General features: G+C 62.9%; 23 protein-coding genes across 25 annotated transcripts in view; 10 read left to right on the top strand and 13 right to left on the bottom strand.

Moving 5' to 3' along the window:
• The window catches only part of COX5B (cytochrome c oxidase subunit 5B), a 19858-nt gene extending 12697 nt beyond the window's left edge, over window positions 1-7161 (bottom strand). Inside the window, exons 1-4 of one of the 2 annotated variants that reach the window (XM_088537807.1) lie at window positions 7038-7161; window positions 6887-6960; window positions 6708-6807; window positions 6502-6614 (exon numbers count right to left, since the gene is read on the bottom strand). In XM_088537807.1, the coding sequence (XP_088393933.1) occupies window positions 6502-6614; window positions 6708-6807; window positions 6887-6960; window positions 7038-7128 (378 nt within the window). In that variant the 5' untranslated portion in view covers window positions 7129-7161. Of the gene's footprint in view, window positions 1-6473; window positions 6615-6707; window positions 6808-6886; window positions 6961-7037 lie in introns of those variants that run through there. The other variant, XM_088537806.1, reaches the window with a different exon arrangement.
• Window positions 1893-2932, bottom strand: PURB (purine rich element binding protein B). The gene has a single exon (XM_088537805.1). The coding sequence runs from the start codon at window positions 2930-2932 to the stop codon at window positions 1922-1924; it is 1011 nt and encodes a 336-aa protein (XP_088393931.1). The 3' UTR covers window positions 1893-1921.
• On the top strand, window positions 3719-6188 carry LOC148591318 (beta-centractin-like). Its single transcript, XM_088537804.1, has 11 exons — window positions 3719-3770; window positions 4119-4183; window positions 4551-4626; window positions 4692-4817; window positions 4884-5008; window positions 5082-5298; window positions 5368-5460; window positions 5562-5736; window positions 5829-5890; window positions 5963-6003; window positions 6086-6188. Exons 1-11 carry the CDS (start codon window positions 3723-3725, stop codon window positions 6186-6188), a joined length of 1131 nt encoding a protein of 376 aa, XP_088393930.1. The 5' UTR covers window positions 3719-3722.
• Window positions 7162-8619: 1458 nt separating the features above from the next.
• On the top strand, window positions 8620-11482 carry LOC148591316 (calsenilin-like). Its single transcript, XM_088537861.1, has 7 exons — window positions 8620-8760; window positions 9198-9322; window positions 9398-9467; window positions 9578-9648; window positions 11024-11224; window positions 11293-11355; window positions 11424-11482. Exons 1-7 carry the CDS (start codon window positions 8658-8660, stop codon window positions 11469-11471), a joined length of 681 nt encoding a protein of 226 aa, XP_088393987.1. The 5' UTR covers window positions 8620-8657; the 3' UTR covers window positions 11472-11482.
• Window positions 11483-11722: 240 nt separating this feature from the next.
• LOC148591315 (oxaloacetate tautomerase fahd2, mitochondrial-like) lies at window positions 11723-15371 on the top strand. The gene is given in 8 exon segments (XM_088537841.1): window positions 11723-11759; window positions 12637-12790; window positions 13643-13730; window positions 13732-13860; window positions 13931-14150; window positions 14231-14339; window positions 15073-15160; window positions 15273-15371. Coding segments are annotated over 8 exon segments (888 nt in total). The 3' UTR covers window positions 15336-15371.
• Window positions 15372-15416: 45 nt separating this feature from the next.
• LOC148591314 (glycerol-3-phosphate acyltransferase 2, mitochondrial-like) lies at window positions 15417-24753 on the bottom strand. The gene is made up of 18 exons (XM_088537839.1): window positions 24640-24753; window positions 24421-24494; window positions 23440-23550; window positions 23268-23360; window positions 21447-21543; window positions 21212-21351; window positions 20039-20114; window positions 18956-19252; window positions 18787-18872; window positions 17668-17755; window positions 17295-17559; window positions 17093-17229; window positions 16954-17031; window positions 16499-16570; window positions 15876-15996; window positions 15736-15789; window positions 15605-15660; window positions 15417-15533 (listed from the first exon to the last, which is right to left on the bottom strand). The coding sequence occupies exons 1-18, from the start codon at window positions 24751-24753 to the stop codon at window positions 15417-15419; spliced, it is 2076 nt and encodes a 691-aa protein (XP_088393965.1).
• An 8760-nt stretch (window positions 24754-33513) lies between these two features.
• Window positions 33514-42512, top strand: LOC148591313 (glycerol-3-phosphate acyltransferase 2, mitochondrial-like). The gene is made up of 18 exons (XM_088537838.1): window positions 33514-33627; window positions 33773-33846; window positions 34860-34970; window positions 35050-35142; window positions 36109-36205; window positions 36301-36440; window positions 37514-37589; window positions 38159-38455; window positions 38539-38624; window positions 40066-40153; window positions 40304-40535; window positions 40601-40737; window positions 40799-40883; window positions 41336-41463; window positions 41934-42054; window positions 42135-42188; window positions 42264-42319; window positions 42396-42512. The coding sequence occupies exons 1-18, from the start codon at window positions 33514-33516 to the stop codon at window positions 42510-42512; spliced, it is 2106 nt and encodes a 701-aa protein (XP_088393964.1).
• Window positions 42513-42557: 45 nt separating this feature from the next.
• Window positions 42558-45181, bottom strand: LOC148591312 (oxaloacetate tautomerase fahd2, mitochondrial-like). Its single transcript, XM_088537837.1, has 6 exons — window positions 44949-45181; window positions 43802-44018; window positions 43512-43731; window positions 43323-43431; window positions 42769-42856; window positions 42558-42656 (listed from the first exon to the last, which is right to left on the bottom strand). The coding sequence occupies exons 1-6, from the start codon at window positions 45179-45181 to the stop codon at window positions 42594-42596; spliced, it is 930 nt and encodes a 309-aa protein (XP_088393963.1). The 3' UTR covers window positions 42558-42593.
• A 1102-nt stretch (window positions 45182-46283) lies between these two features.
• LOC148591311 (calsenilin-like) lies at window positions 46284-53310 on the bottom strand. Its single transcript, XM_088537835.1, has 8 exons — window positions 53087-53310; window positions 52856-52973; window positions 47971-48168; window positions 47826-47895; window positions 47646-47716; window positions 46542-46742; window positions 46411-46473; window positions 46284-46342 (listed from the first exon to the last, which is right to left on the bottom strand). The coding sequence occupies exons 1-8, from the start codon at window positions 53308-53310 to the stop codon at window positions 46295-46297; spliced, it is 993 nt and encodes a 330-aa protein (XP_088393961.1). The 3' UTR covers window positions 46284-46294.
• Window positions 53311-54335: 1025 nt separating this feature from the next.
• On the top strand, window positions 54336-61599 carry RETSAT (retinol saturase). The gene is made up of 11 exons (XM_088537834.1): window positions 54336-54527; window positions 54964-55146; window positions 56573-56814; window positions 57912-58113; window positions 59081-59278; window positions 59360-59479; window positions 59826-59964; window positions 60038-60147; window positions 60268-60434; window positions 61145-61304; window positions 61376-61599. Exons 1-11 carry the CDS (start codon window positions 54350-54352, stop codon window positions 61597-61599), a joined length of 1923 nt encoding a protein of 640 aa, XP_088393960.1. The 5' UTR covers window positions 54336-54349.
• Window positions 61600-70685: 9086 nt separating this feature from the next.
• Window positions 70686-85815, bottom strand: LOC148591310 (transcription factor 7-like 1-B). Its single transcript, XM_088537833.1, has 11 exons — window positions 85606-85815; window positions 85435-85495; window positions 84114-84226; window positions 77392-77475; window positions 76437-76569; window positions 73644-73746; window positions 73363-73446; window positions 72030-72143; window positions 71806-71962; window positions 71054-71161; window positions 70686-70979 (listed from the first exon to the last, which is right to left on the bottom strand). The coding sequence occupies exons 1-11, from the start codon at window positions 85813-85815 to the stop codon at window positions 70686-70688; spliced, it is 1461 nt and encodes a 486-aa protein (XP_088393959.1).
• A 3654-nt stretch (window positions 85816-89469) lies between these two features.
• Window positions 89470-94498, top strand: DBNL (drebrin like). Its single transcript, XM_088537856.1, has 14 exons — window positions 89470-89574; window positions 90288-90343; window positions 90433-90545; window positions 91292-91366; window positions 91463-91609; window positions 91910-91987; window positions 92296-92447; window positions 92629-92683; window positions 92874-92948; window positions 93029-93137; window positions 93367-93486; window positions 93879-93985; window positions 94160-94259; window positions 94357-94498. Exons 1-14 carry the CDS (start codon window positions 89492-89494, stop codon window positions 94494-94496), a joined length of 1410 nt encoding a protein of 469 aa, XP_088393982.1. The 5' UTR covers window positions 89470-89491; the 3' UTR covers window positions 94497-94498.
• Window positions 94499-96150: 1652 nt separating this feature from the next.
• Window positions 96151-99651, bottom strand: LOC148591309 (macrophage-capping protein-like). Its single transcript, XM_088537776.1, has 9 exons — window positions 99598-99651; window positions 99318-99490; window positions 98792-98946; window positions 97864-98031; window positions 97635-97784; window positions 97465-97557; window positions 96544-96676; window positions 96378-96466; window positions 96151-96234 (listed from the first exon to the last, which is right to left on the bottom strand). Exons 1-9 carry the CDS (start codon window positions 99618-99620, stop codon window positions 96169-96171), a joined length of 1050 nt encoding a protein of 349 aa, XP_088393902.1. The 5' UTR covers window positions 99621-99651; the 3' UTR covers window positions 96151-96168.
• Window positions 99652-101642: 1991 nt separating this feature from the next.
• Window positions 101643-108299, top strand: LOC104565983 (adipocyte enhancer-binding protein 1-like). Its single transcript, XM_088537832.1, has 21 exons — window positions 101643-101874; window positions 102029-102418; window positions 102836-102898; window positions 102989-103060; window positions 103167-103257; window positions 103317-103438; window positions 103532-103636; window positions 103862-103939; window positions 104019-104093; window positions 104182-104291; window positions 104374-104513; window positions 104591-104675; window positions 104758-104902; window positions 104976-105064; window positions 105152-105275; window positions 105357-105553; window positions 105649-105828; window positions 106940-107285; window positions 107376-107515; window positions 107585-107684; window positions 107752-108299. The coding sequence occupies exons 1-21, from the start codon at window positions 101643-101645 to the stop codon at window positions 108297-108299; spliced, it is 3432 nt and encodes a 1143-aa protein (XP_088393958.1).
• Window positions 108300-119054: 10755 nt separating this feature from the next.
• On the bottom strand, window positions 119055-124622 carry FHIP2B (FHF complex subunit HOOK interacting protein 2B). The gene is made up of 17 exons (XM_088537800.1): window positions 124571-124622; window positions 124409-124487; window positions 123169-123338; window positions 122383-122487; window positions 121662-121781; window positions 121383-121562; window positions 121105-121301; window positions 120922-121027; window positions 120776-120852; window positions 120478-120667; window positions 120244-120404; window positions 120036-120161; window positions 119866-119956; window positions 119658-119801; window positions 119443-119583; window positions 119265-119365; window positions 119055-119160 (listed from the first exon to the last, which is right to left on the bottom strand). Exons 1-17 carry the CDS (start codon window positions 124613-124615, stop codon window positions 119055-119057), a joined length of 2139 nt encoding a protein of 712 aa, XP_088393926.1. The 5' UTR covers window positions 124616-124622.
• A 981-nt stretch (window positions 124623-125603) lies between these two features.
• Window positions 125604-130141, bottom strand: LOC148591308 (uncharacterized). Its single transcript, XM_088537831.1, has 13 exons — window positions 130098-130141; window positions 128366-128494; window positions 128237-128311; window positions 128112-128167; window positions 127726-128019; window positions 127473-127652; window positions 126881-127389; window positions 126703-126799; window positions 126514-126619; window positions 126194-126365; window positions 125990-126146; window positions 125730-125840; window positions 125604-125630 (listed from the first exon to the last, which is right to left on the bottom strand). The coding sequence occupies exons 1-13, from the start codon at window positions 130111-130113 to the stop codon at window positions 125604-125606; spliced, it is 1929 nt and encodes a 642-aa protein (XP_088393957.1). The 5' UTR covers window positions 130114-130141.
• A 1196-nt stretch (window positions 130142-131337) lies between these two features.
• Window positions 131338-134179, bottom strand: DMTN (dematin actin binding protein). Its single transcript, XM_088537778.1, is given in 15 exon segments — window positions 131338-131459; window positions 131547-131627; window positions 131707-131895; window positions 131897-131931; window positions 132015-132063; window positions 132154-132218; window positions 132384-132489; window positions 132579-132688; window positions 132759-132911; window positions 133024-133080; window positions 133153-133261; window positions 133336-133380; window positions 133478-133633; window positions 133715-133789; window positions 134125-134179. Coding segments are annotated over 15 exon segments (1362 nt in total). The 5' UTR covers window positions 134143-134179; the 3' UTR covers window positions 131338-131345.
• Window positions 134180-140630: 6451 nt separating this feature from the next.
• On the bottom strand, window positions 140631-143153 carry FGF17 (fibroblast growth factor 17). The gene is made up of 5 exons (XM_088537830.1): window positions 143122-143153; window positions 142946-142982; window positions 141827-142004; window positions 140988-141094; window positions 140631-140915 (listed from the first exon to the last, which is right to left on the bottom strand). The coding sequence occupies exons 1-5, from the start codon at window positions 143151-143153 to the stop codon at window positions 140631-140633; spliced, it is 639 nt and encodes a 212-aa protein (XP_088393956.1).
• A 2500-nt stretch (window positions 143154-145653) lies between these two features.
• NPM2 (nucleophosmin/nucleoplasmin 2) lies at window positions 145654-146356 on the bottom strand. Its single transcript, XM_088537829.1, has 5 exons — window positions 146308-146356; window positions 146132-146226; window positions 145955-146068; window positions 145784-145877; window positions 145654-145721 (listed from the first exon to the last, which is right to left on the bottom strand). Exons 1-5 carry the CDS (start codon window positions 146354-146356, stop codon window positions 145654-145656), a joined length of 420 nt encoding a protein of 139 aa, XP_088393955.1.
• A 346-nt stretch (window positions 146357-146702) lies between these two features.
• On the top strand, window positions 146703-150399 carry PBDC1 (polysaccharide biosynthesis domain containing 1). The gene is made up of 6 exons (XM_088537828.1): window positions 146703-146781; window positions 147384-147505; window positions 147583-147642; window positions 147722-147862; window positions 150099-150210; window positions 150278-150399. Exons 1-6 carry the CDS (start codon window positions 146703-146705, stop codon window positions 150397-150399), a joined length of 636 nt encoding a protein of 211 aa, XP_088393954.1.
• A 1238-nt stretch (window positions 150400-151637) lies between these two features.
• XPO7 (exportin 7) lies at window positions 151638-180292 on the bottom strand. Of its 2 annotated transcripts, none has more exons than XM_088537798.1 (28): window positions 180225-180292; window positions 172907-173053; window positions 172237-172330; window positions 171403-171569; window positions 171046-171138; window positions 168478-168582; window positions 166817-166982; window positions 166246-166319; window positions 164934-165053; window positions 164617-164763; window positions 163785-163957; window positions 162849-163042; window positions 162417-162522; window positions 161722-161857; window positions 161249-161322; window positions 160057-160128; window positions 159484-159556; window positions 158365-158473; window positions 157867-157973; window positions 157420-157508; window positions 156763-156870; window positions 155665-155747; window positions 154963-155177; window positions 153853-153991; window positions 153288-153448; window positions 152449-152547; window positions 152149-152276; window positions 151638-152068 (listed from the first exon to the last, which is right to left on the bottom strand). In XM_088537798.1, the coding sequence occupies exons 1-28, from the start codon at window positions 180240-180242 to the stop codon at window positions 151975-151977; spliced, it is 3291 nt and encodes a 1096-aa protein (XP_088393924.1). In that variant the 5' UTR covers window positions 180243-180292; the 3' UTR covers window positions 151638-151974. The 2 variants fall into 2 exon arrangements, with proteins under 2 accessions (XP_088393924.1, XP_088393925.1); XM_088537799.1 differs by having other exon boundaries at window positions 171073-171138.
• Window positions 180293-182418: 2126 nt separating this feature from the next.
• DOK2 (docking protein 2) lies at window positions 182419-185138 on the top strand. Its single transcript, XM_088537827.1, has 5 exons — window positions 182419-182537; window positions 183633-183917; window positions 184024-184123; window positions 184276-184457; window positions 184533-185138. Exons 1-5 carry the CDS (start codon window positions 182475-182477, stop codon window positions 185136-185138), a joined length of 1236 nt encoding a protein of 411 aa, XP_088393953.1. The 5' UTR covers window positions 182419-182474.
• Window positions 185139-195887: 10749 nt separating this feature from the next.
• Window positions 195888-210015, top strand: GFRA2 (GDNF family receptor alpha 2). The gene is made up of 9 exons (XM_088537826.1): window positions 195888-195983; window positions 199385-199690; window positions 201342-201425; window positions 203950-204298; window positions 208314-208423; window positions 208499-208639; window positions 209518-209690; window positions 209769-209822; window positions 209890-210015. Exons 1-9 carry the CDS (start codon window positions 195944-195946, stop codon window positions 210013-210015), a joined length of 1383 nt encoding a protein of 460 aa, XP_088393952.1. The 5' UTR covers window positions 195888-195943.
• Window positions 210016-263541: the final 53526 nt, after the last annotated feature.

The following is a 263541-nucleotide window of genomic DNA, read 5'->3' as shown; positions in this document are numbered from 1 at the left end:
AGGACATTACTGGGAACAGCTGCCTTACAGTACAAAAATACAGTACACGTGTGTGGATGTGATTCCAACATCGAGGAATACTATTGCTCCCGTGTGAGTTAGGAAACCGAGTTCTCTGCGACGGAGAAGGAGTAAAAACAGGGAGAACGAAAGCGAAGTTCGTTAAAAATCCCTTAAAAATCCCTCCGGACGACGGGTGGGATTCGCGCTCGGCAGCGGGACGCGGAGCCGCGGGGCTGCTGCTGGATTCGGGAAGCGCCGGGATGGAGCCGATGCCCCCGCGCTGCGTCGCTCTGCCGGCTGCTCCTCGATTTCCAATAAATACAGACGGAACGGACAGCGTGGAGAGAGGGACACCCCCACAAGGAAAACGGAGGGGGGGCGACAATAAATTAACAAGGCAGCTCGAGTCGAAGGGCAGGCATGCAGTTTCCAAAGGGAAAATGGAAGAAAAAAAGAGGAGGAAAAAATAAGGAAAAACCAAAACCAGTCCTAGAGACTCTGAAGATGTCACACAAGTAATACCTGAAACTTTGGAATGAACAGCGGGCTCCCCATTCAGTTCAAAGTTACTAGTATACGATAACGTGGCTAAAAAAATACCTTTCTGGAGGGGTGGGACTGACCCGATCAGCTAAAAAAAAAGACCATTTGAGAGTGAAAATCCATTTAATTACAGGAGAGGTGATCGCTGCGGAGCCGCCAGTCCGTGCTGGAGCTCGGGGGGCTGGTAAAAAACACAGGGCTCCGCGCCGTGAGGTATGAGAGACGCTGGAGACGCTCCCCGCTCCTGAGGTTCCTGTGGGTCGGGCAGCGCCGAGCCGGGATCCCGCGCCGGAGCCTCCGGCGCCGCTCCGGCCGGCCCTTCCTTTGCCCGGACTTGCAGCCGCGTTGGTTTGTGGGTTTTTTTTTCCCCGTTTTTTGCTCTTTCCCAACGGAGCTTTTACAAAACTCGCTGCTTTTAGCACCCGGCGCTGGATTGGGGTCGCCCCGCGGAGCCAGGGCCGAGCTGGCTCCGTCCTCCTTCCGCCCAGGAAAGCCAGCGCTCTTTGGAGACCACCTTATTTGGAGAGAAGGGGGAGATCCTCAGGGAGCAGCAGCCAATCCACGGAGCTTTCCTTGTGCTTTTACGCCTGCCTTGGCTTTAACCTACCTCTCTTTGCAACCCCCATGTTAAAAGAGGGGAAAAAAAAAAAAAAACTAAAAAGCAAAATCAAAACAAGGGAAGTTGTTCTTTCATCTTCCCAAACCTGCCGCTGGTTAACGAGTTCGGCTACGGCTTCCAGTTCAGGCGCCTGGAGTTTAGCAGTTTGCATCCCAGAAAAAAAAAAAATCAAGGGGAAAAAAATAAGGAAAAATAAAAAGAGACGATGGACGTTGGTCCAGATACAGCCCCCCCAGCCCCTGAAAGCAGGGAAACGCTCCCGGTCTCCGTCTCTCTTCCTCCCCCTTCCTCCTCCTCCTCACTCCGGGCTGGCCGAGGTGCGGGCGGCTCCTCCGTGCGGCAGCGCTCCCTCCCCGGAGGGCTCGGACACCGGGACGCCGTTTTCCACAGACGGAGCTGGCGGGGGTGGAATCCAGGGCCGGGAGGGTCCATCCGACCCCCCTCCCAAAAAAAAATAAACCAAAGTCCTCGGGCTGAAGCAGGCGCAGGGGCTGGAGGATCCGGGGGGCTGGAGGATCCGGGGGACTGCGGGATCCGGGGGAAGGAAGATCCAGGGGCTGCAGGATCCGGGCGGCCGCATCCCGGGGCCGCGGAGCAGGGAGCGCCGCGCTCGGCTGCTCGCGCTCCGGCGCGGCGGATTCGGGAGCGGGGCAGGGCTCGGGGGGAGGCCCCTTCTCCGCGTCGCGGCGCGGGCGGCGAGGAGGGGAAGGGGCCGGCGGGGAGGGAGGAGGCGGCGGCGGCGGCGGAGGGGGGGGCTCAGTCGTCGTCCACGTCGTCACCGTCGGAGTCATCGCCGGCGCCGCTGCCGCTGCCCGGCCCGGGCGGCCCGGCGCGCCGGTCGTAGAGCTTGTCCCGCTGGCGCTCCTGCAGGTCGCGCATCTCCTCGGCGTAGCGGCAGAAGGCGCCGCCGAACTTGGCCCAGGCCTTGTAGGGCACGGTGATGGCGTTGCGGTAGGACGGCTTCACCTCGCTGACGCGCAGGAACACGCCGTACTTGTTGCAGCCCACGTCGAAGAAGAAGCGCTTGGAGTCCACCGTGATGGAGGTGCCCTCGGGCAGCTCGCCGTAGAGGCCGCCGCCGCCGCCGGGGCCGCCGCCGGGGCCGCCGCCGCCCAGCTCGTCGTCGTCGCCGCCGTAGTCGTCGATGAGCTTGGCCAGGGCGTCGCGGAACTCGATGAGGCCCTGCGCGGGCAGCGCGATGGTCTGGCCGCTCTGCAGCCCCGGGGGGCCGCCCGCGAAGCCGCCGCCGCCGCCGGGGCCGCGGTTCACGGTCTGCCGGATGCGCAGGAAGCGCCCGCGCTGGTTCTCCTTGAGGTCCAGGTAGTACTTGCGGTTCTCGCGCACCAGGAACTCGCTCTTGAGCGCGCGCCGGGGGCCGCCGCCGCCGTCCTCGCCGCCCGCGCCCGCCGCCGCCGCCAGCTGCTCGGGGCTCGAGGGCCCCAGCTGCGCGTAGTGCTCGATGAAGTCGCCCAGGTAGTCGCGGAACTCGGCGGCCACCGCCATGGAGAGCGTGAGGCGGCTCTTGGAGCCGCCCGCGCCCACCTCGGCGATCTTGAGGAAGCGGCCCTTGGCGTTCTGCTTCACGTCCAGGTAGAAGCGCTTGTTCTGGATGTCCAGCCGCTTCGACGCCAGCTCCTGCGTCTCCTGCTCGGGGCCGCCGCCGCCCGGGCCGCCGCCGCCGCCGCCGCCGCGGGGCCCCGCGAAGCCGCCGCCGCCGCTGCCGCTGCCGCTGCCGCCGCGCTCGCTGCCGCTGTCCCCGTCCGCCATCTTGCCCGCCGCCCGCCCCGCGCCTTCCGCGCGCGCGCCCGCCGCCGCTTCCGGCGCGCGCCCCCGCCGCGCGCGCGCCCACCCCCCCCGCCCCGCTGCGACAGGGGTGACGTCACCGCCGCACTCCGCCGCCTCCCCCTCTCCGCGGTCACGTGGGCGGGCGGGCTCCGCCCGCCGCGTCCCCGCGCGCCCTCTGCTGCTCCGCAAAGCTCCGCCCACTGCGGCCAAGCCACGCCCCCTGCAGCGAGACCGCGCCCCCTGAGGCCAAGCCCCGCCCCGCCCTGCGGCAGTCCCCGCCCCCGGACACCCCCAAGCCCCTCCTCTTCCCCCAAACGGCCCCGCCCCCTGGCACCTCAATATCCCCCCGCACCCCCAGGCCCTCCCGAAGAACCACCCCTCCCCCCCGCACCCAGTGCCCCCCGGGAACCCCCATCCCCTCCCCCCCCAGGGTGCGCGGTCCCTTTAAGAGCGGAGACATGACGTCACCGCTGCCCGCCTCCCTCCCTCCCCGCCGGCCGCGCGGGACAGCCAGGCTTGATGCGGGAGTCCCGCCCCCGCGGCGCCCCCATTGGGCGCGTGTCAGGCGACGGCCCCGCCCCCCGCGCCGCTTCCCGGCTGTCACTCGCGCCGCGCTCGGGCGCCCATTGGCCGAGCGCGCCCGGCGGGCGCCCATTGGCTGGGCGCGGCGGGCGGGGTAGGGTGCGCGCCCGGGCGAGGGCGGGGGAGGGGAGCGGCGGCCACAGCCGCGTCCAGCGCCGACCCCGCACCGCGCGCGGGCGGCGCCGCCGCCATGGAGGCCTACGACGTCATCGCCAACCAGCCTGTCGTCATCGACAACGTCAGCGCGGGGCGGGCGCGGCGCGCCGGAGCGAGGGGCGGGCTCTTGGGGAAGGGGCGGAGCCTGGAGCACGGGGGCGGGGTCCGAAGGGGAGCCGAGTTCTCGGGTGGGGGCGTGGCCTGGAGAAAGAGGGCGGGGTTGGGAGCAAGAGGGGCGGCACCTGGGGCATCGGGGCGGGGCCTGGGAGTGTAGGGGCGGGGTCTGGGGAAAGGATACCTGAAGGGGGCGGGGTCTCGAGGGAAGGGCGGGTCTAGAGCCCTGGGGCGGGGCCTGAGGTAGGGGGCGGGGTCTAGAGGGGGTCGTGGGGGGGCCGGGGGGGCCGCGGCGCCGCTGAGCCCCGTCCCGCAGGGCTCGGGGGTGGTGAAGGCGGGATTCGCCGGCGACCAGATCCCCAAGTACTGCTTCCCGAACTAGTGAGTACCGGGACGCGGGGACACGGCGGGTGCGGGGACGCGGGACACGGGGACGTGGAACATGGGAGGTGCGGGGAGACGGGGGGCGTGGGGGCACGGGGAAACGGGGGGTACAGGGACACGGGGGGCACAGGGGGCGTGGGGACACGGCGGGTGCAGGGACTTGGGACACGGAAGGCGCGGGACACGGTGGGTGCGCGGAGATGAGGGGCATGGGGGGCTCAGGGACACAGGGGGCGCAGGGACACGGGGGATGTGGGGACACGGGGGGCACAGGGGCCATGGGGACACGGGGGCGTGGGGACAGGAGGGACACAAGGGGTGTGGGGACACGGGGACACGGCCCTCCTCACGCCTCCCCGCGCAGCGTGGGCCGCCCCAAGCATGTGCGCGTCATGGCCGGCGCGCTCGAAGGCGACCTCTTCATCGGGCCCAAGGCCGAGGTAGGCACCGGGGGGCACCCGAGGGTGCACGGGGCGGGGGGGAGCTGAGCGCGCCCCCCCTCCAGGAGCACCGGGGCCTGCTGGGCATCCGCTACCCCATGGAGCACGGCGTGGTGCGCGACTGGAACGACATGGAGCGCGTCTGGCAGTACCTGTACTCCAAGGAGCAGCTGCAGACCTTCCCCGAGGAGGTACCGGGACGGGGGGGTACGGGGGGGGCGCCCCCGCCGCGTCTCACCGCCCACCCCCGCCCCCAGCACCCGGTGCTGCTCACGGAGGCGCCGCTGAACCCCAGCCGGAACCGCGAGAAGGCGGCCGAGGTTTTCTTCGAGAGCTTCAACGTGCCCGCGCTCTTCATCTCCATGCAGGCCGTGCTCAGCCTGTGAGCGCGGCGCCGCGCGCCGGGGGGGGGGGGACGGCGGCGGGCGGCGCCGGTGACAGCGCCGCGTCCCCAGGTACGCCATGGGCCGCACCACGGGGGCGGTGCTGGACGCGGGCGACGGCGTCACGCACGCCGTGCCCATCTACGAGGGCTTCGCGCTGCCCCACTCCATCACGCGCGTGGACGTGGCCGGCCGCGACGTGTCCCGCTACCTGCGGCTGCTGCTGCGCAGGGAGGGCGCCGACTTCCGCACGTCGGCCGAGTTCGAGGTGGTCCGCGCCATCAAGGAGGTGCGGGAGGACGGGGACGGGACGGGGACGGGGGGGGAGCGCCCCGTGGTGACGGCCGCGTCCCCGCAGCGCGCCTGCTACCTCTCCATCAACCCGCTCAAGGACGAGGCGCTGGAGACGGAGCGGGTGCAGTACACGCTGCCCGACGGGAGCACCCTGGACGTGAGCACGGGCCGGGCGGGGGGACGCGGGCGCCCCCGACGCGGGAGCGGCGCCGGGAACGGCACCGGGAGCGGCCCCGGGAACGGCCGCCCGCTCCGCAGGTGGGCGCCGCGCGGTTCCGGGCGCCGGAGCTGCTCTTCCAGCCGCACCTGGCGGGCGACGAGAGCGAGGGCATCCACGAGGTGCTGGCCTTCGCCATCCACAAGTGCGACCTGGACCTGCGGCGCACGCTCTTCGCCAACGTCGTCCTCTCGGGCGGCTCCACGCTCTTCAAAGGTGCCCCCCCCGTGTCCCCCGTCCCCACCGTGTCCCCCCGTCCCCACCGTGTCCCCCCCGTCCCTGTTAACAGCCCCCCCCCCCCCCACCAGGTTTTGGGGACCGGCTGCTGTGCGAGGTGAAGAAACTGGCGCCCAAGGACGTGAAGATCAAGGTGAGGTGACGCTGGGGGGGGCGCTGCGGCCGCGGCCCCCGCCGCGGGGGTGACGGGGTGGCCTCCCCGCAGATCTCGGCGCCGCAGGAGCGGCTCTACTCCACGTGGATCGGGTAGGAGCCCCCCCAGCACCCCCGTTTACCCCCCCCCCCGAACCCCGTATTCGGCCCCGCTCTCACGGCCCCCCGTCCCCAGCGGCTCCATCCTGGCCTCGCTCGACACCTTCAAGCGCATGTGGGTGTCCAAGCAGGAGTACGAGGAGGACGGGCCCCGCGCCGTGCACCGCAAGAGCTTCTAGGGGGGCTCCGGACCCCCCGGCCCCGCGCGCTGCACGGGGGGGCTCCCGCTCTCCGCCGCGCGGCTGGAAACCGGGATCCTCCGTTTCCCAAGCGGATTGGAGGCTGGGGGGGGCTGTCGACACCCTGCCCCCCCACCACGTACAATAATTCAACCCGCCCGCCTGCACTCGGGGTGTCTTTTCGCAAACACCGACAATCCCCGAGAATCCCACGGGGGCGGCGGGGACGCGGCCGGACGCGACTCCCACAACGAAACAACGTTTATTGGAGCCGGGGGGGCGGCGGCGGCGGCCGCGCGGGGCCGCGGGGCGCTCAGTGCGGCAGCTCGTGCGGGATGAGCTTGTAGTGGGTGCCGCAGGACGGGCAGCGCTGCGCCTCGCCCTTGTGCAGCCAGAACCAGATGACGCAGCTGTTGTCCTCCTCGCCTGGGGGGACACGCGCGGGGTCGGGAGCCGCCCGGGAACGGGGGGGCGGGGGGGGGGACCCGCCGGTACCGGGGCGCGCGCGGGGGCACTCACAGACGCAGCCCACGATGCGCTTGTCGCCGATGGACGGCACCAGGTTGGGCTCCTCCTTGGTGCCCGCGTAGCGCTTGGGCCGGAACATGCTGTACGGGTCCTGCGGGGAGCGGGGCGGGCAGCGCGCGGGACCCCCCCCCGCCGCGGGATCCCCCTCCCGGCCCCGGCCCCGCACTCACCAGCCCGCGGCTCATGGCCTGCAGCACCTTCCGCTCCAGCCCCGTCGCCTGCTCCTCGTCGGTCGCCAGGTCCCCTGCGGGCAGCGCGGTCAGCGCGGGGCCGCCCCGCTCCCCGGTGCCCCCCGGTGCCCCCCGCTCTCCCCCCGCTCACCGGGCGCCGCCAGGTGCCGCACGGGGCCGGCGCGGCCGGGCAGGGCCCGCGGCAGCCGCAGGGCCGCAGCGCGCAGTAACCTTGACGCCATGGCGGGCGATGGGCGCTTCCGGCCGCGGGCTGCGGCACTTCCGGGCGGGGCGCGGAGATCCGCCCCCCTGGCGACAGGCCACGCCCCCTGGCGACAGGCCACGCCCTCGGGGAGGGAGCCCCCCCCGCGCGCCCCCCTCGCCCCGTTCACGTCCTGCACCCCCCTCATCCTCCCTCCCCCCATCCCCATCCGTGACCTTCATCCCCATCCCCACCCCCATCCAGCCCTCCGCAACCTCCATCCCCACCCCCCATCCATCCCCTTCATCCCTCCTCTTCCTCCCTCCCCCCATCCCCTCCCATCCTCCTTCACCCCCTTCATCCCTCCTCATCCTCCATCCCCCCCTTCCTCCTTCATCCCCCTTCATCCCTCCTCATCCTCCATCCCCCCCTTCCTCCTTCATCCCCCTTCATCCCTCCTCATCCTCCATCCCCTCCCATCCTCCTTCATCCCCCCTTCATCCCTCCTCATCCTCCATCCCCCCATCCCCTCCCTTCCTCCTTCATCCCCCTTCATCCCTCCTCATCCTTCATCCCCTCCATCCTCATCCTTCGCCCCCCCATCCCCATCCATCCCCTCCATCCCCCCTTCACCCCTCCCTTCACCCCTCTTCATCCATCCCTTCATCCCTCCTCCTCCTCCTCCACCCCTATCCCCCAATCCCTCCTCTCCCATCCCCCCTTCATCGCCCTCATCCTCCTTCATCCCCCCCATCCTCCCTCCCCCCATCCCCATCCATGTCCTTCCTCCCCCGTGTCCCCCCTCCCTCCTCATCCTCCCTCCCAGCAGTGACACTCACAGAGGGGCAGGTGACAGGGACGGGGGTCACAGCCCCCCCCCCCCCGCCCGGACGCCGGGGCCCTCGGCTCCCCCCCGCTCCGCAGCTCCCTGCTTACTCATCCCATTAACAACCCGCTCGTTAATAATTCACGCCGCTAATTGCCAGGGCGGCTGCTGGGGGGGGGGGGGGACACGGGGCATCCCGGCTGAGCCCGGCCCCGCTCGCTGCACCAAGAACCCCCCAGGGCCCCGCGCGTTAATATTGCAGGGCCCTAACGAGCGGCCTCGTCAGCTGCCACGGGGGTTAATTACTGCTGCAGGCGGGAGCGGGGGGGAGGATGGGGCTCAAGGGGCCACCGAGGCGCCCCGGGGTGCTCGAGGGGGGGAATGGAAAAGGGGGGAATAAAATGGGGGGGAATGAAAAAGGGGGGGAATAAAATGGGGGGGAATGAGGGAAAATGGGGAGGAATGAGGGAAAATGGGGAGGAATGAGGAAAAATGGGGAGGAATGAGGGAAAATGGGGAGGAATGAGGGAAAATAGGGGGGAACGAGGAAGAAATGAGGGGGGGGATGGAAAATGGGGGGGAAATGGGCAGTGCGGGGGCGGGCGCCGGCGCCGGTGCCAAGGAAGGAGGGCGGGGGGGGCGGGGGAGGGCGGCCCCGGGCACCGGCCCCGCGTCCCGGCGTCCCCGCGTCCCCGTGTCCCGCGCGGGCGCATGCTGGGGCCGCCGGCGCGGCCGGCCCCGCCATGGGCATCCAGGGCATGGAGCTGTGCGCCGTGGCCGTCGTCATCCTCCTCTTCATCGCCGTCCTCAAGCAGTTCGGCATCCTGGAGCCCATCTCCGTGGAAGGTAACCCCCCCCCCCGCCCGGCCCGTCCGCCCGTTCTGTCCCGTTTTTTGCTTTCTCCCCGGATCAATCCCAAGCCGGAGCCATCGATCCCGAGGCGCTGCCCTTTGGCGGCCGCGTTCACAGCGGGCGCCGCGTCCCGGCCCGCCCGTGAGGCCACTGTCCCCCCCCAAACTCCCCGGGATGGGAGCCCAGGGGGATCCCCAAGGCCATTCCAAGCGGCACTTCCCACGGGATCGCTCATCCAGCTCCTTGCGCGAGACCCCGGTGCGCGGCGGGCTTGGCCGAAGCCCCGGGAGCCCCGCACGCCGGCGCCGCATCCGCCTCTCCCGAGGGAATCCCCACGTGGCGCCGGCGTTCCCGGCAGCGCCCGGCTCCGTCGGGACAAACCGCGGGCCGGCGGCTCCGCGCGGCTCCCGGCTCCCGCCCTGTCCCCGCAGACGGCGCCGAGGCCGACGTGGAGCTGGCGGCCGCGCGGCACCAGCCCGAGGCGCTGGCGCGGCTGCAGGCGCAGACGCGCTTCTCCAAGGCGGAGCTGCAGGCCCTGTACCGCGGCTTCAAGGCGGTGAGCGCCGCGGGCGGCCGCGCGCCGCGGGCAGCCGGGGCCGCCGCGGGCACCGACGCGCCGCTCGGCCCGCAGGAGTGTCCCCGCGGCCTCGTCGACCGGGACGCCTTCACGCTCATCTACGCGCAGTTCTTCCCCCGGGGCGGTGGGTGACCAGGGGGGGACGCCGGGGGCCTCCGCTCCCGTTGCCGCCCGCGCGGGGACGTCCCCGGCCCCAGACGTGGCGCTCGGTGCCAGCGTCGTCCCCCCCTGCAGACGCCGCCGCCTACGCCGGCTTCTTGTTCAGCGCCTTCGACGCGGACGGCGACGGGGCCATCTCCTTCCAGGTGAGCGCCGGGCCCGGCCGCGGCCCGGGAGGCTCCGCCGGGAGCGCCGGCTTCCCGAGGCCTGGGAAGAGAAGCCGGGAACGCGCTGGGGCTGGAGCCCTTTAGCTCCCGCTGGCGGCCGGTCGGGCTCGGAGCCCTTTGGCGGCGGCTGCTCAGGCTCCGTGTGCTGCTCCGGGGCCGTTTGGGCTCCGTGTGCTGCTCCGGGGCCGTCTGGGCTCTGTGCCCGGTTCTGGGGGCTGTTCCGGCTCCCTATGCAGCTCTGGGGTCCATTTGGGCTCTGTGCCCTGTTCCGGGGCTGTTCGGACTCTGTGCCCGGTTCCGGGGCCATTCGGGCTCCATGTGCGGCTCCGTGACCATACGGACTCCATGCCCGGTTCCAGAGGCCGTTCAGGTTCCATATGCGGCTCCACGGCCGCTCAGGCTCCGTGCCCGGTTCTGGGACCCATTTGGGCTCTGTGCCCAGTTCCGGGGCCGTTCAGGCTCCGTATGCAGCTCCATGGCCGATCGGGCTCCATGTGCTGCTCTGGGGTCCATTTGGGCTCTATGCCCGGTTCCGGGGGCCGTTCGGGCTCCATACACGGCCCCGGGGGCCGTTTGGGCTCCATGCCTAATTCTGGAGCCGTTCGGGCTCCGCATGCGGCTCCACGGCCGCTCGGGCTCCATATGCAGCTCTGGGGCCCATTTGGGCTCTGTGCCCGGTTCCGAGGGCTGTTCAGGCTCCATATGCAGCCCTGGGGGCCGTTTGGACTCCGCGTGCTGCTCTGGGGGCCAGCTGGGCTCTGTGCCCAGTTTTGGGGCTGTTTGGACTCCGTGCCCGGTTCCAGAGCCGTTCAGGATCCATATGCGGCTCTGGGGGCCGTTCGGGCTCCGTGTGCAGCTCCAGGGCCCTTTTGGGCTCCGTGGCCGGTTCCGGGGGCCATTCAGGATCCGTATGCAGCTCCGGGGGCCAGTCGGGCTCTGTGCCCGGTTCTGGGGCCCGTTTCGGCTTTGTGTTCGCAGCCCCGCGGCCCATTTGGGCTCTATGCCCGGTTCCGGGGGCCGTTCGGGCTCCATACACGGCCCCGGGGGCTGTTTGGGCTCCATGCTTAATTCTGGAACCGTTCAGGCTCCGTCTGCGGCTCCACGGCCGTTCAGGCTCCGTATGCGGCTCCACGGCCGCTCGGGCTCCGTGGCCGTTCCGGGGCCGTTCCGGCTCACGAGGGGTTACAGCCGCTGCGGCCGGCGCCCGGCCGGGGCCGTTCATCGACGCGCGTAAAAACAGCCGAGCGGCCGCACCGGGAACGCGGTCGATGGCAGAAAGGCCCCGCGCCGGCGCTCTCGGAGCCCAGGGCGGCGCCGCGTCCATCCCGGCGGCCCTTCCCTTCCCTTCCCGCAGGATTTCGCGCTGGGGCTCTCCGTGCTGCTCCGCGGGACGGCGCGGGAGAAGCTCGGCTGGGCCTTCGCCCTGTACGACCTGGACAAGGACGGCCGCGTCACCAAGGACGAGATGCGGGAGGTGGTGGCGTCCATCTACGCCATGCTGGGCCGCTGCCCGCCGGCCGCGGCGCCCGCCGCGCGCGTCGAGAGCTTCTTCCAGGTGGGCGCCGCGCCGGGGCCGCGCGCGGGAGCCCCCGGGGCCGCTCACGGCCGCCGCGCTCCTCGCAGAGGATGGACCGCGACGGCGACGGCGTCGTCACCCTGGCCGAGTTCCTGGAGGGCTGCGAGGCGGTGAGCGCCGGGGCGGCGGGGCCGCGCGCGGAGCCCGGCCCAGCCGCGAGCCCCGTGCCGTCCCGCAGGACGAGGCCATCATGAGCTCCCTGCGCCTCTTCGACGACAGCATCTAGGAGCCGCCGCCGCCGGGGCCGGGGCCGCGGGGAGCGGAGCCCCCGGGGCCGCTTCTGCTGCTTCTTTTGGCCGCCCGAGCGAGGCCGTTTCCGCACAATAAACCGGGGCCAAGGGCGGACGCGGGGCTGCGCGCGGCCTCCGGGGGCGCGGGGGGGTTCCCGGGGGCCGCGCCCGGGGGGCATCATGGCGGCGCCCGGGGGGGCATCATGGCGGCCCAAGGGGGGCATCATGGCGGCCCAAGGAGGGCATCATGGCGGCCCAAGGGGGCATCATGGCGGCCACCGCCCGTATCCTAGCAACGCCCGTATGGGCCCCGGGGGCGGGGCTTGTTGCGCCGCCACGCCCCTGTGTCGGACCGCGTCCCCATTGGCCCGCTGGCGGGAGGGGCGGGGACTCGGCGCCCTTGCTGTCACGTGGGGCGCGCTGCTCTGGGCAGTGACGCAGCAGGTGACGTCGCGCGGGCACTGGGGGATCCCCCCGTCCCGGGAGCCCCCCCGTGTGGTCCCGGGATCCCCCGTGCGGGCGGGGGGGGCGGCGGCCCCCGGGCCCGGGGCTGGGCGGACCCGGGCGTTGAGGGGGCCCCGCGGGGCCGGGGGGGCCCATGGGGATCTCGGGGTGGGGGGAGATGAGCGGGATCGGGGGAATCCCTCGGGATCGGGGCGGTGTCCGGGCGTTCCCGCCGGTCGGGGGAGGATCCCGGGAGCGGGGGGCGCAGGGGAGAATCCCCGAGGATCGGGGCTCGGCGGGGCGAGAGGATCCCCTGGGACCGGGGGGGGACCCGGGATTGGGGGGTTCCCTGTGATCGGGCGGGGGACGGTCCTGGATAGGCGGGATCAGAGGATCCGCTGGGCCCGGGAGAGGCTCCGGGCTGGGCGGGATCGGGACCGGGGAGGGGGGTGTCCCCGGGGCCGGGGGGTCTCCCGGTCAGGGCCGATCCCAAAGGATCCAAGCGGAGCAGGGTCAGGGTGGGGGGGCAGAATCCCTCGGGACGCGGCGATCCCCACGCGCCGCCCCGAGGCCGCGGGGCTCCGTCCCCTCCATGGCCGCCCCCCGGGCTCCCCGGGAGCAGGTCCCGGTCCGGATCCCGCGATGCTGGCGCTGGCCCGCGCGGCCGCCCGCCCAGCCCGGCCCCTCCGCGGCGCCCGGGGGCTGCGGCTCGTGCAGTTCCGGCGGAGCGGAGCCGGGCGGCCGCAGCCGCCTGGGCCTGGAGGCGGCCGGGCGGCGCCGTCGTGGACCTGGGGGCCGTGGAGCCGCCGCTGCCGCCGTCCACGCGGGGCTTCCTGGAGCGCGGGGCCGCCGCCCGCGAGGCCGCGCAGAGGTGGCACCGCGGCCACGGGGTGTCCCCGCGTGTCCCCTGTGTGTCCCCTGCGGTCCCCAGGGTGTCCCACATGTCCCCAGGGCGCCCTGCGTGTCCCTGCGTGTCCCATATGCCCTTGGGGCACCCCGCATGTCCCTGTGTGTCCCCATGTGTCCCCAGAGCACCCCAAGTGTCCCCCCATGCCCCCAGGGTGCGCTGGATGTCCTTATGTGTCCTGGGGTGCCCCACATGTCCCCAGAGTGCCTTGCGTGTCCCCACATGTCCTCATGTGTCCCCAGGGTGCCTGCATGTCCCCGGGTGCTCTCTGTGTCCCCATATGTCCTCAAGTATCCCCAGGATGCCCCACACGTCCCCAGGGTGCCCCACACGTCCCCAGGGTGCCCCGTGTGCCCCCACATGTCCCCAGGATGTCCCACATGTCCCCAGGCTGCCTGCAGGTCCCCAGGGTGCCCTCTGCGTCCCCATATGTCCTCATGTGTCCCCGGGGTGCCCCATGTGCCCCCACACGTCCCCAGGGTGCCCCACATGACCCCAGGCTGCCTGCGTGTCTCCGGGTGCCCTCTGTGTCCCCATATGTCCTCATGTGTCCCCAGGATGCCCCACACGTCCCCAGGGTGCCCCACATGTCCCCAGGATGCCCCACATGTCCCCAGGGTGTCCCACATGTCCCCAGGCTGCCTGCATGTCCCCCAGGGTGCCCTCTGTGTCCCCATATGTCCTCATGTGTCCCCAGGATGCCCCACACGTCCCCAGGGTGCCCCGTGTGCCCCCACACGTCCCCAGGGTGCCCCACACGTCCCCAGGGCGCCCCACGGCCCCCACGTGCCGCTGACCCCGCGTCCCCCCGCGCAGGGCGCTGGAGTCCGGCCGCCACCGGGTGCCCCGCGCCGAGGTGACGCTGCTGGCGCCGGTGACGGAGCCCAGCAAGGTGATCTGCGTGGGGGCTCAACTACCGCGACCACTGCGCCGAGCAGGGCGCCGCGGTGCCCCGCGAGCCCCTCATCTTCAGCAAGTTCCCCAGCGCCATCGCCGGCCCCTTCGACGACATCGAGCACCCGGCCGAGAGCGCCGTGCGTAGCCGCCGCGTCCCCCCGGGGCCCCGCGGCCGCCCGCGCGGCCACCGACGCCGCGTCCCCGCAGGAGGTGGACTGGGAGGTGGAGCTGGCCTTCGTCATCGGGAGGAAGGGCAAGCGCGTCCCCGAGGAGGCGGCCATGGAGCACGTGGCCGGCTACGCCGTGGCCAACGACGTGAGCGCGCGCGACTGGCAGAAGCGCAACGGGCGCCAGTGGCTGCTGAGCAAAACCTTCGACACCTTCTGTCCCCTGGGGCCGGCGCTGGTCACCAGGGACGAGGTGGCAGGTGGGGACGCGGCGCCCGCGGCGCGGGGACGCCGGGCTCCGCGGGACGGGGCCGCGACGCCGCTTGTCGCCGCCCCGCAGACGTGCACAACCTGGACATCCGCTGCCGCGTCAACGGGGAGCTGGTGCAGAGCAGCAACACGCGGCAGCTCGTGTTCGGGGTGCCGCAGCTCGTGGCGTGGGTGTCGCGGTACGGCCCGCGGGGAGCGAGCGCGGGGTCCGCGTGGAACCGCGTGGGGAGCAAGGGGGATCCTGAATGGAACCGTGTGGGGAGCGAGGGGGGATCCCGAATGGAACCGTGTGGGGAGCGAGGGGGATCCGCGTGGAACCGTGTGGGGAGCGAGGGGGGATCCCGAATGGAACCGTGTGGGGAGCGAGGGGGGATCCCGAATGGAACCGTGTGGGGAACGAGGGGGGATCCCGAATGGAACCGTGTGGGGAGCGAGGGGGATCCCGAATGGAACCGTGTGGGGAGCAAGGGGGGATCCTGAATGGAACCGCGTGGGGAGCGAGGGGGATCCTGAATGGAACCGTGTGGGGAGCAAGGGGGGATCCTGAATGGAACCGTGTGGGGAGCGAGGGGGATCCTGCATGGAACCGTGTGGGGAGCGAGGGGGGATCCCGAATGGAACCGTGTGGGGAGCGAGGGGGGATCCCAAATGGAACCGTGTGGGGAGCGAGGGGGATCCTGAATGGAACCGTGTGGGGAGCAAGGGGGGATCCTGAATGGAACCGTGTGGGGAGCGAGGGGGATCCTGCATGGAACCGTGTGGGGAGCGAGGGGGGATCCCGAATGGAACTGTGTGGGGAGCGAGGGGGGATCCGCGTGGAACCGCGTGGGGAGCGAGTGCCGAGTTCCCGGCTCCCGCACGCGGATCCCGCCCGTTCCCCCCGGCGCTCACGTCGCTCCCGTCCTCGCGCAGCTTCGTCACGCTGCTGCCCGGAGACGTCGTCCTCACGGGAACGCCGCCCGGCGTGGGCCTCTTCCGCAAGCCGCCCGTGTTCCTCAAGGTGAGCGCCGGGACGGAGGGTCCCGTCCCGCTCCTCGGGACCGGCCCTCGGCCCCGCTCTGCCCCGGCCCCGGGGCGGCCCCGCGCGCTCCCCGCCAGCCTCCCCGTTGCAGCGCGGCGACGTGGTGCAGTGCGACATCGAGGGCCTGGGCAGCATCCGCAACAGGGTGGTGTGAAGCCGCCGCCGGCGCCGCCAATAAAGCCGGGAGCCGCCGCGGGCCGGAGCCGCGTTTATTTGCGCCGGGGGCGCGGGGGCTTCAGGGCTCCAGGAACTGCTGGATGAAGAGCTGCAGCTTGCGGCGCTTCTCCGGGGCGCGGAACGCCGGGCCCAGCTGCAGGAGCGGCCCCGCGGGGCCGGCCGCGGCCTTCAGCACCTGCCGAGGAGGAGGAGGAGGATGGTGGCGGCGGCGGCGGCGGCGGCGGGGGGGGGTCCCGGCGCGCTCACCCCCAGCTCCTTGAAGGTCTGCAGGGCGCTGGGCGCCAGGCTGGGGCACGCGGGCTCTGCGGGCACAGGGAGCACCGGGAATTGCCGCCTCCGGCGCCGCTTCCCGGCCTCCCCCCGCGGCCCCGGCTCACCCGCGGCTCCGTCCTCGGCCAGGAAGCGCCGCAGCGCGGCCGCCAGCTCCGGCTCTGCGCAGGGAAAGGGCTCGGGAACGGCGGGCGCGGGGCGGCCCCGCAGCGGGAGCGGGAGCGGGAGCGGGAGCGGCGGCTCCTACCGGGCCGGGGCCACCGGGGCCGCTCCAGGAAGGCGGCGGCGCGCGCGTAGCTCCGCAGCACCGGGCTCAGCAGGCGGCACAGGAACAGCAGCAGGTCGGGCGCGCCGGGCGGCCGGCACAGCTGGGGGACGGGGGGGACATGTGGGGACATGTGGGGACACGTGGGGACACGTGGGGATGTGTAGGGGGACACGCGGGGACATGTGGGGACACGTGGGGACATGTGGGGATGTGTAGGGGGACACGCGGGGACATGTGGGGACACGTGGGGACATGTGGAGACGTGTGGGGACATGCGGGGACACGGGGAAACACATGGGGACATACGGGGACGCACGGGGACATGCAGGGACACGCGGGGATGCGTCGGGATACATGGGGACACACGGGGACACGGGACGTGCAGGGACACGTGGAGGGACACAGGGATGCGCAGGGACATGGGATACGTGGGGGGACACGTGGGGGGACACGAGGACACGTGGGGGCAGGCGGGGACACGCGGGAACACGGGGACACATGGGGACGCGGAGGGACACGGGGGACACGGGCGGATGCGGAGACACACAGGGACACACGCGCGTGCGGCGGCTCCGCGTCAACGTCCCCCCGGCCGCGGGTACCTTGTAGTGGCGCTGGGCGTCATCGTTGTTGTTGTTGTCGTCGTCGTCGCTGTCGCTCTCGGCGAAGGCCACCTCGCTCCAACGCGGGCGCCGGGCGCCATCGCAGGGCTGCCGTCACCACCGTCCCCTTCGTCCCCACCGTCCCCGCGTCCCTCCGCGCTGTCCCCACTATCCCCACCATCACTGCCATCCCTGCTGTCACTGCCGTCCCCGCCATCCCCACCGCCACCACCGTCCCCACCGTCACCGCTATCCCCGCCATCACCTTCATCACCGCCGTTCCCACCATCACCACTGTCCCCATGGTCACCACCGTCACCACCGTCCCGTCACCACCGTCCCCGCGTCACCCTGCCCCTGCTTCCCCCCTGCTGTCCCCAGCATCCCCACCGTCCCCCCTGTCCCCCCTCGTTCCCCTGTCCCCACTGTCCATGTCCCCCCGTCCCCGTGCCCACCTGGTCCCCCTCCAGCAGCCCGCAGCGCAGCAGCCGCTCCAGCACGTCCTGCGCGTGGCTCTCCAGGGGCTGGCAGGGCTGGCGGGACGGGGCTCAGCGGGGTCCCCGCGGGCCGCGCGCCGGCCCCCCGGTGCCCTACCCGGATGCCCAGCAGCGCCGGGGGCAGCAGCCGCAGCAGCGCCAGCGTCTTGCGGAGCAGCTCGTCCCGGCGCAGCGGCGGCGTCGGGCCGGGCCGCGCGGGCGCCGCGGCCAGGAGCAGCGCGCGGAGGGCGCAGGCTGCGCGGGGGAGCCGTGAGCCGCGCGCCGGGGCGCCCGCGCGGCGCCGCGGGGCCGGCGCTCACCTCCCACGGCCTCGGCGGCCAGCGCGGGCAGCAGCGCGGCGCCGCGGGCGCCCAGCTCGCGCCGCGCCGCCGCCGCGCCGCCCGGCAGCACCAGCACGTCGCCCGGCGGCGCCAGGCGGTTGAGGCGCAGGCGGGCGGCCAGCGGGGCCAGGCCGTGCGGCACGGCGGCGCGCAGCGGCCCCGCGAAGGCGGCGTCGCGCTGCCGCAGCAGCACCTCCTCCAGCAGCCACGCCGAGTCGCGCATGAGGCGGGAGAGCAGCACCCCCTGCGCGGGGCGGCGCTCGGAGCCCGCCCGGTGTCCCCGGGTGTCCCCGGGTGTCCCAGGGTGTCCCCGGGTGTCCCCGGTGTCCCGGGGTGTCCCCGGTGTCCTCACCTGGCGGTGCCGGTGCTGCAGCAGCGCGGCCACCAGCGCCGAGGCCGGCACGGCGCAGCAGGCGACGGCGTCTGCGGGGCGCAGGCAGCTGCGGGGCCCCCGGTGTCCCCGCGGCCCCGGTGTCCCCATGGCCCTGGTGTCCCCATGGCCCTGGTGTCCCCATGGCTCCCAGTGTCCCCATGGCTCCCGGTGTCCCCGGGGCCCCGGTGTCCCCATGGCCCCAGTGTCCCTGGTGTCCCCACAGCCCCAGTGTCCCCATGGTCCCGGTGTCCCCATGGCCCCAGTGTCCCCATGGCCCTGGTGTCCCCATAGCTCCGGTGTCCCCGTCTCGGCCCCTGTGTCCCCATGGCCCCGGTGTCCCCATGGCTCCCAGTGTCCCCGCAGCCCCGGTGTCCCCATGGCCCTGGTGTCCCCGGTGTCCCCACGGCCCCGGTGTTCCCAGTGTCCCCATAACCCTGGTGTCCCCACAGCCCCAATGTCCCCATGTCCCCGGTGTCCCCGGGCCGCTCACCGCACAGCGCGTGCAGCGCCAGCGCCGACACCAGCCGCTCCTCCTCCTCCTCCTCTTCATCTTCCTCCTTTTTCTCCTTCTCCTCCTCCTCCTCGGCGTCCCCGGCCGCTCCAGCGTCCCCATCCCAAGGCTCCTCCTCGGCACCGTCCGCCTCGTCAGGGCTGGGGACACGGGGACGTGGCGGTGACGGGACGGGGGGACACAGGGGTAAGGGGACATGAGACAAGGGGACAAAGGGACACTGGGGAGAGGGGACACTGGGACATGGGGATTTGGGGACTCAGGGACAATGGGATGAGGGGACACGGGGACGAGGGGACACAGGGACAATGGGACCCGGGACATGGGGATGAGGGGACGCTGGGACATGGGGATTTGGGGACCCAAGGACAACAGGACGCAGGGATACGGGGACACTGGGACATGGGGATTTGGGGACTCAGGGACAATAGCACAAGGGGATTTGGGGACCCAGGATAATGGGATGAGGACATATGAGTGTGAGGGGACACTGGAACGAGGGGACGCTGGGACATGGGGATTTGGGGCCCCAGGGACAACGGGACGCAGGGACACGGGCCGAGGCGCCGCGCGGCCGCCGCGCTCACCGCGTGCCCAGGACCTCGGGCAGCAGCAGCTCCCGCAGCGGCGGCTCCGCTCGGCGCCGGCGCCCCAGGGTCTGCGCCGCGAACTCCTGCGGGAGGGAAGGGGGCAGCTCCCGGCGTCCCGGCGGCATCGCCCCGGCTCCGCGGCGCCGGCCGCCCCCGCCCGCGGGACCTGCAGGGAGAAGGGCTGGCCCAGGTCGACGCGGACGCGGCCGCGGCGGCGCCCGGCGCGCAGCGCGGCGCGCAGGCAGGCGCCCAGGCCCGGCGGCCGCGCGGCGCAGGGCGGCTCCGCGGCGTAGGCGATGCCCACGGGCACCAGCAGCGCGTCGGCCGCGGCGCCGTCCCGCCACGCGCGGCACACGGGCGCCAGCCACGCGCGCGCCGCGGCCGACGGCTGCAGGCTGCGCGCGCCGGGATCCTCCAGGAAGAGCAGCAGCGGCTGCCGGCTGCGGAGCAGCTCCGCGACGGCCTGCGGGGACGGGGACGGGGCTGCCGTGGGGCTGAGGTGGGGCTGATGTGGGGAGCAGGGACACGGGGCTGCCGTGGGGCTGATGTGGGGAGCGGGGACACGGGGATGATGTGGGGCTGATGTGGGGTACAGGGACACGGCGCTGATGTGGGGCACGGGGACACGGGGCTGATGTGGGGCACGGGGACACGGGGCTGCCGTGGGGCTGATGTGGGGTGCAGGGACATGGGGCTGATGTGGGGCACAGGGACACGGGGATGCTCCGGAGCCCATGGATACCGGGTGCTCCGGAGCACATGGACACACCGGGATGCTCCGGAGCACATGGACACCGGGATGCTCCAGAGCACATGGACACACAGGGATGCTCCGGAGCACATGGACACGGGGTGCTCTGGAGCACATGGACACAGGGATGCTCCGGAGCACATGGACACACAGGGATGCTCCGGAGCACATGGACACCGGGATGCTCCAGAGCACATGGACACGGGGCTGCTCCGGAGCACATGGATACGGGGATGTTCTGGAGCACATGGATCCCGGGATGCTCCGGAGCACATGGATACGGGTCTGCCCTGGAGCACAGGGACACATGGGGCTGCTCCAGAGCACATGGATACTGGGATGCTCCGGAGCACATGGACACGGTGCTGCTCCGGAGCACATGGATACCGGGACGCTCCGGAGCACATGGATCCCGGGATGCTCCAGAGCACACGCACACACGGAGCTGTCCCCAGCCCCTCGGGACCATCCCCAGCCCCGGTCGCCGGCGCCGCTCACCGCGCTGAGCACGGCCGAGGCCAGCGGGGTGTCCTGGGCGGGCAGGAACAGGGCGCCCAGGCGGCGCAGCAGGGCCCTGCGGGGACGGGGACGGGGACAGGGACATGGACGGGATGGGGATGGGGACGGGGCCGCCGTGAGCGCCCGTGCGGGGCCATCCCCATCCCATCCCCGTCCCGTCCCCGCCTCGTCCTGTCCCCCATCCCGTCCCGTCCCCATCCCCATCCCATCCCCATCCCATCCCCATCCCGTTCCCAATCCCATCCCCATCCCATTCCGTCCCATCCCCATCCCCATCCCCAACCCCATTCCATCACATCCCCATTCCATCCCATCCCATCCCCTCCCCATCCCATCCCATCCCCACCCCATCCCCATTCCATCCCATCCCATCCCCTCCCCATCCCATCCCATCCCCATCCCATCGCCATCCCCATCGCCATCCCCATCCCCATCGCCATCCCATCCCCATCCCCAACCTGTCCCCATCCCCATCCCATCCCCATCCCGTTCCCGATCCCATCCCCATCCCATCCCCATCCCATCCCCATCCCGTTCCCGATGCCATCCCCATCCCATCCCGTCCCGTCCCATCCCCATCCCCAACCCCATTCCATCACGTCCCCATTCCATCCCATCCCCATCCCCATCCCATCCCCATCCCCAACCCGTCCCCATCCCCATCCCGTCCCATCCCATCCCATCCCGTCCCATCCACATCCCCATCCGCATCCCATCCCATCCCCATCCCATCCCATCCCATCCCCATCCCATCCCCATCCCATCCCCATCCCGTCCCATCCCATCCCATCCCGTCCCATCCACATCCCCATCCGCATCCCATCCCATCCCCATCCCATCCCATCCCATCCCCATCCCATCCCCATCCCGTCCCATCCACATCCCCATCTGCATCCCATCCCATCCCCATCCCCATCCCATCCCCATCCCATCCCATCCCATCCCCATCCCCACCCCATCCCATCCCCATCCCATCCCATCCCATCCCCATCCCATCCCATCCCATCCCATCCCATCCCATCCCCATCCCATCCCCATCCCATCCCCATCCCGTCCCATCCACATCCCCATCTGCATCCCATCCCATCCCCATCCCATCCCATCCCATCCCCATCCCCACCCCATCCCATCCCATCCCATCCCGCCCCTCACCGCAGCCTCAGGCCGCCGGCCGGGCCGCCCATGGCCACGCGGGGCAGCCCCAGGCCCTGCGCCAGGAGCAGCAGCGCCAGCAGCGGCGCGTCCAGCGGCGCCCTGTGCACCGCGAGGAAGACGAGGGGCCGGCGCGGCCGCTGCGGGCGGGGGCGGCGGTGAGGGCCGCGGCGGGCGCCGGTGCCGCCGGAGCCGCCGCGTGTGCCGGGCCCCGCGCGTGCCGGGCGCTCACCGCGCGCGCCGCGCCGCGCAGCGCCGCCAGCTGCCCGCCGTGCAGCTGCACGCTGCCCAAGAGCCGCCGCAGCAGCCGCAGCAGCGCCCACGCGCACAGCCTGGGGGGACGGGGACAACGGGGTGGGGACAACAGGGCCACCGGGGCCACCGGAGACACCAGGGTCAATGGAGACACCGGAGACACCGGGGCCACCGGAGACACCGGGGTCAACGGGGCCAATGGAGACACCAGGGCCACCGGAGACACCGGGGCCAATGGAGACACCGGGGTCAATGGAGACACCAGGGCCACCGGAGACACCGGGGTCACCGGAGACACCAGGGCCACCGGGGCCGCCAGAGCCGCCAGCAGCTCAGTGCAAAGTCAAAACGTTAAATCCCCCCTTCCCTTCCCTTCCCTTCCCTTCCCTTCCCTTCCCTTCCCTTCCCTTCCCTTCCTCTTCCCCTTCCCTTCCCTCCCCTTCCCTTCCCTTCCCTTCCCTTCCCTTCCCTTCCCTTCCCCTTCCCTTCCCTTCCCTTCCCCTTCCCTTCCCTTCCCTTCCCTTCCTTCCCTTCCCTTCCCTTCCCTTTCCTTCCCTTCCCTTCCCTTCCCTTCCTCTTCCCCTTCCCTTCCCTCCCCTTCCCTTCCCTTCCCTTCCCTTCCCTTCCCTTCCCTTCCCTTCCCTTCCCTTCCCTTCCCTTCCCCTTCCCTTCCCCTTCCCTTCCCTTCCTCTTCCCCTTCCCTTCCCTTCCCTTCCCTTCCCTTCCCTTCCCCTTCCCTTCCCTTCCCCTTCCCCTCCCTTCCCCTTCCCTTCCCTTCCTCTTCCCCTTCCCTTCCCTTCCCCTTCCCCTTCCCTTCCCCTTCCCCTTCCCTTCCCTTCCCCTTCCCTTCCCTTCCCTTCCCTTCCTCTTCCCCTTCCCTTCCCTTCCCTTCCCTTCCCTTCCCTTCCCTTCCCTTCCCCTTCCCTTCCCTTCCCTTCCCTTCCCTTCCCTTCCCTTCCCTTCCCCTTCCCTTCCCTTCCCCCTCCCTTCCCTTCCCTTCCCCTTCCCTTCCCTTCCCTTCCCTTCCCTTCCCTTCCCCTTCCCTTCCCTTCCCTTCCCTCCTTCCCTTCCTTCCCTTCCCTTCCCTTCCTTCCCTTCCCTTCCTTCCTTCCCTTCCCTTCCCTTCCCTTCCCTTCCCTTCCCTTCCCTTCCCTTCCCTTCCCTTCCCTTCCCTTCCTTCCCTTCCCTTCCCCTTCCCTTCCCTTCCCTTCCCTTCCCTTCCCTTCCCTTTCCCTTCCCTTCCCCTTCCCTTCCCTTCCCTTCCCTTCCCTTCCCTTCCCTTCCCTTCCCTTCCCTTCCCTTCCCTTCCCTTCCCTTCCTTCCCTTTCCCTTCCCTTCCTCTTCCCCTTCCCTTCCCTTCCCTTCCCTTCCCTTCCCTTCCCTTCCCTTCCCTTCCTTCCCTTTCCTTCCCTTTCCTTCCCTTTCCTTCTTCCCTTCCTCCATCCATCCCTCTTCCCTCTCCCATTTACGGGAAGGATCCCAGTGCTTTTATCCCCCCGGGAATTCCTTCCCTCTAAACCCTTGGGCTGCTCCAGGCTCTTTTATTCCCGCTCCATCATCAGGCTGCAGCCTTGAATTCCCGATTTCTCCGGGACGGGAGGGAAAAGCCAACGGGAGCGAGGGAGGGATGGGGAATGTTCCCTTGGCTCCGCTTCCCGCCCCCTCCGCGGGTTCTTCCCCCTTCCCGCTCCGCTCCGCGCTGCATCCCGCCCTTCCGGAAGGAGGCAGGGACAATATCCCGAGGGCCCCGGGAGCAGGGAGAGCCCCCGGGATGGGGATCGCCGGGAACGGGAGCGCCGACCTGAGCAGGAAGCGGGAAAGCGGCGCCTGGATCTCGGCCAGGATCTCCAGCACTTTGTCCCGGGCCCGGCCGTTCCCCGCCGCGTCCCGCACCCTGCGGAGCGGCCGGTTGGCGCCGCCGGGACCCGCCGGATCCCGGGAACGGCGGGGGGCGCCGGGGCCCTTCCCGGCACCTCCGGCTGCGGCAGATCCTGGCGGCGACGTCCGCGGGGGCGTCCGCCGGCACCCGCCATTCCCAGACGGCCAGGAAGCAGCAGAGCCGCCGGACCAGCCAGCCCCGGAACCTGCACGGACACCGGGAGAAGCCGGTGGGACACGGAGCCCCCCGTTCCGGCAGGAGGGAGAGCGGGATCCAACAGGGATCCCCCGATCCCAAAGCTGCTCCGGTTGGCAGGGATCCCCCCGATCCCAAAACTGCTCCGGTTGGCAGGGATCCCTCGATCCCAAAGCTGCTCCGGTTGGCAGGGATCCCCCGATCCCAAAGCTGCTCCGGTTGGCAGGGATCCCCCGATCCCAAAACCCGCTCTGCTTTGCAGGGATCCCCCGATCCCAAAGCTGCTCCGGTTTGGAAGGATCCCAATCCCAAAACTGCTCCGCTTTGCAGGGATCCCCCCGATCCCAAAGCTGCTCCGCTTTGCAGGGATCCCCCAATCCCAAAACTGCTCCGGTTGGCAGGGATCCCGCCGATCCCAAAACCCGCTCTGCTTTGCCCCGATCCGCCCCAAACAGGCACCAAGGCCTCGGAGCGGGCGGCTCCACAACGTGCCGGGAGCACCTGGAAAACCAGGGAGCGGCGGCTCCGGAGGCCGCAGGGAAACACGGAGCCTTCCCGCCTCCGGCCTCGGCTCCGGCCTCCTTCCAGCATCCCGCGGCTCCCGCATGGAGGATTCCAGGAGCGCGAGAGCCGGAGCCGGGATGTTCCCAGCGGAACGGCCGCATTCGGGAAAGCGCCGAGCGCCGGCGCCGCCGCGGAGGCTCCCGCGGAGCCCCAGATCCCAAGCCCGGATCCCCTCCACAGCGATCCCGGGAATCCGCATTCGGGGCCCGCCGGGACGAACGGGATCCCCAGGAGGGATGGGAATAGGAGGCCGCTCCCGGCTCCCGAGGGAACGTTTCCCTCCCCGATCCCAACCCCATTCCCGGGCTCTCCTCACCTGGTGTTTTCCTCCGTCACCCGGATGCCGTCCAGGAAGCCCAGGGATGAGAACCGCTCCTGGTGGAAGCGCTCCTGGAAGCGCAAGGAAGAGGCGGCTTTTCCGCAACGCCGGAGGGGAGAGCGGGCGGGATCCGGCCGGGAGCCGCTCCGCTCCGGCTCCGAGCCGGCGCGGATCCCGCGGGAACGCCGGAGCGCGATCCCGCCGGGATGGCCCTACCCAGCTCCGGGGGGCGCAGCTCTGGCAGCAGCGGCCCACGAAGGGCCGGGAGCGGCCCAGGAACGGGGTGAAGATCTCCAGCCTCTGCCCCGCGCCGCAGAGCCAGGATCTCATCTGGAGCGGGAAGGGAGCGGGATGAGCCGCGACGCGGGGAAGGCGCCCACGGCACCCGGAGCCGGCGGGATCGGCAGCCCGGGGATTCCTGCGGGATGGAGCCCGCGGAGACGCGGCCGGCCCGGCCTGCGGGAGACGAGAGGGGTTAGCGGGGGCCGGGAATGCTCCGGGAATGCTGGGAACACGATGGGAATGCTCTGGGAATGCTCCGGGAACACTCCGGGAGTGCTCCGGGAATGCACTGGGAATGTGCTGGGAATGCTCTGGGAATGAGCCGGGAATGCTCTGGGAATGCTCTGGGAATGCTCCGGGAGTGCTCCGGGAATGCTGGGAACGCTCTGAGAATGCTGCGGGAAAGCTCCGGGAATGTGTTGGAAGCTCCGGGAATGCTCCAGGAACACTCCGGAATGCTCTGAGAATGCTCCGGGAATGCTCCAGAAATGCTCCGGGAACACCCCGGGAATGCTCCAGGAACGCTCTGGGAATGCTCCGGGAACGTGCTGGGAACGTTCTGGGAACACTCCGAGAATGCTCCGGGAACGCTCCGGGAATCATCCGGGAATGCTCCGGGAATGCTCTGGGAATACTCCGGGAACACGCTGAGAATGCTCCAGGAATGCTCAGGAATGATCCAGAAACGCTCCGGGACGAGAGGAGTTAGTGGGAGCTGGGAACGTGCTGGGAATGCTCCGGGAACACTCCAAGAATGCTCTGGGAACGCTCCAGGAACACACTGGGAATGCTGGGAACGCTCCGTGCGCTCAGAGGCCAGGAAGCGGCTGGACCCCCATCCCGCCCAAGGGAATTCCCACCTTGGAATCCGGGGCAGGATGGATCCGCAGGCGCTGGGATGCTCTCCTGGCCCCAGGCGTTTCCCAGGAAAACCGCTGCTCCTAGGGAGAAGGGATAATCCGCTCTCGCATTCCCAACCTGTTCCCAAAATCCCACGGCCCCCGCAGGGACCGGGCGCCGCGTCCCCCCCGCTCATTCCCGTTGGAGCAAAAGGCACCAGGAATTCCCTTCCTCAAGGGAGAACCCTCGGGTGCTCCAGCGGCTCTCTGGGAATAACAATGGGAATAACAGCGGGAATAACACCCAAAACAACGTACGGAGCGGCCGGGCGGAGAAAATCCAGAGGGAATTAAAAAAAATGGGAAAAAATGGGAGACTTTTTGCAGCTAAACAAGCGCCCGGGTGCCGGGAAGACCGGGAAGGACCGCACAGAAAGACGGAATATCCCAAAAAACGGGATATTGGCCCCATTGGCACCACCTGGAGCCCTGCACATGCGCAGCCCTCCGGAGCGCAGCGGGAAGGCGCTCCTAAGGCATTCCAACAGATCCCCCCCTTCTTTGGGAATACAATTTTCCAGGCATTTTTATGCCAAAAAGATCAATTAATCAAGGGCATTTCCGCAATTTGCCTTTTTTTCCCTTCTTCCCAGCTCAGAGCCCACGGGCGCTCTGTTCCTGCAGGGAAAACGGGAAAAGGGAATGAAGGGAGCGCGGAAAGGAAAAGGGAGCAGCTCCTGCCGGGAGCGGCCGCAACAGGAACGTGGGAAAAGCCGGCGGGATCGGGCGGCTCCGGAGCCGCTGGGAACGGGACGGAGCCGCTCTCGGGATGCGGAGGCTCCCAGGGAGGGAGGCCAAGGCCGCCGCGCCGGGAACGGCCCCGTCTCGCTTCATCCCGCCCATTTCCTTGGATTCCGGTCGTTTCCCGGCACTTTTCCAAGGTCGGCGGCCCCCGCGGCGCTGGGAACGGGCACCGGGGGAGCCGGGATAACGGGGGCGGACGGGGGGAGCCCGCGGAGCCGGCCCCAAAGCGGCATTTTCTGCCCCAAAACGGCTCTGGGGGCTGCGGCGGGAGGGGGAGGCGCCGGACAGGCCCCATAGGGCTGGGGGGGACGAGAGCCCCATGGGGCCTATAGGGCCAGGAGGGGGGACATAGGCCCCACGGGCCCTATAGGGCTTGCAATGCAGCGGGGAGGAGACACACGAGCCCCACAAGCCCCATAGGGCCAGGGGAGGGGGGTGCAGGAGCCCCATGGGGCTCTATAGGGCTCAGAATGAGGCGGGGGGGGGACACGAGCCCCACGGGCCCCATAGGCCTCGAAATGGGGGGGGGATACGAGCCCCATGGCCCTATAGGGCCGGGGAGGGAGCACACGAGCCCCATAGGCCCCATAGGGCCAGGGCCGGGCGAGGGGGGCACACGGGCCCTATAGGGCTGCGGCCGGGGGGGTCACACGAGCCCCACAGCCCCCATAGGGCCCCATAGGGCCGGGGGAGTTGGGGCACGCGCCCCACAGGCCCCATAGGGCTGAGCAGGGGGGGACACGAGCCCCATGGGGCCTATAGGACTCCAAAGAGAAGGGGGGGGGACACGAGCCCCACAGCCCCCATAGGGCCCATAGGGCCGCGGGGGGGTCACACGAGCCCCATAGCCCCCATAGGCCCCATAGGGCCGGGTCCCCTCGGCCCCACCGCCCCCCCCCCCCGCTCTCACCGTCGCTCCCGCCGCTCCCGCCGCTCCCGCCCCGCCCCGCGCAGGGGCCGCCCCCCCCCGGCCCCGTGACCCCCCGGGGGCGGCGCCGCCATCCCCGGCCTCCCACCCGCGTGTCCCCGTGTCCCCGTGTCCCCCGTGTCCCCGTGTCCCCATAGAATCACGGAATGGTGAAGGTTGGAAGGGACCTCTAGGGATCACCCAGTCCAACCCCTGCACACGCAGGGTCACCTAGAGCACGTGGCACAGGGCTGCGTCCAAGCGGGTTTGAAGATCTCCAGAGAAGGAGACTCCACAGCCTCTCTGGGCAGCCTGTTCCAGGGCTCTGGCACCCTCACTGGGAAGGGATTTTTCCTTAAGTTCCTGTGGAACTTTTGGTGCTTCAGTTTGTGGCCATTATCTCTAGTCCTATCAGTGCCCACCACCCTTCTTGCCTAGTTTAAAGCCCTCCTAACCAGGTTGGCCAGCCTTTTTGCAAAGAGACGTGTGCCCCTCTTGCTAAGATGGGTCCCATCATTCCCCACCAGCTGGTGGTCATCAAACAGAGTCCCATGGTCATAGAAGCCAAAACCCTGTTGCCAAGCCCAGCGGCGCAGCCAGTTGTTAAGCTGCCATATCCGCCTTCTCCTCCTTGAGTCCATTCCCCTCGTTGGCAGAATGGAGGAGAACACCACCTGGGCACCTGTACCTTTGATGGCCATCCCTAGGGCTCTGAAGTCTTGCTTGACGTCACTCATTTTCCCCATGGCATCATTAGCGCCCACATGAAACAATACTAGAGGATAATAGTCAGACTCTTGAACAATTCTTGGGAGCCTTTCTGTAACATCCTTTATTTTGGCCCCTGGCAAGCAGCAGACCTCTCTGGATGAGGGGTCCGGTCTACATATCGGTGCCTCCGTGCCCTGCAGCGTGGAGTCACCCACGACGATCACCCGCCGCTTCTTCCGGGTGCTCCTTTTCACTTTAGGGGGAGCAGCCTTGCAGCATGGACCAGACTGCCCCTCTGTAGAGATCCCCCTAGACGGGCCTTGGTTCAAGGCCTCCTCTATCTGATCCGCATGTTGCAGGGCCTCGTACCTGTTGAACGTGGTCACCGGTGGAGGTGAGGTGGGCCGTGGAGGGGATCTTCTGCCACCTCAAGTGGGGACCCGTTTCCATTGTTGGTCGTCCCTGGATACTGTTAATTCCGCCCCCTCTGCCCTAGGGCAAGAGAGCACTGGATTTCCTGACTGAATTGGGGAGTTCTCAGGGTAGCTTTCCTGGGAAGACTGCAGGATGCAGCTCCACCAGTCGATTTCCCTTTCGCATTCCCTGATGGCCCTCAGTCGTTCTACCTCCTCCTTTAGCTCCGCCACCAGGCCCAGCAGGTCGTCCACCTGCTCACACCTAAGGCAGGCTGTGCTTTCGCCACTCCCCGGTAACGTGGAGAGGCTCAGACATTCCCCGCAGCCAGAAACCTGGACCGCTGCATGTTTCTGTGGCGGTTCAGTCTGGGTCGCCACAGTCTTCCTGGCAGAAGCTCTCTGCCGAGTGGAGACCATGGAGTTGGTGGAGTCCAGGATCCAACGAGGAGGTGGCAGGGCTGTAAGCAGCCTGGCAACGATGGACTGCAGGAGGGCCAACTTTAGCCTCTTCAGAGACCTCCTCGGTAGAATCCCATGGGCTAGAGCTCTAGAAGGCAGGGGGGCCCAAGAGAGCTGGTTAGTTTTCAAGCAGCACTTCCTCCACGCCCAGCAACAGTGCATCCCTGTGTGTAGGAAGGGAGGCAGAGGGGGCAGGAGACCTGCGTGGATGAGCCGGGAGCTTGTGGCAATGCTCAAGCAGAAGGCAATGGAATGTGGAAAAAAGGACAGGCCCCCTCGGAGAAATACAGGAACGTAGTCAGGAAATGCAGAGATGCCACAAGGAAAGCTAAGGTGCGGTTGGAACACAATCTGGCAAGGGACGTTAAAAATAACAAGAAAAACTTCTTTAAATACATTAACAGCAAAGGAAGATCAGGAAAAACGTGGGTCCGCTGGCGGACGACATGGGCACCCTGGTTACAAATAACACAGAAAAAGCAGAGTTGCTCAATGCCTTCTTTGCTTCGGTGTTTACCAAGGGCAGCCCATTAGAGCCCCAGGCCCTAGGGACAAGAGAAGAAGCGGGTGGAGAGGAAGACTTGCCCTGGGTAGAGGAAGGTTGGGTCAGAGAGCACCTAAGGAAACTCGATACCCACAAATCCATGGGCCCTGATGGGATGCACCCCAGAGTGCTGCGGGAGCTGGCAGAGGTCATAGCTAAGCCGCTCTCCATCATCTTTGAAAGATCCTGGAGAACGGGGGAGGTGCCGGAAGACTGGAAGAAGGCCAATGTCACGCCAGTCTTCAAAAAGGCAAGAAGGAGGACCCAGGTAACTACAGGCCAGTGAGCCTCACCTCCGTCCCCGGAAAAGTGATGGAACGGCTCATACTGGCCGTTGTCTGCAGGCACATGGAGGACAAGAAGGTGCTCAAGAGTAGTCAGCATGGATTCACCAAGGGGAAATCTTGCCTGACTAACCTGATAGCCTTCTATGATGAAATGACCGGCTGGATAGATGAGGGGAGAGCGGTGGATGTCGTCTACCTCGACTTCACCAAGGCTTTTGACACCGTCCCTCACAACATCCTCCTGGGCAAGCTCCGGAAGTGTGGGATAGATGAGTGGACAGTGAGATGGATTAGGAACTGGCTGGATGGCAGGGCCCAGAGAGTGGTGATCAGCGGTGCAGAGTCTAGTTGGAGGCCTGTAGCTAGCGGGGTCACCGAGGGGTCAGTCCTTGGTCCAGTCCTGTTCAATTTATTCATCAATGACCTGGATGAAGGCACAGAGTGCTCCCTCAGCAAGTTTGCTGATGACACGAAACTGGGAGAACTAGCCGATACCCCAGGATAACTGGGCAGTGAAAAACCTCATGCAATTCAACAAGGCCAAGTGCAAGGTCCTGCACCTGGGGAGGAATAACCCCAGACACCAGTACAGGCTGGGGACCGAGCTTCTGGAGAGCAGCTCTGCAGAGAGGGACCTGGGTGTCATGGTGGATGACAAGGTGACCATGAGGCAGCAGTTGCCCTCATGGCCAAGAAGGCCAAGGGGATCCTGGGCTGCATTAAGAAGAGCGTCTCCAGCAGGTCGAGGGAGGGGATCCTGCCCCTCTACTCAGCCCTGGTGAGGCCGCATCTGGAGTATTGTGTCCAGTTCTGGGCTCCACAGGACAAGAGGGATGTGGAGCTGCTGGAGAGAGGCCAGCGCAGGGCTACGAGGATGATCAGGGGCCTGGAACATCTGCCCTGTGAGGAGAGGCTGAGGGAGCTGGGCCTGTTCAGCTGGAGAAGAGAAGGCTGAGAGGGACCTGAGCAGTGTCTAGAGGTACCTCAAGGGAGGCAGTGAGGAGGATGGTGCTGGCCTCTTTTCAGTGGTGGCCACCGACAGAACTAGAGGTCATGGCCACAAACTGAAACACCAAAAGTTCCACAGGAACTTAAGGAAAAATCCCTTCCCAATGAGGGTGCCAGAGCCCTGGAACAGGCTGCCCAGAGAGGTTGTGGAGTCTCCTTCTCTGGAGATCTTCAAACCCGCTTGGACGCAGCCCTGTGCCACGTGCTCTAGGTGACCCTGCGTGTGCAGGGGTTGGACTAGATGATCCCCAGAGGTCCCTTCCAACCTTCAGCATTCCGTGATTCTATGGGGACACGGGGGACACGGGGACACGGGGACACGCGGGTGGGAGGCCGGGGATGGCGGCGCCGCCCCCGGGGGGTCACGGGGCCGGGGGGGGGCGGCCCCTGCGCGGGGCGGGGCGGGAGCGGCGGGAGCGGCGGGAGCGGCGGTGAGAGCGGGGGGGGGGGGCGGTGGGGCCGAGGGGACCCGGCCCTATGGGGCCTATGGGGGCTGTGGGGCTCGTGTGACCCCCCCGCGGCCCTATGGGCCCTATGGGGGCTGTGGGGCTCGTGTGACCCCCCCGCGGCCCTATGGGCCCTATGGGGGCTGTGGGGCTCGTGTCCCCCCCCCTTCTCTTCGGAGTCCTATAGGCCCCATGGGGCTCGTGTCCCCCCCTGCTCAGCCCTATGGGGCCTGTGGGGCGCGTGCCCCAACTCCCCCGGCCCTATGGGGCCCTATGGGGGCTGTGGGGCTCGTGTGACCCCCCCGGCCGCAGCCCTATAGGGCCCGTGTGCCCCCCTCCCCCAGCCCTGGCCCTATGGGGCCTATGGGGCTCGTGTGCTCCCTCCCCGGCCCTATAGGGCCATGGGGCTCGTATCCCCCCCCATTTCGAGGCCTATGGGGCCCGAGGGACTCGTGTCCCCCCCCGCCCCATTCCAAGCCCTATAGGGCCCATGGGGCTCATGTCCCCCCCCCGTCCCATTCCGAGCCCTATAGGTGCCATGGGGCTCGGGTGTCCTTCCCCCCTGCTCAGCCCTATAGGCCCCATGGGGCTCTCGTCCCCCCCAGCCCTATGGGGCCTGTCCGGCGCCTCCCCCTCCCGCCGCAGCCCCCAGAGCCGTTTTGGGGCAGAAAATGCCGCTTTGGGGCCGGCTCCGCGGGCTCCCCCCGTCCGCCCCCGTTATCCCGGCTCCCCCGGTGCCCGTTCCCAGCGCCGCGGGGGCCGCCGACCTTGGAAAAGCGCCGGGAAACGACCGGAATCCAAGGAAATGGGCGGGATGAAGCGAGACGGGGCCGTTCCCGGCGCGGCGGCCTTGGCCTCCCTCCCTGGGAGCCTCCGCATCCCGAGAGCGGCTCCGTCCCGTTCCCAGCGGCTCCGGAGCCGCCCGATCCCGCCGGCTTTTCCCACGTTCCTGTTGCGGCCGCTCCCGGCCGGAGCTGCTCCCTTTTCCTTTCCGCGCTCCCTTCATTCCCTTTTCCCGTTTTCCCTGCAGGAACAGAGCGCCCGTGGGCTCTGAGCTGGGAAGAAGGGAAAAAAAGGGCAAATTGCGGAAATGCCCTTGATTAATTGATGTTTTTGGCATAAAAATGCCTGGAAAATTGTATTCCCAAAAGAAGGGGGGATCTGTTGGAATGCCTTAGGAGCGCCTTCCCGCTGCGCTCCGGAGGGCTGCGCATGTGCAGGGCTCCAGGTGGTGCCAATGGGGCCAATATCCCGTTTTCTGGAATATTCCATCTCTCTGTGCGGTCCTTCCCGGTCTTCCCGGCACCCGGGTGCTTGTTTAGCTGAAAAAGTGTCCCACTTTTTTCCCGTTTTTTTTAATTCCCTCTGGATTTTCTCTGCCCGGCCGCTCCGTACGTTGTTTTGGGTGTTATTCCCGCTGTTATTCCCATTGTTATTCCCAGAGAGCCGCTGGAGCACCCGAGGGTTCTCCCTTGAGGAAGGGAATTCCTGGTGCCTTTTGCTCCAACGGGAATGAGCGGGGGGGACGCGGCGCCCGGTCCCTGCGGGGGCCGTGGGATTTTGGGAACAGGTTGGGAATGCGAGAGCGGATTATCCCTTCTCCCTAGGAGCAGCGGTTTTCCTGGGAAACGCCTGGGGCCAGGAGAGCATCCCAGCGCCCGCGGATCCATCCGGCCCTGGATTGCAAGGTGGGAATTCCCTTGGGCGGGATGGGGGTCCAGCCGCTTCCTGGCCTCCGAGCGCACGGAGCGTTCCCAGCGTTCCCAGTGTGTTCCTGGAGCGTTCCCAGAGCATTCTTGGAGTGTTCCCGGAGCATTCCCAGCACGTTCCCAGCTCCCGCTAACTCCTCTCGTCCCGGAGCGTTTCTGGATCATTCCTGAGCATTCCTGGAGCATTCTCAGCGTGTTCCCAGAGTGTTCCCAGAGCATTCCCGGAGCGTTCCCGGAGCATTCTCGGAGTGTTCCCAGAACGTTCCCAGCACGTTCCCGGAGCATTCCGAGAGCGTTCCTGGAGCATTCCCGGGGTGTTCCTGGAGCATTCCTGGAGCATTCCCGGAGCATTCCCGGAGTGTTCCCAGAGGATTCCCAACACATTCCCGGAGCATTCCCAGAACGTTCCCAGCGTGTTCCGAGAGCATTCCCGGAGTGTTCCGGAGCATTCCTGGAGCGTTCCCAGCTCCTTCCCAGCATTCCCGGAGCATTCCCGGCTCATTCCCAGCATTCCCAGAGCGTTCCCGGCTCCCGCTAACTCGTGTCCCGCAGGCCGGGCCGGCCGCGTCTCCGCGGGCTCCATCCCGCAGGAATCCCCGGGCTGCCGATCCCGCCGGCTCCGGGTGCCGTGGGCGCCTTCCCCGCGTCGCGGCTCATCCCGCTCCCTTCCCGCTCCAGATGAGATCCTGGCTCTGCGGCGCGGGGCAGAGGCTGGAGATCTTCACCCCGTTCCTGGGCCGCTCCCGGCCCTTCGTGGGCCGCTGCTGCCAGAGCTGCGCCCCCCGGAGCTGGGTAGGGCCATCCCGGCGGGATCGCGCTCCGGCGTTCCCGCGGGATCCGCGCCGGCTCGGAGCCGGAGCGGAGCGGCTCCCGGCCGGATCCCGCCCGCTCTCCCCTCCGGCGTTGCGGAAAAGCCGCCTCTTCCTTGCGCTTCCAGGAGCGCTTCCACCAGGAGCGGTTCTCATCCCTGGGCTTCCTGGACGGCATCCGGGTGACGGAGGAAAACACCAGGTGAGGAGAGCCCGGGAATGGGGTTGGGATCGGGGAGGGAAACGTTCCCTCGGGAGCCGGGAACGGCCTCCTATTCCCATCCCTCCTGGGGATCCCGTTCGTCCGGCGGGCCCCGAATGCGGATTCCCGGGATCGCTGTGGAGGGGATCCGGGCTTGGGATCTGGGGCTCCGCGGGAGCCTCCACGGCGGCGCCGGCGATCGGCGCTTTCCCGAATGCGGCCGTTCCGCTGGGAACATCCCGGCTCCGGCTCTCCTGCTCCTGGAATCCTCCATGCGGGAGCCGTGGGATGCTGGAAGGAGGCCGGAGCCGAGGCCGGAGGCGGGAAGGCTCCGCGTTTCCCTGCGGCCTCCGAAGCCGCCGCTCCCTGGTTTTCCAGGTGCTCCCGGCGCGTTGCGGAGCCGCCGGCTCCGAGGCCTTGGTGCCTGTTTGGGGCGGATCGGGACAAAGCAGAGCGGGTTTTGGGATCAGGGGATCCCTGCAAAGCGGAGCAGTTTTGGGATCGGCGGGATCCCTGCAAAGCAGAGCAGTTTTGGGATCGGGGGAACCCTGCCAACCGGAGCATTTTTGGGATCGGGGGGATCCCTGCCAACCGGAGCAGTTTTGGGATCGGGGGGATCCCTGCCAACCGGAGCATTTTTGGGATTGGGGGGATCCCTGCCAACCGGAGCAGTTTTGGGATCGGGGGGATCCCTGCAAAGCGGAGCAGTTTTGGGATTGGGATCCTTCCAAACCGGAGCAGCTTTGGGATCGGGGGGATCCCTGCCAACCGGAGCAGTTTTGGGATCAGGGGGATCCCTGCCAACCGGAGCAGTTTTGGGATCGGGGGATCCCTGCAAACTGGAGCAGTTTTGGGACGGGGGGATCCCAGCCAACCGGAGCAGTTTTGGGATCGGGGGATCCCTGCCAACCGGAGCAGCTTTGGGATCGGGGGATCCCTGTTGGATCCCGCTCTCCCTCCTGCCGGAACGGGGGGCTCCGTGTCCCACCGGCTTCTCCCGGTGTCCGTGCCAGGTTCCGGGGCTGGCTGGTCCGGCGGCTCTGCTGCTTCCTGGCCGTCTGGGAATGGCGGGTGCCGGCGGACGCCCCCGCGGACGTCGCCGCCAGGATCTGCCGCAGCCGGAGGTGCCGGGAAGGGCCCCGGCGCCCCCCGCCGTTCCCGGGATCCGGCGGGTCCCGGCGGCGCCAACCGGCCGCTCCGCAGGGTGCGGGACGCGGCGGGGAACGGCCGGGCCCGGGACAAAGTGCTGGAGATCCTGGCCGAGATCCAGGCGCCGCTTTCCCGCTTCCTGCTCAGGTCGGCGCTCCCGTTCCCGGCCATCCCCGTCCCGGGGGCTCTCCCTGCTCCCGGGGCCCTCGGGATATTGTCCCTGCCTCCTTCCGGAAGGGCGGGATGCAGCGCGGAGCGGAGCGGGAAGGGGGCAAGAACCCGCAGAGGGGGCGGGAAGCGGAGCCAAGGGAACGTTCCCCATCCCTCCCTCGCTCCCGTTGGCTTTTCCCTCCCGTCCCGGAGAAATTGGGAATTCAAGGCTGCAGCCTGATGATGGAGCGGGAATAAAAGAGCCTGGAGCAGCCCAAGGGTTTAGAGGGAAGGAATTCCCGGGGGGATAAAAGCACTGGGATCCTTCCCGTAAATGGGAGAGGGAAGAGGGATGGATGGAGGAAGGGAAGGGAAGGGGAAGGGGAAGGGGAAGGGGAAGGGAAGGGAAGGGAAAGGAAGGGAAGGGAAGGGAAGGGGAAGGGAAGGGAAGGGAAGGGAAGGGAAGGGAAGGGAAGGGAAGGGAAGGGAAGGGAAGGGAAGGGAAGGGAAGGGAAGGGAAGGGAAGGGAAGGGAAGATTTAACGTTTTGACTTTGCACTGAGCTGCTGGCGGCTCCGGCGGCCCCGGTGGCCCTGGTGTCTCCGGTGGCCCTGGTGTCTCCATTGGCCCCGGTGTCTCCGGTGGCCCCGGTGTCTCCATTGGCCCCGTTGACCCCGGTGTCTCCGGTGGCCCTGGTGTCTCCGGTGTCTCCGTTGACCCTGGTGTCTCCGGTGGCCCAGGTGTCTCCATTGACCCCGGTGTCTCCATTGGCCCCGTTGACCCCGGTGTCTCCGGTGGCCCCGGTGTCTCTGGTGTCTCCGTTGACCCCGGTGTCTCCGGTGGCCCCGGTGTCTCTGTTGACCCTGGTGTCTCCATTGACCCTGTTGTCCCCGTTGACCCCGGTGTCTCCGCTGTCCCCGTCCCCGTCACCCCCATTGTCTCTGCTGTCCCCGTTGTCCCCCAGGCTGTGCGCGTGGGCGCTGCTGCGGCTGCTGCGGCGGCTCTTGGGCAGCGTGCAGCTGCACGGCGGGCAGCTGGCGGCGCTGCGCGGCGCGGCGCGCGCGGTGAGCGCCCGGCACGCGCGGGGCCCGGCACACGCGGCGGCTCCGGCGGCACCGGCGCCCGCCGCGGCCCTCACCGCCGCCCCCGCCCGCAGCGGCCGCGCCGGCCCCTCGTCTTCCTCGCCGTGCACAGGGCGCCGCTGGACGCGCCGCTGCTGGCGCTGCTGCTCCTGGCGCAGGGCCTGGGGCTGCCCCGCGTGGCCATGGGCGGCCCGGCCGGCGGCCCGAGGCTGCGGTGAGGGGCGGGATGGGACGGGATGGGATGGGGATGGGATGGGGATGGGATGGGATGGGGATGGGGATGGGGATGGGATGGGATGGGATGGGGTTGGGATGGGATGGGGATGGGATGGGATGGGATGGGGATGGGATGGGAAAGGGGATGGGATGGGATGGGGATGGGATGGGATGGGATGGGACGGGGATGGGGATGGGGATGGGATGGGGATGGGGATGGGATGGGACGGGGATGGGATGGGGATGGGATGGGGATGGAATGGGGATGGGGATGGGATGGGGATGGAATGGGGATGGGGATGGGGATGGGATGGGACGGGGATGGGATGGGATGGGATGGGATGGGATGGGATGGAATGGGATGGGATGGGGATGGGATGGGATGGGGATGGGATGGGATGGGGATGTGGATGGGATGGGGATGGGATGGGGATGGGGATGGGGATGGGATGGGGATGGGGATGGGGATGGGATGGGATGGGATGGGGATGGGATGGGATGGGGATGGGGATGGGATGGGATGGGACGGGGATGGGATGGGATGGGATGGGATGGGATGGGATGGGATGGGGATGGGATGGGATGGGATGGGGATGGGATGGGGATGGGGATGGGATGGGAATGGGGATGGGATGGGATGGGATGGGACGGGACGGGATGGGGATGGGATGGGATGGGGATGGGATGGGGTGGGGATGGGGATGGGATGGGGATGGGATCGGGAACGGGATGGGGATGGGATGGGGATGGGATGGGGATGGGATGGGGATGGGGATGGGATGGGGATGGGATGGGGATGGAATGGGGATGGGGATGGGATGGGGATGGAATGGGGATGGGGATGGGGATGGAATGGGGATGGGGATGGGATGGGGATGGGATGGGGATGGGATGGGGATGGGATGGGGATGGGATGGGGATGGAATGGGGATGGGGACGGGATGGGATGGGGATGGGGACGGGACGGGATGGGGATGGGGACAGGACGAGGCGGGGACGGGACGGGGATGGGATGGGGATGGCCCCGTGCGGGCGCTCACAGCGGCCCCGTCCCCGTCCCCGTCCCCGCAGGGCCCTGCTGCGCCGCCTGGGTGCCCTGTTCCTGCCCACCCAGGACACCCCGCTGGCCACGGCCGTGCTCAGCGCGGTGAGCGGCGCCGGCGACCGGGGCTGGGGATGGCCCCGAGGGGCTGGGGACAGCTCCGTGTGTGCCTGTGCTCCGGAGCATCCCAGTATCCATGTGCTCTGGAGCAGCCCCATGTGTCCCTGTGCTCCAGGGCAGACCCGTATCCATGTGCTCCGGAGCATCCCCATGTGTCCGTGTGCTCCGGAGCATCCCCGTGTGTCCATGTGCTCCGGAACCACCCCCTGTATCCATGTGTTCCGGAGCAGCCCCACAAGCCCAGGCAGCCCCACGTGTCCATGTGCTCCACGGCAGCCCTGTGTCCCTGCACCCCACATCAGCCCCACATCATCCCCGTGTCCCCGTGCCCCACATCAGCCCACATCATCCCCGTGTCCCTGCACCCCACATCAGCCCCACATCATCCCCGTGTCCCCGCTCCCCACATCAGCCCCACATCATCCCCGTGTCCCCGCTCCCCACATCAGCCCCACATCAGCCCCGTGTCCCTGCTCCCCACATCATCCCCGTGTCCCTGCTCCCCACATCAGCCCCACCTCAGCCCCACGGCAGCCCCGTCCCCGTCCCCGCAGGCCGTCGCGGAGCTGCTCCGCAGCCGGCAGCCGCTGCTGCTCTTCCTGGAGGATCCCGGCGCGCGCAGCCTGCAGCCGTCGGCCGCGGCGCGCGCGTGGCTGGCGCCCGTGTGCCGCGCGTGGCGGGACGGCGCCGCGGCCGACGCGCTGCTGGTGCCCGTGGGCATCGCCTACGCCGCGGAGCCGCCCTGCGCCGCGCGGCCGCCGGGCCTGGGCGCCTGCCTGCGCGCCGCGCTGCGCGCCGGGCGCCGCCGCGGCCGCGTCCGCGTCGACCTGGGCCAGCCCTTCTCCCTGCAGGTCCCGCGGGCGGGGGCGGCCGGCGCCGCGGAGCCGGGGCGATGCCGCCGGGACGCCGGGAGCTGCCCTCTTCCCTCCCGCAGGAGTTCGCGGCGCAGACCCTGGGGCGCCGGCGCCGAGCGGAGCCGCCGCTGCGGGAGCTGCTGCTGCCCGACGTCCTGGGCACGCGGTGAGCGCGGCGGCCGCGCAGCGCCTCGGCCCGTGTCCCTGCGTCCCGTTGTCCATGGGGCCCCAAATCCCCTTGTGCCATTGTCCCCTCGTCCCCGTGTCCCATTGTCCCTGGGTCCCAAATCCCCATGTCCCATCGTCCCCGTGTCCCTGCGTCCCGTTGTCCCTGGGTCCCCAAATCCCCTTGTCCAGCGTCCCCTCGTCCCCGTGTCCCCTCATCCCATTGTCCCTGGGTCCCCAGATCCCCTTGTCCCCTCGCCCCGGTGTCCCCTTACACTCGTATGTCCTCATCCCATTATCCTGGGTCCCCAAATCCCCTCTTCCCTATGTCCCCTCATCCCATTGTCCCTGGGTCCCCAGATCCCCATGTCCCATTGTCCCCTCATCCCATTGTTCCTGGGTCCCCAAATCCCCTTAGCCCCTCGTCCCTGTGTCCCGCGTCCCGTTGTCCCTGGGTGCCAAATCCCAATGTCCCGTCGTCCCTGTGTCCCGCGTCTCCTTGTCCCTGGGTCCCCAAATCCCCGTGTCCCAGGGACCCCTCGCCCTGGTGTCCCCTCATCCCAGTGTCCCCGTGTCCCCTCATCCCGTTGTCGCTGGGTCCCCAAATCCCCATGTCCCAGCGTCCCCTCGTCCCCGTGTCCCCTCATCCCATTGTCCCTGAGTCCCCAAATCCCCATGTCCCAGCGTCCCCTCTCCCCGGTGTCCCTTTGTCCCCTTGTCTCATGTCCCCTCGCCCCTGTGTCCCCCCGTCCCGTCACCGCCACGTCCCCGTGTCCCCAGCCCTGACCAGGCGGACGGTGCCGAGGAGGAGCCTTGGGATGGGGACGCTGGAGCGGCCGGGGACGCCGAGGAGGAGGAGGAGAAGGAGAAAAAGGAGGAAGATGAGGAGGAGGAGGAGGAGGAGCGGCTGGTGTCGGCGCTGGCGCTGCACGCGCTGTGCGGTGAGCGGCCCGGGGACACCGGGGACACCGGGGCTATGGGGACACTGGGGCCACGGGGACACTGGGGCCATGGGGACATCGGGGCCGTGGGGACACGGGGAACACCGGTGCCGCGGGGACACCGGGAGCCATGGGGACATCAGGGCCGCAGGGACACTGGGGCCATGGGGACACTGGGGACACAGGAGGGACACCGGGGCCATGGGGACACCAGGGCTGTGGGGACACCGAGGCTGCTGGGACACTGGGAGCCATGGGGACACCGGGGCCATGGGGATACCGGCGCCGCGATGGGAACACTGGGAGCCATGGGGACACCGGGGCCGTGGGGACACCGGGGCCATGGGGACACTGGGGCCATGGGGACACTGGGGACACAGCAAGGACACCAGGAGCCATGGGGACACTGGGAGCCATGGGGACACCCGGGCCTTGGGGACATCCGGGACACTGGGTCCATGGGGACACCGGGGCCTTGGGGACACCGGGCCGGCCCCGCAGCTGCCTGCGCCCCGCAGACGCCGTCGCCTGCTGCGCCGTGCCGGCCTCGGCGCTGGTGGCCGCGCTGCTGCAGCACCGGCACCGCCAGGTGAGGACACCGGGGACACCCCGGGACACCGGGGACACCCTGGGACACCCCGGGACACCTGGGGGACACCTGGGGACACCCTGGGACACCCCGGGGACACCCGGGGACACCCGGGGACACCGGGCGGGCTCCGAGCGCCGCCCCGCGCAGGGGGTGCTGCTCTCCCGCCTCATGCGCGACTCGGCGTGGCTGCTGGAGGAGGTGCTGCTGCGGCAGCGCGACGCCGCCTTCGCGGGGCCGCTGCGCGCCGCCGTGCCGCACGGCCTGGCCCCGCTGGCCGCCCGCCTGCGCCTCAACCGCCTGGCGCCGCCGGGCGACGTGCTGGTGCTGCCGGGCGGCGCGGCGGCGCTGCTGCCCGCGCTGGCCGCCGAGGCCGTGGGAGGTGAGCGCCGGCCCCGCGGCGCCGCGCGGGCGCCCCGGCGCGCGGCTCACGGCTCCCCCGCGCAGCCTGCGCCCTCCGCGCGCTGCTCCTGGCCGCGGCGCCCGCGCGGCCCGGCCCGACGCCGCCGCTGCGCCGGGACGAGCTGCTCCGCAAGACGCTGGCGCTGCTGCGGCTGCTGCCCCCGGCGCTGCTGGGCATCCGGGTAGGGCACCGGGGGGCCGGCGCGCGGCCCGCGGGGACCCCGCTGAGCCCCGTCCCGCCAGCCCTGCCAGCCCCTGGAGAGCCACGCGCAGGACGTGCTGGAGCGGCTGCTGCGCTGCGGGCTGCTGGAGGGGGACCAGGTGGGCACGGGGACGGGGGGACATGGACAGCGGGGACAGGGGAACGAGGGGGGACGGTGGTGACGGCAGGGACGGTGGGGATGTGGGGACAGTGGTGACGGTGGTGATGCTGGGGACAGCAGGGGGAAGCAGGGGCAGGGTGACGCGGGGACAGTGGTGACGATGGGGACAGTGGTGATGGCGGGGACGGCGGTGACGGAGGTGATGGCGGGGATAGCGGTGACGGTGGGGACGGTGGTGGCGGTGGGGATGGCGGGGACGGCAGTGACAGCAGGGATGGCAGTGATGGTGGGGATAGTGGGGACAGCGGGGAGGGACGCGGGGACGGTGGTGATGGTGATGACAGCAGGGATGGTGGGGACAGTGGTAAACGGTGGGGGCGGTGGTGATGGCGGGGATGGCGGGGAGGGACGCGGGGACGGTGGGGACGATGGGGACGATGGGGACGGTGGTGACGGTGGGGACGGCAGCCCTGCGATGGCGCCCGGCGCCCGCGGCGCCCGCGTTGGAGCGAGGTGGCCTTCGCCGAGAGCGACAGCGACGACGACGACAACGACAACAACGATGACGCCCAGCGCCACTACAAGGTACCCGCGGCCGGGGGGACGTTGACGCGGAGCCGCCGCACGCGCGTGTGTCCCTGTGTGTCTGCGCATCCGCCCGTGTCCCCCGTGTCCCTCCGCGTCCCCATGTGTCCCCGTGTTCCCGCCTGCCCCCACGTGTCCTCGTGTCCCCCCACGTGTCCCCCCACGTATCCCATGTCCCTGCGCGTCCCTGTGTCCCTCCACGTGTCCCTGCACGTCCCCACGTGTCCCCGCATGTCCCCATGTGTCCTGTGTCCCCACGTGTCCCCGTGTGTCCCCATGTATCCCGACGCATCCCCGCGTGTCCCTGCATGTCCCCGTGCGTCCCCGTGTGTCCCCATGTGTTTCCCTGTGTCCCCGCATGTCCCCACACGTCTCCACATGTCCCCGCGTGTCCCCGCGTGTCCCCACGTGTCCCCCTACACATCCCCACATGTCCCCACATGTCCCCACATGTCCCCCCCGTCCCCCAGCTGTGCCGGCCGCCCGGCGCGCCCGACCTGCTGCTGTTCCTGTGCCGCCTGCTGAGCCCGGTGCTGCGGAGCTACGCGCGCGCCGCCGCCTTCCTGGAGCGGCCCCGGTGGCCCCGGCCCGGTAGGAGCCGCCGCTCCCGCTCCCGCTCCCGCTGCGGGGCCGCCCCGCGCCCGCTGTTCCCGAGCCCTTTCCCTGCGCAGAGCCGGAGCTGGCGGCCGCGCTGCGGCGCTTCCTGGCCGAGGACGGAGCCGCGGGTGAGCCGGGGCCGCGGGGGGAGGCCGGGAAGCGGCGCCGGAGGCGGCAATTCCCGGTGCTCCCTGTGCCCGCAGAGCCCGCGTGCCCCAGCCTGGCGCCCAGCGCCCTGCAGACCTTCAAGGAGCTGGGGGTGAGCGCGCCGGGACCCCCCCCGCCGCCGCCGCCGCCGCCGCCACCGCCGCCACCATCCTCCTCCTCCTCGGCAGGTGCTGAAGGCCGCGGCCGGCCCCGCGGGGCCGCTCCTGCAGCTGGGCCCGGCGTTCCGCGCCCCGGAGAAGCGCCGCAAGCTGCAGCTCTTCATCCAGCAGTTCCTGGAGCCCTGAAGCCCCCGCGCCCCCGGCGCAAATAAACGCGGCTCCGGCCCGCGGCGGCTCCCGGCTTTATTGGCGGCGCCGGCGGCGGCTTCACACCACCCTGTTGCGGATGCTGCCCAGGCCCTCGATGTCGCACTGCACCACGTCGCCGCGCTGCAACGGGGAGGCTGGCGGGGAGCGCGCGGGGCCGCCCCGGGGCCGGGGCAGAGCGGGGCCGAGGGCCGGTCCCGAGGAGCGGGACGGGACCCTCCGTCCCGGCGCTCACCTTGAGGAACACGGGCGGCTTGCGGAAGAGGCCCACGCCGGGCGGCGTTCCCGTGAGGACGACGTCTCCGGGCAGCAGCGTGACGAAGCTGCGCGAGGAGGGGAGCGACGTGAGCGCCGGGGGGAACGGGCGGGATCCGCGGGCGGGAGCCGGGAACTCGGCACTCGCTCCCCACGCGGTTCCATTCGGGATCCCCCCTCGCTCCCCACACGGATCCATGTGGATCCCTCCTCGCTCCCCACACGGTTCCATTCGGGATCCCCCCTCGCTCCCCACACGGTTCCACGCGGATCCCCCCTCGCTCCCCACACGGTTCCATTCAGGATCCCCCCTCGCTCCCCACGCGGTTCCATTCGGGATCCCCCCTCGCTCCCCACACGGTTCCATTCAGGATCCCCCTCGCTCCCCACGCGGTTCCATTCAGGATCCCCCCTCGCTCCCCACACGGTTCCACGCGGGATCCCCCCTCGCTCCCCACATGGTTCCATTCAGGATCCCCCTCGCTCCCCACGCGGTTCCACGCGGACCCCGCGCTCGCTCCCCGCGGGCCGTACCGCGACACCCACGCCACGAGCTGCGGCACCCCGAACACGAGCTGCCGCGTGTTGCTGCTCTGCACCAGCTCCCCGTTGACGCGGCAGCGGATGTCCAGGTTGTGCACGTCTGCGGGGCGGCGACGAGCGGCGTCGCGGCCCCGTCCCGCGGAGCCCGGCGTCCCCGCGCCGCGGGCGCCGCGTCCCCACCTGCCACCTCGTCCCTGGTGACCAGCGCCGGCCCCAGGGGACAGAAGGTGTCGAAGGTTTTGCTCAGCAGCCACTGGCGCCCGTTGCGCTTCTGCCAGTCGCGCGCGCTCACGTCGTTGGCCACGGCGTAGCCGGCCACGTGCTCCATGGCCGCCTCCTCGGGGACGCGCTTGCCCTTCCTCCCGATGACGAAGGCCAGCTCCACCTCCCAGTCCACCTCCTGCGGGGACGCGGCGTCGGTGGCCGCGCGGGCGGCCGCGGGGCCCCGGGGGGACGCGGCGGCTACGCACGGCGCTCTCGGCCGGGTGCTCGATGTCGTCGAAGGGGCCGGCGATGGCGCTGGGGAACTTGCTGAAGATGAGGGGCTCGCGGGGCACCGCGGCGCCCTGCTCGGCGCAGTGGTCGCGGTAGTTGAGCCCCACGCAGATCACCTTGCTGGGCTCCGTCACCGGCGCCAGCAGCGTCACCTCGGCGCGGGGCACCCGGTGGCGGCCGGACTCCAGCGCCCTGCGCGGGGGGACGCGGGGTCAGCGGCACGTGGGGGCCGTGGGGCGCCCTGGGGACGTGTGGGGCGCCCTGGGGAGGTGTGGGGCGTCCTGGGGACACATGAGGACATATGGGGACACAGAGGGCACCCCGGGGACATGCAGGCAGCCTGGGGACATGTGGGACATCCTGGGGACATGTGAGGGCACACGGGGCACCCTGGGCACATGAGGGGCACCCTGGGGACACATGAGGACATGGGGGACACGCAAGGCACTCTGGGGACATGTAGGGCACCCCAGGGACATCTGGGGACACACAAGGACATCCAGCACACCCTGGGGCCATGGAGGGACACACAGGGCGCCCTGGGGACACACAGGGACACATGGGGCACCCTGGGGACACGCAGGACACCCCGGGAACATGTGGGGCATCCCGGGGACATGCATGGGGCACTCTGGGGACATGTGGGGACACGCAGGGACACGGGGAGTGCCCCACAGACATGCAGGGACAAGCAGAGCACCCCAGGGACACGCGGGGCACCCCAGGGGCACACAGGGGACACGCGGGGACATGTGGGGCATCCTGGGGACCGCAGGGCGCCCCGGGGACACTCAGGGGACACACAAGGACATGCAGGGACATGCAGGGCACCCCGGGGACAGCTGGGGCATCCTGGGGAACCGCGGGCCACCCCAGGGGACATGCAGGGACATGCAGGGCACCCCAAGGGCATACGGGACACACAGGGACATGCGGGACACCCTGGGGACATGTGGGGCATCCTGGGGACCGCAGGGCGCCCCGGGGGCACACAGGGGACATGCCGAGACACAGGGGGTGTCCCAGGGGCACACAGGGGACATGCGGGGACATGTGGGACACCCTGGGGACCGCAGGGGACACTCAGGGGACACGCGGGGACACCCGTGGCCGCGGTGCCACCTCTGCGCGGCCTCGCGGGCGGCGGCCCCGCGCTCCAGGAAGCCCCGCGTGGACGGCGGCAGCGGCGGCTCCACGGCCCCCAGGTCCACGACGGCGCCGCCCGGCGCCTCCTCCAGGCCCAGGCGGCTGCGGCCGCCCGGCTCCCGCTCCCGCCGGAACTGCACGAGCCGCAGCCCCCGGGCGCCGCGGAGGGGCCGGGCTGGGCGGGCGGCCGCGCGGGCCAGCGCCAGCATCGCGGGATCCGGACCGGGACCTGCTCCCGGGGAGCCCGGGGGGCGGCCATGGAGGGGACGGAGCCCCGCGGCCTCGGGGCGGCGCGTGGGGATCGCCGCGTCCCGAGGGATTCTGCCCCCCCACCCTGACCCTGCTCCGCTTGGATCCTTTGGGATCGGCCCTGACCGGGAGACCCCCCGGCCCCGGGGACACCCCCCTCCCCGGTGCCGATCCCGCCCAGCCCGGAGCCTCTCCCGGGCCCAGCGGATCCTCTGATCCCGCCTATCCAGGACCATCCCCCGCCCGATCACAGGGAACCCCCCAGTCCCGGGTCCCCCCCCGGTCCCAGGGGATCCTCTCGCCCCGCCGAGCCCCGATCCTCGGGGATTCTCCCCTGCGCCCCCCGCTCCCGGGATCCTCCCCCGACCGGCGGGAACGCCCGGACACCGCCCCGATCCCGAGGGATTCCCCCGATCCCGCTCATCTCCCCCCACCGCGAGATCCCAATGGGCCCCCCCGGCCCCGCGGGGCCCCCTCAACGCCCGGGTCCGCCCAGCCCCGGGCCCGGGGGCCGCCGCCCCCCCCGCCCGCACGGGGGATCCCGGGACCACACGGGGGGGTTCCCGGGACGGGGGGATCCCCCAGTGCCCGCGCGACGTCACCTGCTGCGTCACTGCCCAGAGCAGCGCGCCCCACGTGACAGCAAGGGCGCCGAGTCCCCGCCCCTCCCGCCCGCGGGCCAATGGAGACGCGGTCCGACACAGGGGCGTGGCGGCGCAACAAGCCCCGTCCCCGGGGCCCATACGGGCGTTGCTAGGATACGGGCGGCGGCCGCCATGATGCCCCCCTTGGGCCGCCATGATGCCCCCCGGGAGCCGCCATGATGCCCCCCAGGGCGCCGCCATGATGCCCCCCTTGGGCCGCCATGATGCCCCCGGGGCGCCGCCATGATGCCCCCCGTGCGCGGGCCCCGGGAACCCCCCCGCGCCCCCGGAGGCCGCGCGCAGCCCCGCGTCCGCCCTTGGCCCCGGTTTATTGTGCGGAAACGGCCTCGCTCGGGCGGCCAAAAGAAGCAGCAGAAGCGGCCCCGGGGGCTCCGCTCCCCGCGGCCCCGGCCCCGGCGGCGGCGGCTCCTAGATGCTGTCGTCGAAGAGGCGCAGGGAGCTCATGATGGCCTCGTCCTGCGGGACGGCACGGGGCTCGCGGCTGGGCCGGGCTCCGCGCGCGGCCCCGCCGCCCCGGCGCTCACCGCCTCGCAGCCCTCCAGGAACTCGGCCAGGGTGACGACGCCGTCGCCGTCGCGGTCCATCCTCTGCGAGGAGCGCGGCGGCCGTGAGCGGCCCCGGGGGCTCCCGCGCGCGGCCCCGGCGCGGCGCCCACCTGGAAGAAGCTCTCGACGCGCGCGGCGGGCGCCGCGGCCGGCGGGCAGCGGCCCAGCATGGCGTAGATGGACGCCACCACCTCCCGCATCTCGTCCTTGGTGACGCGGCCGTCCTTGTCCAGGTCGTACAGGGCGAAGGCCCAGCCGAGCTTCTCCCGCGCCGTCCCGCGGAGCAGCACGGAGAGCCCCAGCGCGAAATCCTGCGGGAAGGGAAGGGAAGGGAAGGGCCGCCGGGATGGACGCGGCGCCGGCCCTGGGCTCCGAGAGCGCCGGCGCGGGGCCTTTCTGCCATCGACCGCGTTCCCGGTGCGGCCGCTCGGCTGTTTTTACGCGCGTCGATGAACGGCCCCGGCCGGGCGCCGGCCGCAGCGGCTGTAACCCCTCGTGAGCCGGAACGGCCCCGGAACGGCCACGGAGCCCGAGCGGCCGTGGAGCCGCGTACGGAGCCTGAACGGCCGTGGAGCCGCATACGGAGCCTGAACGGTCCTGGAGCAGCACACAGAGCCCAAATGGATCCCAGAGCTGCATACGGAGTCTGAACAGCCCCCGGAACCGGGCACAGAGCCCAAATGGACCCCAGAGCAGCACATGGAGCCCGATCGGCCATGGAGCTGCATACGGAGCCTGAACGGCCCCGGAACTGGGCACAGAGCCCAAATGGGTCCCAGAACCGGGCACGGAGCCTGAGCGGCCATGGAGCCGCATACGGAACCTGAACGGCCTCTGGAACCGGGCATGGAGTCCGTATGGTCACGGAGCTGAACATGGAGCCCGAATGGCCCCAGAACTGGGCACAGAGTCCGAACAGCCCCGGAACAGGGCACAGAGCCCAAATGGACCCCAGAGCTGCATAGGGAGCCGGAACAGCCCCCAGAACCGGGCACAGAGCCCAAACAGCCCCGGAGCAGCACACGGAGCCCAAACGGCCCCGGAGCAGCACACGGAGCCTGAGCAGCCGCCGCCAAAGGGCTCCGAGCCCGACCGGCCGCCAGCGGGAGCTAAAGGGCTCCAGCCCCAGCGCGTTCCCGGCTTCTCTTCCCAGGCCTCGGGAAGCCGGCGCTCCCGGCGGAGCCTCCCGGGCCGCGGCCGGGCCCGGCGCTCACCTGGAAGGAGATGGCCCCGTCGCCGTCCGCGTCGAAGGCGCTGAACAAGAAGCCGGCGTAGGCGGCGGCGTCTGCGGGGGGGGCGACGCTGGCACCGAGCGCCACGTCTGGGGCCGGGGACGTCCCCGCGCGGGCGGCCACGGGAGCGGAGGCCCCCGGCGTCCCCCCCTGGTCACCCACCGCCCCGGGGGAAGAACTGCGCGTAGATGAGCGTGAAGGCGTCCCGGTCGACGAGGCCGCGGGGACACTCCTGCGGGCCGAGCGGCGCGTCGGTGCCCGCGGCGGCCCCGGCTGCCCGCGGCGCGCGGCCGCCCGCGGCGCTCACCGCCTTGAAGCCGCGGTACAGGGCCTGCAGCTCCGCCTTGGAGAAGCGCGTCTGCGCCTGCAGCCGCGCCAGCGCCTCGGGCTGGTGCCGCGCGGCCGCCAGCTCCACGTCGGCCTCGGCGCCGTCTGCGGGGACAGGGCGGGAGCCGGGAGCCGCGCGGAGCCGCCGGCCCGCGGTTTGTCCCGACGGAGCCGGGCGCTGCCGGGAACGCCGGCGCCGCGGCCGCCTCTCCCGAGGGAATTGGCCGCTTCCAGGGCGCGGAGCTCGCGGAGGAGCGGGTGTGGCGCCGGCGATGCCCCTGTCCCTGCCCCTGTCCCTTCCCGCAGCTTCCCGGCCCTGCCCGCAGCTTCCCAGCCCTTCCTGCAGCTTCCCAGCCTTTCCTGGCGCTTCCCGACCCCTCCTGCTGCTTCCCAGCCCTTCCCGGCCCTTCCCGCAGCTTCCCAGCCCTTCCTGCTGCTTCCCAACCCTTCCTGCAGCTTCCCGGCCCTTCCCCCTGCTTTCCGCTGCTTCCCGTCCCCTCACGCTGCTTCCCGGCCCTTCCCGCAGCTTACCAGCCCTTCCCCCTGGTTCCCGCTGCTTCCCATCCCCTCCTACAGCTTCCTGGAGCTTCCTGGCCCTTCCCGCTGCTTCCTGGGCCTTCCCACTGCTTCCCGGCCCCTCCTGGCCTTCCTGACCCCTCCTGGTGCTTCCCGCAGCTTCCTAGCCCTTCCCAACCCTTCCCGCTGCTTCCTGGCACTTCCCGCCGCTTCCTGGTGCTTCCCGACCCTTCCGGCTGCTTCCCCGCCCTTCCCGCAGCTTCCTGGCCCTTCTCGCAGCTTCCTGGCCCTTCCCGCATCTTCCCGACCTTTCCCGCTGCTTCCCAACCTTTCCCGCAGCTTCCCGGCCCTTCCTCCTGGCTCCGCCGGAGCCCTCCCTCCCCTCCCGGCCCATTCAGAGCACTGGAACAGGCTGCCCAGAGAGGTTGTGGAGTCTCCTTCTCTGGAGATCTTCAAACCCGCTTGGACGCAGTCCTGCGCCACGTGCTCTAGGTGACCCTGCGTGTGCAGGGGTTGGACTGGATGATCTCTAGAGGTCCCTTCCAACCCTAAGCATTCTATGATTCTATGATTCCCGAGGATCCTCCTCTCTCCGCTCCCCTCTCCCCGCCGGAGCGGTGCCGTTCCCGCGCGGACGGGGCCTGGCCGCGCTGCTCCGCGTCCTGCCGGGCCCGCGGACGCTCGGGAACGGCGGCGTTCCCGCCGGAGCTGCCGGGCGCTCCCGGCGGGCGGCCTGGGTGCCGGCGAGCGGGTGCCCGTGTGGGTGCTGCGGAGCATCCCCGGCGGCCGGACGCGCTCGGCACGCGCGTGCCCGTGCTGTGGCGCGCACCGGGAGCAGCCGGGCTTCCAAGGGACGCCCGGAGCCCATCCCGATCCCGGAGCGCCCGGAGCCGCCGCCGGAGGCCCCGGGAACCGGCGGGACCTTCCCTCCCCGGCTCCGCTCGCCCTGCGGGTGCCGATCCCGGGACGGAGCCGCGCGGAGCGGGAATGCCGGGGCTGCTGCAGCTGCTCCGCTCGGGCACGGACGCCCGGACGCTCCCGCTGGCGCTCGGGATCTTCCGGCTGTCGCGGCACCAAACGCGGGCACGTGCCCCGCTCGCGGCCTGCCCTGGCGCTTCCCGGGAATTCCCTGGGATTCCGGGGCGGGAGGTGCCCAGATCCTGGCGCTTTCCCGCAGAGGGATGGGATGGGATGGGATGGGGAGCCTGCGCGCCGGAGCAGGCGGATCCCGCGGGAGCTGCCCCCAGCTCTGGGCACGGAGGGATTCCTGCCCTTTCCCGGAGCAAGCGGGGCCGGGATCTGCCGAGGGAGCAGGAACGAAGCTCCGAGACGCGGCCGGAGCCTCCCGTGGGGCCGGGCGTCCCGCGCCGCCTCTGCCCGGGCCGCGCGCTTCCCGTTCCCGCGTTCCCGCCTCCCTTTCCCGCGGAGCTGGAACGGCCCCTTCCGCATGGGAATCTCCCCGCGGAGGCTGGAGTCGGAGCCCAGCGCAGCAGGAAGGGGAACGGGAACGGGGCGGCCGCGGCCGGGATTCAGGAGCCCTCGCGGGCGCCGTCGCATCCCGGGCGATTCCCTAGGAACAAGCAGGGCGAAACCCCCTTTCCTGAGCGCTCTCCCGCCTCGTGTTTGATCCCTGGGAATGCGGGCGGGATGGGGGCGCAGGGAGCGGAGCGGGGGCCTCTCGTCCCCCCGGAGCCCCCCGGTCCCAAGGGAAAGGTGGAGGGAGGCAACGCGGATCCGCCGCTTCCAGGCCGGGCTCCTGTCCCTCCAGCCTCATCCCAAAGCTGCTCCAGCCGCGGATGTCCCGGCACCGCCGCGGGAACAACAGTTTTCCATGGGGAAGGTCAGGGCGAGGGAGGGGAAGAGGAGGCAATTCCCACTACGGCTCCAGCGTGGGAGGAAGCGGGAGCCGACGGAGCCGTTTGGAGCCCCAGGGCTTTGTGGCTGAGCGGGAGGGACGGATCCAGCTCCCAAGGGCAGCGGGAGCCGGCGGGAGCGGGAGGAGCGGCCATGGGAACAGCGAGGGATACGGGGAGCAAACAGGGATGCGGGGATTGCACGGGGATCTCGGAGGGATACGGGGATCTCATATGGATACAGGGAGCGCACAGGGATACGGGGATCTCATATGGATACAGGGAGCGCACAGGGATACGGGGATCTCTCAGGGATACAGGGGCCTCTCACGGATACAGGGAGTGCACCGGGATACGGGGATTGCGCAGGGATGCTGGGATCTCGCAGGGATGCTGGGATGTCTTAGGGATACGGGGATCACACAGGGATGCCGGGATCTCTCGGGGATCTCTCAGGGATGCCAGGATCGTGCAGGGATACAGGGATCTCTCAGGGATGCGGGGATCTCACAGGGATACAGGGATCTCTCAGGGATACGGGGATCTCTCAGGGATCCTGGGATCTCGCAGGGATCTCTCAGGGATGCCGGGATCTCGCAGGGATCTCGCAGGGATACGGGGATCTTTCAGGGATACGGGGATCTCGCCGGGATCTCTCAGGGATGCAGGGATATCGCAGGGATCTCTCCGGGGAGGCTCCCGTCCCGCTGAGGCCGCCGCAACTCGCGGCACCTCCCGGCGGCGGCGGCGCCTCCCCCCGGGCCGCCCCGTTCCGCCCCCGGGCGGTGGCGGCCGCTTAAAACGGGGCGGAGGCGGCGGCGGCAGCGCAGAGCCCGCGGGACCGAGACCGGCACCGACACCGGCACCGACACCAACACCAACACACGCGGACACAGCGGGCGCCGGCCCCAGGGAGCGGCGCTTTGGGCACAGCGGGACACCCAGGACAGGGGGACAGCGGGCAGGGACAGCGGGCAGTGCCCGGGGACACCGGGCAGCACCGGCCATGGCGAGCGCGGCCGCGTGTCCCCGCGTGTCCCTGTCCCGTCCCGGGCGCCCGGTGCCCGACGGCGCCTCCCGCTGCTCCTTCGGGATCGGCTCCTGCAGCAGCTCCCTCATCCCGCTCATCCGCGCCGGCTCCAACCGGGATTTCCGCAGGGCTTCCCGGCGCCTCCCGTGGCCCCGCGTGTGGGAAGCGGCCGCTCCCGGCCCCTTTTCCCGGTGCCCGATGCCCTCCGGGAAGGATTTTCCCATCCTCTGGGTCCATCCTGTCTCTCCTGGCCCCATCCTTCCTTCTCCCACCTTTCTCCAGCCGGCACCGAGCGCGTCCCCCTCCGCTCCATCCCCATCCCGCAGGAGACGTCCCCAAGCCGTGGGAAAAGCTGCTTTTCCTCCCTTCTTCCCCCTTTTTCCAGAGTCCCAACGGGGCCATTCCAGACCCTCCTGGTCAGCCCCAGCTTTTTAACAATAACAGTTATTTTGTAATAAGAAAATGGTGTTTTCTCGGAGCCGGGATTCGGGATGCGCAGGATGCTCCCAGCCCCCGGCAGAGCCGCTTTCCCGCCGCGCTGGAGGGCTCCGAACCCCCGTCCCAACCCGGAGCACCGGAGGCGTTGGGAATTGCGGCCGCTCGTGGGGCCGGGAAGCGCGTGGCCGGCCGGGATGTTCGCAGCCGGAGCGGGAACAGAAGGATTCCAAGGGGCGGGATGAGCCATTTCTGGAACACATGGAAAAAAAAATGTCCCCCCAACCCGAGTGTGACCCCCCCGGCCAAGGAGCAGCTCCGACTGCTTCCCACTGCTCCGACCCCGCGCGGCGGCCGCGGACACGGGGAAACGGGGGCACGGGGACAGGGGGACATGGGGACAGGGGGAAATGGGGGCACGGGGACAGGGGGATGGGGAAATGGGGGCACGGGGACAGGGGGAAATGGGGGCACGGGGACAGGGGGACATGGGGACAGGGGGATGCGGAAATGGGGGCACGGGGACAGGGGGACATGGGGACAGGGGGATGGGGAACATGGGGTCACGGGGACACGTGGGTGGGAGGCCGAGGATGGGGACGATGGTGCCGGTGGCCGCGGGGCCGTGCGGGTTCTCTGGGGGCTCCCCCCATGCGCCGGGTCCCCACGGCAGCCCTCCCGGTGGAGGCCACGGGGCCCCGCGCGCGGCGGAGATGGGGCCGGGAGCCGCTGGCACCGGCGCCTGGTGCTGCAGGCTGGGCACGGGCTATGGGGCTGGCTATGGGGCTGGATGTGGGGCTGTGGGGCTGGATGTGGGGCTCTGGGGCTGGCTGTGGGGCTGAGCAGCGGGCTGGGCATTGAGTTATTGTGCTGGGTGTGGGGCTGGACATCAGGCTATGGGCTGGGCATGGGGCTATGGGGCTGGGCCCTGGGCTACGTAGGAGATGTGAAGGTCGGGGGCAGCCTCGGCTGGACCCACCAGGAGTTGGTGGAGTTCAGGATCCAGCGAGGAGGTGGCAGGGCTGTAATACAGCGGCCTGGCAACGATGGACTGCAGGAGGGCCAACTTTAGCCTCTTCAGGGACCTCCGTTGCGCTGGGCTCCGGCTCCAGCCTCCGCGGGGAGATTCCCATGCGGAAGGGGCCGTTCCTGCGGGAAGGGTCAGGAAGGGCCGGGAAGCTGCGGGAAGCTGCGGGAAGGGTCCGGAAGATGCGGGAAGGGCCAGAAGGCACCAGGAAGCTGCAGGAAGGGCCAGGAAGCACCAGGAAGCAGCGGGAGGGGACGGGAAGGGCCGGGGCACGGAAAGGGGCATCGCTGGCGCCCGCTCCTCGGCGAGCTCCGTGCCCCAGAAGTGCCGCAGAGCCTCCGCGAAGGAGATGGGGTCGGCGGCGCCGGGAGGCACCGGCAGCTCCCCGGGACCGGCGTCCTCGGCCGTGGGGAGACGCCCGGGTCCTCGCGGCGCTGCCGGCTCCGCGTTGCAGCCCATGGGCGCGGGCAGCCCCGGGGGGTGCCGGGCGCGGGGTCCCGTTCAGCCTGCGGGGAGGGAGCCTCGTTATAAAGGGCCAAACCCGCGCGTGGAACCGGGGCGCGGAGCGGCGCGGAGCGGCGCTTGGCCCCGCCCGGCCCCCGTCCAGCAACATGGCGGCGCCCTGTGGAGGGAGTAAAGAGCGAGGCCTCTGCCCCCACCTCTGACGCCCCCCGACCTCTGACCCCCGACCCTTGACGCTCCCGACCCCTGACCCCCCCGCTCGACCTCTGACCTCCGCCCGGGGGCGTCCCGCCTCCCCCTGGCCCCCGCAGCCCCCGGAAGAGGCGGCGGCGCCGCGCGCGCTCGCCCCGGGCCCCGGCGGCCGCCACGGCGCAGGGCGCATGCGCAGCCGCGCGCTGCCCGCCGGGAGCTGCAGTGCGCCGCGCCTCGCTTTCCCAGCAGCCCCCGCGCGGCGAGAGGGCGCGGGACTACAGTGCCCAGCAGCCCCCGCGCGGGACGGCCCTGCCCGCCGCCCGCTGCAGCGCCCGGTGCCCGCGCGGCCGCGCCCGGCACCCACGGCCCGTGCCCGGGCTGCAACGGCCACTGCAATGCCCGGTGCAGAGTCCCATAGCCGGGCTGCAATGCCCGGCGCAATGTCCAGTGCCCGGGCTGCAATGCCCGGCCCGATGCTCGGTGCAATGCCCGGTGCAAAGTCCCATAGCCCGGCTGCAATGCCCGGTGCAATGCCCGGTGCGGTGCTCAATGCCCGCGTTGCAACGCCCGGTGCGGTGTCCAATGCCCGCCGTGGTGCCCGGCGCGATGTCCGGTGCCCGGTGCGGTGCCCGGTTCGATACCCAGTGCCCGGGTTGCAACGCCCGGTGCCTCCGCCCGGGCTGCCGCTCCCGCGGCGGCTCCCGGTTGGCAGCGGGGACGCGGGCGGCGCCGGGGCTCGGTGCCAGCCCGGCGGCCGGGGCGGAGCGGAGCCGAGGGGAGGAGCGGGGGCGCCGCGGGCGGCGGCTCCCGCGCTGCAGCGGCGGCCGCCGGAGCGAGCAGCGCCATGGGGCTCCTCTTCGTCGCCCTCCTCGTCCTCCTCCTCGCCTTCCTCGCCCTCCTCGCGCTCGTCCTGGGGGTCCCCGGCGCCGCCCGCGCCCCCAACCCCTTCGCCACCGACTCCCGGCGCCCGCCGGCCCCGCTCGTCACCGACAAGGCGGCGCGCAGGAAGATCCTCAAAGCAGGTACCCCCCGCCCCGCGTCCCCGATGTCCCCTCTCCCGAGCCCCTGGCACCCCGTGTCCGCTGCCTGGCACCGTGCTCCCCATCTCCCGTGTCCCGCACCGCCTATCCCATATCCCGCGCTGCCTATCCCATATCCCGCACCGCCTATCCCATATCCTGCACCCCGTCCCTTGCACTCCTGTATCCCATGGTCTGCCCCAACTATCCCGCACTCCATGTCCCCCATCCCGCAGCCCAGGTGCCACCCTGCACCCCATATCCCACACCCTGCCCCCCGTATACCAGATCCCGTGCCCCACATCCTGCACTGGGCACCCTAAATCCCTCACCCGGCATCTCCCCTCCTGCACGCTGCACCCCGCTCCCCACATCCCAACCCTGCCCCCGGGACCCCCCTTCCCGCTCCCCGTGTCCCACCCCGGTGCCCGGCGGGCAGTGTTTTCGGCAGACCGGGTGCCGCCCGCGCTGGACGCCGTGGTCGTGGGCAGCGGCATCGGGGGGCTGGCGGCCGCCGCGCTGCTGGCCAAGGCGGGCAAGCGGGTGCTGGTGCTGGAGCAGCACGGCAAGCTGGGCGGCTGCTGCCACACGTTCAGCGAGAAGGGCTACGAGTTCGACACGGGTAAGGGCCCCCTTTCCCCCCGATTTCCCCCCACTTTCTCCTAATTCCCCTCAATAATCCCCTATTTGCCCCATCCTCCCCAGCTCCCCTCAGTTCTCCCCTATTTCCACAAACGTCCCCTAATTGCCCTCAATAATCCCCTATTTGCCCCATCCTCCCCAGCCCCCCTCAGTTCTCCCCTATTTCCACAAATGTCCCCTAATTCCTCTCAATAATCCCCTATTTGCCCCATCCTCCTCAGCTCCCCTCGGTTCTCCCCTATTTCCACAAATGCCCCCTAATTCCCCTCAATTCCGTCAATGCCCCCTAGTTCTTCCCAGTTTTCCTCCAATTCCCCTCAATTCTCCTTAGTTTCCCCCAGCTCCTCATAATTCCCCTCAATTCTCCCCATTCCCCCAATTTCCCCCTATTTTCCCCAAATTTCCCTTTAATTTCCCTCAATTCCTCTCCAATTCCTTCCAACTTCCCCCAATTCCCCTTCCATTCCCCTCAACTCCCCCCAGTTTCCCCCAATTTCCCCAGTTTCCCCCAATTTCCCCACTCTGGGGTCTGAATGGGCACCCCGAGCCCCCCTTCAGCATCATTTCCCGACAGGGATCGACTCGTTTTTCCACTCTTTTCCTCCACCTTCCTCCTTTTCCCAATGGCGTTTGCCCGCCCTGGCCTCTCCCTGGGGCCGCGGTTAATTTTTGATCAGGGCCGTTGGGTCACGGAGCGCCACGGTGGCGCCAAAATCCGCACGGAAAAAAAGTACATCCGGCAGCTTCCGCGGCCGGAGATGAACTCTGCCCTTGGGGCGATTCCCGCTGGGAGCGATTCCTGTGGGGGCGATTCCTACGGGGGGATGATTCCCATGCGGAGGGGAATAATTCCCATGGAAAAGATGACTCTCATGGAGGCAATTCCCTTGGAATTCCCATGGGGCAGATTCCCACTGGGGGGTGATTCCCCTTGGGGTAATCCCTGCCAGGCGCCATTCCCAGGGGCTCCGCTTCCCATTGGGGTGATCCCTAGGCACGCTATTCCCGTGGGACCCATTGCCACAGGAGGGGTGCGCAATTCCGATGGGGCGTAATTCCCGCAGGGGCCATTCCCGAGGGGGGCCATTCCCACAAGGGCGAATCCCACGTGGGGCAATTCCCACAAGATGATACCCATGGAGGGGAGGGCGATGATTCCCACGGGGGCAATTCCCACAAGATGATACCCATGGAGGGGAGGGCGATGATTCCCACGGGGGCAATTCCCACAAGATGATACCCATGGAGGGGAGGGCGATGATTCCCACGGGGGCAATTCCCACAAGATGATACCCATGGCAGGGGGGGTGATGATTCCCACGGGGGCAATTCCCACAGTGCGGGGCGAGTGAATCCCGCTGGAACGCGGTGCGGGGAGGGCCGAGCATCCCGGTTCCCGCTTCCAGGAATCCACTACGTGGGGCAGATGGCGGAGGGGACCCTCACGCGCTTCCTCCTGGACCAGCTCACGGAGGGGCAGCTGCAGTGGGCGCCGCTGTCGCCCTCCTTCGACGCGGTGGTGCTGGGCGAGCCGGGCGCCGGGCGCACCGTGCGCATCCACGCCGGCGGCCGCCGCTACTTCGAGGTCCTGAAGCAGCAGTTCCCGCATGAGGCCGCCGCCATCGACGCCTTCCGGAGCCTCCTGAAGGTATCCCGGGCGGAGCGGCCGCGGAGACACCCCTGCCATGGGCGCATGGGGCTCGGGAATGCGCTGGGAACCATCCCCGTGGGGAAGCGGCGATTTCCTGTCACCCAGGATGGGGCAATGCTGGGCGTCCCGGAGCAGCAGGACGCTCCCACATCCATAGGGTGTCCCAGGAGCGGCAGGATGCTCCCACATCCATAAGGTGTCCCAGGAGTAGCAGGATGCTCCCACACCTGTGGGGCGCCCCATGAGTGCCGGGATGCTCCCATGTCCATAGGGTGCCCTGCGAGCGCCAGGATGCTCCTGCATCCATAGGGCACCCCGTGAGCGCCGGGATGCGCCTGCATCCCTCGGGGGCCCCGTGAGCGCTGGGATGCTCCCATATCCATAGGGCACCCCACGATCACCAGGATGCGCCCGCATCCCTCAGGGGCCCCGCGAGCACCAGGGTGCTCCCACATCCATAGGGCGCCCCATGAACACCAGGATGCTCCCGCATCCATAGGGCGTCCCGCGAGTGCCAGCATGTTCCCGTGTCCATAGGGCATTCTGTGAGTGCCAAGATGCTCCTGCATCCCTTGGGCACCTCACGATCACCGGGATGCTCCCGCACTCGTGGGGCCCCGTGAGCGCTGGGATGCTCCCGCATCCCTCGGGCACCCCATGAGTGCCAGGATGCTCCCACGTCCATAGGGCACCCCATGAGTGTCGGGATGCTCCCTCATCCATAGGGCACCCCGCGAGCACCGGGATGCTCCTGCACTCGTGGGGCCCCACAAGGGCCGGGATGCTCCCGCATCCATAGGGCGTCCCGCGAACGCCAGGATGCTCCCGTATCTATAGGGCGCCCCACAAGCGCCGGGATGCTCCCGCATCCTTCGGGCACCCCATGAGCACCGGGATGCTCCCGCACTCGTGGGGCCCCATGAGCACCAGGATGCTCCCGCATCCATAGGGCGCCCTGCGAGCACCGGGATGCTCCTGCACTCGTGGGGCCCCGTGAACGCTGGATGCTCCCGCATCCATAGGGCACCCCATGAGCGCCAGGATGCTCCCGCATCCATAGGGCACCCCGCGAGCGCCGCGTCCCCCCCTTGCAGAGCGTGGGCCGGGGGACGGGGCTGCTGCTCGTGCTGAAGCTGCTGCCGCTGCCGCTGGCGCGCTGGCTCTGCCGCTCGGGAATCCTGAGCCGCCTGAGCGGCTTCTGCCGCCTGGCCACGCGGAACCTGCACGAGGTGACGGCCGAGCTCACGGGCGACGCCGAGCTCCGCGCCGTGCTCAGCTACATCTTCCCCACCTACGGTAGGGCGGTGCCGGGGGTTCCCCGCGGATGAGCGAGCTGCGCCGGGATCGCGCCCGGAGCATCCTGCATTAGCGGCCGGCGATCGGCTTAGGCGGGGGCCGAGCTGCGCCGGGCTAATCCCGAGCTTCGCCCTTTCGCCCTCCGGCTTCTTCCTGGGGAGGGAGGAGTGGCGCTGGGGGCTTTGCAATGGGAATGGGAGCCCTGGAAAGGGGATTTAGGGATGTGAGAGGGCTGGAGCACCAGGGGCTGTCAATGGGAATGGGAGCCCTGGAAAGGGGATTTGGGGATGTGAGAGGGCTGGAGCACCAGGGGCTGTCAATGGGAATGGGAGCCCTGGAAAGGGGATTTAGGGATGTGAGAGGGCTGTAGCGCCAGGGGCTTTCCATGGGAATGGGAGCCCTGGAAAGGGGATCTGGGGATGTGAGAGGGCTGCAGCGCCAGGGGCTTTCCATGGGAATGGGAGCCCTGGAAAGGGAATTTGGGGATGTGAGAGGGCTGGAGCACCAGGGGCTGTCAATGAGAACGGGAGCCCCGGAAAGGGAATTTGGGAATGCAGGAGGGCTGGAGCATCAGGGGCTGTCAATGGGAACGGGAACCCTGGAAAGGGAATTTAGGGATGTGAGAGGGCTGGAGCACCAGGGGCTTTCCATGGGAATGGGAGCCCTGGAAAGGGGATTTAGGGATGTGAGAGGGCTGGAGCACCAGGGGCTTTCCATGGGAATGGGAGCCCTGGAAAGGGGATTTGGGAATGCAGGAGGGCTGGAGCACCAGGGGCTGTCAATGAGAACGGGAGCCCTGGAAAGGGAATTTGGGCATGCAGGAGGGCTGGAGTGGAGGCAATGGGAATGGGATCCCCAAAAGGGGGTTGGGGCTGGAAGGGCTCTCCGGCGCGTGGCGCGAGCCGCAGAAAAGGGCGGCTAAGGAAGCCGCCGTGGTGACGCTCCCGCGCGGCGGCGGCTCCGGCAGGCGCGGTGCCGTCGCGCTCCAGCTTCTCCCTGCACGGCATCCTGGTGAACCACTTCCTGGGGGGCGCCTACTACCCGCGCGGCGGCGCCGGCGAGATCGCCTTCCACATGGTGGGCACCATCCAGCGCGCGGGCGGCAACGTGCTGGGCCGCGCGCCCGTGAGCCGCATCCTGCTGGACGGCCGCGGCCGCGCGTGCGGTGAGTCCCGCTTCCCGCCGCCGCGCGCGTCCCGCCGGATCCGCCTGGGTTTGCCGCATCCGTGCGTTCTTCCCACTGCAGGTGTGAGCGTGAAGAAGGGGCAGGGGGAGGTGAACGTCTTCGCGCCCCTGGTCATTTCGGACGCCGGGATCTTCAACACCTACGAGCAGCTGCTGCCGGCGGAGACGCGGGCGCTGCCGGGTACCGCGGCGCTCCCTCCATCCCGGCATCCGGAAAGGCCGCGGGCTGGGGCCGGCAAAACCGCCCGCAAAAAGCCTGGACTTGGGCGGGAAAAGGGCCGGAATCTTACTGGGATTGGTACCCCGCAGCGTGGGAAGAGGCTGGTTGGGATGTCTCCCAGGAAACCCCGGTGCATCCGCTTCATCCTAACGCACGCCCGAGGATGGGCTTGGATCAATGCCAGGGGGTCCTGGGGTTTTTGGAGCCAAATCGCTCTTAGGAAGTGGGAAAATGGGGCTTGAGACGGAGGTGGAAGGCTCTGCTGCTCCGCGGCTGGAAAACACCCGTTTCCCGCCTGCTCCCGCAGAGATCCAGGCGCAGCTCCGGCTCGTGAAGCATGGCGAGGGCGGCTTCACCGTCTTCGTGGGGCTCAACGGCACCAAGGAAGAGCTGGGCCTCGACTCCACCAACTATTTTGTCTACCGGGGAAGTGACGTGGATCAACTGTAAGGAAACGCCGGGTCCCTGGGGCACGCGGCCGGGAGCCGGCGGCTCCGGCATCTCCATCTCTTCCCGCAGGATGAGGCGCTACCTGGAATCGTCCAGGGAGGAGGCTGCGGAGAACATCCCCTTCTTCTTCATCACCAGCCCCTCATGCAAGGATCCCACCTGGGACATGCGGCATCCCGGTAAAGCTCCGGCTCGCTCCGAGGGCGCTGCTTTGCCAGGCGGGAAGCATTGGGCAAATCCCAGGAGGATTTGTGGAAACGGGGGATGGCCACGGAGGGCATTGGTGACTCTCGTCGCAGGCAAAACCACCTTGGCCGTCGTGACGTTCGCCAACTACGAGTGGTTTGAGGAGTGGAAGGACGAGCCGGCGCAGAAGCGCGGGGACGACTACGAGGACGCCAAGAGAGCCTTCGTGGACAACATCATGAGGACCGTGTACAAGCTCTACCCCGGCATCGAGGACCGCGTGAGCAAAGGCAGCGGGAGATGCCCCGGGATGAGGTCCAGGTCCCAGGACACCACAGTGGGGTCCCGTCATCCCAGGGTGATGGTTGGGTCTCAGGAAACCATCTGGGAATGAACCCCAGGTCTCAGGACACCAGCCTGGCACCACATTGGGCTCCCAGGTGACCACGACCGGGTCCCATGAGACCACCCGAGGACCACAGTGGGGTCCCATCATCCCAGGGTGACAGTCGAGTCCCAGGAGACCATGCTGGGATGATGCCCAGGCCTCAGGACACCAGCCTGGCACCACATTGGGCTCCCAGGTGACCACGACTGGGTCCCATGAGACCACCCCAGGACCACAGCGGGGTCCCATCATCCCAGAGTGATAGTTGGGTCCCAGGAGACCATCTCAGAATGAAACCCAGGTCCCAGGACACCACCCGGGCACCACATTGGGCTCCCAAGTGACCATGACCGGGTCCAATGGGACCACAGCGGGGGTCCTGTCACCCACGGTGATGGTCGGGTCCCAGGAAACCACGCTGGGATGATGCCCAGGACACCACCCTGGGATCACATGGGGTCCCGTCATCCCAGGAGGACATCGCGGTCCAGGCAGACCGCGCTCGGAGCAGGGACGCCCCTGGGGCTCCACGGGCCACCGCGTCCGGCCGGGACGAGCCCCCCGGTGCAGAAAGGGAGCCCGCGTCCCGCTCTCCACCGCAGGTGGAGTACGTGTCCGGCGGGACGCCGCTCACCAACCAGCACTACATCTTCAGCGCGCGCGGCGAGATGTACGGCGCCCGGCAGGACACGGAGCGGCTGCACGCCGAGGCCATCGCCGAGCTGCGGCCCCGCACGCCCGTGCCCAACCTCTACCTGACCGGTAACGCCGTGGGGACGCGGCGGGGGACGCGTTGGGGACCCCGCGACGGGGCTGAGCGTCCGTCCCCGCAGGGCAGGACGTGTGTCTGGCCGGCTTCATGGGCGCGCTGCAGGGCGCCGTGCTGTGCGGCAGCGCCGTGCTGGGCCGCAACCTCTACGTGGACCTGGCGTGGCTGCACCGGCGCGCGGCCGGCGCGCGCGCGCGCGCGCGTGAGCGGCGGGGAAAAACCGCCTGGGTCGCTGCCGTCGCTATCCATGCGCTTAGCTTGCAGGGGGAATGCCGGAGCCCGCGGTAGTGGAGATTAATGAATAAATGCAAATCCCGTGAGACGCACGATGATGCCCCGGGGACGTCTGCCGTGATGGGGCGGCGGCGATGGGCTGTGCCGCCGGCACAGGGCGATTTCCTGGGGAGGAAACGTTGCAAATGTGCAAGAAACGGGGGCTTCCCACGGGCCGGAGGGGCTCGAGGGCCTCGCTGCCTTTTTGGGGTTAAAAAAGGGGAAAACGGTGACTTTGCACCCAAAGCAAGGGGGAAGGGGAGGCCCGGCTGGAGGGTTTTGCAGGGAGCGAGGCGGCTCCGAGCGCCCGGGGCGGCCGCGCTGGCTCCTGGCACCGTTATCGCGCGGGGAGCCGCTCCCTGCGGGACCAGCCCGGCCTTTCCCCGCGGAACCAGCCCGGCCTTTCCCCGTTTTCCCCCCGCGGCCGCTCCCGGGTTGTGCAAGGGCGGCGAAATCCCGGCCGGAGGGCGCGCGGCGGCGCGTGCGGCTCCTTGCGCAAGCAGCGTGACCGGGCCGAGGGGAGGAAGAGCCGAGGCCGGGCAGCCCCCGGGCCGTTTCCATCGCCCGGCGCTCCAGCGCGTTCGGTCCCTGCGTCCCGGCGCAGCGGAGGCGGCTCCGCTCAGACCAAACGGGTCTCCGGGCGCTCCGGGTTTTCTCCAGTCTCTCGGCTTCTTCCTCTGCTCCTGGAAAGCAGATCCCAGCGTTTCCTGGGATAAATCCTTCCCCCATCCCAGTGCACCCGTGTGTATTCGACCTCTGCTACCCAATTTAAGCAAACGATGGTGGGGAGCAGCCCCAGCGGGGGAGCTCGTCCCTACTCTTTTCTCCCAGGAGAAGCCTCCAAATCCACAAACTCCATCTAATCCGTGGGGATTTTTACTTCAACTAACCCGTGCGGGCTCCGGGACATGGACTTTTCCCTGGCGGGAGCAAAGCCGCTGCCTGGGGCCCTACCCAGGGCGCAAATCCTTTCACCCCGTTCTAAAGATCAGCTCCAGCCGGAGCTGTTTGCTCAAGGGGCAGCTCCTCCGCTCCAATATCGGAAGCTTTGGAAACACGGGTGAGCCCGCGGCATCGCGGCCCGTCGGCTTCGCTCCGGAGGCGACGCGGAGGCTGGGATGGGCGTTTGGGAACGCTCGCTCCGGCCTCGCGGGTCTTTGGACCTTTCCCCTTCGGCAAGGAGCCGTGGCCGGATCCGAGGGTGCCGGGCGCCTTTCCGGGTGCCCCTCTCCTCCCGGCATCATTTTGCCACGTGGGCGCTAAGGGCGAAAGCAGATAAAAACGCGCTGCGAGTCAGCGAAAGCGCCACGAAATCAGCACAAAAGTCAAATTGATAAAAAGGCCAAACCCAAAGCGGCTTCTGCAGGGGACATTGCCAAGCTGCGGGACAGCGCTTCGGGACCTCGGAACGCCCCAATGGTGCTCGAAGGGGAGCGAATCCGCCTTTCCTACGGACACGGCGGCGGGGGGAGCTCCCGCCGCCTCCCCTTGGAGAGGGTCCGGCCCAGCCGGGCACCTTGGCCACATTTGGCCGGTGCTCAGGGGTTAAATCCATGCTTGTTCCGCTCGAAAAGGCTCCGGGAGAACTTCCCGGTCCGCCGGCATTCCCAGCGCAGCCGCAGGCCCCGCAGCAGCACGGCCCTGGGATAACCTGCACTTCATCCCGGTTTTCCTTCCCCTCTCCATGCCCCCAGCTCCGGGTCGGGAGCAGCGGGGGCGGCTCCATCCCCGCTCCTCGGATGAGCCTCGGGATTGGCGCTGCGCTCTCGTCCGGGCACACGCGAGCGGGAGGCTTCAATATAAATACACTCAAATTACGGGAAAGCCGCCAACGGGGGAAAAGGGCAGCCCTGCCGCCGCGGCCCGGACCAAGCCGGCACAGAGGGCAGCCGAGGGGGCGGATTTCGTCTCCTTCCTTCTCCAGAAGGAAAAGGGAGCAAAGGGGACGGCTCCGTGGGGCGCCCGGGCCGCATCCCGCTCCGAGAGCCGCACGCATAGGGATAAATCCCGGCTGGCTGCCGTGGCGGGAAGAGCGGCTCCGACACCTCGGTAATGCCGGCTCGGAATAATCTCGGTGGCCAGCGCGCTTAAAAGGGAGACAAGCCGGTTAACAGGAAACGTTGTGGGGATGAGGCCGCTCACGGCGCGCGGGAAGCCGGGCAAGGAGCTCGGAGCTAAAGCGCCGGATTAGCCGGTCACGCCGGGACTCCGCCGCGTGCTGGTCTCTTCAGTGGTGGCCACCGACAGAACTAGAGGTCATGGCCACAAACTGAAGCACCAAAAGTTCCACAGGAACTTAAGGAAAAATTTCTTCCCAGTGAGGGTGCCAGAGCCCTGGAACAGGCTGCCCAGAGAGGTTGTGGAGTCTCCTTCTCTGGAGATCTTCAAACCCGCTTGGACGCAGCCCTGTGCCACGTGCTCTAGGTGACCCTGCGTGCGCAGGGGCTGGACTAGATGATCCCTAAGGTCCCTTCCAACCTTAAGGATTCTGTGATTCCATGATCCGCACGATCGAGCCCTTGAGCCCCGGAGTGCTCGGCGCCCGCGGGAGGCTCCGGGTTTCTGCTGCACAAACCTGTTTTGTCGGCACGCGGAGGAACCAACCTGCATCGCTGCTCCCAGGTGTCCAGGCGGAAAAACACACGGAGGAGCAAAGCAGAGGCCGTCACATCCGTTTATTGGCTTCAGCGCGCGGGGAAAAGGGAGAAAAACCAAAGTACAAAGAAATAGAAACCCAAATGCAAAAATATCCCAAGGGGAGCAATTCCCAGGGGTCTCGCGTGGGTCGGATGGCGGCCCGGGCACCTCCGGCTGCTCCCGCAAGCCGGCGGCGCGATTCCCGAAGCCGTTCGGGAGGAGGAAGTACGGAAAGCCCTTTGGGAAAAGCTTTTGTATCTAAAGGAAAAAAAGATGATTATTACAAAAAAAAAATCACTCCGAAAACTATTTTCCAAAAGCAGGAAAACGCAAATTCTTAAGCATTCGGCACCAAGCAGCTCCAAAACACACGGGATTTCACATCTTGGAATGTTTCCCCCCATTATGAGCTAAAAGCCGCGAGTTTCCACTCCATATCCCGTTCCCAACTAAAGGAAACCGGGATCTGCTCAGGGATCTGCTCAGGAGCAGCGACTCCTCCACCTCGGGGCTCGCGGCCCCGCAGGGAATTTCGCTGCCGTCGCCGCGACCGTCGTCAGTGGCCGCCGGGCGCCTTTCCAAGCGCTCCGGGCCCGAGGTGCCTCCGGAGCGAGGGCGACGCTCCGGGATTCATGGATTCCTGCCGGGCAGGCACGCGGAGCCGCTTCCTTCTGCCCCGCTGGGGGAAAACAGAGGGACGAGCCCGGCGGGCGCTTCCCGCCCTCTCCCGACACGTCCCCGCAAACATCTGTGGAATCAGACGACCAAAGTCAACGTGGGACGGCGGCTTCAACCCGGAGCCGACGTGTTCTGCAGCCCTATGTATTGGCAGCGTTCCCAAATCCCGGCCCTGGGGGCTGCTCTGCAGGATCCCAGCGCGGGGCCGCTGATCCCTACGTTCAGTTTGTGCAAAACTGTCCGAGCGCGGGGCCGGGAGAAGGGATTCCCGCCAGGAACGGAGGGAAAGGGCACTTGTTGAGCAGGAAAGGCTCCATCGTTGCCGGAGGGAACGGCCATCCGCCGATATTCCGGGGCCTGGATCCCGCATTTCGGAGCAGGGGCGCGAGCAACAACCCTGGCAGCTCCGCTTGCCCCTTGCAGCATCAGCTTCCGACCGGTATTCCCGGTGCCAACGCAGCAGCGCGCCGGGAATCGCCGAGGAAAAGCCCGACCCCCAAGATGCAGCTTTGGAAGCTCAAGCCGCATCCCAAGGGCTGCGGATGGCTCCAGCGCATCCGAGAGAACCCGGCTGTTGTCCTCATCCCAGCGGGGAAGAAAAGAACAGAAAACAGAGCAAAAAATTCCCACCCGGAGTCCTCAGCAGGCAATTCCCAAGCTAGTGCAATTGGTCACGCTACGAACTCCCCGCGTCCGGATCCGGGGGCCGGAGGAGACGGCGTCGAGGTCGCAGGGTACGAGGACACTCTGCACCCTAAGAGCAGGGTCCGATGGCTCATTGCGCAGCAGACATCCCCCCCTACAAAAAAGAGGGACATCAGTGGAGCACAGGGCAAATTCCATTTCATTTGGACACAAAAGTTCTGTGGAGTGCTGGAATTTGGCTCTTCTGGGGTCCCAGACTGGAAGGCAAGGGGAAAAACCTGGAAAAGTCGTTGGTCTCTGCCCACTTGGGAAGGGGAACCACAGGAGGGGGAGAGGCTTCGTGTTCCCAGGGGCAGGTGCCAAACTGAAAGGAGTTTCCCCTCTTCCCAGCTCCCGGATGGGAGCGCGGCAGCGGAGCGAGGGCTCAAAGCGCTTCGTGGAGCCGGGAAGGCCACAGGATTCCCAGAGTTTCCCATTTCTGTCGCAAGCCAACTTCATTCCGGAGCAGAGCACAGGGCAGCCAGGGAGGAACCTAGAGCTGGGATGGGATAGAACCAGGTTAGAACCGTGGGGGGCTCGGCTGCCAAAACCCCCATTCCCAACTCTGCAGCTGCCCCTCGCTCCGAGGGGGGGATTCCCGAGGGGAACTCCGGAATGCCGGCGCGATAAACGGGAAGCCCCGAGTGGCCAGGGCACCTTCCCTAAGGACAGGGACCCATTGCTGGGGGCCCAGGGGGAAAATCCTCCTCCTCTTCCTCCTCCTCCTCCTCTTCCTCCTCGCCAGGCGCCACGAGGCGCCGCCAAGAGCAGAAGTTTCACCCCGACAGACCGCGACTTCCTCCCCGCGCGGCAGGGAACGTCCCCGGCAAAACCAGACACCCAAACGGCGCCGGGGAGGGCGGCCTCGGGGGAGGAAGAACCCTCCGAGCTCCCTTTTAAGGGCTTTTTCGCCCAGCGACACAAATTCCGCAGACAAACCCCAGCGCCCGCGGCCCCTTCGCGCCGCGCTCGGGGGCTGCTCCTACCTTCTGATCCAGGCGCTGGTAGTCGCCGGGCTTGGGCCGCCGGCCGCCTCGGGATCTCTTCCCCTCCAGGGCAAAGGCGATGATCTTGGAGGGAGAAGGGATGGGAATGAGCGTTTCCTCCCGGCACGGCGGCACAACCGCGCCAAGGCCGCCCGGGAAGCTGCTAAACCACGGGGGAAAGTCCGGGGCCGCGGTCCCGGGGGAAGGCTCAGGGTCCCGGGGAAAAGTTTAGGGACGAGGGTCCCAGGGGAAAGTTTGGGGGTCCCAGGGGAAGGTTTAGGGGTCCCAGGGAAAAGCTTAGGGACAAGGATAGTGGGGAAAGGTTCAGGGGTCCCAGGGGAAGGTTTGAGGACGGAGCCCCCAGGGGAAGGTTCAGGGATGGGGGTCCCGGGGAAAAGTTTGGGGGTCCCAGGGAAAAGCTTAGGGACAAGGATAGTGGGGAAAGGTTCAGGGGTCCCAGGGGAAGTTTCGAGGACGGAGCCCCCGGGGGAAGGTTCAGGGATGGGGGTCCCGGGGGAAGGCTCGGGGGTCCTGGGGAAAAATTTAGGGATGGGGGTCCCAGAGGAAGGTTCAGGGATGGGGGTCTCGGGGGAAGGTTCAGGGGTCCCAGGGAAAAGCTTAGGGACAAGGATAGTGGGGAAAGGTTCAGGGGTCCCAGGGGAAGTTTCGAGGACGGAGCCCCCAGGGGAAGGTTCAGGGATGGGGGTCCCGGGGGAAGTTCAAGGGTCCCGGGGGAAGGTTTAGGGATGGAGCCCCCTGGGGAAGGTTCAGGGATGGGGGTCCCGGGGGAAGGTTTGGGGGGTCCCGGGGGAAGGTTTGGGGGTCCCGGGCGCCCACCTTGCGCTTGTTGTGGTAGGCCACGTACAGGGCGGCCACCACGACGGCCGTGGTCACCAGGTAGGCGAAGAAGTGGCTGCTCTCGGAGCGCTGGGCGGGCAGCGCGGCCGCGCCGCGGCCCCCGCGCTCCTCCGGCCGCCGCTCCGCTCCGGCCGCCGGGAACGCCGCGCGCTCCCGCTCGCCCGCCTCGGCACCGGGGCTCTGGCTCTCGTCACCGCCGCGCTCGTTAGCGGGGGCGTCCTCGTCGTTATCTGGGTCACCAGGCTCGCTCGGGCTGGTGTCGTTCGGGTTAGTGCCCTGTCCCCCGTTGTCACCGCTCCTGTCCTTGTCATTTGCATCAGCGCCTTGTCCCTCATTGTCACCGCTCCTGTCGTTGTCACTTGGGTTAGCGCCCTGTCCCTCGTTGTCACCGCTCTTGTCCTTCTCATCCGCGTTAGTGCCCTGTCCCTTGTTGTCACTGTTCTTGTCCTCGTCATCCGCTTTAGCGTCCTGTCCCCCGTTGTCATTGTTCTCGCCATTGCCATCCACGTTAGTGCCCTGTCCCCCGTTGTCACTGCTCTGGTCATTGGTGTTAGTGCCTTGTCCCCCATTGTCACTGCTCTTGGCACTGCCATCCGTGTTAGCGCCCTGTCCCCCGTTGTCACCGCTCCTGTTGCTGTTCGTGCTGCTGGCCTGTCCCCCGTTGTCACCGCTCCTGTTGCTGCTCGTGCTACCGCCCTGTCCCCCGTTGTCACCGCTCCTGTTGCTGCTCGTGCTGCTGCCCTGTCCCCCGCTGTCCCCCTTCTCGCTCCCGGTGCCGTTCTGGCTCCCGCCCGTCGTGCCAGCGCTGCCGTCGCTCTCCTTGGTCTCATTCTTGTCCCCGTTGGTGCCGCTCTGGCTGCCGCCACTCTGGTCCTGCTCGGTGCCGCCGTTCCCGGTGCTCTGCTCTTCCTTCTCGCCCTGCTCGGCGTTATCCTTCTCCGCCGATTCCTGCTTTTCCTCCTCCGCATCCGTGTTCTCCGTCTTGGTCTCCGTGCTGCTGCCTCCTCCAGCTCCTGCTCCGTTGGCCCCGTCCTGCTCTTTCTGCTCCTCGTGCCCATCCTGCTCGTTCTGCTCGTTGTGCCCGGGCTGCCCGTCCTGCTCGTTGTGCCCGGGCTGCCCGTCCTGCTCTTTCTGCTTGTCGTGCCCGTCGTGCCCGTTCTGCTCGTCGTGCCCGGGCTGCCCGTTGTGCCCGTCCTGCGCGGGCTGCCCGTCCTGCTCTTTCTGCTCGTCGTCCCCGTCCTGCGCGGGCTGCTCCTCGTGCCCGGGCTGCCCTTTCTGCCCGTCCTGCCCGTTCTGCCCGTCCTGCCCGTTCTGCTCGTTCTGCCCGTTGCTCTCGGGGGCAGCGGCTCCCCCCGCCGCTCCGGCCGCTGCGGCGCTCACGGAGTCGTTACTAGCGGTGGCCGCGGACGATCCCGATGGCGCCGCTGTCCCTGCCAACACAAACGCGGACGGGACGTTATTACCGACAGCGAGGCGGAACCCGGAAACACCGGTTATTTACTGCAGGCCGGGGCCCTCGGGACGCCCCGGCTCCCCGGTGCTCCCCGGTGCTCCCCGGCCCCCCGCGCTCCCGGCCCCGCTCACCCGGGATGGCGGCAGCAGCGCAGAGCGCCGCGAGCAGCAGAACGGACCGCGGCGGCAGCATGGCGGCCCCCGCACCGGCTGCTCCGCTTCTGCTTCCGCTTCTGCTTCCGCAATGGGGCGAGAACGGGCGGGGAAGGAGCGTCACTTCCGGCCAGGAGGATGGCGGCCGAGGGGCGGGGCCGCTCGAGGCGGGAGGGGAAAGGGGCGGGGCTGGCGCTGGCAGGGGGCGGGGCCCGATTGGGGCGTGGCGAAAGGTGGGGAGGGGCTTGGGATCAGGGCGGGGCTACGGGCCCAGAGGGCAGGGTCGAGGTCAAGCTAGGGCGGGGCTAAAGCGGAGCGGGGGCGGGACTACAGCACACGGGGCGGGGCTAGAGGCGGTGGGAGGCGGGGCTGGGAGCGCGCGGGCGCGTGGCCGGGAATGGGGCGGGGCCAACGCACAGGGGGCGGGGCCAGCGCCCCGGGCGGGGCCTGGGCGGGAGGGGGCGGTGCTGCCTCCACGTTTCTGTTTCCAGCGTGAATTTTGGGTTCATTTCGGCCGCTTTCGGGCAAGTGGGAGCGCGGCAACGGGCCGGAGCTGCGCCCGTTTCCCGCTGTTTTCACCCCATTTTCCTGTCCCCGGGGCGCCGGCCGGGACCCAGGACTCCAGGAGGAGGGAGACGATCCCGGGGGATCTGGGGGCCGCGCTGTTTTGGGTGAAAACCGGCTCCTTTTGGCTCCATGCGGAGCCGCGAGCCGGGGGAAAGGGCATCAACGAGGCTAATTAAGACACCCCAAGGGCCGGAGCCCCGCAACAGATGTTCCCCTTCCGGATGGGAAAACGCCGAGGGAAACAAAGGAATATTCTCCTGCCGGAGCCCAACATCTGCTTGGAGCCGTCTGGCTCCGGTTCAGGCACTCGTTCCCGTGACAGGTCCCGTCATCCCTTTAATTTCCCATGAAATCCAATTGGAGCCGCTGTCCGCTTGCCGGTGGGCAGAGCGCGGCGGAGCTCCCGGGATGGGTTTTCCCATGGAAAACGGAGCCGGAAAAAAGGCGCCTCTTGGGGCTCGCCTTATCCGCGATGCTCCGCTCCGGATTGCGTCCGTGCCCGTCCGATAAAACGGGATTCCTGCCCCGTTTGGGGCTGTCGGCATCCAGGTATTGCCTGCCTGGTGTCGGCGACCTGTGAAATGGGAAGCGGCGGAAAATTGGAGCTGGGAAGGGGATGGAATTGCGCTGTAAATGCCGGGAACGTTGTTTCCCCAGCTGAGGCGGTGGATCTGGCATCGCGGCGCTAAAGAATCCCGTTTTCCCCCCGTTTTCCCCCCGTTTTCCGCCCGCTTTGACCACGCGGCGAGTTGAGGCTGGAGTTTTATTTCCTTTTGTGAAAAATAACAGGGATTTGAGGGACGGGGAGAAGGAGCGGGGGGCCGAAACCCGCCCCACGGCACCGCATCCGGCGCCGCCGATCCGGCCCGGAGCGCGTCCCGGGCGCCCGGCACTCGCGGGGGCCCCCCTTCCCCTTGGCTATATCATTTTTTTCCCCATTTTTCCCCCTTTTTTTTACCAAACCCCCCGCGCTCTCCGGGCGCGCGGGCGCCTCCCGGCCGGAGTCCCCTTGCGAGACGACACCCCCCCGAATCGGGGTCCAGAAACGGGTCAAATATTGACCAAATATCGGCGCGGCGGGCGCCGTCACTCGGGCGCCTTGGTGACCAGCGCCAGCGGCTGCGGCGCCGCGCGGGGATGCGGCGGCTGCGGCGGATGCGGCGGCGGCGGCGCCAGCGCCTGCTCGGAGCGCGTGGGCGCCGGCGCGGCCGGCGAGGCCAGCGCGGCCGTCGGCGTCGCCGGCGAGTCCAGGCGGGCGCCCTGCGCCGGGGCCGGGCTGGCGGGCGCCTTCCCGCCGCAGGGCCGCCGCGCGCGCGGCGACGCCGGCGCCGTCCCGCCGCCCTGCGCCGCCTTCTCCCGCTTCCGCTTCTTCTTCTTGCCCTGCCGGGAAGGGCACGGTGGGCGCCGCCGCCGCCGCCGGCGCGGGGACGGCGCCGGGGGGGCCCCGCACTCACGTAGTTGTCGCGGGCCGACCAGGTCGGGTAGAGCTGCGAGTGCAGCTGCCGCTCCTTGCGCGCCAGCTCGTAGTACTTGGCCTGCTCCTCGCGCGACAGCGAGTGCCACTGCGGGGACAGGGGCTCGCACCGGCGCCGCCACCGGGCACGGCGCCGGGAGCCGGCCATGGGAGCGGCGCTGGCACCGCTCCGGCACCGGGCACCGGGCGCGGAGCCCAGAGCGCCAGCGCCGGCGCCTGGCTGCACCGTGGGCACTGTGGCCACCCCATGGGCACTGTGGTCGCCCTGCACACCCCATAGCTGCCCCACGCACCCCATGGCCACCCCACGCACCCCATGGCCGCCCTGCACACCCCATAGCCACCCCACACACCCCATAGCCGCCCCGTGCACCCCATAGCCGCCCCACACACCCCATGGCCTCCCTGCACACCCCATAGCTGCTCGCGCACCCCATGGCTGCCCCGTGCACCCCATGGCTGCTCCACACACCCCATGGCTGCTCCACACACCCCATAGCTGCCCCCCACACTCCGTGGCCACCCCGCACACCCCATGGCCTCTCCACAGACCCCATAGCCACCCCGCACACCCCATAGCTGCCCTGCACACCCCAAAGCTGCTCCACACACCCCATAGGCACCCCACACACCCCATGGCCGCCCCGCACACCCCATAGCCCCCCGTGCCTCCCGTCCCGGCCCCGCTGGGCTCCCGGCGGCGCCGCTCGGCCCCGCCGCAGCCGGCCCTACCCGGCGGCCCAGGATCTGGTTGATGGCGGCGCTCTCCTTGAGCGTGCACTCGGCCACCACCTTGGCCCGCATCTCCTTCATGTAGAGCATGAAGGCGTTGAGCGGCTTCTTGATGTGCGGCTTCTTCTCCTCGTCCTTCTTGGCCGCCGGCGCCTTCCTGCGGGGACAGCGGCGTCACCGCGGCCCCGGGGCCGTCGCGGGGCCGCCCGCGCGGGGACACTCACACAGTGGCCGCGGCGGCCGGCGGCTCCTGCTTCACCACGGGGGACACGATGGCCGGGTGCGGGATGCCCGGCGGCGGCGGCACCACGTGCGGCGGGAAGCGGCTCGACATGAGGCTGCGCGGGCGGGCGTCAGCCTCCCCGCTCCCAAAAACACCCGAATCCTCCCAAAAACATCCCGTTCCTTCCCAAAAAGTCCCATTCCTTCCCAAAAACATCCCATTCCTTCCCAAAAACAGCCGAGTCCTCCCCAAAAACACCTGAGTCCTCTCAAAAACACCTGAGTCCTCCCCAAAAACACCCGCCTCTTCCCAAAAACGTCCCGTTCCTTCCCAAAAACATCCGAGTCCTCCCCAAAAACACTCGAGTCCTCCCCCAAAACACCTGCCTCTTCCCAAAAATATCCCGTTCCTTCCCAAAAACAGCCGAGTCCTCCCCAAAAACACCCGAGTCCTCCCCAAAAACACTCGAGTCCTCCCCCAAAACACCCGCCTCTTCCCCAAAACACTCCATTCCCCCCCCAAAAACATCCTGTTCCTTCCCAAAAACAGCTGAGTCCTCCCCAAAACACCCCATTCCTCCCCAAAAACACCCGCCTCTTCCCAAAAACACCCGTCTCTTCCCAAAAACACCCGAGTCCTCCCAAAAAACATCCCATTCCTCCCCCAAAACACCCACCTCTTCCCAAAACACCCCACTCCTCCCTAAAAACACCCAACTCTTCCCAAAAAACACCCCACTCTTCCCCCCAAAACACCCGTCTCTTCCCAAAAACACCCGTCTTTTCCCAAAAAACACCCCACTCCTCCCCAAAAACACCCGCCTGCTCCCAAAACACCCCACTCCTCCCCAAAAACACCCACCTTTTCCCAAAAACACCCCATTCCTTCCCAAAAACACCCAAGTCCTCCCCAAAAACACCCCAGTCCTCCCCAAAAACACCCCATTCCTTCCTAAAACCCCCCTTCTCTCCCCAAAAACACCCCACTCCTCCCCAAAACCACCTGCCTCTTCCCAAAAACATCCCATTCCTCCCCCAAAACACCCGAGTCCTCCCAAAAATACCCTCCTCTTCCCAAAAAACCCCCGACTCCTCCCGAACAGCTCCTGACTGCTCCCCAAAACCACCCGCCTCTCTCCAAAAAAGAAGCAACCACCTGCTCCCAAAAAACACCCATTTCTTCCCAAAGAAGCACCCACCTCCTACCCAAAAGCACCGACCTCTTCCCAAAGAAGCACCCACCTGCCCCCAAAAAAGCAGCACCCACCAGCTCCCAAATCGCCCCCATCTGTCCCCAAAAGCCCCAGCCCGTCCCCACCAGCCCCGCGCGCCCACCTGGACACGGAGGCGCTCACGGCCAGCGCCGGGTAGGGGTGCCGGAATCCGCTCCCGGGAATGGGGTAGACGTGTTGGCCCTGCCTGCAAACGCGGCCGCCTGAGCCGGGGGCTGCGGCCCGAGGATCCCCCGGCACCCCGGAGCGCCGCCCGCTCCCGGGAACGGCGCCCGCTCCCGGGAATGGTGCCCGCTTCTGGGAATGGCGCCCGTTCCCGGGAATGGCGCCCGCTCCCGGGAACGGCGCCCGCTCCGGGGAAGGGCGCCCGGCGGCGGCGCTTACTGCGGCACCAGCCAGCCCAGCGGGTGCGGGAGCTGCCCCACGGCGCCCGGCGACAGCGGGTAGTAGGGGGGCAGCTCGGGCGCGTGCGGCGGCCGCGGGAGGCCTGCGGGAGAGGCGGGAAGCGGCGTTAGCGGCTGCTGCCGGAGCCTCCGGCGGGCGCCGAGCGGCCCGGGATCCCCGGAGCGGCCCTGCTTCCCGAAGCGTCCCTGCCATCCCGGAGCATCCCAGCGGTTCCCGAAGCATCCCTGCCATCCCCAAGCACCCCAGTGGTTCCTGAAGCATCCCTGCCATCCCAGAGCATCCCTGCCATTCTCGAGCATCCCAGCGGTTCCCGAAGCATCCCTGCCATCCCGAAGCATCTCAGCGATTCCTCAAGCATCTCTATAACCCCAGAGCATCCCCACGGTTCCTGAAGCATCCCTGCCATCCCAGAGCATCCCTGCCATTCCTGAGCATCCCAGCAGTGCCTGAAGCATCCCTGCCATCCCGGAGCATCCCAGAGGTTCCCAAAGCATCTCCATAATCCCAGAGCATCCCCACAGTTCCTGAAGCACCCCTGCCATCCCGGAGCATCTCAGCGGTTCCCAAAGCATCCCTGCCATCCCGGAGGATCCCCATGTTTCGTGAAGCAACGCTGCCATCCCAGAGCATCCCAGTGGTTCCTGAAGCATCTCCATAATCCCGGAGCATCCCAGTGGTTCCCAAAGCATCCCTGCCATCCCGGAGCATCCCAGCAGTTCCCAAAGCATCTCTATAATCCCAGAGCATCCCCACGGTTCCTGAAGCATCCCTGCCATCCTGGAGCATTCCAGTGGTTCCTCAAGCATCTCCATAATCCTGGAGCATCCCCACAGTTCCCGAAGCATCCCTGCCATCCCGGCGGTTCCTGAAGCATCCCTGCCATCCCGGAGCATCCCAGCAGTTCCCAAACCATCTCCATAATTCCAGAGCATCCCCATGTTTTCTGAAGCATCCCTGCCATCCTGAAGCATCTCAGCGATTCCTCAAGCATCTCTATAACCCCAGAGCATCCCCACGGTTCCTGAAGCATCCCTGCCATCCCAGAGCATCCCTGCCATTCCCGAGCATCCCAGCCGTTCCTGAAGCATCCCTGCCATCCCGGAGCATCCCAGAGGTTCCCAAAGCATCTCCATAATCCCAGAGCATCCCCACAGTTCCTGAAGCACCCCTGCCATCCCGGAGCATCTCAGCGGTTCCCGAAGCATCCCTGCCATCCCGGAGGATCCCCATGTTTCGTGAAGCATCCCTGCCATCCCAGAGCATCCCAGTGGTTCCTGAAGCATCTCCATAATCCCGGAGCATCCCAGTGGTTCCTGAAGCATCCCTGCCATCCCGGAGCATCCCAGCAGTTCCCAAAGCATTTCTATAATCCCAGAGCATCCCCACGGTTCCTGAAGCATCCCTGCCATCCCGGAGCATCCCAGCAGTTCCCAAAGCATCTCCATAATTCCAGAGCATCCCCATGTTTTCTGAAGCATCCCTGCCATCCTGGAGCATCCCAGTGGTTCCTGAAGCATCTCCATAATCCCAGAGCATCCCCACGGTTCCCAAAGTATCCCTTCCATCCCCATGGTTCCCGAAACATCCCTGCCATCCCGGAGCATCCCAGCGGTTCCTGAAGCATCTCTGCCATCCCAGAGCATCCTCATGGTTCCTGAAGCATCTCCATAATCCCAGAGCAACCCCACAGTTCCTCAAGCATCTCCATAATCCCAGAGCATCCCGCTGGTCACTGAGCATCCTGGCAGGCCCTGAGCGCTCCAGTGGCTCCCAAGCCTCCCTGCAATCCCCCAGCATCCCGGGCTCTCCGAGCATCCCGTAAACCCCCAAGTGTCTCAGCAGTTGCTGAGCATCCCGCTTGTCCCCAATGCCCTGGCGGTCCCCAAGCACTCCCTGAGCATCCCGGCAATCCCTGAGCATCACGGCAATCCCTGAGCATCACAGCAATCCCTGAATATCCCAGCAATCCCTGAGCATCTGGGCAATCCCTGAGCATCACAGCAATCCCTAAGCATCTGGGCAATCCTCCAGCATTCTGGCAATCCCTGAGCATCCTGGCAATCCCTGTGCATCTCAGAAATCCTCTAGCATCCCGGCAATCCCTGAGCATCACAGCAATCCCTGAGCATCCTGGCAATCCCCGAGTATCCCAGCAATCCCTGTGCATCTCAGAAATCCTCTAGCATCCCGGCAATCCCTCAGTATCCCGGCAATCCCCAAGCATCCCGTGAGCATCACAGCAATCCTCTAGTATCCTGGCAATCCCTGAGCATCACAGCAATCCCTGTGCATCTCAGCAATCCTTGAATATCCCAGCAATCCCTGAGCATCTGGGCAATCCTCTAGCATCCCGGCAATGCCCAAGCATCCTGGCAATCTCTGAGCATTCCAACAATCCCCGAGCATCCCGGCAATCCCTGAGCATCCCGGCAATCCCTGAGCATCCCGGCAATCCCAGAGCATCCCGCTGTTCCCCTGCTCCCTTGCCTCGCATGCCAGAGCACAGGAGAACGATGCCGCCGCGCCAGGACCACGTCCCCATCCCGGTGCCCATCCCGGTGCCCATCCTGGTGCCTGTCCCTGCTCCCATCCTGGTGCCCATCCCGGTGCCCATCCCGGTCCCCATCCCGGTCCCCATCCCGGTGCCCATCCCTGCGCCCATCTTGGTGCCCATCCTGGTCCCCATCCCGGTGCCCATCCTGGTGCCTGTCCCTGCTCCCATCCTGGTGCCCATCCCGGTGCCCATCCCGGTGCCATCCCGCCGGCGCTCACCCGTCTTGGGGTCGATGTCGGGCGCGAGGTGCGCGGGTGGCGAGCCGGGCGGGAAGTGCTCGTTGCTGTAGGTGATGAGCGGCGTGAGCGGGTGCACGTGGGCCGGTGGCGGCACCACCGGGACCTTGTTGGCCTGCGGGCGACAGAGCCCCGGGGCGCCCGCGGTCAGGGGCGGCCGGCGGCGCCGGAGCGGGACGCGGGATGCGGGACGCGGGATGGGGACGCGGGATGGGGATGCGGAATGCGGGATGGGGGATGGGGATGCGGGATGGGGACGCAGGATGGCGACGCAGGATGGGGATGCGGGATGGGGATGCGGGATGCGGGATGGGGACGTGGGATGGGGACATGGGATGGGGATGCGAGATGCGGGAGGGGGATGCGGGATGGGGATGCGGGATGTGGGATGGGGATGCGGGATGCGGGATGGGGATGCGGGATGGGGACGTGGGATGGGGACACGGGATGGGGATGCGGGATGCGGGATGGGGATGCGGGATGCGGGATGCGAGATGCGGGATGGGGATGTGGGATGGGGACGCAGGATGGGGACGCGGGATGGGGATGCGGGATGGGGATGCGGGATGGGGATGCGGGATCCGGGATGGGGACGTGGGATGGGGACACGGGATGGGGATGCGGGATGTGGGAGGGGGATGCGGGATGCGGGACGCGGGATGGGGATGCGGGATGCGGGATGGGGACGCGGGAGGGGAGATGGGATGGGGATGCGGGATGCGGGATGGGGATGCGGGACGCGGGATGGGGATGAGGGATGCGGGATGGGGACGCGGGATGGGAACATGGGATGGGAATGCGGGATGCGGGATGGGGATGTGGGATGGCGACACGGGATGGGGATGCAGGATGCGGGATGGGGACGCAGGATGGGGATGTGGGATGCGGGAAGGGGATGCGGGATGGGGATGCGGGACCCGCGCGGCCGGGCGCCTACCAGGTGCGCGGGCGAGGGCGAGCGGCCGTCCTTGAGCGTGGCGCCCGCGGGCACGTCCAGCAGCGGCCACTTCATCTGCAGGTACTGCAAGAGAGCGGCGTGAGCAACAGCTCCGCGGCCACTGCAACGGCTCCGCGGCTACCACACTGGCCCGTGGCCACTGCAATCGCTCCACGGCCACTGCAACGGCTCCGCGGCTACCATGCCGGCCCGTGGCCACCGCAACGGCTCCGTGGCCACCGCAATGGCTCCGTGGCCACCGCACCAGGCCCACGGCTACCGCACCGGCCCGTGGCCACCATGACGGCTCTATGGCCACCGCAACGGCTCCGCGGCCACCGCACTGGCCCGTGGCCACCACGACAGCTCCACGACCACCACAACGGGTCCACGGCCACCGCAACGGCTCTGTGGCCACCGCAACAGCTCCATGGCCACCGCAATGGGTCCACGGCCACTGCAACGGCTCTGCGGCCACCACAACGGCTCTGCGGCCGCCGCGCTGGCCCGTGGCCACCACGACAGCCACTGCAATGGGTCCACGGCCACCACGCCAGGCCTACGGCCGCCACGACGGGTGCATGGCCACTGCACCATGTCCACGGCCACTGCGTCAGCCCGTGGCCACCACACCAGGTCCAGGGTCACCACGACGGGTCCACGGCCACCGCGCCAGGCCCGTGGCCACCACACTGGGTCTGTGGCCACCACGCCAGGCCCGTGGCCACCGCACCAGCCCACAGCCACCACACCAGGTCCGTGGCCGCTGCGCCAGCCTGCGGCCATCGCGCTGAGTCCATGGCCACCATGCCAGGTCCATGGCCATTTCCCAAGGTGCATGGCCACCGTGCCAGGTCCATGGCCACCATGCTAGCCCACGGCCACCGCGCCATCCCGCGGCCACCGCGTCACCTCCATGGCCACCTCGCCGGGTCCATGGCCACCTCGCCAGGTCCATGGCCACCGCTCCAGACTCGTGGCCACCTTGCAAAGCCTGCAGCTGCCTTGCAAACCTGTGGGCATCTTGCAAAGCCGGTGGCCAGGCCACAACCCCCAGTGTCACCTCAGACCCCCCGGTCACTTTGCACAACCCCGCGGCATCGCCGAATCCGGCACACGGGGGCTCTTCCCCCCGATCCGTGTGCTCGAGGCACCGAGCCGGAGAAACAGCGGGATCCAAGGCCCCGTCGGAGCCCGGCTTTTCCCGGCGTGCTCCGATTCCCGCAGCGTCCGGCAGCTCCTTTCCTTCTCCCAAAGAAAGGTGCTTTGTGCCGGAGCCGGTGGCGAGGAGGAGGAGGGCGACGCCGAAGGCATTTCCCAGCAGCGCGAGATGCCAGGACTGGGGAATGCGGCGCGGGACAGGCCGCAGCTGCACGCAGGAATGTCCCCCCCTCCATCCCATGCGCCAAGCGCCCTGATCCGGAGCAGCTGGAAGGGAAGGGAAGGCCGGGACGGGCAGCGTTAACCCTGCCCTGCCCGGGAAAAGGAATCGCCGCCCTGGGCGTTCCCTCCGGCATCGAAACTCCGGCATCCCCCCATCCCCTCCTGCATCCCTGCATCCCCCTGCGTCTCCCACATCCCTTCCAGCATCTCCCCGGCATCCCCTCTATCCCTTCCTGCATCCCACAAACCCTCCTGCATCCCTGCCCGGAGCCGAGGAGTGGAAAAAGCAGCACAAAAATGTCCCCCCGTCCCAGTCCCCAGCCTGGTCCCAGCCTCAGCCACCGGCTCCCGGTGCGGCACCGGCAGCCTGGAGCGTTGGGAAGCGACAGAGGGAGAAGGAAAATCCTTGAGAATCGGTCGCATTCCAGAGAGATTAGAGCAAGTTCTGGAGCCTCCTTACAGCCCCCCCGGCCTTAACTCCTTTCCCGCCGGAGCACCACAAGGAAACTGCCCACAGCTTCGGGGCCGGGATCCATCCTGGGGCCGGGATCAATGTCAGAGGTTGGAATGGGTGCCTGGGGCTGGGATTTATCCCCAGGACTGACATCTGTGCACGGAGGCAGCAGCAGTTCCTGGAGCCAGGATCCATTCCCAGCGCCAGGATCGGTTCCCGGGGCTGGGATGGGTCCCAGGGCCTGGTGATCCTTGTCACATGTCCCATTGTCACGTGTCCCAGCACTGCATGTCCCAGTGCCGCCTGTGCTGGCGTCGCACATCCTGACATCTCGTATCCCGACATCCCATATCCCGACATTGGTTGTCCTGGTGTCAGGCATCCCAGCGCCGCTGCATGTCCCAGCAGGACACATCCCAGCGCTGCCCGTCCCAGCGTCCTGTGTCCCGGTGTTCCGTGGCCCCGGGTGGCACGTCCCTGTGTGGGATGTCCCAGTGTCCCATGTCCTGTCCTTGTGTGTCCTGTCGGCGTTGCATGCCCCGCTGCTGCCTATCCCGGTGCAATATGTCCTGGAATTATGTCCTGGCGCCTCATGCAGTGTCCGTACAGTGTCACATGTCCCCAAGGCATTGCATGTCCTCGGCACGTCGCATGTCCCGGTGTTGCGAGTTTGTCCAGCGTCGCATGTCCCCTGTGCATGTCCTTGCAGGGCCGCATGTCCCCACGCCGCATGTCCTTGCAGAGTTGCATGTCCCGGCAGTGCCTGTACATCCGACATCGCGTGTCCTGGTATTCCATGTCTTTGCAGCAGCGCATGTCCCCACGGCACATGTCCCCATGCCGCATGTCCCTGCGGTGTCGCACGTCCCGGCTCTGCAAAGCGCCGAAGCCTCTGAGAGATCCCAGCGTCCCATTTGGGGAGAAAAGCAGCCAGTTTGGGAACAAAACACCATGTTTTCCCAGCAAATAAATAAATAAATAAATAGATAGATAGATAGATAGATAGGTGGCCTGGAAAGCCTCTGCTTGGAGGGTAATTTGGGAGCAGCTGGAAGAGCCACTCGCTCAGGAAAAGTGCAGGAGAGCCGAGTCCCGGCTCCATCCCGGCCCCTTTTCCCGCCCGGCACAGCCCCGGGCTGTTTACGCAGCTGCGGGAGGGCTCCATGGAGCCGCTTCCCTCCCCCAGGACCCTTTTCCCTGGAGGAATGGAGGGAAGTGAACAGAGTTATCCAGAGCTTTCCCCGCACGCTCTTCCCAGGGGCTTTGCAGGGATCTGCCTTCATTTCCCGGCTTTTTGCCCATTATCCTGTCTTTTTTTTTTTTTTTTTTCCCAAAATCTCCCTGGTTTCAGGGCTCCTTAAATTATAAACCTTGGGAAAAAAAAAGCCACATTAATTGGGTTTTAGGAACCAGAATGCCAGTGGGACGGGACTATTCCCCATTTGTCCGCTTGCTTTCCTTGCTCAGCATTGCGGGTTCCTTGGAGCGGCACTTTACAGCCCGGCAGGGTTGCATCAATGCTGTGAAAAATTCCCAAAAAAAAGGGGGAATATATGGGAATATATATATATATATATATAAAATTCAGCTTTTGTACAATTAGGAGCCGGGATTTGTGCCCGGAGCGACGAGCCATCGCGGCGTTCCCGCTCCAAGCTCCGCTCCAAGCAGCTTCCCAGCCAAAATCGCCTCCAGATGCAGCAGCCAAGGCCTGAAAAACACCCGCCGGGCCTGGGATTTAATGGCTCAGGAAAACGCCTGCGGAGCAAAAAAGAGGGAAAAGGAAAACACCCGGATCGCCGCTTCGTGCACCATTCCTAACCAGCTGGATTGGCTCCGGGACTGAGCGGCTTGGGGGTTTCCAGCCCAGCAGCCACATGGATTTAGGGCTCAGTGGGTCATTTTGCTATTTCCATCATTTCTTTGCTATCGTTTCTTGTTATTCCTGCATGGAATATGTGGAAAAGAGCTTGGAAAAAGCGGGGGGCGAAGTGGTGTTCCCGTGAGCTTGCAGCAGCCTCGGTGTTTGGACACGGTGGGCGGGAAGGAGCAGCCGAAAAAGAGAGGAAAATAAAGCAAATAAATAAATAAAATTGTAGAAAAGTAAAATAAATGAAAAACAAATCAAGTCAAATAAATAAAACTGCAGGCCGGGGGCCGGCACATCTGCTCGACGTGCCGGAGGAAGCGCAGGAAGCTCCCAAGGAAGCGAGCCGGAGCCTGGAGCGCCGCCAGGATGCCGGGAAAAGGGGCCGGGGGGGCTCCTCCACCCTAGTGCCCCTGTCCCCCCTTCTTAAAAATATATATATAAAAAAATCCCGTTTGGCCGCTGCCCCCGGGGGCTTTTGTCTGGGCTCGCGGCTCCCGTCCATCACGCTGAATGGCTCCATTCATGCCGGCCGCGGGGCCGAGCCGGCCGAGGGGCTCCCGGGCGGAAAAAGGGGGAAATAAAGCAATAATATAGAAAATAAGCACAAACGCAATATGGAAAAACACAATAAATACGATAAATAGGGTAAGTGCGACATAAGCAGCAGCATCCTGCTGCCGCCCGTGTCGCGGTTTTCCGATGGGTCTGGGGCGGATGGGAACCCCGCTCGCCCTCGGACAGGGAGGTTTTTCTTTCTCAAAGTTGCTGGAGCGGCGGGAAAAATTCCCAAAGGGGCTGCGCTGCCTTCCTCCCTCCTCCTCCTCCCCCCTCCTCCTCCTCCTTTTCCTCCTCCTCCTCCTCATGGCTTCGCCCCCCTGCTCCCATGCCCTCCCCCTTGGCACAAGCGAAACTCCCGGACCCTCCTCTTCCTCCATCCGCTTTTCCCAGCGAGGAAGAGGCGCTAACGAAAAGCAGCTGGGCGGGATGGCAGCGGAGCCGGGAGCCGCTCGCTCGGCTCTGGGAAGCACTTTGGGAAAGGCGCCGGGAGGGGGGATGAGAGGAACCCCCCCTCCTCCCCATAGGTCTGGTTTAGTCCCCCAAAAATAGGGGGGGAAAAAAAGGGGGGGTGAAATCGGGTAATTAGCCGAATAGCATAATTAAGGAGCGGGGATAAAGGGGCCATTGTGCGCCGGGCTCGCGGGAACGGGGCCCCTCGGCCACATGGAGCCGGGGAGGCAGCGGGGGGCCAGGACAGGAGGGTCCCAACAGGGTCCCCGAGCACCCAGGGGTGGCCCTGGGCGCCCCCCATGCCGCATCCCACGGGAAAGCAGCTTCCCGTTTCTCCATGCGGTTTGAGGGATGCTGGGGGGGCTCCCATAGCCAAGGGGCTCGGAGCGCCGGGAAGCATCCGCCGGCTCTGAGGGCTCCGGCAAGACTAAAAAAAATAATAGTTTCCTTAATATTTCAGTGCCCTCCAAATGGTTTTCCTGAATATTTTATGGAATGGGGGGGAAATATCCCCAAACGCCGCTCGGGTCGGGGCGAAGCGGGAGCCGGCGCCGCTTCCGCAGCTCCGGAGCCAAAGCCGGAGCGTCGCCGGTGCCGACTAAAAATAACGCCGAGAACCCGGGAACCCAAACAAGCAGCACGGGGGGTTGGATACGTAAAACAAATTCCCAGCGAGAGCTTCCCCCCCTGCCCTGTTTGGGAGAAATGCCCAATTTCCATCATTTTTCTGGCCCTGGCACAGGTACGCATTGGATTTTCCCCTTACGGACACATTGTGTGTCCTGGAGGAGCAGGGAGGCAAAAGATGCCCCCATCTCCCCTTTATCTATTTTTTAGTGTTATTCTAACCCCCATCCTTAATTTTGGCAGTTTTTGTGGCTTAATGCCACCAAGCTGCATCCCCAGGGTGAGGTTGGAAGGGCCGGCATCCGAAATGCCGGGGTTATGCCCGGTTAAATCCCCTCTGCTGGCTTCCAAGAGCGCTTGGGGTGGAAATAATAATAATAATAATAATAATAATAATAATAATAATAATATCACAGTTGCTCACTTCTTTCCCCTCCCCCTGGGTGTTTCTGGGGAGAAGTGGGAAGAAATCACTGCAAAATACTGAAATTTGGCTTTTTCTCCCAACAGAGCAGGAGCCCACGCGGATTTTTTTCCCTTTCTTCCTGTGCTTCCTTCCAGCTTTTCCGTTTTGTGGCCATGTTGCTGGCCAGGAAGGTTCCTTTCCCCATTGCCACCCGGTCGGAGAAGGGAATAAAACCCCTTGAGATGTTTCCACCCGCTCCAAAGTTTAGTTCCATTTTGCCGGGAAGGGGAAAGAAGACGGCGATTTGGGGACAGAGGGCACCGAAAATCTGCTCTTTTCCCCCTTCTCTGCTGCTGCAGAGCACGGAGTCGCTCAGGACACGTGTGGCCGTGCCAGCTCCGGTGCCTTCCCGCGGCTGCTCCAGGACGTGCCGAGCTCGGCTTCGCTTTCCAGGATCCCGCAAAACCGGCATCCTCCCTTTGCTCCATAGGGATAAACTTCCGAGAGGCAAAAACCTGGGATGCAGCCGGGGACACCAGAGCCAGAGGAGCATCGGGGGCTGAGGGCAGCCGTTGGGAAGCTGCTTTGGATCGGGATGGGAACGGCAGTTTTGGACCTAATCCGGCAGTTTTGGACCTAATCCGTGGTGGAAGGGGAGGGGCGAAGCCATTCGACCCCCAGCCTCGCTCCAGCCGCTCCCACCGGTTTTCCCGAGCCCGGAGCAGCAGCTTTCCCTACGTGGCCAGAGCCCCCGGCTCGTGTTTCGGAGCTCCCATTGGATTCGCAGTCGGGCCGGGCATTTTTCCGGGTTTTTTCCCAGGATTCCGACACGGCGCAAGCAAATCGCGGAGCGGCGCGGGGGGTGTAAACCGCCAGCACCCAAATCCACGTTTTCCCACCCGTTTTGGGGCAGAGTAACAGGCGGTTTGGGGACGGGCGCGCGTGGGGGGGATGCGGGGGTCGGGGGCACTCACGGTGCGGGCGCCGTTGGCCAGGTAGGGGCCCCCCAGCTCCGGGAGCATCAGGAAGGGGTAGCCGGGGTAGGGGGGGCCCTTGAAGAAGCCCCCGTCGTGCTGCCGCCGCACGGCTGCGGAGAGAGGGGGGTCAGCGCGGGGTCCCGGGGCTGGATTTTGGGGGGGCTTTTGGGGGGGGCGGTCCTGGGTCCCTCATAGGGGTTGCAGATGGGGGGGTCTCCTGGGGTTGGGTCCCTTAAGGAGGGTCTTGGTTTGGGGGGGGAGCCAGGCGGGGGGGTCCTGAGTATCTGGGGGGGGTCCCAGCTGAGGAGGGGGCTGGAGTTGGGTCCCTTGGGGGGGTCTTGGTTTGGGTTATGGGGAGTCCCCAGATTTGTTCCCTTGAGAAGGCCCCAGCCTGGGGGGGTTCTGGGGATGGCGGGGGCAAGAATGGGGGTCCCAGGTGGAGGGGTCCCTTCTGGGGATGGGTCCCTTGAAGGGGTCCCAGCTGCGGGAAGGGTCCCTTGGAGCAGGGTCCCTTGGCTGGATCCCAGCCTGGAGGGGGGTCACAGGATTTGTCCCTTGAGGCGGGTCCTGGGGCCAGGCCCCGGGGGGGGTCCCAGGGCCCCTCCCTCAGGGCGGTCCCCGTGGGGGATGGTCCCTGGGGGGGGGTCTCTGGGGCTGCCGGGGGGTCCCCTGGGGGCTGCTCCCTCCAGGGCATCCCAGACCAGCCCCTTGGGGCGGGGGGATCTTAGAGTCACCCCTCAACGGGGCACCAAACTGAGGGGGGGTCTCAGTGCCCCTGCCCCCATGTGCGGGGGGGGTCCCGGGTCAGTCCCTTTGGGGGGGGGTCCCAAAGCTGTCCCGGGGGCAGGGGGAGACACTGGTCCCCTGCAGGGGAGGGCCCAGGACCAGCCCCCTGGGAGGGGGGAGCTCCCGGGGCCGCTTGCTCGAGGTTGGGCTCGGGGGTCCCGGATCGTGCCCTGGGGGGGGGGGGTCCGGGCTGGGGGCGGTTCTGACCCGCTCCCTCGGGCCGTGGGGGGTCCCGAGGCCGCTCCCTCGGCGGGGGGGAGGGGGCCCCGGGCCGGTCTCCCGGCGGGGGGGGCGGGGGTCGCGCTTGGTGGTCGCTCCTTCGAGGGGGTCCCGGTGCGATGTCGCGGTAGGGGGGGGACGGGAAGGGGGGAGGTCGGTGACGCGGGGGGCGTCCCGCCCGCAGCCCGGAACGAAGGGGGGCGGGGCGGAAACAAAGAAGTTCCCAAGTGCGGCCGGGACCGGGACCGGGACGGGGGGCGGAACCGGGACCGTGGTGGGAGGGGGGGACAGAACCGGGGGGCGGGGGCGGTACCTTCGGCGAGGTAATCGCGGGGCTTCTGGAAACTTTCGCGGGGTTGCGGGGGCCGCTCCGCCTGCGGGAGGAGGAGGAGGAGGAGGAGGGAAGAAGCACCGAGAGCGGTGAGGGGGGATCCGGGGGGTCCGGCCCCGCCGCCGCGGGGGTGGCGGGGCCGCCCGGCCTCACCTCGGAGTCGGAGCCGGAGGCGGCGCCGCGGTCCTCGCCCTCGCTGACCAGCGACGACTTGAGCTCGTCCAGGTCGCCGTGGGCCGAGCCGCGCCCGGCGCCCTTGTCCTGCTCGTCGCCCTCGTCCTGGAAGGCGATGAGCTCGTCGGGGGCGCCCAGGTCGTCGCCCGCCGCCGCCCCCGCCGCCGCCGCCGCCTCCAGCTGCGGCATCGTGGCCGCCGTCGGGCCCCGGTGCCCCCCGCGCCGCCGCCGCCGCCCGCGCCCGGCAGCCTCGGGAATGCGCGGGGCGGCGGGCGGGGAGGAGCGCGCCCTGCAAGGCGACACCGCGGGGCAGGGCAGGGCGCGAGCGCCGCCCCGTCCGCCCCGACGGCGCGGGGGACACGCTGGGGGGGGCTTCGTGCCCAGGGGTCCGGCCCGCCGGGTGGCCGCGTCCTGCCGCGTGCAGCCAGCCCGGCCGGGGTGTCCCGGTCACGGCAGGGTGCTCCGAGTCCATCCAGGGTGTCCCGGTCACGGCTGGGTGCTCCTACTCCATCCAGGGTGTCCCAGTCACGGTGGGGTGCTCCCAGCCCGTCCGGGGTGTCCCGGTCACAGCGGGGTGCTCCCAGCCTGTCTGGGGTGTCCCGGTCACGGCTGGGTGCTCCTACTCCATCCAGGGTGTCCCGGTCACGGCTGGGTGCTTCCAGTCCATCCGGGATGTCCCGGTCACAGCGGGGTGCTCCCAGCCTGTCTGGGGTGTCCTGGTCACAGCTGGGTGCTCCTAGTCCATCCAGGGTGTTCCAGGCACGGCTGGGTGCTCCCGGCCTCTCCGGGGTGTCCCGGTCAGGGTCGGGTGCTCCCAGTCCATCCAGGGTGTCCCGGTCACAGCTGGGTGCTCCCAGCCCATCCGGGGTGTCCCGGTCACGGCTGGGTGCTCCTAGTGCATCCAGGGTGTCCCAGTTACGGCTGGGTGCTCCTACTCCATCCAGGGTGTCCCGGTCACGGCTGGATGCTCCTAGTCCATCCAGGGTGTCCCGGTCACGGCTGGGTGCTCCTAGTGCATCCGGGGTGTCCCGGTCACGGCTGGGTGCTTCCAGTCCATCCGGGGTGTGCCAGTCACAGCTGGGTGCTCCCAGCCCGTCCAGGGTGTCCCGATCATGGCTGGGTGCTCCCAGCCCGTCCGGGGTGTCCCGGTCACGGCTGGGTGCTCCGAGTCCATCCAGGGTGTTCCAGTCACGGCTGGGTGCTCCCGTCCTGCCAGAGCGCTGCCAGCCCATCTAGGGTGTCCCCATCATGTCTAGGTGCTCCCAGCCCATCCCGGGTGTCCCCACCCTGGTTGGCTGCTCCCATCCTCCTGGGGTGCTCCCTGCCCATCCAGGGTGTCCCCGTCATGTCTGGATGTCCCCATCTTGCCAGGGTGCTCCTGGCTCTTCCAGGTTCCTCTCATCCTGCCGGGATGTTCCCGGCCCATCCGAGGTGTCTACACCATGGGTGAGTGGCCTCATCCAGTGTGTTCCCGGTCCATCCAGGGCATCCCTGTCTCACTGGGGTGTCCCAGTCTTGCCCAGGGTGCTCCCACTCTCTCAGGGTGCTGCCAGGGTGGCACCAACTCATCTAGAGGGTCCCCACCCTGCCAGGGTGGCCTTGGTCCCCCCAGGGTGTCTCCATCAGATCTGGGGGCTCCTGTGGCACACGGGGGCACCCAGCCCATCCTGGGTGTCCTCATCCTACCTTGGGTGCCATCATCCTCTCTGGGTATCCCCATCCCATCAAGGTGTCCGTGTCCTCCTTTGGGTGCCCCCATCCCATCCGGGTGCCCTCCTCCTGCCTGAGTGTCCCCCCCAACCCCGTCCCACACCACACTGGGTCCCCAAGAGGGGCACCCAAAATGCCTTCCATGTCCCCCTGCTGCCTGGTGCAACCCGGCCTCACTCTGACCTGCTCCATCTGGAAAAAAATCCAACCAACCTCCCCCCCAAAAAGAGAAATTATTGGGAAAAAATGGGACATTCCCCCCTCCCCGCCCGTCCGCACCACAAAGCTCCCTCAGTGGCTTCGCCTCAGCCCTGGCATGAAAAGGCTTTTGTCACCTCGAAAGCGCTGGTGACCCGGTCCCCCCTGCCTGGGGACACTGGGGGGGGGCAGGGGGCAGCCGTGGGTTCCGGGGAGGGCGGCGCTCTCCCCCCTCCGCCTGCATGGGCAAAGACCCGACAGAACTCATTGCATGCGATGGGATGGGGGAAGGGGAATCGCCGGGGGCAGCTGGGGGGGTTGGTGACTACCTGTGAATGGCCCATTAGCCCAGGCCTGGGAGACCCCCGGGGCCATGCGGGGGCTGGCACTGCCAGCCTGCTCCAGCTACCCCAGCGGGGTTATTTTTTGGGGAAAAAAAAGCCACAAAAGGGGCTCAGCAGAGGCAGCTGCTGCCGCAGGGACCAAGCGGAGGGTGCCCCGGCGCACCCCGACACCCCCCGGCCGTGACGCTTGGGCTGTGCCATGTCACAACAGCGTGAGGCCTCAGCTCCCGCTCCGGGGCAGGGGGAACCTCTGCAGCCCCCGGGCTCCAGCAAAGCGAGGCCGAAGGAACTGGAGGATGTTTTGGGTTGGGGGAGGTCATTCCATCCTCCCCCCTCCCCGTTTTGGATCCCTCCCTTTATTACTCCGGAATAAATCTCAGCTCTTCTCCCTGGTTTTGGCCTCTGGCTCCAAAACAGAGAGGGGGGAGATGCATGAGGGGCAGCCGCAAATTAGGAATGTTAATTCTGTAGTTTTTCTCTTTCCTATTCTTTTTTTTCTTTCTTTCTTTTTTTGACAGTGAGGGGTGGGCGTGGGGGGGATGTACCTGTATTTTCCTGTTATCCAAGGGGAAAAATTAAACAATGCTCCGGATCCACGTCTATGGCACAGGAATGCTGGGACTTCCAGCAGGATGGAGCCAGCGGCAGACACAAATTAATAGAAATGAGGCAAAATGCTGCGATGCTGCAGAACCCCCAAATCCAGTCTAGGGGGTTTGCCCTGAAACCATCTTTTTTTTTTGGAGATGGATTTATGGAAAAAAAAAAGCGGGTTTTGGTGAGCTGCTGTGGTTGGGGCTCTGTGGGGCTGGGGAGGGTTTGGGAAGGTCTGAGGGTGCTTGGTAGGTGGCAGGTGTCCCCAGCGGGTGTTGGGTGTCCCTAAGGGGTGTCCCCAACAGTGCGGGGGTGTCCGGATGGGATCGGGGCATGAGTCCAGGATATGGGAATGTCCCCAGGGTCTGTGCTGAGACGGGGGGTCCCCAAGGCCACATTGAGATGCTGTCCCCAAGGCCATAGTAATGTCTCGGATGCCACACTGTTGCCTTCGAGGCCGCACTGGTGTCACCAAGGCCACAGATGTACATGAGGCCACACTGGGAAGGGTGTCCCCAAGGCCATGGCAGCGTCCCCAGAGCCACTCAATGTTCTCAAGGCCACAGTGGTGTCCCCAGGGCAATGTTGGTGCCACCAAGGCCACCCCACGACGGGTGTCCCCAAGGCCACAGCGGGGTTCCCGCGGCCTGGGGGCGTGGCCAGGGCAGAGGGGCGGGGCGAGACGCCCTGGGGCAGAAGGGGCGGGGCTAAACGATGGGGCGGGGCTGATCGGCAGGGGGCGTGGCCGAGACGGGGCGGACGCGCGGCGGGAGGGGGCGTGAGCGGTGGGCGGGGTTATGCGGGGGCGTGGTCGCGCGGGAGGGGCCTGGCCAGGCGGGAGGGGTAAGGGCGGGCAGGAGGGGCGTGGCTAGGAGCGAGGGGCGTGTCCAGGTGGGAGGGCGGGGCGCGGGCGGGAGGGGGCGTGTCCAGGCGCGCGGGGGGGCGTGTCCGGGCGCGGGGGGCGTGTCCGTGCGTGGGGCGCGGCGGCGGCGGGCGGGGGCGGAAGCGGCGGCGCTGCCATGGCGCTCAACCTCAGCAAGAACGGGCCGGCGCTGCAGGCGGCCTACGGGCGCGTGGTGGCGGCGGGCAGCGACACCGACTGGTGCGGGGATGTGGGGCCCGTGGGGGGATGTGGGGCCCGCGGGGGACGTGGGGGCCGCGGAAGGATGTGGGGCCCACGGGGCAATGGGGGAGTGTGGGGGCGTGGGGGGGGGATATAGGGAGCTATGGGGCCTATAGGATTGGGGGGGGGGCATAGGGTGAGTGTGTGGGGATATAGGGTGATGTGGGGCCTGTGGGGACGTCCCCATCATAGGGGGATGGGAAGTTGGAGGTGGGGGGGTGTCTAGAGGCATTTGGGGTCTAGGGGCACTGGGGGCGGTTCTAGGGGGCACTGGGGGGTCTAGGGGCATTGGAGGGTCTAGGGGCATTGAGGGGTCTAGGGGTACTGGGGGGCCTAGGGGCATTTGGGGTGTAGGGGCATTGGGAGGGTCTAGGGGCACTGGGGGGGGTCTAGGGCGCACTGGGGGGTCGAGGGGCACTGGGGGGGGGCTCGAGGGGCATTGGGGGGGTCTAGGGACATTGGAGGGTCTCGGGGCACTTGGGGGGGCAGTGCAAGGGGAGATGTGGGGCATACGGAGCTCCCCATAGCAGGGAGTGGAAGCTTGAGCATCCCTGGGACGGGGTGTAGGGGAGATCGGGGGTGCAGGGGGCACGGGGAGCATCACGTGGGGTCCCTATGGGGACGGGGGGCATCTGGGGTTCCCTGGCGGGGGTCCCCATCCCCTGCTGAGGCCGCCCCCGCCGCCGCCCTAGGGCCCTGTTCACCTACGAGGGCAACAGCAACGACCTGCGCGTGGCCGGCAGCGGAGGTGAGCGCGGCGGCGCGGCCCTTCCCCTCGCGGCGCTCCCCGCGGCGCCGCTCCGTCCTGAGCCGCCGCTCCGTCCTGTCGCGGCGCAGCCGGCGGCCTCGCCGAGATGGTGGAGGAGCTCAACAGCGGCAAGGTGATGTACGCCTTCTGCAGGGTCACCGACCCCAACTCCGGCCTGCCCAAATACGTCCTCGTCAACTGGGTGAGCGCCCGCGCGCGTCCCCCGCGTCGCGGCGTTGGGGCGCGCCGCGTCGGCCGCCGCGCGGTGATGGGGGTGCCTGGAGGACCCAAAGGAACCCGACGGAGCCCTATGGAACGGGTTGAGGGAGATGTATAGAATCATAGAATGCTTAGGGTTGGAAGGGACCTCTAGAGATCATCTAGTCCAACCCCTGCAGACGCAGGGTCACCTAGAGCACGTGGCACAGGGCTGCGTCCAAGGGGGTTTGAAGATCTCCAGAGAAGGAGACTCCACAACCTCTCTGGGCAGCCTGTTCCAGGGCTCTGGCACCCTCACTGTTAAAAAATTTTTCCTTAAGTTCCTATGGAACTTTTGGTGCTTCAGTTTGTGGCCATTACCTCTAGTCCTATCAGTGGCCACCGCTGAAAAGAGACCAGCCCCATCCTCCTCACTGCCTCCCTTGAGGTACCTCTAGACACTGCTCAGGTCCCTCTCAGCCTTCTCTTCTCCAGCTGAACAGGCCCAGCTCCCTCAGCCTCTCCTCATAGGGCAGATGTTCCAGGCCCCTGATCTCCTTGTGTATGGAGAACCGCGGGAGGTGGCGAGTCCCAGGGTTGGAGCCCGCGCATCCTTGTGTCCTGGCATCGCCCCAAGCCCCTCGCCGTGGTGCACGGGGTGGTGATTGTCCCTCAGACCCAGCTCGAGGCGTCCAGGATGGGACTCGAGGGGCTTTGGGGTGAGGGGGTCCCGCCGGTGGCTCTTTGCAGACGGGTGAAGGCGTCAACGACGTGCGGAAAGGAGCCTGCGCCAACCACGTCAGCACCGTGGCCAACTTCTTGAAGGTCTGTGCCCCTTCCCGCGCCGGGGCGGCCGGGACGCGCGCGTGGGGCCGGCGGCCTCCGGAGCGACGTCCCCTCCGCGGCTGTCCCCGTGCCCAGGGCGCGCACGTCACCATAAACGCTCGTGCCGAGGAGGATGTGGAGCCGGAGCTCATCATGGAGAAGGTGGCCAAGGCCTCGGGGGCCAACTACAACTTCCACAAGGAAAGCAGCAGGTTCCAGGACTCGGGCCCTCAGGCCCCGGTGGTGAGTTGGATTCCCGGGAGCTTTCCCGGGCTCCCTGCTGTGGTCCTGGCCCCACGGTGACGGAGCAGAAAGGTCCCCGTGGGCTTTGGGGTAGCACATTGACCTGCTTGTTGACCAAATCTCAGGATTCCTCCTCAAACATGGAGCTACCAGGGATTCTGGCACCTTCCTTTCTGTCCATATGGAAATATTTTTGGGAAGGCGCTTTCTTTTTAACACAAACGCAGCAAAGAAATGATGTTTTGTGAAACGATCCCCAGCAGCGAAGGCTCTGGCACATCCTCCTCTACCTCCCTGCAGGGCTCCGTCTACCAGAAGACGAACGCGATGTCCGAGATCAAGAGAGTCAATAAGGACAATTTCTGGGCCAAGGCGGAGGTGAGTGGCCCTGGGCTCTCCTGGCTCGGTGCCCAGTGCCTCCGGCTCCTGGGAACCAGGAGCAGCGTTAAAAACCCAACGGGAACCTGCCGAAAGCCACTTCCCCTCCCGGGCCGAGCTCCGGGCGGTTTCGGATCCCCCGCGCGGCTGGGCCGGAGCCCCCGTTCCGGCTTTCCGGGGTGCCTTTGTGGTGGGGGGTGATGTTTCTTGGGAAGAGAAGCTGCGTTTTGGGGGGGTCGGGTGAGGTTTAGGGGAATTTGGGCCTCTCTGAGCATTCAAACTGTGACTCGGTGCTCGGCTTCGTGCAGAAAGACGAGGAAAACCGGCGGCTGGAGGAGAAGAGGCGGGCGGAGGAGGAGCGGCAGCGGCTGGAGCGGGAGCGCCGCGAGCGGGAGCTGCGGGAGGCGGCCGGGCGCGAGCAGCGCTTCCAGGCCCGATCCAACGAGATCGAGGCGCAGAAGTGAGGCTGGCGCTCCGGGACGCCTTGGGAAGGGGCCCTTCCTTCCTTCTTCTCCCAGTGGGAACGGGCACTGCCTCCCTGTTCGGAGATGGGACGGATGGGGATGATCAGGCCAACCCTGGGTGCTCCCCTGTCCTCACACGGCCTTTCCCAAACCTCGTTCTCCCTTTGGTCACCCCAGGAGATTCCAGCAGCAGCAGGAAGCAGAGAGCAGGGACAAGGAGCAGCAGCAGTGGGTGAGCGTCGCCGGTGTCCCCATGGCCGATGTCCCTTTTGGCCTGTCCCCTGCAATGGAGAGCGGCCGAGACCCCCGCGGAGGGGCTTCCGCGTCCCCCGGCTCTTGTCCCACTGTCCCTGTCCCTCGTCCCCGATTCCCTGGGAAATGGCGGCGGCGGCGGCCGTGACGGCCCCGCTCCCGTGCCGCAGAAGGAGCAGGCGGAGGAGTACGAGGCCAGGCAGCGGAAGGGCGTCCGGAGGAGCGAGTCGGTGGAGAAAGCCCAGGTGGGGCGCGGGGCCGCGGCGCCGGAGCTGGGCCGCGCATCCCGGCGCCGCTCGGCTCCGTCCGGCTGCTCCTCCCGCAGGAGGCCGCCTCGCTCATCGCGCAGAGGGCCGTGAACCCCCGGGACATCTTCAGGCAGCGGGAACGGTCGCTGCCCGCGGACGCGGCGGCGGCGGCGGCCTCGCAGCCGGGTAGGAATCGGCACGCGCGTTTGGGACGCAGGAGGCTCTGCTGGGGTTTGGCAGCTTTCTGCCTTTGAAGTGTGGAGGTTTCACATGAGGAGGATGCAAAAAGGGAAAAAAAAATAGAGGGAAAAATAATCTCCAGGCTTGAATGGGAACAGGCATCCGTGTCCGACGGTGCTGGCACCGATGTTCGGCCGGAGCCGAGAGCCGACGCGGCCGTTCTGACTCCCCCCAGGCAAACTGCGCAGCCCCTTCCTGCAGAAGGAGCCCGCGGGGCCCCCGGCCTCCGCCGCGGCCGCCGTCACCCATCCCGGTGCTCGGGAGACGCCGCCGGACTCTCCGGGAGCCGCCTCAGGTGGGAACCCGCTCCGGGCCCGGAGCCTCGACGCTCCGGCCTGGAGCTTTCCCGAATGTCCCGCGGAGAAGGGGGGAGCTCGGAGCCTCGGCCTGCAGCCGCCGCTAGATGCTGCTCTTGTCCGGAGGCTCCGGGAGGGACAGGGGACAGAGCCAAGAGTTTTCCACGTGCTTGGGACACTGGGAGCGCTGCTTGGCAGGGCAGACCTCACTTGGGCTTGGCCTGTTCCCTATCCCTGCTGGGGATCCCGGCGCTCCCCTCCGTCTGTTTTATCCGTCCCCAAGTCCCTCTGTGGGTGGCCCCGTCCCCTCCGCAGGGACACCCGGGGGCTCGTGTGCCCCTGGTCCCGGTGACCGCGTGGTCCCGGTGCGAGGCCGCGCGTGTCTCCGCAGGCCGCGACGGCGGCTCCGGTTCCGACCCGCCGCTGGCGCCCGCGCAGGAGCCCGACGCGTACGAGGAGCCACCTGACCACGGTGCCATCTACGAGGAGCCTCCCCAGGTGGGTGACGGGGGGACGCAGCCTCCCCGCGGATTCTCTAGTGTCTCGTATGGGGCTCGTGCCACTCGTGCCACCCTCCTCCCCGGGCCGTGGGCGCCGCTCCGATTCATCCCCCCGTTTCTCGGGGACGGAGCGAGCCAAGCGGGGAGGCCCGATGCCCTCTCCCTCCTCCAGGCGCCCGCGGACGATGCCCAATACGGCTACGGCGCCGAGTACCAGCAGGACCTGGCGGGCAAGGGGCTGTGCGCCCGCGCGCTCTACGACTACCAAGCCGGTAAGAGCCGGGATTGCAGGGAAAACCGGACCCGGGAGGGGGGTCCGGGCCAGCTCGGGACCCCCTCTCCGTCCTCCCTCGCTCCGTGCCCGCGCAGCCGACGACACGGAGATCTCCTTCGACCCGGAGAACCTCATCACCAACATCGAGATGATTGACGAGGGCTGGTGGCGCGGCTACGGCCCCGACGGCCACTTCGGCATGTTCCCCGCCAACTACGTGGAGCTCATCGAGTAACGGGGCACTCGCCCCCCAGCCCACCCTTCAACCAATGTGTGGCTTTTCCCATTTTTCCTCTTTTTTCCTTTTTTCCCCTTTTTTTGCCCCTTCATTCTTTTCTTTATTCCCCTATTTTTCCCCCTTTTTTCCCTGTATTTCCTTCCCCTTTAAGTGCCATCGTGCCGGTCCCCGGCACCGGGACTGCCCCCGGCTGCTGCTCTCCCCTCTGAGCCACCTCGGAGCCCCCGGGGGGGGGTCCCTGCCCTTGGCCCCCCCCAGGGCAGCCCCCAATCCCCCCTCTATTCCCCGACCCGGGGCCTCCTTCCCTTCTCTCTCTGCAGGGGCTTTCTGGGGCTTTTCCCCCCAAAACGGGGGCTTTGCTTGGGGCAAGCGTTTGGGGAGGGGGTTGATTCTATTTTATTATTATTATGTTTTAACGGGAGCCTCCGGGTGGGGGATCCCGCCGTCGCCCCAACGTCACTGTGAACGCGGAGGAGCCCGGTGCCGCCCTCGGCGGCCCCCAGCCTCGACGCCGCTTTAGAAATAGGAAGAAATCATGAGTTTTTGGCTTTCTGTTTCGCCTCCGGGCCTCTTCCTTCCGCTCCGCTCGCTCCGGCGCCTCCGCTTCCCGCGGGAACCTCACCCGGAAACAATAAAACCCGGGGCTTTTCCGTCCCGCGCCAGCCCGGCCCCCTGCGCCCTGGGCCTTCCCTCTTCCTGCCTTTAGTGTATATATATCTATACATCTATATCTAGATATGTATACACTATATATACACACACACATTTTAATTTTCTTCCTGTTTTACCAAAAACGCTGCTCCTGCTCCGGCCTTCCCTCTGGGCTGGGCAAAGTCAGGGCATTTTTGGCTCCAGCTGGGAGCCACCAAGGGCTGGGGGGTCCCAGGCCCCTTCTTGTCGTTGTGCCCATCTTGTCCCCATGGGCTTCGTGTCCCCGTGTCCCCAGGGCGGCAGCGGATCCGGAGCAGCGAGATGGGGGATGTGGGAGCGTTTCTTTATTTGCTGGGATGTGGGATGAGGGCGGCGGGGGATGTGAGCAGGGCAGGGGCCCAGGGAGGGTTTGGGGACATGGCGGTGGCAGGGGCTGGGTATGGCATGGGCACAATGGGGACACGGACATGGCGCAAGCGTGGAGGTGACAGGGACATGGTCTGAGCATGGAGCTGGGGTGGCGGGAGCAGGGGGATGGCATGAGGATGACGGGCATGGAGGTGACATGGGCACAGAGGTTACGTGGGCACGGGGGTGGCATGTGCATGGGGTGATGGTATGGAGGTGACATGGGCACAGGTGCCACGGGAGTGACATGAGCATGGAGGTGACATGGGCATGGGGGTGATGGCATGGAGGTGACATGGGCAGAGAGGCAGCACGGGAGTGACATGAGCATGGAGGTGACATGGGCACAGGTGGCACGGGAGTGACATGAGCATGGAAGTGACATGGGCATGGGGGTGATGGGCAGGGGGGTGATGGCATGGAGGTGGCACGGGGTGACATGGGCACAGAGGGGACACGGGCATGGGGGTGACGGGCACGGGGGTGACATGAGCATGGAGGTGACGGGCACGGAGGGGACTGGGGCTTGCAGCCGATGCCACTGTGAGCAGGGGTGGCTCCGTCCCCCTCGTGCGGGTGGCCGGTCCCCACGGTGCCGGTGGCCGGTCCCTCACTGCCAGCCACTGAAGAACTGCTTGAAGAGGGGGCTCTCGCGGCCCTGGGGCAGGATCTCCACCTGCGGTGGCCGCGGGTGACGGCTCCGCCGGGGACCCCGTGGGTGACGGGGCCACCGGGGACCCCACGGGTGACAGGGGCACTGGGGACCCCGCAGGTGACGGGGCCACCGGGGACCCCACGGGCGCCCGGCCCTGCACCCACCTGCGTGCGGGGCGAGTGGCCCATGCGGGCGATGACCTCCTCGGCCACCCGCAGGGCCGCCTGGCGCTCCTGCTCGTTGGCCTTGCGCCCTGCGGGGGAGATGGCGGCGCTGGGCCCGGGGACACCCTGCGGTGTCCCCTGTCCCCGTCCCTTGCCGCGGTGGCACCTTTCCACACGTAGATCTTGCCGCAGGCGCCGTTGTCCAGCACGAAGCAGTCGTCGGCGCAGAGCAGGGACTGGCTGAAGGGGCTGCTGGCGGCCACCTGGGTCAGGTCCATGCGCCCCGTGGCGTCCGACACCTACCCGTGGCCACAGTGTCACCATGGGGTGTCCCCCAGCTTGGTGGCCTCTCTGGGCGCCATGGCAGTGTCCCATGACTGTGCCCTGGCCAGGGCCACCACAGCATCCCCTGGCCGTGCCCAGCCCCATGTCCCCCCCCAGGGCCACCATGGCACCCCCCCAGCTGTGCCCAGCCCCATGTCCCCTCCAAGGCCACCATGGCACCCCCCGAGCTGTGCCCAGCCCCATGTCCCCTCCAGGGCCACCATGGCACTCCCCAGCCGTGCCCAGCCCCATGTCCCCCCCAGGGCCACCATGGTGCTCCCCAGGTGTGCCCAGCCCCATGTCCCCTCCAGGGCCACCATGGTGCTCCCCAGGTGTGCCCAGCTCCATGTCCCCTCCAGGGCCACCATGGTGCTCCCCAGCTGTGCCCAGCTCCATGTCCCCCCCAGGGCCACCGTGGTGCCCCCCAGCCGTGCCCAGCCCCATGTCCCCTCCAGGGCCACCATGGTGCTCCCAGGCTGTGCCCAGCCCCATGTCCCCTCCAGGGCCACCATGGCAGCCTCCCAGCTGTGCCCAGCCCCATGTCCCCCCCAGGGCCACCATGGCACCCCTCCAGCTGTGCCCAGCTCTGTGTCCCCCCCAGGGCCACCATGGTGCTCCCCAGGTGTGCCCAGCCCCATGTCCCCTCCAGGGCCACCATGGCGCCCCCCAGCCGTGCCCAGCCCCATGTCCCCTCCAGGGCCACCATGGCACCCTCCCAGGTGTGCCCAGCCCCATGTCCCCCCCAGGGCCACCAACTCCTGGCCTTGTAGAGGACAGCGGCCGCCGCGTTCCTCTGGTCGGCCGTGATGTCCTCCTCGGGGCTGCCCTCCTGCAAGGCCGGCTTGGGACCCAGCACCTGGAGGGCCAGAAGAACAGGGACAGCCTCAAGCCACCGAGGCCAGTGCAGGGGGACACCTGGGTGCGCCCGGTCACCTGCAGCATCTCAGGGGGCTCCTCGCCGTCAGCCACCACCTCCACGCGGGCCTTGCCGCGCCGCTCGCTGTCCCGGATGGCGGTGGCCAAATCCTGCGCCTTGTTGCGCTCCAGCACATTGGCCTTGGCCCCGCACCACACTAGGATGCTCTGGGGAAGGCAGAGAGGCAGCAGCGTCACTGAGGTGGCCCGGCCTGGCTTGTCCCTGTGCCACCGGCCCCGCTCCCACCTGGCCCAGGTCGAGGATGAAGCAGTCGCCCGTGTTGAAGCTGGCCCAGCTGAGGTCCCGCTCGGTGGCCCGGATGGTCCTCCTGCCCTTCACCTGGTAGAGGCGGTGCCTGGCGCCCGGGGCGGTGGCCGGGTGCACGGTCCTGAACGCCGAGGCCACGCCGCCCTCCTGGGGACATGGCAGGGTGCTGAGCGCCCTGGCAGCAAGGCTGAGCACCCAGCAGCGATGCAGAGCACCCAAGGGGGATGCAGAGCACCCAAGGGGAATGCTGAGCACCCATCGAGGATGCTGAGCACCCAAGGGGGATGCTGAGCACCCAAGGGGGATGCAGAGCACCCATCGAGGACGCTGAGCACCCAGTAGAGGTGCAGAGCACCCATAGAAGATGCTGAGCACCCAGTGGGGATACTGAGCACCTAGTGAGGATGCAGAGCACCCAGCAGTGATGCAGAGCACCCACTGAGGATGCTGAGCATCCAAGGGGAATGCTGAGTGCCTAGTGGGGATGCTGAGCACCCAAGGGGCATGCAGAGCACCCATTGAGGATGCTGAGCATCTAGTGGAGATGCTGAGCACCCAGTGGGGAAGCAGAGCACCCATCGAGGATGCTGAGCATCTAGTGGGGAAGCAGAACACCCACTGAGGATGCAGAGCACTCAAGGGGAATGCTGAGCACCTAGTGGGGATGCTGAGCACCCAAGGGGGATGCTGAGCACCCACTGAGGATGCTGAGCACCCACTGAGGATGCTGAGCACCCGAAGGCATGCTGAGCACCCATGAGGATGAAAAGCACCCTCCAGGCAGGCTACGGATGCTGGACACCCAGCAGGGATGTTGAGCTCCCAGTGTGGGTGCTAAGCACCCAGCGAGGCTTCCAGGCACCCGGTGGGGCTCCTCAGCACCCACAAGGCTGCCGGGCGCCCGTACCTGGTACTGGACGCCGTGCGGAAAGTACTCCATGAAGGTGTCGGACTCGTTGCCCTGCACCTCGCGGTGCTGCACGGGGCGCTCGCCCAGCAGCGCGTTGAGCTGGGTGGAGAGCAGGGCACAGGCGCCCTGCTCATCCCGCGACGAGTCCCGCCCTGGGGGGACAGCGGCCCCTGAGCGTGCCGTGCCGTGCCGTGCCATGCCATGCCATGTAGCACTGCACTGTGACATGCAGTGCCATGCCATGCCATGCCGCACTATGCTGTGACATGCAGCACTATGCTGTGACATCCCATGCCGTGACATGTAGCACAATGCCGTGCCGTGCCATGCCATGCAGCACTATGCTGTGACATGCAGCACTATGCCGTGACATGCCATGCAGCACCATGCCGTGACATGCAATGCCATGCCATGCCATGCAGCACTATGCTGTGACATGCAGCACTGCGACATGCAGCGCCATGCCATGCCATGCAGCACTATGCAGCGCCATGCCGTGCCATGCCGTGCCACCGCGGCTCACCGATCCAGAGGTGCAGGTGGGCTCGCTCCTCGGGGCCGTTGTGCAGCACCAGGTAGGCGTCCCCCGAGCAGAAGACGCCGGCGGTGGCCTCGGGCACGGCCACGGGCCGCAGCTTCTCCACCCGCCACACGTGCAGGCCGGGCTGGGTGGCCTCGGGGCCGAAGGGGGAGCCGCTGCGGGGACGGTGGCCGTGAACCGGGGGTGGTGGTGACACGGGGGTGGGGGACATGGCACCAAGGCAATGGTGGCAGTGGGGACATGGTGGTGGGGGGGATGGTACCTTTTGGGCAATGATGTATACATGGTGGGTAGAGGTGGCTTGGTGGGGACGGACGCTCCGATGGACACTCCAGAGGGTGGATGGATGCTCTGCAGGACAGACAGCCACCCTGCTGAATAGATAGACCCTCAGTGGATAGAGGGACACCCTGAAGGTCAGACGGACACTCTGTTGGGCCCCCTGACAGACAGACAGACTCCCTAGTGGATGGGCAGACACCCCTACGGACACCCTGAAGGACAGAGGGACAGGCCAACAGACACCCCCACAGAGAGACAGACACCCTGACAGACAACTTGAGAGTCAGACGGACACTTGGATGGATACAGAGACACCTCATGGGATAGATGGAGACCCTGACGGTTAGACGGACACCCCGAGGGTAGTTGGACACCTGACAGACACCCTGATGGACAGACAGACACCCTGCCAGACAGACGGACCCCCAACAGGTAGAGGGGATGCCCCGACGGCTGGAGGGGACATCCCGACAGACAGACAGACAGACAGACAGGCACCTCGACAGACAGACAGACAGACAGACAGGCGTCCCGACAGGCGCATGGACGGACGGACAGACGGACCCCCCTGCCCCCCCACAGGTAGCCCGACCCCCTCCCCCCCCCCCCCACGACGGGCGGACAGACAGACCCCCCCGCCCGAGAAGCAGCCACCTGCGCGGACGGACACACGGACACGGCGACGGCGACACCGGCCGGGGCGGCCCCTGCGCGGAACCGGGCGGCGGCGCCGGGCCGGGCGGGGCAGGAAGGGGCGGGGGGGCCGGGGGGGAGCCCGGGGGGGCGGGGCGAGGAGGGGGAGGGGGCGATTATACTGGGAGGGGGGTCTGGGGGGGGGGGGGTCCGGGGAAGCAGTTGTGGGGGGGCTATGGCGTGGGTGGGTGGGGGGCTAGTGGGGTGCTCTGCGAGGGGGGTGCACTGGGGTGCTGTTCTGGGGGGGACCGCACGATGGGGGTCCCGCTCTGGGGGGCTCTATGGGGTGGCTGCCCTTGGGGGGGCTGTATGGCGGGTGGGGGGTGCTGGCTGGGGGGTGGCGTGGGGCGCCTGGGCCCCTTCCCGTCTCGTTTCCGCCCGGGCCCGCGGAAGCGGCCGCAGCGTTGCTGGGAGGTGACTCACGGCGCGCGGGCGCCTCATCCGTGTCACGAGCGCGGGGGGCCTGAGGCCAGCCCGGCCACGTGGCCCCCAGCCGCCCGCCAGCCGCTCCCGGGGAGCCTGCGGGACCCCTCCGGCTGCTCCGGGATACCGGGGCCTTGCGGGGGGTGGTTTGGAGCTGCCCGGGCCCTGCTGTGGATTTGTCCAGGTTCCAAAAGGGGAAAAGCAGTTTTATTGCTGGGATAGGGGTGAATCCCCCCGGCACCCGTGGGGGCTGCACCCTGGGGTGCTGCAGGGGCCATGCAAGTGTGTCCCCTGTGCAGGGCGTGCGCAGGGGCTCCCATGTGCAGCCTGCACACTACGGGCATGCAAGTGGTCCCGAGTGCCACGAGCGGGCAAGGCCTTTGTGCGCAGTGTGGGTTTATCCCGGGGCATCCCAGGTGCATCCCGGATGCAGTGCGCGTGCATCCTGGGTGCATCCCAGTTGCATCCTGGGTGCAGTGCGCGTGCATCCTGGATGCATTCTGGATGCAGGGCGAGTGCATCCCAGTTCTATCCCAGGTGCATTCCAGTTGCATCCCGGGTGCAGTGCGCATGCATCCTGGGCGCATCCCGGTTCCATCCCGGGTGCATCCCGGGCGCATCCCAGGTGCAGTGCGGGTGCAGCCAGAGCACCTACTGTGCGCATCCCATTTTGGTCCCTGTCAGGGGTGTCTCCCTGGTGCAGGGGGGGCCCCGCAGAGCCGGTCCCGGGTGCCGGTTCGCACGCAGCGCCGGTGCCATCCAGTGTCGTTCGCGTCGCCGTCCCCACGCGGGGCCGGAGCCGCCCCCGCGCCCCGCCCCGTCCCGCCCCGCGCCCCCCGTCCCGAGCCCCGGCGGCGGCGGAGGCAGCGGCGCGGCCGGACGGGGCGGGCGGCAGCCGAGGCGGCGGCGATGGAGCTCCCGGTTCCGGGCTCGCCGGGCGGCTCCTGCCTCGTGCTGGCGGCGCTGGCGCTGCTGCTGCTGCCCGGGGGCGGCCCGGGGGTCGCGGCGACGCCGCCCCCGCTCAGCGACGCCGAGATCGAGGCGATTCTGCGCGGCTTGGCCGGCCGCGACCCCGGCCCCGAGCCCGGGCCCAAACCCGGGCCGGTCGGAGCGGCGGGAGCGAATCCCGAACCCGGGAGGGGTGAGTGACCCCTCGCCTCCCCCGCAGCACCTGGGCACTGGCGCGGGGCGGCGGGAAGGGGCTGGCGCTGCAGGGACCCGGAGGGACGGGATACCGGGATACCCCCGGCGGGATACCGGGATACCCCCGGAGACCCCCCATTCCCGTCCCGCAGGAACCGTCCTGGTGACGCTCGCCGAGGCCGAGAAGCCCGGGAAGCCCAAGAAGGAGAAAGGTCCCAAAGCCCCCAAGAAGCCCAAAGGCTCCAAGAAGGACAAGCAGAAGGAGAAACCCCCCAAGAAGCCCAAGGAGAAGCCGCCCAAAGGCACCGCCGATGGCCCCAAGGGCTCCAAGAAGCCCAAGGAGAAGCAGCCCAAAGCGCCCAAAAAAGCGGCGGGTGGGAAGAAACCCGGGGCACCGGCCGCGCTCCCCGAGGAGGGGCCCGAGGCGCCGCGGTCCCCCCCGCCGCCGCCGCCCCGGACTGAGGACCCCGCCGGACCCCCCCCGCCGCTGCCGCCTTGGCCCTACGAGGAGGAGGAGGAGGAGGAAGGAGGCGGGCGGCGAGGTGAGCCCGCACCGCGGGGCGGGGGGGGCGGCTCGCCAGACCAGACGCGGAATTTGAAGGAAAAATAACCCAAAAAAGGGCTTAAAAAACAGCCAGAGCAATTCCCCCCCGCGCCGCTTCTCCGCCGCCTCCGCCCCCCCGCCCCACTCCATCCCGATCCCCCCCCCGCGACTCCCCCTCTTCTGTTATTTGCTCGGAATCGCAGTATTTTTCTCCCAAATCTGGCTCCCTTCCTTCCTTTTTTTCTCCTCTGCTTGGGAAGTTCATTCCTCAGCGGTTGCTGCTCTTTTTGATTATCTTTTCCCTGCAGTTTCTCATCCTCATTTCACCCCCGCCCCCTGCGTTGTCCCCCTGACCAAAGGGGATGGCATGGGGGGTCCCCCCACCACCCCTCTGTCCTTCTGCCTCTGTCCCCAGGAGAAGCTGAGGAGCTGCCACCAGAGCCGGGAGCAGAGGAGCGATGGCCCGGGGGGGATTTTGGTGAGCACAGCGGGATGGGGGGACATAGGGACACAAAGAGGGGGTGACAGCTGTGGTGACCCCCCTCCAACACATCCCTCATCCCCGCAGAGCTGCCCGAGGAGACGGAGCCGCCCACGCTGGACTACAATGACCAGCTTGAGCGCGAGGACTATGAGGATTGTACGGGTGTCTGCGCAGGGGGGGACACCCTGAGGTCCCCAAGGGTGGCCATGGGGCCTTTTGTCCCCACATTTACCCTCCCCTCCGTGTCTTTTGCCACCTGCAGTCGAGTACATCCGTCGGCAGCAGAGACCCCGCAAGCCCCCGAGCAGGCAGAAGCCCCCGCGGGTCTGGCCTGAAGCGGAGAAGCCGAGTGAGTGCAGGGAGTTGGGGACAGAGGGGACACCGTGGGGCGCTTGGGGACTGTGGGGTGCAGGGACCCCCGGTGCCTGCCCTGGCACAGCCCCTCTTGCCCCTTAGCTGAGCCCCAGCCGCCGCCACCGCCGCCACCAGAGCGGGACTATGAGGACGGCTTGGAGCGCCCCGACTATGATGACCGTGAGTGTTGAGCCCCCCTGTCCCCACTTCAGGGCGCTCAGTGTCCCCCTCGGGTGTCCCCCCAGTGCCCCCTTCCTTGGTTCCTGCCTGCAGTGGACTACGGGCTGCCACCGCTGCCACCGCCACCACCAGCGAAGCCCGAGAAATATCCGGATAAAGAGGATGAGATGGAGACGGACGAGGAGAAACTCAAGCCGGGTGAGTGATGAGGTCCCTCAGGGCGGTGATGGGTCCCTTGGCCTGGGTGGCGGGTCCCTCAGGGTGGGTGATGGGGCCCTCTGGATGGGTGATAGGTCCATTGGAAAGGGTGACGGGTTCCTCAGGGCAAGTGATGGGTCCCTTGGGATGAGTAATGGGTCCCTCAGGGTGGGTGATAGTCCATTGGGGAGGGTGTCACCTGCCTGATCCCCTCCTCTGGCCCAGGGACGCACAAGAAGGGTGGCAGCAGCAAGGAGGAAGAAGAGGACCCCTGGGCAGAGGAGAAAGGCCGTGACCGCAAAGGTGGGTGCTGCCCTCTGGGTGCTGCCCACCTACTCCAGCCTCTTCCTCTGCCTTCTCCATTTCACTCCCTTTTTCCTAGGAAAACCCAAAAAACCCGGTGGGAAGAAGTGGGACCCAGATGAGGACGAGCGGGCGCCTCCGGAGGAGAAGACGAGTGAGTGGGTCCCAGCGCGGGGGGCGGCATGGGACCCCCCAGGGGACACCGGTGCCACCCCCCTTTCCCTGCCCCCCCCTCGTGGCAGAGTGTCCCCCCATCGGGCTGGAGTCCCACCGCATCGAGGACGAGCAGCTCCTGGCCTCGTCCATGCTGCGCCACGGCCTGGGCGCCCAGCGCGGGCGCCTCAACATGCAGGTGAGCCCCGACGCGGGGTGAGGGGCTCCCCGTGCCACCAGTGCCACCTCCCGGTGCCCACGGGCCACCCTGTCCCCACCAGGCGGGTGCCAACGAGGACGACTTCTTCGACGGCGCCTGGTGCGCCGAGGACGACGGGCGCACGCACTGGCTGGAGGTGGACACCCGCCGCACCACCAAGTTCACCGGCGTCGTCACCCAGGGCCGGGACTCGCAGCTCCAGTAGGGGCGGCCGTGGGGCCTCGCGGCGCTCGCCGCGGCGCCGCTGCCCGCTCAGCCTGTCCCCTTCCGTCCCCCAGCGAGGACTTCGTCACCCGCTTCTACGTGGGCGTCAGCAATGACAGCCAGACGTGGGTGATGTACACCAACGGCTACGAGGAGATGGTAGGTGGGGGACACCCCGGCGCGCGCCCGTGCCCGGGGCACCCTGTCCAGCTCCGTCCCCGTCTCTGCCTCCCCGCGCCAGATGTTTTATGGCAACGTGGACAAGGACACGCCGGTGCTGACCGAGTTCCCGGAGCCCGTGGTGGGCCGGTACATCCGCATCTTCCCGCAGAGCTGGAACGGCAGCCTCTGCATGCGCCTCGAGGTGCTGGGCTGCCCTCTCTCCGGTGAGAGCGCGCGCAGGGACGGGGACGGGGACGGCGGTCGGTGGCAGTGCCAACGCGCTGTTCCCCCATACAGGTGTCAGCAGCTACTACACGCAGCAGAACGAGGTGACATCCAGTGACAACCTGGACTTCCGCCACCACAGCTACAAGGACATGCGGCAGGTGAGGCCGGGGCGCTGCAATGGCCCGGGTCTGTGCCCGTGCCCGTCCTGCAGACGTGCGTCACCGCTTGTCCCCACGCGTCCCCAGCTCATGAAGGTGGTCAACGAGGAGTGTCCCACCATCACCCGCATCTACAACATCGGCAAGAGCTCGCGGGGGCTCAAGCTTTACGCCATGGAGATCTCCGACAATCCGGGCGAGCACGAGACCGGTGAGGCCGGGGTGGCCCCGGGGGCCGGCACGGCAGCGGCCGGGCCCCTTGGCGGGGTGTGACGAGGCGCCGTGGCCGCAGGCGAGCCCGAGTTCCGCTACACGGCCGGGCTGCACGGCAACGAGGTGCTGGGCCGGGAGCTGCTGCTGCTGCTCATGCAGTTCCTGTGCAAGGAGTACCGGGACGGCAACCCACGCGTGCGCGCGCTCGTCACTGAGACCCGCATCCACCTCGTGCCCTCCCTCAACCCCGACGGCTACGAGCTGGCCCGCACCGCGGTACGCGGGGGACGCAGGGGACGCGGGGGACGCGGGGGACGTGGGGGACGCGCCGCGCGGGCGGCCGCCCCGGGGTGCTCAGCGCTCGCCTGCAGGGCTCCGAGCTGGGCAACTGGGCGCTGGGCCACTGGACGGAGGAGGGCTACGACCTCTTTGAGAACTTCCCCGACCTGGCGGCGCCGCTCTGGGCGGCCCAGGAGCGGCAGCGGGTGCCGCCGCGCTTCCCCGAGCAGCGGCTGCCCGTGCCCGAGCACTACCTGGACGAGGGCGCCGCGGTGAGCGTGGCGCCGCGGGGGCGGCGAAGGGAGGCTGCGGGGCACGAGGGGAGGCCGTGGCACGTGAGGGGAGGCTGCAGGGCATGGGGGCATGGCCACGGTGCGTGAGGGGAGGCTGCGGCTTCTGAGGGGAGGCTGTGGTGCATGACAGGAGGCTGTGGAATGCAAGGGGAGGCCGTGGAACGCAAGGGGAGGCCACGATGCATGAGGGGAGGCCGTGGAATGCAAGAGGAGGCCGTGGAATGCAAGGGGAGGCCACGGTGCATGAGGGGAGGCCGTGGGATGCAAGGGGAGGCCATGGTGCGTGAGGGGAGGCTGCAGCTTCTGAGGGGAGACCTGCAGGGCATGGGGGCATGGCCACGGTGCATGAGGGGAGGCTGTGGCATGCGAGGGGAGGCTGTGGTGCGTGACAGGAGGCCGTGGAATGGAAGAGGAGGCCGTGGTGCATGAGGGGAGGCTGTGGGATACAAGGGGAGGCCACGGTGCGTGAGGGGAGGCTGCAACTTCTGAGGGGAGGCTGTGGTGCATGACAGGAGGCTGTGGAATGCAAGGGGAGGCCGTGGAATGCAAGGGGAGGCCACGGTGCATGAGGGGAGGCCGTGGGATGCAAGAGGAGGCCGTGGAATGCAAGGGGAGGCCACGGTGCATGAGGGGAGGCCGTGGTGCATAAGGGGAGGCCATGGAATGCAAGGGGAGGCCATGGTGCATGAGGGGAGGCTGCGGCATGCGAGGGGAGGCTGTGGTGCATGAGGGGAGGCCGTGGAATGTAAGGGGAGGCTGTGGTGCATGAGGCGAGGCTGTGGAATGCAAGAGGAGGCCACAGTGCATGAGAGGAGGCTGTAGCATGCGAGGGGAGGCTGTGGTGCGTGACAGAAGGTCATGGAATGCAAGGGGAGGCTGTGGAATGCAAGGGGAGGCCGTGGATTGCAAGGGGAGGCCGTGGTGCGTGAGGGGAGGCCGTGGAATGAAAGGGGAGGCCACAGTGCACGAGGGGAGGCCGCAGCATGTGAGGGGAGGCCGTGGCGCGTGAGGGGAGGTGGCGGCACGCGGCAAGGCCCTGTCGTGTGCGGGGAGGCGACGGCAGCGCCCCTGTCCGTGCCCGTGGCCTCAGGTGGCGGCAGAGACGCGCGCCGTGATGGCGTGGATGGAGAAGACGCCCTTCGTGCTCGGCGCCAACCTGCAGGGCGGCGAGCGGCTGGTGTCCTACCCGTACGACGCGGCGCCGCCGCCGCCGCCGCCGGGCCACCCCGCGGCGCCGCTGCGAGGCGGCAGCGAGGAGGACGAGCGGCCCGAGGTGCGGGAGACGCCCGACCACGCCGTCTTCCGCTGGCTCGCCATCTCCTACGCCTCGGCGCACCTGGCCATGAGCGAGAGCTTCCGCGGCGGCTGCCACGCGCCCGACGCCACCCAGGGCACCGGCATCGTGCAGGGCGCCCAGTGGCGCCCGCGGGCGGGCAGTAAGCGACGCTCCCTGCCCTCTGCGCCCGCAACGGGTGGATACGGAGGTATCGGCATCGGCATCATCTTCCCTCCGCTCTCTCCGCCAGCCATGAACGACTTCAGCTACCTGCACACCGACTGCCTGGAGCTCTCCATCTACCTGGGCTGTGACAAGTTCCCGCACGGCAGCGAGCTGCGGCGCGAGTGGGAGGACAACAAGGAGGCTCTGCTCACCTTCATGGAGCAGGTGGGTGGCGGGTGCCGCGGGCGGCCCCCGGCCCCGGCAGCGCCCACCACCCTCCCGTCCCTCGCGCAGGTGCACCGGGGCATCAAGGGGCTGGTGACGGACCAGCAGGGCCAGCCCATCGCCAACGCCACCGTGCTGGTGGCCGGCATGGGACGCGGCGTGTGGACAGGTAAGGCGGGGGGTGACGCTTGGAGGGGACGGGGTGGCACCGCAGTGGCACCTCTGTTTTCTGGCAGGTGCCGGTGGCGACTACTGGCGCATCCTGAACCCGGGCGAGTACCGCGTGTCGGCCCGCGCCGAGGGCTACAACCCCGTCGTGAAGACCTGCAGCGTCCTCTACGACCTGGGGGCCACGCGCTGCGACTTCACCCTGGCGCGCTCCAACTGGAAGCGCATCCGCGAGATCATGGCCCTCCAGAGCCGGCGGCCCCTGCGCCGCCCGGGCCTGGGCCGCCCCATGACGCCCCGCGAGTACCTGCGGTACCGCCTGCGCCTGCGGCACCGCCTGCGCCAGCGCCAGCGGCTGCAGCGCCCCGAGGGCACCGCAGACGCCGGCGGCGGAGGTGGCCCGGCGCCCACGGCTGCCATGTCCGTGCCCTTCTTCAGCAGCACCGTCGCGGTGCCCCGGAGCCAGGAGCCTCCCACCGCCGGGTCATGGGCCACGGAGAGCGACGAGACGGTGGCCACGGAACCGGCGACGGGGACGGCGGCAGAGCTGGCGGGCACGGCCACCGCGAGGCCCTTCACCACGGCCGAGACCTACACCGTGAACTTCGGGGACTAGGCGCTGGCCGCTCCCGGTGCGCCCGGGGGGGACCGGGGGGACCCCGCTCTCCAGGGCAGGGCCCACACGGAGGCGGCACCCCCCGTTCCCCCCATGGCTTTGGCGACACCAATAAAAGCAGCTCTGTCGGCACGCGCGGCCCCTCGCTTCTCTCAGCTGCCCAGGCTGGAGGTGCCCAGCACGGCGTCCTGGCGGCTCTGCAGCATCTCCGGGCCCCTCCTCATCTCCAAAGCCCTGTGTAGGCCTCTCCCGCAGCTTCATGTCCCTCTTTCCCGGGGATCCATGCACTGGATGCATCACTGCAGATGTGGCCCCACCAGGGCTGAGCAGAGGGGCAGGATCCCCTCCCTCGACCTGCTGCCAAGGACACCCCAGGACCCCGGGGGCCTTGGTGGCCACCAGGGCCCAGCGCTGGCCCGTGGTCACCTTGGTGGCCACCAGGACGCCCAGACCCTTCTCCGCAGAGCTGCTTTCCAGCAGGTCCCCCCCGGCCTGTCCCTCCCTGGGGGCGGACCCGGCTCTTGCCTCCGCTGAACTCTACGAGGTTCCTCTCCTCCCAATTCTCCGCCCAGCGCTGCCCGTGCGGGCATCGTCACTGTCCCCACGCGGGGCCGGTGCCGCCCCCGCGTCCCGCCCCGCAGCGGCCGCGATGGCGTTCGCGGTGCCGGGACCGGGACCGGAGCACTGGCCGAGACTGGATCAATGCCTCGGGGCGGCTTCGGACCCACTCACCGAAGGGAGGATCACGGACATTCAGATGGGCCGGACCCGGGGCAGCCAGCGCGGGGAGCCCGGTCCCAGCCCCGGACCCGTCTGCGCCGCTCTCCCCCCGAGCACGACCGAGGGTGAGCGACCGGCACCGGCCCCTGCTCCGGGCGCCGGCCGGGGACGGCGGGGAAGGGACGGGACTTTCTAGGGGCATCCGGGGGGCGGGATGGGGATGGGGGCACCTAGGAGTGCGGGGCACTGCAAGAGAGCCCAGGCATGGGCCATGGGTGGCGGTGCTGGGCACCCAGGGATGTGGGGCAGCCCCACTAGCCTTTCCTGGGCTCACCGGTGCCCCCGACCCCATCGATCCCCCTCTGCGTCCCGTAGTCGCCAACAACCCCGAGAAGAACAATACTCCTGAGAAGGAAGGTCGCAGCGTCCCCAAGAAGCCCGAGGAGAAGCTGCCGAACTGGACCCAAAAAGCAGCGGCTGCCCTCCTCGAGGGGGATCCCGAAGGACCGCAGACCCCTCTGCAGATGTCCTGGGCAGAAGACCCCACCTGGCCATCCCCGTGGCTGCTGCCTTGCCACTATGATGAGTATGATGAGGACGAGGAGGAAGAGGAGGAAGGAGTCGGTGGGTGTCAAGTTCAGCTCAAGCTCTTCGGGGGCGGCGGGGGCGGCGTGGGGAGGGGGAATTAGAGGGAAAGTAAATAAATAAATAAGCAGGAGGAAGAAGCTGCACCAAACGACCACCCTTGTCCTCATCCCGTCATGGCCCCGGAATGGGAGTATTTTTCTTTGAAATATGTCTCACTTCCCCTTTAGCTTTCCTCCTGTTGGGAAATTCATTCCTGTGAAGTTGCTGCTTTTGCAGTTATTTTCCCTGTAGTGTCTCAGACTCGATTCGACCCTCCCCGCCCGCATTATCCCCTGCCCAGAGGGGACACCAAGGGAGGGTGACAGCGGCGGGGTCCCGTCCCCCACCTCCAACGCGCCCCTCTGGTCCCCGCAGAGCTGCTGGGCGAGACGGGGCCGCCCTCGCTGCACCGCGACGAGCAGCTCGAGCGCGAGGAGCACGAGCCCTGCACGGCCACCCGCGCCGGGGGCGGTCACCGGGGACCCCGCGAACGGCTGCCAAGCGGCGGGGAGGATCCCCCTGCTTTTAACTCCCACCCATTTTGATCCCGCTCTTCTTTTATTCCCGCCACAGCCGAGTACATCCGATGGGAGCTGAGAGCCCCGGCAGCCTCCGAGTGGGCAGAAGCCCCCGCGGCTCCGGCGCCAAGCGGAGAAGTTTCGTGACCGCGGCGGGGCCGGGGGCTCCTCGCCCGCTTCGCCCCCTCCAGACACGGACCCCGCGGTCACCCTCGTGTTCCCCTGCGGCTTTGGCGACACCAATAAATGCAGCTTTATCGGCACTCGCGGCTCCTCGCTTTTCTCTGCTGCCCGGTCCCCGCAGGGCGAAGCCAGGACCGGATCACGTCCCTCGACGTGCGGGGGAAGCTCTTCTCAACGGGCCGCTGCTGGTGCCCAGTCAGGACCGGTGCCGGTGCCACCGGCCCAGTCAGGACCGGTGCCGGTGCCACCGGTGCCAGCGCCACCGGTGCGCGGTAAATTGAGCCCGCACCGGAACAGGAGCGAGGAGGGCAGCTCGGCAGACCAGAAGAGAGGGGGACGGGAGAAAAAAATAACCCTGAAGAGGGTAAAAGAAGCCCCACCGAACCACTTCTGCTTGTGCCAGCCGCCCCTGTCACTACATTCCCTTTCCCCACCCACCCCCCGCCCCGGTTTGTTATTTGATCGAAATCGGAGTATTTTTCTCCCACATCTGGCTTCCCCGCCCCCGCCCCTCGCCTTTTTTTTTTCCCCTTGTTTGGGAAATTCACCCCTTGCCGGCCTCTGCTGTTTTTGATTAGCTTTTCCCAGTGGCTTCTCCAGTGCTGGAGACGCCAGTAAGGGACCCAGCCCTCGAGGTGCGGGGAGGGGGGCTCTTCCCATCGTGCCGGTCCCCACGCGGGGCTGGTTCTGATGCCGCCCCCGCCCCGTCCCGCCCCCCGAGCGGAGGCAGCGGCGCGGCCAGACGGGGCGGACGGCGGCGGCGGCGGCGATGGAGCTCCCGGTTCCGGGGTCGCCGGGCGGCTCCTGCCTCGTGCTGGCGGCGCTGGCGCTGCTGCTGCCCGGGGCCGGCCCGGGGGTCGCGGCGGCTCCGGCCGTGCTCAGCGACGCCGAGATCGAGGCGATCATGAAGAGCTCGAGACCCCGCTCCGTCCGCTCCGAGCCCGGGCCCATGGCTGGACCCAGAAGGTCCGCGTTCTGTGTGACCAGAGAGGAGTTTGGTGAGGGACCAGCACTGACAGGGAGGATGTGAGGGTGGACTTGGGGCACCTGGGGGTGTGGGATACAGATGGGGGCACCCAGGGGTGCAGAGCAGTATGGGGCATGTGGGGTAGAGGTTGGCACCCAGCCAGGGGGGGCTGCTCTTGCCCTGGGTGGGCTCCCCAGTGCCCGCGATCAGCCCCATCCATCCCTCTCATCCTGCAGAATTCCTGCTGATGATAGGAGAGTTGGTCAAGTCTGAGAACTCCACGGTGCCCCAGAAGGAGAAAGGTCCCAACATCCTCAAGGAGAAAACACCCAAAGCCCCCAAGAGGCCCAAGGGCTCCAAGAAGGGCAAGAAGAAGAAGAAATCGCCCAAGAAGAAGCCCAAAGGCCCCACCAATGGTCCCAAGGGCTCCAAAAAAATCAAGGAGAAACAGCCTGAAACAGTGGAGGGTGAGAAGGAGCCTGAAGCACCGGCCACACTCCTGGGAGAGGGTCCCAAAGGGCCACGACCCCCTGCTCCAGGTGCTGAAGACCCTGTGTTGTCCCCCTCCGTGTCTGCCACCTCAGTCCTACAAGCAGAATGAGCACGAGGAGGAAGGAGTCGGTGGGTGGCAAGGTGAGAACAAGCACCCTGGGCACAGGCCTTACGAGGTTTTTAGAGGACAAATCCTCAAACCAGGAAAAAAAATATCTGTATCAACTGATTCTCCCCTCCTTGTCCCCATTTGTTCCCGCCTTGTCCCTGGAGTCAAATATTTTTCACCAAAATCATCTTGCTCGCTTCCTCCACTTCCTTTTCTTTTTCTTTCTTTTTTTTTTTTTCTCCTCCTGGTTGAGAAATTCATTCCTCGGTGGCTGCTGCTGCTGCTGCTTCTTTTTCCTCCTGATTTCTCAACCCCATTTTGCACTCCGCTGTGGTGTCCCCTTGTCCAGAGGTGACGGTAGGAGAGGTCCTGCAGGACCCTGCCACTCCTCTATCCCTCCATGTCCCCCAGGACCCTGCCACTCCTCTATCCCTCCATGTCCCCCAAAGGCAAAGCCAAGCGGCCAACTGCAAGAGCTGGATGCCGAGGATGGCAGGAAGGTTCCCTTCTACGATAACCACGAATGTAGAGCTGGATCCCTGCCGGCTCCTGCTCCTTGCCCGTGTCACTCCATCCATGGTCCCCGCGGTGCCAACGCTGTCCCCAAGGCTGGGGGCAGAGTGTCCCCCCTCCCAGACTCTGGAGCTGGGTGGGAAAGGACCTGCCATCCCCTGGCCAAGGAGGGGGATGCAGGAGCCCCGTGCCAAGGCTGGTACCTCCTTGTCCCCCCCATCCCGGCATGTTTTCTTACACCAATAAATACAGCTCTGTTGGCACATGTGGCATCTCACTTCTCGCTGCTACCCGGCCCAAGTGTCACCGTGCCAGTCCTGCCACCAGGATGGAGAAGGATGACACATGAGGGGGTGCCAGGTCTGTGTCACCATGGGGCTGATGTGTCCCACCCACCAGGTGCCCTCCAGGTAGTCGTCCATGCTGCTGTAGTTGAACGTTCTCACCCTGATGTCCCCAGAAACCTGCAATGTTTAGGGGACGAGGAAGGGGACAGACGGAGGTACCCGGTGCCAGTCGATCCCATGATGCCCACGCTGGTCCATGGGCAGAGTGGGGATGAACAAGGGCACCTCAAACCACTGCATTGCAGAGGGAGGGGGTTTCTCGTGCCACCTCAAAGCACGGTTTGCTGCCAGGTCTGCTTTGCTGCCCAACATACCGCAAGAAGCTCCGCTTGGCCCCTCTCCTTGCCCCAGAAGGTGCTCGAGGGCTAAGTGAAGCCAAAAGGGTCTGAACTTGGAGGTGGGAGGTGATGGGGGACCAGCACGAAGCCCCCTCGTCCTCTGTTGTTTTCCGTCTGGGCGCGGAGCCCGATCCCCACGTGCGGGCCAGATGGGAGCTGGCAGGGCCTGTGGATGCTCCCGCCGCCTTTCCGGGAAGAAACACGAGTTTCCAGCAACCTCCCAGCCGGCGCCAGGCGTGCAGAGCTCGGGAAAGGCTCCGAGAGGCCCACGAGGGCTCTCGGCCACCCTCAAACCTTGTCTCCCCCTCGGCCAGGACCAGCCTGTGGTCCCTGCTGGGAGCTGCCAGCCCCATCTCCGTTTGGGAAGGTCCAGGGGAGAGGGGCAGCCGGGATTTCCTCTGGCTTTGGCTCTCCTTGCTCTTCCTTAAGGCATCAAGAGCAGCTCTAAAAAGGCTGCTGCTAAAAACTGGGGCTGGATGTGTCTTGGGAGGGAGCTGAGCCGCAGCAGGAGCCCAGGCTGCACAGACACGAGCGGCGACGTGACGGGACAGTTCCCTCCCAGCAAAGGAAAACAGCAGGCAAAGGAAAAGAAAACTCTGTGACAAGGAAACCGAGTCCCGAGTCTGCCTGAGGGCAGCAATGAAGCCAGAAGTGTCATTTTTTCAAGCCCAAATGATGCAAGCGGCCAAAAGCAGAAAACAAAACAAAATAAAACCCACTTGTAGCCTCTTATTCTTGGCTCTGCACCCAAAATGTGCAGATCAGAGCTGCTTTTTTTTTTTTTTTTTTTCCCAACTTTTCCCTGCAGGCGCTTCTGGCTGCAAGACAAGCCCCAGAAACCTTGTCTCATCCAGGGTTCCAGGAAGCCGAGTTTCCACAAAACTGCCAATTCTTTTTGTGCCCAGTAAAATCTACGGCTGTGGCGCAGAGCAGCAGGACTAGGAGCAGGCTGGCTCCAAGGTTTGCATCCCCTTGGCCCTGTTACGGAGCCCAGCAGCCCAAGGAAGGCAAGAAAAGCCCCAAAACCTCCTTAGAAGGGCAAAGGAAAAAGCTGAGCTGGCCACAAGAGGGTGAAATTGGACAACCGGCTCCTGCACTGCACAGGGAGCTCTGTTTAGTGCCAAAGACCTGCCCGAAAGCGTCATTCCCGAGCGCTGCCAGCAGCCGGGTTTGGGCTGCGGGGCTGCAAGAGCGAATGGAAACGAAAGCGGCGCCACGGAGCAAAGAAACAGCCCCTTGGGCATCACCGAGCCCCCGTCTCCTGCCTACTTCCCGGCCAAGCTGCTGTTAACTCATTTCTGACAGCAAATGGATGGTTTGCTGCTCCCAAACCGCTTTCTTCCTTCTTATTTCCTTGATGTTTGAGACGATGCAAGAAGCGTCCTGCCAGGTATGGGGCTCCCTGACACGTGCCCATGGGCGCCGGGGGCCAGGGCCACCTGTGGGGGGACATTTATGGGGGTGGTTGGGGATGGCGCTGTGTCGGAAAAAACAGATGTTGCCTCCTGGAGAGACTTGCAGAGGTTGCATGAGTGATGCGTGAGCCTGCTCAACCCGTGCATGAGCTGCCATAGGCAATGAGCGTGCTTGCACAACCGATGCCACCGCGTGGATGCTCCTTCCTGGATGTACTAGGAAAACTAGGCAGCGGCTGCGTGCCCTGCACGCTGTGCTCAGTGCCCTGTGCTGCAGCAATGGCGTAACGTGCAGTACGTGACATCTGTGGTGTGCACCATGCCATATGCCACGAGCACTGTGCAAGATGCACCATGCACCGTGCAGTATGCAATGAGCATCTTGCAATATGCACTGTGCACTGTGCAGTATGCCATGAGCACTGTGCAGTATGTGATGAGCACTGTGCAAGATGCACCATGCACCATGCAGTATGCAACGAGCATCATGCAATATGCAGTGTGCCCCGTGCAGTATGCAATGAGCACCATGCAGTATGCCATGAGCAACGTGCAATATGCAGTGAGCACCGTGCAGTATGTGATAAGCACTGTGCAAGATGCACCATGCACCGTGCAGTGCGCAAGAGCATCATGCAAGATGCACTGTGCAGTGTGCAGTATGCAAAGAGCACCATGCAATACGCACTGTGCACCGTGCAGTATGCAATGAGCACTGTGCGGTATGCAGTGAGCACCGTGCAGTGTGGGATGAGCACTGTGCAATATGCACCATGCGCTGTGCAGTATGCAAAGAGCACCATGCGATATGCACTATGCACCGTGCTGTGCGGAAAAGCTCGCTGTCAAGAACTGAATGTCCAAAAAGGAGACAGAGGAGTCCTAAAACTTTATTCAAATAAAGGGAGAGTCCAGCGGGTATATCCCTGTGGGGTCTCTCAAATTGCTGGAGGACGCAGCCCCCCTTTTATCCTAATTTCCCGACCGAGGGAAGCCCTCTCCTTTCCCCATTGGCCAAGGTACTCAGAAGTTACAGCCTTCCCGGCCCGCCTATACCAAACTCCTGCCATCTGTTCTCAGCTAAGGTCCCCTGACTCCTTTGTCCCCCTTGCTGAAGAATGTGGGGGAATTCCCCTATTTCCCTCCTTTGTAAAGGCCCCCATCTCGTTGCAGATGGCTCTTTTTGTCCCACTCGCTCATGGCTCCGCTCAGTTTCCCCTCTCTTTGTCCTGCTCTTCAGCCAGACTGTGGGGAAATCCCCTTATTGATGAATACACAAACTTGAGCATTCTGCTCAGTGAAGTATGCAACGAGCATCATGCAATATGCACTGTGCATTGTGCAGTATGCCATGAGCACCGTGCAGTATGTGATGAGCACTATGCAATATGCACTATGCACCGTGCAGTATGCAACGAGCATCATGCAATATGCAGTGTGCACCGTGCAGTATGCAATGAGCACCATGCAGTATGCCATTAGCAACGTGCAATATGCAATGAGCACCGTGCAGTATGTGATGAGCACTGTGCAATATGCACCATGCACCGTGCAGTACGCAACAAGCATCATGCAAGATGCACTGTGCACCGTGCAGTATGCAAAGAGCACCATGCAATACGCACTGTGCACCGTGCAGTATGCATGAGCACTGCACAGTATGCAGTGAGCACCGTGCAGTGTGGGATGAGCACTGTGCAATATGCACCATGCGCTGTGCAGTATGCAAAGAGCACCATGCGATATGCACTATGCACCGTGCTGTGCGGAAAAGTTCGCTGTCAAGAACTGAATGTCCAAAAACGAGACAGAGGAGTCCTAAAACTTTATTTGAATAAAGGGAGAGTCCAGCGGGCATATCCCTGTGGGGTCTCTCAAATTGCCGGGGGACGCAGCCCCCCTTTTATCCTAATTTCCCGACCGAGGGACGCCCTCTCCTTTCCCCATTGGCCAAGGTACTCAGAAGTTACAGCCTTCCCGGCCCGCCTACACTGAACTCCGGCCTCCTGTTCTCACCTAAGGTCCCTGACTCCTTTGTCCCCCTTGCTGAAGAATGTGGGGGAATTCCCCTATTTCCCTCCTTTGTAAAGGCCCCCATCTCGTTGCAGATGGCTCTTTTTGTCCCGCTCACTCATGGCTCCGCACAGTCTCCCCTCCCTTTGTCCTGCTCTTCAGCCAGACTGTGGGGAAATCCCCTTATTGGTGAATACACAAACTTGAGCATTCCGCTCAGTGCAGTATGCAACGAGCATCATGCAATATGCACTGTGCATTGTGCAGTATGCAATGAGCACCATGCAGTATGTGATGAGCACTATGCAATATGCACTATGCACCGTGCAGTATGCAACGAGCATCATGCAATATGCAGTGTGCACCGTGCACCGTGCAGTATGCAATGAGCACCATGCAGTACGCCATGAGCACCGTGCAATATGCAATGAGCACCGTGCAGTATGTGATGAGCACTGTGCAATATGCACTGTGCACCGTGCAGTATGCCATGAACACCACGCAGTATGCCATGAGCACGGTGCAATATGCACTATGCACTGTGCAGTATGCGATGAGCACCGTGCAGTATGTGAGGAGCACTGTGCAATATGCACCACGTGCCGCACAGTATGCAACGAGCATCATGCAATATGCACTGTGCAGTATGCAATGAACACCGTGCAGTATGTGATGAGCAATGTGCAATATGCACTGTGCACCGTACAGTATGCAATGAGCATCGTGCAGTGTGGGATGAGCACTGTGCAATATGCACCAGCGCCGTGCAGTATGCAACGAGCACCATGCAATATGCACTGTGCGATATGACGCTCCGCAGCATATGACGTCACGCACTGCGCAATATGCGCGGGGCACGAGGCAGACTATGACGCATGCGCAGTAACGCACCGCGCGCTGCTCCCTCCCCCCCCTACGGCCTGCGAGCAGAGTGACGGCCGTGCTGCCCAATGGAAAGCGAGCTCCGCGCGGGGAGCGGCCAATGGGCGGCGAGGGGGCGGGCTGGCGGCGCGCGCGACGGAGCGCTGGGACGCGCGGTGAGGCGGGGGCGGTGCGCGCATGCGCGCGGCGGGGCCGGAGGGACGGGGGCTGCAGCCGCTCCACGAGCCCCGCATTGCACCCTGCACCCCCAGCCGTCCCCATTGCAACTCCCCCCATTGCACCCTGTACCCCCGGCCCTCCCCATTGCACCCTGCAATGCCCCCATTGCACCCTGTACCTCCAGCCCTCCCCATTGCAACCCCCCGTTGCACCCTGCCACACCCCCATCCCTCTTCATTGCAACCCCCCCACTGCACCCTGCACCCCCATACCTCCCCATTGCAACCCCCCCATTGCACCCTGCACCTCCATCCCTCCCCATTGCACCCTGCAATTGCCCCGATTGCACCCTGTACCTCCAGCCCTCCCCATTGCAACCACCCTATTGCACCCTGCACTCCTATCCCTCCCCACTGCAACCCCCCCATTGCACCCTGCACCCCCAGCCGTCCCCACTGCAACCCTCATTGCGCCCTGCTGCACCCCTAGCCCTCCCCATTGCAACCACCCCATTGCACCCTGCACTCCCATCCCTCCCCACTGCAACCTCTCCATTGCCCCCTGCACCCCTGGCCCTCCCCATTGCAACCACCCCATTGCACCCTGCACCCCCAGCCCTCCCCACTGCACCCTGCAATCCCCCCATTGCATCCTGCACCTCCATCCCTCCCCATTGCAGCCCCCCATTGCACCCTGCACCCCCAGCCCTCCCCCTTGCAACCCGCATTGCAACCCCCATTCCATTCTGAACCCCCCAGCCCTCCCCATTTTAACCCGCCCATTGCACTCTGCTGCACCCCAAGCTCTTTCCCCACTGCGCTTCTGTGCACCCCAAACCCTTCCCCCTTGCAACTCCCCATGCACCCTGTTTCCCTGTTGCACTCCCGTGTAAATCCAGGGCGCTGCATCCTGGCCAGGGGCACGGAGAGGCAGCTGGTGCCAGAATAAAAAGGACCTTTGCTCCCTGACATCCCTGTGGCTCCTTGCGGGATGGGAGGGCCGGGATGCACACGGAGCAGGGATGTGCACGGAGCGGGACGAGGTGCAGCGGGATGGGATAGGGCAGAGCATAGAGCCAAGCCCACGGTTTTATTATCACCAAGCACACACCGCACCGCACACGCCGGCCGGGCCGGACCGGAGCCCGGATCCCCCGCGGGAAGCTTTGCCCTTAGCCCTCTGCGACTCACCCTGCGCGGCCAACGGCCCCAAAGGCCCTGCCGTGCCCGGGGGCAGTGCCAGGGCTGCGGCGCCGCGGAGTGGCCGCACGATGTGCCCGGCGGCAGCCCCGCCGGCGGAGCTGGGAGGTAGTTGGCACCCGGCACCGCTCCAGCGCCGTCCCGCGCCGCTGCCTTGGTGCAGGGGGGCTGCAGCGCCCTTTGGGTGGCATTGCCACCCGCGCCGGGGCCGCGCCGGCATCGCGCGGCCGCAGCCGCCAGGAGGTGGCGGGCCGGGAGTGGGCGCCGTGGGGCTCAGGAGGCTCCCTCGGGCGGCCCCTTCACCAGGGCGATGGCAGCGAGCTCCTTGCAGAACTCCTCGAGCAGCACGACGCCCTTGAGCAGCGTCGCGTGCTCCAGCCTGCGGGGACGCGGGCGGGTGCTGCCATGAGCCCTGCGCAGGACACGTGTCCCCCCCTCCCGGCCACGTGTCCCCCCGTCCCGGACGCCCGTCCCGGCACTTACTGCTCTCCGGGCACCAGCCCCATGAGCTGCCGTCGGACCAGCAGCAGCTTGGCCCTGAACTGCGGCACGCGCTGGATCCGCTGCATGAGGTCCCCAATGACCTATGGAGGCGAGCAGGGTGAGTCCCTGCTGGGGAACGATGTCCCCCGTGCTGTCCCCATCCCGGCGGCGCCGTTACCCGGATGAGCACGGAGAAGAGCGAGCGGCAGCCGGGCACCAGGTCCACGTAGGGGTCCAGCAGGTACTCGTGCAGGTGGGGATGCGGGAAGGCGGCCAGGCGGGACAGCACCGATGTCACCTGCAGGTTGAGGCTGTAGGGCTGGGACACGCGCGAGATGCTCAGTGGGACCGCGGCACCGCGGGGCTCCCGCTGCGCTCCCGAGGGGAGCTCACCTGGTCCAGGACGTGGCTCATGCGCTCGAAAAGCACCTCAAGGAAGCGGCCCTCGTAGAAGGGCGTCTCGGGAGGGCCGTGGCCGAGCGGCCGTGGGGCCGTCGGCCACCCCCATGCGGCCGCGCTGGCCCGGGCCGCCTGCACCTGCAGGGAGGGACCGCGGTGGGCGAGAGCCGTGAGGGCGCCGGGAGCCGCCCCGGGCACTCACCATGGCCAGCGCATCGTGCACGTAGGTGTCGTAGCCGCCCTCCTCGGCGCACGACGAGGTCTTGGCCTCCTCGGGCACCAGGCACAGGAAGCTACAAGAGGAGGAGGAGGAGGAGGAGGAAGGCCGGGGTGGGATGCAGCGCGGCATTGCTGCGGGTGGCCAAGCCCTACCTGCTCACCACCTCATCCACCTGCCCCGGCCCCTCGGCACGGGCCCGTCCGCGCCGGGCGGCCGGCGGAGGCGCTTCCGACTCCCCTGGGAATCCGCCGGGGAAGTAGGGATCCTCCTCGAGCTCCCTGCGGGGCGGGCAGAGCGGCTGAGCCCCAGCGCGGAGCCCCGGCCCGCCGCCGCCTCCGTGCCAGCGCGCTCCCCGCTCACGGCGCGTCCTCGTCGGGCTCGGGCTCGTGGGCGCCGCGCTCGTCGTGGCCGCGCTGCGCGTAGCCGCGCGTCTCCAGGTTGCGCAGCGCCAGGTTGTGGGGCACGTGCTCGTGGGGCGCGCGCAGGAGCTCCTCGAAGAGCCGCAGGGTGACCAGGCTCACCTATGGGGACGCGGCGGCCGTGAGCCCTGCGGTGACGCCGGCGCGGCGCCCCACGCGCCGCCGCCGGGCTCACCTCGTCGGAGAGGTGGTTGCAGCGCTCGATGAGCTGGGCGCGCAGCTGGGCGCCGTGCGCTCCGCGTGCCTCGGGCTGCCGCTCCGGCCCCAGCACGAAGAGCACGAGGCCGCCGAGCAGCGCGGGCGCCCGCACGTGCCGCACGGTGCCCGTCAGCACGGCCGTGGCGCGCAGCACCGCCAGCTCCGACCTGCCGGGAAGGGCGAGCGGCGGGCGCTGCAATGCGGGCGAGCACCGATGCAGCGCAGAGGGGCTCTGCAGGGTGCCCGGGGTGCCCGCGTGCCCTTGGCACACTCACATCTGCAGCAGCTGCGGCTGCAGGATGCCCCGGAACAGCTGCTCGCACACGGCCTCGGTGAGGGCGTCCGCCACGAGCTGCGGGCGAGCAGAGCGTGAGCGCCGGTGCCAGCGCGCCGGGCGCCCGCACGGCCCCGCGCCGCTCACCGGGTGTGCGCTGCGCGCGAGCTCGTCCATGAAGTCCAGCCAGCCGAAGAAGGCGACCAGGCTCTCCTTGCCCGGGAAGGTGGCACCGCCGGCGTCTCCCTGCGACCTGCACGGGCAGAGCACGTGGAGGGGCTCGGGCACAGCCGCGGCTGCAGCCCCGATCCCGCCGGAGCCCCCCTGCACCTCCAGGTGACTCTCTCCAGGGCCAGGATGTCGTCGGGGTGGGCGCCGGCGGGCACGGCGCCGTACAGCGCGCACAGATGCTCCGTCAGCAGCGGGCACAGGGCGCTGTGCTGCACCAGGCGCGCTGCGGGCGCCTCCTGGGCCAGTGCCACGAGGGAGAGCAGGTTTTCCCGGGCTTTCAGCGCCACGCGGCTCTTCTGCGCGAGGAAGAGGAGGGAGGCAGCGTGGGGACACCATCTGCACCCGTGTGGCCCCCTGGGCCAGCCCTTCCCACCTACCTGGCTCTTGCAGAGCCCCATGAGGCAGGTGATGAGGTTGTGTTCACGGCGTGGCGAGGAAGGCTCCGGCGCCGGCACGCGCCCGGCATCCTCGGCCGCAGCTCCATGCGGATGCTCTCCCTGCTCTCCAGCACAGGCAGGCTCCTCCGTCGGCGTCTTCCCGCTCAGGAGACTCTTGCCCTGGCAAGGGGAGGAAGAGCAGCAGCCTTCGTCCCCGGGCAGAGGGGACCCGCGAGGGCTCGACGGATGGCGCCGCCGGAGCGCGCCGCGGCTCCGCACCTCCAGCACGTAGGGCAGCAGGGCCGGCTCGTGGCGGATCTTGGCGCAGAGCACGGCGGCGAACTGCACCTCCTCCTTGTGCGCGGCCGAGCCCAGCGCCTGGCCGAGCTGCAGCAGCTTCTGCGCGGGAGCGGGGCGCTGAGCAGGGTGCCACGCGGCACGGTGCGCTCCCCACGCGGCACGGAGCGTTCCAGAGCATTCCCCATGTGGCATGGAGCATTCCAGAGCACTCCCCGTGCGGCACGGAGCATTCCCCATGCGGCACGGAGCGTTCCCCACATGGCCCGGAGCATTCCCCGCGTGGCACGGAGCGTTCCAGAGCATTCCCCATGCGGCACGGTGCACTCCCCGCGCGGCACAGAGCGTTCCCCATGTGGCACAGAGCGTTCCCCTCATGGCCCAGAGCATTCCCTGCGCGGCACGGAGCGTTCCCTGTGCGGCACGGAGCGTTCCAGAGCATTCCCCACGCATCACGGAGCATCCCCACGCAGCACAGAGCGTCCCCGCATGGCACAGAGCATCCCCGCGCGGCACGGAGCATTCCGGAGCGTTCCCCGCGTGGCACGGAGAGCTCCCCATGCGGCAGGAGCGTTCTGGAGCGTTCCCCGTGCGGCACGGAGCGTTCCCCATGAGGCACGGAGCGTTCCGGAGCATCCTTGTGCAGCACGGAGCGTTCCCCGTGCGGCACGGAGCATCCCCGCGCGTGGGCGGCCCGGCTCACCTGCACGGGCCGGTGCACGTTCCGGTAGTGCAGCAGGGGATGCTGCACCTGGCCCAGCACCCTGCTGAAGAAGAGGAGGACCTGCTGCCGCATCCCGGGTGGGTACTGGAAACAAGGAGGGCAGAGGCGTCAGCGAGCGCCCGCCGACCCCTTTTCCAGGGTTATTCCTGGAGCGGCACCGCCAGGGAATTGAAACGCGGCGCCCCAAGCGAGCATGGCCTTGTGGCAACAAGAGGGCCGAGTGCCTTTCCGAAACACGGAGCGAAGACGAATATTGCTGCCATTGCCACTTCCCTTTGTTCGAGTAAAAGGTTATTTATAGGGAGCCGCAGTAGCACGGGTAGCAGAGCCTGGGACGGCTGTTATTTTTAGGCTGTGCCTATTTTGCAAGGTGACTTTTTATAAACTCAGACTCCTGCAAAGCACAGGGCTGGGGTGCCAGTGGTGCAAAGCCCCAGAGCAGCCTGCACAGCGAGCGCTGCACGTGAGCACGTTTGGAGCTGCAGGGGACAGTCAAAAACCCGTGCACAGAGCAGGAGGAATAAGCTGCAGCAGGAGGGAGCTCCTCGACCAGGCGATGCAGCCCCCAAAGATACGGGTGGGCACAACCATGCCAAAAATCTCCCAGGAATTCCCTGCCACACTCTGCAAACTGCCGTCACCCCAATATAACACCTGCAAAGCCCAAACTGTGGAGCAGCAGGGCAAGGCACGGGAAGGGGGTGCTGCCAGGCGCTGGGTGCTTGCAGCACGGGGGGTTTTGGGGGCGCAGGGACGCGCAGGCACCTCCGCTTTGCCCAGCGTGCTGAGGGTCTCCAGGAGCTTGTGCTGTAGCAGGTATTCCAAGCACGGCCCGGCCTCCCCCGCCGGCTGCTGCTTCTCCTCGTACACCAGGATGTCCAGCATCTGCTTGAGGCGCCACGGGATGTCGGTCTGCTTGGCCGGGGTGCTCTCGTCTGCGAGATACAGCACATGGGGCTCCGAGCACCATTCCCAATCCTGGCACCATCCCTGGACATGGGGCTCCGAGCACCATCCTCGATCCCGACACCATCCCCGGACATGGAGCTCCGAGCACCATTCCCAATCCTGACACCATCCCTGGACACGGGGCTCCAAGCGCCATCCCCAATCCCGGCACCATCCCCGGACATGGGGCTCCGAGCACCATCCTCGATCCCGACACCATCCCCGGACATGGGGCTCCGAGCACCGTTCCCAATCCTGGCACCATCCCCGGACACGGGGCTCCGAGCACCATTCCCAATCCCGGCACTATCCCCAGGTATGGTGCTCCGAGCACCATTCCCAGCCCCGTGGGACCCCGAGCACCCCGCGACGGGCTGAGATCGTCCCGGAGCGCTTCGGCACGTCCTGGTGCTGCCGCTTCCGGCGTGCAACACCCCAACTGTTTTGGACCCAGCATTCCCAATATTCCAAGGCTATTAATGCTGGCGACGTAGATGGCAACACCACAGTAGAGGCCTGGGAGCACTAGAGGTTGTTTCCTCTGCTCGGGGCCTACGGAGTTCCCTGTGTCCCGGCCAGAGCTGCAGGGCTTTCCCGGCACGCAGGGCAAGGCTGTGAAAGCCTCCAGCGCGGCCCAGGGGCCAAATTCCTGCTGGGAAAAGGACACGAAAGCAGCCACGGCCCTGGTTTTAGTGCCCCAGCTGGCGGCGCGGCCCTGGAGAGGGACCTGTGCCGGCCACAGGCCTCTCGGGAGCGTCGGCACTGCCGGGAGCAGCCGGGGACACGGCCCTGGCTGTCCTGGGTGCCCCTGCCCTGGTGCTGCCCCGTGCCCAGGTCCCCGTGTCCTGCTGTGGCAGGGGGTCCTGTCCCGGGGCACCTGTTGGGGGCTGTGGGGACCCTGTCCCCAGGCCACGGGACCCCATCTTGGGGCGCGGGAACCCATCCCAGGGCGTGTGGGAATCCTATTCCCAGGCCATGGGAACAGCACCTTAAATGTGGGAAGTCTGTCCCGGGACGGAACTCTCCCTCCCGGGCCTGCCCCCCGGTGCCTGCTCACCCGTGGCCTCCAGGTAGTAGCCGGTGATGCCCTTCCAGTGCTCGGTGAAGGCCTCCAGCAGGTCCACGCTGGGCTCCCGCTGCGCACACCGAGGCCGCGGTGAGGGGCGCCCGCGCCCCGCGCCGCCCCCGCGGGCTCCCCCGCGCCCCCGGCGCCGCTCACCGCCTCCACCGCCTGCTGCAGCAGCGCGCCCAGGCGGCTCAGCATGGCGGGACCGCCCGGTACCGACACCGGTACCGGTGCCGGTGCCGACACCGGCCCCGGCGCTGCTCCAGGCGCCCCGCGCGGCGCCGCTCCCGCCGCTGGCTCCGCCCGCGGAGGCGGCCCGACCGAGACGCCTCCCCCGCGGCTCCGCTCGGCCCGGCCCGGCCTGGGGAGCGGGGAAGGCGGTGGAGGGAGGTCCCGAAGAGCCGGTGGGACTGGGGACCCGCCGTGCACAGCCCGTACAGGCGGGGGGGACCCGCGTGCACAGCCCGTAGCGGACACGGGGACCGCCGGGCACAGTGTGCACCAGGGCACGGGGACCCGCATGCACAGGGACACGGGGACCGCCGGGCACAGTGTGCACCGGGACACGGGGACCCGTGTGCACCGGGACACGGGGACCCGCATGCACCGGGACACGGGGACCGCCGGGCACAGTGTGCAGCGGGACATGGGGACCCGCGTGCACAGCCCACACCAGGACATGGGGAACCCGCATGCACAGCCCGCACCGGACATGGGGACCGCCAGGCACTGGGTGCACCGGGACATGGGGACCCACGTGCACAGCCCACACCGGGACACGGGGACCGCTGGGCACAGTGTGGAGCGGGACATGGGGACCCGCATGCACTGGGACACGGGGATCCACATGAACAGCCCGCACCAGGACCTGGAGAGCCCTGTGTACAGTCCATACTGGGACACCTGGGGACCTGGGCACCCGTTTTGGCAGGGACAGAGCTGGCAGCAGATGAGGTTGCACCAGGGAATTGGGCACCACAACTGAGAAACTGGAAACCCACAGCCAGGAACTTTATAGATAGATATCTATATAATGTATATAAAAATAGATACACGGAGTTATATTGTTGATAGCGAGGGTTAAAAAACCAAGTTGGTCCCGCACGATCCACGCGCGGCACCAGTGCTGTGCGGAGAGATGCCCGGGCCCGGCAGAGCTGATCCTGCCCTGGCGCCGGGGCACTGCTCACGGGCCAGACTTCATCTCCCACTCCTGTAAATCCCTGGATTAGGGGCTGCCCCGGGGGGGTCTCGCGCTGCCGCCAGGCCCCTTAGATCCCGTGTGCCCCTTCTCCCGTGCCCGCTCCCGCACCTTTCTCCTCCGCAGCACCTGGCCCTCCGTGATGCCGGTGGCAGCGGGCGCTCTCTTGGGCGCACTCTTGGCCGAGGCCGCGCGCTTGAGCAGCGGCCTCAGGAAAGAGCCCTGCCAGGAAAAGCAGAGCAGGGAGAGGCGGGAGGGCCGTGCCCAACCCCAGCGGGCATCGGGAAGAGACCCCCCCTCTCCACCCATCCAGCTTCCCAGCACGCAAAAGGCTGGATGCGGCTCCGCTGCCTGTTCCATGGCTCTCCTACCTCGGAGCTGGCGGCCAGGTGGCCCTTGAGGGACTTGCCGAGGGCCAGCAGGTTCAGCTCGGAGCCGGCCCGCGGGCGGCCCTTGGAGCGCTCCGGCTGGCCCCCCTTCTCCTCCATCCTGGGGACGGCTCTTTTCCCTGCCAGGGCAGCGGGGAGCCTGCGTGGGCCGGCGAGAGGCAGCGCGGTGCCAGCGCCAGCACGTGCCGTCCTGCCCGCGCCGGCTCCGAGCCGCCCGCATCCCTACCCATGAGGAAATCCCAGCGGTCCCGGGGCGCCGCGCTCCCGGGGAGCGTCAGCGTGCGCTGCGAGTGGAAGAAATCCCTGTGCTGGAGCGCGGGGCTCTGCTCCGGCGGCTGCGCGCGAGGAGCCGCGCGGGCTGCGGAGCGATGGCGCCGGTGACACCGCGGCCTCCCCGGGGCGCTGAGCCCAGCGCGGGCGGCACTTTGCGGGGATGCAGGGGAGCAAGGAGGGGATGCGGAGCAACCGCAGCCAGAGGGATCCCGGCAGGACCGGCCCCTGCTCACCTGTATGCGGTGGCGTGGGCCTGGCCGCGGCGCTGGCACCGGCGGGCACAGCGGACAGGGGCCTCCTGCGTGTCTTGGGGGCCGCCGCGCGGTCCAGGCTCTGCTGCTGCCAACGGAGGCCGGAGAGCAGCCCGTGGGCGAGCGGCCGGCGCGAGCGGCGCGCGCGGCGCGCGGTGCCGGCTGCGTTACCAGCTGCTGCAGCCGCTGGGCGCTGGGGCCGCGGGGCTGTCCCGAGGGCTCGTCCATGTAGGCGTTGGGCATGGGCAGGCGGCGCAGCAGGAGGCCCCTGTGAGCGGGAGCCGAGGGAACCCGTGGGTGCCGTGGCCACGGGCGCCCCACGAGCATCCCGGCCGGCAGCGCCGCTTACCCCGCGTCGCCTCGCACAGTGCTGCCCGCAGCGGTGCCATCGCCGGTGGGCTCCGCTGCTCCCATTGCCCGTGGCATCTTGAGCTGCGCATCCCTCTCCTCATCGGAGCGGCACTGCCCGGGGCACATGGGGCTCCGGTGGGGACGTGGGGACCGTTGCGAGCCAGCAGGGTGGCCGCTCGCCTCCAGTGCGGCGAGCTGGCGAGCACCACGGTGCCGCTGGTGGGTGCCGGTCCCCGGGCTCCCGTCACATCCCGCGGGCGCTGGGTGGCACGCGGGGCGGCGGGTGCCGCGGGGCACGGGGGACGCGCGCAGGGCCCCGCGCTGCACCGCGTGCCACAGCCGCCGCCAGTGCCCGCCGAGCCGGCCCGCCGGGATGCCACCGCGATCCCCGTCCCCGCGGCCGGCATCGGCGCCGCGTGGGCTGCTCCGCGGCAGGCGGCACGGGGACGGTGCCGAGCGCAGTGCCGGATGCTGGATGGGGGATGCGCTGCCCACCTCCTGGATCACCTGCCGGCGGAGAGGCAGCGTCGCGGCCCTGGCGCCCGCGGGCTCCGCGCGCCGCGCTCCGCCGGGCTGCGCCACCTCCAAACCTTCCGCCAGTCCTCGGCGTGCTGCCGGCTCGCGAAGCCGATGACGAGCGCCGCCCCGGCCGCCACCGTCACCTTCAGCTCGTGCTGCACCCGCTTGCCGGGCTTGGCCCTGTAGGCGACGCGGCAGCCGCGCAGCTCCAGCCGCAGCAGCGGCTGCAGGTCCTTGGCGCACTTGAAGCACTGCGGGCGCAGCGGGGGGCTGAGCCGCGGGGCGCTGGTGCCGGGCCGCGCGGTGCTCGCGCGGGGCTCTCACCAGCAGCACGTGCTCCCTGACGATGAAGAGCTGCTTCGCCCAGCGGCCCAGCCAGCGCCGCCTCCAGAGGAAGGCGCAGAGCTGCGGCTCGGCGCGGCCGGGCGCCTCGGCCCCCGCGGCCGGCGGCCGCCGCAGGTAGTGCGCGCGGTCCTTCACGCGCTCCTCCTCCTCCTCCTCCTCGCCGTAGGACTCGTAGTGGCTGCTGTCGCTGTCGCCGCGGGGCTCCCCGGCCTCGGTGTGCGCCCCTGGGCACGCGGGCTCCGTGTCCTCGTAGGAGTCAGTGCCCGGCGGGCTCTGCGCGCGGAGGGGATGCTCAGCCGGTGCCGTCCTGCGGGATGCGTCTCTCCGGCTCCCGCCTGGCCCTGTCCCGTGCCACATGCTCTTACCCTGCCGGGCGAGCTGGCACGCGTTCGCCCTCCCGGCGCATCCAGCATCCCGGAGCCTGTGCGGGAAGCAGGGTTAGGGACAGAGCTGGGCACCTCTGGTGACGCCCCGCGACGCGGCCACTCACCCGTGTGGGGCCGCACGCCGCCGCCGTCCGAGGAGGGCGCGAGGCAGCGCATGATCATGTACTCGGCGTCCTCCGCTGCGGGGCACGGCGCAGTCCCGGCCCGCGGCGCCGCGCCGCCCGCGCGCTCACCCGGCGGCATCTGCAGGCGCCGCAGGAGCTCGGCCACCGAGCGCTTCCTGGCCTGCGCCGCGGCGCTCAGGTTCTCCCGGTCCAGGATGAGCAGGAAGGAGCGCAGGTCCGCGAGCAGCTTGTCCAGGTCTGCAGGGGACGCGGACGCGTCCCCCGGGAGCCGACACGGGCCGGGCTGCAGCCCCGAGCATCCCCGACGCTCCCTCTGCATCCCTGCATCCGGCACCGGTGCGATGCCCCCGGAAAGCCCTTCCTAGGCCCCGGCGGCAGGGGGAAAGACGATGCCAGAGCCTGGGAAGTGGAAGGGTCACGACGAGGCCGGGCAGGGAGCACCGGGCGGGAGGAAGGAGCCAGATGCGGCCACGTGGGATCAAGGGACACGGGAGAAGCCGGCGCGGAGCAGCCGAACTCGCGGGGACGGGTCACGGAAGGCCGGCTGTGCTGGCCGGGGAGCGCACGCTCACTGTCCCTGCCCGGGGGAGCACAAACATCTGGCGGGGCCACAAGGCAGAGCAATGCCGGAGCTGGGCCCAAACATCTGGATTTCCCTGGAAACCGGGCAAGGAAGGGGGGGGACTGACTCTGGGTGCATCCCGGGAGGCTGGCGGGAGAGGCCGGGGCAGGGGCTGGCAGGAGAGGAGCCGAGGGCACCGCGCGGGAGCGGAGGGGCCGGGAGCAGCCCCCCGTGCCAGGGGTGCCTGGTGCTTCCTCTCCCCTCCCTCCCTCCCTCCTCTCCTCCGCCCAGGCCGAATTCCTCGGCAATGACATCTCCGGCCACGCGCTCCCCCCGGCCCTCCATGCGCATCCTGCTCTCCTGACCTTCCCGTGCTCCCCACCCCGGCACCCGCCGGCACCCACGACCGGGGCTGCCGGGTGGCCAGTGCCGAGCGGTGCCGCCACCGCGGGTCCCCTGCTCGCCCTGCTGGCCACCACCACCAGGGCCAAGGAAATGCAGTGGAGATTAAAAACAGCTGCCTGCATCTCCATGGGGAGAGACATCAGGAAGGAAAACAACCCCCTAGTGCACGCACACACGGGAATCTCCGAGCAGAGTGGCCCGTCCCACAGGTCACTGTCCCCATGCACCCGAGCGGGGCGCCGCGGTGCCCCGCGGACGGTCCCGCAGCCCTGGCCGCCTGCGGTCCCTCGGGTGCTCCGCGCTCGCCAAGCGCCCGATGACTCAGAGCGCGAGGCTGGACACGAGGCCGCTGCAGAGGCCGGGGTCCCTCCTCGGGGCCGCGCGAGCGCGCGGGGACGGCGCAGGGTGCCCCGGAGCCAGGGCACCGCGCTGGGGGCTCCGGAGCCTGCCCTGCCGGGGGCACCCCGTGCCCGCTGCCGCGCGCGCCGCACCGTGTCCCCGCTCACGCGTGTGCACCCGTGGCCCCATCGCGTTCTGCACCCTCCCGCGTCCCGGCGCCCCGGCCCCGCTCTCCTCTCTTACACACATTCCCCCAGCCCAGGCAATCCCTATCCCTCGCTGCACCCTCTCCGCGTGAGCTCCCGTGCCTGCACCCACTTGTCTGCTCACGCCCCCATCGGGCACCCTTCGCCTTCACCCCTGCCCAATATCAACCTTTTGCCCCCCTCAAACCCCTTTGCACCCTCTCTTTTCCCCTCCCGTGCACCCAGCTGCACCCCTTGCACCCGAGCCCCGCTGCCCGCTGCCACCCTTAGCTCTCGCCCTGTCACCCCCTGTCGCCCGCCCGGTCCCCCTTGTCCCCGGCCCCGCTACCTCTCTGCCGGGCCATGGTGCGGGGCCGCTCACATGGTGCCGGACCCGGCCCGGCTCGGCCCGGCCCGGCGCCGCTCGAACCGCCCCGCGGGCCCCCAGCGCGGCCCGGCGGGGAGGAGGGAGGGCGGGGAAGGCTCCGCATCCTCCTCCTCCTCTTGCAGCACCACCGCCATCTGCAGGGCACGGCCCGCCCGGACGCCTGGGCCCCTTGCCCGGCCGTGCCTCGATTTCCCCTGCGGAGGGAGGGAAGCAAAGCGCGCGGAGCCGGGCGGGTAAAGCCATTTCACCTTTAATTATAAGCAAAAATCACTCTCACACGGAATTCTCTGACACCAGCAAATAAAATAAAATCTACCAAAACAAAGTGAATCACTGTATTCAAATCAGAAAACAACCCATATTTATATATATATTTATAGATATGTCATTCGGAGATGTAGCAGTGAAAGGCAAGAATGGGCCAGTGATTTCCCGATAAATTACATTCTTTACATCCCAACAAGGTCTAGCGGCTGGGGAGTGGCTGGAAACGGAACCTGGGGAGTGGGGGAGCCGGGGAGTGCGGGGGGCAGAGGGGGCTCTGCCCCAAAACGTGTGCCCGGAGCGCGGCCGGGAGAGGGAGGTGCTGCCCACGCCGCCCTCTGCGCCCTGCCCTTCTCCAGCAGCCGCCCTGACGCCGGGTGATGGGCGAGCAGCGCCCGGGCTGCATCTGCAGCCAGGGAAAAGCCCGGCCAGATGCAGAGCGGCTCCGCACGAGCCCTGCCTTCCGCCCGCGAGCCTGCTCCCCTCCGCCGGCCGCCCGTCCCCGCTGCGTCGAGGCGGCTCCGGCCGTGCTCTCTGCCAGCCCCAGGGTGCCCCTGCGCCGCACGGCTTGTGGCAGTGTCCAGGTCGGGGTGGTCCTCGCCGCAGGAGCTGGTCCCAGCGGATGGTGACGGGGCAGGAGGGGAGCCAGGCGGGCGGGAGCCCGTCGGCCTCGGGGCTGTCCCCGCGGTGGCGGCGGTGGCACAGGGGGCACCCGGGGCAGCGGGAGGTGCGTGGTGGGGGGGAAGCCCCCGGACGCCCCCAGCCCGTGGGCACAGAGCAGGGCCGGGCACGGGGGTCCTCCCCGCTGGGCCAGTCCCGGTGCCAGCGGGAAGCCGGACAGGAACGGGGCAGCCGGGAGGGCACCGGGGCGCAGGGAACAGGGACAGGGCGGGGGGTCCCTAGGGATCCCGTTGGCGCGCGCCGAGGCGCTCGGAAGAGGAGGGCTCAGAAGAGGAAGGCTTTCTTCTTGAGCTCGTTGCGCTTCCACAGCGCCAGCTTGCTGAACTCCTCGGGGGGCATCTCGAAGACCCGCAGGAAGTCCTCGGGGGAGAGGTGACGCTGCAGGGCCGGGGAGGGGGGGACACGGTCACATTGGGACACCCTTCCCCAGCCCTGGCCCACCCTTGTGCCCGCCTCGGCGCCCACCTCGAGCCTGGTCCTGTCCACGCCGGGCGGCAGCTTCACGCGACCTCTGTTCGTCACCATGAGCATCTCGTAGGGGTAGATCTGCATGGGGCAGAGAAGCCACGTCCTCCCTCTGTCCCCTGCTTGCCCGTGTCCCCCGCGAGCCCCCGGCCCCTCTCACCTTCTGCTCCAACATGCTGGGCAGGGAGTTGCCTCTGTCCATGCGTCCACGCTGGCCGTTCTGCGGGTGCAAAGCCTGTGTCACCCTGCCAAGGGACACCCGCACCCGCCCAAACGATGCCCCCCACCTCCCCGCTGTCCCCCCTCTTCCCTGCCCGCTCCCGGCATACGTCACCGTCACGCCAGGTCCCCGCGGTGGCAGCCGGGCGAGCGCTCACCTGCAAAGCTGAGGGAGAGAAGGGAGCGCGTGAGCCCTGGGGACGTCCCCGCGGGTCCCCCGCCCCAGGGACAAGCGGCCCCTGTGCTCACCCGGGCTGCCCTTGTCGCTGCTTGCAGAGCCGAACTCCGCTGATTGCAGCTGCGAAGGAGAGGGGACAGCGTCGGAGCGTGGCCAGGGCCAGGCCGGCACCGGGCCGTGGCCACCGTGTCCCCACGCGGGACCACCTACCCGGGTGAGGGTGCTCCTCCCGGAGGCGGGCAGCGAGGAGCTCTTGTAGCTCCCCAAGTGCAGAGCTGCAAGAGAAGCCGGAGGCCGTCAGTGCGGGACGGGAGCCAGAGCCGGGGATGCCCCAGAGCCAGGACATGATCCGGCAGGATGGGGGGGACAAGCCAGGTGACACTGGCACCTCCAGCAGAGCCCACAAGAGCCAAGCGGGCACCTGCGCCCACCCCACGTACATGTGTGGAAGGGCGTCCGGTCCGGCAGCGAGCGGGTTTTCCTGCGGATCGGGAGGGATTTCTCCATCTCCTCCTTCAGGATGAGCTTCCCGAGGTTGGAAGTGACCTGGGGGCAGAGGAGCACCAAGAGGGTTAGTGTCACCGTGTCCCCAGCACCTCGAGGCTCTGGCGACCAGCCGCCGGCTCTGCCCGCACCTTGCTCAGCTCCTGCCGCTGCAGCTCCCGCAGGTTCTTCATCTCCTCGGTGAGATCCTCCTCCTCCTCCTCGCCCCGCTTGGACGCCATCCGCCTCCGCCACTCGGTCTCTGGAGGGGAGAGGGCGCATGAGAGCGGGTCACCGTCCCCTCGCCCGTCCCCACGGCGCCCCCAACCTACCCACGACGGCCAGGGACGGGGGACACGGCCAGTAGTCGGTCTCGATCTTGGCCGGCTGGTTGGGGTCTGGGGGCTGCGCCGCCGGGAACTTGGACGATTCGATGATCAAGTCCTCGATGAGGTGTTTGCCGTGGTGGGCGCCGGGGTGATGCTCTGCACGGGGTGGCACGGGGATGAGAACAGCCCACGGTGCCCCCCGACCCGCGGTGTCCCCTCCCCACCGCGGTGTCCCCTTCCCCCCGCGGTGTCCCCCCGCCGCGCTCACCTCTCTGCCTGTAGATCGGAGGCTTCTTGTAGATGTTGAGCTCCGCGGTGTCGGTCTCTGCACGGGGAAGAGGGGTGAGCGCAGGGATGGGGACGCGGTGGGGGGTCCATGGGGGGGTCCGGACCTTACCGGGGCGGTGGAAGTGCTGCACGCTGCTGCGGGCCGCGGGGCCGCCGGGCCGCGGGGCGCCCTGCGCGGCGCTGCCCGGAGAGCGGCTCTCCAGCCATTCCCGGATGACCTGCGGGCCGGTGAGGAGCGAGAGGGAATCCCGGGATGCGCAACCCCCCCCGCCGGTCCCGGCTCCGCACTCACCTCTGGGGACGGAGGAGGAGAGATGGACTTAGGGGACAGGGAGCGCTGCGGAAAGCAAAGCGGGGTCTGTTGGCTCCGTGCGCCGAGCCGGGACGTCCCCGGCGGCAGCGCGGGGACGGGGGGACGCGCCGCGCGCCCTCACCTCCCGGCTCCGGGGCAGCTCCACGTGCTCCATGAGCGAGTAGGTGAAATGCGGCTCATAGATCATGAGGTCGGGCCGCTCGATGTCCAGGATGGCCTTGTCCTTGGGGATGGCCGCCAGGTCCTTGTAGCCCAGCACCTCGTTGTCCATCTTGGCCTGGCAGGAAGGGGACGCTCTTGGCGCTCGGGTGGCCGCGGGGGGATTCGAGGGGAGCGCGCGGGCCGAGGCGCCGCTCACCACGATGCTGGAGGGCGATCCCGGCACGCTGGAGCCGCGGGACGAGCAGACGCTCCCTGGGGAGGTCAGCGGTTGCTGGAAGGAAGAGCGGGAGCGTGGCCAAGCGCAGCCCATGGGCTACGTGCCGGGGGAGACCACGGCGGCACCGGGGACACCGTGCGCGAGGTGCCCCTGGGGACGGGGAATTCCGGAGCACCGCTCCAAGCGGGGGTTAAAGCGGCTTTCCCAGGACACGTGTCCACTAGATGGTGCCACCAGGCTGGGCTGGGAGGAGGGGGATGAGGGGAGGAAGGCTGGCCAAGGGAGAGGGAGCCAGCAGCAGCGCGGGGGACCCCCTTGCCAATGCCCGTGGCCACCAGCCAGCCCCCGCATGTGCTCCCCATCCCCTGCCATGCGCAGGCGCCGCTCACCTTCTGCAGCCTTTCCATGAGCCGTGGGCTGGGGGGCTGTGTCAGTTACAGAGTCCTGCGTGGGGACGAGAAGGGGCGTTCGGGGCCACGGCCACCCCGGGGCACCGGGGCCAGGCCAGGACCCTCCCCAGTGCACGATGCTGCGGGGCCACGAGGTGCCCACGGCCCCGCTGCACACGCTCCCGTGGGCACCACAGATCCCATCCAGAGGGCTCCGGGATGGGATGAGGACTGGGAAGGGATTTGGGGGGATCGGGGGCCCCACTCACCGCGGCCCCTGTGGCTCCGCATCCCTCGGGCGGGCTGGCGCTGGCTGCTGCCGCTGTGGGGACACAGGGGACTTGAGTGAGCGCCGGGCCGGGCTCCGGCACCGCTCCGAGCGCTGCTCCTGCCGCACCGGCCAGCAGCGGCCAGCGCCCTTGGACACGGCCCAGGCGCTCAGCACGCGCTCCCGGCTGCCCCGTCGGAGCGAGCGCTGCCAAGTGGGGTTTTCCGGGAAGCCCCGGAGCAGCTTTTGCCGGCGCCGAGACCGCGCATCCCGCCCGGGACGAGCGGCGGGTCGGCAGCGCGCGGAGCTTCCTCCTCGTCTGCCTGCTCACCCCGGTGCCCGGAGGCTCCCGGCGGCTCCGAAGGGCTTCCCGGCCGCACCGTGTCCGTGCGGCGGCGGTGGCTGCTGACGCGCGCTGCCCAGCGGGGCAGAGCTAATGATGCCTTTTGTCCCCAGCGGCCGGTGGCCTCGAGAAGGCTCCAGCGGGAGCGGGCCGGGCCCCGTCCCACGCGGGGACGACCGAGCCCTCACTGGGCCCTAAGCCCCCAACAAACACGTGCAACAAAGGAGAACGTTCCCGATTTTCCTCAAACTGCCCCTTTCAGGCGGAGGCCGCCCTCCCGGCCGAGCCCTGCTCCGAGCAACCCTACCCCGTGATGCTGCTGCATCCCAAGCCTGGGGAATCGGAGCAGCTGGGAGCGCGGCCCGGGAGAGCAGCAGAGAGGGAGCCGGGTTGGGGGCATCATCCAGCACCGGGATCCTGCTCCCCGCTGCCCGGGAGGGGACATGGGGGTGCTCCGGAGCCTCTGGCCCTCCCTGCTCCATGCGGTGCCTGCATGGACCGCTCGCTCCTCTGGGACCCCCAGTGCAAAAATCCACCCCATCTCAGCGCTGGCCCCACAGGGCCAGGGGCTCACGGCGCTTCGGGAGCTGCACTGGACACGCGGCGAGGCGGCATCATCCGGGTTGTCCCCATGAGCTCCTGCTTCCCACCAGTGGCCGGAGCCGGATTGCCAGCATGGTGGCCACTCCGGCCAGGCCGGTGGCCACCTCGTGCCGGAGCGGCTCGCAGCACCAGCCCTACCTGCACAAGGGAGCGTGCGGTGCGGGCGGACAGAGGCCAGAGACGCACATGGAGCGAGAGCAGCCGCGGGTGGGGGGACGGGGCTGGCGCAGGGCTGCGGCACGGCCGGGGGACACGGTGGCGCGGCCGGGGGACACGGGGACACCTTATCTGCGGGCAGCAGGGAGCCACCGCCCCAGCGCTGCTGCCCGCAGAGATAAGGGCAGCGGGGGCGGCCCGGGCCAGCTCCGCGTCGCAACCACGCGAGCGGGGCCGGCGGCGGCTCCGCTGCAAGGAGGGAAAGCCGCTGGGAAGAGGAGGACGGGAAGAGGAAGAGCAGCAGCCCCAGCCTTCCTCCCCTCCCGCTCCTCCTCTGCGTGCCGCCCTCTGCCATTCCCACGCTCGCCCGCCGCCCGGCCCGGCCTCGGCCGCAGCTGCCGCGGAAAAAACCTCGCGGCAGGAACAAGCAGGGGATCCGGCCGGGTCACAAGTTCCCGGAGCAGGCGGAGAGGGAGAGCCCCGGGGACACGCGGCACTTCCCGACCCGGCTCCTCCTGCCGCCCGCTCCGCGCTGCTCCCTCCTAGCGACGCCACCAAATAAACAACTGCGGCCCCCGGGGACCCCCCCTTGCTGGCTGCATCCGTGGGGAAACCGAGGAACGGTGCCCAGAGCAGCTCAGCGGTGCACAACAAGGGCAGTCCTGATGCAGGGGTGATGGGCTGGAGCAGCCCCAGCCCTCCCGGTTCCCTGGGCATCTCTAGCAGGGCAAGTGGGATCCTACCGGCAACTTGATCCCAGCGGGAGAGCCGGAGGGAGGCCAGGGCAGCGGATCCCGGGCTGGCTCCGCGCTGGTATCCGGTTCCTCCTTTGTCCTGGTTCTCGTCCCCTCTGGCCCCACAGGAACCTCATTGCGGAGGGGAGCCGACCCCCTGGCTATTGAGGAGCCCATTCCTTCCATGCCATTTAACTCCGTGCGGGAGGGAGGGCTCGCCAGCGTTAAAAGCCACCAGCTGCCAGCGGGAAGCGCCTGGGATTTTCCATCTCTCGGTGCCGAGGGTGCAGCGGGGCGAGTGGGGCAGGAAAAGCAGGTCAGCACGGAGCCGGGAGCGAGCGAGCATCCCACTGCTCACTGCATCCCAACGCCCAGGGATGCTCCGAGCCTCCCTTTCTCAGGAACCTGGGGGCAGTGGACAGCAATCCACATTCCCTTTCCAGTAGCAGATGGAGGTAATGGGGGCATCTCCACCTGCTGCCCCCTCTCTGTTCCTTCCAGTGACTTGGGAACCCTGGACTGACCTGGGCCAAACCCGCAGGATCCCAGGCCCCAGCCCTGCTTGGAGTCTTCGACTGCCCAAGCCCCCAAAGCAGGTGACAAGCCGGCAGTGGGGACAGGTGCCGCTCGCCCTCGCAGGCCTGGGGACCTGCCCCCACGCGGCCCCGATGGCCATGCTGCAGCCCGCAGCGGCTCACGTGGCGAGTAATCCGGGATTAAAGCGGGATTAGCCTGCTCATCCTGCACACACAGGGACCCAAGGGGGCTGGAGGGGGGTCCGCGCGGGTGCCAGCGCAGCCTGTGCCCGGCCGGCTGGGGACCTGGGGTCTCCAGATTGTCCTGCTCCAGGCATAGTGACCCCAGCCCCTGCTCGGCCCTAGGGGGGTCCTAGGTGCCCCCAGCAGCTCTGTTGGCCTCTACCAGTCCCTTCCTGGCGGCTGCCACCGCGGGTGTTCCCGGGAGAGGCCGGGCTTAGCCCTGCCGGAGCCGCGCTGCTCGCTCGCCCACGGCCCTGGCTGTGCCCGGCACCTGGGATCCCCAACATGGATCCCCGGCCCCTCTCCCGCCGGGCTCCGAGGGGCGCTCCAGCCCTTCCGTACTCCTCCCGTGGGTGCCAGTGCTCCCCTAGCTACGGCGCTGAGGCTGCAAAAATTCGCTGCGCAGGTGGCACCGGGGGCAGCAGGTTGGGTCCATCCCGCTCCCTTGGGAGAGGCTGCAGGTGGAGGCAGGGGGAGCCTCTCTGCTCCGGCTGGGAAGCGCCGAGCACCCACCGGGAGGGAGCAGGGACCAGGGAGAGGGGACGCCGGTGTTGGCGTGGGGGATGCAGGTACCAGGATGCAGGAGCCGGGGGGAATGCAGGCGCTGGGGGGGATGCAGCCTCCACGGCACGGCCGGAGCGGCCGGGAGGCAGCAGGGAATATAAAGAGCAAAGCGGAGAGGGCGGCGGCAGCACCGGAAGGTCGAGGGGAAAAGCAGCGGGGCCCCCTCCCGCCCCGGGCCGTCCCGGGGCCGTCACTCACCCCGTTCCCATGTCCCCCGGGCCGCCGGCTCGCCGCGCTGCGCGCTCCCTGCTCGCTCCCTGCGCGCTCCCGGCGCGCTCCGGCCCTGCGCGGGTATCTGGCGGCGCCAGCGCCGGGGCTGCGCAGCCGATAACGGAGCGGCGGCGACGCGGACCCGCGTAACGGCGGGAGGGGGGGACTGGGGCGGGGAGGGGGGGTCCGCGCCCGCCCCCGCCGCCGCCGCCGCCTGCGGCCCTTTCCCGACACGGGCGGCGGTACCGGCATCATGACGAAGCAGGATGGCACCGGCGCCGCCGTTCCCCGCCGCAAAGCGGCCGCGGGGGGAGCGCGATGGTGCCGGCGCCGCCCGGGGTGGTGGGGGGGTCCTCAACGCCCCCTCCCGCTCCGCGAGCCCCCCCCTCCCGTCCCGGCCCGGCGGGGAGAGCCCCCCTACCCTTCCTGCACCCTGGCAGCGCTCCAGGCTGGGATGCTCCGGAGCGCCTGGGATCGGGCAGAGCAGGGAGGGCTCCGGCCGCCCCCGCGGCTCTGCGGTCCAGATCCCCCCCGCGGCTGCCGGCCGGGGGTGGGGGGCGGATCCGGCCCCCGGTGCTGCGGGGTGCCCGGCGCTGCCCCCCCGCCTCCCCGCAGCCGGTGCCCGCCGGGGCCCCGTTACCGGCAGCCGCGGCGGGGCCTGGGCACGGATGGGGGCCCGGCGCGGGGGGAGGAGTCTGCAGGTGCCCCCCCACCCCGCGTCGGCGCCGGGCCCGGCCGCGCTTTGCTCGCTCCCCGCCCGCCTCGGGGGGACCCCAACCCCAGAACCGCCCCCGCTGCCGAGGCCGCGGGGTGACCGCTCCGCCCGCCCGCGCCCTTCACCCCGCTGCCCGCAGGCCCCGCTGCGGCGGGAGGGCCCGCGGCCACCGCGGGGGACGGGGAGCGGGGACGGGGGCCGCGATGGTGCGGGAGGGGGGCGCGGGGCCAGGTCCTACCGTCAGGGGCGGCCGCGGCGGGCGGCGGGCGGTGTCGCCTCCCCGGCAGGAGCCACGCGCGCGCGGAGCATCCCCGGCTGCGCCGCCCCGCGCGTTGCTACAGCGACCGCCTCCCGCCGCCGCCGCCCCGTGTCCCCCCCCCCGCAAAAGGCCTTTGCAGCAACGGCCCCGTTGCGGGGAGCGGGGGGGGGGGGGTCCCCTTTGCAGCGCAGCATCCTTTGAGGGGGGGTTGACGGTGGGGCAGCCCCACGGCGCTTGTCCCCAGGGACCTAAGAGACCCCCCGTCGCGGGCACCTGTGGCTTGGGGACGGAGCAGAGGGGCAGGGACCAGAGCGGGCATCGTGGCCACCCTCCCTGCTGGGGCTGGTGGCCCTGGCAGCAAGCGCCACTGGCAGGGTGGGTGCCAGCATCGCCCCCACCTCGGCCCTTCATCCCGGCCGGCATCGCATCCCCCTGACACCCCCCGTCAAAGCAGCGTGGGGGAAGAAAAACCCTTGGAAAAGGCACGGGGTGAGACACCCTCCAGTGCCCCTTCTGCACAGGGAGCTTTCCTGGCCCCCCTCCGCCCCAGGTCTCACCTCAAAACACAAGAATGAACCAGTGTGAGGTTTTTCTTCCCCAGCCATAATTAAAAAGGAGTCGCCCTTCCGAGCCCTTTCTATGCTGGGAGGGCGAGAAGAAAGAGAGGGGAGGAAGGGGAAAGCCCTGAAAGAAAAGAGAGGAAGGGCTTGGGAAGGAGAGGAGAAGGGGAAAAAAGGGACGGGGGGGGGAAAATTAAAGCGGAGATCGCACAAAGGGAACTCCTCTACCTTTGAAGCCAGGGCTAAATTGGGGAGGGGGTGGTGGGGGCAGAGCAAATCGGCCCTTTCTCAAAGCGCCCCGCTTAAAGAATGTCTCAGATTCCTGCGGGAACAAGGAGCTGCGGCCGGGAGGCCGAAGGAAACAGGAGGGCAAAAATTAAGCCGAGCGCGCGGCTAATTCCCGCCGGCACACCTGGGCCGCCCGCGCCGGCGCATTGTTCGCCCGGAATTGCCGGGTGTTGCGTTTCGCCGCTGCTTTAAAGCTTCATTTAACTCCCACTGTTATAATTTGCTCCCCGCTGTCAGTGCCCCCGGCCGCCCGCCGGATCCCGGCCCCTGTGGCCGGGTGAAGCGGCGGGGAGGCGAGAGCAGCGCTCCGGACAAATCGCTTTTATTCGCCCGAGGGCTTTCCCTTCTTTATATACACAGATAAACTCCCCAGTCTAAGCGTTTAGGCCCTAAACTGACTTACAATGTTATTTATGGAAGGGGCGCAGCTCATGGCCCTGGCAGAACGAGCAACCCCCAGATTCCAGCAGGTTCCTCCGGCTGCGGCACTGCTGGAGAGGCGCTTCCTGGTCAATAAATAACGGGGGCCACGGGGACAAGTGGTGGCCCCGCTTCTCCGTGTGGTCCCATGAGCCCGGCGCTCTCCTGGGTGTTGTAGGGGCAAAGCACGCACTGAGCGTGCGGGAGATGCAGGAATGGGTGGTCGGGAGGGATGTGGAGGGGCGCTGGGAGCGGGACGGAGCCGGCATCGCGGCTTGCAGACCCTGGCGGTGCAGGAAACTTGTCCAGGGTGCAGCGACGGCTGCTGGGGACGATGGCACTGGGCAGTGGATGGGGGTGTCCCTGGGATGTCCCCAGCATCTTCAGAGCTGGGGACCACAGAGCAGCCCCAGCACCGGGTACCACGGAGCATCCCCCCGTTTTGAGCAGCACGGAGCAGCCGTGGGTGCCGTGAGGCTCTAAGGACACAGGGATCCCGGCACCAGCTCAGCAAGCAGCGCCTGCGCCCCAAGCTCCTTGGTGACAAAAACAGAGCATTGTCCTTAAAACCACAAAAAAAGAGGAGGAGAAGAGCGCCGGGGCGCGCGCGGCGAGGCCGGTGCGGGCGCTACGCGCGCGGGGCGCGCTTGGTGCGGCGCGGCGGCGAGGACGAGCCCACGAACTCGAAGTGCTTGCGGCGCTCGCCGCTGTTGGGGAAGGGCGGCGGGCCGCGGTAGAGGCGCTTGATGAAGTGCGCGTCGCGCTGCGTCTGGCGGCTGCGCGCCGCCGGCCGCGGCCGCCCGCGCCGCGTGAACGCCATGTACCAGCCCTCGTAGCGCGCGCTCCGGAAGGCCGTGTAGTTGTTCTCCAGCACGATCTCCGTGAAGACGCACTCCTTGCTCCTGCCGTTGGGCTGCGGGAGAGGGAGCGTGAGCGGCCGGCAGCGCCGGCGGCGCCGGGGCGCGCGGGCGGCCGCGGGACTCACTTTCCCCACGAGCTTGCCCCGCTTGCTCATGCAGATGTACTGCTCGCTCTCGGCGCCCTTGATGCGCACGCGGCTGCCGAACGTGTCCGTCTCCACGATGAGCTTGGCTGCGGGGAGAGCGAGACCGTCGGGGTCCCATCCCATCCCAGGATCCCATCTCCGGGAATGGCGGCCCCTTCCCACCCGGCACATCCGCGCCGGCAGCCGCTCCATGGCCCTGCGCTCGCCCGGCTCCCTGGGCACATAAATATTTCAGGTGCTGCCGCCAGGCGCAGGCGGCGGCCGCCTCTCTGCTCAAAGTCACCGTTCTTGAGCAGGGAGAGATGAGGAAGCGAAAGGCTCGGATATAGGACTCGGAAAATCGATATAGGACTCGGAAAATCACTGCTGTGTGAGGCTCGGAGGAAAGCGCCTTCGGAAACGCGGGGCCTGGCCGTGTGGCTCCCCTGGGAGCTGTTTTGTTAGGGGGGAATTGCGGGATGCCCGGGAAGGCCCCGTGCTGTGTGCGGGTGTGAGCAGAGGGATTGGGAGGTGCCCAGGAAACCCTGAGCCCGCAGGGGAAGGGGGATTTTTTTTCTCGGTGATGGGCAAAAATTATCCAGATGGAAAAAGGAGCCCTTTAAATGGCGCCAGGCCAGCACGCACAGCCCCATCGATCCATCTCCCGGCAGGGCTGGAAAGCCGATGTTTCACCGGGGCTGAACTCGGTCCCTGAGCGGCTAGAACTGACCCGAGAGCCACGAGCAGCGCGGGCCAAGCTCCCGAATCACCATTCCGGGCCGGGAAAACGGGGATGCGACCGGCTCCAGCAGGGCCATCCGGCGCCCGCGGGTCCCTACCGAACTTGTTGCCGTCCTCGGCGGTGGCCGTGATGCGCTTGCCGGTCACCTGGACGTGCTTGCCACTGGTCCGACTGTAGAGCTGGTACTCGCGGATCTGCCTGCGGCTCAGCTGGTCGGTCATGGCGCCCTGGTCCCTCACGTACTGGTTAAAATTAGGAGACGGTTGATTCTCCCCCTTGGTTTGCAACGGGAAAAATAAAGTGAATTTGCTTGGGACAGCCCACGGCAAGGGGACGGCGGGCGAGCGGTGGCCACCGGGATGCTCCCGGCCGGACGCTCACCGGCATCTCCCACTCGGGGCTGCCGGGTGCTCGTGGTGCGGCCTTGGCCACGAGCAGGATGGTGCAAATCCCTTGGAGCGCGCGATGGCTCCAGGCCCAGCGTTCCCGGTTGTGGGAATACGGCAGGGATAAGGTAGCGCCAGCACGCGCTCCCGGCGACCTCCGCGACTGCTTGGGAAGGAGCATCCGCGGCCCGCGGTGGCACCCGCTGCTGCCATCGCTGCCTGCAGGAACCGGCCACCCTGTGTCCCTCAGGGCACCGTGGGGACCCGGCCGCCACCAGCATTGCGGTGCCTGGGGCCTCCTTTCCCGCTGCATCCGCTGTGGAGTCTGGGGCCGCCGGAGGCCCCGCTCCGTCAAAGGCGGCTCCCTTCCCTTCTCGCTTGCAAAGAAATAAAGGCATTTCCCTTGGGGGGAAAGAGGAGAGAAAAGGGTGCCGAGCGTGCCGGGGGCGGCCGTTTGTCCAGGCACTGCCGATGTGGAACAGTGCGTTTTAATAGCGGCCGCTTTTCTAAAGCGCACAAAAAGCGGCGGCATCTCCACGGAGGGGGGGACACGGCGCTGGGGCCGGCTCCGCTCCCTGCGGGCGCTCAAGGCTGCCGGGCTTGGCACGGAGCGGGAAATGTATCCGCGGGGAGGCAGCGCCCGCTGACCTTGCGCGCGCGGCGGCAGCGAGCGGCACGCGGCGAGCGCGCCCGGAGCGGCCCCCGTCCCCCCGGGGGTTATTCGGGAGCAAAGGGCCCGCGGCGCTGGGTCGCGCGCCCGCCAAGCCGACGCGTCGCGGGCACACAGCGAGTGCGGGTTGGGAAAGCAGGGAGAGCGTTCGGCGACCTACCTGCGTGTGACAGGAGAACAGGAGGAGCTGCAAGCACCTGCGCTTCGAAACAAAAGAGAAAGGGAGAAAAACGGCGCTTTGAGGGCGAGTTTTGCTCTTTCGGTGCCTTCCTGCCCGCCCGCGCTCCCGGCAAAGTCCTGCTGGACGCGCGGCGAGGAGAGGCAGTGCACACTTACAGGGAGAGGCGCTGCGGGCTCAGGGGCTGCATGGCCCCGGCCGGACCCGCCGGCCACCGGGACGGGCGCACGGGGGGCCGCGACCGTCCCATCCGCGTCCTCCTCGCGCTCCGCTCGCTCCGAGCCCGGGCTCCGGGTGCGGCTCCTCCGAAGCCACGTGCGGCGTCGCTGGCCCGCGAGCCGGGGCTGCGTCCGCGGTGCCCCCCGCCGCGTCCCCAGCCCATGGGCCGCCCCGGCGGCCGCTCCGGTGGCCGGTGCAGGCGGGAGCCGCCAGCTCCCGCGCGGCCGGCCCCGCGGCGGCCTTTAAAGCGCGGCCGAGGGGCCGAGCCTCCCCCGGGAGGCCGAGGGGAGGCCGGTCGCACCTAGCGGGGGCCCGGAGGGAGGAGGGACGGGGGAGGCGGGGAGGAAGGCTCCGTGGATGGGGGGTCCCGCCAGGCCGCGGGGCCACACGAGGGGTCGGGCAAAGCCCCGGCGCTGCCGCCGTCCCCTCGCGCTGCCGCCGCTGCCTCAGTTTCCCTGGGCGCAGGAGGCGACGTGGAGCCCCCGAAAGCAGGGGCGGATTCGCTGCTGACGCCCCCCTTTAACCCTCCCCGGCTGCTTTGGGGGCAGCCCAAGCGCCCCCCACCAGGTCCTGCCATTCCGCGTTTCCCTCTAGGAATGGCCTGAGCCTCCCCCCAGCCGGGAGCTGGTGGCTTGGTGGAGGCTCAACCCCCCGGGCAGGGGCTCAGCATCCCGCCGCTCCGGTGCCCAGCGATGACGGACGCGGCTGCGGATCCGTCATCGCTCCCGCGGAGCCGTCAACGCACCGGGGGGAGCTGCCTGGGGCAAGCGGCTCCCGCCGGGCGCCGAAAGCTGGAGGGGAGGGGGCCGCCCGTCAAACCCTCGCGCCGATGCAGCCCCCCGGCCACCCCGCGTGGGGCTGGGGGCCACCTGGGCCAGCTGGCGCGGGGGTTGTCCCCACCACCCACCTGGAGCGGGATTAGAGCAGCCTTTGTGGTGCGGGAGGCAACCCGGGCCCACAGCAGCGCCTGCAACCCCGTGCGGGGCGATGGGCTCCAATGGGCCCCTGCTGCTCGCTAATTCCCCCTTGTCCCCTCCAGGGTGGCACTTGTCACCCACGCGGGGACATGGCCCGGAGCCGGGAGCCACCGGATGCTCCGAGGATGCTGCAGGGTCCTGCGCTGAGGATGCCCCCAGAGCAGCTCCCGGCCCCACTGCCGTCCCGGCCTCTGCAGGGAGTAGTGGGAATTGCAGCGCTGCAGCCGGTGCAGCCTTTTCCAAAAAAGCAGGAGCTGGAGGTGCAAAACGGAGCCTTTCTTTGGGGCCAGCATCAACCAGCGGGTCTCGTGTGACCCTGAACGCCAGCGGTGGCCGTGGGCTCCTCTGCGCTGGGCTCTGGAAGGGAAGGAGAGGTGCTGGCAGAGCACGAACGCGCTCAGGCCACCCCAGGCCCGCAGGGTCCCGCTCCCCCTTGCCTGCATCCCGCTGCACCGGGCGCTACCGCCTCGGTGCCGCCTTCCTGCCCCTGCTGCAGAGCGAGGCCCCGGCCCAGCCCGGGGCTCCCCGAGCTCCTGGCACTTCCCAGTGCTCCGGGTTGGGAGCAGCGGGATGGGAGCAGCCCCTTCCCTGGCACTGAGCTCAGCTGGGATCAATCCCGGGGAGCTTGGAGCCGTGGATGCAGCCCGCCAGCTCCTACCTTGCCGGGAAGGGCGTCCTTGGAGGCGACGTTCCTGCTCGAGGAGAGGGAGCGGGCTGGGACGCGGAGGGTCCCGGCGCGGGTGCCCGGCGTGTCCCGCCACACTCACCGCTCCTCCTCCTGCTGCCTCTTCTAGGGGACAGAGGCAGCTCTGGAGCCGGCAGCTCCACAGGCCCCGCGGGGGCTCCCAGCCCCCTTCTCCCAAGGGCCATCGGCGCCTGCCTTGGGGATCATAGAGTCATGGAATGCTTAAGGTTGGAAGGGACCTCTAGGGATCATCTAGTCCAACCCCTGCACACGCAGGGTCACCTAGAGCACGTGGCACAGGGCTGCGGCCAAGCGGGTTTGAAGATCTCCAGAGAAGGAGACTCCACAACCTCTCTGGGCAGCCTGTTCCAGGGCTCTGGCACCCTCACTGGGAAGGAATTTTTCCTTAAGTTCCTGGGGAACTTTTGGTGCTTCAGTTTGTGGCCATTTCCTCTAGTTCTGTCAGTGGCCACCAGTGAGAAGAGGCCGCCCCATCCTCCTCACTGCCTCCCTTGAGGTACTTCTAGACACTGCTCAGGTCCCTCTCAGCCTTCTCTTCTCCAGCTGAACAGGCCCAGCTCCCTCAGCCTCTCCTCACAGGGCAGATGTTCCAGGCCCCTGATCATCCTTGTAGCCCTGCGCTGGCCTCTCTCCAGCAGCTCCACATCCCTCTTGTCCTGTGGAGCCCAGAACTGGACACAATACTGCAGAACTGGACACAATACTGCAGAACTGGACACAATGCTCCAGAACTGGACACAATACTGCAGAGGATGTGGGGATGCTGCCCCGCTTGGTGCCCTGCGGCGCTACATGGGGGACTCCTCCGCAGACTCTTCCTCCTCCTCCTCCTCCTCCCAGGACACACTGGACATCACTGCGGAGAGGCCGGCTGAGCGTGGGACACGCGGGGGCCCGAGGGCGCCCATGGCTCCTTACGGGACACGTGCTGCCCGCTGACGGAGACGGAGCCAGAGCCGGCGCGCAGGCGGAACGTGATGGGTGGCGTCTGCTCCAATCCCACCAGTGTGGCCTGCGGGAGAGGCGCGTGGCAGGGACGTCCCCGCGGTGCCACCTTCGCGGTGTCACCCCCACGGCGTCCCCACTCACCATGGGCAGCACCGAGGGCTTCAGCGTGGCGAGCGGCACCGGGGCGCGCGGGCCCTCGGGGACCACGACCTCCAGCACGTGGAACTCGTCCCGGGCCGTCTCCCCCAGGCAAACCTTGGGGATGGAGGACACCTCGCGATGGCACCGCGTGGCCCCCGGGCACACGGCGAGCCCTACCGTGCGCAGGGCCAACTGCTGCTTGTACGGCCACTCGTCGGGGACCTGGAAGGTGCAGGAGGCGCTGGCACCGCTCAGCCCGCGGACACAGCAGCCTCAGCGGGGACACGGGGACACCGGGGACGCCGCGGTGCCCCCTGGCCACACCGAGGCCGCGCCTGGGGCCCGCTGCTCACCCCATATGAGGGACATGGGTCTCTTGGACTTGCTGCTGGTGAGGGACATGGTGGCAGGTCCCTGCACAGGGACAGGGGCATAAGGCAAGGAGGGGACAGGGGCTCCCACAGCAGCCCCAACTGCAGCCCCTGCCCCAGCTGCGGCTTTTAGAGGCCCCGTGGCCTCTGCCCACCCAATCAGCCCCCGGGGCACGTCCCGCCCCGGCCGTTGGTGCCACATCTGGGCCCGTTCCTCGCTGCCACCCCCCCTGCCACCGTGGTGGCCCTGCCGGGTGCCGCTCACACGGGCCCCGCTGGCTGGGGCCGCTCTGCTCTGGCAGTGCCACCAGGTGCTGGGATCCGGGTGCCACTAGGGACTGCTGGGCACCGCCATTGCCTACCCGGTGCCACCGAGCATGGCCACCGCTGCTGGATGCCACTGTGTGCTGCTGGTGCCCTGTGCCCTGCTGGGTGCCACCACGCACTGTCATCCAGGTGCCACCATGTAGTGCCAGGTGCCACCATAGTCTACGAGGTGCCACCAGAGCCTGCTGGGTGCCCTATGCCCTGCCAGGTGCCACCATGCACTGAAATGCAGGTGCCACCATATAGTGCCAGGCGCCACCATAATCTATGAGGTGCCACCAGAGCCTGCTGGGTGCCCGGTGCCCTGCAAGGTGCCACCACGCACTGTCACCTAGGTGCCACCATGTAGTGCCAGGTGCCACCATAGTCTAGGAGGTGTCACCACAGCCTGCTGGGTGCCCGGTGCCCTGCAAGGTGCCACCACGCACTGTCATCCAGGTGCCACCATGTAGTGCCAGGTGCCACCATAGTCTACCAGGTGCCACCCCGCGCTGCCCGGTGTCCCCGTCCCCTGCCGGCTGCCCCGTTCCCGGCCACGCCCCCCGCGCGCCACCAGTTCCCGCCCCGCCAGGCCACGCCCCCGACCCACCCACATTGGCCCCGCCCCCTAGAGGCCCCGCCCCCTCGCGGTGGCAGCGCATGCGCGCGAGGGGGGGGGGTCCTGTCGTACGGCAGCTTCCGGCATCATGGCGGCGCCCTTGGGCACGCTGGTGAGGCCCCGGGGCGGGGAGGGGGGCAGCACCGGGAGCCCCCCCCGCCCCCGCCAACCTCCCGCTCTGCCCCGCAGGGACCCGGCGAGGCCGCGGCGGCCGCGCGCGCCCTCTCGCTGCCGGCCGAGGCCTACGGCAACGACGTGAGTGCGGCGGCGGGGGCGGGAGGGAGCGGGCCGCGGCGCCGCGCGCTGTGACGGGCCGCGCCGTGTGCCCGCAGCCCGGCGTGGAGGCGCTGTGGGCCGCGCGCGCCGCGCAGCACGCCGAGGTGCACTACAACGTGAGTACCGGGGCGAGCGGGGCCGGGGGGGGAGCCGGGCCGGGGGCCGCGCCGGTGCCAGCCCCGCGCCGCCCCGCAGCTCATCTCGGCCGTGGAGCCGGCCCGCCTGCGCCTCACGCGCCTGGACGAGCGCATCTACGGCGAGTTCCGGCGCCTCTTCGGCGGCCTCCGCGTCGACCGCCTCGACCCCGAGGAGCTCAAGTCGGAGGCGGCCAAGGCGGTGAGCGGGGACGGGGGGGGAAACGGAGGGGACGGGGGGACACGATGGGACAGAGGGGACGGGGGGGACACGGAGGGGATGGGGGGACACGATGGGACAGAGGGGACGGGGGGACACGATGGGACAGAGGGGAGGACACGGAGGGGATGGGGGGACACGGAGGGGATGGGGGGACACGATGGGACAGAGGGGACGGGGGGGACACGGAGGGGATGGGGGGACACGATGGGACAGAGGGGAGGACACGGAGGGGATGGGGGGACACGATGGGACAGTGGGGACGGGGGGGACACGGAGGGGATGGGGGGACACGATGGGACAGAGGGGACGGGGGGACACGGAGGGGATGGGGGGACACGATGGGACAGAGGGGACGGGGGGGACACGGAGGGGATGGGGGGACACGATGGGACAGAGGGGACGGGGGGGACACGGAGGGGATGGGGGGACACGGAGGGGACGGGGGGACACGATGGGACAGAGGGGACGGGGGGACATGGTGGGGTAGGGGAGGACACGGAGGGGATGGGGGGACACGATGGGACAGAGGGGACGGGGGGACATGGTGGGGTAGGGGAGGACACGGAGGGGATGGGGGGACACGGCAGGGACACGGTGGGGCAGGGAGACATGGTGGAATAGGGGGACACAGAGGGGATGGGGGGAACGGGGACGGGGAGGGGACACAGCAGGGGGGACACAGTGGGGCGGGGAGGGGACATGGAGGGGATGGGGGGACACGGCGGGGCGGGGGCGCATGGCGGGACGGGGGGGGCACGGTGGGGCAGAGGGGGGCACGGCGGGACAGGGGGACACGGGACGGGGGGACATGGCGGGACGGGGAGGGGACACAGCAGAGGGGACACAGTGGGGTGGGGAGGGGACACAGAGGGGATGGGGGGACACGGCAGGGACACCGCGAGGCAGGGGAGCATGGTGGGACAAGGGACACAGTGGAGCGGGGGGGACATGGCAGGATGGGGAGGAGACATGGAGGGGACGGGGGGACATAGGGGATGGGGGGACATGATGGGGTGGAGGGGACACGGAGGGGATGAGGGGAGACAGAGCGGGGAGGGGAGGGGACATGGAGGGGATGGGAGGACACGGAGGGGACGGAGAGGACTTGGAGGGGTGGAGGGGAAGGACACGGCAGGACAGGGAGGGGACACGGAGGGGATGGGGGACATGGCGGGGGGGGGGACGTGGAGGGGATGGGGGGACACAGCAGGATGGAGAGGGGACATGGCAGGGGGGACACAGCGGGGAGGGGATACGGAGGGGATGGGGGGACATGGCAGGGACACCGTGAGGCAGGGGAGCAGGGCGGGATGGGAGACACAGTGGAGCGGGGGCGGACATGGCAGGACGGTGAGGGGACACGGAGGGGATGGGGGGACACGATGGGACAGAGGGGCCGGGGGGGACACGGAGGGGATGGGGGGACACGATGGGACAGAGGGGACGGGGGGACACGGAGGGACAGAGGGGAGGACACGGAGGGGATGGGGGGACACGGCAGGGACACGGTGGGGCAGGGAGACATGGTGGAATGGGGGGACACAGAGGGGATGGGGGGAACGGGGACGGGGAGGGGACACAGCAGAGGGGACACAGTGGGGCGGGGAGGGGACATGGAGGGGATGGGGGGACACGGCGGGGCGGGGGCGCATGGCGGGACGGGGGGGCACGGTGGGGCAGAGGGGGACACGGCGGGACAGGGTGACACGGGACGGGGGGACATGGCAGGACGGGGAGGGGACACAGCAGAGGGGACGCAGTGGGGTGGGGAGGGGACACAGAGGAGATGGGGGGACACGGCAGGGACACCGCGAGGCAGGGGAGCATGGTGGGACAAGGGACACAGTGGAGCGGGGGGGACATGGCAGGATGGGGAGGAGACATGGAGGGGACGGGGGGACATAGGGGATGGGGGGACATGATGGGGTGGAGGGGACACGGAGGGGATGAGGGGAGACAGAGCGGGGAGGGGAGGGGACATGGAGGGGATGGGAGGACACGGAGGGGACAGAGAGGACTTGGAGGGGTGGAGGGGGAGGACACAGCAGGACAGGGAGGGGACACGGAGGGGATGAGGGGACACGGTGGGACGGAGGGGACAGGGAGGGGACACAGCAGGGCAGGGGGGGACGTGGCAGGGGGACATGGTGGGACGGGGAGGGGGGACACGGTGCGCGTCCCCCCGCCGGTGGCCGCCACGCGCTGCCCTCCGCAGAAGTGGCGGCCCTTCTGCCTGCAGTTCCAGGACCTCGTGGAGGACTTCAACTTCGGCACGCTGCTGCGCCTGGACTGCCGCGAGGGCTACACGGAGGAGAACACCATTTTCGGTGAGCGCGGGGAGGCCGCGCGCGCGCCGCCACCGCCGCCTCTGACCCACTGCTGTCCCCCCTGCAGCCACCAGAATCCAGTTTCTCGCCATCGAAATAGCCCGGAACAGAGAGGGCTGCAACGACGTTGTCTACAACCGCACCGCAAAGCCCGCGCCGGCCGGAGCGCCGGGAGCGGCGTCGCCGTGAGGCCGGGCCAGCGTGCGGGGCCCGGGCCTCCCCGTGCCAGGGCAGAGGCTCTGCCGGGCCCCAGCCTCCCACCGTGGCTTGTAAATAAACATCTAAGAAAGCCCTTGTGCCCCGAGAGTTTCTAGAGCTAAAAGAGTCCAAGGAAGCGGGGGGTAGAACCCCGTGTCCCGCGCGCAGGCGAGGCCCAGACGGACGCGGCTCAGTAGAAACCATTGAAGTTTATTTGCAGTCACGATGCTTACACTGTATGCAGCAAACACCCTTACAAGTCAACCAGCAATCTGCTCACGCGAGAAAAGGACCCAACACACACAATCGCCAGAGGAAAGGACAAGGGAAAAAAGGAAAATGAAATAAAATAAAATTAAGAGGAGGTGGTGCCTGGGGAGAGAAACTGAAACCCTAAGGAGTGAGTGGCTGGGGTAGAGCTGAGCTAGAGAATGCACACGACTAGCAGCAACAATAGTGGAAAAAGTACAAGGCAAACGGCTTTCCCTCCCCGCTCCGCTTTCCTCCGGAAGGAAATTTTATATCCAAAAACATTGATTATGGTGACGTAGCAAAAGAACGGACTCGTTTTCGGGGGTGTTACGTACTTCATGCTAGGCAAACCTTGTTACTAAGAACCCTGCGTGGGGGCTCCTCCGCGGCGGCTCCGTGCGAGGACGTCGCCGCGGGCGCGCGGATTCCGCCCCGTTCCCCAGCTCGGGAGCAGCTGGAAGCGAGGCCAAGGGCGAGGAGAGAGCGGCTCCCGCAGCGCCGGGCGCCCAAGGGAGGGAGGCCGGGGCCCTGCGAGGAGCACAGGGACACGGGGACAGCGCCCACGGTCACACGGGGGGTAGGAGACACCCACGAGCAGCACGAATGAGACCACGCGGCATGGCTTCGAGTTCCTAATAACAAGGGCAAGACGGTAACAGGAAGTTGTGATTTCAAGGGGCTTAATAAGAAAAAATATACATTTGGAATTTTACAATGTTTGCTTTTTTTTTTTCCTTTTTTTTTTTCTTTTTTTTTGCTTCTCTCTACACTTGTCACTAAATAAATCTCTGCACTTTCACACACCCACCCCTCGCCCAGTAAAGCTTCAGGCCTGCAGGACACGCTTTCCTCACTCGCATACGCAACCCTCACGCCAGCACTGGTGCACCAGGACTCTGTAAAAATTTCAATCACACTTTTTTTTTTTTTTTTTTGTGTTTTGTTTCGTTTTTTCTTAAATCGAGTCAATATAAACCTTGTTCAAAATGTTATGAAAAAATGTACATGTTTTTACAAGGCAGGCTGCAGCAGAGCGCTGGCGTTCCACGCGGACATTCGGGTAGGGAGACGCTGGATTCGTGCCCCTGGCTTATGCCCTTCCACCCCCTCCCAGGGAAACAGCAGCACCCTGCCCTGCTGAGCTCAACCCTCCTGTTCCCTCCGCCCTCGGGACGGGGAGTTCGGTCAAAGCGAGCGCAATCCGGCCCTAGGGAAGAGCAGGGATTGGAAACGCCCTCTTTTCTTTCCATCGGAAACGGGAACCCCTCGGGGCCAGGCCAAAGAGTCGCTGCTCTGGACTCGCGGCGGGAGACGTCAGCTCATCATGTCGTTGCTGTTCACGCCGTAGCTGGAGTTTTTCATGGAGTCGTTCACCTCCCGCCGGAACGCCGACAGGTTTTGGGTGAACCTGAGGGAAAGGCAGAGCGGGGCGCGCGTCAGGGGCCTCGGGGTGGCCCTCGGGGTGGCCCTCGGCCCCTGGGCACTCACCTGTCCCTGTTCTTGGTGAGCAGGTTGCGCTCGATGCCCTCCATGAGGTTCTCGAAGCACAGGTGCATGGCCTGCTGCTTCTCCGGAGGCTGGCTGTTCACGATGCTGTTCCGCAGGTCCGAGAAGTACTGGCGGGGAGACAAGAAGGACGGGTTAATTCCACGAGCAAAGCCAGCTCGGCACCGGGCAGCGTGACAGCCCCTTCCGGATGGGACAGGGAAGGTGTCACAGCTCATCCCGGGGTTTCGAGCGCTCTTGGAAGCGAGTTTGTAGCCCCTCCAGCTGGCGTGGGGTGGTTACCTTCTCATTGAGCAGTATCAAGCCAAGCAGAGGTCGAGACATTGACCACTGGTTCCTGCAGTCCTCAAAGATGATGATATTCAGCACTGTGGACAGCATCTGGAAAAGGCAGGCGGAGGCTTAAAACCAGCCTCAAAACCAGCCCCTTGTGTGCTTCACCAAGGCCCAAGAGCTGCAGAGGATGCAGATCCCAGCAAGCTCCACGTATATTCCAAGGTGTTGGGAATAGGGGCAGGAAACAGATGGCAGGTGTGCTCCCAGCGTGGAAAACCTGCTCCAATCCCCCCGCAGAGGCCGTCGGAGCCCAGGCCGTGCTCTCCCTGCATGGGGCAGCAGGAGGCTGCTCCTGCATCGCTCCAGTGCGGCCACAGCCCTCTCGGGTCAGGGAGCCCACGGCTTCTGCTCTGCTCCAAGTGCACTGGCACCACTGGATTGTTCCAGTGCTTCCAACACAGCCTCCATTCGGGCAGAACAGGAGCACCTGCTTTTTGGCAGAAGGGGTATTTCCTGGCTCCGTTTCTACAAACTGCCAGTGCAGTTCCTACCATTTTTTTAAAGGAAAAAAATTCAGTTTGTGCTACTTCCTTTTACTTCTGAACTGCGAGTGCTGTTCCTTGCACAGGGAAAAGCACTGCCCTGAAGTGCACGTCCAGATCAGAGCTACCACACCGTGAACGCGCACGGGAGATGCAGTATCAGCCAGAAAACGCTCTTCCCTCAGGAAAAGCCCGGCGCTCTCCAGCAGGGATCACGCACATCCCACATGATGTCATGCCGGAAGAATCCGGGGCTTCCCGGCAGTGTCCCATGCCCCGGCACAACAGGGCCCTGCTCCTCACCTGCTGAATCATCTCCGGGTGCTGCTGCATGATGTGCAGGAAGCGGTCGCTCTCCTGGGCCAGGGGGGTGCTCCTCTTCTTGGTGCTGCGGGACAGCTGCTTGAAGAGGTAGGTGACAATGTGGTCCAGGCAGGAGCAGCAGCCTGTGCAAACCATGGTGTCTGCGGGAACAGAGCGGGAGACGCTGGAGACCCGCGGCACGGCCGCTGCTCCGACGCACCCGGGAGGATTCCCGGGACAGCATCCATCGCACGCTCCCGTTCAGGGAGCCATCGACCCAGAGCAACAGTGAGTCCTCACTGACATGCTCGTTATCTCCAATGTCTCAGCTTTAACTCTTAACAGACCCAACAACCCACTCCACCTCCTCTGTAAGCCCTTCTATGGGTGCAGAAAACAGGAGACAAATACAGGTTCACACTAACATCAATGACCCGCAGCCAGGACAACAGTGCACAGCTTGATGGCCTCAACCTGACACTTATTTGTTACTTCGAATTCGCAGTATTTCAGACTCGCTTCCAAACCCAAAGCTCTAAGAACACAACAGAACATGAATAATTACCTAGTGCAGTGAGGCCTTCTGAAATGGAAGAGAGAATATACATGATTACATGAGGCTCCAGACTGGCTATAAAGTTCATGTGGTCCTGGGTAAGAACTTCCAGCAAGGAATAGTAGGACTGGCTGAGCTTGGGATAATCCTGCAGGAAGAGAAAGCGAGAAAGACGTCAGGCTTCTCGGCTCCTCTGGAAGCACCAGCCACACTTTCTGCTGTGGGAGATACTCAAGCTAGTGATTAATCACCTCAAGATTGCTAAGGGAGTCTCCTGGAATGAGAGCAAACCAACCTCCTTCACAGCATTACTTCTGAGACTCTGTTATTCCCCCTGCCACTTAAAACCACTGTCCGAACAGGCTCCCAGCACCGTTATATCGACCCCACTTCTCTTTTTTTGCTGGACAGGACTGTGCTGACATTGCTCAAAGCTCTGCTGCAAGAGGCATTTCTGTATCCCAGGTGTGGGCAGGAGCAGGGCTCCGCAGGGGGATGTCCGCAGGGAGCAGGTCGCTCCAAGTGCGGCCACCTGGAGATCACAGAATGCTCAAGGTTGGAAGGGACCTCTAGGGATCATCTAGTCCAACTCCTGCACACGCAGGGTCACCCAGAGCACGTGGCACAGGGCTGCGTCCAAGCGGGTTTGAAGATCTCCAGAGAAGGAGACTCCACAACCTCTCTGGGCAGCCTGTTCCAGTGCTCTGGCACCCTCACTGGTAAGAATTTTTTCCTTAAGTTCATGCAGAACTTTTGGTGCTTCAGTTTGTGGCCATGACCTCTAGTTGTGTCAGTGGCCACCAGTGAGAAGAGGCCAGCACCATCCTCCTCACTGCCTCCCTTGAGGTACTTACATACACTGCTCAGATCCCCTCTCAGCCTTCTCTTCTCCAGGCCGAACAGGCCCAGATCTTTGTCCCAGCAGGACAGGGAGGAACAATCCTTTACTTGCAGGAAGCATTTTGCAGGGAGAGGAGCAGGTGTTTTGGTAACTGCTCTGCTGAGGCCCATTGGAGAGACGAGCGGCAGGGGAGCGCCGTGAATGCGCGCGTCTCCGCGAGCCGAGCGTTCCCTCGGCGCCTCCACGCGCTCGCGCTGCTTCCGCAGGCACCCGCTTACCAGGAGGTCGCTGTGAGGGATGGAGAGCAGCAGCTTGATGAAGGTTTGCAGCGCGTTGTCCAGCGCGTCGTCCCCGTACAGGCGGAAGACGCCGAAGTTGACGTAGCTGCCGCTGAGCGCGGCCTTCAGCATGGAGAAGCAGATGGAGATGCCCTTGAGCTTCAAGGCGTAGACTTGATCCTTCGGGACCTCCCCAAGTGTTAGGATACTATTCCCTGCAGGAGCACAGAAACAGACTCAGCATTGCAGCAACCGCAGCCAGGTCCCTTCTCCCTCAGGGTACGGGGGTAACAAAGCAGCAGGGCTGTCAGGAAGCTGGTCAGAAACGTTGGCCATTCACTTCCCAGCCAAAAGGTGGGAACCATTAAGGTTAGCAGCCAGATTCCAGCAGGAGCCAGGCAGAGCGCGGCTGCAGGCATGGAAACAGGGCAGCACGAGGACAGAATTGCCCTCTGCTTGCTTTACAGGTGCCCCTTGGGCACCCTGCGCGCTCCCGGGGCTCAGCTGACTCCCTGCTCCCTGCTCTCCTCTTTCTCTTCCATCTGATGGCAAACACCATAGCAGAGGGCTTGGCCAGCAGGCGTTGAGCACGTGTCCGGGTGCTGCTTCCCGGCCTGGCCTCACGCTCCGGGCTGGCGAGTGCCCCGGTGAGTGGAGGGGACACGGGCACACCGAGGCCACCCGGTTCCCACCTGCCCTCACCGTAAGTCGTGATCATTTTGCTCGTTTCTCGGAAAAGCAGGATGCCGTTGGGCGAGGACACGTCAAACTGGAGCCGCTGGGATCTAAAGGAAAAGCAGGGAATGACTGTGAGCTCATACGTATCAGCGTGGAGACAGAGCCGATATTGTGGCACCTCCGTGTGCTGCCATGGACTGGGACACTCTGCTCTGGGATCTATTCACAAGAGGTCAACAGGCTGCACCCGTTCCCAAAGCCAGAGAGGGGACAGCCGCGCGGGGACAGACGAGCTTTGCTGTCTCCGAAGAAAGGGCCTGTATTTCCCGCACTTCAGGAATATGACAAGTCGGAGTCTGGAAATCCGGCCTTGGCAACAGCCACCAGGCCGCTGTCACAACCCCAGCGAACGTCTCGGAGGGGAGCGGGCTCGCTAGCTCCTATTCCCAACGGCACCGAGAAGCCAGGGCTTGGCAGTGCCTCCCTGCTGCGGCACAGGGAGCTGGGAATCCAAGTGCAGGGGCTTTTCCAGGTCACTTTGCTACCGGCGAGAGGACACGCGCCGGGGAGGCTCGTTGTACTGCGGAGCTGCCGCTTGGAGGGCCTGGCAGGACGGATTCTCAAGAGCTCTCGAGTGACAGTGTCTGGATCTCCTGCCCTTTCCGCCGGGCTCCGACAACGGTCCCTTCCTCTCGGGCTGTGCTGGGCTGGCTGCCTGCCAGGGCCGGCGCCTGGCAAACCGCCCGCGCCGGCCACGCAGCTCCTGAATTATCCGCACAGCGGCAGAGGCTCCTCGTTAGCAAGGAGCAGACGCAGCCGTCCTGCTGCTGACTGCACAACGCTCACTTTAAACACAGGTTTTAAATATTAATACGGGCTGCCTCCATCTTAGACGCTCGGGACATTCATGCTCATTGATCTCGCCTGGGCTAGATGGGCTGTGCCATGTGGCTGGCATTTACAATTTCCTTCCCTGCTGAACCAATGCTGGTTTCACCCCACTTCTCAGGGCGCCTCGTGAAGTATAAATAGATGGAAGCAGGGACAGCAAAAGCACAACTGGGTGCCTCAACCCCGAACGGCCGGACACCGTGGAGTGCCAGGCCCGCCGGAGCCTCCTACCTGTTATGGACCAGCTCGGCCATCAGCTTGAGGACAGGGGTCGTGCAGGCTGGGTCGTGGTACCACAGCTCGATTGCCCGTTGCAGGATTGGCATGTAGGACGGGTAGCTGCGAGGAAAGGGCTAAGGAGCTTTGGTGGCAGGGAGAACACGGCAGCAGCTGCCAGCCGAGGGCAGGAGCTGAAGTGCCAGCTCGTGCACTGTCCCCAGGCCCTGCCGAGCAGCCCAAGGCTGCGCGTGGGGGACGCTGCTAACTAGGGGCTGCTCCCCAAGGAAGCACCCGCTGTGCCCCAGGGCACTGCACAGATGCCCCTGTGCCAGGGCAACCTCCTCCGGCCCGGGCAGACCCCCAGGCTCTTCAAGCAACTGTTAGAGGTCCAACCTACCAAACTGCTGGCAGCCTTTGCAAGTAGGAGGAAGCCTTGCTGGTGCCGAGATGTAGATATCCCCTCAAAAAGCTTTGGGATTTACAGGCCAAGCCCCTAGGCGGCTCTTCGGACAGAGCAAGTCAAAGCCATTTTAGAGCTTCCAGCCATGACACCAGGTACTATAAAAGTGAAACCCCACTCAATATTTAGCCAGGAGAACATGGCATTTGGATATGGCCAGGAGAGTGTTTCCTCTGCCTGGCAGGGTGGGAAGGGCAGTGGAAGGATACATCCATTCAAAGAGCATCATGAAGCTGGTCTTGGCATTGAAGGCGAAGGCTATTCCCCTCAAGTCTCTCACCAAGCCCACCAATGTTCTCTGCATGGCGAAAGAAAAACAGGACAAGTTAAAACGCAGCGCCCTGATGTCGGCAGTGCCACAAGCCTTTAGCCAGGGTCTGTGCTGGGGTGTCTCATTCCCAGCAGGGGAAAGCCGGGAGATCAGCCCGGCTGCTGGAATGACGGGGTGCATCCCGAACCCGGAGAGCCCAGGGGACACCACCGCATCCCTGTGGACTGTGAGGAGAGGCCGCCCACTCCGGCGACCGTCTCGCCAGGGGCAAGAACGTCCCTCTCTCCTCATGCTTTACTTGTTCTCTCCTGCGTGACCGAACCTGGGATGTGCAACCCGCTGCAGAGGGAGAGGGTGGAGAGCACGGGGGTCCGGCCCCACTTACTTTTGCCTCCTGTTCATTGAAAGTGTTTGTGCTGAACATCTGCGCTACAGTCTCAAAAGCAGCTGTCAGGGGAAGCATGAACTGCTCGTACTGATCTTCGTCCTCCCCTGCGAGAAGAAGGCAATCAGGAGGGAACAGGCTCCGTGCTGACACCTGCACGGCTGCCCCAGCACACGATGTGTCGAGAGCTGCCCACCCCAGAGCTGGAGACCCCGTCTGCACACAGAGCTGCTGTCGCTGCTCGTCTCCAGCTGCGTTAGAAGAGCCTAGGACAAGCCCTGCCATCTCAGCAAAGCATCTGATGGATTATGTTTGGCACACAGCAATGAGCCAGCCGCTCTTTAGCTCTTTCCCCTTCCCCGTTCTTATCCCATTCCACTTTTCCCCTTCTCACACCCTTTCCTGGCCCTGTAGCCTCCTAAGCGGCAGCATGTAGCACCCCGCAGAGCCCAGCATCCGAGACACTCGGCTCTGGTTCCCAGGAGAAGGCCGTAATACCTAAATCCACCATGAGAAGACGCCCAAGTGCAGTATAGAAAGTAGTCCGACATCTCATGTCAGTCAGGTTGGACTGATTGTTAATGCCCAGGAAGGAAAAGTGCTCGCTCTGCAAACAGAAGAGAACGGCAGGGTTAAAAGCGAGCTGCCAGGCTCAATGGGCCTCTGTTCCGGACCGAGTCACGGATGAATCCTCCATTCTTCTGGCTCCTCAGGGCTGCGCTGCACAGTTACTTTGCAGACAAGCAGCTCTTGGCATGAACGGTCTCGGGGACCAGGCCAGCAATAACCCGGGCCTGCAGATCCCAAGTGCAAACGCTCCGGGATGTCTGGCCACAATTCCTGCCCTCTCACTTCCCATGTGGAGCTCCCAGCGGGAGCTGAGCAAGGGAAGCCCTGCTCTGCCTCCAGGACAGCGGGGCGTCCTGCCCTTCCTTCCCAAGGGGTTCAGGTTGCTGCAGATCAGCCCCTGCAGACGGGCTCCCGGCTATGGCCTCTCCATGGCCAAGGGCAGCACTGCACGGTGAAGTCCCAACGCCGCACGTGTCACTGCTACCAGGCCCCTGGATCAAGGCACGCGGCCGTGACACAGCCCTATCGCGGTGGCATCAGGTGGCATCGCATGCCCAAACGTGCACAGAGGCCGGGCAGGAACCCGATGCTCTGGCGTTCGCTCCTCACTGCTCATTCCCACATTCTTGCTTTTAAGGCAACATCCCGGTTCCGCATAGGGAATACCAGATTGGTAGGGATGAGAAACAAGGCTGGAGCCAGCAGCATTCGGTAGGAATGCTGGGCTGTTACAGCACTTATTTTTCTGTTTTAGATTTCGGACTCTTTTCCAACTGCATGTGCAGCAGTGCCAGCCGTCTCCTGCATTTCACCCTGAAGACAGTTGTCTTTCAGTACAGAGACTCCCACATTAACTCTTCTGGGATGCAAGGTATCACGTCATTACAAACCATCAAAATTGAGGGCAGGCTTTGAACAGAGAAGAGGAATGAAGACAACTTCCCCTAGACACTCCTTATATCCCGGCAGCATCCAGGAAACACGTGAACCTCAGAAGTGTGTCCAGGTGCTCAGGTGTGGGGATTTTCTCAACACACGAGGACTTACCGTGTGATTGTTCAGCATGAACTGGACAGCGCTGAGTTTCACCAGCTTTCTAACACTACTGTATGTAAAGGGGGTGTTAAGGAAGCAGCAGAATCAGCGAAACATTTCCTGTCCTTGCAGAGCACCCTCCAGAGCAAAGCTGAAAGGGGGTTTATGTCTATTTTATGTAAAACATTCTAGCCTCTCTTCTGTTTCAAGGACTCTTACTACATTGCTTTTGTCTATGCAGACCTACATTTACGTGGCACAAAGAACAAGTAGAAGACCATAAAATAGACTGTCAGTGCCCACAGATCCCGACTGGAGAGATGGTAGGTTACAAGGCAGCTACGATGCCCACTAAAAAGCTGATGAAACTGCAGTCACCAGCTGGAACACAACAACTAGACGAAAGACTCGAGCAAGCGCTTCTACTCTGCTCTTTCCTCTATCCAGAAGATTAAATCCGCATTTGGAATCCGTTATGTGCAAAGACATCCTGTTCCCACTGAGCGGCCGGGTGGCTCGTCACCCCTCGTGAAACTGAAGTGCTTTGTATGCTCCCGGCTCTTCCCAAAAGGATATCCGATGGAGAGGTCGTTGAGCAGCTGCAGAGTCTTGGAAGTGATAGGTTCACAGCGACCCCAGTACTTCAGGTTCGTGATGCTAGGGGAGAGCACAACAAGGACGCGTCAGAGGGGTTTGCTTGGTTTCTCCTTTGCTGTGTGGCAGATTCTTCCAGGCAAAAGTCACCCAACATCATCAGTTCCACCCTCCACCAGAACCACAGACATCACAAGCCACAAAATATTGGTATAAAATTACTGTACTTACATTTGGTTGACTAGAAAATTATCCTTCAGATAATCTTCACTACTTGGGTCCCAAGCTACACTGGCCCATACCCAGGCCCTTGGAATTCTGTGGCTCTCCAGGGCTGATTTCTGCAGCAAGGGTAAGAGAATTCTGCGGCAGTGACAACATGCAGCCGTATGCAATTCTGCACCTGCACCATCCACTGTCAGCTGCAGAATTCTAGTAGCCCTTGCTCCTTCCAGGAGAGCCATCTCGCCCCTGTGGGCGCGTCGGGGTAGGCCAGGCCCCGGGCACATCTCGACGGGGAGAGGCTAAGGAGGCCCAGGGGAGGCTAAGGAGGCCCAGGGGAGGCTGCTGACTGCGTGTCCCCAGGCACGTGGCACTGGGCGCCGGCCCCGGGGCCGGGCGAGCGCGTTAAGGCGCTACCGGAGGCTCCCAAAGCCATGAGAAAACTCGGGCGAGGAGGGGTCTGCGGGAAGGCTGCCAAGCAGCAGGCAGAACAGGGCGTCTAACGGAACTGGAAGGACAAGATTTGTGCTACTCTGGTACTAAGTGCTATTTGGAAAAAAAAAATAACTAAAAGAACAAGGAAAAAACCCCAGCACTTTGATAGAGAAGTGCCCTCCCCTCAGAGCTTTCGTGGCTGGTGATTGGCAACAGTCCAGCGAGAGGGCACGAGTACTTGAAGCTGTCCCCGTTCTGGCTTTGGTTTTATTAAGCAGGCACTGGAAAGCGACTCCATTGTCCTGGTGCAGGGTGGATTTTTGTGTCTCCGTGGCCCAGGCTGGAGTCCACAGCAGCAAAATCAATCCCGGATACCGTGCACGACTTAAGCCCCTGATCAGAGCTGATAAGTCTCTCAAGTTACCGTCACTAGTTTAGACTGACAACGCTGCCTCGGATTCCAGGTGTCCCAGTTACACCTTCAGGCAGGCCCTGGGCACTGCTGCCTGCGGGCAGGAACACTTACATTTTCCCGATGAAGACGCTCAGGACCATGGTCTCGTCGTTCAGGCCGAGCACCTCCGAGAGCCGCCGGTACAGCTGGAGGGAGAAACAACAGCAAGCTCAGAGCTGCCCACCAAGGCACCGGCGACGCCGTGCGAAGCCTCCGCGGTGGCGAGGGAAGGTCACAAGTTACTGGAAGGGAACGGGGCTCTAGGCTGAGATGTTCCTGTTCTTTGCATCCTGTCACCACGGCATTCAGAGCCCAGCACATTTGCAACTGCCCTGGGATGAAGGGACCGTTTATTCATCCTCGCTTTAGAGTCAGGAAAGCAAAGCTCAAATGCTGAGGTGCATCCAGCAAGTCAGGGCTTTGTGCTGGTGTGAGGAAGTCATCTGAAGTCACCCACAGAACCTGGGAGGCAACACGACTGCACCCAGGTCTCAAGATATTACTGCATTTGGCATGATTGGAAGATACACAGGAAAGGGAATTACCTTGGAAGACTTCTGCACCTGATCTCCAATGTAGATCTTTCGAAACTGCTCGAAGAAGCTGAGCATGGCAAGCTCCAACTTCTCATTGCCAGCCTGAGCCAGGCGAGAGTCTGTCAGGTTCATGAGCTGCAGCACCCTGGGGAGAGGCAGGGAGGAGACACCCTCAGGTGCTGCCGGATGCGGGGACAAGGAATTTCTAGCGCATGGCACCGCTTCCGACCCGCCTGCCACAGGGTGTTTCCTTATTTGTTTGTGGGTGCTGGTGTTTGGGATCAAGAGCTGCCAAGACTGACCATGAGTGTGAAGGCAGAAGATAGAGACACCACTAGGAATGTCTCCCTGGTGCTGAAATACAACACGAGGGTTAATCCTGGCTTCTGCAGTAAGTAGCAGCTCCAGGGGAAGCTAACGCTCCATGTTGCCTGTTGCCTTCCACAAACAAGCACATTTAGCACCTCTTTCCCTCCTAGCTCGCAGGACAGAGCACTTGGGTTGCTGTCTCCACGCCATTGAGTGCAGCTCATGGTGTTTGTGACAGCAGGTGGAACAGCCGACGCTGCCAACCTCCTCTCCTGGGATGGCCAGTCCCACACTGGGTCTTTCGGGTGGGGAAAAGAGGGGAAGAGCACGGGAGCCCCAAGAGCATCTTCTGCGCTGCCATGGAGCGAGGTGCAGCTAGAAAGCAGCATCCCTACCGACAAACCAGCTCGCCATCCATCGCGTCCTGCTCATCCGTGCTGGCGAACGAGACCCTCCCGCCGATCACTGCCCCGATGATGTAGACGAGCCACGTCAGGCGCCCTGCAAGCACAGGGGACAACAGGGGACGTGAGAACGGGGCACGGTGCGCGGCGGAGACGCACGCTGCCTTTGGCCACAACGGGATTCAAAGAGTAGAACGTCCTGCTTTAGGGCCCAGCTACTCCAAAAGCACTCAGTTATGCACTTGGTGCAGAAGAGCCACGACATTAGCACAGTGGAACGACTGCCAGCTCTGCCTGGGAGACTTTTGGTCCTTGGAGACTCAACTGTGCCCATTTGAAGACCCAGAGGTGTCAGCAGCAGTGTTTGCTGTCCCCAGATCCCCCAGGCCCGGCGTGGGGACGGCCCTTGGGCGCGGGGCTCACCTTCCTGCACGGCCACGTCCATGGGGCTGGCGGTGGCACTCTGCAGCAGCTCCTGGTAGGACTGGGCCGACTGGTCGAAGAGCTGCACGAGCAGCGCGCACGTCTTCTCGTACTCGCAGCGGCCGATGGTGGAGAGCTGGTCCAGCTGCTGCTGCACCAGGCCGGTGTCGTCGAGCGGGTCCTCCAGGCCATCCCTGCGCGGCAACGGAGCGGCTCAGAACGGCCCTTCCATGCACAGCTACTAACCCAGGACACGGGCCCGTTACGAGCAGGCGGGAGATGCTCTTCCGCAGTGGTGTCCCAATTCCTGGGATTGCTGAAGTCTCTCCCTGTGGTATTTGTCATGGTTTGGAGGGCTACCCTGACTGATGGAACAGGCTGAGCATTACTGAGGCTGTGGCCATAAATCTGAACTAGTGGCCCAAAGAAAGAGGCCGTGAGGACCTGGAACGAGTGAGCTCTTCTTGTACCTTAATTTTATCAACATCTTTGAATGGAACAGGCAGTGCCGAGAACAAGGTCTCTTTACTGCCAACTTTCATTTAAAAAAATAAATAAATAAAAGCACCCCTCTTTCATGTTTTAGTTTCCTTTTCCTCTAAATACACTAATTTCACTATTAAGTTGCATTGCAAACTGCAGGACTAATTAAAACAGCTCATCCCATGACCTGGCAGCTACCTGAAGACAGGTAATCCAAGGAGCATCCCCCTCAGAGGGGCATTCAGGCCTTATTTTTCCATGCCCAACCATTTGTTTCCATCCAATACATGGACAGGATCTCCAATGCAGGTAACTGGAAAAGCCTTTGGTGACTCACAGAATCTCCAGCCAGAGTCCGTATTTAGAGGGAATTCAGAACAGAGAGGGCAGAACCTTCCGCCCCGGGTTCTGGGGCCCACGGCCCGAAGCGGCGCCGTCGCCCTGTTCTCTCACCTCAGGATGATGTGCACAGACTCCAGCCTGGACGTGATGTAGGCTTTGGTGACCTCGGGGGTGTACGTCTCCAGCATGTGGGGCTCGGTGGCTTTAACGTAGGGCACGGACGCGGCCAGGCGCTGCCACAAGCTCAGGAGATAGTGGACACTGTTGGGCGCAAACTCCCAGTGCTGCCGAGAGAGAAAAGGAGAGCGGGAAGTTCAAATCTCTGTGTTTCTGTCCAGGTTATTTTGCTTCACACAGAAACAATGATGTCTGGAAGTTTTAGTGACACAGCTGCCGCTTTTAACAAGGAATTTTAGAGCATCTAAGCTCAGAGGGCAACAGCAGCATTCAGGAGAAATTCCAAGAGCCCCCAAAGCAGGTTCCAAGGGGGCACAGGGGAGCCAAAGCCCCTGCCTGCAAACCATGGCTGAGCTTGTAGTGCAGCACGCAGCTCCCCGAGCAAAGGAACACTTCACAGCTATTTCCAAATAGCTACTTTGTCAAATTTGAACATCTATGCAGGTTATACCACTTTCTAAACTGTATTCCATGCACAGATGTAGTTACAAGGTATATATCGGGGAAAATTCAGTGAGAAGATGGCATGATATTCACACGAGGAGCAATCCCTGGAACTGCGTTTGAGGAGTGAAGCGATACGGAATTCTAAAGATAAGCCCTGTTCAGCAAGTTCTTCTCGGCACAGCCTGCAGGGTTTTAAGTAGTGGGCTCCTTCCCAGCACAAGAGGGCAACAATTTGGTCTCAAGAGAAGCCCAGGAGAGAGGAGAAAGGGGAAAAAATGACAACCAAGGACACCACGGGGGAGGAAAGGGCGGTCCCCACCTGCAGGCTGGTCACCGTGAAGTTGGCGATGAGCCGGATCACCTCCGGGTAGTTCTCCACCTTCACCAGCTCTCCCAGCTGGTAGTTGCTTTTCAACCGCGCCAGCAAGCGGCAGAACTCGTGGTAGTTGTTGGGGTCGGACAGACTCTAGGGAGAGAAGCAGGAGGAGGAGGACTGAGAAACAGCACGAGGTGCCACCATGGGGCAACAGGACGCCCCAGGCTTGCTGGGCCACATACAGTCAAAATTTTCTATCAAAATAACTGATGAGGAGAGAAAGCAGAGCAAATCCCACCAGCTGCACCCGAAATACTCACCTGGGGGTTTTCCAGTATTCGTTTTACTCCATCAACGAGGTGAGAAAGGAACTTGGCTCTTTCTGCATTGTTGAAGAGGGACCTGCGCACAGAAGCTATCTGTACTAAGCAGGATAAAACCTACAAAGTGCAAAGAGAATAAACTGAGAATAATGCAATAAATAGCACAGGTTTCCTCTTCATGATGCAGCTCTTTTGAGGCTCCTTTGCAAGCTGGACATCAGCCGGTTTAGTTCAAACAACGGATTTGAAATTATAGTCACTACTACCTTTAGAATTCTATATATATGAATTTAAAACGCATAAAGTAGAAACAAATCACATGGAAGAACAAAGCACTCTAAAGGACAACATTCCTGGTCTAAGATTCATTCTAAACTCTGCTCTGCAGTCCCAGAAATACTGAGACTTCTTCCAGTGGAGGCCACAGAAAGCCAAGACTGACGGAACACCAGCAGAGGCAAGGAAAGCTGGTAAGCCCTGTATAGACCTGGAAAAGGAATACAGAAGACAGAAGGCTGCCAAGAAAAAAATATTAAGTCATTTTTAACGCAAACCTCCCATTTAAAGCAAGCGGAGATTGCAAGGAGTGGGCTTAATTGCCTCATATTTCTGTTCAGTAACCAAAAAAGTCTACTGTTAGTATCTCTCAGGAATATTTGAGGCTCTGAATTCAGAGCTAGCTAAGTAACTACAACGTAATGAACAGGGCTGAGAGTCTCAGCGGTAACAATATTTCTGAAGGACCCTTCCCTCCCTAGCCAAAGGGTGGGTGTTCATTGCAGCATTAATTATGAAAAATACTTGTTAGCCAGACAAATGACTGGCAGGCATTTTTTTTCCAAGGAGGGATCCAGCTCTTAGCTGAGCTGTGCTAGTGGCCATTTCATGCCACTGGGACATGGCCTAGTTTCCAAGTGTGCAAGGCAAAATCTAATTCCTTAATTGCACTCCCAGACTTGCTCCCTACTTGTAGCAGGGTTTTGGGATCAACTACATTCACTGGCAGCTGCATCCATTAAGGAAGACGCTTGCGGATGCAGCAGACACAAGTTAAAAAGAGAAGGGGGAACTTCCAACCCACAAGTTGCTCCTAGATCCACTCCAAAACCTGCTGGATGCCATCAGTTCTCAGAGCTGGCAGAACGGGACCAACCTCCCTTTAGTCTATCCATCAAAAGGGAGCGCCAACAAAACCTTGGAAGGTGTCCGAAATCACTCAGTGACATTCCAGACAGGAAATCTCCCAGATTAATCCTACCCAAAGATCACTGTGAGCTGCTTCTGCAAGGAAAACAAACACTGAACTTACCAGAGGAGAAAATGAAGGAGGGATGGAATGATAGAGATCGAAAAACAACTGGAGGGTCGAAGAATCCAAGAAAGCTGAAAGAAAAGGAAGCAATTTATTGACAACACGTCCATTTAATACATTCCATAGATTTAATGCTTATCTATGCCAACATTTTCCAAAGAAATACCAAGTCAAGAATGGCGGGTATATTTGTCAGGTTAATAACAGAGTCCTACTATTTGACACAATTGACTTTCCCAGCAATAAAGCTCTGGGAATTAAGCAAAAATTCCAGGATAATATTTTCAGGGAGCAACTTGTGAAACAGCCTGCAGTGACTGGTGAAAAATACATCAAGGTGGTGTGTCTTAATACACCAAGGAAGATGTAAGGCAAAGGGTAGAGGAGTGTTCTTGTAACTCCAGAGAGCCGGCCAAGCAAGCTGGATCACACTTGGAATCACGCCGAGGAAAGGCTGGACTTCACCCCCGGCCCCGGATCCCAAGTTTTGGGTGCAGAGGTCCCAGAATGGCACCTCCGTTTGCAGCCGGGGTGCTCCAGATCAGCCCTCTTCCCGCAGGAACGTTACCTGATCTCCAGCTGGTTGGGATCTGCACGGTGCAGAGATCATCTGAGGACTCGTCTGTCGACGTGCCGATGAAATCAAAGTTCAGGCAGTTGTGGGTGAGTTTAAGCAGCTGCATGAGCAGCCCGTGCTGGCTTTCATCGTTCAGGTTCAGGTTCTTCCCAGAAGCCTAAGAGACACATTGGATTAAAGAAAAAAGAAAAAAACCCACCACCCAAGAAGGTGAGAGCTGAGTTTGAGACTACAATTTAACTCCAGCACGATGTGACGACCCTAAGGATCACATATCCCAACCCAATTACGCTTTTGTAGGCAGCCTGTGTATTTGTAGGCTCAGTCTTTGCCCAAAACCAAGGAACAGAGCACGGTTCCCTCCTCACTTGCTTCGTCCCCGGGCAATTGCCCCGGCAGATTCGGGAGATAAGCGACTTCCTAAGGTTAAACACACAAATACCTTTTCTGCTCCACAAGCACCTAAGAGCAGGGAATCCTGTTGCTCCACCTAAGCCCTATGTGGAAAGGAGCCAATTTGCTGAGCAGATCGGTCCAAGCCCTGCTCTGGCTCCCAAGCTGTTCCGGGCAGGAAAACGGGGCTATTCCCAAGGAGCGGATAGCTTGGCGGCCAGGAGATGCTCCGTCATTTCTCCAGAGTTTTCAGGGAGCACTCGGGACTGCGGCCAGACCCAGGCCAGGCTGTCCCTGCTTTGTGCCAGTGCTCGGAGCTAAAATCAAAGGCTCTTCTTCCAGCTGGAGGCTCCTGCAGGGAAGGTCCTGCCCAGGCTGCATGGGCAGCCGACTCGTTGCCGGCATCTCCTCCGGCTGGAGGCTCCCGGGGCCGCCCGCAATTCCCGGCACGGAAACACCTCCCCATGCCCTTCTTGCCAGGGAAGGGGACAATGTCCTTATTGTTTGGGACCTCTAACTACCCGGCAAACGCAGGCGGATGAGCCGGGGAATGCCCAGCTCACTGCAGCTGCGGCGGCCGTGCACAGAAAGGGTGGCTAGCGCGACGGGACAGGCCTGTTCCCTGGGGAAACCAGGATAGGGAAAAAAGACGGAGTTATTCCCATAGACCCACCTGTACGGGCGACAGAACCAGAACTGCTCACCTGGAAAGACCTTTAAATTAAAAATCACTTTTCATGCTATTTGGCAGCTTTGACAGCGCTGCCTGGAAGAAAAGGCACTCTTCCTCTTTCTGGAAGCAAACGCCCCAGACCCCCTTCCTGCAGATTATATATATATATATTTATGATTGTAAATCAATGAATCTATGCTATCTAAAAATATAACAATCAACTTATCTCTCTCCTGATGCCTGAGGCCAGAACATTTAAAGCTAAGCCTCGAGGTCCAAGCGTGCATTTCCAATTAAAAAAGGAAAAAAACTAAGGTTACAATAGGTGACAATATTTCAGGATTTGTGTTAGATGTTGTTCTTTTTATTTATTTATTTATTTTTAATAAATGCACGCTTGAGTCAAAGCTTTCCTGAAAAACTAACCCGGAATACAGCTCTAAAGAGAAATAAGCTTCTCTGTGCCATAAGATTATTTCCTAGAACAAGCACACTTGTTCCAAAGGAATTCCATCAGCAAGTCCAGCCCGAAGCCTGCAGGCCGCACACGGATCCAGAGGAGGAGCCGCCAAACTCCTTTTCTTACCTGTTTCAGCAAATTGCAGGACAACGTGAATATATCAAACAAGGAGGAGTCTCTGAAGGAAGAGGCTATTTTCCTGTGCTTGGTCAGTGGATGAGTAGTGTCCGCCTGAACAGAGAAAAGCAGAGCTTAGATCTTGCTGCCAAGGAAGGAGCAGGACAAGCAGAGTATTCAAGGACCTGGCAAAGCCCTGAAACCCGGAGCATCCTCTGCCCAGGGGCTCTTCCATGGCCTTTTCCACTGCTGCTTCGCAGCGGGACGTGCTCCTGATACACTCACGAGGCTCCATTCCTGCCGCTAAGCAGCTACTTTGCTCCGAGTTTGCTTCAATCTCTTCCCAAGCACTATTAAAGGTAGTATTTTAAGCAGCTTGATCTTAAGTCGCCCATAAACATGAACGCGACTTTCTAAACGTTCTAAACTCCCAAGAGCTAAATCCTACCTGAAGCCGCTGGGCAGATCCTAGTAGTTAGAAGGTCACTTACGTTTCCCCTCCTGAACCCGCACGGAGAAGGAAACCACCCGGAGAGCCACCCCGGGACCGCCTGCTCAGGCTTTGCCACGTCTGCTCCATGCTCCCGCATGGACCTCTAACCGTGTTAGAGCAAAGGGACGACACATGATCCGGGAGACACACGAGCACACATGGTTTCACACAGCGGGACAGCGGCAGCTGAGGCCGAGCTGATCCTAAACACGGAGCGAGCGGGGCTGCCAGCGGCGCAGCCCGAGGCGCCGGGCACGCCGGGTTCCAGGAGGGCGGAATGAAGGGGTATTTAAATCTTTTTAATTTACTTCGACGCAGCGTTGGCAAAATTCGACTTGCCACTCTTATCCCGCAGGTCGCACTAGTGATTTCAGGCTCTCCATGAGAAGGAACGTGATTTACTCTCTTCGTGGTTGTTGCAAATTCCCTGTTTCTCTAGGCTGGCAGCAAATCCGCGACAAACTGCCCCTCCTTCACCACCGTGCAGTGCAACTCGGGGGCCACTTTCAGATACTGGGCCAGTCTGTGCAGTATTTTAGGGTGAAAACTGCTATTTGCGAGGACCTCACGCTCTATTTTACTTGTACCATGAGCTTTTAGGAAAATGCTTGGCTCTCACGTAATGTAACTGGAAGTTTAGAGGAAAATTATCCCAGAAGCCCTGGAGAGAAGGCCCGCGGGTGGGTTTTTTTGCCATCTGCACATACAGGACCCCCTCGAACGGGCAGGCACATCCTGGTTCTGCTTTTGCAAGTAGCAGCAGTTCTGAATGTTCTGAGTCACTGAATCCCGCCCTGCGCAATTGCTGGCATGAAGCATATTTAGGAAAATGAGGAAACTGTGGTAGATTTGATGTCCCGAGATAAAAAATTCTCCTGCTATCTCCACTGCTAATTTGGGAATCCACCTGCAGAGGTTCTGGCCCAGGTGACAATTTCCAGGCGGCTCCTGCAAGCAGGAGTCACAGCCCTGCACAAGGAGCCGAGCCACGAGCGGCTGCTCCGTGCACGGCAAGCCGGAATCCGACAAAAACGTGTGCTAGGAAATCGGAACAGCAGGGACGGCTGGCAGGAGGGTTAGGAGAACTGCAGGATGTGATTCCCTGGCGAGGACGGGCTTGAAGAACCCAAGTCTGCGCTGCGGGGAAGCGGGTGCTTCACGTTGCCCAGGACGTGCCCAGGTCTGAGACCAATTTGCAATCCGGCCTCCAGCCGCACTCGAGCGTGGGCAGTAATCAATATGCTGGCAGAAGTGTTAATTTCTTCAGTGAAATTACAATCAAGACCAATCTCTCCTCCTCCCAATTAACTCCTGGTCCTTCCAGCAAAATTAGAGGCGATTCCCCAAGTGGCAACCCACTCCAAGCCACTTCTTAGGGTGGTGATACCATCAGCGCTGCGACAGCAAAGCCTGCCCAGGCGAGCAGGAAACCTGCGTCACTTCGATGGCATCAAGTCATGTCACTTGTTCCAGCCTTCATCTTCGGAAGATGAAAAGCCACAAAAAAGGGCTCCACGGATTGCAGCTAAGTGCCCTGGAAGGGCTCCTACGCCGGGGCCCTTCCTTCTGCAGCTCCCACGGGCTGTGCGCGGGATACAGCGCTCGGTCCCGATGAACCGGGCTTGTTTGGGAACTGCCTGCTGAAAACTCAGTATTAGATAAAAGGAAATGTGGGACTAAAGGAAAGGAGCTGCATAGCTTGACGGATTCTCTGGGTAACAGTGAGGAGGGCAGGAACTATTCCCTTCTTGGCACACAGAGCTGAAACCACGCGCAGGGGCTGAAAGCAAACGATGCTAACGAAGTCGCCGTGCTCGGGGCCTTGTCTTCCCCAGGTAGCCTTCATCGGCTGCTCATCCTCTGTGCTGCCCTTTCAATCTCTGAAGTTCACACCAAAACGTGACAGAAGATGGAAGAGGCCAGAGAGAAGCAAAACAATTCCTTGGAGCGGAGGCGGAAAGGTATTAAATAGCTCACAACAAACACACGGCTGCGGAAAAGGAGCCCTCCCTGCCAGCCTCCCCCCAGAAAGCACAGACACACAGCAGGACACAGCAAAATGAATGAGAAAATTGGACACTTACTTCACTGAGGAAGGCTGTAGCACTTACTTGATTAATTTCATTAGTTAGCTGGGACAGGATTGTCACTCCTATGATGCAGTGTTCTACACTATCCTGAAGAAAGAGAGGGATCACAGGGAAAGAAGTTAGCAGTGGCACGCTCTTTTTTGACTAAATAAACCTCTGCCTCTCCAAAAATTGTAACAACTAGCAGGACAGGGCGTTTTTTTGGGCTTTTCAGTTTCAATGGTCATTACTTGACAGAAAAGGAAGAGCTGAAGATGAGACAAGAGAGAGAAAGGTGCAAGAGACTCACTGAAAAACACACAATTTGCAAACACACACGGGTGGATATTCATCTAGAGAAAATGGTCCCACCTGTAGAAACCTTGTGACATCCGTGATCACGTTCCTGAAGACGTATTCATCCTTCTGACAGTCAAACCAGCCCAACTTTGTGATCCTGGCATATAACTGGATTAGTGCTTGCGTGACAAACGTTGCCAGCTTCGGCCTAGTGGCAAGGTAATTGAGCACATAGTTCCCTGAAACACAGAGCAGAGGCGTCTCTGCAGACAAAGACTTTGCACGTGGAGCCAAGACTGGGACGCTGGGTTAGGAAAACTGTATTTCAGAAAGCTGCTTCAGCAGGAAAAAAAAAATAGCACAGCAGCCATTTAGATGAACACAAATTGGAAAAGCTGGAGCGGGCATGGGAACGGCCTCCTTCAACAATGTGGAAGGGGAAAAGTGAGGAGAATGTATCCCATATACTTCGGGACATGTAAAAGCAAAGAGGAAATGTTCTCACTCATGGGATTTAAGATTTCTTTATAATTAAGGACTTGTTATAGAATAATTTTGGGATAAAGCATGACTTTGGTTCAATGGTATCTCGGAGTCCCTTTGCCTCACGTTGCTATGGAAAGGCTATTTGCTATAATAGAGCAGGGCAGCTACCCCGCTATCAGCTTATTCACAGGACCACAGAAACGTCACCCTCTCAACTGGAAAAAAAAATCTATATATCCTTAGCTAATAGGTTTCAGGCTGGATATATGTGAGGATGCAACCTGCGAGCAAAGCTATATACCTTAAAACACCCAAAGAACCCTGAAATGCAATTATTTGCCAAGAGCCTCCCACTCGGGGGTGAAGTGTGGGGACAATCAGTCACTTTAGCAGTAGCTTGGCTGGAGAGATGGCACTTACGGATGTCTATCCGCTGCTCCAGCGGTAACGGGTTGTTTGTGCGCGACACGAGCTTGGTAAGGCATGTAGCTGCCAGCAGCTGGGAGTAGGACGACTGTAAAGGAGAGAAAAGAACAACAAAAAACCTCAGTCTGTAGTTTATGGCACACTTCACAACACCATCAAGCACCAAGCAGAACATCAAGCTAACTGTTTCGCAGGGGATCATTTATATCCCTTCTGTGACACTAATTCTGGAGCATGGGATCTGTTTTCCCCATTTTCAATTGCTGGATTACTGGAGCAAGGCCACAGCAAGGGCAATTCTCTGAGAAGATCCAGAGGAAACTTTGCTCTTTTCACCCCCTGTGAGGGGAAACCTCTGGGCCTCCATCTTCCCCCCATGCCCAATGGAGAAGGCAGTGGGTCCCACACTGCAATCCGTGAAACATTCCTGCCATTAGGATGCTGCCAGCTTCAAGCTTGGCCTGTGCGTGTGGCAGTCGGTGAGAAAGGCAGCCCGAAGCCCCCAGAATTCACAGACATTTGTGGCAACCTCTGCAGCAGCACGAGCAGGTACCAGAGCCAGAGGCTGCCCACAAACAGATACATTACGGTGCGCTGGCTATAAAATACAAACGTATCGAGGCCCAAAATCCGGGATGTTTGGGAGGGTCCGGGGTCTACGTACACTCCCTCTTTCCAGAAGCAGCTGGCACTTGCTCAGGCAGTCGGGGCTGTTGGTGAATTCAACCAGCGCCTTCTCCGCCTGCAGCCGCGTCGCCGTGTCCGTGGTTTCATAGAGCTGCTTGCACAGGTTCTCTAGCTGGGCTAGGCTCTGAAACACAGCACAGACAGGAGTTACCATCCCGAGAAGCACGCTTAGCGTTTGGGAAAACTGATTTCACCTCGGATTTTCTCCTGTTAAATGAAGCCTGTGTTTCCCTCCTCAGGGATCTCCTACCTGTCTCTGTTTAGATTTAGCCACATCTAGCAACGCACTTTGAAATAGCAAAGAGTGAAAAAAAGCAACCCGAGGCATCGAGGCTGCTTTGCTACAGCTTCAAAATGCAACTTCTGGCTCCAAAAGGCAGGTTCTGTGTGTTCAAACAACCGTCACCCACAGCTCAACGTTTGCTTACACGCAAGTTCAGCAACTCTGGGCCAAAAATACCTGGAAGTTCTCAACGTGCCACTGCGGAGGGGATAACTGCAGATAAAGGATAGAAACGACAGAAAGAGTGAAGCTCTGCATGGACCTCGCACCGTCCCCCAAAGGGGTTTTGGAAACTGCACCTTATGGAAAATTATTTTGCCCCGGGAAATTCAGCATCCTGGGAAACGTGGCTTTTCCAGAGGAAAAAGCCACATTTGGGACGCATGTCCCAAAGGGACACAGCTCATCCCTTTCTTTGAGGTCTTTCCTCCTTGGATTTCACTCTGGGAGAAAGCAGCTTGGGACAAATAACTCAAATTTTCTCACAGCCCGGTGCAGAGCAGCAAGAAGGAATTTCTAGATCCCAGTTTGTGCTCATGTGCAGTGGGAAGGGGCAGGAAACCTGCAGTTCGCTTCCCCGGGGCCACTGGTAGCACCCGGAGCCTGAAGGACTCGCATGAAGCTCCACGAGAAAGCCCGGGAATAAAAGTTTATTCCCTTTGCACTGGATTGAGCCAACATTCGCACTGGCTTTTCAAGCCCACGGTTCATATGGTGCCTGCAACAAGCCACGAGCCCCGTCGCTTCCAGCCGATCCCAGGTTGGAATCTGTGTTGTCCTTTGGCTCAGGCTCCCCCGTGGCACAGCTGCGGGATGAGAGCAGTCTAGAGCAACAGGAGGAAGCACCAAGGTCTAACACGGCTCCGCTGGAAGCGCGAGCGGACGCCCGCGTGCGGAATTTCCATGCGTTTGTCCAACTCTGTAAACAGTGGTTTTATTTTTTAATGTAACGCGCTCAAACAGCCAGAAAACATCCCCGCCAAGCTGGGATCCACTCCGATGAATTTCGGATCCACTCCGATGAATTTCTCCGGCGTGAACCCTCCGGGCAGAATTTCTAGGAATGCCTCTGCAGGAGATTTCTCTGCTCTTTACGGGCCTCAACTCGCTCGTAACGGGCTCGTAACATTACACGTCCCCAAAACCCCAACTCCAAAGCAGCGGAGTTTCCTTTCTCCTCTCCACGGCGGGCGGAATCTGGCTGTTTTTCCTCTGGAATTCTCTTGCTGGAAGTCCGAGCCCTGCTGCTGTTCGAGGTATTTCACTGCGCTGGGCAGTATCTGCTGTCGGGCTTGGTGAGCGATTAGGCAGGACGCGAGCCCTGCGTGGCCGAGATAAGCGCCCGGCACGAGGCCGCCGAGCGCTCGGCACCCCAAACGCCGCCGAGCGGGGCCCGAGCACCGCGAAAACGGGGAACCGGGGACGAGCAACCGCTGCTAACTGTGCCCACTGCTCCTCTTGCAGCGAAGACCAGGGCCTCTTGAAAAGCAACGTTTTGTAACGCGGCTAACGGAAGCAACGCGGCGTGGTCGGTACCTGGAGGAGGCAGCGCGGGCGCCGTGCGGGGCATTCGGACAGCAGAAACTGCTGAGTCACGGAGGCCAAAAATCTCCTTCCTGGATTTCCTGGAGTCTGGGGGTTCCTCGCATGTGCTCCCCTCACGACAGTCTGGAAACCTTCGTAATTTTCTGCATTTGCAACAGGCCATTTCAAATTACCTCCTCCACGTGCAAACGTTGTAGTGTGTGGGGGGAGACATGCTTTAATGCAACGTGAACAGCAGAGATACTGCAAATGCACGATGCCTGATGACGGCTTGATTTGAAAAATAAACATTATTTTTGAAGTGTCGCTTTCTGCATTATTTTCAAATCCCTATTTCTCTTGCCCCTGTTTACAGGCCTATATTTGATACCGTTCAGCGTTTTCCCCACGGTGCAGATCAACAACGTGCGATCGTCTTTAAAATGATAAACGCTGCAAGGAAAATAACAGCTACCTAAAAGCAGCCCCCAGGGGCTGGCGGGGGAATTGATCCTGTGTTACCCGGTTGCTTAAGCAACGCTCTGTACGTGCAGGGGCTGCAGCGGGTTCGGGGCAGGTTCGGGTCAGGTTTGAAGCGACCCACCAAAAATAAGGGAGCTTTTCCACTAAGCACCTTGGTTATTAACTGCCAAGGCCTTTGGGAATACACATCCCAGGGAAATCAAGGGATCACGGCACCGCCGGCACCGGCGCACGATGCTTCGCACCGTCTGCACGTCCCAGCGACCGCGGAGAAACGCCAGAGAGGCCGACAAGGCAACGGAGCTCTTCAAAGGGGATGGAACGGATACGGTAACAACGGGAATTGTGCGTTTGCCGGCTGTCCAGCGGGAAGTAACGCTCCTCACAACCCGGCCGAGCGCTGGGCTTGCAGCTTTGCTGCCCTTAAGGATCACAGCCAAACAGGCGGCCAGGAGGGGACTCGCTGCTGCTCCATCCGCCGCACGCTGTTCCACAACCCCACGACACGGAGACTTTGCAGCCACGCACAGTCGTTCCCGTGGTACCTGTTGCACGCTGCTCTGCCTGTTGCAAACACCTCCGACCTGTCAGCCAGGGCTCGATACAGCGTTTCAGTGGTTACACCTGGAAAATGAAGCTGCAGTTTCTGCCACGGAGCTGCAGCTTCTTTGATTCGGCAGGCGATGCCCAGAGGCAAAATTCACTATCCCGAGAGGCTACAGACACAGCACCAGCTTTAGAAACACAGAAAGCGGGGGGAAAACAAAAGAATTGGGGAAAAATAGTCCTGAAAGAGCAAAGCAATGCAAAAAGTGCAGATTATCTTCAGCTTCTTGGTTAAATTAAGGTACCTACAAGCATTACCTAGTGCTAGAAGAGAAACAGAATTAGTACTTTCCAGTACAATGTCCTTGGACTGTAACTCCTGTAATCACCGCGCTCACAAACATACTGAACTCACGATAAAAGGGCACAGAGCTTTCAAATAGGAAACTGAAGCAAAACACTTAAGGGATACAGAAACAACAGTGCAGCTCAATGGGAACACAGGAAACGGAACCACCACCTCGGAGCAAAAGGCTGAGAACAGCCCGTGTAAGCACCGCGCTCCAGAGCCGCCGTGCCAGGGCACGGGGATGTGCAGCTCCTTTTAGCAGGAACGCACGAAAAGGATGGGAAAACGGCTAAAAAGGAGCCTGAAGTGGAAATACTGAACAGGGAAAGGGCAGGTGATTCCCTTGATAAACTGATCTTATGGCATGAGAAAAGAAAAGAGAAAAAAAAACAACCTCAGTCTGCTGGTAGAAGATAAAGGTACCAGATAATGCACATCTCCATCAAGAAAACTCTTTGCTGATGATTCTATCTATTCAGCCAGGGTATTTTTTGGATGCTAGGCAGCGAGGGGGAAGAAAGAAGCGTTAAGCTGCAGAAAACAGTACATCCTCCTTCCTTTGGGATGGGAAGCAAAACTTCCAGCCTTCCTTCTATTGCAATAGCACGATTCTGTCCTTCCGAGGTTACAAAGGCACTTGAGCGCAGCCAGGAGAGGCACTGAAAGGTTCAGATTTCTAGATCAGGTGCTTTTGTGGGTCTGCCTTTTTAGCCCAATTAAATGGAGCTCCAGTGGGAAGGAACTTTGCTATCTCCCCTCTCATCTCTGGAGCCGCGGCTGCAGAGCCACCAGGAGCCACGGGAGCAGATTAAAGCCCGTCCTCGGCTGCTCGGTTATAAATGAGATGGGTGGTGGCCTTGTAAACACAGATATCATATTAAAGCGCAGCACAAACACCCAGGAAATACTTTAAAAGCTTTGTGCCTTTGTTATCAATTCAATATTCCCAGAACCACGTTATTTTAGTTGCTACGATTACAAGGAAAACTCAATTAGTTGGACCAGGCAGTCCAGGCCTGTCGGATTATTCAGCTAAAAAAAAGTATACAGGACTGTCCAATGGTCCTAACAGTGTTAATGTATTAACACACATTACACTCTTTAAAGACTTTTATAATAGGGATCACTCCCTGCCCAGTTTTCAAAATATGCTACAAATAAAGGTCGCAGCGTAAGGCTGATATTTTGTATTCTGACCTCAAGCCAGGAAGCGGCCGCTCCGTTACCTGGCGGATCCGCGGGCTCTCACTTAGGGGATACATTTGATATTTGATGCAGCAGACTGGATCGCTCCTGGATTTCCAAGAGGTGACACAAACCAGACTCGGATCAGCACCACGGTGCTTTTCGGGGCCCTGGCCAGGGCTTCAGAGGCACTATTGAGAGATCCCCGCTCTGGCAAAGCTGCATGAGCCAAGGAATGAGGAGATTCCCCTTGGGAATCAAAGCTGAAGGGGCATCGAGACCTCCACGGGGCTGATTTTATCACACAAAAGGTCTCAGGCACTCCAGCACCACAGATCACTCTTTAGAAAAAAAGGAAAATCGCTTTTTAGAAAAAAAAAAAGAAAAAAAATGATTTTTGCACCCAAACCACAGGAGTGTCGCACAGGAAAAGCATCACGAGCAATTCGCAAGTATCTGCTTGAAACCACAGCTTAGGGGCAGGAACACAGAACACTGCATCTCCCAGGGCAATTCCAAGCAGGAAAAACGCAACTCCTCGAGCTCTGCTGAGCCCTACAGGCTCGCTAGGAAACAAGAGCGTTCCCAAACCATGGATCGAGCCATCTCGGGGATCAAGCTTATGCCTAATGGGTTACCTCATGGGTAACCAGTTAAAATGCTTAAAAATAAAGTTTTGGTTTTTTTTTAAGCCTAATTTACAAAAGAAATGTGGTCAATTCCATTTTTGGTTGAAGCAGGGCTTCCCCCTCCCCAGCTCCTGAGGACTCCCCTGGGCTGTTCTGAGCTAGCCAAGGCCTCAGTAAATGACAAACCGAAGGAAAAAAGCTGAACTCAAACCACCAAAAAGGAGCATTCTGAGGAATTTGTAGCTGGGCACGGGGCTAAATCACGATTCCTTCAGCAAGGAAGTGCAAGGTTATGGAGATAGCAACTGGGAAACACACAGCCGGGCTCCATGGGCTCCTCCGGAGCAAGCTGAATGTTACAGGTTTCTAGAGGCAAAGTGGATTTTGTTTTTGAGCCAAAACAATGTCCTTTAGAATACAGAAATACACAAGAAAAAAACGTAGCAGGGGATTTTGGGGAACTGCCCCTACGAACCAGGGGCGATTCCCCCAATAAGGACAATACTTAGGAATGCACGGATGCCGGTGGGAAAACTCTCGTGCTCCCGCCCGGTAAATCCACGCATGATGCAACCCATTTCTGCAGCTTACAGACACGCAGGGTGGAAAGGACACGGGGGAACCCGCCTCAACATGGACTGCGTTTAAATACACACTTTTCTATAAATTAAATACGGATAGGGGCATTTCCAGGCCCCAGCTGAATCCCCCAAAACGCACAAATCCCGGATCTCTCTAGCCGTGAAGCTTCCCAGCGTGGAGCACAGAGCTGCCAGCTCATTTAACAGGGAAAAAGAGGAAAGCTCCATGTGTATCCTTGGCATTTGGAACACCCAGGCCTAGACCTAGAGTCCGATGATGCAGAACCAAGGAAAGGGATGACAGCCACCCAATTTTCTCTTTAGATGCCAGATTCCTTATTTTTTCCTGTTAAAAATACCCACCTCAGTTTCTGTTTTGCTACATCTCATGGACATAAACTCTTTCATGTCAACTTAGAGCCAGGTTAAAGCAAAAAATAAAACCCACACATCCTAGATGCCATAAATAAGAATTTTTGCTCACCGTGTTTGAGCTCTGCACACAGCTGCCGGTGCCTTAAAAGAATTTGCAAATATATTTCCCTTTGCGGGGAACATCTCTCCAGCCTGCGATGTTAAACTTTAACTCATGAAGCTGAAAATAGCGACCGCAACCCCACTCTGGAGGCTCAAACTTAACGTTTGCTCAATGCAATATTTAACAAAGCGCAAGGCACAAATTTGCAGCAGCGCAGGCAGCCGCTTCTCCGAACTTCACGCTGCAGGGTCACCGGCTGAGCTTGCAGGGCCGCGTTAACGGCGAGCGGATGGCGAATAAAGGCAGGGCTGCTGCAGCGCGTTCCCGGTTTGTGGAATGTCCAATAATGCAGCAATTCCTCTGCTTCCCAAGCGACACTCGCGAGCCACCGGGCTGGGCGGCCCAAGCGCCGTGCGGCTCTGCCCTGAGCTCAATGAACTGCTCACCTGTGCGGTCCAGGGGAGCAGCGGACGGGGAATATATTTATCCCAAAGTTGCACGGATAATACACAACCGTGGGGGCCATTCCGAGGAGCCCGGCGTTGGGACACGGCGCAACCCTCGCCAAGTCCCCAGCAGCGCAAGGAGAAGGCACCGGCCGCGCCGCTGGCCCCGCCGCGGCGATTTGGCCGTTTTGTGCCGCTGACAGCCCCGCTCCGGGGTGTTCTGGGACGGCCGCGCTCGCTCGGCGGCCCCGTCACCCGTGACGATCCGGCCGCGGCTTTGAGGCCGATAACAGCGGGTTTTGCGAAAGAGCAAACGCGCGATTCCCCTTCACGCCGTGGCGGGTGGGGGGGATGCACAGCGCGAGGCCGGGATGGACCCGCGAGGAAGCGGCGCGGGCGGCGCACGGAGGCCGGGGAGGGCAGACCGGGCGGGCCGAGGGCCTCGCGGTGCCCCCGCCGGTGGCGCAGCGCGGGGCGGGGGGGCGCCGCGGGCAAACACGGAGCGCGGCAACGCGGCGGGCGGCAGCGGGGCCGTCCCCGCGCCGGGCCGGGCCGGGCCGGGCCAGGCCGCGGCGCCGCTGGCGACACCCGCGCGTTCCCCCCCCCCCCCGCCGCCGCTCCGCGCGCGGAGCCGCCACCTGCCATGGCGGGCGGGCGGGAGCGGCCCAGGCCGCGCGCGCGCCGCGGCCGCCGCTCGGGGCCGCCCTCCCCGCCGCGCCGCCGCCTCCCGGGCCCCGCGGCGGGCGGCGGGGCGGGCGCGGGGCCGCCCGGCGCGGCGCGGCCCCCCTCACCTGCACATGATCCGCCATCTTGCTCCATTCATGCTCCGCTCCCCCCGCCTCCGCCGGGCCCGGCGCGCGCGCCCCCCCCGGCCCTCCGCCTCCACCCCCGCCTCCGCCTCCTCCTCCCGGCCGCTGCGCGCATGCGCGGCGCGCGCCCGGCCGCCCTCGCGCGCATGCGCCGCCGCCCTCCTGCGCATTCTGCGCAGCTCCCGCCGCGCCGCCGCGGCCCCCGCCCCCGCAAACGGCGTCGAGAATAGCGCGCGGTGACGTCAGCGGCGCCGGCGGCACCGCGCGAGGGAGGGGCCGCGCTTTGTTGACATGGCTCTTAAAGGGGCCGCGCGCCCGGGCTGCGCCGGCGCCCCTGGCGCCGCGGAAGAGGCGTCCCCAGTGTCCCCGTGCCCCTGAAACCAGCGCCCAACTGCCCCTGAAATCAGTGCCCCCAGTGCCCCTGAAATCCCTGACACCAAGGTCCCCAGTGTCCCTAAGCTAGTGTGCAAGTGCTCATGAAACCAGGGTCCCCAGGGCCCCTAAAGCAGTGCCCCTACAATGACGCTCCTTGTGCCCCAGTGTCCCCTGTGCCAGTGCTCCAGTGTCCCCAGTGCCCCCCGTGTCCGCACACCAACACTCCCATATTCCCAGTGCAGCCAGTGCCTCCGGTATCCTGTCACCAGTCCCAGTGTCCCCAGTGTCCCCTTGCCCCAGTGACCCTGGCAGCGGTGCCCTGCATTCCCCTGGCGTGGGCACTGCCACCCTCCTCCCAGTGCCCGCCCTGGCACCGGTGTCCCCAGTGCCGCAGTCCCAGCAGGGACAGCCCCGGCTCTGTCCCCGCAGCGTCCCCGGCCTCGCAGGCCCCATCCCTGCCCCATCCTGTCCTGTCCTGTCCCGTCCTGTCCCACTGAGGCCTCCTGCACTCCCCCGCCATGGCCATTGCCCCTTGGATGCGGCCTGCGCCCAGGCTGCGGCGAGCGCTGGTGCCCTCTCGTGGTGCGAGGCCGAAGGCTCCGGGTGGCCCTGCGTGCTACGAGGCCGCATGTCCTGCGGGCCCCAAGGCCGCGTGTCCTGCGTGTGCCAGAGCCGCATGTCCTGCGTGCTCCGGAGCCATGTGTCCTGTGTGCTCCAAGGCCGTGCGTCCTGCATGCTCCAAGGCCGTGTGTCCTGCATCCCCCGAGGCCGCGTGTCCTGTGTGTCCCAAGGCCGCGTGTCCTGCGTGTCCCAAGGCCACATGTCCTGCGTGCTCCAAGGTCGGGGGTCCTGCATGCCCCGAGGCCGCATGTCCTGCGTGTCCCAAGGCCGCATGTCCCGAGGCCGCGTGTCCTGCGTGTCCCAAGGCCGCATGTCCCGAGGCCGCATGTGCTTCATGCCCCGAGGCCGCGTGTCCTGCGTGTCCCAAGGCCGCATGTCCTGCGTGCACCCAGCCCTGTGCACACCTGTCCCCCCCACCTTCCTTCCACCCCAGCTCCTCGACGGGTTTGCAAATGCCCTTCCCTAGCAGAGCTGGGGGCTGCAAGAGCCATGCAGAGCCTGCAGAGGAGGAGGAGGAGGAGGAAGGCTTGGGGCTGCAGGCTGTCCGTGCACAGCGCTCCCTCGGCCCGCAGCTCTGCACGTGGGCCTGGAGCGGGAGAGCCGCTGCCGAGCTGCAAAATCTGCTTCCCTGTGAGTGCTGCACGCTCCGCATGGGGTCCCGAATGCCCCGAAGCTGCAAGGGCCCTCGTGCCTGCAGGCAGCGTGTGCACATGCAGTGCTGCTGCGGCGTGCATCACTCTGCTGCAATGTGCATTTTTCTCCTGTTGCATGCATCGCTCTGCTGCATGCATCGCTCTGCTGCGACGTGCATCGCTCTGCTGTTGCATACATCTCTCTGCTCATACATGCATTATTGCTGCAGCATGCATTGTTCTACTGCTGCGTGCATCGCTCTGCCATTGCGTGCATCACTGCTGTTGCCTGCATTGCTCTGCCGCTGCATGCATCTCCCTGCTGCAGCTGCATCGCTGCAGCGTGCAGGCGGTTGCGAGTGCACGCTTGTCCCCGCGCAGCGCCTGCGGCTGCCCTTTTTGGTAACATTGCAAACACAGGAAGCCCAAGAGCGGAACCACCATGTGTAGGAAATGAAAAAAAAAAAAAAGGCGCCCATATATATATATATACCCCGGCACCCCAGCACGTCACTGCGAGACCGTGCGGCCGGGTGACAGGGCAGGGGCCACAGCGGGGCCAGCTCGAGCGGAGGGGACAGGGGACGATGCTCCTGGGCGCAGCATGGACGAGGCGGTGGTGAAGCAGGGCTCGCTGCACCTGCAGCTGCAGCAGACCTTCGGGAAGGTACGGGGCGAACCGGGCGCCCCCGCGCATGGCCGGGACCTCCGTGCCCTCCGCCGTCCCCACGGGCCTCCTGCCTGGCTCCGATCCGCTGGATCCGCGGGGAAGGAGCGCGCGGCCGCGCGTGCCCCGGGCTGGCGGCGGCCGATGGGATCCGCGTTGAGCAACCGCCGCTGCGCGAGCGGGGAAGGAGCTTCCTGGGCGGCTCCGTGGGCGCCCGGCGAGGCGGCCTCCGTGCGCACCGGGAAGGGCTCCCGGCACCCCGGGAATAGGCCGCAGGGGTGCTCGGAGACAGGGATGCTCAGAGCTGGGAACAGGGATGCTCGGAGGGAGTGGGGCGGGGATGCTCAGAGATGGGAGGCAGGGAGTGAGAATGCTCGGGGGCAGTGGGACAGGGATGATCAGAAACTGGAATGGGGTGCTTGGATGTGGCAGGCAGGGATGCTCAGAGGTGCAGGGACAGGGATGCTTGGAGATACCGGGACAGGGATGCTCGGAGATGCCAGGACAGGGATGCTCGGAGGGAGAGGGACAGGGCTGCTTGGAGGTGCAGGGACAGGGCTGCTCAGAGGGAGTGGGGCAGGGCTGCTCGGAGGTGCCGGGACAGGGATGCTCAGAGATGCTGGGACAGGGATGCTTGGAGGGAGAGGGACAGGGCTGCTCGGAGGTGAAGGGACAGGGATGCTTGGATATGCTGGGACAGGGATGCTTGGAGGTGCCAGGACAGGGATGCTCGGAGGGAGAGGGACAGGGTTGCTCGGAGGTGCAGGGACAGGGATGCTCAGAGATGCTGGTACAGGGATGCTTGGAGGTGCCGGGACAGGGATACTCGGAGGGAGAGGGACAGGGCTGCTTGGAGGTGCAGGGACAGGGCTGCTTGGAGGTGCTGGGACAGGGATGCTTGGAGGGAGAGGGACAGGGTTGCTCGGAGGTGAAGGGACAGGGATGCTCAGAGATGCTGGGACAGGGATGCTCGGAGGTGCCAGGACGGGGATGCTCGGAGGGAGAGGGACAGGGCTGCTCAGCTGCAGCAATGGGGATGCTCCAAGTTCTCACCTCGGGCACCGCTGACCCGTCCCCGCCGCTCCCCTTGGGCAGAAATGGAGGAGGTTCTGGGGCGTCCTGTACCGGGAGAGCTCATGCTCCACGGCGCGCCTGGAGCTCTTCGAGGGCGACAAGCCGCGGCGCGGCGAGGCCGCCAGGAAGCTGGTCAAGCTCAGCGACTGCGTGCACGTGGCCGAGGCGCCCGGTGACACGGGCGGCCCCAAGGACACCGTCCCCTTCCTGCTGGAGACCACCGAGAAGCGCTACCTCCTGGCGGCGGAGATGGCCGAGGCGGCCGAGTGGATCGGGAGGCTCTGCGAACTCGCATTCCCGGTGAGCGCGGGCACGCGGGGGTGGCACAGGAGGGGACAATGGGGACAAGTGGGGCGCGGGGGCGGCTGGGCCGGGAGACAGCGGCTCATTTGCTGCTCTTCCCATGTGGGAGCAGGCGGCAACGGGGAAGGACGCCCAGAAGGCCATGCCGGGCACCGCGGACAGCGGGTTTTCCATGGAGGAGAACGTCCTGTACAGCTCCAGCGGCAAAGGTGGGAACGCCGCGGGATGCGGGGATGGAAGCGGCAGGGAGAGCGGCGCTGCGGCGGCGCCGGCTCACCCTGCGCTCTGTCATTGCGGGACGTCACCCCCTGCCACGTGCCTGGGTGCCACGTCCCTGACGGGCGCCCCGTCCTCGCCGCAGGCGCCTTGGGGACGGAGTTCGAGGTGGCGGTGAGGGCCACGGCGTCCTCGGAGCGCTGCCGCCTGCGCGGCCGCTTCGTGCTGCGCGCGGCGGCCGAGGCGCTGGAGCTGCGGGAGCCGCAGTCGCGGCAGCCGCTCTACAGCTGGCCCTACCGCTTCCTGCGGCGCTTCGGCCGCGACAAGGTGGGGGACGCGCGGCGGGGCCGGCGCGGGGCACGGCCGCAGCGCCGCCGCCGTGCCGACCGCCCGCTCCGGCAGGTGACCTTCTCCTTCGAGGCCGGGCGCCGGTGCGCGTCGGGCGAGGGCAGCTTCGAGTTCGAGACGCGGCAGGGCGACGAGATCTTCCAGGCGCTCGAGGCGGCCATCGAGGCGCAGCGGGAACCACGCGGCGCCGCCGCCGAGGGCCCCTCGCCGGAGGCTAAAGCGGCCCAGGCGAAGGCGGCCGGCGGCGACGTTCCCTACGCCGAGCCCTGCGACGCGCTGCGCCGCTCCTGCGGCCCCGACGGCAGCGCGGCGGAGCCGGCGGGCGACGGCGAGTACGCGGTGCCCTTCGACGCCATCGCCAAGTCGCTGGCGGGCGGCAAGTTCGGCGCCTTCCTGGGCGCCGCAGGCGTCCCGGTGCCCGCGGCGGGCGCCGGCAAGGCCGAGCACATCTACGACGAGCCCGAGGTGCTGCGCGGCCACGGCCTCTACGACGAGCCCGAGCAGGTCAAGGGGGAGGCCTGGCGGCTGCAGGCGGCCCCCGAGCGCCCGGGCGAGCGGGACGAGTACGCGGCGGCCTTCGGGGCGCCGCGCTGGCTCGGGGACGCCGAGTACGACAACGTGGCGCTCAGGACGGCCAAGAAGAGGAGCCCGCGGGAGTGAGCAGCGCACGCACGAGCGCGGCGGCCCCGGGCACATCTGCCCAGCTGTGCCGCTGGAGGGCACTGCGAGCCCGACGCGCCGCTCGCTGTCCCCCCGTGTGTCCCATCCCGTCCCCGTCGCCCTGGGGTGACCACCCGGCCACGCTCCCCGCTCAGCGCCCTTCGTCCCCGCCGGTTTCTCGGCCGTCCCTCGCGGTGCCGCACGGCGAGGGGTGGCCGGCGATGCCCGGGGCAATCCGGGGGCTCCGGCTGCGCCAGGTCCATGTCCCAGCACCGGGGCTGGCTCCGCACGGCTCCCCGAAGGTCACCCTGCTCCGTGTGTGGAGCGGCAGCAATTGCTCCTGTCTCAGCTAGGGATTTAATATTTTTTTTAATATAAATGCACTCTGGAGCTGCCTCTGAATGGTAAATGAAACGCCGAGCTTTGCTGTCGTCTCCTCCCGGGATGCGGGGAGCAGGGCCAGGCCTGACGCGCGCTGCCCTGCTCGGGGGAACGGCTCCTCGTCCCCCTCCTCTTCCTCATCCCCCTCCTCTTCCATCATCTCCTCCTCTTCCTCCTCGCGGAGTGCATCTCCCTCTTTCTCCTTCTCCATCCCAGCTTTCCTGGGGAGGAGGAGGCTGCTTCCCTGAAGCCCTTTTGGAGACACCCCGTCTCTTCCCGATGCGGGAACTGCCCTAATTAATTGCTCTAATTAATTTGCAAAGGCACCAGAGAGCGGAATCGCTGCAGAGGGGCCAGCACAGGGTCCCCTTCGCGGCGGGTTCCAACCCAGGCTCCATCCTGGGACACCCTCCCGCAGCACCCGGGAGCTCTTCCACCAAAGGGGAATGAAAAGCATGAATTATTTACCATCCCTCAATCAAATCAATGGTTAGGTGCTTGAGCTAATTTCCTGGATCCCAAAAGTCCAAAGCACAGACTTTTAATAAGACAAATTAAGTATTTTATGTATTACACTGATTAGAGCTTCTTATCAGTCCATCCATCACGGGTGTTGGGAAACACACGGGTCCGTGGCAAGCGCAGCCTCCGGATCCCAAATGCTCCCACACCCGGGGTGGAGGGTGAAGCAGAGCGGAGCGGATCCTGTTTGGGAACAGGGAGCTGCATTTTGGGCCTTTCCCCATGCTGTTTCTGCAGCAATCCCCGCAATCCCTGCGTTCCTGCCCTCTGCATCCAGCGCTTCCCGAGGCCCTGGATGGAGGAGGATGCCGGTGGGAAGACAGGCGTGCCTGGAGCAACAGGGATTCCTAGCAGCACCATCCCCTTCACCGGTAATCAATTGCCTGAGCACATGCAATTATTAATTAGTGCTCATTATGGCGGTTATTTATTATTAATCAGTGTTAACACAGCCTGCTCTCCGTGCCACCGTTCCTGGTGCGATCCCGGCTGGCAGCGTGTGCCGCCCGCTCGCTCCACCACTATTTTTCTTCATTAATGGAAGAAATTGGAAATCCCTTCTGGCTCTTAGGGGGCCAGCGAGGCTCACAAAGTGCCGGCCTGGCTACCAAGGGGAAAGGCGCTAATCCCATGGGATGCTGCGGGCCGGCAATGGGCAGCTGGGGCTCCCCTCTGCCCCGCCGAACTCCGTGGCATCGTCCCCATCCCAGCCAGGAGCTGCTGCAACGGGATGGGAAAGGCTGGAAAACCCTTCCCGCGGGAGGACAGACCCGACAGCAGCAGAGGCCGGGAAGAGGAGGCCGGGAAGCATCGGAGCCCCTCGTCGAGGCAGCAACTTTCTTCATTAGTGTCCGCTCGCATTAGGGAAGCGCTCGCTCTGCCGCGCGCTCCGGCCGCTTCGCCGGCGCCAACGCTGCAGCCGCAAACTGCATTAGCGTCTCGCCGAGGAGCCCCTAATATTATTAGGAGGGAGGCAGTGGAGGTGCTAAATGACAAGCTCCTAATCAGCGCCGGGATTTATGGCCATCGCCGCCGCCGCGCGGGGCCCTTCATTCACAAAAATTGCCTAATTGGGAGCGCCTGGATTCTCTCCGCCTGTCGCGGGGCCGGAGCGCTGGGTCACCGCCAGGATGGGAGGAAAAGGGGCCGAGGGCAGCGAGGAGCAGGGAGCTAGCAGCGCTCCCACCGGCCCTCGGCATCGCGGACGGAGCCCGGCTCCGACCCCGGCACCCGGCGGCTGCAGCCCAGTTAATTGGCAGTTGCCAGCGGTCCATAAAACCTCCCGGCTTTTAGGGGAAGGAAGCCGTAAAGCGCCGCGTCCTCGGCCGTATTTCCTCCCCTCCGCATTGATCCCGCGGCCTCTCCGGCCACGGCCGGGCCCAGGGGAGCCGTGTGCGGCCTCCACCAAGCACCGCCATCGATGTGGGGCCTCCTGGCTCCGGCCCTCGGCGATGTGTTCAGCGCCTTCCCCTCGCCTCCGCCCGCTCCGACGGAGCCAAACGGGAGGGCGGATGCTGTGCCGCGCTCGTCCGCCCGCGGATCTTGTCAGGGCTGCAGTATAAATATCTCCTCCAGCCTCCCAACACCCACCTGCCCAGACTGATGCTTAAACGCAAAAAGGTAAAAATATCCCCCGGGTGCCAACGTGCTGCTGACGGCAGCGCTTCCCCGGCGCACGGATCCCGGCGGTGTCCGGGAGCCGCCGCTCCTCCCGCACCGGAGCGGGGCCGCGGATCCCTCGCCCGCGGGCACCGCTGCGAGAGCGGAGCCGATTCCCGGCAGCTGGCGAGAGGCGAAAATTATTATTAATTCCAAGCAAAGCATATGCTTCGCGTTAGCAGTCCCCAGCGCCGTGGCAGAAGGGCCGGTGCCATCCAGATGGCTCCGTGCGCCGCGGGAATGATTAACGCGCCGCTCGGCGCGGAGCCGGCGGGCACGGCGGGATGGGGTGATGCTCCGCCAGGGTTTTCCCGCTTTTTCCCATTGTATCCCTGCCCCTCGGCACGAGGGCCTGGAAAGCAGTTTCCAGAGGGGCTGTGGATACCTGAGTTGCCTGCACCGCTGCAAATCCAGGGAGAGCAGCAAGCGCCGCTCCGCTTCCTTGCCGTATGGAATCACCTGGATAGGCATTCACGCCGCGCTCGGAGCGACACCGAGACACCGCGATTGCAGCCGAAATTGCCGGTGTGAGAACAGCGAGCGGGGTCTATTTTTACCCGGCAGCGGGAGCTGGTGCTGTGGGTTATCCAGCACGTGCACCGCGTCTCCGCTCGGCTGACCTCGGGGAGGAAAAAAAGGGGGAAAAAAGCCCAGTTTTCAGGCGCGAGCAGCAGACGCTTGGAATTTCTTTAAATCCGGGCCTGGGGTTGGTTCAGTGCTAGGGGAGAGGGATAAAAATAGCTGCTGTTCCCTGTGCCCGTGACATGGGCGCAGGACGAGCTGAGCCGGGGGGTGCCGGGGGCAGGCAGCAAGCGCTGCCTTATAAATAGCCCTAATTACTGGAGCGGGCGCATGATACTTAATGAGGGGTTGGGGTGACATGAGCGTGGTGATGGCTCGATGCTTCCCGGGGCTCCGCGACACTGCGCTTGGGGAAAACGATGCCCGCTCCGCATCCGGGAATCCGGCCGGGAGCGGATTCCGAGCAGGAAGGGCAGCTCCCTCGGGAGCACACGACGCCCCGGCTCGCCGGGCCTCAGCACGCGGCTTTCTTGCAGCCCCATAAAATATACATTTGAGTGATAATGGGGCGCGAAGCGACCGAGCGCAATCTCCAGGAAATATTGGCGCATTAAAAGAGAGCAGAAGCTGCTGCAGCTGTTTAAAAGATTGCCGCGGCCGAGGCCTTTCCCCAGCAGCTGGTTCGCGGGCCATAAATCCGCCTCTCCTCCATGCTGAAGGTGAATGCCCGAGCGGCACCGGGTATCCGAGGCTGCTGCTCTGCTCCGGGGCGAAGATCCGGGTCCCTCCGGAGCGTGTTGGGGTGCTGGGATCCCTCCCCATCCTTGGTGACATGTGCCCAAAGGGCCCCGCTGCTCCCACCAGCAGCAGGATGGGACCCGCGTGCACCCCAGGGAGGACCCTCAGCTCCCGGGATTCCAGGGCCCATGGATATGGGGCGATTCTACACAAGGAAGGAATAACGGAGATGAAGAAGACTCCCCCCTAACGAGTGTCCTGTGGGATTTATGGAGCGTGGCCGGCTCTCCCGGCCCGCGGGAGGAGCATGGACCCGGCTGCGTTCACCAAGGGGAGGTGCAAAATGAACCCCCACGACAGGAACCTGCCTCCGATATCCCGAGTAACCCTCGGGCTGCATCGCGTCCCATGGAGCGCCCTGCTCCGGAGCGGAGCTTCCTGAGATCCATCTGCAAAATGGGCAGGACGAGGCATCCCGGGATGGATGCGCACGCGGCGCTGCCCGCTCCCCACCCAGCCCGGTCACCCCGAGCCGCTTCCCGACGGCACCCGGGATCCAGCAGCAAAGATTAGGGCTGTTTCCTTTTCTTCCGCGAGGAGCGTAATCCCCGCTTTGAAAGGCGCATCCTCCGCTTGATGCTTCCTGACATTAATATTATCATCTCCAACCAGCCGCAGAGCCCAGCTGTCGCCCGCGATTAGGGCGCTGACACAGATCGGTGCAAGATTTCGCGAGCGTCTCATTACTGCTGACTCCGGTCCCGCGCCGCTTATATAACTCGTCTTGCGTAAAGCTGTCAGCGCGGGTGCTGCTCCGCCGCCGCGCGGGACACGCGGCCCCGCTCGCTCCGTGCGCCCCGGCTGCCCATTCCCATCCCTGCCTTCCCCTTTGGGAGGTTTTCCTTGCTCCGGAGCAGCCGTTTTCCCGGTCAGCGCTCCGGGAAGTTGTGGAGTTTGCTGGACACTTGTGTGCGGCTGGGGAAGAGCTGGCACGGGCTCCAGGTATCCCTGGGAAGTTGTGGAAGCAGAGGGAGACAGAGTGGGAATGGGACCCCGGAGCATCCCTCTCCACCAGGGAATCCTGCATGGCCTCAGGGAAGCACACGGACACTGTGAGGAAAGGAAAGACCTCCAGCAACAGTTCCAAAAAGCACGGAATTTAGGGAAGAAGCTCCCCAGGACTGTGTCCCTGCCCACGCACGGCCCCTTCAAGCCGTGGCTGGAAGATGGTTTTATCAAAGGGGAATTGCAGGGCGGGGAGGTGGGATTTTTCTGCTCTGGCTAAACGGAGCATCATGTCTCCAATTAAAGTTTGGAAGCGTCATCCTGGAGCTGAGGCCCGTCAGAGGCTGACATTTATTGGGCTGTCAAAGCCAATCTTTTTCAAGCGCCGCTTCCCCAAGTGCTCTGGACGAGGGATCGTTTATGCCGTCTCTACCAGGATGCTCCATTCGGGGTGGTTTTGCTTTTTCCCTTTGCGTCTTCTTCCCTTTTCTCCAAAGGCGAAATAATCACAGTTGGCTCGAGCCGATTCCGTTTGGCCAAAAGCTGCCCCAGATGGGCTCCTGTTGCCCCTGCACACTGAAACCCGGGCCAAAAAATTGGGATTCCTCCCATCTGGCAGCAGCAGCAGATCCCGGCTATTGGCTGCCTCTCCTGTGAGCGAATCCCTGCGGCGCCGTTCCGGGAATTGAGCCTCCCAGAAGCTGCCTGGGCAGCGTTATTACAGGATATTATACAGACCATTTGCATGGCCACCTCCAGGTCATTTCGATCACTTTAAGCTACTTATCTGCCCATTTTCTCCCCCATAATATTTGCCTAATTCGATTACTCCGCAGCCTCAGCCGGGAGATGTTTCCCAGAGCAAGCGGCGCGGATCTGCGCCCACCGCGGGGCTGCTCCGGCCTGGAGACCCGGCCAGACACGCGGGGCTCCGCGTGGTCCCTCCGTGTATCCCAACACGGAGCCTCGGAGCCGCCGAGGGCACCGGAGAGGCCTCCCGGCCTCCGGTTGCGGGTGCCCCCGCAGCCCCGACCACACTGGGAGCCACGGGATGCTGCTCCCTCCGGGGCTTAGCTCCAGCTCCAGAGCCACCCACTGCCCCCAAAATGAGGGAAAACCACCACGAATCGGCATCTTGGATGCTGGATGCGCCCGTTTCCGCAGCACTTCGGAGCAGAGCTGCCAAGCAGCCCCCACCAGCAGCTGCAGCACTAACGAGGCTGCAATTAAACCGCGACCTCCTGAGCTCCGTGGGCTCGGCCCCGCTGCCGGCAGGAGCATCCGCAGGGAGCTGCCTTCCCACGGAGCCGCGCTCCTCCTTCCCCCTCCGCAGCTCGCCGAGCTGCAAACCTTATGAATGCACTTAAAAATATCTGTGATTAAGGCAGGGAAAAGGAAAGGGGACATCACGGCCCCGGCCGCGGGTCGCTGCTGGCTGCCCCAGGAAGCGCGGGCAGGCCCAGAGGGGCAGGTAGCGCCGGGATGGCCGGGATGCTCCGCGGGTGCAGGGAGGAGGGATGCTATAAATACTGCTGCTGACACAGCACGCTGGCCTCCAAATGGAGGCTGGAGACAATAAAAATAATCAAGGGACTTGGGGATATTGCCAGGGACCTGAGGGGCACATCACGCGAGCGGAGCAGGAAATCGCTTCCGACAGCTCCGAGAGGCTTCTAAAAGGCTAAGGGGGCCTGTGGATCCTCTGATGGAGGGTGCAGCGCCCGGACGGTGCCGCGGATCCCGCGGGGACGACGGCCGCGTCGAGCTGCCCTGCCCAGGGCGGCACAGGGGGATGCAGGGCTGGGAAGAGCAGCTCGGGGAGGCGGATGCGGTGACCATGAATATTCATGGCCCCTTCCCTTGCTCGCTCCACAGTGGTGACAAGAGCTGCCTTTGAGTTCGTCATTCTTTATTAATGAGCCCTCGGTTATTGGGAAACGGGCCGGGGGGGGGAGATGCATCCACTGACTGCTCCGTTGATGCCTGCAAGCCCCGGAGCCACCGGAGCCGCTGCCGGAGCCGCCGCCGGCCGCTCAGCCCCTGCGCGCTCCGGGCAGACGGCAGCTAAAGAGCTGCTTAGCAAAGCAGCCACTTATATCCCCCGCCTCCCATTTGTCACAACCGCATCGCCTGTAATGGAGCAATTTTGCCTTTGCTGCTCGGGTATCGCAGCGGCGCTGCGCTGAGCCGGCCGCTTCAAACAGGCAGCGACGGCTGGGGGCTCCTGCGACTGCAGCTCGGCTAATGGCCATTTCTGCACCGCGGCGGTTTCCCTGTTCCCCCCTCGATCCCGCGGCTTAGGCTCCTGAAGGATGCAGCCTCCCTCCTCCCATTGCATTGCTGCCCGGGGAGGGATGCAATTCCTGCGCGCATGCGGGTGGGATGCACTGGATGCATCCCCCTGTGCACGCAGGGATGCGAGGGCAGGATGCATCTCCCGTGCCGTTTCCCTGCCCTCCCGCAGATGCCATCGCTCTGGTTGTCCCTGTCCTTGCTCTCCCCAGCGGGCACTGGTGCGGTTCAAAGCGGAGTGACAAGGGAGGGCGGGCAGGGGCAGCGCAGGCCTCACTTTTCCCTGTGCCATCTCTTTGCCTTTGGGTGAGGTTTCCCTCTGGGCTTCCCTTCTCCTCGGAAACCCTCAGCCGGCAGCCACACGGGCCCTCGGCCTCCTCCTGCTCCCTCTTCCCTGCTTCCAGGGCCATTCCCGGCTTGTCCACACCCCAACGCAGGGGCTGATGCCATCCCGGCGCAGCCTCCCACATCTCGCAGCCTCGCAGGTCTCGCTCGCACGTCTCGCGCGCGGTTTCGGGGCTGGCGCTTGTGCGAGTCCTGGAGAACCAGCCATCCCCGCTGCCACCGGCAGCAAAGCCTAAAAAATTCATGACGGGAAGGGAAGCGGCTGCAGCATCTTCCAGACGGGGCGCGGAGAAGCAGGGAAGGGCTGGAGCGCTGCCAGCGCCGCCGAGGCCCCGGCCGGCCGCTCGCCAGGGTTTGGCCCGAGGGGAGGCTCTGCTGGCGAGCGGAGCGCCGCGTCCTGCAGCTCCCGCTTCCTCATCCCAGGGCCCGGGACGGGAGAGGCCGTGGAAGGGGCCATTTCCCCCCTCTGGAGACCCCCAAGAGGGAGAAGCCTCTTGCAAACAGCGGCCTGGCAAAAAGGGCCTCCACTTTGCACGGAGCTGCAGGGTCCGTCAGCGTCGGGTGACACGGGCTGATGGTGACGAGCTCGTGGGCGACCTGCACCCGGAGGAGTCCCAGTGTGTTGGGATTAGGTGGCATCCAGGAGCACGCAACGAGCTGGAAGAGCATCCGGGAGGGTAATAGGAGCTGAAACAGCATCCTGGGAGCATCCTAGAAGCTGGAAGAGCATCCCGGGTGTCTGCTGCTCTCCTTGGCAGGAGCAACCAGGGAGGCTGCCCACACCAGGCTCAGACTCTTGATTTAAGGAGCTCCCGGGCTATAAATTTCCCTGGAATAAATTCTAAAGGAGAGGCCAGGTAGCTGGCTGCTCCTGATAGAGCCAGGGCTGGAATGTGACCCAGCCGATAGCTGCAGCAGCAGCGCCGCTCGGATTAGCGCCCGCGCCTCCACGCCGCAGCTCCTGCCAGGGCTCTCCTTCAGCTCCGGAAATTTGGGACAGGAGCTTTTTTTGCTCCGTCCTGAGGCCCCAGCTCCTACCCCCCGGCAGGCTGCGAGCGATGCCGGGCAGCCAAGGACGCGGCGACTCCCCGCGCTCTCCGTGAAAACACAGCAGCATCCTGCAGAGCCAGAGCCACCAGGCTTTTTTTCTTTTTTTTTTTTCTCTCTCTCTTTTTTTTTTCTTTTACAGAGAAGGCAGCCAGGGAGATCAAGAGGAGGAAAAAAAAACAAGACGGGGAAGGATGCTGTAGAGCGGGAAGCCGCCCTCCCGCGTGTCGCTCTGATCCTGGTTGGTTCCTCGGCTGCTTTGGAGCCAAGGAAGCATCGTGGCCTCTTCCCGAGCAGCCGCTGTGGGTCCCGGGTTGGGACCCCACGCGCTGGCGCTTGTCGGGTCCTGCCCCCGAGTCAGATGCAATTCCCTAAGTGCGAGAGCAGCAGGCCTGACCCCCCGCCCCTCGGCTCCGCACGCTGTGCCGGCACCGGAGCAGCCACCGGGATGGGAATCTGGATCGCACGGCTTTCCGGAGGGGTGCAAGAGGCTCCCCACCGCTTGATGTAGGGCTGGAAGGAGGATGAGGATGCTGGCGGAGGCAGAAGCAGGCGAGCACAAGGCTGGGATCCTGCTCACCTCCCAGGAGCAGCAGTGGAGGGAGTCCTGCTCCGCGATATCCAATATCCAGGATGTGGGGAGAGGCTGAGTGCCAGCAAGGGCTGAGCTGGGAAAACCAGGAGCCTCAGACCCAAATGAATAACTGCCTTGGCTTCATGTGTGCATGTGCATGAGTGTGCACATGTGCGTGTGCAATTCCCCCCTGGCTGATCTTGGAGCAGGATCCACTGGGAGCTCCTGGCCCTCCCCTGGCTCCCTCTGCAGAGGGGCCGGTGGCAGCTCTCTGATCTGGTACCATGGGGGCCACGTCCCCAAACGGCCCTGCTCTCCCATGTCCCTATTCAGAGCCGGGGCAGGTCCCAGCGGGATAGGGAGCTTGGGTGGGGGGTCTTCCCTTGGGATCTGTCTGGCCACAGCAGCGGGGCCAGGGCAGCGTGGGGCTGCGCACGGCGGAGAGATGAGGGTGGCTGGAGACAGGGATGAAGGTATGGGGTGGCCGGAGGGAGGATGGAGGGATGGGATGGCTGGAGAGAGGGATGGAAGGAAGGGACGGATGGAGAGAGGGATGAAGGGATGGGGGTGGCTGGAGACAGGGATGAAGGGATGGGGTGGCTGGAGGGAGGATGGAGGGATGGGATGGCTGGAGAGAGGGAGGGAAGGAAGGGACGGATGGAGAGAGGGATGAAGGGATGGGGGTGGCTGGAGACAGGGATGAAGGGATGGAGTGGCTGGAGGGAGGATGGCGGGATGGGATGGGTGGAGAGAGGGATGAAGGGATGGGATGGCTCGAAAGGCTCCCGCACCCCCGCAGCTTGCAGAGCTCGGCCGCCGCCCCCGGCACCGCCGCCGCCTCCCGGAGCCCCGGGCCCGGCGCGGCCGCTGCCCCGCGCGCGCAGCCCGGCACGAAGGGCGGCAGAAGGGCGGCCGCGGCCGCGCTGCCCTCCGCGCCGAGCCCCGGCCCCGCGGAGGGGCGGAGAGGAGCGGGAAGGGCCGGGCCGCGGAGGGGAGGGGACGGGCGGCACCGGCGGCTCTGCCCCCTCCGCCGCCGCCGGGGCTCGGCCGAGCGCAGCCGCCCCTCGCCGCGCCCCCCCGCCGGCAGCCAGGGGCGGCAGCGCAGCCCCGCTCGGCACTGCCGCCGGGAGCCGGGCGGAGCGCGGAGCTCCCGGGGCGCGGAGCCCGGAACGCGGAGCTCGGAGCGCGGAGCTCCCGAGGCGCGGAGCCCGGAGCGCGGAGCTCCCGGAGCGCGGAGCTCCCGAGACGCGGAGCCCGGAGCGCGGAGCTCCCGGAGCGCGGAGCTCCCGAGGCGCGGAGCCCGGAGCGCGGAGCTCCCGGAGCGCGGAGCTCCCGAGACGCGGAGCCCGGAGCGCGGAGCTCCCGGAGCGCGGCGCTCGGAGCTCCCGGGGCGCGGAGCGCTGAGCTCCCGAAACGCGGAGCCCGGCGCGCGGAGCCCGGGGCTCGGAGAGCGGAGCTCCCGGGGCGCGGAGCCCGGAGCGCGGAGCTGGCCGCGGGGATGCGGCGGCAGGCGGCGGGACGCGCTGCCCGGCTCCGCGGCTGACGGCGGCGGCTCCGCGCCGGGCGGAGCGCGCACCCCTCTCCCCAGCGCAGAGCGTCCTCCGCGCCCGGATTTGGGATCTACCTTGGTTCGGGGGGGGCTTTTTTCACCCCCCCCCCCGCCACGCCTTTTATCTTTGCTATTTTTTATACTTGGGGAGGAACTCCTGGATTTACTAACATGATCCTGGCCAACACCTTCTGCATCGTCCTCTTCATAGGTGAGTGGCCTGGGAGGGTGGCTGCGGTCCTTGCCGGGGGCAGGAGGCAGTGGTCACTCCGTGGCAGAGTGTAGGGGACAGGGGAGAGGGGACATGTCCTTCCCGTGGGGAGATGCCGGAGAGCGGGAGCCACGCTGCTCCGGGGTGGTTGTCGTGTGCTGCGCTGCCAGGCTCTGCTCCTGCACTGGGAGATCGAGGAGGCAACTCGACGGAAATTCAGCTTTTTACTAGGGCCAACTTAATCTACCTTTCCTTTTTAAAGTTAAGGTGAGGGGGAAAATCGCAGCCTCCCTGGAGGAAGCGCCCGCCTATGGCACCGCACGGGCTGTCTGCCGGTGGGCTGGATTGCTGCCCAGGGAACACGCAAGGGGCAGCGTTCTCTGTGTGGCAGTAAAACCCCGGTGCTCTTTGATGCCCCTCTCCTTGCCAGCCGACAGTGGATGCGAATTTGGGAGTCTCTCAGCCCCTCCTTGGCCCCCAGCGCCCTCCGTCCCTGCAGCGGTGGCTCCCGTCTGCCCCGTTTCTGCTCGCGGCTTTGAACTCGCCGTGGAGAATCGGTTAGGAAAGTTGAGCTAATTGCGTGTGTGTGCGCAGGGAATTGCTGTGCCCTCTGTTGCAATTCCAGCGTGCGCTGCTTTAGATCACGGGCGAGTTATTTCGGAGCTCCTCTGTGCCAGGAAAAAGGCTTTGCATTTCTAGGGCAGCCTCCTAAGGAGACAGGGAAGGTGCGGCGGAAACGGCAGGGAAGGGGCGAAGGCAGAAGCTGGGGCGGATCCGGGCTGGAAAGGAGGCGCATGGGGCAGGTCCCTCGTCCCCGCTGCGAGGCGGTGACGCACCTCGGGACACGGATGGGCCGTGTGCCAGGACGTGTTCCAGGTGCGCTCGCGGCCGTACCCATGTCCACTGGCTCCCCGCATGCGTGCGCGTGTGTGTGCGATCCCCAACGCTGCAGCGCCTGGGAAAACCTCTGCTGAGGATGCAGGGAAAGGGCAGGGAGAGACCTGGAGGCTGGGAGACGCTCCCAAGGGATGCGCCGGTGGGTAGCGAGCTCGGCCGGTCCCCGGGCGAGGGTGGTGATGAGACTCTCCCATGCTCCATGCTCTTCCTCTCCCGTGTCCGGGCTGTTGCCTGGATAGGTGAGAAGGATCAAGCAGAGAGGCTGCTCGCTCCTAGCCAGGGAAGCCTGACCCTGGCCCCAGCTCTGGGAATGCTGGGATCTAGCCGTGTTTCCTGAGCCCTTTGAACAGCCTCCCAAATCCAGGCTTTTCTTTCTGAGGAAGCAGGAAAGCCCTTTGGGCCGGGATAAGGCAACCACTGCCGCAGGGACGAGGCTGCCCCTCCAAGCCGCGTTGGGAGCATCAACATTTGTCACTAAAGCTGCCTGTGTCCAAAGGCTCTGGCACAAGCAGGAAAAGGAACCATGTCTCTAAGCTAGAGGAGAAAAGAGGCAGCGTCGCGTCGCGCGCTCAGGGCTGTCAGAGCCCTGTGCATCTGCCTGCAAATCCTCGCCGTGCTCCGACACCCCGGAGACGCCGGGGATTAGGTTGAGATTCTCTGCAGATGTTTTATTGATAGGAGCTCAGCACGCGCGTGGCGGCGAGGCGAGCGCGGCGGGGAGGAACGCGCTGCCTGCCCCTGTGCCCAAGCCTTGCCGGCTCCGTGGCCTGAGGAAGCTCCTGGGAAAGCCCCTCCATGGGAGCGGGATTTGGGATGTCGGGCACAGGCTCCGGTGGTGGATTTGCTGTTGCATGTCCTGCCGGCGCAGCGGGAATGCTGGAGCCCTTCGTGAGGATGCTCCGCAGCTCCGAGCGTCTCGCACATCCCATCCCACCTCCTGTCCTTGGCAGCGGATGCAGGCAGCACCTCCGGGCCCTGCAGAGCTTGGGGACAACTGGGGACACCTGAGGATGTGGCTGGGACAGGCCAGGGGAGGGAGAGGCTTGGGATGGCCTTTTGGGCAGGGCGGCACCACCTGGAGCAGACAAGGCCGGAGCTTGGGATCTCACGCAAAGGGATCAGCAGGAGTGGAGGAGACGTGGGACACTGCGGAGCTGTGGAGAGGCTCCCTCCAACCTGGAACGCAACCCGTCACCTGGCGAAGAGCTGACGTCCCCTCCCTGGGCACCCGGCCCTCCTGTCTTGGGCCAACCTAGAGGCACCCTGGGCGCATCCCGCTGCTGCCTCCCTGTGGAATACAATCCCAAAAGGCCTCCACGACCCTGCACTGGATGCGGGGGGCTCAGTGCCCGCTTCCTGCTCCCTGTGCACCCTCTGGAGCAGCTCAGCTCTTTGGGGCATCGTCGGATGCCGGCGAAATTGGATCCACTCCTCGGGCTGGATGCAAGCAGCGGGTTTCCACCTTGGTGACCAAGTGTGCCATGTCCCCTGCCCGTGCCACGTGTGCTCCCGTGTGTCCCCCGGTGCTCGGACAGTGCTGGGCCACGCTGGAGCTGGAGCAGGAGCAGGAGCTGGAGCTGGAACTGGATGGAGGGAGGTAGCCAGGGCACAGTGAGCCGCGGTGCCCGCTGACCCCCGGCGCGGCGCAAGGGACATGGGTGGCTGGTGTCACATGCCTCTAGGTGTCACTGTCACCTTGCTGTACCCGGGCGCATGGCCGCGGCAGGGAGCTGGTGCTGGAGGCCTCGGGCTGACGTTTCCCATGTGCCTCTTCCAATGTCGCAGCAAAAGGAAGGACACGGGAGCCACGTGCGCCCCAGCGCAGGGAGCTGCTGGCCATGGGTTGCGTGCGGAAGCCCCGGGCACCCCATGGTGGAGCAGGCAGAGCCCTTGGCAAGAAACTGGTTGGAAAAACGCAAGAAAATGCCAAAATGCTGGCAGGGAAGCTCTTGGAAGTGCAGATGATGGAGCAGGGAGAGGGTGTGCGCTGTGGCATGCGCGGGGCGAGTTCGCAGGGAGAGAGCCAGGGCAGCATTCCGGGACTCGGATGCCCTAAAAGATCCCGGGCTGGGCCTGGGAATGCTGAGATACTGAACCTGGTGGCACAGGGTTGCTTGGCTCGGCCTCCTTGTCTCCTTGAACCGGGAGCAGTCGCGCGCAGGGTCGCTTCTCCCCGAGCAAACGCGCTGCGCTCGCTTATTTGCCTGCTTAGTTTCAGTAAGAAACGGAGAGGTCCGGGTCCTTGTGGGTTTCCAGGGGCCACCTTAATCCTGTGCCACGGTGCCCACGATGGCCCTGGCACCGCTCGGGCTGCATTCGGGCATCCTCCCAGCCCCGCTAGGAGCCACGGGGCGACTCGCACGGGGCTGCTGCCGGGAGCGGCGAAGGGGGCCCCGGGTGCTGCCGCGCGCGCGGTGCCCCCGGCACAGGGGACGGGAGGAGGTGGCGGGGTGACCCCCCCCGGCGCCCCTCACCGCTCTCCGCCCTTGTCCCCCCCGGTGCAGCCGAGCTCCCGTGCGGCCGCGCGGGGCCCTCGTCGGCGCCGGCCGCGGAGCCGCGGGCGCCCGTGGACTGCGTGCGAGCCAACGAGCTGTGCGCCACCGAGGCCGCCTGCAGCGCCCGCTACCGCACGCTGCGGCAGTGCCTGGCCGGCCGCGACAGGAACACCATGCTGGCCAACAAGGAGTGCCAGGCGGCCCGCGAGGTGCTGCAGGGGAGCCCGCTCCACGAGTGCCGCTGCAAGCGCGGCATGAAGAAGGAGCTGCAGTGCCTGCAGATCTACTGGAGCATCCATCTGGGGCTGGCCGAAGGTACGGCTGGGGTTGCGTGCCCGCTGCGTGCGCGTCCTGCGTGTCGCAAGCATGTCGTGCATGGTGCATGCACGCCTTGTGCGGTGCATGCACATCCTGCATGTTGCATGCGCATTGCATGCACGTGGCGGTGACTGCGACGCGAGAGGAGCCGCAGAGTGCATGCAAGAATTGCCACCCTGCAGGAATTGCCTCCAGCTCTGGCCTAGCCCCAGGACTAGCTCACCCAAAAAGCAGCCACTGACAGGACTCGCTGCTTAATTATTCCTCAGCCCTCATTAGCAGCCTCCATTACAAAGGGCGCTGCAGACATGAAGGCCCCCGTTACTCCAGGCCATATCCCGAGAGGATGAGGAGAGGGGAAGAAGGGTGGATGTACCAGGAGGAAGAGACTCGGGGAAGATCCCTGCAGCCGAGAGCCACCGACGGCTGCTCTCGCTTCCCTGCGGCCGGCCCCTTTCCCGCGGGAGCCCGGCAGTCCCTGCCATTAGGGAGGGCTGCCTGCACTCCCGCGCTGCTCCTCGAGGTTAATTGCATCTCAGCTAGCTCAAGAAAAGTCCGTTGCCCTTTTAATGCTCGGTAATTTTCCTAGCCAGCAGCGGGGTTCAGCTAGTATTTAATTATTTATTGCAGCGGCAAAGCAATAGAGCGGGAGGTTACAGTGTTTCCTAAATGCACTTTAATAAAGGCGCTATTTGTCATTGGAGCATTAGGAAACCCGGCAAGGCAAATGGGGCTGACTCCAAAGGGAAGGCTTTGCCCAAGCCCGTTTCCTTCCCTGCTCCCAGCCAGCCCTGCAGCTCCCGCAGAGCGTTCCCGCTGAGGCTCCGCGCTCCCCATTCCCAGGGAAGGGTGTGGAGCAGCAGCGGGGTCGGAGCAAACCCTCCTTCCTCATTCCCGGCTCTTAATGAGCTTGTTTTGCAGCACGAGGCTTCAAGTGGCTCCTTAATTACAAGGGATAAATGCTGCTGCCTCGGGCTAATAATATCCTGGTACAGCAAACGTGGGCCGGCCTTCCTCACCCTGCAGCGTCTTCCTCGCGCTGTAGCGGCTCTGATGGGGAGGGACATCAGGAGCCCCTTGGGCTGGGGCATCCCAGTTCCCTGGGATAACACGCTGGGAATGCTCCTGTGGAATGGGGCTATCCTGATGGATTCCTCCATCATGGGAAGAATTGTGGAAATTCCGTTATTTTCCCCACATAGGCCAGAGAACAGGGCAGAATCCTATTCTGAGTGTTCTTTGAGGCAGGGCCTTTCTTCACACCAAAAAATAACCCCCAAAGCCAGGGTGAAGTAAAGACCTTGAAACTTTGCGCTTGCAGCTGCTCCAAACACTACCCCTATCCCCAAAACGCTGCCCTTTCGAGTCCAAATTCTCCAAACACTTAGTGACGAGGCTAAACGTTTTTTTGTTTGTGTACAGGATATATATTTTGGGGGGGGTTGTTTTTCAATTCCTGAGTCGAAAATTCCTGGCAGCTCCCTGGGAGCCCGTGGGAGGAGGTGGAGAGGGATGGAGACCTGGGCGCGAGGGGAGCTTTGGCCCGGCCTTGCCTTGGGCAGGCGGCCGGGGCCTGCGTGGGGGCTGCGGTTGTTCCCTGTGGTCTTTTAATTTGCTTTCGTTTCCTCTCTCCTTCCTCCCACTCTAGGAGAGCAATTTTATGAAGCTTCCCCCTACGAGCCGGTCACCTCTCGTCTCTCTGATATATTCAGGCTCGCCTCAATTTTCTCAGGTAATAAAAGCAACATGTGTCCGCTGTTTTATCCTCGCCTGCCGGGGAATATAAACCTGCTTCCGAGCTCGCCGGGAATGCAGCTTGTCCGGGAATGCCCTCGGCCCCTGTTAAACCTCTGTGTCCTCTCCCGCCTCCAGGACATGGCGCCTCGAGCATCTGCGGGCATTCAGGGCTGGCTTGGCCCTTTGGGGCAGATCCTCCCTGTTCTGGGCCAGATCCTCCCTGTTCTGGGCCATTCCTCAGGGATCCGACGGCTCGGGGCGGATGAGCCGGGGTCGGGATGTGCTGCGAGCTCCTGCTGGGCCACGTTTTCCGCAGGCTGCGGTTTAGGTTTTTTCCCGTTTGGCCCCAGCTGCCTCTGAGCCCGTGAAAATAACGATTTGATAAAGCGGCCGAGAGAGCTCGTAATTCCCTCGTTTGTCTTGCCGACACGGCCACGCGCCGCCTCCGGCGAGCCCAGGGAGACGCGGCGCCGGGGGTGGCCGTGGGCACCGGAGAGTCACCCTGCAGGCGCTCGGCAACACTGGGAATGGGATAGTGACCGGGAGAGCAACCAGGAACGTGGCACAGCCACTGCAGGCACTCGGACCATCGCTGCCTTGATGTCTTATCCCGGGAATATGAACTCCGGAGCTGTCTGACAGGAACTTTTGAGCCATCTATTTCCATGACAGCCCTGGTGCTGCTGTCCCTTGCGTGCCCGTGAACTGGGGCAGCCCCACCGCAGCCGATGCTGCAATTTGCACCCGCTGCCTCCCTGGGAGCCCCATCCAGGTCCGGAGCAAGTGAGCTGCTGCTGCCGCTTCTCCGTAACGAGGCTGAGCCAGAGCGCTGCTAATTGCCTATGGGGATAGCAATGGGATTACGTTACCTTTCTGGAAAAGGGGCTGCGTAAGCAAGCAGGGAGGCCATGCAGCCACGCGTGTGCCGACAGGGCAGCTGGCAGGGACGTTCCTGTCCCATGCGCCGTGCCTGAGCCCGGAGCAACCGGGCCAGCATGAGGGCAGAGCTGGAGCCTCTCTGGGCTCACAGTTCTGGCACCGGGATGCACACACTGGGATGCACAGGCAGGATGCATGCACTGGGATGCGCATGCAGGATGCATGCACACGCAGGATACATGCATCAGGATATGCACGCAGGATGCATGCACTGGGATGCGCATGCAGGATACATGCACCAGGATGTGCGTGCATCCTGCACCAGGATGCACACGCAGGATGCATGCAACGGGATGCACACGCAGGATGCCCACACTGGGATGCACACGCAGGATGCCTGCACTCGGATATGCACGCAGGATGCCTGCACTGGGATGAGCATGCAGGATGCATGCACTGGGATGCACACGCAGGATGCATGCACTGGGGCGTGCACGCAGGATGCCTGCACCAGGATGTGCATGCAGGATACCTGCAACGGGATGCACACGCAGGATACATGCACCGGGATGCACACGCAGGATGCCTGCACCAGGATGCACACGCAGGATGCCTGCACCGGGGTATGCATGCAGGATGCATGCACTGGGATGCGCACGCAGGATGCATGCACCAGGATGTGCATGCAGGATACCTGCAACGGGATGCACACACAGGATACATGCATTGGGATGCAAGCACCAGGGTGCAGGCGCCGGGATGGCCCCGCTCGCGAAGTGCCGGCTCCTCAGCCCCCGGTTCCCGCCTCATGCAGTTTTCATGCTGGCGCTTTATTAATGAGCTCCCCAGAAACCCGGCGCTTCCAAGCCTTAGCTCCATTAAAATGCATCCAGATCCCCGCAGGCCTCGGGCGGAGCGGACGCGGCGCCAGGCAGGATTAGGCCGTGAGCCGGCGCTTTGCAGGGAGCGTGCACTTCCTGCTGGGATGGGAACGACGCGGCATCCCAGCCGCGAGCTGGCACAGAGGTGGCTTCGGGATGTCCCCAATGCTCTTCCCCAGGTTTTGGGATTTTGAGGTGGCAAAGGGAAGAGTGGGTTGCACACACTGGGAGCTCCTTCCTATCTGCCAATCACCTATTTCTAGTGGGAATCCCTCCTCCGTGCTCCCCTTCGCCTTCTCCAGTAGGAACCCAGGGAGTGCCATAAGAATCCTAGAAATTGTTTGGATTGAAGAGGAGAGGAAATTATGGAAGAAATTACTGGTGCAGTCAGATGACTTTTAAAATAGCACCTGGCTTGCCAAGGGCAATTCATCATTTTGACAAAAAAAAAAAAAAAAAAAAAAAAAGAGGAAAAAAAGAAAAAAAAATGCCCTTATTCCTGCCTGGTGGTTTGGCTTCAGCTTTGTGGGTGGCCGGGATTCCTGGCAGGCTCCATTGGAGCAGCTCCATTGGAGCCAGCAGCGGGATGCTCCGAGGTGACCCGGTTCCTGGGAGGTGACACAGCAGCCGTGTTGTAGCGGGCAGGATAATTAATAACATATTCCTTGAATAACCGTCTCGCAATAACCCGTGTGAGTGCCTGGCGTGTCGGAGCGTCCCCGGGCGCGCTCATCCCATCTCCCGCTTGCTCCCGCGCAGGAACAGACCCCGCCGGCACCTCCAAAAGCAACCAGTGCCTGGACGCGGCCAAGGCGTGCAACCTCAACGACAACTGCAAGCGCCTGCGCTCCGGCTACATCTCCACGTGCAGCAGGGAGCTGTCGGCGGCCGAGCGCTGCAGCCGCCGCAAGTGCCACAAGGCGCTGCGGCAGTTCTTCGACCGCGTGCCCGGCGAGTACACGTACCGGCTGCTCTTCTGCTCCTGCAGGGACGCGGCATGCGCTGAGCGCCGCCGCCAGACCATCGTGCCCGCCTGCTCCTACGAGGACAAGGAGAAGCCCAACTGCCTGGACCTGCGCGGCCTGTGCCGCGCCGACCACCTCTGCCGGTGAGGGCTGCGCGGCGGGGACGCGGGGACGCGCGGGGACGCGCGGGGACGCACGGGGATGCGCAAGGATGCACAGGGATGCAGGGCACCCTGCCGCGAGCTCGGCCCGCACGGGATGCCCGGGAGGGATCCTGCTGACAGCAGGATGCTCCGCTCCCGCTTGGGAATGCGCCCTTGGAGAAGCCCGGGCTGCAAACCCCGCCAGCGCAGCTTCCTTGCGGGAAGCATCCGGAGCAGCCGAGGAAGGGGAGCGCGGGGCTTTTGCTCCGTTATGAAGCTCGGTATTCACGCGGCAGGAAATAAAGCCGGAGCCTCATCACCCTCCCAGGGCCGGATCGGCCTCGGAAAGAATTGGCTGCCCATGAGGAGGAGGCTCCCTGCGCCGCGGAGGTGATGGAGGCTCCCAGCGGCCACATAAATAAATAACGGCTGCGGGGCGGGCGCTGCGAGCGAACGTGTTGGCGGAGGCAAAATGTGCCTTTTTATCAACAAGTAATGCAATAATTGGGCACCTGTAAATAAAAGATGCTGGGGCCGTGCTGCAGCCGGGTGAACAGCAGCCCCTCTCCGGCGCCGGCGCAGCCTCTGTCCTGCCATCCCGCGGGATGCGCCGGGGTTTCCCTGCTCTCTTGGCACCAGCTCCCTGTGCTGCTCGGGCTACGGATGAAGCAAGCTAAACGGTCCCAGCCTGTTCCCCACGGAGCTACCGTGCACTGTAATATCACATTGCCCTTTTTTTCTCATTTAATGCATTTCTTTGACACCCATGGGACAGAAGATTTGGGTTTTCGAGAGGACTGGCTGAAGCAAAGGTAGCTGCCTTGGTAGCTTGGGATCCTCCAGCTCTTCCTGCTTTAAAAAGCCCCCGGAGCTGCGATTCCCCCAGGCCTGACCCTCTCTGAGCTCCTGGCCAGGCAAACACGGAGCAATCAGGCACCAATCGCTGCAATTTGTGAAGCTTTCCGTGCCGGGAAGCTTTTCCTGGAGCCAAGGCAGATTCTGACAAACCCGGCCTTGCTTTGTGTCTGATTGCAACGGACAGGTTTTAGCTCCCAGAATATAAAAACCTTTTTGCAAAACACTAACCTCAGCTAAGGGGGAAAGGAAGGAAAGGGAAGAAAAGAGCTGATTTCAGCAGCTGCAGTTTGCTGTATTTTTCATCTTGCATCAGCAAGTCGGGAACACAAATAATCTGCTCTTATATGCTTCACTGAGGCTGGTGCCGAAGAATTTCCCAGCCTCCACTGGCTGCTGTTCCTCGGCTCCCGAAGACAGGGCAATGCTTCATTTCCTCGTGTTTTTTCCCCCTTTTTGCATGCATTTCAGGCAGTATTGGTGCCTGGAGGGACTAGGGTCTTGCCCAGGTTTTTGCTGGGTCCTCATGCGCATTGGGGAGGTCCCTGGGCTTGCAATAGGCTCTTTGGGCTCGTGCATGCCCCACAGGTGCCAAGCAGCTCCCCTCTGGCTCAGGGCAACGTCCTTAGGCTGGAATGGGCCCGCTGGGAAGGAGGCGGGACAGGGAGCATCGTTCCTAGGGTTGGGACCAGGTGCATCCTGCCCGGATGCGACCGGAGGTGCAAAGTGGGAACGTGGTCCCCTTTCCTCAGCCCCCGTCCTTGTCCCGGCGCCCTTTGCGGACACAAAGCGCCGCTCGTAATGGATGTTGCCGTGACAAACAGCCGCGCGCGCTCCGCTTCCTCATTACGGTCCGGAATGAGAGCGGCTCGGAGGAGCGGATCACCCGGGAAGCGGAGGAGAGGGAAACGGTGGCTCTGCACGCAGGGAAAGGGATGCAGGACAGCAGCATCCACGGGATGGGCTCTGAGCTCGCGGATCCGCAGGGTTCGGTGGCATCTGGATCCCAAGGAAGGACATGGGAAGGCGCGCGAGCCCCTGGGGCGGCTCCTTGGCCACCTCGCTCAGGGCTAACCGCACTCTTAACACACTCCTCAGTCAATTCGCGCTGAATAATTAAATAGAGAGCCTTCATAAGTATTGACTTAATGTGACAGCAAGTCTATACTGACTCAGGGTTTGCTTATGTAAACACAATCTCTTGTTCGGCTTAGTTAGCAGTTCAATGAAATAGAACAGTCCTTCAATTAAAATCAAATGATGCGTGTGTTTAATTCTGCCTTCCTTCCCTTCCCAGGGAATAGCAGGGTCGGAGCATGGGCGGGAGGATCAGAAAAGTCTTTCGACTGCTCTTATCCGTGATGGATCAAGGCAGCGTCCTGGGAAGGCATCGGGATGGCTCCTCCGGGTCAGCTCCGTGTGTCCTGTGGCTCCGTGCGGGTCCCTGGCGCCTCTGTGCACTGGGGTCTATTAAAGCCATTTTTCCTCGGCCCTTGCAAATTGCCTGTGAAAATGCACGTCTGCAGCAATCTCTGCATCTTGGCCATTTTCTGCATGAAATATTCAGGAGGTGGCCGGAGCGCTTGGATGCGCGCGAGCGGCGCAGGGCTTCGCATTGGCGCTGGGAACAATTAACACCCAATTAGGCCCTTCGCATCTGTTGCGGGGAATTCGCATCTCGGAAATTGCCCCGAATGGGAAAAATGAGCCGGAATCCTCAGCTGCGCAGGTAGCTGCTGGTGCCGCTTCCCGACGGGGCCTTCTCCGTCATTCCGGCCGCTTGGCACCGGCGCTGCCGGCTCCGATGAGACACACTTGGCTCCGGCGCTTAAAAGCAGAAATATGAGAATCCGCGGGACGCTTCCAGGCAGGTTTATTCCCGGCAGCGCGAGGCTCCTGCCGCGCTGGCGAACACCGCGTGTGCAGCGGAAAGAGTGACATCTGGCTCGGATATTCCGGCAGGATCACCAGCTGCCTCTCCGTGCAGCATGGAAAGAATAACATTTGCCTTAGAGGATGCTGCAAGGCAGGAGCGGGGCCCTGGGGAGCCGTGGGACAGGTTTGCAGGGACGTGGGACGCGTTTGCGTGACACCGCGGGGCGAATTTGCTACCGCTCGACGTTCCTTCACCTGCCGCCCGGGGAGACGGAGATGCCCTTGGAAAATCGGGTTGTCTCCACGGAGCGAGGAGGAGGAGGAGGAGTCGGGACAGGGTTAAGGCAGCACCTTCCCTCCCTCCTTTCCCTCCCGCGCACTCGGAATCCGCCGTGATGAAAAGCCCTGGAAAAACACGAGGTTTTCCTGCAGGTCCCCGCTCCTTCAATCACCGCTTCATTTCTTCCCCTGTCTAATTTGATCAAAACCTCCTGAAAACAAATCATTGCTATTTAAAAAATAACACAATCCCTACCCTTTATTTCCATCAATTCTTATGGCTTTAGGCAGGTACTGTTGCATGATTCAATCACTGCTTGGACAAAAATGACATTTAATTAACAAGGAAGCAAAAGGAAGCTAAGGAAAATGAAGTATGGCTTTCCCTGTATCGAGTGTGAAAAAAGGAGCCGGGGAGGGTTTTTTATTTTTTATTCTGTGAAACACGGCAAATGCATTCAATGCATTTTTTGTGGTGTCAGCAGCGGCGAATCCTCCGTGTGGTCGCGACGGAGGCGGGTCTGGTTGGGAAACGGAGCGCGTCTGCGTGTCCTCCTGCGCTGTCTGTCCGTCCCCCCACGTCCTGATATGTCCCTTATTCCGTCCCCTTTGCAGCGAGGTTATTCAGCCCATGCCAAGAACGTCCCCTCCAAGGCGTTGCGTGCAAAAACGGGGCGTTTCGGTGGGTTTTGACCTGTGATTTTGGTCCCCCGTGAGCAGTGTCACGGAGGTGTCCCTGGAGGGGACCAGAGTGTCCCAGCGAGGTGCCAAGGCAAAGCCCCCAGCGCCCTCCACGCGCTCCCAAATCCGCCTGGGATGCGGGGCCTCCTTTGAGGAGCCGGGAAGCGGGATGGCTCCGTTACATCCCTGCCTGGATGCAGGGACAGAGCGCGGCAGCTCCCGCGCCGCGAGATCTCATTTAGATCCCCGCTCGCGCTCCCATCTATCCTCCTGTCTCTTAGCTCGTGTTTATTTATCTATTTATTTCTTCCCCGCTCGGCGCCAGGTCGCGGCTGGCCGACTTCCACGCCAACTGCCCCGCGTCGCTGCAGGCGCCCGGCGGCTGCCCCGGGGACAACTTCCAAGCGTGCCTGGGCTCCTACGCCGGCCTCATCGGTGAGCGCCGCGGCGGCGGGACGGGGCCGGCGCCGCGCGGCCCCGCTCGCTCCCGACGCCCTCGTCTCGCCGCAGGCTTCGACGTGACGCCCAACTACGTGGACGCGAGCCCCGGCGGCGTCGTCGTCTCGCCCTGGTGCTCCTGCAAGGGCAGCGGCAACCGGGAGCAGGAGTGCGAGACCTTCCTGCGCGACTTCACCGCCAACGCCTGCCTCCGTGAGCTCCCGCGCGCGCCGCGTGCCGGCCCCGCGGCGCCCCCCGCGTCTAGGAATAACCCCAGACACCAGTACAGGCTGGGGACCGACCTTCTGGAGAGCAGCTCTGCAGAGAAAGACCTGGGTGTCATGGTGGATGATAAGTTGACCGTGAGGCAGCAGTTGCCCTTGTGGCCAAGAAGGCCAAGGGGATCCTGGGGTGCGTTAAGAAGAGCGTCTCCAGCAGGTCAAGGGAGGGGATCCTGCCCCTCTACTCAGCCCTGGGGAGGCCGCATCTGGAGTATTGTGTCCAGTTCTGGAGTATTGTGTCCAGTTCTGCAGTATTGTGTCCAGTTCTGGAGTATTGTGTCCAGTTCTGCAGTATTGTGTCCAGTTCTGGGCTCCACAGGACAAGAGGGATGTGGAGCTGCTGGAGAGAGGCCAGCGCAGGGCTACGAGGATGATCAGGGGCCTGGAACATCTGCCCTGTGAGGAGAGGCTGAGGGAGCTGGGCCTGTTCAGCTGGAGAAGAGAAGGCTGAGAGGGACCTGAGCAGTGTCTAGAAGTACCTCAAGGGAGGCAGTGAGGAGGATGGGGCTGGTCTCTTTTCACTGGTGGGCACTGACAGAACTAGAGGAAACGGCCACAAACTGAAGCACCAAAAGTTCCACAGGAACTTAAGGAAAAATTTCTTCCCAGTGAAGGTGCCAGAGCCCTGGAACAGGCTGCCCAGAGAGGTTGTGGAGTCTCCTTCTCTGGAGATCTTCAAACCCGCTTGGACGCAGCCCTGTGCCACGTGCTCTAGGTGACCCTGCGTGTGCAGGGGTGGGACTAGATGATCTCTAGAGGTTCCTTCCAACCCTAAGCATTCCATGGTTCTATGATTCTCCTTCCCGCTAGGAAACGCCATCCAGGCCTTCGGCAATGGCACCGACGGGACGCCCGCGGTGAAGAGCCCCTTGCCGCCCGCCACGGTGCTGCCGCCCAAGCCGGAGGGGCGCCCGGGGCTGCCCGATGACGCCGGCAACACGATGTACGACACCAGCGTCATCACCACGTGCACCTCCGTGCAGGTAGGCGCCGCGCGCCCCGGGCACGGCCGGGTCTCCGGCGCCCCGGTGCCGGCCCTAAGCCGCCCCGCTGCGCCGCAGGAGCACGGAGCCAAGGCCAACGGATCGGGAGAGCCGAGCCTGTGCTACGCCGAGGTGAGCGCGGGCCGCAGGGGCGCGCGGTGCCGGCCGCGGCCGCGTCCTGACGCCCCCCATCCCGCAGAGCCAGCTGCCCACGGACCTGGCGCCGGAGCAGAAGGGCTTCGCCGAGCGCTCCGCGATCGGCGGGCGGCCGGCGCCGGGCTGGCTGCTGCCCGCGGCGCCCCTGCTGCTGGCGACGCTGCTCTAAGCGGGACGGCGCGGACGCCCTCGCGCTCGTGGAAGCTCTCGGCCTCTCTCCGCCCGGGATTCCCGCTTTTCCGGGCCGGGAAGGAGCGGGGCGGCTGGTGCTGGCGGCTGCAGCGCGCCCGCCGCCCCGCGGGGGCCGGCGGCAGGAGGACCCTCGTGATGCTGGGCAACGTTTGGGTGGTTTTTCTTTCCTTCTTTTCCCCCCTCCGGTTCCGTCCTTTTCTTCCTGCTCTCCAAGGTGCAATGGGGGCTTTGCTAAGGGCAGAGCCCCAGGCTGGGGACACAACCCCTGTCTGCAGCGCCGCGGCCGAGAGCATCCCGCATCCCGCATCCCGCATCCCGGCCGGCGGCGCCACGCGGATGCTCCCCGCCAGCACAGTGGGTCGCACTGCCAGGCGGACAAACGGACGGACAGACGGGCTCCCCTTCGCCCTTCACATCCACATTATCGTTTCTTCTTTCCCGTGGTTGGCCATGCATTAAAGCTCCAAGGGAAAGGAACTCGCATCCCAACGTCGGAAGCTCACTTGGGGTTTGCGTGGGGAAAACTCTCCGGTTTTCTTTTTCCTTCATCCTGTTGAATTTGGGTTCAGAAGAGGCCTTCTCTGGCTGCAGCCCTCGCTGTGTCACCCTCACAGTTTCCTTTCTCTTATACATACATATATAGTGTATGTATATAGCAGTCACCTATACTTACATATATGTATGTATATACATAACCATATACATATACAGTGTGGCTTTTTTTTCCTCTTTTATTTTGTTTTTCTTAAATGAACAACAGCAACAACAACTAAAAATGTATTATTGTAAAGTTTATTTTTTTTAATGATATCTATAATGGAAACAAAAATAAACCAAGAACCAAAAAAAAAAAAAAAACAAGCAAAAACACCACAGAGGAGCAAAACCCGTACGTGTGCCCTGCAAATAGAGGGGAAATAAAGGGAGGTGATGGAATAAGGCCCAGTGGGATGGGGACGGGGGTTGCTGCATGGATGTGGGTCAGACGCCCCGTGCTCCCCGACGTCCTTGTTCCGGGGGATGAGCACCGTTTCAAAGGCGCTGTGACAGCCTCGGGTTTTTTTGTTGCCTTTTTTTAATGCAAATCACTGTGTTTTGGAAAACACCGTCCCCTTTTTCTCGTCTTTTTTTGATTCTTTATTCCCCAGCCGCCTGATCGTGCTCGCGACGTTAAAATCCGGGTCGCACCAAGCGCAGGTTTTACTCGAATAGTGTCTCAAGGCAAACCGAGGTGCTGCTTTTTTCCCTGTTTGCCCAGAGGAATGAAGCCAGCCCGGTCGCACAGGGTCGGAGCTGGGCTGGACTCCGGAGGGAAGCCCTATTCCCGGGATATCATCCTCCCAGCTGCAGCATTCGGATAATTAATGAGTTAAAAGGAAGAACAGCCCCATGCTGCGCAGCTGGGAGCCCCCGGCGGGGGCAAGGCCTCCCTCGCCCTCGTAGGATCTTCCTTTGGGAATTGGTGTGCCGGGTCGGGACTGGCTTGGAGCAGGATGGATGCGGAGATGGGGGTGCCGCCTGGAGCAGGGAACGGGGTGCTGGTTCCTAGATTGTGTGGAAGGAGGGAAGCGGTGCCCGCATGGAGAGGCACAGGATCCCAGGCAGGTCCCGCTTCCAAACCCAGCGGGAAGGACCCTGTGGAGCAGGTGAGCCTTGGATGTGCCTGGAAAATCGCTCAGGCCTGGAAAACTGTAGCTGCCGCTGCCCATGAACTGTGTTTTGGAAGTACAGATTTACCATGTACACCAGCACCTTTGCTGGCCCTCGCACAGGCTCTTTCCACATACACAGAAATAATTCCAACCCGGAGAGCGTCACGCTCGCGCGGCCGAATGATCCTACCCCGCGGCCTTGGAGAAGGTAGAGCGGGATCTATCCCGCAGCCGGATCGCTGCGCCGGGCTGACAACAGCCTCATCCCGGCCGCTCCGAGCGCCGGATAACCCGGATAGTCCTGCAACCCGGCCGCGCAGCGAGCGCATTAATTACAGCAGAGAGAAAAGCCTCTGCGCCCGTTAGCGCGGCGCAGTGACAAACGAGCGAGCGCAGAACGGGTCTGCTAGATAATTAACTTCAGAGATAATTTCTTCTCCGTTTTGACTCAATTACTTCCTCAATATGAGAAAGTGCTGAAAAGACGTTTTCTTTTTTTGGGTGTCGCGTAGAACAATAAGTGGAGGGAGGCGCTGGCGCCTTCCCAGAGAGCCTCCCCTGTCCGGATGGAGGGAGCGTGCGGGAATCTCATGCACAGCAGGCGCTGGGAGCAGCTGCTTTGATGCTCCTGGTGCCACCACGCAGGTGGCCCTGGAGCGATGTGATCCCATGGAATTTGAGGAAATAGCCCTGGTGCTTCGCCCTTCCAGCAGGCGCATCCCTCTTCTGCTCCCAGGAGCCATCCCTTTGCACGACGGAGCAAACTCGCCCCAGGAGAAGGAGAGATTTAAACTCCACTAAAACTGCCCAGCTGGGGACTGGGTTAAAAGAACAACTCGCTCCTCTATGGGGAGAAATTACATCCATCAAACCCCCCTGCCTGGGATTTGGGCTCGGGAAGGGCAGGAAATGCAATAAATCCCGGGCAGCCGGGGGCACGGGGCGGCACGGCCGGGGCGGGGGTCACTGGTAATGGGATTTGCTGGTTCATGCGGGTGTTTTTCAAGGGCCCTGTGACTTCCCATTGCGCAGGAGCGCCGGGACGAGCGCCGTTCCCAGCCCCGCTCGCATAAAGGGACATTCTGCACCGGGGGGACGCGGGGGCACAGGCCACCGCTCTGCGACGGGGACGAACAAGGCGCCCAGTGTTCCCGGGCTCCTCCGGGCAGCCTCGCGCGCTCATCCCGGGGGAAAACACAGCCACGGGGCAGGAGGCCGCAGGGGCAGAGCCCCTGCAATCCCCAGGCGTTTTCCAGCTTGGCCTTTAGGATGCGCATGGGAATTCACATCCCGGAGCCGCTGCAGGGCCAGGACATGCCCCGTTGTGGCTCTCCCGGCCCCGTCCCGGCTCCGGCAAGCGGCCGCGCGGGCCGGAGCACCGGGGTTTAATTAGCTGCCGAACATGACGCTCGTTTTAATTCCGTGCGTCGGGAGCCGCGTGTTGCTGCCCACACAGAGCAGTTGCCATAACAACTTTAATTTGTTTTGTAGCCTCCGCTCGCACGGATTTGGGGATTTTTTTGCTTGTTTGCTAATTCCCTTCTCTCCTTCCTCGGCCTGCTGGCTGCTCCTCTCTTTTTTTCTGTAAAAAATGGCAAAATGCAGGCCTGGGATCCACGGCGCTGAGTCGAGGATGGAGGGGACGACGTTGCAGGGAGCTGCTCCGCGTCGGGGACGCGCCGGGCTCCTCCAGGCTCTGCTTTTACAGCTTCCCATAAAGAGTCCCCTCCAGCTCTTGCTCCGTTTTTAATTACCTAGAAAAAAAACCTCCCTTCAATTTACAGCCCATTTGAAGCTATGAGCAAAGGGCCATAAATATTTAATGCTTTTACAAGTGGCAACAACTGTCCAAGGCTGTTTTTTTTTTTTTTTTTTTTTTTCTCTTTTCCAGGAGCTGCTTCATTTTAGCACATTTATTCCTCCATGGACTTATTTCCTCCCTCTTCCTCCATCCGTAATTTCCCATGAATGGAGATTGGCTGGAATAAGACAGCTATGGCCGGTGGAGGGTTCGAGCTGCCCTTGGTTTTGCTAAAAAAGGTGATTTTGCACCCAGATTGCTGCCTCCTAATGGTGCCTCTTGGAGGAGAATCCAGCCTGCAAACCTGACCAATCTCATGGATAAAGTTTGGAAAGAAGTTAATAATTACTGGACTTAACGCCAATAACAGGGACTTCTGCCAATGCTTCTGCTTTCGGCCGAGCTTGCTGGCAAAACACCCCTTTCCCAAGAAATTCCTGTGGGAATTTCCAAAATCTCTCCATCCCTACCAGCCAAGGCTTATTCTACACCCTGGATATGCCTCAAAGGAGCAAATTCTGCTTGCAGATTTTTGTGGCTTTATCCAGCACATGTTTTGGTTGTGTTTATTAATTACTACAACACACATTTTATTGTAACTTAATAGATATATTTACTGTATGGGGAGAGACAGCATTCATTAATTATGCACAAGCGGGCCCAAAAAAAGGATTTGTTTGCTTTGATGTCTAATGCAGCGGACTTTTTTTTTCCCTGCTTGTTAAACTTAATCAAAAGCAATCAAAATACTCTCCCATAAACTGCAGCAAATTAATTTCAAACAAAAGGGGGGAAAAAATAGGTAGCAAAAAAAAAAAAAAAAAAAGAAAAGAAAAAAGGAAGTTAAATTAAAAAACGTGAGATTTGCACTAATTTGAATAATGAGCTCGGTTGCACCTTTTCCTTGCCTCTGGAAAGGGGGATTGGGAATAGGAAAGGAGTGGGAAAGGGCATGGGAGGCGTGTGCCGCCTCCACTCCCCTGTGCCTGTTGGCATTGGGAGGGGGGGAATTATGTACGCCGCCTTAATTCGCTGTTAAATTAAATTACGAGTGTTTGCAACGCGGTAATTCCTTTTGTTCTCGCGGCAGATTGTTTTATATATCTGCCCGTATTACCACGTTATTAATTTAATGATTTCATAATAGCACCTCGCTCCTTTGGGGAACGCAAAGGGAAGAGCGCGCTCGGCAGCAGCTCGCGCGCCCCTGCGGACTCGGCACAGCCGGTGTTTTGGGCAGGGAATTTGGGGGCTTCCACCTCTTCCACCGGGTCCCCCTGGCTATTCCATACGCTCTTGTGCTCCCTGTCACCTCCCCACATGGAAGGGAGAAAAGCTGGGAAAATTTGGCCACCTACATGCTTGGAAATGGAGTAACGACAGCGGGAATGCGGAACACCTGCCCCTTCCCGAGCCCTTCTGCGTGCACGGACTCGCTTCTCCCCTCCTTTTTCCATTCTCCGCTTCCAACTCCAAATGGGAATCCGATGCTCCGAGGGAGAAATTCCAGGCCCTCGGAAGAGCAGGGAACGGCGCGAGGGCTCGTCCCGGAGCGCCGCTCGCTCCGAAGGATCCGCCGCGGCGCCGGCGCCGTCCGCGGCTCCCCGAGGGCTGTCACCGGTGTCACGGGCGCTTAGCGTCACGCCGGCGGAGCCCCCGTCTCCGGGAGCGGGAAAAACCCCTTCCGACAGCCTGGGTAACCTTGGCCAGCCCCATGTGGCAGCTCGTGACCGACGGGGACGGAATCGAGGGAAAACTGCCGGATCCCTGGTTTTTCACACCGTCATCAATACGGCGCCTCTCGCGCCCTGCCTGCCCCTTAGCAAGGGCAGCCTGCGCGGGGGAGGATGGAGATAAAATGGGGAGGAACGGGCCTTTTTGATGGATTTTTGTGTTTTCCCCTGTTCCTGCAGGGAGCTGTGCAGCACCCCGGGCTTTTCCTGCGGCATCCGTAGGCTCCGGTGCTCTGTCCCCGGCAGCTCGGAGGCCGGGGGGCTCCAACCCTCCTGCAAACGCAGGATTTGCCCATTTTCCCCTTTTGTTTCACCCTCATTTTGGTGAGTCATAGAGCTCCTCCCGAGCTTGTGCTTGTGGGAGCTATAAAATCCTCAGCAAGTGCGAAACACAAGCCTTAAAAAGAGGCTGTTCTGGCAAATACCGGCCTGCAAATCTGGACCTGGGTTTTTCAATTAAGCTTTTTTTTTTTTTTTTTCCTTTTTTTCTCTTTTTTTTTTTAGGCGAGTTAATTGATATTTACTTAGTGTGTCAAAATAGCTCCAGTGCGTTGGAGGACTGTGCCGCTTGCCATGCATTTGGAACAGGGCGCTGGGGAGCGGAGGCATGAGTCAGTGGTAAATGAATTAAAAGCAGCAGCTCCTGATCAAGGCCAATTACGTTCCCTGCAAAGCCAGGGAGGGGAAGGCGCATGGATTGCAGGGAAATGGCTCCCAGGAAACCTAACCTGCTCCCTCCCTTTGCAGGGATTCACCTCGTTTTCCCTCCGCGAGGATGGGGATGCTGCAGGTGAGCGCACTTGCGTTGATCGCATGCAAGGCGGCTTGATTTAACTCAATGGGTTGCTCCTGGTTGGAAACAGCTCAATAGTTGCTCCATGGAGAAATGTGGATGCTGTCCGACCCCGCTGGCCCCAGGAGCATGGAGCGGGTCAATGTTGGATACCTGCTGCACGGGCTCCCAAGGGCCGGCTCCGTACGAAAGCCGGGTTTGTCCCGCTCCCAGTGGTGCCGGCAATGATGCCGGGATGGGAAGGAGCGAGACCGGAGACTCTGGACCCGAGTCCCCCTCCCCATCCCTTCCACTCTCATCCGCAGCCTTTTCACCTGGGAAATAAGAGGAATGATTAGGGGCTTTCAGCAGCGCTCCGGGGGCCGGGAAGGATGAATGGGAGCTGATTGAGGCCGGCTGATCCCAGAGCTCTCTGCATCCGTATGGGCTTCCCAGCCCTCCCCATGGGTTTGAGCCCTGTATCCTGCTGGAGCCTGCTTGGAAAACTGCTGCAGAACGTCCATTAAACCTGGCAAGTCTTCCCCAAAGCTCAGCATGCTTCTGCTGACCTTTTCCTGCCGTTTTTTCTGCTCTCCCTCACGATGGAGGCTCCAACCAGCAGGAAAGAACAAGCTAATCTGTATTGTGGCTTTTTTGTTGGAGTCCAGATTGTTTCCATTCCTGTTAAAAATAATCTTTTTTTCCTTTTTTTTTTTTTTCCCTCCTGATACACCCAGCTCTGCCTCTTTGATTTTTTTTTTGTTTGTTTTTTGGCTTCTGATCCTTTTTTTTTTTTTTCTCTATTTTTCAAAGCAGCGTAAAGGGAAAAAAGTGGTGAAAAGTGGTGGGGGGAAAATGCTAAAGAAGATGGAAAAAAAGAGAGGCCAGAAAATGGGGCAGGGGCGACTGCCTGGTGAGAGCAGCCCTTGCCCCGTGCAAACGCATCCGCCGGGATGAGCAGCCGGATGCTCCTTGCGGCAGTGCCGGGAAGCGCAAGCCAACGGGGGCTGCAGGGACGTCCCAAATCCAGGATTTCCAAGCAGCAGGTCCCAGCATCTCGTTTTGGGGCCCATCTCATGGAGCATTTGCCGTGTCCCTGGTCGCTCCTGGCAATTGCGCCAAGCATGGATGCAAGCGGAGCGGGAGCGCGGTCAGGATCCGCTCGGGAAGCGGCTGCTCTTGGCGTGGCGAGGCCCAAGGTTTGCTCCGGGTTTTTTCCCCTTTTCCCCCAAGAACTTGCTGCGATTTCACGCATCGCTTGGGCGCGTTGCTATTCCAACGTGTTTTCACTTGACTCCTAATTCTGGAAAAAGAATCTTTCAGTGCTGAATTAATACATCTTCCCCCCTGCTCTCTCAGGTCTGTATTTCATTAAAGCTGCCATTGCCTTGGCTGGCTTTGGCATGGAAAAGTGTGTCAAAATTCCCCCCGCTGAGACAGAAAGTCAGAGCGGAATCCTGGAAAAAAGGTGGAAAGTCAGAGCCCAGGAAAGACTCGTGGAACCTTCCCGGAGCACATGCAGTTCCCTGTTTCCATGTCCCATCCCGGCGCCGATTTTCCCGGTCTCTGCAGCCGCTCCTGTTCATTCCCGATTGGAAGCGGCACTGAGTGGCTGCTTCTGGCTTTGGAGGAGTGTGACGTGCCTCGCTGTAGGAATGAGCTGCATCCCATAGAATAGTTACATCAGGGCGACTGTCAGGAAATCAATGATGTCTTGTAATTATGCCCATAAATAAGCTGGAGAAACACGAAAGGTCAAAGGGAAGCGGAGAGGGGGGCGGCAGCTCCTCTGCCCAAGCAAAAATAACTCATCTCCTGCCTGGGCTGGGGAGCAAGTTCCAGGGAAAAATCGAATCCATATGACAGCTCCGGGCTGGCTTGGTGCTGGCGCTGGGAACCCCTCTGCCTGGAGCAGAGCGCAGGCCTAATCGGGCTGCTAGATCTTAATTTTATGTTTATCCTAATGATTTCCATGAAGCGGGAATGCTGCTTCCCACGAGGAGAAGGTGGCAGCTCCCGAGGTCCTTCCCGCCTCCTCCACCTCCTCCCATGCAATTCCAGGGCTCTGGCAGTGTCTCGGGGCTGATCTGCAGGTCCGGGAGTGGGACTACGGGATGTAGCATCATCCCAGGTTAAGGTACCGGGATGGGATGCTCAGCAGGAGCGAGTTTCAGCGGGAACTGCGGCTGCCGGTGACGGAATGAGGACGCCCAGAGAGGCAAGCGGCAGCGCCTGCCGTATCCTAACAGATTCTTATTTAAAACTTCCCCCCTCTTGTTTTTTTTTTAATAAAGGGCATCTTGCTCGCCTCTGCAGTGTTTTTCAATGAGCCGAGGAAGGGCTTTCTCGTATATTGTAATTGATTTATTTTGTAATGCAATATTGTCTAACATTCACAGATTCATTTGACTAAATTATTCATCAGCAAATTTTTAAATAATGCAACAACTTTCTCTTTTGCAAATTCAACTCTTATTTCTTGCTACTCAGGCTGGGGCTGGAAACTAATATGCACCAGTGGGGTCTCGCGTGCATCTCCCTCCCAGTTAAGTCATTTGGAACTAATGGCTGAAAGACCTAAGTCTAATTAAAAAAGAGCCGTTATCGGAACCCGGATTTACCCTGGGCTCCGCTCACTGCTGACGTTAATAGCGCGGCTCCGGTGGATGCCGGCAGGGCCGGATGGAGCCGGGGAAACGCTCCGCGCGGCCCCCGAGTCCCAGGACGCGGCGCTGTGAAAGTGGCTTAATCCAATTGTGACGGAGAAAGTGATTAATGGACCCGATTAAAATAAATCCCTGTGTCCCCAAGGCGCTGCGAGGGATGGCCATTCCCCTCCCGCCTCTGGCAGTGCCCGCTGCCAAGGGGGAAAGGGGAGCAAAGGATCGAAGGGAAGGTGGGAAAAGGCAGGAAAGGGCTTCCTAGGGAGGAAGACATGCCCTATTTAATTAGGGTAATTGCAGTGGGGCTTTGCCAAAGGTAACATTTGCATTGAGCTTAATTCTTTTTTTTTTCCACCAAATTATCTGTATCTCTCCACAGACACTCCCATTCCCCTGATTTTACTCATGGGGAGGTGGAGTTGGTGCAATAAGTCTGGGCAGCCTCAGGAGCACGTGCGTGGTTCCTGCTGGTGTCTGCACACGCGTGTGCAAAAATGCTTGCACGTGCATGCATGCATGTGCATGCACGCTCATGCATGCACATAGTGCACACGCATGCATGCACATAGTGCATGCATGCATGTGCAGCCCCGTCTGCTTTATTTCTGCAGCCCTGCGCCTGATCCGCTCCTTCCCCCGCAAAAGCCGGAGCAGCCCTGCCAAAGCCGAGGGGGGATTACGAGGAGCTGAGCAGAAATCCAGATGTGCCAGGAGACAGAGCAGGCAGCTTCCCCGGCAGCGCCCGCTCCCTGCTTCCCGCTGCTCGCTCCCGCTCCGGGCGCATCCCTGCGTTTCGGGAGCACGAGCCGACGGCCTCGCTCCGACCCTGCAAAGCTTCGTGCATCCGTTTTGCTTTCGCTTCGTTTTTATGGAGATGGAGAGAGCAACCTGCCCTAGCAAAGAGTTCGGGGTGCCGGAGCAATCGCGGCTCGTCCCTGTCCCAGCAAGGGGACCTGGTGCCCAGAGCAGGTCCCCGCTATCCTGGCCTGGGGACAGCCAGTGACAAGGTCCCACTGGCACCTCCTGAGGTCACGGAGAAGACCCCGCTCCCGTCTGTGGCATTTAAGGCCTTTGCGGGGTTGGTTTCTGCTGCTGGGCTCGTGAATATGCAGCGCTGGCTGCAGCTCGTGCTATTACCATCTTAAATGCCCGCAGTCGCTATTGGGCTGCAGCCGCCCTCACCTTCCTCCTCCTCCTCCTCCTCCTATCCCATGCATTACAGCGAGGGAGCTGCTTGGCTCCCACCTCTCATTTAGCAGCAACGATGCCCGCAGGGCCCCATGGATGTCCCTCTGGTGTCCCCTTGCACAGGGTGACAGCAAAAAAGAGCTGGGCTGTCCCCACAGCAGCGCCGTCGCCGCCAGCGCTCCGACAGGCCTGGAGGGCTTTTTGATAGGAAAAAAAAATCTATACCACGACAGAGCTAAATATTTATGCGGGGAAAACCTATAGATCCTAGGGATGATAGAAAATTGGCAAGGCTTAGTAAACTCTTATGCACAGCTCAGCTATACATCAGCAGGAAAAATAAATATATTGATAGGTCCTCTTTGGAAAAGTGTCTATAAATTACGACTGTTTGATGTTGCTAAGAAGGTAGCGGATGGTGCAATCAGCGCATTAAGGACTTGGCTCTGGAGTGGGAGGTTTCCAGAGCCCCCAGCTCCTTCATCCAGCTGAAAAGGAGGGAAAGCTGAACCCGGAGCAAATGCGGCGGGCACGGCTTCCGTGGGGCTCATCGTGGGATGCTGCCGGGAGGGAATAGACCCACTGAGTTTAGGGAATGCTTAAAATTCCCTAGAAGAAGCAGCCTTGAGAGCTGCCTTGTCCTCCGCTGATTTATCCTCCGCTGGGAATGCTGTCTCCCTTCCTGGCCGGCCCTGCGAACCTGCCCGCGGCAGGACCTGCTTAGTGTCAGCTTCATGGAAACTCCGGCTTCATGGAAACTCGAGTTTCCATCAGCCCGCTCCAAAGGCACAGGCAGGGTTCCCGCAGCCCCGAGGGCTCCGTGCAGGCACCTCCGAGCCTGTTTACTCCGGAGCAGCCGCCTGCTCCGAACTCTTCATGTCAGTGATCGCAGGCGGCGCGGGCAGGTTTTCAATTAACTGCCCTATATAATTTTATGTCTCCAGTCGTACGTGGTTTGTGCATAAACCCGCTGCAGCGACGGTCCGGGCAAGCGGGAGCCGTGGGTGCCGACACAGCCAAGAGCTCCGGTGCTCCCGGGCTCTGCCTTTGGCCAACGGGGCTTCCCAGATGCTCCCAGGCAGCCACATTTGGCTCCCACATCTGGATCAGCCGGGAACGGCTGCTCCGGTGGCCTGTTGCCATGGGGGGGGCCCCTTCCAAGCGGGAATTGCTGCCGCTAACTGATTGCACTCCTTGCAATGTAATCCCAGCCTGTTTACCGCTCTTGGCCTTTACCTTGGGCCAAGCATCGATTCCTAGATGTATATTTGCTCTAACAACACCCAAAGCACTCTTTTTTGTTGGCAAAAAAGCTCCCCGGCCCAGGCGGGAGTGAGACCGGCACGCCGGTGTCACGGTGATGGATGCGCCGCGCGGAGCGCTCGGCTTCCCGCCGCGCTCCGGCTCATCCCGCCGCCATCCGTCAGGGCGCGAAGGGCTCGACACCCCAAAAACGCATCCCATGAGGGCGGCTCTGCCCCGGAGCCAGAGGAAAACCAAGGAAAACCAAGGAAAACCGTCCCCCTCGGCTGCTCCCGGGGGTGTTTCCCAGCGGGAAGCGCAGCTTTGCCGGCTGCCCCCTTCCAGGCAAATAATCACTCTGGCTGCTCCGAAACAAATGCGCCCAACAGGAGCCTGCATCTGCGACCCACGGTACTTAAGGCTCTGTAAATATGTTCTTAATAATCAACTGGTATTTATTTAATGTACAATAATTCCTCAGCTAAGCTTCAGTGAAATGCACAGTTAATTAAAACTGTCTTTGAAATCAGTCCTCCAGGGAGAACGTTTTATTCTATCAGAGTTGCTTTATTTTTTTTTTTTAATTATTTTTTCCCCCTCTTTTCTCTCCCCGTCCCCGCTGTTAGTTTTATCTCTCCCCTGTAATTCCCATGCAATTTGCTGCCGGGTGCCGTGTCCCGGCTCTCCGGGGGGCTCCGCGCCGGCAGGGGGTTGGCACGAAAGGGTTTTCCAAGGCGCCGTGCGGGATGGGGACTGGTCAGGATACGGGCCCCGCTCCCGGCGGATGAGCGGCCCCGCAGCACCCGGACGTGCGGATACCGCGCGGTGGGAGCGAGGGGCGAGGAAATCTCACCCTGGCAGCCGAGTGTGGCCAAGAAGGCACCGGTGGCGGCCGTTTGCACTGGGTTTGTGCGGATTTGGGGGGTTTTGTTGTTTCCTAATGATTCGCTTTGCATTCGTTTTCCTCCTTTGGCAGCAGGAGCAGAGGATGCCGTGGGCACTGGAGATTGAGAGGAGATTAGGAGTCATTTGCAGAGTAATTGAGTCTGATCCAGGAGCCTTTGGGATGCCAAGTCTGCTCCTTCCACACCCAGCTGCATCGGCATCCCCGTGTCTTCCAGGCTCCATCCGCATCTCCGCATCCACCATCTGGATAAGCAATCCCACCTCCTCCTAGGGGCCCTGGCATCCCCATCTCCTCCATGCAAACCCCAGGGAGCTCCTGAGCTGTTAAATTCCCCATGCTCGGTCCCCTCCAGCTGCATTTTACCCCGGTGCCGTAAGGTTGGACGGACACGTGGCACATGCGGCTGTGTCCCAGCTACCTGGCATGGCAGTAACGCTGCAGTTTGCAGCCACTTAGCAGCGACTGGCATCCGGGGACATCATGCAAGGCCACCAGCAACCAGTCTGCAGCGCCGCAAGCCCAGGGTGCCGCCGAAGGCTCCCGGTGCCAGAAATCCACCGTCCTTCCCAGCGTCTCCGCCGGTGGGGACGCAGCAGCCGTGCAGCAGCACCCAAAATCACCCTGCGTGTTCCCAGCGCCCCCAAATCAGCATCAGAGTAATAATAATTAAAAAAAAAGCCAATACAAATTAAGTAAGAAAGCAGAGCGAGGCGGTCTGTTTCCATTCTCTAAGCCAGGCTCCCAGGCAATTACTCTCCTATCTTTTCCCACACAAAATTAATAAGAATTCTGCTGGAGCAGGCGCTAGACGTGGCTTCTGCCGCGCTCGCAGGCATCCTAACGAGCCTCCTGCCAATATCCTCCCGGATCCTCCGTGTGGCCATTCCGATTTGGGTCAGGACCAGCTCGGCGGCAGCCCATCGGCCCGGCGTCGTGGCTGCTGCCAGGGGAGCCCTGCTGCCCCGATGGGCATCACAACAAGCTGCATCCTGCCCTCTTTTCCCATGCCTTCCCCTTCAAGCGTTATCTTTCCAGCCCTCCGTTTTCTCCCCAGCTCAGCTGCCTCCGGGATAAGCACAGGAAAAAATCAGATCCCCTCGAAGCCGGAGTCTCGGAAGTACCAGAGCGCTGGATAAATGGCTGGGCCCATATGGAGAAAGACAAATAGGCAGGAAGACAAGGAGCCGCTGTAGAAGCGCTCCGCGGCTCTGAAATCAAATTAAGAAATTTCTCACATATGTTTCGTTCCATCAAAACCTCAATTATGCAGACTGTGTTTCCTACCTCATCGCCATAAATAAAGCACAGTTTGCAAAAAGGATGACAATAATATTATGCTATTATTATCGCACTCCATAAATAAACACCAGGGACGGTGGCAGCGACGGCCAAGGGGTCATTCCCAGCTCCGTATCCTCCTGCTCGGAGGGCTGGATTCTTTGCCATAAGATCAGCATTTCCCTCAACGTTGCACTGGAGTTATATGGATCCAATTAACTATCTGCTTTTGGACACATCTGATGTGTAAATTAGTACAACCCCATCAATACCAGGAGTAATGCAATGAGCTGCATCCACTAAGTAGCCACCTATCCATCCATCCGTCCGTCTGTCCATCCACCCATCGCTGACCCTGCTGTTTGGCATGTGCTAATAGCCCCACTGAAATATTTGTAAATGTATATATACAAACACACGTGCACATGTGCTTATTGCAGTTGAGCTCTATTTATGTATACACAAACACATGCATATATAATTTTCGCTCTTTAAAATATTAAAATAAATTACATCTTTTCACAGAACACAGACATTAATTCTGTTTCCAGGAGATTTGTCAAATCAGTGGTCTGTGTTTGCATAACAAGCTCTTTGGTTCTGCTGCACTGCATATAAATTACTGCGTTTTCAGGCTCCAGATCAAAATCATTGGGTTTTTAAGCAGAATCGCACACTTTGATTAAGACTTGCTTTATGGTATGTGCGCCCATAGCAGCTTCCTGGGGGAGAGGGGAGCTGCTTCCATTCGTTATGGAAAAAAAAAGGCAAAAAGCCAAGGAAAAGGAGCCAGGCCGGGTGCTTTCCGGCCGCTCATGCCAGGAGGGTTTTGCCTCCTTTTCCACAGAGGCACCAGGGAGTCCGCTACATTTTAATTGTATTTCTTCAATTTCACCAGCCAGAAACCTGGAGGCAGATCCACATGAAAGGAAATTATGATTTGGGAGAATTCCTCTTTTTTGTTTACCTAGTTAAAGTGCATCTCCTTGGCACTTTTCCCACCCATGGCAGAGGAAGAAACCTGCAACAAAACGCAGGCAAATGGGTGCTGACGTATCCCACTGTGTGCACAGGACAGACACCAGCCCCAGACCTGCAGCCTTGTCCCCAAATTGGCCTCTCGGTCCCCCTGGGATAACCCAGTGTCCCCAAGCACGAGCAGTGGCAGGGACTCCATGGGCTTCTTCAAAGGAAAGCTCCCAGTCCATAAATATTCCCACCGAAAAGCAGGACAAAATGTGATGTATAAAAGATGGAATAGGAGATATATTATGCTCTTGCATAGCAATCCTGTCCTGGGGAATTTATGGCTTCAATAGAGCCCCCTGTTAAAGGAGGCTCTGCCGCTTGATGGAGTTCAATTCATCTCCTATCTGTTGCAAGCCATCAATATTATGGTTTGCCCATTTAAACTGGAAATGGGGTTAAATCTTTTGGTTATTCATAATAAAAAGCAAATGAAAGAAAAATCCATGCAGCACCCCTGGCCCCTGGGTGTGGATGGGTTAATCTGCTGCGCTCCCTTCCCTTTCCCAGGGCACGTGCGCATTCCCGGCGATGCTTGGTCAGTGCGGAGCGCCCACCGAGCCAAAATCCAAGTCTTTTCCCAGAAAAGCAACTGTTTGGAAGCAGCTATGCCCTGGTGCTGTGTTGGACTTGCTTGTTCTGCTTTGCTATGGTTTGTGTGGAAAGGGGACTCGGGTCCAGCCCCGGCCGAGCTTCCCCATTCCCCTCTCTGCATCCTCCCTCCTGCGGGCTCCTCGTCCCCAAAACGCACTGCAAAGGGCCGGCTGCTCCCACGTTATCCATCCCATGATCAAACTTGATTTAATTCCCCATTTCCCCTTGCAGCGTGTCTTGCTCTGGGCCATAACGCTGCCAACGTGTTCCTATTACTCCCGCCGCCGGAGCTGCTGCTTCTCCCGCTTTTCCTTGTGTTTCCAGCCCTCCCTCTCCCGCGGGCACTTGTGCGTTTCAATTCACCCACCTGGAAAAAGCTACAGCTCCTGCTTGGCCTTGATTACACTGCAGACGAGCACCTCTGAGCCCCTTTTAAATAAGATATTCGCTTAGCACCACCAGCTAATTGTTTGCAGTTCAAATACCATTAATTTTAGGGGGGCAGCAGCAGAGCGCAATGGTCCCCCCGCGCGCCAACATGTTTTCTCCGCGCTGGCTTTTGTGTGTGTCTTACGTTTTTAGGGGAAATAAAAAGAAAAATAATCAATTTGGGGCTGGGAATGTATTTAGGAAGGACGGAGGGGACTTTGTGAAACGTGTGCCCGTGTACCCCGGTGCTGCACCAAGCAGGAGTGAATCATTTGCAGACTATATATAAATATATATATATATATATGCATGCACGTACGTAGAGATATTAACTGCTGAGCGACGGAAAAGGAAGACTAAACCCCCTCTGCTTTGCATGCCTTTCTGCTGCCTCTGCAGCCATCTGTCTCTCCGGGGAGGAGGCTCCGCTCCTGAACTTAAAGGGCTGGATAAATTTGCGGAAAACTGGTAAAGCCGGAGATGGGACCCGCGCGCCGCTGATCGATGAGTTCATTGGGCATGGCACGGGATGTGAGCTGAGAACTGGCCCTGCTGTGACATCTCCTGCCAGCCAGCGGGGCCCCCGTTGCCCCACGCTCGCTCCGGTCCTGCGGAGACTCCCAGGAGAGCATCGGGAATCGCATCCGGAGGCTCCTGGGCTGCGTCCGGCTTCTAGGGGACAAAAAAGGGACAGATTGCACCTTGGGACCTATTTTCTGTTAATCTGCCATTAAAATACCAGCCAGAGGACAGAAATAGAGGGGCCCATTCTTCACGGGGGCGGCGGAGGGCATAAATCGCGTCCCTGTTTGGGCTGAAACGGGGCTTTGTGCGAGCGGGACTGACCTTGGGACTGACCCCCCGGCTTGCCCGTGTTTGTTGCAAAAAAACCCTGTTTTTTCTCCCTGTTCAGGGCATTGCCCTCCCAGCGCTCAGCTCCAGGTTCCCGCTTGGCTCCCGCTCGCCGGCACGCGAATCGAGGGGAAAAGTCCCCGGGCACTTTGTCAAGAGGAGGCAAAACGCCACCCAAGCCGGAGCCAAGCTGCAAATCAGGTTTGCCTTTTGCAGCATATACATATGGAATGAGGTTTATTTATGAAGGGGAAAGGACCTATAAAGAAGAGTTATGATGTCCAAGAGGAGCTGATTTATAGAGCCGCAAAGATGAGGTTGTAGCTCAGTGGTAGGGAGCAGCAGCCCCTGGCAGGGGGACATGAATAAATCCCAAAGTTTTCCTGCTGCCAGTAGCTGCTGGCCAAATACTTGAGCAGGTTGGAGAAACCTCCACCTGCCCCTACTTTTAATAGTTGGGAGAGAGACGACAGGAAAGTGGGAGTAAATTGCTCTTTCCCCATGCAACGATGCAACATCTGGGGATGGCGCATCCAGGGCAGCACCTCGCCCAGGCATGGAGCATCCCAAGGAAATGCATCCATGATCCCAGAGATTCCCAGCCCTGGAAAGAGCATCAGTGCATCACGCTGCTCCCTGCCCCAAGAGCATGTTTATTCCAGGGAGCAAATGAAGGAGCAAAAAGCCCCTGGGCTGAGAGCCTGCAAATAATGCTGTCCCTTGCTTGCTCTTTCCAACTTAGAATGACATTAAAAAGGCAGGGAAAAACATTTTTCAAAACTTTGTTTCTCAATTTATGGCTTGGCATCCTAGTGCCAACAGTGAAATAAAATAGGTCCTTGTTATCTCTGCCCCCCAAAAGAGACAAGCTCTATGGGAGAAAGAGATAATTTCTATCTGCTTTTTTATATGCTTCGTAAAATGCATTGTGGAGGCATGTAAAATATATGTGGCCTGTATAAATTCGTTTAAAGACATAACTCAAAGAAGGGGCTGCTGGAGGGATTTGGAAAAGATATTCCAGGAGCACAGGAGCCTCCGCAGCAGCAGCCTGGGGGTTTGTAGGGACCCATTGGCCAAAGGGCAGAACTGGATGGGGAAACTGAGGCTGGGAGTGATCCAAACTGGTGCCCCCCTTTGCAGGAGCAAAGGCTCCCTGGTAGCAGAGAGGCAGCTCATCCCGGTGCTCGCGGATGCATCCCATAGGCGATTCCTTCTGGGAAGGCTTTGGGCCCACTTGGAATTGCACTATGCAAAGAGCAAAGGGGAAGAAAAAATAATGATAATAAATAAATAAAAAAAGAGAAAACCTGTGCTGAGCCAAAGTCGAAGGGAGAAAATACTGCGCTCTGTGAAACAGATAAGGAGAGGAGCTGTTTATTCCCTCGGTGGCATGCGGCCCGCTTTTGAAGCAGATAAATCTTTGCTGGTAATACAGTACTTAAACCAGAACTGACACCTTTTTATATCAATTGCTGGGAATTGCCTTCGCGAGGCTCTGCTGCAGCGGCTGCCGCTCGCGTCCTGATGGCTCCACAACCTGTTGGCTGCCCCGCATCACAGGACCAGGGTTCTGCCACCTCGATCCCTTTTTCCTCTGGGCAAAAGCACCTTTTTGGCTGCATTTGTGCCTGCAAAGCGAGGGGGGACCGATCGCAACACGCCGGGTGGCTGGGGAGGGTTTGCTTTTGCAGCAAGGGAAAAACAAGGCAAAATGGCAATCGCTCGCAGGGAAATTGCTGCTCGGATTTCTTCCCAGTGCAGCTGGAGCAGAACCGGCCCCGGAGGGCGATCCTGTGCTCTCTGCTTCCCACCAGTGCTCCAGATTTCCACCCGGAGGAGCAGCGCCGGGTGCAGGAGGTTTTTCCCCGCTCGCTTCCTCATGCATCTGCTGCCACACGCTAGCATTAACATTAAGCATCGCACCACAGAGACGTTTAATTTAGGTTATTATACCAACTATTATACAGCACAGTATTAAATACTACAAGCTCCCGAGAGAACAGCAGGGGGAAAAAAAAATCCCCTCCAAAATTATAGAAAGGCTGAGAAATCCCGTAACAAACTGCAATCCATAACATAATAAATAGTGTAGTTAAAAGCACTTAATGCCACTAAATGCCTTCCTTGGTTCTGATGAGGGACGCTTTGTTTCAAGCAGGAGGAGGAGATGGAGAGGGAACTTTACAAGACTTAACTGCAGCACGGTAATTATGAAACAGGCGGGCTGCCTTTTCGGGGAACACCATAGAAGGATACGGAATTAGGAAGATTAGGAGAGAAAGATTTCTTTTTTCTTTTTTTTTTCTTTTACAAAGGCTGTGCTGCGCTCAGCGCTGCTGCCCTGCCCAGGACGGCGTTAAAAGCTCAGAGGACTTGAGCGATGCCCAAAGCCCGAGATGCATCTGCTGACTCAAGCTGCCATTGCCACCAATGCGTTATTTCACGAACCAGAAAAAACAGATTTTTTTTGCAAGCCAAGATGATTTTTTTCCAAGCCAAGATGACAATAGTTGCACAAGAGAAATGAGGAGACACTAGCACTCAGGTCTGGCTGTGTGACCCCTGATTAACAGTACACATGAAGTGCTAATTGTAATTAGCACATGAAGGGCAGCTGGGATGTCTTTGGAGGAGCCTGACGGGTCAGTCCATAAAGCCTCCATGGGGGCACAAGGGCATTGCTGATGAGCTGACTTCTCCCCTCCAGATTTTCCAGGCAAAGGCAGCAGCAGACTGGTCAGATTTGGTTATTCCAGGTAATATTTTCCCCACTTTCTGTTATCTGCAATGATTGGTGTTGATTACTGCAGATTTACAAGCAGGAGTGACTGTGCAGGCACAGCTGGCAGCGCTGAGCTCCCTTTGCTACCAAAGGCACCAGCTCCATTTTAATGGGTCAGTGTTCAGCCAGGAGCCCGAGTGATCAAGGGACCACAGGTCTGTTGCTTTTTTTCCTACTTTTCTCTCATTTTCAGCACTACCTGCCTCTTCATAGCCAGGACACGGCTGTCCAAGCTGCATGGAGCAGTAGTAACACGTTCCCTCCAAGGGCTGAGACATGGAGCAAGGAATAAAGTTGCGGGCTCAGGTTAAAAACATGAAGTTTTGGGTGAAGCGGCTGTTTTTGCCCGTCTCAGAAGCGTTTGCTGCAGCGTTTACTAAGGGATACAGAGGGGACAGGGCCGCCCTCCCTCCCGCTGCGATGGGAACACGCGCTGCTAAATAAAGCTGCCGAGAGCTCCGCATGGAGCCGGGCAGGGACGGGAGCCTGGGGAGGCTCAAGGAGAGGCAGAGATCGAAGAGGTAGTAAATTTTCAGAATTGCCCCCAAATAGCATATCTGCTGAGTAAATTCAATAGCGCGGGCTGTCTGTCTACGAGTAATGTATTCCTTATTAATAATGTAGCCATGATAGAGCCTCTTATTGATCTTCAATATATAAATCTAACCTCTCTATGAATAAAAAATGTAATAAGATCTTGGAAATAGCCTAAATAATAGTACACGACCCCTAAATGACAGGGATAAATTGCAGCGTGGGGGAAATCGCTAATGGATGGTGGTCTGGGCCATTTGCTCGCTAGCGACAGTCGAAACGGGGCGATAGCGCCGGCTCCGGAGGCTCCCAGATGCGGGGAAAAGGTCCCTGCTCTGCTCCTGGTGCCGGGGACAGGCCTGTTCCCTCCCCATCCACCCAGCTGGGCATCGCAGCTCCTTGTCGGAGGCATCGGAGCGAGTGTGGGAGGCTGCAAGCCCATGCCGGGATAAATGAGCAGCCTGCGCCTCTCAGCCCAGCAAAACCAGCTCCTTGTGCTGGAGTTTTATTTCTCCCCCTGCTTGACCTGAAAACCTGCAAAGTGCCCTCGTTTTATCTTCTTGCTCTGTGGAACTGGGATAACCCACTTGCCTGCTCTTAAAGAGCACCGAGGGATCTTATAACATCTCTATAGTAAATATATAACGCATTACCCAAACGTCAGGGAAGCTTTTTTCACAGCTCTTGCCCTTACTTCAACAAATAATCCCTTTTTAGGGTTTAAACTTGCTCGGAAAGATCGAGACCCTCAGAACCAGCCAGCAACGCTGCGAGGATGCAACCGCACAGCCAGAGCGGGTGACAAATGCTCCTGTTGCACCAGGATTTAGAGGATGCTCCAAACGAGCTGTTCTTGTCCCACCACCATTCCCATTAAAAGGGACTTTGGGCTGCCCGGTGTGGTTAGAGTCATCACCGCTGTCCTGCCCGTGCACTGAATTCCGTGCTCACCGGTCCCGGGAAGGGCTGGAGCAGCGAGGAAAAGTCGCCGTGATGGCCGGGCTGATAGCAACAAATGTATATGCTAAACACATGGAAATAAGAACAAATAGTAAGGGCAAAAAGGCAAATATTGAACAAGGCCCAACGCTAAGACTAAACTAACAGCAGAAAATGAGAAGCCTGCTGAAACGAGATGAGCAGCAGGAATAGGAAAAATGCTGGGAATTAAACCCAGCAGTGAGTGGAAGCCGCTCCGCAGCGGAGCAGAATTCTGGAGCCAGGCAACATCCCAGCCACATCTCTCCTTGCACATCCCTAATCCCTGTTTTATGGAGCGCATCTGCCTTCCTGCCCAGGTTTGCCTGCTGGGTGGCTCCTTCCCCGGCTCCAGCCTTGCCCAGGCTCCATCGCACACTTAGTGCTATGGAAAACTGCTCCGTCCTGGCTCTCCGGCAAGGACTTCCAGCCACGCACGGGCCTGATTGCAGGATCAGAGCTTAATTCTATCGAGCATTTTGGATACCGCCTGCTTCAAGGAGCCTGAACAATAAGTCCGCATTGTCCTCATTACAACCTAGGAATTCATGAGAGCTCATTCCCTGATTCAAATCAGCTCTGTTATTTGAATGAAGCAGGCAATTTATTTTCAATTTCTTTCCTAGATTTTCCCTTCTCCTTTTTTACCCCCTGACAAAGCAGCATTTACTTCCAGTGGAGTTAAGCAGCGAGGAGGCTGGGTGGGCTGGGCACGCGTTAACCATGCAACACCTACGGCGCTATTGGATCCTGCCTTGGTTCTGCTGGGGGGAATTCAGTCCTTGGCAAAACACCCCAAAATGCATCGATGCGCCTCAGAGCTTCACGAGCTGGGGGTGGTTTTGGGCTGGAAATGCAGGGTTGAGCACGCGGCGCTTGGGGTGCGGAGCTGCATTCCCGCTGCATCCCGACTGCATCCCTCCTGCCGGGCATCCGGAGCCCTTCGCTCTGCAGGGCCCTCGGTCCAGCACCTTTCAGTGCTGCACAAAACCCTTGAAGATGAAAGCAGAGGGCTATAGAAGCGATCTGACCCCAATCTGGGTGCATAAAGCCTCTTTTCTGCTACAGCCATTGCCATTCTCCCTGTGTTTTCAGGGACTGCCTAGTGCAGTGGAAAATACCCATTCACATGTGGCATGGCTTCCAGCAAAACCTATTAAACCGAGAGAATCGACTGGATTTCCCTTTGACTTCTTAATACAAATGAGGTCCCTGATCCTCCAAAGACTTATGCACCTGCTTAGCTTTGCACACTGTGAATAGTCCCGGGGAGGCTCAGAGCAGAAAGTTAAATAGCCAAGAAAATCTTTGTAAGATTGGAGCCCAAAGTAGGTAACGAAAAGTTAAAGCATTATTTTTTCCCCTTATATAATAGACTGAAAGTGTCAAAGGACGTTCCACCAAGCTGCCAGGAAACATCCAGCACTGCATTGCAGAGATGGGCAGAGGAGATTTAAGTGAAGAATGAGAGGAAAAGGTAAAGCTAGGAGAGACCGCAGAAGAGGCCCGAATCCAGCTGGATGCCACGCTGATCCCAACAGGATTTTGCCCAGTCTTTGCTGAGCAGCCTCCAGGATCCAGCCCAGTCCTTTAATGCCATTAGAAAGCATCATAGCATCCACCCCAAACTGCTCTTGCTACAACTTGAGACCATGATTACTAATCCTATTTGTGGGGAATATGGAAAATAAGCAATTAAGGAATGTGAATCTTGATTTGCAACTATTCTTATTGTGAAATTCAGCTCAGAAAAAATATATATTTGAATATAGCAATTTCTTTTGTCACAGCCTCATCTAACTTGTTATTCAACTTTAACTTTCCCTCTCTTCCCTTAATAGCTTTTGGAGATATTAATTTTAAAGACAACATTAGGGAATAGAAAAGGTGCAAGCATTTATTTACCACTCTAGTGAAACTATAGGATAAATATTTAGAGACGTGAGGAAGGTGGGAACGATAAGCAAGAGGCTTTTCTAAGGCAGATGCAAAAGCCTGGGAGAAGAAGAACATTTGCACAATAGAAGAGCATAAAAAAAAGATCTGTTAGCACAGGAATGTTAAATACAGGATCCACCAGCGGGATTGGCATGGGATGAACGCCGGTGGACCAATCCCAGTAGGAATCAAAGGATCCAAGCACGTTGGAGAGCCTGGGCATGGCAAAGCCAACCCCAATGTGCCACACAAGCGATCCTGAGGTCACCAGCTCCCGGTTTGTCCCCAACCTGGAATACACGGGGGAGCATCACAGGACAGGACGACGCGGGGCGGCAGCTCGGACACCGGGAATTGCACCGCGGGTCCCAAAAGGAGAGCAGGGAATGGGAACTGAAACAGAAAAACTGCTGAGAAGCCTCCTGCAGCTTGTCAGCAGTATTAACTTAGGATGATGTAGGGGAAACAACTAAGTGGTTTTTGTGTCAGCTATACTGAATCAAACTTGTTCAAATATATGCAGGCATGTGTGCAGTGAAGAATATAACCTATCTCCGGAATGGAAAGCAGGCTCTTAGTTGGGAGAGAGTTTTTTATGTTGTGCAAGCACCAGGAAAGCTATGCATAAATTACATTAGGCACCAAGAGGAAAAACACAACCGGGGGCTGCTGCGCTGGTCGGGGCCTTGGGAGGATGAGGATGGAGGGGGCTGTGGGGGGTGAGGAAGAGCAGGGCATGGACAGGAGGAGCAACGTGCTCACAAATGCGTATGCGGGAGCATACGTATTTATGCAGCGTGCAATGCACAGCCAGGAACATCGGTTATCTCGGAGTCCCCTTTCCAGACAATTTCTCCAGGTGGAGCCGGGATGGTGCCGGGCTGAAGGCGGCAGCGCGCTTGGCGCCCTGATGCCACGGTGAGGGGCGCGGGGCAGCTTCCATCCCCGCTGTGCCGCTGGGACCCTCAGCGCGGCCTCAGGGCATGGGAGCCGCTTCCCTTTCTGCACGATTGCAGCTGAGCGGCTCCCTCTGGGGCACTCCTTGGAAATTAAGTAGCAGTGAAAGGGTGTCCTTGGGCCGAGGAACCGGCGCTCGGCAGCACCCAGAGCTGCCCTCCTCCACGTTCTACTTGGCTTGCCAGGAAATCTGCAGAGGGATTTTTTTTTTAAAGCATGTGTTTGGCAAACAAATAAACTGGATGCATTTATTAAGGTGAAGGAAGAACCACAGCGGGACACGCGCGGCTCCATCCGCGGGGGCAGCCCACAGCGAGCCCAAGCGCTTCTTTAAGCGAACCAGAGCCACAGACACACACAAAACACACATCTCGGCATGGAAATACCCATTTCTACCTTAAAGCCACCGCGGGAGCCTTTGGTAGCACGTGTTTGCTCCCACTCGCTCCTCTCCCAGGGAATAACCTTTAGGAGAAGGCTCCGGGCTGGAAGCGCAGCTGCCTGGCACGCTTTCCAGCGGAAGCGCTTGCAGCGTGACAGCAAAGGGGAAAGTGCAAACGGTTTGCTGTATTTTTTAACGCCGCCTCGCCGCCTGACATGCCTCTCTTTGTAGCAATTATGCTCCCAGCCCCGCTGCTTAATTGGATTTTGTTTGGCAGCTCGTAAGACGCAGGCTTGCGACGCGATGACGCTGCGTGCGGCGGGAGAGCTGGATCCGCTCGGACCCATCCGCAAGGAGCCGAGCCAAGAGGCGTCCTGCACGGGCTGCGTGTTATTCCCTAGGGATCAACATGGATCTTCCAAGCCAAGAGGGGATGTGAGGAAATTGGCAGTCGGGCGAAACAGGCCAAGGAGCAACCGCAGCTGCTTGGCCAGTGCCCCTTTCCCTAACGCAAAGTCACTTTGGATAAAAGACCTCGGAGCAGCTGCATTGCCTTTGCTTTTTCCCCCATGCTAAGGAATCACGGCGTGCCTGAAATCCAAGCTCCTAATTGCGTCCCCTCCGGTGCTCCCCGGCTCGGAGCGGTGCCTACGAGGACTCGTTCGGCAGTGACGACGGTGACACGGTGCCAAATACATTCAGGCTGCAAGAAGAGCTGCTGACACTTAGACAACTTTGAAAACCCTTCCCGCTAGAAGCGGCTCTGCCAATATGTCATTTATTTTCTGTGTTCTTCCTCCTTCCCCTTTCTTGACACCGAGCAAGCAAAGGGGCCGTCGCTTAATTCTACTTAAGGGTTTTGGTAGGAGAGCGTGGGCCTTCCTAGGATAAAGCAAGGGGAAAAAAAGCCCCATTTTCGTCTGCTTTCCTGGCACCCAGGGAACTTCTCTTGTGACATCTCAAGTGGCTTCTTGGGGTTTTTATTTTTCCCCTTCCAATTCATCTGTCAAGTGTTGGGAGCACAAGAGCTCACTGAGGTGCAGGGGAGCACGGAGCCCCCAGCCCGAGCCCAGGGAAAAAGGATGGAGTGGAGAAAAAAAGAGTGTAAATGAGGGCAGCGCTCAGAAAGCAGGAAAAATGGGGGAAAATGCTTTATTCCCCCTGTCTGCCTTTGCTCAAACTCTGCTTTAATCACACCGAGCAGCTCCGTACCCACAGCCCCCCCTGCACAACTTGCTATTCTGCGGCTGCAGAGCAGCATTCGCCGCGCAGGCACCATCGAAATACACGGTGGGTCCTAATATTTCAAGCCCCAACAGGAACAAATATGCAATTATATAGTTCAGTGATGCAGCACCGTATTGGCAGCCGGGGAAGAGCCGGAGCTGCCGCTCCGGACCCGCAACCAAGTTTCCCGGCATAATAAGCCCGGCCGCCTGGCAGAGCGCCCCGGGTTCGGCACGGCCCGCGGCGCCGAGCCCGTCGCCGGCCGCTCGGCGGGATGTGGTACAATGCAGCTGTTTGGAAGTTAATTAAATGTCATGTAGCATTAAGTGCGACAGCAGAGCCGCTGCAGCTCGGCGCTCGTTCAGAATGACGAATGGCGCTCGCTTGTTTTAGCTGGTTTTCGCGTGCGAGTGTTTGGGGCAATTTGTCTGACCGCTTCGGACTGTAAGTTCCCAAGAACTGCCCAGTTTGCAGTTCTGTTTACACCAAATTTACCTCGTGTCGTCTTGCTGACTTGAGTGAAATTGCTCCGGCTTCAAGCAATCCTGGGATGGATTAAGCCTTATCGCTTGATTTTGCAAAACAGGACCTAGTGTTGATTTGGCCCAGGGGTCTTTATTACCCTAAAACTAGATAAATGGGAGTAAAGGAGCTTAAAAGAGCCGTCCTCCACCCCAGCACCCAAATCCTGGAGCATCGCAGAGCTGAGGTACCCCGAAATAACCAGCCACCACACAGAGCTCTTAAGCATCCTTGGAAACAAGTGTTTGCTTTTCCTTAATGTTGTCCCTAATATTCATTCTGTGCAGATTGCTGCAGGCAAGTGAAATCGCTGTGAGAAGGGCTTCTTTTTTCCCCTCTTGGAGCCTCAAGATTTGTTGTCACATTAAATATAGTGTGTGCTTAATACGAGCTGCGTCGTCTATGGGAGGGCTCCATCCTCAACCTGTGGGAGGTTGGGCTTGATCGGCTAATGGGGCTTTAATGTCGCTGCTGTGATCTGTAAATATATTTGCCACCGCTAAGGCAGAGCGTTGTCCTCTGTGAATAAGAAAAAGGCAGAAGAGCGGAATTTAAGGTGGAACATCCTTATTCCAGAGCGCACGGATGGGGCGGAGAGGGCGAGCGCCGATTACGGATCTGGCAGGAATCGGCAGCAACGCGGAGTGGCTGGAGCCTCGAGCGCTGCAAACTATTTGTAGCAAGTGATTTATTCACGAGTGCCGCTGCTTTTGCTCCGTGGCCGTCGGGGGGAAGACGTGGCTCTTCCCTGCACGTCTCCGGACAAAAATCATCAGGCATTTTCCAACCCTGTGGATTTTTGTCCGTTTGCCTCATTGCGTGTTTGTTTACGCCTAGTTTCCCACTGCTGTGTCCTCGGAAGGAGAGCGCCCTGTCCTTTGCTTTTGGTGGGAGGTTGCTTATTTACAGTTGCATTTTGAGTGGGAATCAGCCTGTTCACTTAGTGACTCGAATACATCCCCCTTGGTTAGGGTTTTATCATCCCTTATGGAGCTGCTTTCCATGCATCAAAACTTTATTAAATATGCTCCTAACAGAGCAGAAACGTATAAAAGACACCGAATGCTTGTAAATTGTGGCAGTTTTGCATTTTGTTGCTACCGGATATGACAGGCAGGCTGCTCTCCAAGGCAGTGATATCCATCCCATCGGGAATGGACAGGAGGACACTGGAGAAGCAGAAATCCATCTATTTATCCACTTAGCGGCCCAGCCAACGTAGGAAACACGACGTCTATTTATCTGCCCATACATCCACGTACACTTTTATAACTACCTAGTCTCTGTTTCCCTTTCTTCCCATTCTCTGACACATGCATCATAGGAAACAGTGGAGAAAAACGTGTTTATCTACCCAAAGGGCATGTTGCCATTTGCTTTGTTTTTCCCTTATGCTTCAAGAAATACAAAAAATAACGTGGCCTGCCTGAGATAAAACATCTTTACAGCTCGGCGAGGAAATGAAAAGCACGAGAAATTAAAGGCGCGCAGACCCGAGGCAGCGGTGAGAGGCTTCGCCCGGCCCAGGATGCCATGGCTTTGCCAAGGGATGGTGCATTCCCGAGCATCCTGCATGCTCCAAGGGCTCTCTGCCGGCAGACGGATCCCTCTTGCCGTTCCCGTCTGCCCGGCGCGCACCGCTATTGCTATTAGGTGAATTAAAGCCGTGCAAGCAAACGCGGATGCGCAGCGAACGTTCGGGAGCAGATGGCAACAAGCACCGAGCTCCGTAGAAGGGAATTGGAAGCTGGGAAGGGTCATAGAATCATAGAATCATGGAATGCTTAGGGTTGGAAGGGACCTCTAGAGATCATCCAGTCCAACCCCTGCATACGCAGGGACACCTAGAGCACGTGGCACAGGGCTGCGTCCAAGCGGGTTTGAAGATCTCCAGAGAAGGAGACTCCACAACCTCTCTGGGCAGCCTGTTCCAGGGCTCTGGCACCCTCACTGGGAAGGGATTTTTCCTTAAGTTCCTATGGAATTTTTGATGCTTCAGTTTCCGGCCATTTCCTCTAGTCCTATCAGCGGCCACCACTGAAAAGAGACCATCCCCGTCCTCTGCACTCCCTCCCTTGAGGTATTTATATACACTGATTAGATCCCCTCTCAGCCTTCTCTTCTCCAGCTGAACAGGCCCAGCTCCCTCAGCCTCTCCTCATAGGGCAGATGTTCCAGGCCCCTGATCATCCTCGTAGCCCTGCGCTGGCCTCTCTCCAGCAGCTCCACATCCCTCCTGTCCTGTGGAGCCCAGGACTGGACACAATACTCCAGACCTGGACACAATACTCCAGAACTGGACACAATACTCCAGAACTGGACACAGTACTCCAGATGCGGCCTCACCAGGGCTGAGTAGAGGGGCAGGATCCCCTCCCTCGACCTGCTGGAGACGCTCTTCTTAATGCAGCCCAGGATCCCATTGGCCTTCTTGGCCACGAGGGCACCCTGCTGCCTCATGGTCAACTTATCATCCACCATGACATGGTGCTCGGGGTCATCCCGAGTCACGGCCTCATCCGCTCCTGTGGGAAATGGGAAGAGCCTTGAGGAAGCGCCGCGATGCCGAGGACTCCGGCAGCTGGGAGCGCCGCGATGCCGAGGACTCCGGCAGCTGGGAGCGGATCCAGCAGATCCAGGGCACGGAGCAGCCGGTGTTTGCAGGACCCCTGGGCCTGCACAAGCAGCAGGAGCAGCTCCATGAGGGCAGCAGCGGGAATTTGGGGCCGTTCCCTCTGCAAGCTCCTTTCCCTGGGCACGGAGCAGCGCGGGATGCGGGAGCAGAGCCCCCTGCGCCGCCGGATTAGGTGGCCACGACCCAGTGGCAGCGGCTGCTAATCCCAGGTACTAATTAGCAGCTTTGGGGGAAGGATTCCAGCGCGGCGGCTCCGCGGAGCTCCGGCGCTTTCCGCATTCCCTCCTCCTCCGCCTCCTCCAGCCCTGCGGCCGCCTGGCACCTCCTGCCGGAATTCCTTGCAGCTGCTCCAGGCCACCCGTGGACACGGAGCAGCCTGGATCCCTGGGAAGACAAGGCTTGGGAATGCCACAGGGATCAAATCCAAACCCCGGCGGCCTCCCACAGCACAGCAGCAGGAGAAAAACCACGCGGTTTGGTGGCAGATCCCTCATCCCGGGATTCCTTGGACTTCTCACCCCTGTGAGCCTTTTGCTCCCTCCCTGCGTTCCTCCCCCTTGCCGGTCTCCCCTCCGGCATTTCCAGGCAGGATTCGGCTCTTGCTCCTGTGCTAAGCCCTTCTGTTCATGCTCTGGCATTTGATCCATTATCAGCAGCGGATACACAGAGGGAAGAAATATATTGTGCAAATTACTTGATAATGCACAGCGAGCAGGCACTGTGACCTTAAAAAATGTCTGTTAACAGAAAAAAAATGAGAAGAAAAGAGGCAGGAAGACTTTGCTGGGAGCCTTGATAGTCTAGATGGAAAATGGAATTGTTTTTTTTTTTTTACGATTTCCAGCCTGCTTTAACACTGCCCTCCAGGTCAATAATCTCAGTAACAACCTTTTCCGGCAAGAAAATGTTGGAGCTCGTGCCAGGCCCTGCGGGAGCTGCAGTTCAGCGGGATGAGCGGCTGCCCTGGGAATCTCCAGGAACCGGGAGTGCTGGACTGGGTGCTCCAATGGCCAAAAAAAAATTTAAAAAAAAGCCCAGGATGCGTTTCCATGGCAACTCTCTTCCCAAAGAAGGGTCGGTCACCTGTGCCATCCGCAGGTGCCACCAGGCTGGGGACAAGAGGGACCCCCTGCTAAGGCAGGAGGCGCCGCCAGCAGCCGCCTCCGCTCCTAAATCATCCCGGATGGGATGTCAGGAGGAAATCGGTGGGGCGGGAGCGTCGTTTTTATGGCCTGGGAATAGCGGTGCTCGCGGCTGCGGCGCCGGGAGCAGCGCCCGCCGCTCCGCCGCAGCACAACCTATGGAATTCCTTGGAATTGTGGCAACGTGGGGCTGGAGGGATTGCCAGCTGCATCCTCCTGCCCCATTGCAGGTGGCTTTTTGTCCGCTTTAGTCTCCAAGCTCTTCGTTCACAGGTATCTGCGCGCTCCCTCCTGCTTTGCGGGTGCATTTCAGCTGCAAAGGGGAAGCGGGGACAGGGAGCCGGGCCGTCCTCGGCTGGAAAAGTTGGATCTGCCTGAACTTCCCGCGGCCGCGGTGGCCTCGGGCATATTTCAGGCGGCGACAGGGACCTTGCGGCGCGTCCTTGCTCGCGGGGCGGGTGATGGATCTGGCGCTCGCGGGGAACAGAGAGGCCGTGATGTGACACCAGCATGATGGAATGTCCTCTCCCTCCCCGGAGATTCCTTGGGAAAACCTTGCCGCTTGGAAATACGGAGACCGCCGGCATCCCCTGGTCCTTTAGGAGCACGGAGGGCCTCCGGAACGGAGGCAGGAGGGAAGAACTGGGCTCATTGCAGAGGCAGCCGCTCGCTGGGGCTGGAAGTCAGCCAGCAAGAGAGGAAAATGTCTTATCTACAGTTAAAAAGAGAGGGAGAATCAGAAAAAACAAATGGAGATATATATTAGGGCAGGCGAATTTATAAACAAGAGCTTATCGGGAGGCAAAGCAGATAATAAACAGCTCTTCAGATCTGGGGCTCGGGCTTAGAGAGGATGGAAAAGAGAATGGGATTCCTCGGGAAATGGAAAGGGCTGATAAGGATCCGCAGTGACTTAGCAAACATCGTTTAAAATTAAGAAAAAAGAAGAAAGAAAAAAGGGAAGCGGCTCTTTTGTCTTCACACGGGAAAATGGCATGAATTGGGAAAGGAAAAAAGCCACTGATGCCCCCTGCTAAAATCCTGCCCAAAGCTCCCAATGGAAAATTCTCCTTCCTGATGGCACCTGCAGGGTCTGCAAAGGGCCCTGAGACCCTTCCCACCCCTGTCCCCCTCCTTGTCCCCTGTCCCCAACGGCTTCCTCTACCCGCAGCCCCACAGAAATGCAGAGTTTGACTGTCTTTCTTTTCTTCTTTTTGGTATTTCAGATATTTTACAGTAAATTACCTCAGTTTATGGCACTTTTTCTTCCTTACATAATTGTTATAAATAACCTTCGAACAACATAAAAGCCATAAACATTGCAAGGGAAGGGAGAGTAAATTATAGAGATTTCAGAGCAGATGAAGGGGAACGGGCGCATGGATAAGGCAGGGGCGGCTGCTCAAGCTGCTCTGCTCTTCTCTTCCCCCCCAAATTGCCTTTCCCGCATTTCTCCAATAAATTCCCTGCTGCAAATTAACCCTCCCTTCCCGGCCGGGGGGATTTAGGGAGCCACTCGAGCCCCTGCACCCCAGGGTTCCATCCTGCCTCCGCCCTGGGCATTCCCAAAGAAACACGGGATCTTTCAAGGTCATTTAGTCAAAAAATTCCCATCCCGTCCTGTGTATCCCTCGACTTGAGGCCACATGGATTTAGTTTAAATATCCTGGGTTTTGGCAAAGCAGGGACACGCTGGCAGGGTCTGCATTTGCCTCGAGGTCCTGGGAGCACCCCAGGCTCCCGGGAGCATCCGAGTATCCAAGGTGGGAGCAAAAGCTGGAGATGCCGGTTGGGAGGAGGCGGGAGCGGCGCTCCGGCAAAGCGGATGAATTATTCAGCTCAGCAGCTGCCGGGCGCACGTTATCAGGTAGTGATCTATAATTATTAATAAATAATTTAGGCTTTAATAGCTCGGAATGAAATTCTTAATTGCATCATAACATAATTAATGGAATTAGCTACTCGGAATAAAATGAGTTGTGTGTTTTTCTTGTTTTTTAAGTAAAAAAAAAAAAACATTTCTCTGAAAAGCCGGTGCTTATTTCCATGGCCGCATCCTGCTTGCACCACGTGAAGGGCAGGAGAGGTCCCTGAAAGGGTCTCATGCACCAAGGCCACTGCTCCCCACCAAAAACCATTAATAAAAGCACATAGGCTGCCACGTGCAACATGTTGTGGGGTGTTTTTATTAGGCAATCCTATATTTCCATAGGCTCCCATGTGCTGGCGCAGGGAAGCGGCCCATTACCACTGGGAAGTCCAATTGCAAGGGCTGCTCGCGATGAATACACATTATAACGCCCAAAAATCCCCAAACGAAGCAATTACTCGTGAGAGCAGCGCAGTTTGGGTGCTCCCGAGTGTGCCAGGAAGCAACAGGCAGGATGAGATTCCCTTGGAGCATCCCGGACTCTGAAATAATTCCGGAGCTGCAGCCACCTGGAGCCCTGCGCCCCTGCCACATCCTGCCGCTTTGCACGGGGAAAAAACGGGAAAATGCTCTGCAAATCCTGAGCAAACAGATTTGATTCAGCACAGAGTCTTTTTAGAGGGTTCTGGGTTTTTTCCTTCCCTTTCATGGCACATTTTCGGGAAGGAGGCAGCCAATGGCAGCGACGTACGGGGATTGAACGTGGTTCAAAGGAGCCTTATCATGCCAGGGACATGTGCACATTGAGCCTTGGAGATAGGATGAGCGTGGGTCCCTTCTGCAGGAGGCAGACAAATACATATAAATATATATGTATAATATATATATATATACATATATATATATACATATATATATATATATATATATACACACATATATATATATATATAACAGGTTTATTTGCTTTTCCTTTCCCTTTGGGCTGCTGCTTTCCCTCTTTTGGGGGAGGCCACGCTGGGGGCTGTTTCCTCCCTCTTTGGGCTCAGGAATTCAGTAAATTTCTTCCTTAAAGGGACACTGGCGCTGGAAAAAATCCTAGTGAAAGGCAGCGTGTGTGCTTCAAAGATAAAACTGAAAAAAAACCCCACAAACACCCTCGCCTACGTTTCTAATAGCATCAGAAACAGAGGAAAAAGGGGAAAGTATTCCATTAGTGTTTTAATTTTTTAAAGCACATATTTTCTGTATAAGTGAGCATTCTGGGTTAGGGCGATGATGGATGGAGGGGAGATCGCTTGGGGCTTCCAGCTTCATGGGAATGGGCAGCGGGGCCAGCGGAGAGCAGGAGCTTTGCAAACTCTCCCGGTTTTGTCCCGGCTCCTGGGAGAGCTCTTGGGTTTTCCAATGGGGCCTTGGGAACTGCAAGGAGAGCAGGTCCCTCCTGCCAGGACCACGAAAGGAGCGTGGATGGGTTTTCCCTGCAATGCGCCGGAGTCTTCCTCAGTGCGTGGCTCCCTGCATCCTGCGGGAATGCGGCTCCCTGCATCCTGCGGGAATGAGGCTTCCTGCATCCTGCGGGAATGAGGCTTCCTGCATCCTGCGGGAATGCGGCTCTGGAGGCCGGACTGCTGTCGCAACAACGGTGCCTTTGGCCGCAAAAGCCCCGGGAAGCCGCGGTGGCCGCGTGCCGCGATTCCGCGCTGGCGCGAATGCAATGCTGGAATTCCAAATAATCCCCTCCTGCGGAAGCAGCGGCCGAAGGGAACGAAGCGGACGGTGCAGGAGGGCGAACGGCCGCGGCGCAAACGAGCTGATTGCAGCTGGGGGATGCGGCGGCGCGGCCGGGGGCTCCGTGGGCACCGCCGCGTTCGGCAGAGGCTGATTTAGGGCCTCCGCTGAGGCCCCCCGTGCCCGGTGGAGGCTGCTCGGGGCACGGCCAGCCCCGCTGCAGACTTAATTGGACCATATTTCAGTCCCAGTTCATCTGCTCACGAGGATCCCTTATCCGAGGTCCATAAACTTTTATTAAGTTATATATCAAGGGATATACATATGGGGTAGAGCGAGATGGTCCTGCTTCCTTGTATTCTCCGGAATGAGAGTGCTGGCGCATCTATCTGTCCCCGCTGGGGGGTCTGTCCATTCCCAAGGACGAGCGGCCGCCCCTGTTCCCGGCGCGTTCCCGTGGCCGGAGCGCATGGAGAGGGATGGGGACGGATGGGAGGAGAGTGGCAGGGAGAGGAAACCCACCTGCACCCACGGGTCTGGCTGCAGCGAGAGGCAGGAGGGAGAGGAAAAGGGTTAGGGCTGCCAAAGCAGAGAGGAGGACGAGGAGGAGGAGGAAGCAGGAGCAGAGATGCCGCATCCCGCTCCGGACATGATCCCAAAGGAGGGAACGCGCCGAGCTCCCCATGTCAACAGTGCTTGATGCTCCAACCTGCTCGCATCAGATCCCGCCATCGATCGCCGAAGTCACTCTGAGTTAATTACAGAGTTAATTGCCAGCTAATAACGTTGTGGCTAATGGCCGTAACGGATTTTGGCAAAGGTTGTCAGAAGGGGCTGATTGGAAGGTCTCCTGGGCAGGATCCTTGTTACGGATATGGATACGCTGAAGGAAAGCGATCCCGATCTTCGGCGCTCTCCCTGCTTCCGATGCCGTTCCCGGCCCGCTCCCTTTGCAGACCCGGGCTCCAAAAGTTGCATTTGTCCCGGGATATCCCAGCCTCTTCTTGTCCTCCTGAGGACGAGTTTTTAGGGGAAAGGGCTCCTTGCAGCGAGCTCCCGGGAGCAGGAGCCACGGCAGGATGCAGCTCCTCTAATGCAAATAATTAAGGGAGAAAAAAAAAGATACCGCATAAGCTGCTTGAGAGTGCAACCTTCCAGACAAACCAATTTGCAAAAAGATAGAGCCAGTGGGATCAGGCAATAACTTAATAAGCATCCCTGAAAAAAACAATGCATTTAAGAACATGGCTTATTTTTTTTTTCTAATGGAGAAACATCAGCTCTGTGGGGAAATAAATGTAATAAACTAAGTCCAATCTCCACAAACATTTGTTTTCTTATCTCTGCAAAATCAATATACATGTTGCAATTATGTCCTCCGATGAATCCCCCAAACTTTTGATTCTCTCTGAAGGCTTCCTGCTCGATTCCAGTTCATTACGTCTCCCTTCCTTCATCTAGATAATTTTTTTTTTGTATTTCTGAGCCCAAACCATATAGTTCTTGAAGGGTTTCATTTCTCTTCCCTTACATCCTGGGGAGTGGAAGAGTGCTTTCCCTCAGCTTTAATCTAATCAAATTAAAGCCTAATTTAATGGCTGCGAAAGCTTAGGTTCGTTAGGAATCCTGGCAACAAATAAATTAGACTAAAGCCAAGGCAAACACAGGCTGCAGGAGCTCCATAAAGGAATTAACATTTTGGAGCATCTGGTTGTCAGAGGCCGATCCTGGCAGCATCCTCATCCCATCCGACAGCATCACAGTCCCGGCAAGAGCAGCAGTGGCCGAATCCCTTGGAATGCCCCTCATTGGACCCGTTGAAAAGCAGAAAATGTTTCTGCTCTGTACTGTGGGTTTTATGGGTCTCTCTCCCCTTTTCCTCCAGGGACTGCTGTATTTTTTCCTGTAATTAGCAGTAAACCTCAATCGCCTCGCTTTAACGATCCACGAGTCTCCTTCGCCTGCCTCCGTGGGCTTCTTCCCCCTTCTTTTCTCTACAGTTTATTGCTTGCTGTAATTAAATCAGCACCAGCAGCCTACAAAACTCGGGGAGAGATGAAGCTGGCGGCTCCTGGCACGCATCCGGCGCGTATCCAGCTCGGAAGCCCCGAATTCCCGACTGCTCGGACGCTCCTGACATCCAGCAAGCCAGAAACGCTGCTGGATTTGGATCAAAACCCGACCCCTGTGAACTGCAGCAGCTTCCATAGACCCCCCACACAAACACTGGACAGAATTTTGCAAGGAAAACTGCTCCACTTCTTCCCAAGACACGGTGCAATTCCAGAAGAGCCGTCGGAGCCTTTCGAGGCTCTCAAAGAGTTGGGCTGCATTTCAGGGAGACAGTTTTAGCGTAAATCCTAATGAAAACGCTATTAGCAGCATCATTGCAATGCCTTATTGACTAAGTATTCAATAGCAATTTTGGAAAAAAACATAGGATAATTCAGCAATCAATTATGTGAAAAAAGAAAAAAACAACAATTCTACACTCAACTCTTGCAAAGAAAAGCAACTTTAACCATTCAAAACGTGCTGTGGCCGGAGCCAGTGCGTGGTACTGATTTTGTGGCCCGGGACACGTGGCGCCGGATTTTTCACGGTGGTTTTCGGAGCTTGCGGTGCGTTTGCCTCCTGGCACCCTGCAACCAGGCTGTGGCATATGTTGGCACGACTATGCAAAAGCCATTTGGAGCCATTTGGGTGCTATATAAAGCCGTGGCATTTGGGAGCAGGGTGGAAATGTCTCCCCGGATGACGGGAACGAGAGGGGTGCGCTGAGATCCGCGGTGCAAACGTCTCCGCGCGGAGGGACGGCCGAGTCGGGTGGCCCCCGGTCCCCGCTGAGCCCTGTCCCACATTAATGCAGAAAGGGACACAGCCTCCCCCCTGCCAGCCCCGTCCCCTGCACTTTGTCCTCTCCAGCTCCGGCCCCGGCTGCTGTTTCTCCTCACGCCGCTGGATTTTGCTGGTGCCGAACGCCTCCATCCCAGGGTGGCAAGACAAGGATGCTCTTGGATTCCCTCCGGCCTTGGGAATGTCGGTGGGGCTGGGGGCTGAGCCCAGCGGTACCCACGTCCCCACACGGAGCCCTGGGCTCTGGGCACCGCGAGGCGCTGGGAACAAGGGATTTCAGGGGGATTAAAGCACGGCGTAATCCCGGGCCGCGGAGTGAGCTTTTCAGGGATGCGCCGGGCGGCAACAGGCACGAGGGAAATCCAATGTCGTGGATGTTAACGGCGGAACCAGCCGCAGCCTCCGGACAGAGGCTGGCACCGCTGCGTGTCCGTGCAGAGCCCGCGCGCGCGCGCAGGGATGGGGAGCTCCGCTTCCCCAGGGAAACTCCGCATGCGGGAGCTGATGCATCCAGGACCCTTTCCCTGCCTTTATCCCTGTGGGAGCAGCTCCCTGCAGAGCAACATCCCTCTCCATCGCTCGGTGGCTGGAATAATGACAGGGACAACCAAAGCGGGACCGGCCCCAGGCCTCAGCTCCCACTTGCCGGCAGCATTAAGTGATATCCCGAGCGGAGGTGAGATCCCACGTTTCCCATGTATGTTTTCCCATGTAAATGCTCCTTAATGGCTGTTTAGCACAAAGCTGCCAGCGATATGACGGATAGGATCCTCATGGGGCTTCCTTTGAGCGTGTGCTTAGCTCATCCCTTTGGATGACAGGGATCTTGATCTTCCAGGCTTTCAAGTGGTGTGTGCTTTGGATTTGGGGGGATTTTTCTCTAAACAGCGCCGTCCTTGACAAATACACACACAAAAATGACAGCGAGGGGAAGAAAGGTTTGTTCTGTAAAAGAAAAGAACTAAACAAAAAAACCCAGCCTAATACCATCACAACAGAGCAGCGAAAACCCAGCGGTTCCAGAGAAAAGGCAGGAAAAGAGACCTCGGCGTCTCCTCACCAGCTCTATGGGGCTGGGGACACTGGGCAGAGAGGGTCCCTGGGCTCCCCTGTTACTGCCTGCACTAAATATTTCATTAATGCAACCTAATTTGTCGCCAAAACAGAGAGGATCGGTGACAGAAGCAAAGCCATCGCACTGTATTGCTCCCCCGCTCTTCCAAACCCATCAGCTGCAAAAACTGAATTTCTTGCAGAATCCTAAAGGGAAATAAGAGGCAGCTGGGGAAAGGGAGCGGAGAGGAAGAAGGAAGCCTCACCCAAACAGAAATTAATGAATTAAATGCAATCAAAACCAACCACCTCAGAAGCCAGCTGCAATCAAGGAGACGTAGCTGTAAAAAACTACTGATGATAGCTAATGGGAAGGGGAAAGAATCTCTCCATCATTTATATTTTCCAACATGCTGAGACTCAGGACAAGCTATTAAGAACCTGACATTTGAAAGTGTGTTTAAACCCTGCTTAAATTAAAGCTTTTTATGTCTTCTAACTCTCCTGCTCTCTCATCTCCTCCCTGCCACACTCCCTACCATTTCCTCCCTCTTTAGTGGATTTATTTCTATAGCCCTATTCAGTATCTCCATTCACATCTATACGTCTCCCCTGTTTTCCCTCTCCCTCTATTTACCGCGAAGCCACGGGTGAATAAATTAAGAGCAAAATGAATATATTTCTATTTTAAATAATTGATGGGCACCTCCGCAACACGCGGATCCTGCACGGCTTTGCACAGCGCAGCCCGGGGGAGATCCGTGCTCCCCTCGCGGGAACCCACGGGATGATTCCTGCCTGCCTCGTGCATCCCCAGGCCGCGGAATTATGGAATTATTTTCTTGGCATGAACACACCTGCAGAAAATCTGCCCTCGGGTGCTTTCGCTGCTGCTCCAAGCCGGTTTTCCTTTGCAAAAAGCAACCGGAATGTCGCGGTGGGGGCATGGAAATCCACTGGGGATGCCGGCCGGGACACGGAGCATCCGGTCCCCGCATCAGGCCTGCGCCGTGGGGGACCCCCCGCTCGCCCCTCGCCGGAGCAGCTGAGTGTAATTAAACTTCGTGGTTAGGAGATAACGTGGGAGATGCAGTTTTCCCTCGGAGCTTTTCACATCACAGCTGGAGGCATTAGATAAGGTGGAAATTGGCCTATTTTCCAGCCCAAAGTAGCTTTGCTGAGAGAACACAAGGAAATTTAAGGTTTTGCGCCTCTCTCTGACACAGAAATTCAATATTTGCCTGCATTTTTACACAACAACACCCCCTTTCACAAAGTCTTAGGGATGAAGCATCCTCCCAGACCGATGGGAAGTTTTTCCTGGCTGGAATTAAAGCAACATCTGGCTCTGGCAGTGGAGCCAAAGCCATGGGGACATCCCTGGGGCCAGAGCAGCCGGGTCAGGTGCAGGAGCCAGGCTCTGCTAGGGCAGGATTCCACAGGGTCCATCCAAAGCATCCCGGGATTAGTATGAAACATCCAGATGTGCCAGTGCTGGGGCTGTTCCGTGCTGCCGCTGCAACATCTGGCGGGGACGGAAACCCAGCGTCCACTTAATTGCAGCTGCACATAAATACATATATGCACATGTGTGTGAATACCTATATCCGTACGCACACGCAGGGCCTCTTTCCCTAAGCATGCACCTGGAATGCCCCCTCTGCAAATCGCAGCTAAGCAAGATCCTCGCCTTTTCTCCTGGCACGGAGCATCTGAAATAAATGATGCAACCTGGAGGGGAAGAAAATCAGCCTTTTCACATGCAAATCAGCTGCTGAGCCTCCCCGTTCCCCTCAAGCCCCAGCAGCCCTGGAGCGGCGGCTTCGGGACCGGATTGCTGCTTGGGAACGGCGCGTTCGCTGGGAAGAAAAAAAGGCAAACGACCTCACTGCGGGATATTGCTTCCTTCCTCCTGACATTTATGAACTATGCATTTTGCATCTCTGGTGCCGTGCTCCATAAAGCAACATCTGTCGCAGCCGGCAGCCCTCCCAGCGCGCTCCCGCTGGAGCCGGCCGTGCCGACGCCGGGCTGCGCGGGAGCTTCCCGTCGGAGCGCGCCGCTCCATGGAAAGCCCTTCCCTAAGGAGCAGCATCAGCTCGCCCAGGCCCGTCGTCTATTCCCAGCTTCTCCGGTGATCTTGGACAACTCGGCACTTTCCTTGCTCCCCATCTTCCTCCGCGTCAGCCTTCCTGACGTCCATCCAGACACATCCCAAGAGCTGCGACTCCCTGTGATTCCCAGCAGCAGAGCGGGGAGCATCTCGGGATCGCGTACGGGCAGGCGAGGTCGGGAGCCTAAAACCATCCCCATTCCCGGCTGGCTTCGTGGCTGCTGCCAGGGAAGGCTGGGAATGAGCCCGGCACAGCCGCATCCGGCCTGGCCATGAAGTGGGAACCTCCTTGGAGCCTTAAGGAATGGGAACTTGCGTCGTCCTGTGGGAAGGAGCCAGAGCTGCTGGGGCAAGGAACCATTCCCAGAGTGTTTTATCCTATTAGCAGCTTCTTGCTCCGAGGGAGACGGTGCTTTGCAGGCAAAGAAAGCGGCTTCTGCACCACAAAGCGTTTGCTGCTGCCCTCGCACCCAGCCCAGCCGAGATGTTGGAAAGCTGTGGCTGTCTCCAAATGGAAGAAAAGGCCTCAGAAGAAAGACAGAAGAAAGATAATTCTACTTATATAACATGTTATCTGTCTGTCTTTTCTCGTGGGTTTTATTACTAAGGGATATTTGCATGAAAACAGGATCTTTGTTGCTTAGGAATTTCAGCTACCGCCGCTCACGCGCGTCCCCATTCTGCTGCGGCCGGGTGACAACTCAGTGTCACACACTCAGCCCCATCACCGCTACTTACACCCCTTGTGCCGGGATGGCTTTTGCCTCCACGGGGGAAAATAACCCTGCTCCTAAAAGGGAAAACCAAAGGAATCCAGAGCTGCTTCCTTCCCTTTGCAATTTTGGACCTTTGCAAGGTTTCCTGCTGTGCTGCCGCGTCTGGATCTCGGCGTTACCAACCCCGGTACCGAGCAGGCTGAGGAGGAGGAGGGCGAGCGGCAAAACGCGCTCGGGAGAAGCCCTGGATGGATAAATCCCATGGGATGGGAGCCCGTGGATGGGAGCAAAGCAGGGCCGGCCCCACGCAACTTTAGATGAGAAATTCCCTGGCCCGAAGCTGCTGCGTGTCCTCCGCATCGCCCGGGGCTTCGTGCCCGCTTGGCACCACGTACAGGAGCAATCAGGGTCCTGGCCGGGCTCCCCGTGTTGCAGCAGGCTGAGAACCGAGCAGCTCAGTGCAGCCCCAGCGGGGACGGCGGCCGCGCTCCTCAAATTCGCTTTACATTTCCTACGCAAACATGATAAAGGCGATATAAAGACTTCCCAGAACAGTCGCATTTTAATAAAAATTATAGAGGGGCAGAGATATGATGTGGCAACTGAAATTGAAACCCAGCTATTTCTTCCATCTTTATCATCCGCAAAAGCGTAATATTTTGACATACAGACAGAACTGCAGCATTGCGAGTTTTTTAAATGTATTTTATCTTATTCCTGCATGATATTAGGCAAGCTCTGCTCCGTTTTCTAATTTCATTAACTGGCACCAAGAATAAACCCCTTTATTTCCCCCCGAATCCGCCCACTCGCCGCTTTCTCTCCCGTTTTGCAGGACTGCGCGTGTGAGCGCGGTCGCCGGTGCAAACCATGGAGGAAGGTGCAAGGCCGGGAAGGAGGGGACACCTGAGGTGACCAGGGGGGGTTTGCATCAGAGGTGCAGGAAAAGCACCCGGGCTTTTTATTTTTAAGCTTAAAAACACCGGGAATGGAAAGCGGAGCCCGTGAGCTCCGCTCGGGCCCGGCAGCGCCGCGGCGGGGAGCCGGGACGCCCATCGATCGGCACGCGCTGCCTTCGGATGCCGCGCACGGCCGCGGCGCGGGGACGCGATCGATAAAACAAGGCTTTTCCAGCAGAGCGCGCCGGGAAAACAGGCGGTTTGGAGGCAGGGGGGGATTTTTCCAACCGGGGAACAGCAGCTGGGGTCGCGCATCCCGAGTGGGCAGCGTCGCCTCCGGCACCACCGCGCTCCTGCATTGCTCCCAAGGGAAAAACTGCTCTCCAAGCAGAAGCCGGAGGGGCTGGGGTACATCAGGCCGCCGTTCCCGTCTGTGGAGCTGCTTCCAGCGCTCCGGAATCCGCTGCATCATCTCCAGCCTCCCCCTGCTGCGGCTGGGACCTCGGGGAGGTGAGAGACGCTTAGGGCAGCAAATCCACTCCCCGGCTGTAGCCACGTTAATTCCTATTAAATAGGAACTGTGCACTAATGAGCATGTTCATTTTATGTATCCCCTGCTTTCTGCTTCTCCCCCTCCTCTTTTTTTTTTAAATAAATATTTAAGCATCCTTCAAGCTGCATTAGAGGGGGAAGGAGCAGCAGCCGTTTCTCCCCTCTTTGACGGGAAATCTCACTTTTCCCTGTTTAACCAGTCACTGAGGAGCCCATCCACCTTCCTCGTATTCTTTCGGAATACAGGAGCGCTATGGAGATGCCATTCCTGGGATTTAAATGTTCTTTCCTTCTCTCTCTGCTGTTTGCATTAACCCTTTGCAAGCCAGACCCAACTGAAATGCCAGGGAAGGAGACACCGAAGGCAGCTGAAAGCAGAAGGAACCCACGGAGCGTTTAATCATGGCAACAGGGAAAAGAAAGCGGGAAAAAAATAAATAAGGTGCAAGCATGAGTGCTGCACAGAGCAAAGCCCTGGGAAATGTGAATAAGAACCGGGGCAGCTTGAAAAGAGCTGCTAAAAGCCCGAGATCAGCAAAGCCCTGAGGCCATCGGCTGGGCCGCGGGGCCTCCTCCGCTGCGGAAAGTTCCGTGCCGGGGAAGCGCCCTGCGGTTTCCCTGGAAAGCAGCAAAATGCCAGGGAGAGCGCGGAATTGACCCGTTTTCCTGAGGCCGGGCACCTGAATGCAGTTTCAGGTCCGGATCTTTGCATCGCTTTGATGGGTCTGTGCCTTTTGCACCGCTTTTCCTTCTCATATTTAAGAGAAGTATTATTACACTTAATGTAAGTTATTGGTTTCTTTCAGCTTATGCTAATGAGCTCCCATTCATTCAGCTCCTGCGGGGGCTTTTACCAAAATGAGAATTACAATAGCAAAATAAAAAGCAGCTAATGGGGTAGGACGAATGGCCCAGAAAGCACCAAGGAGCGCACACAAACCCTCATTGTCCACAGTCCTACCCGTCCTTCCGTCCATCCATCCACCCATCCATCCATCCATCCATCCGTCCATCCATCCATCCACAGACGGGAGCGATCCCAGCCAGCTGCTCCTGGGATATTTTGGGATGCCCTATAAGCATTGCACAGCTCCCAAAGCCCCAGTGATTCCTGCATCCTGCCAGGACCATTTCCATGGATGGCAAGCCGGAATTAAGGAGTACAATGACCCTGTAGCATGTGTATTTACAGGTCGGTATTTAAATCCTCACGTTTTTATTAAGGCCCCGGGAAGCCGCAGCCGTGCGGGATGCAGCTCCTCTCGCTGCAGCCGCCTGTGCCGGGGCTGCGCATCGGGGCTTGGCACCAAGTTGCATCCTAACCGGAGACAGAGAAATTAAGGAAAAAAAAAACAAAAAAAGGAAAAAGAAAATAAATAAAGCAAACCGCGGCGGCTGTAATCCCCGCCACAGTGGGCTCGCTGGGTAATGAAGCCGCCTCGCGCTGCCATTACGCGGCTTTTGTTTACCTAACAGCTTGACGAGGCACAGTTATGCAAATTGGAGCCCGGCTGCTTTTTGCTGTTCATTAATTAGCATCTCGTTGCTGCTGCCAGGCACTGCTCTCCTTTGAGCAACAGTTCGGCTCCTCCTCCCGCGCGATCCGATCCCGGGCAAGGATGGGGAGATGGGAGCGGGGACACGATGCTGCGCCCTGTTCCTTGGGCATCTCTGGAGCCCAAATGGCACCAAAAGCGGCATCTGAGCACCCCGAAAGGGCAACTCCAGTGCTCGAAAGCAGCGTCTGAGCACCCCGAACGGGCGCCTCGCCTTGCACACGTGCGGACGAGCGCGGCTGAGCGGGACGCGGAGCCTCCCCGCGCTCGCGGGGCGGCCTCCCCCGGTTCCGCGCGCGCCCGCGCAAACCGGGCCTAAACGCCGCAATTTTCCAAGCGTTTTCACCCAAATTGCCGGCAATCTCCCAAAGACCCTGTCGCCGAGCGGCAAGCGGAGGCTGCGCAGCGACGAGCCATGGCCAGGCTGACCCGCTGCATCCATCCGGACCTTGTCCTGCTCCTGCTATCCCGGGAAAAAAGGGGAGCGTGTTTTGGCCGTGCACTGCCTGCAAAGGGTGGGTTTTCCTGCATTAACAGGGATGCCGGAATAGAGGGATCCCAGCGCACAGCTCCCCGAGCGCTTCCCAGCGCCACTCTCCTATTAGATATTTATGTGTGTTTATCACAGCTGGCTGTGGTTGCCGAAACCAGCCACACAGCAATAAAAAGGAATGCATTAATAATTATATAACATAACATGTTAATTAATCCCAGTGCTGGCTAGAGAAAAGTCTTTTGTCTCTCCCGCTCCGATGAGGCCATTGTTTCGCCAGCGACTGGAAGAGTCAACAAGTGTCAAGTGCGGTGGTTAATTCCCAGGCCGATAACATTTACTAAAATTGCTAATGAATCTAATAATTAAACACATAAATATAAGTTACCTTAGGTGTTAAATCTCATTATTGGGCCCGTGAAAATCAATTTTTTTGTGCATATGCATAATAGCGTATGGGCAAAGTTAATTAGAAACGTCCAGATCAATATTTGAATAATTTGTAACCAGTGGAATCCCCATCGAAAGCGCAGGCCCGGGCAGCGGGAATAAGTTATACTCGGGAAATTAATGCTTTCCCCAATGGAGTTTATCCTAGTAAATTAATAATACTCCAGCAAATCTGCAAAATAAATGACAAACCTGTTTGCCTGAACATTGCCCTGGGGGAAATCATTAATATCCTCCGCCAGGCGCGGAGCGGGTCAGACGCTTTGCAGGGCTCCCCGCCGCTTCCCTGCACGCGGAGGGATGCGGGAGCCGCTCGCACCTTTGCGCTCCCTCGATTCTCCATCCCGTCTGACGGGAGATAAAACAGATGTAACGCGGCGCGGGACGCAGGCGCATCCTAAATCATCCTGCCTGGACGTGACCGCTCGGAGCGGGAGCGCGGCCGCGCCGGCTCAGTGCACATGAGTGATCCCATTGCTCTCCGGCGCGCGCCCGGCCCGGGCGGACGCGATGCGGGGAGAGTTACTCGCTCATGGGTGAAAACATCACGGGCGAATCTCCGCTCGGCATCGCGCTGGGATAAATCCACGGAAGGGTGACTCGAATGAGATCAATTGCCCAAATTCCGCTTTTCCCTTGCTCCAGATGAGAGCCTGGGCAATATTTCTGAAGTCATAAGTAATATCCCTGAATTTCGCTGCTGACAGGCAAAAAAAAACACCCGGCTTCCCATTTTGTGCGCTGCCTTCCCCCAAAGGAGCATTTCGGTGAGGAAATGAGGGGGGAAAATGGGAGAATGGGATGCTCGGAGCTCCGAGACACTGGGGGAAACTTTGGCTCACCCCTTTGGGACGGATCCGGACACTGCCGATGAACAGGGACATGACAGGAGCGCGGGAGCCGCTGGGCCCCGGAGGCTGCAAACAGCAGTTTATTGAGCTGCTGGATTCTCTAGCAATTAATTCTCCATTTATTAAGACATCTATTTATCATTTATTTATCCTTGGCTTGCTATTTATTACCATAACCTTAATAAAGCGTGACGAGGCCTTAGCAGAATTGCAGCCCGGTGGAGAGGATCCGCAGCCCCTCGTGCTTCTTGGACCCCACGTCCCTTCTCCCTCTCTCCCTACTCCAGCTCCTCTGTCTCTATTTGTTTCCATCTCGCTCTCCCGGGATAACACCATCTTTCAATCCGCCCTGACACATGCATTTCCTAAGGGCAATTTAAGCCGGGAATGATTCCCCGATTGCTCACTTTTCCTCCCCGTCTTTTATTCTGCAGCATATTTTTTTTTTAATGAAGGATCATAAAATGTTTAGCAATAATTGCATGATGGGGGTGTTTTCTTGCTGCTCGCTCCCCCTCGGAACGGCAGATCCTCGGCATTTCAGCGGGAAGGCTCCGGAGCAGCTCCGAGCCGCTCCGACACACTGACCCCATGGCTCGCCGAGGCCGGGCGAGCAGCAATCCCACTCGAGCATTGCTATTTAGCTGTAAATTTATATGTATTAGACTAGATTATATAGTGCAAGTGCAAATAAATCCCATGTATTACCCAATAGCCACTTGATTTAGTCCTTGGCAGCAAGCAGGCGCGTTTTGCAGCAACGCCTACCCGGAGAGGCAGGAATTATGAACAAGTCTGTGGTTTCTCTTTCTCCCTCTGTATTTTTTTTTCTTCTTCTTTTTTGCCTTTTACAGGCCATTCTGATACCATTATCTCCTAATAAACATCCTCTCTGCCACAGCCATCATATAACTAATTATGGCCTCTGCAGCGCACGAATTATGTGGCTAAGTTTCATGTAACTATGAAGATATTTATGGCAGTCCATACTGTTTCTTAGGAAAATATTGATTTGTTAATAACTGAATGACTATATAGCCATTAAATCAGACTGATCTGTCATACGCTCCTGGCATTAATGAAAGCACAGGTTTACTTTCAACGTTTTTATTTTATATCTGTTTTATTTATTTGTGGGCAGCAGGGAAGGTGCCTATGAAAGCTGCAAGCTTCTCGGATGCCAAAAGAAGCCTCCCCTTTGGTCCTGTCTGATTTTTAAGGCAGCGGGATGGACTCTGTCCCCTGGCTCGGGCAGGATAAGGCTGCGGAGGCAGCATTCCCTGCATTCCCGATCCGGCTCCGTGGCTCCGGATCGGCCCCTGCCGAGGCTTCCTGCAGGAGATCAGCACCCGGGGACCTTCAAACTGCTGAAATGAGATTTTACGCATCCCTTTCGGCCTCCCATAAAAGTGCAGGCAGAAAGGAGGGTATTTTTTTAAGATATGCAACTTTCTGCTTTTATTGACTGCTTGCTTTTCGCTTTATATCCTCTCCGTTTGCCTCCAGGGAGAAAAACGCGTGTCTGCCGCAGGAGTTTTCTGCTGTCACTAGGAATGGGAAGCAGTAGCGGTCGGATAAGGAGGGTCAGATTTCCCTGGAGCGGCTGCATCGGAGCCGGAGCAGCCCCTCTCCGGTGGTGCTTCCCCATCCCAGCCCCAGTGCAGCACCAACATCAGCAACAAGCAAAGTTTTCCAAACATGCATTTGGTTGGGAATTAATGGGATGATTTCCACCCCCCACCACACTAATTGCAAGAAAAAAAAAAAAAAAAGATTATTAAATACAGATTCTCTTGGCTTTGACAACTAGGTAGTAAATACGCATCTAGCACATGGCCCCTAATTCCCAATAAATACGTTTCTTCCAATGAGCAGCTGGTTTTAATTTAACAAACAAATAGCTGTCCTGTAAAATTTGACTAAACCAAATGTTTGGAAGCGGGAATGGAAAATAGTGGGCACTGCCCTGGGAGATGCTCCCATTCCTGTGCTTCCAGCTCCACCATTCCCCGTGCAAGGATAACGCCACGAAATCCATAGCACGCCTCATCCTCGCTCGGGATGCCAAGGAGCAGGGCTGTAAGGCAGCAAAAAAAGGAAAGCAAATGAGACACAGATTCTCTCCCAAATTTAACATTCCTGGCAGGAAGCAGCAACCCTCTTTTCAGATCCCTGGAGCAAAGGGAGAGCCGAGGGAGCAGAGCGCAGATCCAGGGGCTGCAAGGTGGGATGGCTCCATGGCAGGGAATCTGGCCAAGGCTCCTGCCCCAGGGCAGTGGAAAGGGGACAGCGCGGCTCTGCCTGCATCCCAATCCCTGCCTGGATGGCTGGGAGCCTCCTGCAGACTCCTGGCATCCTTAGCATCCCCGGGAAGCAAACTGCACATCTGCTGCAAAGCTGCGCGGGAGCGGAGCGGGAAACCCCGACCCTTTGCAGACAGAGCATAAAAGCCACTTCCAGGCCTCAGAAAACTCATGTTTGGTGCAATAGGTTTAAGGGGTGATATTTTTTGGGGGGGGAAATATAAAATTATTCCCTTTCCTGCCGTTAGATGGAGATCATAGAATCATAGAATCATAGAATGCTTAGGGTTGGAAGGGACCTCTAGGGATCATCTAGTCCAACTCCTGCACACGCAGGGTCACCTAGAGCACGTGGCACAGGGCTGCGTCCAAGCGGGTTTGAAGATCTCCAGAGAAGGAGACTCCACAACCTCTCTGGGCAGCCTGTTCCAGGGCTCTGGCACCCTCACTGGGAAGAAATTTTTCCTTAAGTTCCTGGGGAACTTTTGGTGCTTCAGATTGTGGCCATTTCTTCTAGTTCTGTCGGTGGCCACCAGTGAGAAGAGGCCGCCCCATCCTCCTCACTCCCTCCCTTGAGGTACTTCTAGACACTGCTCAGGTCCCTCTCAGCCTTCTCTTCTCCAGCTGAACAGGCCCAGCTCCCTCAGCCTCTCCTCATAGGGCAGATGTTCCAGGCCCCTGATCATCCAGATGAAGCGGTGCCGGCTGCGGATGCTGCCCGTGCATCCCTGCAGGGACATGCAGGACCGTGGCCACGCGGGCGACCCACTGGACCCGCTCCGGGCTGACAGATTGGGCTGCTTGGCCACCGCAATCCCTCCATCCACAGCACAGCGGCTTTGCAAAACCTGATATCTGCGAGAGGACCCCAGACTTTAATTATATCTTATTTCGCAGCTGCAGTCCATTCCTGCTGCAGCTTAATAAACAGGTTGCATGAGCCGTGAACGTGTTTTGTTAATTTTCCTCGGGAAAATTGAGTTTTTACTGCCATTTTGGCAGAAATGCTTATCACAACAATTATGACAAAGTGGTGAGGAATTGGAAACATCTGCAACAACAAACCTGGGGACAGAAGGATGTCAGTCAGTCTGGGCAAGCCCAAAAAGTGCTTCTCAGTAGAAATAGGTGTCCTGGATTTATTTTTTTTTTTATCCATGCTAACTATGGAAAAAGGGATCTCAGAATCAGATCATTTGAGAGTGACCAGAGTGTTGGGAAATCAGAGCTAGTTTTTACCATTTAGGTGTACTGGCAATTTGGCAACACCAGGAGGTTATTTAGAACAAGATTTCTGTATCAGAAATACTGACCCGAGATGCAAGGATATGAATTTAATTCCAGTCTTCCTCCCTGACTTTGCACGGTGCCCTTGGCAGAGAAATTAAATACTCTCAAGCACGTTAGGACCTGATTTATATTGCTGTAAGTCACTGATGATTTTTCCTTTCTCCTCTCTTTTCTCAGCCGGGGGCCTTGGGGGCAGCTGCTCTCCGGCTCTGGACGTAGCACATTAAGTGCAATGAGGACTGAAACCTTCCTGGGAATTACCTGGAGCTTTATTAGAGAAAAAGAACGAAAATAGGTGGAGACCTTCCATCCGGACATGCAAATCAGCATTCCCACCAGTTTTTCATCAGAATCTGCTGTTTCTATAGATTATTCCCGGCAGCGCTGGTGTCAGCATCTCCCCATGTGCCAACCTGGGCACATCCATGGGCAGCCGCCTTGGGAAGTTCGCTCCATAGGAAGGAGGGCAGCGTTGTGGAAGCAGCATTAGGGAATTGCCCTTGCCTGGATGCGAATGTCAACCTGCCCCCGACAAAAAGGCAACTTGCAAGAACGCCCCTTTCCAACCCGACTTCCTTGGCACGGGTTCATCCTCGGAGGCGTTTGAAGAAGCCTCGGTCGTTACATCTCTCCATCCAATCCGGCACTAAAAATAAACCGCTGCTTTCCTACAGGTTGCTCAGGTACAAAGCAGCAAGTGAGCGCTTTGCAATTTGTTTGAAAGAAAGGAGCTGTTTTCTTTCTAATCCCTTAAAAAGCAGTTTTCCCCTCTTCTGCAATGTGCCAGATCTCCGGGATTTTTTTTTTAATTTATTTTAGAAAAAAAAAAGTCCTGCGTGGAGCAAAGCGGCAGCACAGAACAAAGCCGGGTGGGTTTGTTTGTCCCCAGCGCGAGCAGCGCTGGCGGGCGGGCGCCTTCCCGCACAAGCACGTACAGCCCTCGCGCTCCTTCCTCCTTTCCCTTTGATGCCTCGAATTAAAAAGCAGCAGCAGACTGTAATTAAAAAGAATCCCAAGCCCCAGTGGGCTTTTTGCATCCATCTGATGCCGGCGCCATCCCGAAGCGGCTTTAGGATTTAACCCTCTGCGCTCCGCGTTGCGCTGGGGACACCCGGGCCACCGGAGGGCACGCGCCGATCGCCGCCTGCTGGCACTTGTCCCCACCGTCCCCCGGCGCCGATTTGCTGCCAAGTCGCTTCTCCTCTTTCTCCCCTGCTCTAAGACGTGACTCACACTGGCAATGCTCCCAGCGGAAGGTTGTAAGGCTAAATTAATGTGTGCAGAGCGCTTTGAGACGCCGAAAATGGTTTTATGAATACAGGGTATTAATAATATTAGTGTAGTTACTACAGAAGGGGAAGGTGATTTAGCGCTGTTTGTGCCTGACGATTGCCAGGTACAAAACCGATGCTGTTATCATTTATTTGCAGCGCGAGGCGGGAAGCTCTCCTGGAAAGGCAGCTCTGCCGGGGGCTTCGGAAAGCGGATCCTCCATACACAGGGATGCCCCGGTCCAGCTGTTGTCCTGCCGGGATTTCGCAAGGAAATCGCGGTCCAAGCGCCGGAGAAGAGCCCGGGAGCTCGCGGGGGTCCCCTTGGATGCAGAGGGTTGGTCTCCTGCCAGCCCCGAGCTCCAGCCCTGGCCCTGCCTCTGCCCCCACCAGTGTCATGAGCGGCGCCCGTCCTCGGCTGGGCCCATCGTGACAGGGAATGGGGAGGAGTGAGACTTGGTGTCCCAGAGACACGTGGGGCAGCGCCAGGGAGGGCGCAAGACATCGTGGGGGTTGAGGTGACAAGACAGCCCTGGTATCACCTTGTGGGGGCCCGAAAGCTCAGAGGTGTGTTGCTGTTTCAGCCCAGGAGATGCGAGATGTTCCTGAGATGCTAATGAGATGCAAATTTTATGGTAATGAGGCACAACTGAGTCTTTGTAAGCTCCGCTCTTAGCCCTATTTTCTGCCCGGCCAAGCGGTGGGGGACAAAACTGGTCTATGTGAAGGGGCGGGGCTTGGGGGAGCAGGGGCGGAGCCGACTGTGGGGGCGGAGCCAGGGACAGCGGGGCCGGGACCAAACGACAGGGGGCGGGGCTGCTGTTTCTGTTGTCCGGGGATGGGACGTTTGGGTTTGGGCTTCCAAGTAATGAGATGCGAATGGGATGCTAATGAGATGCTAATGACGTCGGCGCTAATTGGGTGCTGCGAGGGAGCAAGGGCGCGGCAGGAATAAAAAGAGAGGGGCGTGGCCACCGAGGGAGGGGGCGGGGCTCCGCCGGGCCTCAGCCAATGGAGGGACGAGGTGCCGCGAGGGACGAGGTGCCGCGAGGGGCGGGGTCCCGGGGGGCGGGGCCCCTCCCGGCGCCCGCGCGGTCGTTCCAGTCCCTGGAGCCTCTCGGGGCTCGCGGGCTCCGTCCCGGCCGCTCCGGGGCTGCCCCGCGCCGCGGGCTGGGCCCGGCCGGCCCGGAGGGAGCCCCGAGCCGGGTCCCGAGCACGACCCGCCCCGACCTCCTTCCCGCCCCCCGCGCACACGGGGCCGGGGGGGCCGGGAGAAGAGGGGCTGGGGGGCGGGATGGGGGTGTCGCTGCCTCCCTGCCCCAGTGCTGCGTCCTGGGGCTCCCCCACGGGCTCGGGGGCTGCTTTGGGGCTCAGGAGAGGCCGATTCAGCCCCGTGTTTGGAGTTGGAAGCCAGCGGGTCAGTGTGACCTGGAACAGCCCCAGCTCTCCTATTTCAGACCCCAAATTGCAGGATCTCCCCTCCCCTTCTAACCCTGGTGTTTCTGGCCCTTCCCCACCCTGCTCCGAGGGCCCTTTGGGGGCTCAGAAATGGGGGCCGAGTGCCGCATTTTGGGGCCCTGCAAACGTGTTCCCAGGGCCGTGGGGCAGGTTCAGAAACAGAGGTTCAGTCCTGCGTTTCCGAGCCCCGACCTTGAGGCCATCGCTGCGTTTCGGGGGCTCCCCACGAGCCCCCAGGTCCTGGCTGCAGAGCTCAGCAGCGGGCACCAAGTCCTGCGTCTTGGGACAGGGCAGCCCCGGGGCCCAGGCCCAGCCGCGGCGTCTGACCCAGTTCCTGGCGCCAGAGGCCCCTTTGAGGCGCCCTGGGCTCACGGCGGGTCCAGCTCTCGGGCTCTGTTTGCTGCGGATGGAGGGACGAGGAACTCCTGATTTCCCGTGGATGCACCATGGAATGTGATGCCGAGAGGCAGGTTGTGACAGTGTTTGCTTTCCGACCTTGTCAAGGGGAACGCGGCAAGCGCCGCAGCGCATTGGGAGAGAGGAAACCCCGGCAGAGCCCGTCTTGGCAGCGCAGGGATTATCGGGAGCGGCGGGAGAGGCTGGACGCGGATCCCAGCCAGTCTCTGCTGGAGACCCCGTCCACAGCGCGAAGGTGCCCGGGACCCCAGAGCGGGGCGGGAGCCGCGTGCCGGGCTCCAGCGCGTCTCCCTGCAGGGCCGGGTGCCGCTCCCGAGCGAGCCGGCGCGCGGGGACGGATAACGGGAGCGGAGCAGGGGCTGGGACACGTCGTGGGCCCGGGCGAAAGGAGCCGACGCTGGGATGTGCTGGGGCCGCAGTGCGGACTGAGCTTGGAATTAGACAGGCTTGGACAGGCTCGGCCTTACAGAGACACAGACAGGCTTAGTTAGACTTACGTTTAGATAGATTTAGACAGGCCTAACCTTCAACAGGCTTTGACAGGCTTAGGCAGGTAACCTTAGAGACATAGGCTTAATTAAAGAAAAATTTAGACGGACTTAAGCAGGCTTAGCCTTAGACAGACATAAAAGGGCCTAGTGAGACTTAGACTTAAATAAACTTAGACATAGACACAGTCTTGGCCTTAGACAGATGTAGGCAGCCTTAGTTAGACTTACATTTAAACAGGAGCATTTACACTTACATTTAGTCAGACATAGATGGGCTTAGCCTTAGACAGACCTAGACAGGCCCAGTTAGACTTAGATTTAGACAGACTGAGACTTAGACAGCGTTAGCATTAGACAGCCTTAGACAGTCTTAGACAATCTTGGACTTAGAGAGACTTAGATGGGGTTAGTTAGACTTACATTTGGACAGCGGTATTTACACTTACATTTACAGTTTTAGACAGCCTTAGCCTTAGTTCGATTTAGACAGACTTAGACTTAGGCAGGCGTAGCCTTAGGCTTACACAGGCCAAGTTGGAGGTAGCCTTAGCCAGGCTTAGCCAGGCTTTGTTTCCACAAGCCTCGTACTGAAACAGTGAGTGCTAAATCCCTCGGAAGGGATTACAAATCCTCCAGGGTGTCCATAATCCCTGTGCTGTAGCCCAGGAATGTCCACGTCCACGAGGGACACAGGGAGACGGGGTGTAAAGGAGGCCCTTCCCGAGCCCCTGGTGCCTCCACTGCGGAGGCTGCAGCCTGGCCCCGGCTTGGGCAGGACCAGGCAGAGCTTGGAGAGCTGCTCCTGGCTCCCCTTGGGAAACTGGGCCAGGATTAGTTTGGAAAAGGGTTAAAGTTGGTCTGGGAAATAGAGGAAGCAGCTCTAGGACTAGGGAGGTTCTGTCCCCGTTTGTATGAGCGTCCGCGAGGGTTTCTGGGGTGGACGGGCCGTCTTTGAAGGGTGTCTTTGGCTTGGGGTCGCTCGGCTCAGTCCTGGCGCTGTCGCTGCCCCTGCAGCTCTGCCCGCTGCGGCCGTGTTGCCGTACCGCGTTCCTGTTCTTGAGGCCTCTCTGCCTTCTAGGCCCGAAACCAGCCCGGAATCCCTACTCGGCGCTTCCACGATGCCCCTTTTGGTGGCCGCTTTGCTGCTGAATTCCCGGCGTTTCGGGCAGCGACAGCAGCGGAGTCGGCGGATTCGCCCTCGAGGTGGGCGCTCTGCACAGGTACGTGGCCGAAAATTAACCTCTCTGCCCGCGATGCCCCAGGTGCTCCGGGAATTATATAGGCTCTGGGAGCTGACATTGCCTAGAAAAGACACATTTTAATGGAATAAGAATAAGCAGCAAACACTCCAGTAGAGAACCTGGAGAGGAAGAATCACCCTGTTTTCAAGCTGTTTTGAGCATTGTTGTTGATAAGTGCACAAGCCAAAAAGCTGCTCCAAAAAATGGAAACAGCTGTATCTTAAAAATTATGGTATATATTACCTTAAAAAGAAAAAAAAAGACCAAAAAAAAGCTTTATCTAAAAGGTGTTGGTAACGTTTCCCCTGTCCGCGTGTTCCCTTCCCTCCAGGTGGAAGGGGGCATTAGCAGCTCCTTCCCGTGGTCTCCATAGCGGCCCCGAGGGCCAGCGGGGCCTCGCGCTCGGTGGCCGCAGGGTCTCGGCAGCGGCACCGGGGGCTGGTGCTGGACGGCTCCTTGGTCTGTGCAGCCAAGGGAGCAGCTCGGGAAGGGCCCCGACACGAGGGAGCTGCGCGTGGACACGGAGGCAGCGGTTGCTGCGGCCTCCTCGTCGCAGCCGGCGCTTCCCTCGGGAGCGCGTTCGCTGCCGTCCTGCTTTTGGGAGCTGCTTCCCGGCCGGAAAGTGCCGGAGGCTGCAGGAGAGGAAGGAGCTGCC

Source organism: Tinamus guttatus, unplaced genomic scaffold (genome assembly GCF_059628265.1).
Source record: "Tinamus guttatus ecotype Peru unplaced genomic scaffold, ASM5962826v1 Tinamus_guttatus_pri_ptg000866l, whole genome shotgun sequence".
In the NCBI taxonomy this organism is placed as follows: Eukaryota; Metazoa; Chordata; class Aves; order Tinamiformes; family Tinamidae; genus Tinamus; species Tinamus guttatus.
Note: the sequence above shows the minus strand (reverse complement) of the source record. Positions and strands in the feature narration are given on the sequence as shown.

What these genes read in the sequence shown, in the direction of transcription:
- PURB (XM_088537805.1), bottom strand. Translation starts at nt 2,932, where the DNA reads ATGGCGGACGGGGACAGCGGCAGCGAGCGCGGCGGCAGCGGCAGCGGC.
- LOC148591318 (XM_088537804.1), top strand. Translation starts at nt 3,723, where the DNA reads ATGGAGGCCTACGACGTCATCGCCAACCAGCCTGTCGTCATCGACAAC. An exon ending in CGGCTCCACGCTCTTCAAAG is followed by an intron (nt 5,737 to 5,828) that starts GTGCCCCCCCCG and finishes CCCCCCCACCAG; the next exon opens with GTTTTGGGGACCGGCTGCTG. An exon ending in CCAAGGACGTGAAGATCAAG is followed by an intron (nt 5,891 to 5,962) that starts GTGAGGTGACGC and finishes GCCTCCCCGCAG; the next exon opens with ATCTCGGCGCCGCAGGAGCG.
- LOC148591316 (XM_088537861.1), top strand. Translation starts at nt 8,658, where the DNA reads ATGGGCATCCAGGGCATGGAGCTGTGCGCCGTGGCCGTCGTCATCCTC. An exon ending in ACGGGGCCATCTCCTTCCAG is followed by an intron (nt 9,649 to 11,023) that starts GTGAGCGCCGGG and finishes CCCTTCCCGCAG; the next exon opens with GATTTCGCGCTGGGGCTCTC. An exon ending in GCGTCGAGAGCTTCTTCCAG is followed by an intron (nt 11,225 to 11,292) that starts GTGGGCGCCGCG and finishes CGCTCCTCGCAG; the next exon opens with AGGATGGACCGCGACGGCGA.
- LOC148591314 (XM_088537839.1), bottom strand. Translation starts at nt 24,753, where the DNA reads ATGAGATCCTGGCTCTGCGGCGCGGGGCAGAGGCTGGAGATCTTCACC. An exon ending in GCCGGCGGCCTGAGGCTGCG is followed by an intron (nt 20,115 to 21,211) that starts GTGAGGGGCGGG and finishes CCGTCCCCGCAG; the next exon opens with GGCCCTGCTGCGCCGCCTGG. An exon ending in GCCAGCCCTTCTCCCTGCAG is followed by an intron (nt 18,873 to 18,955) that starts GTCCCGCGGGCG and finishes TCCCTCCCGCAG; the next exon opens with GAGTTCGCGGCGCAGACCCT.
- LOC148591313 (XM_088537838.1), top strand. Translation starts at nt 33,514, where the DNA reads ATGAGATCCTGGCTCTGCGGCGCGGGGCAGAGGCTGGAGATCTTCACC. An exon ending in CCCGACGTCCTGGGCACGCG is followed by an intron (nt 38,625 to 40,065) that starts GTGAGCGCGGCG and finishes CCGGCCCCGCAG; the next exon opens with CTGCCTGCGCCCCGCAGACG. An exon ending in GCCCCGGTGGCCCCGGCCCG is followed by an intron (nt 42,055 to 42,134) that starts GTAGGAGCCGCC and finishes TTCCCTGCGCAG; the next exon opens with AGCCGGAGCTGGCGGCCGCG.
- LOC148591312 (XM_088537837.1), bottom strand. Translation starts at nt 45,181, where the DNA reads ATGCTGGCGCTGGCCCGCGCGGCCGCCCGCCCAGCCCGGCCCCTCCGC. An exon ending in GCCCGCGAGGCCGCGCAGAG is followed by an intron (nt 44,019 to 44,948) that starts GTGGCACCGCGG and finishes CCCCCCGCGCAG; the next exon opens with GGCGCTGGAGTCCGGCCGCC. An exon ending in AGCCGCCCGTGTTCCTCAAG is followed by an intron (nt 42,657 to 42,768) that starts GTGAGCGCCGGG and finishes TCCCCGTTGCAG; the next exon opens with CGCGGCGACGTGGTGCAGTG.
- LOC148591311 (XM_088537835.1), bottom strand. Translation starts at nt 53,310, where the DNA reads ATGGGCTGCAACGCGGAGCCGGCAGCGCCGCGAGGACCCGGGCGTCTC. An exon ending in TCCCCTCCCGCTGCTTCCTG is followed by an intron (nt 52,974 to 53,086) that starts GTGCTTCCTGGC and finishes CCCTTCCCGCAG; the next exon opens with GAACGGCCCCTTCCGCATGG. An exon ending in GCAGTTCTTCCCCCGGGGCG is followed by an intron (nt 47,717 to 47,825) that starts GTGGGTGACCAG and finishes CCCCCCCCGCAG; the next exon opens with ACGCCGCCGCCTACGCCGGC.
- RETSAT (XM_088537834.1), top strand. Translation starts at nt 54,350, where the DNA reads ATGGGGCTCCTCTTCGTCGCCCTCCTCGTCCTCCTCCTCGCCTTCCTC. An exon ending in CTGGGACATGCGGCATCCCG is followed by an intron (nt 60,148 to 60,267) that starts GTAAAGCTCCGG and finishes CTCTCGTCGCAG; the next exon opens with GCAAAACCACCTTGGCCGTC. An exon ending in GCCCAACCTCTACCTGACCG is followed by an intron (nt 61,305 to 61,375) that starts GTAACGCCGTGG and finishes CCGTCCCCGCAG; the next exon opens with GGCAGGACGTGTGTCTGGCC.
- LOC148591310 (XM_088537833.1), bottom strand. Translation starts at nt 85,815, where the DNA reads ATGCCGCAGCTGGAGGCGGCGGCGGCGGCGGGGGCGGCGGCGGGCGAC. An exon ending in CCTCCGGCTCCGACTCCGAG is followed by an intron (nt 85,496 to 85,605) that starts GTGAGGCCGGGC and finishes CTCCTCCCGCAG; the next exon opens with GCGGAGCGGCCCCCGCAACC. An exon ending in CGCCCTCGCCCGCGCACCTG is followed by an intron (nt 76,570 to 77,391) that starts GTAGGCGCCCGG and finishes TGTCGCCCGCAG; the next exon opens with GCCAACAAGGTCCCGGTGGT.
- DBNL (XM_088537856.1), top strand. Translation starts at nt 89,492, where the DNA reads ATGGCGCTCAACCTCAGCAAGAACGGGCCGGCGCTGCAGGCGGCCTAC. An exon ending in GCGGGCAGCGACACCGACTG is followed by an intron (nt 89,575 to 90,287) that starts GTGCGGGGATGT and finishes CCGCCGCCCTAG; the next exon opens with GGCCCTGTTCACCTACGAGG. An exon ending in TCTACGAGGAGCCTCCCCAG is followed by an intron (nt 93,986 to 94,159) that starts GTGGGTGACGGG and finishes TCCCTCCTCCAG; the next exon opens with GCGCCCGCGGACGATGCCCA.
- LOC148591309 (XM_088537776.1), bottom strand. Translation starts at nt 99,620, where the DNA reads ATGTATACATCATTGCCCAAAAG. An exon ending in CGCACGGCGTCCAGTACCAG is followed by an intron (nt 98,032 to 98,791) that starts GTACGGGCGCCC and finishes CCATGTCCCCAG; the next exon opens with GAGGGCGGCGTGGCCTCGGC. An exon ending in GCCACTCGCCCCGCACGCAG is followed by an intron (nt 96,235 to 96,377) that starts GTGGGTGCAGGG and finishes CGGCCACCGCAG; the next exon opens with GTGGAGATCCTGCCCCAGGG.
- LOC104565983 (XM_088537832.1), top strand. Translation starts at nt 101,643, where the DNA reads ATGGAGCTCCCGGTTCCGGGCTCGCCGGGCGGCTCCTGCCTCGTGCTG. An exon ending in GGAAGGAGGCGGGCGGCGAG is followed by an intron (nt 102,419 to 102,835) that starts GTGAGCCCGCAC and finishes CTCTGTCCCCAG; the next exon opens with GAGAAGCTGAGGAGCTGCCA. An exon ending in GGCCGGGACTCGCAGCTCCA is followed by an intron (nt 104,514 to 104,590) that starts GTAGGGGCGGCC and finishes TCCGTCCCCCAG; the next exon opens with CGAGGACTTCGTCACCCGCT.
- FHIP2B (XM_088537800.1), bottom strand. Translation starts at nt 124,615, where the DNA reads ATGCTGAGCCGCCTGGGCGCGCTGCTGCAGCAGGCGGTGGAGGCG. An exon ending in GCACGCTGGGCAAAGCGGAG is followed by an intron (nt 122,488 to 123,168) that starts GTGCCTGCGCGT and finishes CCTTGTTTCCAG; the next exon opens with TACCCACCCGGGATGCGGCA. An exon ending in GTGGATGAGGTGGTGAGCAG is followed by an intron (nt 119,957 to 120,035) that starts GTAGGGCTTGGC and finishes CTCCTCTTGTAG; the next exon opens with CTTCCTGTGCCTGGTGCCCG.
- LOC148591308 (XM_088537831.1), bottom strand. An exon ending in ACTGTGCGAGGCGACGCGGG is followed by an intron (nt 126,800 to 126,880) that starts GTAAGCGGCGCT and finishes TCCCGCTCACAG; the next exon opens with GGGCCTCCTGCTGCGCCGCC. An exon ending in CCCAGCGGCTGCAGCAGCTG is followed by an intron (nt 126,620 to 126,702) that starts GTAACGCAGCCG and finishes CTCCGTTGGCAG; the next exon opens with CAGCAGAGCCTGGACCGCGC.
- FGF17 (XM_088537830.1), bottom strand. Translation starts at nt 143,153, where the DNA reads ATGCAGCCCCTGAGCCCGCAGCGCCTCTCCCT. An exon ending in CGAGGACGGCAACAAGTTCG is followed by an intron (nt 141,095 to 141,826) that starts GTAGGGACCCGC and finishes CTCTCCCCGCAG; the next exon opens with CCAAGCTCATCGTGGAGACG. An exon ending in GGGGCAAGCTCGTGGGGAAA is followed by an intron (nt 140,916 to 140,987) that starts GTGAGTCCCGCG and finishes CCTCTCCCGCAG; the next exon opens with CCCAACGGCAGGAGCAAGGA.
- NPM2 (XM_088537829.1), bottom strand. Translation starts at nt 146,356, where the DNA reads ATGTCCCTCACCAGCAGCAAGTCCAAGAGACCCATGTCCCTCATATGG. An exon ending in AGCCCTCGGTGCTGCCCATG is followed by an intron (nt 145,878 to 145,954) that starts GTGAGTGGGGAC and finishes CCTCTCCCGCAG; the next exon opens with GCCACACTGGTGGGATTGGA. An exon ending in CAGCGGGCAGCACGTGTCCC is followed by an intron (nt 145,722 to 145,783) that starts GTAAGGAGCCAT and finishes GCCTCTCCGCAG; the next exon opens with TGATGTCCAGTGTGTCCTGG.
- PBDC1 (XM_088537828.1), top strand. Translation starts at nt 146,703, where the DNA reads ATGGCCACCGCTGCTGGATGCCACTGTGTGCTGCTGGTGCCCTGTGCC. An exon ending in AGTCGGAGGCGGCCAAGGCG is followed by an intron (nt 147,863 to 150,098) that starts GTGAGCGGGGAC and finishes TGCCCTCCGCAG; the next exon opens with AAGTGGCGGCCCTTCTGCCT. An exon ending in GGAGGAGAACACCATTTTCG is followed by an intron (nt 150,211 to 150,277) that starts GTGAGCGCGGGG and finishes TCCCCCCTGCAG; the next exon opens with CCACCAGAATCCAGTTTCTC.
- XPO7 (XM_088537798.1), bottom strand. An exon ending in GGACGTGGCCGTGCAGGAAG is followed by an intron (nt 162,523 to 162,848) that starts GTGAGCCCCGCG and finishes CTGTGCTTGCAG; the next exon opens with GGCGCCTGACGTGGCTCGTC. An exon ending in TCAATGAACAGGAGGCAAAA is followed by an intron (nt 157,509 to 157,866) that starts GTAAGTGGGGCC and finishes TTCGCCATGCAG; the next exon opens with AGAACATTGGTGGGCTTGGT.
- DOK2 (XM_088537827.1), top strand. Translation starts at nt 182,475, where the DNA reads ATGGACGAGGCGGTGGTGAAGCAGGGCTCGCTGCACCTGCAGCTGCAG. An exon ending in TGCAGCAGACCTTCGGGAAG is followed by an intron (nt 182,538 to 183,632) that starts GTACGGGGCGAA and finishes CCCCTTGGGCAG; the next exon opens with AAATGGAGGAGGTTCTGGGG. An exon ending in GGCGCTTCGGCCGCGACAAG is followed by an intron (nt 184,458 to 184,532) that starts GTGGGGGACGCG and finishes CCGCTCCGGCAG; the next exon opens with GTGACCTTCTCCTTCGAGGC.
- GFRA2 (XM_088537826.1), top strand. Translation starts at nt 195,944, where the DNA reads ATGATCCTGGCCAACACCTTCTGCATCGTCCTCTTCATAG. An exon ending in CTGCATCGTCCTCTTCATAG is followed by an intron (nt 195,984 to 199,384) that starts GTGAGTGGCCTG and finishes CCCCCGGTGCAG; the next exon opens with CCGAGCTCCCGTGCGGCCGC. An exon ending in CCATCTGGGGCTGGCCGAAG is followed by an intron (nt 199,691 to 201,341) that starts GTACGGCTGGGG and finishes CTCCCACTCTAG; the next exon opens with GAGAGCAATTTTATGAAGCT.